This window comes from Heterocephalus glaber, unplaced genomic scaffold, assembly GCF_053883595.1.
Source record: "Heterocephalus glaber isolate CG9 unplaced genomic scaffold, H.glaber_assembly_v1.0 deba00000122, whole genome shotgun sequence".
Lineage (NCBI taxonomy): Eukaryota > Metazoa > Chordata > Mammalia > Rodentia > Bathyergidae > Heterocephalus > Heterocephalus glaber.
Window position 1 is genome coordinate 58,958,735 of NW_028258138.1, and position 288,358 is coordinate 59,247,092.

General features: G+C 38.4%; 4 pseudogenes; 1 reads left to right on the forward strand and 3 right to left on the reverse strand.

The window, feature by feature from the left end:
• Positions 1-74,284: 74,284 nt before the first annotated feature.
• Positions 74,285-75,745, reverse strand: LOC101707393 (protein lin-9 homolog pseudogene; annotated as a pseudogene).
• Positions 75,746-93,104: 17,359 nt separating this feature from the next.
• On the reverse strand, positions 93,105-214,758 carry LOC101705436 (phosphatidylinositol 4-phosphate 5-kinase type-1 alpha-like; annotated as a pseudogene).
• A 4,955-nt stretch (positions 214,759-219,713) lies between these two features.
• LOC147830451 (hypermethylated in cancer 2 protein pseudogene) lies at positions 219,714-221,630 on the reverse strand (annotated as a pseudogene).
• A 37,470-nt stretch (positions 221,631-259,100) lies between these two features.
• LOC101705070 (armadillo repeat-containing protein 3 pseudogene) lies at positions 259,101-261,696 on the forward strand (annotated as a pseudogene).
• Positions 261,697-288,358: the final 26,662 nt, after the last annotated feature.

Genomic DNA, 288,358 nt, shown 5'->3' on the forward strand with positions numbered 1-288,358 from the left:
AGAGACCCCAATCAGCCCACACCCAGGACAGCACCTTGGGTTTATGTCTTTACTTGATGAAAATGAGCCTTTGGTGCCTACACTGAGGACATAGCACATGGGCAAGAGGCAGCTCAGTGGAGAAAAATGTTTCATGCTAGAGACCGAGACCTCTTGCAGTCTTCTATATCATTCAAGTCTTCTTCTCCAGACAGAAGATACGGAAAGTGGCAATCACAGCTCTCTCCCTCTTATTGGTAAAGCCACTAACAAGCCAGAATGTCCCAGAGCAGCAGTGTGCAGACCAGGTCTATCCATACAGCTGCTCCGTCAGATTGCCAAGGTTGAGGGCAAAGGAAATGGAATCAGCAGTCATAGGCCTGGCATGAGGAATCATGCCTATAATCCCAGCACTCAGGAGGCTGAGGCAGGAGGATCACCAGGAGTTCGAGGCCATCCTGGTCTATGTAGTGAGTTCAAGACCGGCCTGAACACATAGCGAGACCCTGTCTCAAGAACAGCAACAACAACAACAAAAGACTTATGCTGGTAATCCCAGCCCTACGGCAGGCTGAGGCAGAATAATTGCAAATGTGAGCCTAACCTAGGCAATTCAGCAAAAGCCTGTCTCAAAATAAAATAAAAAAGGGGTTGGAGGTGTAGCCTGCTGTGAAGACTCTGAGTTCCATTCCTGGTACTGGAGGGTGGGGGAAGGATGATGGTGACATTGTCAGTGGATCTCTCAAGGCCAACAGCCTGCAAAACACATTGAATGGGCTCATGAGAAGCAAACACTAGGTAATTCTTGTAAAGCCTGTGGCTATTTAGACATAGTTAACTCACATGACAAACTGCATATTCATTCATTTCTTAAAATAAATTTTATTTTATTTTATCTCATTCCCCCTGCACATTCATTTTTTTCCTTTAGATTCTTTTATTGGTACATTTTAGGTATATAATACGTTTACATTTATCATTGGGTGCTTGTACCTGTACATGATGTATCTTAGTTCTTATTTTTTCCCATTTCCTGTCCTCCCTTCACCCCCTTCACCCCTCCCTATTTACAAAGACTTTGTTTCCATTTTTTTCTTTTCTCATAATTTTTCCTTTCCTTTTTTTCCTTTCCCCTACCCCTCCCATTTCCCCTACCCCTTTGGAACTTTTCTTCCTATTTCACATTATCAATATTCATTTTTTTTTTTTGGTACCGGGGATCAAACTCGGGTCCTTTCACTTGTGAGGCAGGCAGTGGAACCACTGAGCTAAATCCTCGGCCCTATCAATATTCATTTTAATCATTATTTACACTTTCAGTTTCTTACGCCAGAGAAACTATTCAGTGTGCACATACATTTTTAAAAACCAACCTGGAAATAGTGGCAGTGGTACAGGAAAGAAAGAGAAGGAAAATAAAAACAGAGAGGGCAAAGACAAGGAAAATGGTTCTGTACCTCCCAGTGAATCCACTGCCTAGTGAGGTCAGCCCACACCACATGCTCCCTGTGGAAGCCAGGAGGAGGCCGACTGGTTGGGAGTGCACAGCTGTGGAAACTGAGGCCCGGAATGGGTGAAATCAGTGACCATGCAAAACCGTGACACTCAGTGACAATTTGGAAAGAGTCATAGAAAACCTGCTTGGTTTTGTTAAGAAAAAAGAAAGAAGACTGAGCTAAGAAATTGTTGCCAAGGGACATGATTGCCAGTCCCTCCCACTAACAGCTATGCAGTTCTTTTTCTTTTTTTGTTTATGTATGCAGTTCTTTTTAATAAGACGGTTAGAGAACAGGCTAAGAAATACAGGAGCCACTGCCCGAGATTTTGTCATAACAATGAAAATGTCCTGTGGTCCCTTCTTCACAGTAGCAATGCATCAAGCTCAGTTCATCTCTGGGATGCCCTAGATCTCTCTTTTTTTTTTTTTTTTTCTTTTTCTTTTGAGATAGGGCCTCACTTTATAGTTCAGGCTGGTCTTGAATTCACCATGTAGCCCAGACTGGCCTTGAACTCCTGGTGATCCTTCTGCCTCAGCCTCCTGAGTGCTGGGATGACAGGCATATGCCACCGTGCTGGGTACCCTCAGATCTTGAATTTGTATGATGCAGACCTTTGAGAAGAGGAGATCATATGTTGGCAGCTGGTCAGAAAAGCTTGTAAGAAATATGTCTCAAAAGAACTTGACAAGGCAATTTGTGTGAAAGCAGAGCCATTTAGAACATGGTTGAAGAAGCCAAAAGAAGAATCTTCTGGTGGAGAAGAAGAAGGAAAAAGAGAAGGAGGGGAAGGGGAAGAAGAAGAAAAGAAGAGGAAGAGGAAGAAAAAGAGGAAGAAAAAGAAGAGGAAGAAGAAGAAGAAGAAGCAGCAACAGCAGCAGCAGAAGCCAGGCCTGTGATCCCAGCACTCACTCTGGAGGCTGAGGCAGGAGGATCACCTCAAGTTTGAGGCCAGCTTGAGCTACAGAGCAAAACTCTATCTCAAAAAAAAAAAAAAATACTGTTAAGTCTGACAACAAAAAGTTCAAACCCTGAAGTCTGAGGATGATGACATTGACATTAAAACCAATTGGATGGATGCATACAACCCAGCTGAACAGTGTAATGTTGCAAATTTTTCTCCATTATTACTGGAAGAGCAATATTTATGTGCAAAAGCTAAAATAGCTCGACATTGCACTACCCTGTATACTACTACTGTGGGAAGCATCTGTAATTAAGTGTAATGAGACATCTGGGGAGTCCGTACACCCATCAGTAAGCAGACATAGTTTGTTTATAGCATGTTTCTCTCAGAAAAAGTAGTGGTGGACACTTTTGGATCATATTCACACATCTATAAAAGTAAACCCTAGATTTGGGTCAGTGTGAAGGCCTTGTGTATCCCCAGACCTCCTGACAAAACAGAAGCAAAACCAAAAAACCAGGCCAGGGATTTAGCTCAGTGGTTTTGCTGCCGGCCTCGAAACCGAAAAGTCCCGAGTTTGATCTCTGGTACCTGAAAACAAAAAAACAAAAAACCAACAACCGCCCTTCCTCAGAGGGGCTGAGTGAGCATGCTGCCTGACACAGCAGCTCAAATTGAGCGCTTCCAGGTGGAGGAGTGCAGATGGGAGGGAGGTGGAAGCTCCTGCTGGGCTTTCTTTTGTTCTTTGCTTTTGTTTTTGTCTGAAATGGGATCTCACTATGTTGCCTGGGGTGGCTGGGAACTCCTGGACTCAAGTGATCCTCCTGCCTCAGCCTCCCAAGCACTGGGACTACAGGAGCAGGCCACCACAAATGGCTTCTTGAAAATCCTTTTCATTAAACCACAGGTAGTGATGCACAGCAAGTTAGAGTCCTGCCTGGGCAATTTAGTGATTTAGCAAGAATTTGTCTTAAGATAGAATATTTTGAAGAAGGGCTGGAAGGTAGCTCAGTGTGGAGAGCCTGTGCTCAATCTCCACTACTGGGAGGGGAGAGAGAAAACGTTTTCACTGAATAAAAGGAGCAGAGTTAACGGAGCCTTTCCCTCCATTACCTGGATGGGAGGTAGTGAATCTTCAGATGACAAAACAAATGGTAAGAACCACTTCTTGTTTGATGGAACAGAGACACTTGGTAGGAGGCGTGGCTGTTGAGGGAGGTGGGGACAGTTGTCTAAATCTCATCGCTCGAATCCCAGCAGCCCTAGGTCAAAGTCTAGGCTGATTTAATGTTTCTACAGAATTCCATGGAAGCAGCTCGGTGTGGTGACAGACAGCTGTAATCCCAGCACTCAGGAGGCTGAGGCAGGAAGATCTCTGTGAGTTTGAGGCCAGCCTGGGGTACATAGTGAGTTCAAGGCCAGCCTGGACTACATAGCGAGACCCCCATCTCAAACAAAATAAAACAAAACAAAACAACAAAGAATTCAGTGGAAACCCAGAATAATTTCATTGATACATAAAAGTTTATGAGAACACCTCTATGGTCATATCTAAGACACTGATGTTTTAACAACTACATTAGAACTTGACACACCCAGTTTACAAAAATTCTAACTTAATAGCTCCTATTGAGGAAATCATTGCTCATTTAGGAGTTATTTTACTTTAGGAAACATAAGAGTCATTTCGAATTAAATTTAGAGAACAGAGTAGGGTATTATGTTAGGTAATAAGTTCTATTTATTTATTTTTTGGTACTAGGAATCAAACTCTGGGGCTTGTGCTTGCCAGGCAGGCTCTGCACTGCTGAGCTAATCCCCAAGCCCCAATAACTTCTATTCAATATGGGAAAGATTAAGCGAGGCTTGGTGTCTCATGCTTGTAGTCTCAGCTACTCTGCAAATGGGCAGGAGGACTGCTCAAGTCCAGGAGCTGGAGGGCAGCCTGGGCCAGCCTGAATGCATAGTATGAGACCTTGTCTAAAAAAAAAAAAAAAAAATTGTAGGTATCACAAGCAAATTAAAACAAAAAACCAAATCTATTTCTTTGTACTGTATTAGGCTTCTGCCTTTTATTTATCTATTTATTTTTTGTGGTACTGGGGATTGAAACCAGGGCCTTGACACTGAGCTACATCCCCAGAACTTTTTTATTTTTTATTTTGAGACAAGGTCTCTTTGAATTGTGAAATTCCCAGGCTGGGCTTGAATTTGCAATCCTTCTGCTTCAGCCCCCCATAGTGCTGGGATTACAGATGTGTGCCACCATGTCTGGCCAGGTAATCTATCTCCTTTAAAGAAGTAGACATATGTATTGACCAGACATAGATTTATTTATTTATTTATTTTTGGTACCAGGGATCGAACTCGGGTCCTTGATGAAACCACTGAGCTAAATCCCTGGCCCCTAGACATAGATTTATGACAAAGCTAAGGGACCTTAAACTTCAGGTCCTTGGCTCCTACTGGACCACTTCAAGTTCCTGTCAGAGCCCTGCTAATTTTTCATTCATAGTTTTATATTTTTCTTTAAAGAGGAATGCCAAAGAAAAACAGCATAAACTTCAGGCCCAAAAGATCTGCCTGGATAATGATGCATAGTACTAATGTTTGTTTAAAACAATAATATACCTTGAAGCTGGATACAAAGTCAACACTCAAAAATCAATACCATTTTTGTACATGAATAACAAACTTACAGAGAGAGAAATTAGAAACAATCCTTTTCACAATATCCTCCAAGAAAATGAAATACCTAGGAATCAATCTAACCAAGGAAGTAAAACACCTCTTACTTTGAAAACTACAGTATTCTGAAAAAGGACATTGAAGAGGATATCAGAAAGTGGAAAGATATCCCTTGTTCTTGGACAGGAAGAACCAATATAGTGAAAATGGCCATACTTCCAAAATTGTTATACAGATTCAGTGCAATACCAACCAAAATTCCAATGGCATATCTCACAGAATTAAAAAAAATAATCCTAAAATTCATTTGAAACCAGAAAAGATCTAGAATGAATACCAAAGGCAATTGGGGCAACAAAGGTAAGGTAGCAGGTATGACAATCCCTGACTTGAAATTATACTACAAAGCTATGGTGATAAAAACAGAACAGTCCTGGCAAAAAAAAATAAGACCTGAGGCTGGGGATTTAGCTCAGTGGGTCCATGCCTGCCTGGGAAGTGCAAGATCCTGAGTTCAATTCCAAGTACCAGGAAAAAAGAACAGAAAAAGAAAAAGAAAAGAAAAAAAATCCCAGATCTGAGGATCAATGGAACAGGTTAGAAGATACAGAAACAACTACAGACACACTCAGCCACCTTGTCTTTGACAAAGGAGCTAGACACCTTCACTGGAAGAAAGATAGCCTCGTTAATAAATGGTGATGGAGGGCCAGGGATTTAGCTCAGTGATGCCACTTCCTGCCTCGCAAGCGCAAGGTCCCGAGTTCAATCCCTGGTACCAAAAAAAAAAAAAAAAAAAAAAAAAAAAGGAAAAGCCAATATAAATAAAAAAAATAAATAAATGGTGATGCCAAAACCATCTTTCCACTTGCCGAGGATTAAAACTAGACCCATATCTTTCGCCATGCTCTAAACTAAAATCAAAATGGATCAAAGATCTAAATATTAAAGAAGAAACACTAAATCTGCTGGAAGAGAGAAGAGGTAGAACTGGTCTTTTTTTTTTTTTTTTGGTAATGGGGATCGAACTGGGGTCCTTGGGGTTGCACAGCAGGTGGTGAAACCAAGAAAACATTGGTGTAGGCAGACTTCATGAAAAAAACCCCAGTCTCACAGAAGTATAACAAAGAGTCAACAACAGGGGTCTCATCTTATTAAAAAGCTTTTGCACAGCAAGAGAAACCACCAACATAGTGACTAGACAATCCACAGTGTGGGAAAAAATTTTTTGCCACCCATTCATCAAATAAACGACTACTATCTAGAATATATAAAGAACTCAAAAAAATCAGAATCACCAAATTTAAAGAGCCAATCCAAAAATGCGCCTCTGAAATGACTAGACACTTTTCAGATGAAGAATTAGATTTCTTTTTATTTTTTATTTTGGTACTGGGGATTGAACTCGGGTCCTTGCACTTGCACAGCAGGCGGCAAAACCACTGAGCTAAATTCCCAGCCCTCAGATGAAGAATTAGAAACAGCAAGTAAATATATGAAAACATTTCCAACATCACTGGTTATTTTTGAAATGCAAACAAAAACAAAGCCGAGGTTCCATCTCACTCCAGAAAGAAAGGCTGCTATCAAGAAATCAACCAATAACAAATGCTGGCAGGGATGTAGGGGAAAAGGAACCCTTCTCCACTGATGGTGGGAGTGTAGACTGGTGCAACCACAGTGGAAATCAGTGGGAGATTCCTCAAAAAACTAAAAGTAGAGGTTCCATTTGACCCAGCTATACCTCTTCTTGGTATCTTCCCGAAAATGTTAAAAGCATCATACCTCTATGATATATGCATACCCATGTTTATAGCAGCACAGTTTGTAATAGCTAAATCTTGGAAACAGCCCAAATGACAAAAACTGATGAATGGGTAAAGATATGTGGTTTTTATACAAAGGTGTACTACTCTGCCACAAAGAAGGATGAGCTTCAGACATTTATAGCTAAATGGACAGACTCTTAAGTGAAATAAATGTGACACACGTGTTTAAATACTGCATTGTCTCTCTGGTGTGAGAAACCAAGAGTGGAAATGAGGACTAAAATGTATAATAGATATTGGGAAATAGGAAGAAAATGTTCAAATGGGAAGGGGAATAAGGGAGGAGGGAGGAAGAAAGGAAGAGACAAAAAGGTCCAAGTAGAAGGACAAAATGGAAACAAAGCTTTTGTACCTAGGGAGAGGAGGAGGCTTGAAGGGGAGAATGGGATAAAATAAAATAAAATTTATTAAAGAAAAACCAATAATACACCTTGAAAATCTTACCCAATAATCTCACCTAGTAGTAAGCTTTTTTTGTTTCATTTCCTCCAAGTCATGACACAAGATGCAGGCTGGGACTGAGGACAGGAGCCCAGGCCCAGCTTGCCCTAGGCAAGTGGAAAGGCAAGCAAGGGCTCTCCCACTGGGCTTTACTCCACTGCTCTCCTTTTGGCCTCCCTGAGAGCATTCCCAGCCCTCCATTTACTGTGTTCTGGGGACTCATTCCTGGCTTATCACATTCTCCCTTTCTGACCCTAGGCATATGCTGAGTGCCAAAGTAATCGTCCACCCTGGGGCCATCATTATCACATAAAAACTCTGTATCCCTTCCAAAAAGAAAACACTATGAGTTGACAAATTGCAAAATAGACTTAAGTGGACCAATTAAAGAGACCCTGTCACTTTCTAGGGCTGAGGCTGATCAGGAAGGTTTAGGTAAGATGTGGGAGAGACCAGAGCATTCCTTCAGTTCCCGGTGTCCTGATCCATGTTTTCTCCTCATTACCATCAAGTACTGTTAAATCTTTTTTTTGAGAGGGGGCTGATAGGTCTCCCACTACCTCAGCAGCTATTACGTATAGTAGCTGCCCTCTTCCTATCTTGCCTTGCCCCCTCCCCTGTGTGACATCATGCCAGGATGGTTGCTCCCTCCAAAGTATAAACCCTTCTTCCCAGCCTGCCCCTGGTCCCACCTAGAAAGTAACCTGATACTAGCTCACCTCCTACCACCTAGTGACATCACTGGCTCCTCCATTCCCTAGTCACTACCTCACTCAACCCCACCTCAGCCCCTACAAACCCCACCCCAGTCTCTATAAAAGACTCTCCCTGCCCCGGCCATGTTGCTTTTGTCTCTCCTTTGTTCAGAGACAGCCTGGCAGATCTATTCCCCTAATAAAGGCTTGTTGTGGCCTGGTCTGGTCTTGGTTTTCGGCCCTTTTACCTGACAGGCGCTCCGGTTGATGCTATCTCCTGAAAATTTCCCAGCACTGCCTCTTTATTTTCATCCTCCCAGCTAGTATCTGCGTTCAGAATCTCATTTCTTCTCACCTTGTCTCAATAATAGCTTCCTCACTGATGTTCTGATCATTCTCCATTTTTGTCCCTTCTGCGCTACCTTCTCCACAGCGCCTGTGGCCCAAGGCTGTGCGCTTTTGTATCAGACACGCCTCTGATGTGAATGGCGCCCCCTGGAGGCCATTCAGCTCTGGGATCCTAATGACTCAGGGAACGGAAAACATGATTAGGTGCAGCCTTTTTACCTAGATAACCATCGCATGGAATTTAAAAATGAGAGTTTATAAAAGCAGGCTAATTTGATCTCGCAGCATGTTTGCATTTTTGTTCAAATGTCTTAACTCTTGTTAAATATAATTCACTTTCTTGTGGCTTTAAATTCTGCCTGGCTCTGAAATAGGGTGGCTTTTGTGATAGAATTGCTTCCCTCCTGAGCCAGAAGCATAACCATGCATAGAACAGTAAGACAAACTTAAATGAGAATGATTGCTAAATAACTGCAGCTTCTGAGAGAAAGTAGGTAATAACACTTTGCATTCAGACTAGCTTGCCTTTCATCTGAGTATCTCAAAGGAGAGCAAGCGTAGCTGATGCTGTGTTATGGCTGAAAATCACAACTGTGCAATTTTCTTATTCCAGAGTATTTCCCCTTTCAAATATGATACTATGATACTGAGCTAAAGCAGCTCTAGAATCCAAAGTGTTTTGATTCTTTTTTTTTTTTTTTTTTTTTGAGATGGGGTCTCACTATGTAGTTAAGGTTGGCCTCGAATATGTGGCCGTCATTCTGCCTCACCTTCCCCAGTGCTGGGATTACAGGTGTGCGCCACCATGGCCTGCTATGGGTATCGATTCTGAACAGACTTTTTCTCTTATTTCTATCCCCTGTAACATCAACTGCATGTTGCCAAAGCACAAATGGACCACCTGCTTTTATGGGTTTGAAGCATTTGCTGGCATTGGAAGAAAAGTACAATGACAAGGGCTGGAAGAGCATCTTTCTCAGCTGTTCCAAGGCTGTGGTGGAAACACACAGAGGTAAAGATGGGGACAGAACATTCCCTGCATTCCCAGGATCAATTAAATAACAGTGCCTACCAACACTCCAAGAATGTGTCAGAGAGCTGGTCTGTCCACTCCATGGAAGCCAGAGTTTTACAAAGTGGGGATTATTCCATTAAGATCCTGAATTGCAATTCTGGGAATGTTCTGTATGTAGACTGAAGGAGCTGGGTGTGGGGGGACAGGCCTGTAAGCCCAGCATTCTGGGTGACTGAGGCAGGAGGACCCCAAGTTTGAGCCCAGCCTGGGTGCTTTAGCGATTTAGGGATGCCCTGTCTCAAAAATAAAGAGTATACAAAGGGCTGAGGATGTAGCTCAGTGTGAAGGCCCTGGGTTCAATCCCCAGTACTGGGGGAAAAAAGTCTAGAAATCTCTAAAAAGATATTGATACTCAATCTTTTTACATATTTCCCTTGGAGATTGTATTTTTTGCTGGTTTTAAAATGCTGGTTCCCTGAGTCATTAGGATGTTTTATTGTACTTTACTGGAACCTGTTTGTAGAGTCATATAAAAAGCCTTTTGTTGCCACCCCCCACCCCTGGTACTGAGGATTGAACCCAGGGGTTGCCACTAAGCTGCCAACTTGATAAACTGACCAGGCTGGGCTCAAATTTGCAATCCTCAGCTCCTTTTTAAAATTTTACTTTGATTTTGGGGATCTAGAGAGATGGAGGGAGAGAGGTGGAGGAGAAGAGGAATGGAGATGTGTTAAGTACATGCACCCACTCCCTGAGATGAATGCAAACATGTGCTGCAAATGTGTACTAAAATATATATATATTAATTAATTAATTGTTTTTTCACTTTCAATTTTGAGACAAGATCTCACTAAGTCACTAAATTGCCCAGGTTCAGCCTCAAATTTGAAATCCCTCTTCTCCAGCTTTCTAGAATGCTGGGGCATTCTAAACATTTTAGGCATGTCTTGCTGCTCTCAGCTTGAAGAAAAAGTTGTTGAAGCTCCCTTTTGGGTTGTTTGGCTGGTGTACTGGTACAGCATGAGACTTAATCTCAGGGTGGTGGGTGTGAGCCCTATGTTAGGCAGTTACCTCTTTAATCTCAAAATAAAGACACAATTCTTTGGCTGGCACACCCTAGGAAAAATAAACTACTGGAGAAATCTTTTTGTTTTGATTTGTTTGGTACCAGGGATTGAACTCAGGGCCTTGTACTTTTGAGGCAGGCACAGTGCCACTGAGCTAAATCCTCAGCTGTTTTATTTTATTTTTTTACACAAGGTCTCATTGTGTAGTCCAGGCTGGCCTTGAACTCACTATGTAGTCCAGGCCAGCCTCAAACTTGTGGAAATCCTTCTGCCTTAGCCTCCTGAGTGCTGGGATGATAGGAATGCACTACCACACCTGGCAAAACCTTTCTTTTTGTGTGGGTACTTGTTGTAGTCAGCAGGATTCAACAAGGGAATACATTAAATACAGGACACATAACTTATAAGGTTATTTTATGATAATTATCCAAAGAGTCAAATGCAAAGGAGTGCAAGAGATTAACTGAACACTAGAAGCCCAAAGGATTCAACTGAGGGCCTAGATCCCAGCAGTTTCCCACACAAGTCCAGCTGAAGGCCTAGAGTCCAAGGCAATGTCTTCCTCCAGTCCAGCCAGTGGTTTAGAGCCCATGGCAATGTCTCATGCTTGTCTATATTGAGGATCTGCACCTGGAAGGCCCAAAGGCCAGAAAATCTATGCTGGTGAAATGAAGGATTTGTGCCACCAGGCTGAGGGATCCACAATGCAGCCAGGAAGTGATGCTCACGGTGAAGATCAGAGCTCCCCTGAGGAAAACAGCAGCCATTCCCAGCAACAGTGAGGCCCCGAGTTCCTCCTCCGATGAGAACATCCTAGTTTGCCCCAGGAAAACCACCAGCAGCAAGCTTCTCCTAGCAAATCAATAGGCCAAGATCTTCCCCTCCAGTTTTCTTTTTATGGCTATTGGTAACAATCTTCAGGTGGATCTTTCACGTCCAGACCACGCAGATTCAGTTCAGCTGGGCATTACAAGTTGACCATTCATCAACCCACCACAGTGCTGGAGATTGAACCCAGGGCCTTCTCACTGAGCTATGTCCCCAGTTCTTAATTTAAAAAAAATTTTTTTCCCATTAAGTTTATTGGTACATTTTTGGTATAAAATATAGTTAAATTCATCATTGGGATCTTGCACCTTTACATGAGTCTCTTGGTTCTTATTTTTTTCCTCTTCCTTTGCCCTCTATTCACCCCCTCCACCCTTCCATATTTGCAAAGACCTTGTTTCCATTTTTTTCCCTCTTTTTTTTGGTATCGGGGATCGAACTCAGGTCCTTGTGCTTGCGAGGCAGGCGGCAGATACACTGAGCTAAATCCCCGGCCCTTTTTTCCTTTTCTCATATTTTTTCCTTTCCCCTCTTTCCCTTCCCCTACCTCTCACAATTTCCCTGCTCTTTTAGACCTTTTCTTTCTGTTACACAATATCAGTTATACATTTTTTTTTTTTTTTTTTTTGGTACCGGGGATCGAACTCAGGACTTTGCGCTTGCAAGGCAGGCGCCAGAACCACTGAGCTAAATCCCCAGCCCAGTTATACATTTTTTAAATTACAATATTAAGATCTAGGAGACATTACCACAGATTTTACAGAATTTAAAAGGATATAGAAAGCATATTACAAAAATTGTTTTTGAAATAAATTGGACAACTTCTAAGAAGTACCTTGGAAGACAAATTAATGACACTAACTCTGGAGGAAATATAAAATTTGAATAGCACCTATTAAAGAAAGTATATTCCTAGATTGAAAACCTACCTATATGAAAATAACAGGCTCATAAACATTTTAACTGATAAATTATATCAAGCAATTAAAGCAGAAAAAAGAAGGAACACTTCTCCCCTCATTTTAGGAACTCAACATTGTGCTAATCCTAAAACTAGAAAAAGATAATAGAAGAAAAAAGTAGGAACATAGATAGAAATTTGTTTCACAAAACAAACTCTTAGAAGTCAGATCTGGCAGGATGTAGAAAGTGGTTTTGTTATAGGGATGGCAGTGTTGGTTCAGCATTGGAAGATCCACCCCCAAAAGTCATCATTTTAACAGAGGAAAGGAAAAAGCCATATGATCCTGTCACTAGTTGGAGAAAAAGTATTGGACTAAATTCTAGAGCTGTTCATGGTAAAAGCTATCAGGAGCCTAGAAGTAGAATAGAAACTTCTCAACAGATTATAGACATGTACTCCATACTTCCAGTGAGAATGCCTTATATGAATGGAGAAGATACAATGCTTTCTCCTTAAGGTGGGGAACAAGGGCAGATATGCTTACTCTTTAGCTGTCCATTAAACTTTGAAACCTAGTCCCCACCAAAATAGTCTGGCAATAAAATGACACAACTAGGATAGGATTGCCAAGGCAGAAGCAAAATCTTTATATGTAGATGAAATGATCATCTACAGAGAAAATACTAAGAAATCTCTAGGATCCCCTAGAACATCTACTTGAATTTAGCAGGATTAGAAAACACAAGATATATATAAAAATTCAGGTCTGTGTATACTTGCTATAAATGAAGAATTGGATATTGAAATTTAAAAGTTATGTAGGAGTACAAAGGACCTAGAAAAGTTAAAAACAAAAACAAAAACAGTGTTGGAAGACGTTTAGTACCTAATTTTAAGACTTCTTCTAAAGCCACAGTAATCAAGGCAGTGTTGATGTAAGGAAAGACATATAGATCATTGGAATAAAACAGAGAATCTAGAAATAGAACAACACATATATGGTCCACTGGGTTTTCAAAGATTATTTAACATTAGCATTTTATAGAATATAAACTCAATTCAAGAGCCGAGGAAGAGATAGTACTTTCAGAGAACAGCACTAGAACACCTGGTATCCGTATATAAAAAATTAACCTCAACCCTTTTTTTCCATACATGAAAATAACTTGAAGGGATCTATGACCCTAAATAAGAAAGCCTAAAAATATAAAACTTTAAGAAGCAATTATAAGAGAAAATATTTATGAATTCAGGGTAGGCAAGAACTACCTAGGATACAAAAACCATGATGTATAAAAGAAAAAAATTGATAAATGAGATTCCATCAAAATTTAGAACTTTAAATGACATCATTAAAATGAAAAGTAGTCCTTAAACAGACCATATTTACAATACATATAACCTATGACCAGAATATATAAAGAATTCTTAGAATTCATTAATAGACAACCCAATTAAAATGTAGACATAAGAAGATGATAAATAGCCAGTATAGCACAAGGAAAGGTGTGCAATTCTAGAATCAGAAAAATACTAATCAGCACAATAATAAGACTGAATTATACACTCATTAGGGAGATGAAGTGAAAAGTTTTAAAAGCCTTGTCATGACTTTTTCTTTTTGTTGGATTCTCCCCCTTTGCATTTAATTTGTCACGCCCAATGGATTCATTCTGCTGGGTTTCCTGGGGTTGTGGTCCTCATTGTCTTCTCCTAGGGTAGTGTCTAAAATTTTTTGGAGTGCCAGTTTGGTATTCATGAAGTTGCTGAGGTGCTCTTTGTCATGAAAGTATCTTATTTCTCCATCCATTTTGAAAGACAGTTTTGCAGGGTATATCAATCTGGGTTGGAGGCTGTTTTCCTTTAGGGCTTGAAATACATCACTCCAAGCTCTTCTTGCCTTGAGTGTTTGCATTTTGCATTGAGAAGTCTGCTGTAATTCTGATGGGCTTTCCTTTGTATGTGATTTGTTTCTTGTCTCTCACTGCTTGTAGAATTTTGTTCTTCTGTTGCATTTCTGGAATCCTAACTATTATATGCCTATGTGTAGATTTTTTTGATTAAGGTTAGCTGGAATCCTATATGCCTCACTTATCTGTATGTCAAGTTCTTTTCCCCTCCTTGGGAAGTTTTCTGCCATCACTTCTGTGAAGAGTTTTTTTATGTCATCTGCACTGTCTCCTCTTTCTTCATTGACTCCAATCAGTCTTATGTTATTCTTCTTTGCATCGTCTAGCAGCTGCTGGATTGATTTCTCATGTTCCCTTACAATTATAAAGCAATTTTTCTTTTCCTGGTCACTAATTGCAATCTTATCTTCTATATGTGAAATTCTATCCTCACATCGGTTCATTCTGCTGCGCAGACTTTTGATGGAGCTTTTAATCTCTTGGAAATCTGTTTGTATCTGTTTTATGGATTCCATTTGTTTCCTATGTTGGGATTTCATCATGTTCCTCAGATCCTCTATTTTTTTATCTGTGTCCTCTCTAGATTTATTAATCATGTCTTGCACCATGATCAAAATCTCTGCTGTTATCTGAGTAATTATTTCTGATTTCATTTTTCCCAGGTCCTCTTTTGTTGCCAGTTCAGAGAGTCCAGGTGGTTGAGTATCAGATTGTTCCATGTCATTTCCCTTTGGGGTTGCTGTAGGTGATCCAGAAGTCTGTTTTTGAGACTTGTTTATGTGTCTTCTCATTTCCACAGTGGGCGGGGTGCTTTTGGTGCCTGCACAGCTCACCTTCTCTGTCCTAGGAGCTTGGGATGGCATTGGGGGAGCTTCCTTCTGGGTGCTGGGACCGGCCCACCTTCTCTGTCCTAGGAACCTGGGATGGAGGCAGGAAGCTTCCTTCTGGGTGCTGGGACTGGCTCGGCTCTCTGTCCTAGGAGCCTGGGATGGAGGCGGGGAGCTTCCTTCTGGGTGCTGGGACTGGCTGAGGTTCTCTGTCTGCAGTTCTTTTTATTGTACTTTTCTGTAAATTTTTTTTTCCTTTTTTGATTTTTAATTTTGATACAGGAGCTGGCTAACTCAATAAATTGATCAGTCTGGGCTTGAATTTGCAATCCTCCTGACTCTGTCTATGGGAGACCTGGGATCACCTGGCAGGATCTTGTCAAGTGCTTCAGGCTGGTCTTGAACTTGCTACAGAGCCCAGGCTGGCTCTGAACTCGGAAAGCTGAAGCAGGAGAATTGATTGAGCTCAGAAGTTCAGGGCCAGGAACCTGGGCAATACTGTACAGTGATACCCTATCTCAAAAATAAAGCAAATTGTCCAGCTCTTCCTTAAATCTAGTAGGGAGAAAGTCTCTGGGTCCTAGAAAAGTGTTTGTGAAAAGTACTGAGGACAGCCAGATGTGGTGGCATGCACCTATAACCCCAGCACTTGGGAGGCTGAAGCAGAAGGATCACAGTGAGATCAAGGCCAGCTTGGGCTTTAAGCTATATAGTGAGACTCTGTAAAAAAAAAAAAAAGAATAAATAAATAGTGCTACAGGTGATTTTATTATTAGTGGCATGGCTTTTGTTTGTTTATTTATTTGTTTTTGAGACAGGGTCTCACTATGTAGCCCAGGCAGGCCTCAAACTCACAATGATTCTCCTGCCTTAGCCTCTCAAGGGCTGGGATTGCAAGCATGTGTGTGGTTGGCATGGCTTTTGTCACACACTTTTGTGGGTGGGCTATTGGGGGTTAGACACAGATCCTTCACACTCAACTACATTTTAGCCCACTTACATTTAAAAATTTTTTATTGTTTCATTTTGAGACAGGGTCTCACTAAGTCACTGCATTGTCCACATTGGGCTACAGGGGGTCTATATCCCAGGCTCTATGCTGAGTGCCCCTGCATCCTTTTATGTTGAGACAAGTCCCCCCTAAATTGCTCAGCAAGAACCTGTGATCCTCCTGCCTCAGCCTTCTGAGTGACTGTGGTCACAGTTGTGTGCCACCGTGCAGGGGCCTGGGTAAGTTCCTAACAACATATATTCAGTTCTCATGGTTCTACAGGCTGGGAAGGCCAGGATCAAGGTCCTGGTTGGTGACAGCCTAGTTTCTCTGCTCCCAAGATGTCACTTTTTTTTTTTATACCAGGGATCGAACTCTGGTCCTTGAGCTTGTGCAGCAGGAAGTGAAACCACTGAGCTAAATCCCTGGCCCATGCCACTTTTTTTTTTGAGACAGGGTCTTGCTATGTAGTTCAGCCTTCCTTTGAATTCACTATGTAGTCAAGGCTGGCCTCGAGCTTGTGTAATCCTCCTGCCTCAGCCTCCCAAGTGGTGGGATTACAGGTGTGCACCACCACACCTGTCCCAAGATGTCACTTTGTTGTTGCATCTTCTGAAGAAGAGGAGCAGTCAGTCCCTACATAGCAGAAGGGAGAAAAGGTCAAACAACCTTCTCCACCAAGCTCTTTGGAAGGGTGTGAATCCATTCACAGGGACAAACACCTCTGGAGAAGCTCCGCTCCTGGTACTGGCACACTGGGGATTAAGTTTCCAGCACATGGATTTGGGGGAGACTTTCAGAACATGGCCTCATTGACTCTATCCGTCCACATAGCAGTGAAAAGAGTGACCTGATAATGACCCAGGTTGGTTCCCAAATGAAAGCAGGAGACCATAATGAGGATGTACCGCTGATGAGCTCCACAAATGCTGTTTAGAAAAGGTGTGGTAAAAACTCATAAAAATAACTTATGGAATACATTTTTTCCTTTTTTTAAAAAAGCAAAACATTTATTGGTACATTTTAGATATACATAATAACTCTCATCATAGGGAATTTGCACCTGTATATGATACATCCTGCCTCTTCTTCCCTACCCCCTTGACTCCACTTTCCTCCCTATATAAAAGCTTTCTTTTCATTTTTTTCCTTTCATTTTCACTTTTTTATTTCTCTCTTCTTTCCTTTTCCCATTCCCCCTCCCTTGTTCCCATTTCCATTTGCACATTTTCTTCCCATTTCCCAATATCTATCATGTATTTTAGTCCTTATTTCCACTTTCCATTTCTCACACAAAAGAAACCATGTATTTAATTTTTGTTTTGTTTTGTTTTTGTGGAACTGAGGATTGAACTCAGGACTTGAAGGTGCAGCGCCACTGAGCTACATCCCCCACCCCTTGTTTTGTTTTTTTGAGACAGGGTCTCCCTATTAGTTCAGACTTGTCTTGAGCTCATTATGTGCCTCAGGCTGGCCTTGAACTCACAGCAATCCTCCTGCCTCAGCCTCTATAGTGCTGGGATTACAGGCATGTCCCACAACTCCCGATCTAAGTGATATTCAAACATGTGTGTTTGATTTATTTCACTTAAGAGTATGGTCTTAAGGCATATCCATTTAGCTATAAGTGTCTCAAACTCATCCTTTTTTATTTTTGTTTTTTTTCGGGTACCGGGAATTGAACTCAGGATTTTGTGCTTGCCAGGCAGGCACAGCACCGCTGAGCTATTCAGGCTTGACTTTCTTTTTTTTTTTTTCATACTCTCCCTTAATTAATTAATTTATTTAGTGGTACAGGGGATTGAACTCAGGACTTTGCACTTGCCAGGCAGGAGCAGTACCACTGAGCTACATCAGCAGAGCCAGGCTCATCCTTCTTTATGGCATAGTATTCCATTATATATTAAAAAAAACCACATCTTTTTTATTCATTCATCTGTTGATGGGCACTTGGGCTGTTTCCAAGATTTAGCTATTACAAATTGTGCTGCTATAAACATGAGTGTGCACATATCACAGTGGTAGGATGCTTTTAATTCTTTCCAGAAGATACCTAAAAGGGGAATAGCTGGGTCAGATGGAACCTCCAGTTTTACTTCTTTGAGGAATCTCCACACTGATTTCCATAGTCGTTGCGCCAGTCTACACTCCCACCAACAATGGAGAAGTGTTCCTTTTTCTCCACATCCCTGCCAGAATTTATTATTGGTTGATTTCTTGATAACAGCCATTCTTTCTGGAGTGAGATGGAATCTCAGCATTGTATTCCTTTGCATCTCTTCTTTTTCTTTTTTCTTTTTTTTTTTTGGTACCAGGGATCGAACTTGGGTCCTTGGGGTTGTGCAGCAGGTGGTGAAAGCACTGAGCTAAATCCTCGGCCCAAGATTTAAGGTATTCATTTATTTTTTATTTTTACTTTTGGCACCAGGGATCGAACTCTGGTCCTTGCCCTTGTGAGGCAGGAGGTGGAACCACTGAGCTAAATCCCCAGCTCATTTGCATCTCTTGAATGAGCAGTAATGTGAACTTTTTTTCATGTATTTATTTTGCTGTTTTTAATTCTTCATCTGAGAAGTGTTTATTTATTTCAGATAGCCATTTTTGGATTGGGTCTTTAAATTTGGGGGGGTCTGATTTTTTTGAGTTCTTTATATCTTCTAAATAGTAGTCCCCTGTCTGACGAATAGGTGGCAAAAAATTTTTCCCACACTGTCGGTTGTCTATTCACTCTATTTGTGGTTTCTCTTGCTGTGCAAAAGCTTTTTAATAAGATGAGATCCCTGTTGTTGACTCTTTGTGATAGTTTCTGTGCGCTTGGGGTTTTGATCATGAAGTTTGCCTACACCAGTGTTTTCAAGAGTTCTACCTCTTCTCTCTTCCATCAGATTTAGTGTTTCTGTTTTAATATTTAGATCTTTGATCCATTTTGATTTTAGTTTAGTGCATGGTGAAAGATATGGGTCTAGTTTTAATCCTTGGTAAGTGGAAAGCTTATTTTTCCAGCACCATTTATTAAGAAGGCTATCTTTCTTCCAGTGAAGGTATTTGGCTTCTTTATGAAAGATAAGGTGACTGAGTGTGTCTGGAGTTGTTTCTGCATCATCTTCTAATCTGTTCCATTGATACTCAGCTCTAGTTTTTGTGCCAGTACCATGCTGTTTTTGTTACAGTAGTTTGTAGTATAATTTCAAGTCAAGAATTGTGATGTCAGGTCAGGGATTTAGCTCAGTGGTGCCGCTGCTGCCTGCCTCACAAGTGTAAGGTCCTGAGTTCGATCCCCAGTACAAAAAAAATAAAGGAATTGTGATGTCCCCTGCCTTGCCTATGTTGCCCAGAACTGCCTTTGCTATTCTAGGTCTCTTCTGGTTTCAAATAAATTTTAAGGTTGTTTGCTGTAATTTGGTGAGATACGCTGTTGGAATTTTGATTAACCATTTTCACTATATTGGTTCTTCCTACACAAGAACAAAGGATATCTTTCTATTTTCTGATAATCCTCTTCAATCTCCTTTCTCAGAGCATTGTAGTTTTCAATGTAGAGATCTTTTACTTCCTTCATTCCACTGATTCCTAAATATTACTTTTTTTTGAGACAGGGTCTCACTATGTAACCCAGGCTGGCCTGGAACTGGTGGTGATCCTCTTGCTTCAGCCTCCCAAGTGCTGGGATTACAGGAGTGCATCACCATGCCTGGCTCATATTTCATTTTGTTGGATGCTATGTGAAAGGTGTTGTTTCCCTAATTTCTCTCTCAGTGAGTTTGTTATTCTTGAACAGGAATGCTATTGATTTTTGAGTGTTGACTTTATATCCAGCTATGCTACTGATTATGGTTATTTTTTTGTTGTTGTTGAATTCTTTTATTGGTACACTTTAGGTATACAACACAATTACATTTTTCATTGGGAACTTGTACCTTTACATGATGGATCTTGGTTCTTATTTTTTCCTCATTCTTAGCCCTCCCTTCACCCCCTCCACCCTTCCCTATTTACAAAGACTTTATTTCCATTTTTTCCATGATTATGGTTATTACATCTAGAAGTCTTTTGGTGGAGCTTTTAGGGTCTCCTTTTTTTTCCCTCAGTACCAGCTGTCGAGTTCAGGACCTTGTGCCTACCAGGCAGGCTGCCAGGCAGGCATGACACCCTGGGCCAAATCCCTGGCCTTGGGCTCTTCTTCTTTTTTTTTTTTCTAAGATATAATTTCTTTTTCTTTTCTTTTCTTTTTTTTTTGGTATCGGGGAATCAAACTTGGGTCCTTGTGTTTGCACAGCAGGTGGTGAAACCACTGAGCTAAATCCCCGGCCAAGATATACATTCTTTATTCAAGAAAAACAATATAAAACATGAAGGAATGGTAGGGAGAACAACTATTTCTGCTTTGCATTGATTCTATTCCAGGCATTGTCCCAAGCACTTTGTATGTGTATGCATGTGCATGTGTGTGTAAGTGTGTGCATTCAGTCTTCACATCAATGAGGAAGTGAGTGCTGTGGTTGTATCCATTCTCCACACAAGGAAACAAGAGGCCAGCGGCCTCGCCACTGGCCATGTTGCCGGTGCACTTGGCCAGTGTCAGCGGCCAGGGCTGGACCCAGTTCCACAGGTGTCATCACCTCAGTGTCACTGTGCCCGAGAGAGGAGAAGCAGCAGTGATGATTGGTGAGGGTGGGTCTGTTGCTTTGCTGTTCACAGGGGAGTCTCAGGGCTCCCCCCTCACTCTGCCACTGCAGCCACTGGGAAGGCATCTGGGGTGTCCCACCGAGGGCAGCAATGCTCATGGTCCCCTCCTCTGCCCTCAGAGTAGCATTGGAATGCTGTGACAGGTGCACAGAGTCCGGCCGGCCACCTATGTTCCTCCCTGGCCCCTGACCGTGTGCTCTGTGTTTGTGACCTGGGGACCATGCAGCAATAAGTCCTTTCTGTTTCCCATTGCCTCATCCCTTCACAAAGCCCGGCAGAGTGACAGTGGCCTGTCTGCTTGGAGCCTTTCTCTGGCATCCCATGGCTTGGGACACAGGAAGGCCTCCACTGTGGCCTGAGGGCCCAACAGTCCCATCACACTCAGCACAGCCCTTGCCTCAGCATGTGGCACCCCCTGCTGCCCCACTGCCATATGTGCCAGCCTTTCCTGCTGCAGGGTCTTTGCACGTTGGCTCATTCTTAATGGATTCCCTGCATCTGGTGAAGCTTTGCTTGGCATTTCGGTCTCCATGAAGGCTTTCATCTAAGTCAGGTCCCCCAGGAGATGTTGACCAAAGAACACAAAGTTTCAGAAAAAAACCAAAGAAACAAACCAAAGCAACCCTCCCCAAAACAACAACAACAACAACAACAACAACAACAACAACAAAAAACCAGTAGAAAGTTTCCGCCAGATGGGAAGAATAGGTTCTTGAGATCTATGCATACCATGGTGACTGTCACTAATGTATATTTCAAAATGTCTAAAAGAAAAAGTATATATGGTGCACTGGAGATTGGAGCAGGTGCATAAGCATGCCACACTGAGTCATACCCCCAACTATTGGAGGCCTATCAATCCTTTGACTGCCTAGAAAGGGGGACAGTGAGGGCTAAAGAAAAACAGATACTAGAGACGTGTAATTTCAAGTATGGGGGGCACAGGAGGTCAGTGCTTCAGAGCAGGCAAAGACAAAGACACTCCAAGCTTGCCACTGTTTATTGGGTTGGTTCATAGAGAGTATCACATGACTCATAGGTTGGCGATAACCCTGAATTCATGAGGGCCTTATAATCCGAGGACCATCAGATGTCTCAGAGGGCAGTGATAATCCTGAGTTCACCAGGATCTTATGCTAATGTAATCTTGCCTTTGAGCATCACATCATGGGACCACTGAGGACTCAGAATGGCTCCCAGCAGATCCCCCTTTCTTCTTTATGTAAGAGTGTTTTTAGGAAAAAGTGAGTATGCCCAACAATAGCTTGTCTCTATGGGTTCTAAGGATCTATGATGTGTTTAACTAGCTTAGCTGTCTATAATAAATTCCTTTTTAAAGTGTTATCCCCAACTGCAATTAGGGGAGAAGGGGTGCAGATTTCATCTGACTGCTTTGAGCTGAGAAGGGTAAATGTAGGGAAGACTACAGTTAGGGGCCCCTTCTGGGAAGCTAATTTAACAGGCCTTGAATAAAGATCATGTTGCAATTTAGCAATTATAGACTTCTTTTATAAAGTCAATCTGGTAAGTTTTGGTAAAATATGTCTAGCACATTTGTTGCTAATATTATCCATATGATCACTTGGAGTTTGGTGGCTTATAGGCAAGAAAAAACAAACATTTCTAAAGAATTATAGCACATATAATCAAGATATAAGCGCTAAAATAAAAAGAGCTGTTTGGGGAAAGAGGAATGTTTAGAAATTTTTAAGGGACTAAAATAATGTAACCTAGCAACTTAATGAGGCCCTGTCTCAAGATAAAAATAAAAAAGGGCTGGGGACATAGCTCAGCACCAAGTTCAATTCCCAGTACTTCAACAGTAATAATGATAATAATAATGATAGTTATTTAACAAAATGAAAATACTTTCAACAATGTTTGGAGCTTGGGAAATCATTTAAAAACAAAAGTACTGTCATCACTGAAGCCAGCATAGCATGCTTTGTTCTTAGTTTGTGTTAATCATCATGCAGTTCTGGGGAAGGTAAGCATCTGCACACCCAAATGAATTTAGAAGTCAGCTCCAGTCCCTGCCAGCTCAGCTTCTCAGCACCTGTTTCATCTCACAGATGGGGACAGGTGTCAGCTCGATGACTGTGAGGCTCCCAATAACACGTGGTTTCTGGAGGCCTGCGGGTGACTCAAAGGTCCCCGAGGGTGGGCAGGAGGACCTGAGGCGGTGGCACCTTTCTCTGGAAGCTGCACTATTGTTGTTCACACAGCCAGATAGTGATGCAGCTGGAGAATTAGGGAGGGCAGCACACAGATGGGTAAGAAAGAGATGCTTTGCCAACTAGACAACATCTGGCACATTTGAGTCGAGCTAAATACCCAACAAGCCAGGCCAGCTTCAAGTAGCAGTTATCGCTTCATTGTTCAGTAAGAAGCAGGAGCAAAAGAGCCAAAAGTGTTGTTCTGTGTGAGTGTAAGAGATATGGTTTAAAAATGAAGTGCTCCTTTAAACAGATGTGGAGAGCCAGGTGAGGTGGTGCACACCTGTAATCCCAGCACTTGGGAGGCTGAGGCAGGAGGATCACTGCAAGTTCGAGTCCAATCTAGGCTACATAGTGAGTTCAAGGCCAGTCTGAACTACATAGTGAGACCCTGTTTAAACAAACAAACACAGACAGAATCTCCTGCTTCACACTCCTGAGTGCTGCCAATTGGAGTTTTAGTCACAGTGACAGAAATTAAAATGGTATCAGAAATCTAATCTATTACTTGTTACTTGAATTTGGAGGGAAATAAAGCCTTAAGTTTATAATCTGACCTTAATATTTGATGTTTCTATATTGAAGAATTTCAGTTGTCAAGTCTTTTGGAAAGCAGTAACGTATTTAAACATTTCTATTGTCTTCGATGCATTAAATATATAGATGCATGAGTTTAATTTCAGTTATCCAAACTGTTTCAGTTGGTAAAGGGAAATCCACAACATTTTTCTGAATGGCAGTCTGGAGTATTTATTGACTACCTACTATGTCCAAATATAATTCTAGCCGGGGATGTGGTTCAGTGGTGCCACACCTGCCTGGAAGGCTCAAGGTCCTGAGTTCAATTCCTGATGGGGGGTTTTAACAATTATAATTCTAGAACCTAGGGATATAGGTGGAAGTAGACAGGTGAGGACTCCAAGCATAGAAAGCTTCATACCAGTGAAACAAGAGACAAAGAAATAAACTCAATCATTTTAGATTGGATTAGCACTGGGAAAATAATATAGACTCGTGTGGTAGAGTGCCTGAGAGGCTAATTAGGTTGGGCAATTACATGAAGGCTTTCTGAGGGGAAAAATGTATAATGGAGAAATGACCAGCAAGGAGCCAGCTACATAAAGAGCTGAGGGCCAGGCATGGTGTTCTCACCTGTGATTGTGCATTCTGGGAAGCTGAGGCAGGAGGTTGCAAGTTTGAGTCTTACCTGGGGAGCTTACTGACTTAGTAAAACTCTATCTCAAAATAAAAAATAAAAAAGGGTTGGGAATCTAGTTCAGTGCAAAGACCCCAGGTTCAATCCCCAGCACTTAAAACACAGACAAACAAAAAACAAACAAAAAACCCCACAGAACTGATGGAAGGATATTCCAGACAGAGGACAGAGCTAGTGTTAAGGTTCTTAGGCAGGAAAAGCTTGATATTAGCAATAAGCATGGGAAATACAAGACTTGGTAATGAAGTACTGATTGCATTAAATGTACTTGAGAGGACAGTGGGAATAGCAGATAAGCTAAGAACCTCGGGGACAGTAACTACATCCGGGCACCCAGGAATGGTGCTATGACCGCACTGTGATGGAAACCAGGAGGCTGCTTCCCAAAGGTCTGGATGTTTCAGGATGAGTGAGCTTCATTCTAGAATTGATTTTAGTTACTCTTGGCCTAGACTCAAAGTCATCATAAGAAGATCATCTCAACAAACTCAGAGCGGAATATTTCCCTATACTTTGAACATTACAAAAAAGTCGTACTAGAACATCACAGTATAAAAGGTAGCAGACAAACCCACAGACCCAGTCCTCACTTCCAGCCCACTTTCAAATCCCTAGTAGTGGAGTTGAGGCCAGGGAGCACTGAGCTACATCCCCAGCATCTTTTCTGTTTTTATTTTGAGACAAAGTCTCTCTACATTGCCCAGGCTGGCCTCAAACTTGAGATCCTCCTGCCTCAGCTTCTGGAGTAGCTGAGAGTATCATACCTAGCTTCATAAAATGTCAGTTCTTTTGCAGTCTTGATCAATACTTTATTATTTACGTATTTTTTGTGGTACTTGATACTAAGCCCAGGGCCTTTGGCATTGAGCTACTATAATTCTAGTCCTTTTTATTATTTTTTTAAAAAATTAAAATATATAATAGATAATAGGAAATGGGAAGAAAATGTTCAAATGGGAAGGGGAAGAAGGGGAGGGGGAAAGGAAGGGAGGGACAAGAGAAAAAGTGAAAATAGTAGAAAACATGGAAAATTTTCAGACAGTGTCTGGCCAAGTTGCTAAATTGCCCAGGCTGGGCTCAAATTTGCTATCCTTCAGGCTCGGCCTCCCACAGTGCTTTATTTCGCTTTTTTGGGTGCTGCCAATGAACCTGGGGCCTCGCATACCTTATAGCCTACACTCCCTCACATCCCTCCATCTGTACAATTCTTGCTAAGTGTGAGAAATAAATACTGAATTCATATTCCCTCCCAGTCTAATGCTTTTCACCTTAGCTTTGAGTGAGGTTTGCATCACCATGACATCATTTATTCTACTGTGACCCTTCATGGACAGTTTCTAGGCTTTTGCTTACAAGTTGTCATGCTGCAGATTTAAAACAAATTCTTGTTGAGGTTTGAAGTTTAGAGAACCTAAAGAAAATGTTGGTTTCCGTTTTTCCCTTATAGCAGCAGTGATATATTTAGAAAGTGTGGGGGGGGGGTAAGTGATTTTCAGATAATGTGGAAGAGGCTAAAGCATGCTATGAGGGCTTGGGCTGTCTCCTTGTATCCTTGGCCATTTGGCCACAACACTGGAAGTTTAATATGAAGAGAATCCGCAGTAAGGGAGGGAGGCTGTGGTGGATTCTCTCCAGCAGTTTCAGGGTCACAGACTCCACGTGACCCTTAAAGACAGCTTCCGTTGGGAGCTGGGGTTGGGCAGGTGAGAGGCTTCTTGTCTGCTGGCCTGGGTGCAGCCATGCATTTAGACCCCTGCCTCTGGTGGTAGGGGAAGAATGAAAACAAGATTTTTTTTTAATCCTTCTTGAGATTGCAAAATCCAACCCAGAGCCTTGGGTACATTCTACCACGGAGCTACACTGTGGATCTTTCTAATTAAAAAAAAGAAAAAAATATATATATGAAATGGGGCTGGGGATTTAGCTCAGTGGTTTTGCCACCTGCCTCAAAAGCTCAAGGAACCGAGTTTGATCCCCAGTACAAAAAAAAAAAAAATATATATATATGAAATAAAAATAATATATAATATATATTAATTACCTGTGAATGTACTGATTTTTAAAAAAATTCTGGATATTTTTATTAGTACATGTTTTGCAGTACATAATGATGAAATTCCTCTTGGGAATATATACATATATATATACATATATTATATATACATATATATATATAAAACACATCTTAATTCTTTTTAGAATATAGTCTTATTTTTTCTTCGAGGGTATTTTCTTTCGAGGGTATTTTCCCAGAGTCAGAAATACACACACACACACACACACACACACACACACACTACCGACTGAGCCAGCCAGGAAACCAACAGCACTTCCTTTTTCAACTGTGGGATGTCAGCAGCCTTCAATTCCACCTCTGGGCGGCTGAGGCAAGAGGACTGCAAGTGCGGCATGGTTTAGGTAATTTAGCAGTGTAATGGGAGGCCGTCTCTAAATAAAAATTAAATTTAAAAAGGGCGGGAGATGTAGCTCAGTGCGAAAGCCCTGCGTTCAATGTCCAGTACCGAAGCAAAAAAAAAAAAAAAAAAATCGAGATTATTTTGGCTGCACCGGGCTCGGGACTTGAAGCTGGCCCCACTTGTTATGTGACAGCACTGTTGCCTGGGTGGTCGGCGGATTCAGACTCTGCTGCGGTGCTGGCCTAGGAGTCCTGGGTGTGGCGGGTGTCGCTGGGGCTGGGAGGGTGGGTGCGCCCCGTAAGCTCAGTATTCTGAGAGCCTGAGGCAGGAGGATGGAAAATTCGAGCCGGACCTAGAAAATTTACTGAATCAGCGAGATCCTGACTCAAAAATAAAATAAAATAAAATAAGCTGGGATGTTTCTCAGCGGTAGAGCGCCCCTGGGTTCCATTCCTACTAAGGAAAAACCGACCTCCCTGGAGCGCTCACACGTGGGCGTGTGTGCCCGGTGTTTCGTGTGACAGCCTCTTGGCAAGTGGAAAAGCCAACCCTAACCGCGCGCGTGTTCGTCCTCAGGGCCTCAGCTGGGGCCTCGGTGTCACCCCTGACTCTGGGGGAGAGGCCCGTCGCTGAGGACCGAGGGAAGGACTCGAGATGCCGCCCAGGGGAAGCGGGGAAGCGCGGGAATGTGCGCAGTGTCCACTCAGCTTCGGAAATCAGAAGGTGTGAAATTCCTGATGCCCGAGTTGCATCCAAACCTATTATGCCAGCTTTGGGGGGGGGGGCGACCTGGGCAACAGGTTTTTTTTTTCCTTTTTTGTTTTTTATTTTTGTTTTTTGAGTTGGTTCCCGTAAACCGAGTGTGGTTGGCCCATGATAATCCCAGAACTAGTGAGGCTGAAGGGAAAGGATTGTAGCAAGTTCCAGGCCAGCCTAGGTTACACAGTGAGTTCAAGACCAGCCTGAACTACATAGGGAGATCTTGTCTCAAAACAAAACAAACAAACAAAAACAAATTGGTTTCCAGAATGCAGCCGAGGTTGAGACTTCCTGGCTTAGGTAGCCCTTCTCAAATTTTAAGATGCTCATACATCAACCAGATGTGGTGGTGCAAGGGAGGCTGAGGCAGGAGGATCACCTGATTGAAGCCAGCCTGGGCTACTTAGCAAGACTGGATCTCAAAAACACACACCCTTCAGAGTCTGGTGAATTTATTAAAATGCAAATGCTTTTGCCCCTTCCCTTCTCCACCCCTCCCCCTCCCCCTTCCCTTTCTCCTTCCTCTCACTCTGGGGGTTAAACTTAGGCCTTGGGCAAGCCAGGTAAGCTCTGTACCACTGACTTGTACCAAGATGCAGATTCGGCCTCAGGAGGGCTGGGGAGGCCCTGGACAGACGACAGCAGCATTGACACCACATTGTTTTCAGTGCCCATATTTGTGTGCCAGACATTTAAATATTTAAATCCTGAAACTGCTGTGAAAACTTAAGAGTAGCTCCAAATGCATTGCAGATCTTGCAGTCTGCCGAGATCTTCAGCCCTGCCGAGTGCTCTCCAGCCTCTGTCTCCTGGCTCAGCCTCAGGCTGCAGGGCATGGCTGTCCTAGCCTTGGTCTTCAGCTCTGACATCACTTCCTCCGTCCCTCTTCCTTCCTGTGAGCCACTGACCACAGTTGGAAATTGGTCAGTGGCCAATTTTGTTTGCTTGTTGACTTCCTGTCCCCCTCCACCAGAATATCAGCCTCTATCTAGGCCACTGCTGAACATGTAGCTCCTAGAATAGGGTCAGACACATAAACGGATATAGCAGAAAGAAAAAAGAAAATGAATGGTAACCGTGTTGTCAGGATTTTCCAGAGGAACTATACATAAACCAGAAAGATTTAAAAAAAAAGAGTATAAAAGAATTGTCAACAGAAAGAAGAACAAGTTAGAGCCAAGGAAGGAAAGGGGCTTACCTGCATGGCTCCAGAGAATGAGCTGAGATTAGGTAAAACCACGTGGGCTTGATCTCAAGGGCTGGGATAGCTCAGCTTGGTGGTACCCGCCTGTCATCTCAGAGCTCTGGGAGGCTGAGGCAGGATGGTCACAAGTTTGAGCCCAATCTGGACAGGTTAGCAATTTAGTGAGACCCTGTCTTGGACCACAAGATCTTAGGGAGAAAACAAGCTGAATGTATAAATGGGTTGCCATAAAGCAATGGCGAGAAAGCAGGAGTAGAGACCAGGTTAGAGGAGGGCCAAGAGCCTGTTATTGAAGGTAGGTAAGGGGATTAAGTGAAGCCAGAGAGGGCTGGGATGGTGGCCAAGGGTGGCAGTGGAGATTTGGTGCAGTTGGGCCAGGTTGAGGTCAGGCTCACCAGAAGCAGAAGCGTGGAGGGGGAGGAGCACTCGAGCCAGGAATCCACACATGGCCTGGTCCAGGGCTGTGGGTTCCAGGTGCCCAGGGGTGCTGGGGAGCAGAATGAATTCCCAGTGCTGCCTATGATGTAATAAATGACAGGGAAGTGTGTTTATTACGAGATCTATTCTCTGCCTGGCATTTTATGCATCCCATTTTATTTTATCTCACAACAAAAAGTGTTCACCTTGATCCCTACAAAATAGATACTTTGCAATTCTTATTTTAGAGATGACAGATGAAATTTAGAAAAAATAAATACCTTGTTCTGAGGCACACCACAAAGTGGAAAAGCCAAGATTTTTAGATTTCTTTTTTGTTTGTTTTTTTGAGACAGAGTCTTGCTGTGTAGTTCAGGCTGACCTTGAACTCACTATGTAGTTCATGTTGGCCTCGAATTCAGTGATCCTCCTGCCTCAGCCTCTTTATTGCTGGGATCACAGGCATGCACCATCACACTAGGTCCAGGTTTTTAGATTTCTGACTGTAAAGTAATTAGCCATTCCACAATGAATGCAATCATTTACTAAAATAAATATATAAAATAAAAATAAAACAAAAAATAATTAGACATTCAACTGTACTGTTCTGTTAAATAGATCCTGTCACACTTCTGCAGGTAAGGACATCGAAGCTCAGAGCTGTGAAGCTCATTTTTAGAAATAGATGCTGTGGGGTTGAAGATGAGTTTGCTGGACTTCAAAAACCCTACCTGGGGATGAGGATTAGCTCTGGGGACCTGCGCCTGCCTTGCAAGTGCAATGTCCTGACCTGAGTTCAATCCCCAGTACTGGCGGTGGTGGTGGTGGGGCACTGCGGATGTAGCCAGTGGTGCAGTGTGTGGTTGGCTTGTGTTAGGCCTTGGGTTCGAGCCCCGGCACCAGAGAGACAAAAAAAGTGGACCTTTTCTGTCTACTGTGCTAACTGATATCTACCTAAAATCACTCAGGATCCAAAACACAACAATCAACACAAGCACAGCTGTGGAAACTGAAAAATATCTGCAATTCATCCTAGTCTCCCATATCTGGTGATGGCATTAATTCGTTTTGCTTTGCTTGGTTGAGATGAAGCCTTGCTAGGTAATCCTGTCTGAATTTGAACCGCCCAGTTGCCCAAGCTGGCCTTGAACTCTGGACCCTTTGGTCTGAGCCTCCACAATGCTCGCACCGGCTCCTTACCCCCACCGCTTCCTTCCTGCAGACTGACCGCTCGCCTCTGCCTCTGGAAAAGGCCTCTGCCTCTGGAAAAGCCGCCGCGCTCACCGCGGGGTTCCGCCCCCACCCACGCCCAAACCCAGATTTGTTCTAGCTCCCGCCTGCTGGAAAGTACGACTGTTTCCTGTTTCCTATAGGTCTGAGTTCCTTGCTGATCTAAGGTCTTATACAATCTGTTCTCATCTTCCAGCACACTATTTAAAGAGCACAGCAAGTCTTTCCCTCAGCACAGAAATGCGTTTTTACCCGGCGCGGGACACATCCTGTCATCCCCGGCTGGGCCTCACCTGGCTACACAGTGAGAGCCTGAATCAAATACCAAAAGAGAGTTCATTCTTTACCTTTATTTTGTAGTGAAACTTACAGAAACATTGCAAGAATAGTACAAATAGCTGCTGTATAGTCCTTAAATTAATAATTTAAAAAAACATTTTGCTGTATTTTCTTCTCCCCCTCCCATATCATTTTGTCCTAGTCAATTGAGAGAAGGAGGCGTAGATCATGTCCCCTTCCTCCCTACTACTTAAGTGAGTAAGAACATGGACATTCTCTTATGTATCATATCTACCATCTATCATAAAATACATTAATTATATTTATATTTTTTAAATTAACTTTTTTTGGAGATAGGATCTCTTTAAACTGACCAGTCTGGCCTCAAACTCAAGATCTTCCTGACTCTGCCTCCTGAGTAGCTGGGATTATAGGAGTGTGCCACCCTTCTGTGCCTGATACAATCATTTTATCTCATCTATAGTCCTTCAATTTTGTCAGTGTCCTAATGATGTCACTTACAACAATTTTTAAAAATTACTTAATGATGCTGGGGACTGAATGGAAGATCTCACCCGTGATAGGCCAGTGCTCTTCCAGTGAGCACCCCCAGGCCTTTTTATTTATTCTTTTTAAAATTTTGAGACAGAGTCTTGCTAAATTGCCCAGGTTGGGGTTGAATTTACAGGGATGCACCACCACACCCAGCTAAGAATCTAAGAATTCTTTTTTTTTATTATTAAGTTTATTGGTACATTTTAGGTATACAATACAATTACATTCATCACTGGGAACTTGTACCTTTACATGATGTATCTTGGTTCTTATTTTTTCCCCATTCCACTGCCCTCCCTTCAACCCCTCCACCCCTCCCTCAAGAATATAAGAATATATAATGTTTTATTTTCTTTAAAAAATTTTTTTTTGTATTGGGAATTGAACGCAGGACCTTGTGCTTTCAAGGAAGGCATGCCACCACTAAGTTAAATCCCCAGCCCCAATATATATATAATTTTAAAAGTTTTGCCATACTGGGGGTTGATTCCAGGGCCTTTATATTGAGCTAAATCCCCACCCTCTTAAAAAATCTTATACTTTGAGACAACTTCTCACCAGATTGTTCGAGGGGACTCAGACTTGCCAGTCTCCTGCCTCAGCTTCCCAGGTGCTGCTATTACAGGCACAAGCCACTGTGCCTGACTGGTCCTATATATTTCTTATATGTACGTAAAAAAATTGAAGTCATAACTCATCATATTGACAATGTAACAAAATTCAGCGTGCACAAAAAAGGTAAAGAAGTGAAAATCAATCTTCATTTTATTCCTGGCCATAATTCCCCAGTTCCTCCCCAAGAGACCAACACTCTAGTCAGTTTCTTGTTCTTCCTTGTAAACAAAGCACTGGACACCACAGACCAGGCGAAAATATTCTCTGCCTCATCTGTGCAACAACTGACTGAGGATCTTTGTTGTGGGACAGATTCTTGCCAAGTTGCCCAGGCTGCGCTTCAGCCTGCAATCCTCCTATGTTAGCCTCCCAGAGTGCTGAGATTATAGGAGCACATTCCCACTCCTGGCTGCTGCAAGTATCTTTTTTTTTTTTTTTTTTTTGGTACTGGGGATTGAACTCGGGACCTTGCGCTTGCAAGGCAGGCACCAGAACCACTGAGGTAAATCCCCAGCCCATGCTGCAAGTATCTTAATTGGCTTACTTTTGGTTTCAGAATTAGGTAACACATCATTCCATAAATTAGAGTAATTTCTGATAGTCTAAACAGAAGAGAGTTTTATTTCATTTTTTTTTCTCAGCATGAGGGCGTGAATCTAGGGCCTTGAGCATGCTAGGCAAGTGTTCTACCACAAGCTACATCTCCAGCCTTTTCCTTTTTAAAATTTTGAGTTTGATACAGGATCTCACTAAGGTGCCTAGGCTGACCCAAACTTGGGATCCTCCTGTTTTAGCTTCCCAAGTAACTGGGATTACAGTCCTGCACCATCCTGCCTAACAAAAATCGGTGTTACAGACCATGATGAAAACAGAACACAAAACTGATTGGTCATTTCAAAACTACTTTCCTTGTAAGGTAGTTACAGGGAGGCACACATAAGTGGTTGGTTAAGATCAGGTTACTTTAGGTTAAAGCAGAGCTACTTTATTAATGTACCAATTGAAATTCCTGTTTGGGAAAGTTGCTTTCTCTTACCCTCGTCATTTAGCTATTGTGTACCTAATTCTGATTTCTTGAAAGAGCTGAGCTTGATGATGTGAACATTTAGCCCTAGTGATTCTGTTTTGATTTTTAGCCTAGTCTATTGGGGACTAGTGCAAAAGCATAGTCCAAAACAATGGCCTCTTTTAGTTTTATTTAACAACATTGTGATTTTTCTCTCTTTTTTCTAGGTTTATTGGGATAGAATTGACAAGAATGGTGTCTATTTAAGGCAGGTAATCTGATGATTTGATATACATATACATTGTAAAATTGTTACCATAGTCAAGGTACACATTTGTGACCCACAGATACCTTTGTGTATGTGTGTGGCCAGAACATTCATGATCTGCTCTTTTGGCTGCGGACATAGGTCAGTGGTGGGACAGTACTTAGCATGCATGAAGCTCTGAGTTCAATCCTCAGTAATTTAAAAAAAATCATTTGTTAATTTACCTATCTATTTTTGTTTTTGAGATAGGGGTAGGCTGGCCTTGAACTCACTATGTAGCCCAGGCTGGCTTCGAACTCATGGTGATCCTTCTGTCTCAGCCTCCCTCAGGCTGGGATTACAGGTGTGCACCATAATGCCTACTGTACTTTAAAACAAGTGTTGGGCTGGGGATTTAGCTCAGTGACCCTGCACCTGCCTTGCAAGTCCAAGGTCCTGAGTTTGATCTCTGGTACTGAGAAAAAAAAAAAAAAAAGCTACACTCAGCGAATTTTATGTATACAGTTATAGTAATATCAACCATAGTCACAAACCTCTATATTAGATCTCTAGAATTTATTTTTTTTTTGGTACTGGAGATCGAACTTGGGTCCTTGCATTTGCGCAGCATGCTGCCTAACCACTGAGCTAAATCCCTGGCCCAAGAATTTATCTTATCAATAAATAGTTATATCCTTTGTAAACATTACATTTTGCTTGTATTAGTCGGATTTTTTTTTTTTTTTAGATTCCACATAGAAGTGAGATTATGTCCTATTTGTCTTTCTGTGTCTGGGTTGCTTCATAATGTTTTCCAATTTCTTCTTATATATTATTGCAAGATATCTTTTTCTATGGCTGAATAGCGTTCTATTGTATACTGTATATGTACCACAATTTCTTTATCTATTCATCCATTGATAGAGCAGGGTGAGATGATGCCTCATTGTGGTTTGGTTTGCATTTCCCTGATGATTAGTGATGCTGAGAGTCTTCATCTACCTAGTGGTCTTTTTTAATGCTTTTTTTTTTTTTTTTAAGTCTGTTCAGGTCCTTTGCCCAGTTTTTAATTGGGTTATTTGTATTTTATTTGATTGTTGTTTGATTTCCTTATGTATTTGGGGTATCAAACCCTGATCAGGTAGGTGGTTTGCAGATGCTCTCTCTCATTTTCCAGGCTGTTTTTCTATCTTTCTGTTTCCTTTGCTGTGCAGAGGCCTTTCTGTTTGTGGCCATGGCACTTGGGACAGAACCTAGGGGTTTGTGCATTCTGGCCTGCACTCCCCCCAACCTGCCCTGGCCCTTACGCCTTTGCAGTGTACTTTTGGGGTCATAGCAAGAAAATATTTGCCAAGACCAATGCGAAGGAGCTTTCCCCCTATGTTTTCTTCTAGGACTTTTATGGTGTAAGATCTTACATTTAAATCTTTAATCTATTTTGAGTGTGTGTGTGTGTGTCTGTCTACTGTTTTTCACTTTCAGTTCCAATCATCCTGATGCCAAGTGTCATACATGGGGGTGGCAGCTTCTGAGTCTCCAATATCAATCGACACATTCATCAAGTTGGACTCGTCCACCAATGTCATTTTCTGACCCACCTAGATATGATAAGCTATTAAAATACTGGACTGAGTTGGAAAGAAGCAAAGTATATTTAAAAACATTGAGATTTTAGAATTTCAAATGCTTACAACAAAGATCAATTTTTAAATTGTTTATTATAATAAAATAAAAAGTAAAAGCAAGCAAAAGGGAAAAATATGATAAATTTTAAAGGAAGATGAAGAAAATGGAAAACAAACAAAAATTTGGAAAAAAAATGTTTATTGTGCAGAGTAGGGCTGCGGAAAGCACATCCCTGGAAGTGGCTGCCTCACCGCCTGCGGGGCTGTGGGCTCTGCTCCCCAGAGCCGGAGCCAGAGCCACTGTGGGGTTCCCAGTGCGGACCTCCTCCCGGACCGGGCCAGGACCCTCCTCGGGGTCTGTGGCGATGCCTCCACCCTGGGACTCACATAGCACCCAGCCACGCCCTGTGGGTGTACGAACCACTTCAAAGAAAAATATTAACTTCCTGAGCCTGCCTATTGATTTAATTTATTTTAATACAACGTAAAATATGTCTTCACACAAACTTACAACTTTTTTTTTTTTGAGACAGGATTTCGCTTTGTAATTCAGGCTGGACTTGAATTCACTGTGCACCCCGGGCTGGACTCAAGCTCATGGTGATCCTCCTGTCTCTGCTTCCCGAGTGCTGGGATTACAGATGGCCCCACTCTGCTCTGCTTTATTTTTTTTTTAAACCAAGATTTGCTCATTTGTTTCCAAAGAAGAATTCAGATGAGTAATTTTGTGGGACAGATGTTTTATTGAATGACAACTTTCTGGGCCAGGGATTTAGCACAGTGGCACTGTGCCTGCCAAGCAAGCACAAGGTCCTAAGTTCAATTCCCAGTATCTGGGAAAAAATTTTTAAAAAAATGACAACTTGCAAAGTGCTCCCCACAGCCCAGGTTCCTGGGAGCTGAAGAGCTGAGTCATGACCTCTCACTCAAGTGCCTCCCCGTGGACCCCTCTGTGGGCCCCAAATCCCTCTGTAGCAGTGCAGTGCACGTGTCTTCCCCGAGCCTTACTCAGGGTGGATCAGTTTAGTGCCTCCCCTTGGCCAACTCAAACCCACGAACTCATTCTGGGAGTTTAAAGCTCTGCAAAGAACTCAGTCATAAAAACCAAACAAGGAATATTTTTCTTTTAAATTTTAAGGTTGTCATAAAAAATGAAAACTGTCTCATCGAGAACCCATGGGCCCAAGATGATCTCAGATTGAGAAACAGCAGCCTGAGGAGTTCTGTGTGCACTCCGTGGGGCCCAGTAAGTAAGATTTATAGGACAGCCTCAATCCCAGAAGTGAGCCAGGCTGGTCTGCCAGGCGCACTGGTAATGAGTGAGTTTATTTTTACTTCTTCATGTGTAACCTTGACCAATAGCTTACCCTGTCCAGATCTCATGCTCTGTATTCTGTAAAATAAGACAATATGATCAGGTCACATGTTCGAATCCCTAGAAAGCCTTTTAAACCATACAGATTGAGAGTTCCTGCCGGTAGGAGTTCTGATTTATGCCTTCTAGGGTAAGATCAGGTGGTATAAGTTGTAAAATATGGGAAGAATCAGGGGTGGTGGTGCATGCCTATAATCCTAGCACTCTGGGTGGCTGAGGCAGGAGGGTCACACATTTAAATCCAGGGACTTAGTGGCAAAATAAAAAATAAAAAGGGCTGAGTATAGCTCAGCGTGAAGGCTCTGGATTTACTTCCTAGTACTGCAAAGACAGAAAAGTTATCTAAGGTTACAGTGTGCAGCCAAGTTTGGAAACCACTAAAATAGTTTTAACATTAGGGTTCACTAGGGAGTTTTTCGTTGTTGTTGTTTGGTTTTTTCAGATAGATTCTCTCTATGTCAGCCAGGCTGGTCTTGAACTCACTATGAGGCCCAGGCTGGCTTCTAACTAGCTGTGATCCACCTGCCTCTGCCTCCTGAGTGCTGGGATTACAGGTGTGCACCATGAAGTCCAGCTTCACTATGTCTCTTTCTACATGTCAGTCCTTGATTTGTTTTTTAATTTTTATTTTTATTAGTACATGTTTATAGTATACAGTGATTACATGTATCATGGGAAGTTGATACATGTACCTAAACCATCTTAATCCTTTTTACTCCTTGTCCCTCCCATTTCTTTGGTTTCTCAGTCCTAGATTTGAACTCACCATCTAGATATTGAGGAGCTAATTCATAATTAACATCACTAGCATATCAGGGCCTGTAATGTCAGGAATATTTAGATTTTCTGACCCCAAGGGCTTGCTGTCTGGCAGGAAGACAGGCAAGTGGTCTGATGGAGGAGGAACACAGTTCAGCACTGGACCCGAGGCTGCAGGCAGAGGAGGGGCCACACAGCCTGAAGCCCAGGGAGAGCCAGCAGGGGGCGGTGGACCCTATCCGAGCACCAGAAGTTCTGCAGGGATGGAGGGGGTGTGTTAACGGAAAGGACAGGATGTGTCCTTGGGCGTAGGGCCAAAGGATTCCCCAAGATTGTATTACAGCCGAGGTAGGAGAGTTTAGCCACCTCTTGTCATTATAGCTAAGGGACTAATGGCAAATTCTTTTTGTGTATGTGGGGCTGGGGATTTAAGCCAAGGCCTCACTCATGCTAAGCGAGTGCTCTACCATTGGCTTGCATCCCCAGCTTTAGCAAAAGTTTTAAACCAAAAAAAAAAAGTTGATTTAAATCCTGGTTTTGTCACATTGCTCTGTTTTCCCGTGAGCTAAGAGAATTAGCTAGTTTCCACTCAGTTTACTTATCTGTGAAATGGGGACAATACCTGTCTTGTAAGAATACTATGAAGTTAGGCTGGCCTAAAACTCACACTGATCCTCCTGACTCAGATTCCCAAGTGCTAGGATTACAGGCGTGCACCACCATGCCTGGCTCTCTTTGCAGTACTTTTGCCATCTATCTTGACCATTTTATGTTTATATCTCAATATAACATTTTGTTTGATGAATAAATGTATTTTCTCATCTGCTAACTTGTGAGAGTTACTCCCAAAACTAATTCCCTTAGTGTGAAAAGGTTGCTAAAGAAGGTCTGTACGGGCCAAGTCTTAACACCTGAGACACTAGCACTCCATTTGAGATTCTGTGATTCTCTTTCCTGTTGGATACTGTTATGGTTTGTGTTTAGATGTCCCCCCAAAGCCTCATGCAGATGAGATGGGACTTTCTTTTTCAGAGGTAGTTGAATTTGGAATGTGTGATGCTGAGGTTAAAGTCATGTGATTACTAAACCATTATGTGGGAGCAATTAGTTTGGCACCACCCTAATCCTGGTAGTCTGAATAAGATAAAAGGGACACAAAAATGCTGTTAAACACTCTCTTGTTACCTTTGCTGCCTTGTGCATGCCATGTTGTTTCTCCTCTGTGATACTTGTTTGCCATCCCAGCCTCAGAGCCAGCCAATTATGGACTGAAACCTCTATGAACTGTAAGCCAAATAAACCCTGCCCCTTTAACTTCAGGTGTCAGGTATTTTATCCCAGCAATGAGAGAAGAGTAACTAACATCATTACCCTGTAGTTTTATGTGAATTACAGTCTTCTAGGAGACGGAGCCAGGTGAAGGCCTCTGTGGGATAAGATGTCACGTATTTCCAGTGATAACAAAGTTATTACTTGAAACTCATTCCTGATACATGTGGAGACATTTTGCTTAGATATTAAATGCATACATTAAGTGTAAGGTACGTTTGAATTTCACAAATGATCACATGGGCCCGGGAGTGTAGCTCAGTGGTAGAGTTCTTACCAAACATTAAGAGGCTCTGAGTTCCATCCCTGGGACCACAGAGGGAAAAAACAAACAAATGACCAAATGGAAAAAATTTAAAGTAAATTTTTTTCATTTTTATTTTTCCTTTTTTAGTAGTATTGGGGATCAACCTAGGGCCTGTGCCTTCTAGGCAAGCACTCTACCACTAGCCACATCCTAGTCCATTTTATTTATTTTGAGATGGTGTCCCTAAATTGCCTAGCCTGTCTTTGAATGTGTTATCTTCCTGTTTCAGCTTCCCCAGTAGCTTCCCTAGTAGCTGGATTACAGGTGTGCACCACCACACCTGGCTTGTTCTTACTACATACTTTTGTTCCTGTTTTTTTTGAGACAGAATCTTGTTTATAATCCAGGCTGGCCTTGATTGGTGTTACTCCTGCCTCAGCCTCCAGAGTGCTGGGATTAGAAATGTGTACCACCATGCTAGCTGTATTCTTGCTTTTTTTTAAAAAAAACATAAAACCTTTGTTAGCTTCAGGACCATGTGAAAACAGATCAGGGTAAATTTGGTTCAGAGCCCATAGTTTACCCATATCTGGTTTACTGAGGGAGATAAGGATTGAAATTCATTATTATTAGTATTTGCTTCCTGTGGCACTAGGGATAGAACCCAGGGCCTCATAAGTGCAAGCAAACAGTCTACCACTGAGCTGTACCCCCAAGTCCTAGAGACTTTGTGTTCACTTTTTTCATGGTACTGGGGGTTGAACAAGGGCCTCACACTTGCTCTTACCCTGCCATATCTTGGGCTCCCTGTTTTGATTTTGACACAAGGTCTTGTTGCTAAGTTTCCTGGGCAGATCCTTTAGGATTTGTTCCAGGAGCAGGTATTGTCATTGCAGGAGGTGACAGCTCTCTGCATGTCACTGCCCTGAGGACCTTCCCAGGCGACAAAGTGTGGAGAGGGTAGACAGAGATGTCAATGACCCTGACCCTAGGCTGAGCTCATGTGTGTGCTGTGTCTGAGTTCACAGTTATTTTCCTAAAGAAATGAAAGTATGGCCTTTCCTACAAGAGGAAGACTTAGGTTCTAGAATGGCTGGCATGGATGTTAGTGATAGCTCTTCTGCTAACCTTGGAATCCATTCTTTATCTCCCTTATCTCCTTTTTTCCTCTTAAAATGTTGATCTTCAGTTGTAACTTTCACTATGTGCAAATTTTTCCTGGAAATACTTCCAAAAGGATGACTTTCTTTTCTCTCTCTCTCTTTCTCTCTCCTTTTCTCTCTCTCTCTCTCTCTGATGCTGAAGATTGAATCCAGGGTTCCACGCATCCTAAACACACATTTTACCACCGAGCTACACCCACAGCTAGCATGGTGTTTTAAGCCATGTGAAATGATGAAGTATGCCCGTTTATTTCCCTTCTTGCAATTTATTGTTTTGCTTTGGTCAACTGACTTTGTCCTGTAAGTTTTTGTATTCTCTTAATGAGGATGAAACCTCATGGCCAGTCTCAGAATGATAGCAAACCTGGATTTAGGGTTGGCAAAAGGGAAGATAAAGAAGGACATTGCTTGTGGAGATGAAGAGGGTTTGCCATTTGAAGCATTTTAGACAGTAAGAAGTTAAATGATAATTAAAATTACTGAGCCTCAATGTCTTTTCCTACTTAAGCTAATTTCTCTTCCTCTCTGTATCATTTGCTGAACATTTTCCATGACGTGTGTGTGTGTGCTGGGAATCAATTCCAAGAGCGTTGAGATTGTTCAGCAAACATGGAGCAAAATCTCCAAGCTCATCCCATGACTCATTGTTCTGTAAAAGTCAGCAACTAGCCATTACAAGAGCACCTAACCCTCTCCCCTAGTCTTCTTTTATTTGCCTCTAGATTTTTCTTTTTTGTATGCATCTCCAGGGGATGCAGGGGATCCTTCGGTTAGAGGATGCAGTTGTTCCTCAACTATAGAGTCCAAGTGCAGCACAGTTAAAATAAAAACAAAAAGAAGATGCTGACCATACTGCTGACCATGCTGAATGTATTCTGTATTAAATTACAGGTTCCTTTAAAGCACAGACACATATGCTTATGTTCATGACAATATGTACAAAAAAAAGAAGAAAAAAATGTCCTTTCTTCTTTGTAAAATATATTGCACAGGACACAGGAGAAGCTGAATGTACCTGTGAACTGTGTCTGGATTACACATGAAACTAGAACTCTCGCCCACAGCCTGCAGCAACCTGCCCAGGAGCCCAGCTTCCTCATCCGTGATACACACCCCAGAAGGCAGCCTGCTGTGTTGAGGACCCACTTGGAACCCAGCATTGACCTGAGAATTTTTGTTTTAAAACTGAAGATATTTGAGGTTCAACAAATGTAGAAAGAAGCCTTCTCAGAGAGTGTCTTACCTGTCGAAGCAGCAACCTCCAGGAAATGTGGCTACAATAAGTCCCATTTTCAGGAGAGTTTCACAAGTGAGAAGATGGAAAGGTCACTGACATTTGCAAAGGCAAATGTTACCACAAACTTTCTTATCTCCTTTTGTTCTCTTAAAAACTTTTCTCTTTCTATTTGGAGGGCTAGAGGTATAGCTCAATGACAGATCTCTTGTCCAGGATGCATGAGAACCTGGGTTTGATCTCCAGCACTGAAAAAATCTATTTGTTCTCCCCTAAAAGCCTTATCTCTCCTTCCTTATTTTTCTTTTGTTTGTTTTTTTGAGACAGGGTCTCCTGATATAGTTCAGACTGCCCTTAAACTGATCATGTAGCCCAGGTTGGCCTCAAACTGTCTCAGCTTCCTGAGTGCTGGAGTTACAGGTGTGTACCACCATGTGTGGCTTCCTTTCCCTAGTAAGTTGGGTACATAAACCTTTAGCTTCAAGCATTAATGAGCTGGTTACTTTATTGTTGTACATAAATAACACTTTTAGATCTGCTTTTTCTCAGTTTAATTTGCAGAACCCAAGTACTGAACATAAGAAAACAGAAAAATAATTTTTCTTCTCTGTTAAAGCCAGACTTGTTACAAGCCAGATTGCTATCTCTAGTAACAGCTCAGGAAACTAATCCATAACTTTTTTGTTGTTGTTGTTTTTGTTTCTGGCTTTTTTTTTTTTGGTACTGGGGATCGAACTCAGGACCTTATGCTTGCAAGGCAGGCGTCAGAACCACTGAGCTAAATCCCCAGCCTTGGCTTTTTTGTTGTTGTTGTTTTTTGAAACAGGGTCTCATTATGTCCTCCAAGCTGGCCTTGAACTCATGGTAATCCTTCTGCCTCATCCTCCGAAGTGCTGGGATTATGGATGCGTGCCACCACACTCGGCTGACTATAATTTCTTTAAAAATTGGTTCAAAATGTCCAAGACTTGATCAATATCTAAGACCTACCTTAATTTTTATCCTTCCTTCCAACTTAAGACTAACAAGAGAAAGAAAATATGCACTGCTAACTAGCCACATTGGATGCCTTGCTTCTAGTTAGCTGGCCTACACCTTCCCCATGCCAAAAGCCTCTAATCTAGACACACTTCAGTCTTTTCCTTTGTTCTTCTATATAGCTTTCTCTTTCCTCTGTCTGCCTACAAGTCATTGCTAAAACACAAGTGATGCAGTTTACTTCATTTCTTTAGAAAACTCTAAAAATCAGTTTTGCTTTTTTCCTGTGACCTGTTTTTATTTATTTGCACAACCATATGTTTCACACAATTAAAAAGTTTTGTTGAAGGGCTGGGGGATTTAGCTCACTGCCTTGCAAGTGAAAGGTCCCAAGTTCAATCCCTGGTACCAAAACCACAAAACCAAACAAAGTTTTGTTGGAATAACTTGTGAGTAGAATAATGATAAATATTTATTTGCTATGATACTTCCTATATATTCACCATTTATTTACCTTCTCTACTGAGATTTTGAAATTCTTTCTGATGCTAGTAGTACAAATATCTTATTTCAAGAAAATCAATTAATCCTAAAAATTACAGAAAGATTCATATGAGATATCTGTACATAAATCTACTATTCTCTAAGCTCTTGAAAGCCTCAAACAGCATAAATCTTCTGTACTTTAATAATGGTACCTATTCAAGTATAAAAAGCCTGGGACTATGACAATTGTTTTATTTAAATACTTTTTTTTAATTCAAGGAAAAGGCTTTAATGAATTTCATTATTTTACATTTAAAGCACCCCCTGTAGATCCCCTTCCTAAATATACATATCACCACCAAAACCACCACTAAAAAGAAAATAGGGTAAATGACCCAGATTAACTAGAATTGGAACAATTAAAAATATCATTATAAGAGGCTGGGGATGTAGCTTAGTGGTAGAGTATGTGCCTCCAAAGTGCTAGGCCCTGGGGTTCAATCCTTAGCCAAAAAATGTTCATTACATATGTCTTAATACTTTCTTGTTGCCAGGACAAAATATCCAACACCAGCAAATTAAAGGAACAAAGGTTTATTTTAGCTCACAGTTTTTAGAGGTCTCAGTCCAGGGTCAGCTGGCTCCAAAGTAGGGCAGCATGGCAAAGAGAAACAGTCCATGGCATGGCAGCCACGAAGTAGTGAGCTTCCTTCTTCTTTTCCCTTTTATTCCATACTACAAGCTTATTGATTGGTGCCACCTACACTAAGGGTGGTTCTTCTCTCTTCAGTAAATTCATCATTCACACCTTTAACTATGTTAAACCAATCAATGGACAAATCCAGTATCACACACCCATGATCCAGTTATCTCCCTAAAGCCCCACCTATAAGCACATGAGGCCCTATGGGGAAATCTAGGTATAAGCCATAACAGCATATTAGATAGACCAATAATTTTGCTAGTGCTCAACAAATGAAATTTGGGAACTAACCCTTTCTTTCAGCTACACTGAAGTAGCCTATTCTAACTGGACTGTGAAGAATCAGTAGAGGAGATGGAAGGAGGGGCTTGAATATATCAAATGTATTATATTTTATTTTATAATTAAGTTCTTAGTGCAGTGGTGGGAACTCAAGACACGATTTAGTAGTAGCAGTGATATTTCTCTCTGTGAATGCTCCAGCCTTAGCTAATCCAGGGACGTTACCCTTTATTTCCTTTTAGAGTTGGTGGTTCCTTCTTATGGTGGTGGGTCCAGGATGCAATAAGGGAAATAGAGCCAGGCATGTGGTACACGCCTGTAATCCCAGCACTCAGGAGGCTAAGGCAGAAAGATCACTGCAAACTCTAACCCAGCCTGGGCTACATAGTAAGTTCAAAGCCATAAAATGACTGCTTGAGTCTTTTCTCATTTCTGAAGCCTTCAATTTGTTTTTATTCCTGGATAGCCATATCTTCTTTATTACTAGGACTTTTATTACTTTTTTTTTTGGTACAGGGGATCGAACTCGGGTCCTTGTGCTTGCATAGCTGGCGGCGAAACCACTGAACTAAATCCCCAGCCCTTTTTATTACTTTTATAACTGAAACATTTAACTAAACATCTTGATAATATTATTAATACAGTCCAATTTTTTTCCTCTGCTAGAATGGTTAAAAGACAAACTCAAAACAAAAGAAAGTAGACTGAGTGTGGGCTGCACAGCCAGAAAGACTTGGGTTTAAGTCTCCCTTGCATGTAGTGATTATGGTCTTGGGGCTGGCAGCTTTGTGTGGCAAGGGGCCTGGAGTTAGAGCCTCTTTGTGTCCCACTTTCATTGCCTTCTTCTTTTTGTTTGTGCGTGGCTTTGGGGATTGAACCCAGGGTCTTCTGTCACAGTGCTACATCTACAGCCCTTTTTATTTTTGATTTTGAGACAAGAGTCTCACTAAGTTGCCCGGGCTGACCTTGAACTCTCAGTCCTCCTGCCTCAGCATCCGAGAGTGCCAGGATTATAGGCCTGCATCACCAGGCCTGGCTTCATTGTCACTTCTTGAGTTTTGGTTATTTCTTTTTTCCTGTGGCCTTCTCATTTCTACTGAATGGAAGGACTGGAAGGAGATGGCACCATTTGTTACATGCCTGACACCCACTGGTCAGATACAGGCTGGTTCCTAGTGGCATTTACAGAGAAATACAGTGAGACCACTCACATACTTGGTTATGGTTCTGAAACCCGAAGGCTGTAAGTTTCTAGGCTTCTTTTGTAACAATGCTCATGAAGCAAGAGCAAAAGCAAAAGCAGTCCCTTGCCCCAAAGTTATCTCTTAATGAAAACCTTCCCATTTTCTAGATGAATGAGTTGGACCAGTTGATGAGTGTGTGTATACACTTTAAAGGCGTGGGAATTTCCATCTTTTTTTTTAAAGACAGGGTCTCGCTATGTAGTTTGGGCTGCCCTTGAACTCACTATGTAGCCCAGGCTGGCCTCGAACTCACAGCGATCCTCCTACCAAGCCTGGCTACCAGCCTTGAGCACCACCATGCCCAGCTCAGGAGTTACCATCTTGAGCACTTGCTCCATTTCTTTGTTGTAAAGCATAGCTACTTATCTGCTTTATCATGACATGTAGCTGAGTACACTCCAGCCAGCATAGGCACTTTTAGTGAAGGGTTTCAGCTTGAATCATGATTCCCCAAGGCTCAATGTTTTAGCACCTTACAGGTACACAGTATAGAGAGGGGCTTTGTTTGCAGCTTGGGAAACAGTAAATCATCTAGTTATCTTTTTTTTTTTTTTTTTAGTTCTGGGGATTGAACTCGGGGTCTTGTGCTTGCGAGGGCAGGTGCCAGAAGCACTGAACTGAATCCCCAGCCCCATCTGGTATGTTTAAAATGCCTAGAATATCTGAATAAACACAAGTGAACAGCAACTTGCTAATGCGAAGTATTAGATGCACCCTAAGTAACAACAGCAGCTTGGAGAGACTCTAATGGTCCCTCTTTAATTTTGTTGCCGACACCTGGCAACATTTGGTGCTATAAATAGAATAACCGGGAAGGGGAAGAAAGCTGGAGGGATTTTCTATTGCTGCCTGAATACATAGGAGGAGAAGGATTTAGAAAAGGAAAGAAGAAAAAAAAGTAAGCAAGCAATTCTGGAAAAGAATTAGGGGCTTATTCTATTCAAGAAGGGCCTGACACAGAATATATTGTGTTAAAATATCCTTGAGCGCGATGACCTGCACCTGTACCCTCAGTCCACTGGGAGACTGAGGCAAGAAGATCAAAAGTTCTAGCCCAGCCTGGGCAACTTGGCAACTTATGGAGACCCTCCCTCAAAATAAAAAAATGATAAAAAAGGGCTGAGAACGTAGCTCAGTGAAAAGGCCCCGAGTTCAATCCCTTGTATCACAAAAACAAAACCGAATGGAACAAAACACCCCCAAACCCTAGATTCTAGTTGGATTGCTGTCCTCTTCACAATGATGGGTGAAGCTGGTGGAAGGTGCTTATCATCCCAGGTTTAAAAACCAATTTCAAGCCCAAGACTCTAGGGTATCGAAGCAGGGGACAGGAACACTGACTCCTCTGTTAGACATTTCCATTCCCAGTTATCCAGGGTTTGAGAAGGCAGAGGTGTTAGCACAAAGAAGGGAGGCAGAGGATAACAAAATAGCCTTGGGAAAGGGTCTAACTAGCAGTGTCAGCTGAGGAACCTAAAGAGAGTATTCTAGAAACTCCACTAAGAAGGTAGACAGACTTATTACTGGGCACATAGAACCAGCCTCTGCCTCTGTCTCAGTCTGAACTTGCTTCTTCCCTAGTCCTTCCTGTCAGAAATCTGGGACTATGTGGAGGCAAAGCCTATCATACGTAGCAGACTCTTAACTTTTCAGCACACGTGAAGGTAGCAGACCATATGAAGAAGGCTGTGCAGGCCAGGTTCCCACCTCGGCCCTATTGTTGCTCATCTCAGGGTTCCCGGATGTTCCTCAGACCTCCCAAGGCTTGGTCTTCAACAATCCTCACCTTGTAATGTGCTGTGGGAATACTGAGAGTCACGTTCATTTGTCAGGTGAATTTATATAGCTATTATTTCGCTTTTTTATTTTAACATGACAATAATTCTAGAAGGAGAAAAATTGCAATGCTGTCTCCCTCAGGGGAAAATTCTTGCAACCTCAAATTTAAGAGTAAATTTAAGCATGCACAGGTCTGAAACGGTCTCTATAGCCAAGTTTCTAATCCTTGTCTCGTAGCAAAGGAGTCTAAAAGATTTGAGCATAATATCCAGAAATTTTAATAGGTTTTCTAAGACTGAATTGCCTTATCATATAGGGAGGTCTTTCTTTTCATGCTAGTGTTGAAAAAGCCAACATTTTTTTCGAGGATTATAGGATTGCCTTTAATACTGTATTACATAATCTTCTCTAAGACCTACGAAACTCAGTAAATGTTAAATAATGATATCTAATGTGAGCTTTCTCTTTCTTAACACAAACAGTGAATCTGAGTCACTTATTCTTTTTCTTAGCCAGGGTCTTACTATGTAGTTCAGGCTGGCCTTGAGAGTAATCGTCTGGTCTCAGGCTCCTGGGTACTGGGATTATAGGATGAACCATCACACCTGGCTCTGAGTCACTTACTTTTATAACTTAAATTTATATTTTCAAGTAGCCAGGGAAAACAGAATTGACTCACTACAACCCTCGTGACTGAACACTTTCTCTGCTCACAGTCCAGCCTGAGCAAGGCTCTTGCTAGTATTGACCTCAGTTTTCTTCTATTAACCTCTGATAGCAGCCTCCACACCAGTTGAAAGGTCTGTTGCCTCAAATAACATCTTTCCATGCTATTGAGAATTAAAAGATAGATCCCGTGGGTCACAGACCTTAGTCAGGGGAGTCTCAGTGAACCCATACATAAAAAGCAATGGTGAAAGACACCCCACAAAAGCGAAGTGAAGTTTGTCACTATATATTTGCTAAAACCCACATTGAATATTTCTGAAATTAGGATGCATGCAGGACATCAACAACTGTCTTGTAACCTCGCGCATCCTACATTAACTGGTGACTGGGGGGAAACATGAACAGGTGCCATTTCCCAGGCAGGAGAAGCCTGTGGCTGTTATTCCAGGTGGTGGACTGGAAACTGCAACTCCCTGGCATTTAACAAACAGAGCATTTCAAGAACGTTTGTTAAAGATCCCAAGTTCCAAGTGGGCTGATGTCTTTACATCAATGCTTTCTATAAGATCAGAAAAGTCCCAGAGATCACAGCAGATTGTTCTTTTTTTTTTTGGCACCGGGGATCGAACTCAGGACCTTGTGCTTTTGAGGCAGGCATCAGAACCACTGACCTAAATCCCTGGCCTAGCAGATTGTTCTTTTGCACTGAAAGGACAGTGAATAAAATTGGTAGAAAAACATGTCAGTGGTACTGAGTTAAAAAGTTATTCAAAAGATAACATTAGCCTATCAATGTGAAGGATTAACATTAATGACCTATTTTTATTCCAATCTTATTTACAAAAATAGCACAAGAAAAACATGTTAGAAATTTATGTTTCAATAAATCTGAAAAACTCAGTGAACATGAAATAAAATTCTTAGAAAAGTATTTTGTCATAGTTTAATGTGTGCTCTTTTTCTTTAATGGTAAGTAGTATAATGATGAGCTGTACAGTTGATAGAAACTTAGATCTAATGTGGTATAGTATTATTTTGAGAGCATATAGATTATTTATGGATTATATTAATGAAGGATTTAAAAAATTCTCCAAATTTTACATCCAGTTAGTTTAATATGCATAAGCACTACATGGTTGAGACCCACTAGAATATAAATATTATAATATTTATAACTAATAATATTTACTATAATAATACTACCATTTATTTTTAGACACAACAAAATTCCATTTTTCAAAAGGCAACAATGAGAATGTACCAAAGAGGTTCTCTGCAGGTGATTCCTTTTGTGGCTTGCTGAATGCATTATAGTTTGTCTTTATAATTGAAGATATGGCATGGAAAAAACAGAAAATACCAAAACTCTTGAGTTTTAAGTGACTTGTTGTCTACATAAAACAATTTCTTCTTGAATAGAACTACTATTGCATGTGTTAAGCATAAAATGAATGCTTGACAACAATCACTCATTCAAAAATATTTATTAATTTGGAGATATAGTAGTAAAGCCCTATCATTGACAGCTTAGAGTCTAATGGGGTAGGTAATAAATAAGATAAATAAGTAAATTCTAAACTGAGTGGGGTGGTACATGTCTGTAATCTCAGCACCTGGGAGGCTGAGGCAGGAGGATCACCACAAATTTGAGGCCTGGGCTACGCAGTGAGTTCAAGGCCAATCTGAACTACATAGTGAGAACCTGTCTCATAAAAAACAAAAATGAAAATAAAAAAGTAAATTCTATTGGATGTTAATTTGTAAATGCAAAGGGAAAAATTAAGAGGGAAGTTGACAGGAAGTGGTGAGAAGAGTTTAAGATTATAGAGCACACAACCAAGTTCAAAATCATAGATTGAGCAACCAGAGAAAGCTCCTCAAAGGCCAAGTGCCACAAGAGCAAAGCTCGAGAGTGCAGCATTTTGAAGATGTCAGGAAGGGAGGCCTGAGCCATTTGGATCTCACCAGAGGCCTGACGCAGCAGTGTGTTGTGGGGCAGCCTGGTTATGGTGGGATACAGAGAGAGCTGGAGGACAAAACTAGGAGGCAGGGAGTGTAGATAATTCTTTCAAGGGCACCTCTCATTAAAAAAAGAAAAGAAAAGAAAAGAAAAAGATGAGAAATCGATGATAGCTTATACAGAAGGAGTTTCACTTTTGTGTTTTAGATGACAGAGCAGACTGAATACTGATGGAGTTGTCTAGTGGAAAAAAAGAGGAAAAATTGGAGAGGAGAGTTTGCCAGTTTGGATAGGCTGTAATGGGCATACGGAGAAATTATTTTCTCAAGGAGCCAGTCAAAATTCATTTTCAGACTGTCCAATCATGTTTTATGGGGTGCTCTCCTGTTCTCTTTGCTTGAATCTATTCTGTCATTCACTGATAGAAACTCACCATTTATCTCTTTAGTAAACTCTTTCCTATTTCAGTGCTGGGCATGGTGGCTCATGCCTGTAATCCCAGCACTCTAGAGGGTGAGGCAGGAGGATTGCCATGAGTTCGAGCCCAGCCTGGAGCCTATAGCAAGACCCTGTTTCAAACAAAAAAACCAAAACCAAAAAAAGCCCTCTTTTCTATTTTAGCTCATGACTCATAAAGACCTTTTTGTCCTCTGAACTGATGCTTTGCATATGTGTCTGTGTGTGCGTGTGTGTATGTGTGTGTGTGTGTGTGTGTGTGTGTGTGTGTGTGTATTGAATCCAGGGACTTGACACTGAACTATATTCCAAGCCCTTTTAATGTTTTTTTTTTTTCCTTTGAGACAGGGACTTGCTAAGCTGTCTAGGCAGCATTCAAACTTGTGATCCTCCTGCCTCAGCCTCCCAGAGTGCTTGTATTACAAGCCACTACACCCAGCTACAGCCTTTTTTAAAATTTAGAAACATTTAACTGATACATAAACCTTAAAAATTTTACATAATGGGCTGGGGATTTAGTTCAGTGGTTCTGGTGCCTGCCTCACGAGCGCAAGGTGCCAAGTTCAATCCCTGGTACCAAAAAAAACCCCCAAACAACAACAACAACAACAAAATTTTACATATTGATGAGAAACCATATGATGTTTCAGTGTATGAATACATTGTGTGATATTTAAGCCAGGATAAGCTTATCTGTCTCCTCAATGTTTATCACTTTTTTGTGTGGTAAAAAGATATAAACTTTTTTCTTCTAGCTTTTTTTTTTTTTTTTGGGTACCGGGGATCAAACTCAGGTCCTTGCACTTGCGCAGCAGGCAGTGAAACCACTGAGCTAAATCCCTGGCCCTCTCCAATTTTAAAAAAATTATTTATTTATTTATTTGTTTATTTGTTTTTGTTTTTTTGAGGTGGGGTCTCCCTATGTAGTTCAGGCTGGTCTTGAACTCACTATGTAGCCCAGGCTGGCCTCGAATTCACAGGGATCCTCCTACCTCAGCCTCCCCAGAGCTGGGATTTCAGGCATGGGCCACCATGCTCAGCTGTCTCAAAATTCTTTTAGAAACTTTTTTTTTTGGTACCGGGGATCAAACTCCAGACCTTGGGCTTGTGAGGCAGGCGACGGAACCACTGAGCTAAATCTGCAGCTCTCTTCTAGCTTTTTGAAACACACAGTACATTATGGTTATTTATAGTCAGCTTACTGTGTGATCACACACTAGAACCACTCATAATCTCTTCCATTAAATTGACTAATAGTCCTCTTTCTATGCACAGCTATCTTTCTTATTAAATTGTAAGCTCCTGGATAAGGGTGATCATGTGCTGCCTAAGTGTCCAGTAAAAGCAGTGACTGTGTCTCTTCTACCTTCACTGAAAATGAACCCCTTCTAGCCCTCAAGGAGAAGTCGGTTATTCTCCATGTAAAAGTTTTTCACATGCTAAAACAGATTACTAAACTGTTTTTTAGTCTCATTTGTCATTGTTTTTCAAGTTCTCTGCTTTTATCTCTAATTTTTAAATTGTGTTTTTGGTTTCTTTCCTTTGACATCTCTCCAAGTACATCCCCCTTTCTTTCCTTTCTCCTTTTCTTCCTTTATTCTTTTATTCCTCTTTGATTTTGATTGGAGAGATCTGAGATGTGCATAGAACATTGGAATACACTGAGCAGTAGCTGTCTTCTACCAGGGTGAGGAGAAAGAATGAGATCGAATAGGTGGTGGTGGGGGTTTTGGGGTGTGCGTGTGTGTGTGTGTGTGTGTGTGTGTGTGTTATGGTTTAGATCATGGAGTGCTGCACTTATCAGGTGGTTTCATCTATTGCTGAGTTCATAGCTGAATGTGCTGTTGGAAGGTGAGGCCTGGTTGGAGGTGGGCCACTGGGCTGTGTCCCTGGTTCCTCCCTGCTCTCTTACTGCTTCCTAGATGCCATGGGATGAGTAGTTTTTCTCTTCTGTGCCTGCTTTCATGCCATTTCTTCCTTGGAGCCAGCCAACCATGGACTTAACCCTCTAAAACCATGAGCCAGAATAAATCTCTACTCCTTTAAGTTGTGGGTGCCCAATATTTTTCCTAGCAAAGGGAAAGTGATAATAAGTGTGGGTTTGTAATTTGACACTCCAGATAAAAGGAAAATCATGTAAAAGTAGAGAGACAGGGTTAGAGGTGGTAGTTCAGTGGTAAAATATGTTTACCCAGGGTCAGGGATGTAGTTCAGTGGTCCCGCTACCTGCCTTGAAAGCGCAAGGTCTCGAGTTTGATCCCCGGTACCAAAAATCAAAAGCATGCATAAGGCCCTGAATTCAACATCCAACACCTCAAAACAAACAAAGCATACCTAAATATTTAGCCCCGAGCCCTTCAGTTATTTGGATTTTTTTGAGACAGGTAGTTTAGGCTGGCACTGAACTCACTATGTAGCCCAGTGTGTCCTCAAACTGATGGCAATCCTCCTGCCTATGTTAATTAGATGTATCCATGTTTATAGCAGTACAACTCATAATACGTAAACTTTGGAAGAGGCCTGTATATTCATCAACAGATAAATGGATAAAGAAAATATGGTATTTAAACATGATGGAGTACTAATCAGCCATAAAGAAGGATGAATTTGAGCCATTTGTAAGGAAGTGAATGCACTTTGAGATCATAATGTTAAATGAAATAAATCAGACATAGAAGTTTAAATATCATATGGTTAGTCTTGTAGGAGGATCTCCAAGTATAAATATTTTAAAGATCAAACTACATGATAGGAAACAGGAAGATGCACCTTTTGTAGCTGGGAAAAGGATCTAGGGATAGAGGCAGGTAGGGGAAGGGGAAATGAAAAGGATTAAGATACATTATGTATATGTACTACATATACATCACAAACATACACAAATAAAAAAACTCATGCTAAATTAAGCACCCTTTGAAAATTGGTTTGAACCATTTTCTCTTCTTCTTTATTAACCAGATCATTTAGTTATTTGATAATTAAGTCTGGGTCTATCAAAATAGAGAGATAGTAGATTTTTTTTCACTAATAGTGCTAAGTATGTGTTGGCACAAGGGCTATTAATAAAAGCCTACTATCAGGAATTTTGGAAAGACTTAGCAAAGAAAATTTCAGTGGTACAAAAGCAAGTTTAAAAGGAAGAAATAAAGCATAGGTAAGCCAGGCATAGTAGTGCACCCCTGTTATCCCTGTTCTCTGGGAGGCTGAGGCAGGAGGATTGCAAGTTTGAATTTAGGCAGGGCAACTTAGCGATGAGTGAGACCCTGCTGAAAATAAAAAATAAAAGGTTTGGGGTGGAACTCAATGGGAAGGCCCTGGGTTCAATCCCTACTATCACCCCTTACTTCTACAATTACAATCTCCAGGGCAGTTTCTAAGTGGGCACTGAACTCTGCCAAGCCAAACTGCTCTTTGCCAGTCATTTTATCCCTTCCCCAGCACTGATGCTTTTAGGAAAATCACATTCAAGGAGCATCCCAGAGTATTTGGGAGTCCCTGTAATATACACATGTGAACATCTCCTCTGCTCAATCTTTGCAGTCCACAGCTTTACTGAAGCATCCTTTCTAGCCAAACTCAAAACATTTTAATCTCAGTCTCAGGGAAAATCTCCGGATACGAGCAAAATTCAGACAAACTTTCTTCCAAGGTATAACACACGTTGTCTGGAGTCCAACAGCCAATGCAGTCCTCCCTAGCAGAAAACTCCCGAGCCTGGTCTTTACCAGCAACTTTTCTATCAACACTGTGGTCTCTGACCAGACTCTCCCATCAAATACTGCCTAAGGTATTCCAGCTCTACCTTTTCAGCCAGCATCTCTGAACCTTTCCAAACTCTTCCGATAAGCCACTCCCAAAGGCTCCTGAAACACATGGCAAGGTTTAGTCACAGCAACAACCCCACTTCGCTGGTACTACATTCTGTTTTAGTTACTTCTCTTGTTGCTGAGACAAAAATATCTGACATCTAAAATTAAAAGAGGAAAGGTTTCTTTTGCTTACAGTTTGTAGAGGTTTCAGTCCACAAGGAGGGGGTGGCATGGCTGACAGGTATCACAGATGAGAAACAGTTCCTCATGCACAGAAGGTAGCAAAGCAACAAGGGGCCTAAACAGAGTTATTTCTGCCTCTTTTTATTTTATCCAGACTACTTAGGGTGAGTAGCACTTACACCTTTAATCCTAGTGTCCTTGAGCCTAGCATTGCACCATGAATCAATTCCATTATCACACACTCTAGATCCATTCACCTCTGAAAAAGCCCTACTTATGACTGCTTAAATCTTTGAGGGGACATCTAAACATAAGCCATAACACTTGGTATGGTGGTATAACTGCAGTCCCACCACTCTCGGAGACAAAGGCAGGAAGATCACAAGTTCAAGCACAGCCTGCACAACATAGTCCCTGTCTCAAATAAAAAATTTTAAAAAAGGGGATCTGAGGATATAGCTCAGTGTGAAGGCTCTGGGTTTAATACCCAGAATCACAATCACACACACACACACACACTCACACACACACACACACACACACACAAGTTATGGGGGTTCCTTTAGTTCTGTGTATGGTAATGGTAAGGAAGGCAGAGACTATGTGTTTCTCCTCTCCCCTAAGCAGTTACAGTTACTCTGTTTCATCACTTAGTGTTTCTTCTTGGAGTAGTAATTCATCTCTTTTCTTCCCTTCCCCCTAGTTACTGAGACAAACGTCATGGAATTGTAGGTTCTGTGAAGAGTAGTTTCCAGAAATTGCTTTTGTTAGCCCCAGTACAAGCCAGTTACACATTTTTTTTTTTTTAAAAAACATGTCTCTTTGAGCTCTGATTTTTCTTTTTCTTAGCATCATTTTTAAATGGTAACTTGTTTTTATGTTTCTACTGCATTGCTGCTAATAGTGTCTGTATTATTCCACAGCTCATCCAAGGACAAGTGTCTTTAGCCCATATGATCTCATAGTATGGTGCATTCCCAATTGCTCTAGCCAAACAAATTTTAGATGATTTTGCACCTGTGTGTATAACTCAGAGAGAGAGAGAGAGAGAGAGAGAGAGAGAGAGAGAGAGAGAGAGAGAGAGAGCGCTCTCTGGTGTCTTTTTACAAAGGCATCCTACTCTCATAACCTCAACTGAAACTAGCTTCCCAAATCCCCATCTCTAGCCACCCACTCTTGATGAGGGCTTCTATCTGTGAGTCTGGTAGGATATGATTCATTCCATAGAGAGCTGTGTGGTGTCCTCTTCTGGACCCAGAAGACTGGAAGGCAATGATGAATTTGATGTTGATAGGAAATTATTTTAGTCACCTTTCTCAAGCTGGTTTTTCTTTAATTCTATAGCCCAAACAAACACTTGTTTTGCTTTCCCTTCCTGCTCTAATGGTTAAAATTCATCAGCTTTAAGCTTTCAAACTTTTTCAATCTGGACTCATCTTTCATGGAAGTGCAGCTATTTGTTTCTGACTAAACTTTTTGAATGGAAAGATCATTTTTTTTGTTGTTATAGCAGTGGCATTTCACAAATCCATGGGTTTTTTTTAACCAAGAGAGTATAAATATTATATTAAATTGGAAATGAAGAAGAGGTATATGGTTCCAACCTGTGAACACTTACCTCACTTTAGGTTACTTTTAGGTAGCATTGGATTTCCTCAGAGGTTAGGCACTTTAGGGTTCTAAAGGATATTTTTTCCTAATATATAAATATATTGACCATTTTAACAGCAATGTGATTACTACTATTTTCTACATACTAAGTTATAAGCAATGTAGAAAAAGATAATATTTAGTTCTCACATAACAATCAGTTTTTGACTGCTGCATAAACAAAGAATAAAGTCTCAAGTCATCCAGAACTTGGAGTCAGTTTTTTTTTCCCACCATTTTCTAATCCTTTTCAGTTCTTAGTTTTGCTACACTAGAGTGAATTTATTCCCTTGGTTCATAATAGCCCCATCTGGCCATGTGCCCACCAAAATAGACCACAAGCAAAAACTTTAGTGCTCACTATTACAAAATGCTTAAGATTCTATTTAGATTCTTTGATTTGTTTTCATAGTCCAGTACTGAATGTATTCCCTGTTTAAAGGATAGATACAAGGAAAACAGTAGTGTCTGTGTGTGTGTGTGTGTGTGTGTGTGTGTGTGTGTTTAGAAAAGGATATTGGGACCACTGGGACACATTAGGATTAATTACATCCTCTGTATGAGAACAACAGTCCTATTGGATTAGGGCCTACTCTAATCATATTATTTTAATTTAATTGCATCTTTAAAGACACTATCTCAAAATAGAGTCACATTGTAAGGTACTGAGGGTTAGAACTTCAGCATATGAATTTTTTGAGGACACAACTTAACCCATAACACAACTCTAATGCAGGAGAAACAAAGGTAAGATTTTGAAATTAGTATATTAAAAGTTCAAAGGGCTGGTGATGTAGCTCAGTGGCACTGCACCGGCCTGGCAAGCACAAGGTCCTGAGTTTGGTCCCAGTAAAGTTCAGACACAGTTACTTGGAAAGCTAAGGTAGAAGGATATTGAGTTTGAGGCCAGCCTGGGAAATTTAGGAGGACATTGTCTCAAAATCAAATGATAAAGGAATGACGGTAGCTTAGTTGCCATGGCTTCAATTCCTAGTGTCACAAGGGGGAAAGAGTTCAGAGAAAGGCCCTTATAAAGCTAAAACTCAGACCTCAGAGAAAGGGGAGTTGGTCTTGTTACTTGGGTCTCTGAGCTCAAAAACATAAACCACAATTTAAGGTATAAATTTAGATGTCTGCTACTTTCAAGATGGAGTAAGAAGTGGTAGATTTACTCTCCTCTTTGAACAAAGCAGGCAAAAATATATGAAACCAGTTTTTAAGATGTCAGCAATGAAGGACAGTAATCTCGAAGCAATGGGAAACAAATGAATTGAGAACTACAGTTGACCCTGCTAGCGGACCTAAGAGAGATTTCAAAGGGAGAGACCAGGATCTCTAAGGTGGCAAGGAAGGAGAGAGAGGGGCGGGGGGGGGGGGGAGAGCGGGGAGAGAGGACCAAAGCAGCTGGAATTTGCAGGACAGAAGGTCAGAAATGAGGGAGCTGCCTTAGAGAGAACTTGGGATCCATAGAGGATTTCCTGGGGTGTTCAGGAGGGTACAGGTCAACACTGTTTTGTTTTTTTAAAACTTTTTATTTTTATGAAACAGGGTCTTGATACGTAGTTCAGGCTGACCTTGACTCTTCCTGCCTCAGCCTCTTCAGTGCTGGGATTATAGGTGTGTGCCACCACACCAGGCCTGGTCAGCATTGCTTATGAAGAAATGGCCCAAGGCTGGAGAAGAGCCACTGAAGGTCTAGGAAAGAGCAGACTGAGACTCACACAGGGCAAAGAGAGGAGGAATAGCCTGATGAAGACTCTCAAAATTCATGGCACGGTGGGGAAAATACTGAGAAGGACCTTGCCTCAGTAGTGGGGAGTAATGAATCTCAGACTAATTGTTGCCGTGGTCTTTCCTAATCAATCTTTAAAAAAGAGAAGAAAATGATACCCTGTAAGGGGAAAAATCAGTCAATCAGTCATTCTGTACTAAGGATAGACACAAATGTTGGAAATAAAGGACATTAATAACAGTTACATTTCCTGCACTCAAAAAGTAAAATAGGCATATGGAAGATGTGTTAAAAAAAAGACCTGAAGTAAACTTCTACAGATGAAACTGTCAGTGTCATCATAAGAACTTGATTTGTTATCTCCCCAAATGGGAAGCAATTCATATCCCACCAACCAGGGAATAGTAAACTTACTGTGCTGCATCCATATAATGAAACACTCACTACCCAGCAATAAAAGGAGCAAAGCATTGGTACATGCAAAAGCATGGATAAGCCTCAAAATAACTGTGCTAAGTGAAACCACCCAGATAGAAGGAGAACATACAAAATGAAAATTCACCTATTGTGATAGAGAATTATTTAATGGTTGCCTGGAGATGAGAGTGGACAGCAGTTACCAATGGTCATGAAGAAACCTTTTTGGAGGATGATGTATTTGTTTAGTATATTGATTACTGATTATGGTTTTGTGAGAGTATACAAGTATCTAAGTATACAAGTGATGAGCTCTTATATAATATTCTGTATTTATACTTATTTTATATTCTGACACACTACAATACTGTTGCCATATCACTGACTTGCTTTAATATGACTCTGCCCATAGACTCTTTTTTTTTTTTTTGGTACCAGGGATTGAACTCGGATCCTTGCAGTTTTGAGGCAGGTAGCAGAACCACTGAGCTAAATCCCTGGCCCAAGAAAGATCTTATGTAACAGGCACACTTTTTTATTATGTGCTTCTAGAGTCTTGTTATTTCAAGTGTATTTAGTGTAACAAGCCTCAGCATCACCTGAGAGCTCATTAGAAGTGCAGAATCTCAGTCTTCTTCCAGACATACAGAATCAGTATCTGAATTTTAACAAGATTCCCCAGTGATTTGTATGTACATTTAAAAAGCTGTGTCTTAAAGAATTCACTTTAGCTCTATCACTTGTATACTGGTATGCCTTTGAGAAAGTAACTTCACTTCTCTAAGTCATTAACAAATAAGGGTAATGGGAATGATAGTAGAAGACATTTTATCTATTGTTGGGAGCATTTGATTAGATCAACCTTTTAAAAGGGCTCAATACACTGGCTAGTACCTTGTAAGTGCTTTCTGAAAAGAGTTGCCTGTTATTATTATTATAATTACTACCATCATTTTGCAGTTGAAAGAAAAAATCTCTTGTAGCCACTTCCCCTCTAGCTTACTTATGTGCTCATAATACTGACAGAGAGATATTATATTAAGAGATACAACAAATAAATGCAACATTTGATCCTGAATTGGAACCTGAACAAGAAAGAAAAGGAGGAAAAACAAATGTCTTAATCATCTTGGACTATCGTAACAGAATACCATAGTCTGCACGGATCCAACAACAAAAATATATTTTCTCAAAGATCTGGAGGCTAGAAGTCTGAGAGCAGGATGCCAGCTTGGTTGAATTTTGATGAGTGACCTCTTACTGCCTTGCAAGTAGGAAGCACTCTACCTTCCCCACACCATGTCTTTTTTTAATCTCTTCTTTTTTTGAGTCTACTAACTCCAAAGGTCCGATCTCCAAATACCATCACAATGGGGGTTAGAACTTCAACATATGAATTGCAGAAGGGCACAAATGATATTGCACCATTTCTATCAGTGACAGTATTGGACATCAAAATTTAAGTGATATCAAATTAGATGATAACAGATCTCTTCTAGATGGAATTCTGCATAAGTAATTTTCAGAAAAGAATTGCATGTATTTAACGGTTTAAAGCCATAATAATGTTGTTATCCAGAGATTGAGGTGGGAAGACTATTGCTCCTGATTCTTCTTTTGTTGCATTTTCTAAAGGAACAACACAGTGGTTGAACCCTTAACTAACAAGCTCCAGGTCACTCCAATTCATTCAGATCTAAATCTCACAGCTTTGGAGATAATGCTTGGCACAGGACCAGTATTTAATGCAAACACATTGAGTGTATGAAAAATGTATTGAACTCTTCCAGAAACCAGAGAAACAACTCTTTTTGCCCCAAATATTTTTATTACTGTTATGGCTTGTGTCTTAGTTACTTTTCTCCCTGTTGAGACAAAATACTCGACACCCAAAGTTAAAAGAGGAAAGGTTTATTGTAGCTCATAGTTTGTAGAGGTTTCAGTCCATAGGCTGCTGGCTCCAAGGCAGGGTGGCATGGCAGAGGGGCATCGCAGAGCAGAATTCGTAGCAGGCAGAAGGCAGCAAGGCAACAATTAGCAAGTAATGAGGGACTCACAACAGATTCTTTCTGTCCCTTTATATTGTATCCAGGCTACCTGCCCTTAGGGGAGGAAACTCTCATACCCAGGGTAGGGGATCCTTAATCCTACTAAGAACTATGCCAAACCAATCGGTGGACTGATTTAGTAATCATACTCCTTTAATCCTAGCATCATACACTCTAGATCCAGCCACCTCTGAAAAGTCCCTACCTATGACTGCATGAGGCTTTGGGGGGACATCAAGACACAAACTATAACAGATTGTATGTAGATGTCCCCTCAAAGTTTCATGTTCTCACAGGTGGGGCTTTTGGGAGGCAGTTGGGTCATGAGTAGACTCATCAGCGGACTCATCACATTGTAGCTAAATGTGATGTTGGGAGGTGAAGCCTGAGTGGGGAGGTGGGTCACTGGGGGCATGGCCTGGCAGGGTTTATCTTCCTCCCTCCTTCATCCCTTTCTGCATCCTGCCCACACCTTTAGGTGTTTCTGCTTTGCCAGGCCCTTCTGTCATGCTGCCCTACCTTTGAGCCAGCCCGCTAAGGAGTGAAACTTCTACAAAGTGTCAGCCAAAATAAACCTTTCCTTCTTAGAGATATGAGCATTGGGCATTGTGTCTCAGTAACAAATAAATTAAGACAATTTTTTTTTTCTGGGAAGAAAAAACTTCAATCTACAGAAAAGATACATCATTATCCATAGTTATTATTTTGTGTGTGTCTGTATATTGAGGATACTTAAAAAATCTGTTCTCTGATCAAATTTCAAATAAATAATATAGTATTATTAACTATAGTCAGTATACTATATATTGGATCTTCAGAATTCATTCTTTACAACTGAGAGTATGTAGCCTTTGACTAACATTTTCCCAATTTCTCCATCTGCAATATGGTAGTAACTACCACTCTACTCTCTGCTTCTGTTTTTTTTTTAAATGAAATTAGTATCTCTAAGAGATATCTGTATTTGTAAATTCATTTCAGTATTATTCAAAGTAGACAGGATGGAGAAAAAAATACCATGTGTCTGTGAACAGAATAGGTAAAGAAAAGGTGAGATATATATATATATACATATATATACACATATATATACACATACATATATATACATATATATACATATATACACATATATACATATATATATACATACATATATACATATATATACATACATATATATATATATACAATAGAATATCCTAAAAAGGAACTCAATTTGATATTTGCGACGTCATAGATGAAATAAGGTTATGTTAAGCAAAACAAGCCAGACTCAAAGGACAAACACTGTATGATCTCAGTTATTTGTGCAATTCAGAGATTATTTTTTAAAATTAAATTGTATTTATTTCTCTGATTAGTTAATGTAGATACACAGTTAGAAAAGTAAAAGAGAAAATAATGAAATTCTCTCATCTTTTCCTACCATCATGCTGGGGCTCCTCTTCAGGTGACTAATGTTACTGGTTTCTGGAGAGGAATTGAGATGTGCAGAAGACTTTTTTAGAACAAGCAAGAAACTTAATTTTTGAGCAAGTTTGCATATGTCCTTCCATTCTGCCATACAATTTCCACCAGTCAAGTCTATAGTAACCTACCTCTTTCCTTTTTTGTTTTTCGGTACCGGGGATCGAACTCCGGACCTCGTGCTCGCGAAGCAGGTGCCAGAACCACTGAGTTAAATTCCTGGCCCCTCTTTCCCTTTTTGAGACAGGCTCTCCCTATATTTTCTGGGGGTTGGATCCAGGGTCTCACACATTATAAGCAGGCACTCTATCACTGGGCTACTATTCAATCATTTTTATTTTTTGATTTTGAGACACTTTTTTGTATTAAATTCTTTTATTGGTACATTGTAGGTATACAACACCATTACATTTCTCATTGAGAATTGTACCTTTACATAATGCATCTTGGTTCTTATTTTTTCCCTATTCCTAGCCCTCCCTTCACACCCTCCACCCTTGCCTATTTACAAAGCCTTTATTTCCATTTCTTCCATTTCTCAGCATTTTTCCTTTCCCTTCTTTCCTTTCCTCTGCCCCTCCCACTACCCCTACCCCTTTGGACCTTTTCTTCCTATTTTACATTATGGATTATTCATTCTAATCATTGGTACATTTTAGGTATAAAGTATAATGACATTCATCATTGGAAATTTGCACCTTTACGTAGTTGCTCTTGGATCTTATTTTTCACCCTTGCCCAGCCCTCCCTTCAACCCCTCCAGTCCTCCCTATTTACAAAGATTTTGTTCCTATTTTTCCATTTTCTCATATTAATCCCAATCCCTTCTATCCTTTCCCCTAGCCCTCCCACTTCCTTCCCCTTTGCCCCTTTTCTTCCTATTTCACATTACCTATTACACATTTAGTCCTTATTTACACTTTCAGTTTCTCACGCCAGAGAAACTATTCGGTGTTTACACATGCATGTCCTATTTATTTCACTTAAGAGTATCGCCTCAATGTGCATCCACTTAGCTATAAAAGTCTCTAATTTCTCATTTTTTATGGCTGAGTAGTACTCCATTTTATAAAAAAACCACATTTTCTTTATCCAGTCTCCAGTTGATGGGTATGTGGGCTGTTTCCAACTTTTATCTATCACAAACTGCTGCTATGAACATGGGCGCACATATATCACTGTGGTATGATTCTTTTAATTCTTTGGGGAAGATTCCCAGCAGTGGAATAGTGGGGTCAAATGGGACGTCCAGTCCTAGTTCTTTGAGGTATCTCCATACTGATTTCCACAGTGCTTGCACCAGACTACACTCCCACCAGTAGTGGACCAGGGTTCCTCTTTCCCCACAGCCCCGCCAGCATTTGTTATTGGTTGATTTCATGATAGCAGCCATTCTTTCTGGGGTGAGGTGGAATCTCAGCATTTTTTTCATTTGGATCCCTAGAATGACCCGTGATGTTGAAGATTTTTTCGTATATTTATTTGCTATTTCTACTTCTTTGAGAAATGTCTGTTCATTTCAGATGCCCATTTTTGGATTATCTCTTTAAATTTGGGAGGTCTGAGGTTTTTAAGTGCTTTATATACTCTAGATAGTAGACCTCTGTCTGAGGAAGAGGAGGTGAAGATATTTTCCCACATTGTGGGTTGTCCCTTCACACTGCTGGTGGTTTCTCTTGCTATGCAGAAGCTTTTTAATAAGAAGAGATCCCATTTGTTGATTGTTTGTGCTAGTTCATGGGCAACTGAGGTTTTGTTCATAAAATCTTTTCCTACACTGATGTCTTCAAGGGGTCTACCTAACCTCTGTTCCAACTGGTTCAAAGGTTCTATTTTAATATTTAGATCTTTAATCCATTTTTATTTTAGTTTAGTGCATGGTGAGAGATACAGGTCTAGTTTTAATCTTTGGCAAGTTGAAGCCCAATTTTTAAAGCACCATTTATGAAAGAGGCTATATTTCCTCCAGTGAGGGTGTTTGGCTCCTTTATCAAAGATGAGATGGCTGAGTGTGTCTGGCATTGTTTCTGCATCTTCTAATCTGTTCCACTGGTCCTCAAGTCTGTTTCTTTGCCAGTACCATGCTGTTTTTATCACAGTAGCTTTGTAGTATAGTTGCAGGCTGGGGATTACGATCCCCTCTGCCATGTCTCTGTTACCTAGAATTGCTTTTGCTATTCTGGGTCTCTTCTTGCTCCAAATGAATTTTTGGATTGTTTTCTAAAGGTCTATGAAGTATGCTGCTGGGATCTCAATTGGAATTGCATTAAATCTATATAGCAGTTTTGGAAGTATGACCATTTTCACTATATTAATCCTGCCTACCCGGGAGCCCGGGATGTCTGTCCATTTTCTGATATCATCTTCAATCTCTCTTTTCAGAGTACCATAGTTTTCAGAGAAGAGGTCTTTGATTTCCTTTGTTAGGTTGATTCCTAGGTATTTCAGTTTTTTGAATGCTATTGTGAAAGGAATTATTTGCCCTATTTCTCTCTCAGTGAGTCTGTCATTTGTGTAGAGGAAAGCTATTGATTTTTGTGTGTTGACCTTGTAACCAGCTACTTCACTGAATTTGATTATTAAGTCTAGAAGACTTTTGGTGGAGTTCTTGGGGTATTCTATATAGAGTATTATGTCATCTGCAAATAATGACAATTTGACTTCTTCATTACCTATCTTTATTCCTCTTATTTCTTTCTCTTGTCTAATTGCTGTGGCTAATGATTCCAGAACTATATTGAACAAGAGTGGTGATAGTGGACATCCTTTTCTTGTTCCTGATGTGAGTGTGAAGGATTTCAGTTTTTGACCATTTAGTATGATATTACCTGTTGGTTTTTCATAGATGATTTCTATCAGTTTGAGGCAGAGACCATCTATTCCAATTTTTTTAGGGTTGTTATCATAAATGCATGTTGGATTTTTGCAAATGCTTTTTCTGCATCTATGGAGATAATCATATGGATTTTGTCCTTGGCTCCATTGATATACTGTATTTCATTGATTAATTTGTGTATATTGAACCATCCCTGCATCCCTGGGATGAATCCCACTTGATCAGGGTATATGATCTTCTTGATGATCTTCTGCATTCTGTTTGCCATTATCTTATTAAGGATTTTTGCATCTATGTTCCTTAGTGAGATTGGCCTATAGTTCTCTTTTTCAGTTGGGTCTTTCTCTGCTTTGGGGATCAAGGTGATGCTTGCTTCCAGGAATGAATTTGGGAGTATTGCTTCCCTTTCAATTTCATTGAAGAGTTTAAACAGTAGTGGCAGCAATTCCTGTCTAAATGTCTTGTAGAATTCAGCAGTGAAGCCATCAGGGCCCAGGATTTTCTTAGTTGATAAATTTTTAATCACCCTTTCAATTTCATTGGTTGATATTGGGTTGTTCAGAATTTTTAGGTCTTCTTTGTTCAACTTTGGTAATTCATATGTATCTAGGAATCTGTCCATTTCTTCTGTGTTGTCCATCTTATTGGTGTATAGGTTCTGGAAGTAGGTATTGATGATCCTCTGGATTTCTGCTGGGTCTCTTGTAGTTTCACCCTTTTCTTTCCTAATTGCATGGATTTGGACATTTTCTTTCCTTTTTCTGATAAGGTTGGCTAGTGTTTGTCAATTTTATTGATTCTTTCGAAGAACCAACTCTTAGCTTCATTGATTTTTTTGTATCATTCTCTTAGTCTCCACTGCGTTGACTTTTCCTCTGATCTTTATAATTTCCTCCCTTGTATGAGCTTTGGGGTTGTCCTGCTCTTCTTTTTCTAGAAGCTTGTGGTTCAGCATCAGGTTGTTTAATTGGGCTCGTTCTGTTTTCCGAATATGCATATTCACTGCTATGAATTTCCCTTGTAAGACTGCTTTCATTGTGTCCCATAGATTCCAATATGTTGTACTGTCATTTTCATTTAATTAAAGGAACTGTCTGATTTCTTCTTTAATTTCCTCTGTGACCCATTGGTTATTCAGAAGTGTGTTGTCCAATTTCCACGTGTTTATGAAATTTTTTGAGTTTCTTTTGCTATGGATCTCCAATTTCATCGCACTATGGTCTGATAATGTACAAGGGATAACTTCAATTCCTTTGCACCTATTTAAACATGTTCTATGTGTGAATATGTGATCTATTTTGGAGAATGACCCATGTGCAGCTGAGAAGAATGTGTATTCTGATTTTGTGGGGTGGAAGAATCTGTAAACATCTGTTAAGTTCATTTGTTCAAGAGTTTGATTGAGTTGTAGTATTTCAGTACTTATTTTCAGTCTAGTTGATCTATCTATTTGTGACAGTGGGGTGTTGAGGTTCCCCCACTACAATTGTATTAGTCCATATATGACTTTTCCTGTCCATTAGTATTTGTTTTATATAGTTGGGTGCACTAGTGTTTGGTGCATAGATATTTATGATTGTCATCTCTTCCTCTTGGATTCTTCCCTTTACAGGGATGTAGTGTCCTTCTTCATCTCTCTTAATCAGTGTTGGTTTGAAATCTACTTGATCTGTAAAGAGAATAGGTACTTCTGCTTTTTTTTCAGGTTCCTGTCACATGGAGTATTGTTTTCCACCCTTTCACTTTCAGTCTATGAGTTTCCTTTTGAATTCAGTGTGTTTCTTGTATGCAGCATATTGTTGGATTTTGCTTCTTGACCCACTCTGCCAGTCTATTTCTTTTGATTGGTGAATTGAGACCATTAACATGGATGGTTATAACTGAAACGTATTGACTTGTCATTGCCATGACTTTTTCTGTTTGTTGGGTTCTCCCCCTTTACATTTAATTTCTTGTCATGCTAGATGGGTTCATTCTGCTTTGCTTCCTGGGGTTGTGATCCTCAATGTCTGTTCCTAGGATATTGTGTAAAATTCTTTGGAGTACTGGTTTGGTATTCATGAAGTTCCTAAGGTGCTCTTTGTCATGAAAGTATCTTATTTCTCCATCCATTTTGAAAGATAGTTTTGCAGGGTGCATCAATCTGGGTTGGAGGCTGTTTTCTTTTAGGGCTTGGAATATGTCACTCCAAGCTCTTCTTGCCTTGATGGTTTGTGTTGAGATGTCTGCTGTGATTCTGATGGGCTTTCCTTTGTATGTGATTTGTTTCTTTTCTCTGACTGCTTGGAGAACTTTGTTCTTCTGCTGTGTTTCTGGAATCTTAACAATTATATGCCTATGTGTAGACTTTTTTTGATCAAGGCTATTTGGAGTCCTATATGCCTCACTTATCTGTATGTCAAGCTCTTTTCCCCTGCTTGGGAAGTTTTCTGCCATTATTTCTGTGAAGAGATTTTTTATATCATCTCCACTCTCTCCTGTTTCTTCACTGAGCCCAATCAGTCTTATGTTATTCTTCTTTGCATTATCTAGCAGCTGCTGGATTGATTTCTCATGTTCCCTTATAATTTTGAAGCAATTATTCTTTTCCTGGTCACTAATTGCAATCTTATCTTCTATATCTGAAATTCTGTCCTCACACTGGCTCATTCTGCTGTGTAGACTTTCAATGGAGTTTTTCATGTCCTGGAAATCTATTTGCATCTGTTTTATGGATTCCATTTGTTTCTTGTGTTGGGATTCCATCATGTTCCTCAGCTCCTCTCTAGATTTATTAATCATGTCTTGCACTAGGGGCACAATTTCTCCTGTTATCTGAGAAATTATTTCTGATTTCATTTTTTCCAGATCCCCTTTTGTTGCCAGTTCAGTGAGTCCAGGTGGTTGAGTATCAGAGTGTTTCACCTCATTTCCCTTTGGGTTTGCTGTAGGTGATCTGGGAGTCTGGTCTTGAGACTTATTTATGTGTTTTCTCATTTTGACTGGGCCTGGGTGCTGTTAGCGCCTGCACGGATTACCTCCTCTGAGCTGGGAGAGGTGGGACAAGGGGTGGGAGCAGCTGTAGGGATGGTGACTCAAAAGCCCTTTCCTGTGGGCTCTGAGCAGCGGGAGGGATGGTGGCCAGGAAGCCCCTTCCTCTGGACCACAGCAGTGGGACTGTGGCTCAGAAGCCCCTCCCTCTGGGCCAGGAGCAGTGGGACAGAAGGTGGCCCAAAAGCCCTTTCCTGTAGGCTGGGAGCAGCGGGAGGGATGGTGACCGGGAAGCTCCTTCCTCTGGACCAGGAGCAGTGGGACGACAGCTCAGAAGCCCCTACCTCTCGGTCGGGAACTGCAGGACTCAGTACCTTTGTCTGGTGGTCTGGTGTCCTCTGTAACTTTGTAGTGTGGAACCAGGTGGCTGCCTGTCAGCAGTGGAGTGATTTGGTGTCTTCCACGCGCCTCAGGACCTCGGTAGCAATTTTGAGACACTTTCACTAAATTGCAGGCTGGCCTCAAATCCCGAGCTTGTAATCCTCCTGTCTCAGCTTGCTGAGTAGCTGGGATTACAGGCACATGGCACCCTTCCTGGGTAAACCCTGAATCCTTTTTTTCCCATTAAGTTTATCGGTACATTTTAGGTATAAAATACAGTTACATTCATCATTGGGGTCTTGTACCATTACATGAATATCTTGGTTCTTATTTTTTTCCCTTCCTCTGCCCTCCCTTCACCCCCTCCACCCTTCCCTATTTGCAAAGATCTTGTTTCCATTTCTTTTCTTTTTTCATATTTCTTCTTTTCCCTTTTTTCCTTTCCCCTACCCCTCCCACTTCCTGTGCTCTTTAGACCTTTTCTTCCTGTTGCACAATATCAATTATACATTTTAAAAATTACAATATCAAGATCTAGGAGACATTACCACAGATTTTACAGAATTTAAAAGGATATAGAAAGTATATTTCAAAAATCTGTTTTGAAATAAATTTGAAAACTTCTAAGAAGTACCTTGGAAGACAAATTAATGAAACTAACTCTGGAGGAAATATTAAATTTGAATAGCACCTATTAAAGAAAGTATATTCCTAGCTTGAAAGTCTACCTATATGACAACAACAGGCTCATAAACATTTTAACTGATAAATTATATCAAACATTTAAAGTAGAAAAAAGAAGGAACACTTCTCCCCTCATTTTAGGAAATCAACATTGTGCTAATCCTAAAACTGGATAAAGATAATAGAAGAAAAAGTATGAACATATATAGAAATTTGTTTAACAAAACAAACTCTTAGAATTCAGATCTGGCAGTATGCAGAAAGTGGTTTTGTTATAGGGATGGCAGTGTTCGTTCAGCATTGGAAAATTCACCCTCAAAAGTCATCATTTTAACACAGGAAAGGAGAAAGCCATATGATCTTGTCACTAGTTGGAGAAAGAGTATTGGACTAAATTCTACAGCTGTTCATGGTAAAAGCTATCAGGAGACTAGAAGTAGAACAGAACCTTCTCAACAGATCAAAGACATGTTCTCCATACTCCCAACAAAAACTCCTTCTATGAATGGAGACAATACAATGCTTTCTCCCCAAAGTGGGGAACAAGGGCAGATATGCCTACCCTTCATCTGTCCATTGGACTTTGAAACATAGGCCTAAACCAAAATAGTCTGGCAATAAAATGACACAACTAGAATAGGATTGGGATGGCAGAAGCGAAATCTTTATATGTAGTTGAAATGATCATCTACAGAGAAAATACTAAGAAATCTCTGGGAGCCCCTAGAACATCTACTTGAATTTAGCAGGATTAGAAAATACAAGGTATGTATAAAAATTCAGGTCTGTGTATACTTGCTATAAATGAAGAACTGGATATTGAAATTTTAAAGTTATGTAGGAGTACAAAGGACCCAGAAAAACCAAAAACAAAAACAAAATCAGTTTTGGAAGACATTTAGCACCCAATTTTAAGACTTCTTCTAAAGCTACAGTAATCAAGGCAGTGTTGGTGTAAGGAAAGACATATAGATCATTAGTATAAAACAGAGAATCTAGAAATAGAAGCACACATATATGGTCCACTGAGTTTTGAAACATTATTTAACATTAGCATTTTATAGAATATAAACTCAATTCAAGAGCCGAGGAAGAGATAGTGCTTTCACAGAACAGCACTAGAACACCTCGTATCCATATATAAAACATTAACTTCAACCCTCTTTTTCATACATGAAAATAACTTGAAGGGATCTATGAATCTAAATAAGAAAGCCTAAAAGTATAAAACTTTAAGAAGAAATTATAAGAGAAAATATTTATGAATTCAGGGTAGGCAAGAACTACCTAGGATACAAAAACCATGATGTATAAAAGAAAAAAATTGATGATATTCCATCAAAATTTAGAACTTTAAATGACATCATTAAATTGAAAAGTAGTCCTTAAACAGACCATATTTACAATACATATAACCTATGACCAGACTATATGAAGAATTCTTAGAGCTCATTAATATACAACCCAATTAAAATGTAGACATAAGAAGATGATTAATAGGCAGTATAGCACAAGGAATGGTGTGCAACTCTAGAATCAGAAAAATACTAATCAGTACAATAATAAGATTGAATTATACACTCATTAGGGAGATGAAGTCAAAAGTTTTAAAAGCCTGTCATGACTTTTTCTTTTTGTTGGATTCTCCCCCTTTGCATTTAATTTGTCACATCCAATGGATTCATTCTGCTGGGTTTCCTGGGGTTGTGATCCTCATTGTCTTTTCCTAGGGTATTGTCTAAAATTGTTTGAAGTGCAGGTTTGGTATTCATGAAGTTCCTGAGGTGCTCTTTGTCATGAAAGTATTTTATTTCTCCATCAATTTTGAAAGATAGTTTTGAAGGGTATATCACTCTGGGTTGGAGGCTGTTTTCCTTTAGGGCTTGAAATACATCACTCTAAACACTTCTTGCCTTGAGGGTTTGCATTGAGAAGTCTGCTGTAATTCTGATGGGCTTTCCTTTATATGTGATTTGTTTCTTTTCTCTCACTGCTTGTAGAATTTTGTTCTTCTGTTGGATTTCTGGAATCCTAACTATTATATGCCTATGTGTAGATTTTTTTTGATTAAGGCTAGCTGGAGTCCTACCTGCCTTACTTATCTGTATGTCAAGTTCTTTTCCCCTTCTTGGGAAGTTTTCCGCCATCACTTCTGTGAAGAGTTTTTTTTTGTCATCTGCACTGTCTCCTCTTTCTTCATTGACTCCAATCAGTCTTATGTTACTCTTCTTTGCATCGTCTAGAAACTGCTGGATTGATTTCTCATGTTCCCTTACAATTTTAAAGCAATTTTTCTTTTCCTCCTCACTAATTGCAATCTTATCTTCTATATGTGAAATTCTGTCCTCACATTGGTTCATTCTGCTGTGCAGACTTTCGATGGAGTTTTTAATCTCTTGGAAATCTGTTTGTATCTGTTTTATGGATTCCATTTGTTTCCTATGTTGGGATTCCATCATGTTCCTCAGATCCTCTATTTTTTTTATCTGTGTCCTCTCTAGATTTATTAATCATGTCTTGCACCATGAGCAAAATCTTTGCTGTTATCTGAGTAATTATTTCTGATTTCATTTTTCCCAGGTCCTCTTTTGTTGCCAGTTCAGAGAGTCCAGGTGGTTGAGTATCAGATTGTTCTATCTCGTTTCCCTTTGGGGTTGCTGTAGGTGGTCTGGAAGTCTGTTTTTGAGGCTTGTTTATGTGTTTTCTCATTTCCACGGAGGTGGGTGGGGTGCTTCTGGCACCCACGTGGCTCACCTTCTGTGCCCTAGGAGCTTGGGATGGCATTGGGGGAGCTTCCTTCTGGGTGCTGGGACCGGCTGAGCTTCACTGCCCTAGGAGCCTTGGATGGAGGCAGGGAACTTCCTTCTAGGTGCTGGGACCGGCTGAGCTGCACTGCCCTAGGAGCCTGGGATGGAGGTGGCGAGCTTCCTTATGAGTGCTGGGACTGGCTGAGCTGCACTGCCCTAGGAGCCTGAGATGGAGGTGGGGAGCTTCTTTCAGGGTGCTGGGACAAGCTGAGCTTCACTGCTGTGATTTGTTTCTTTTCTCTAACTGCGTGCAGAAATTTGTTCTTCTCTTGAGTTTCTGGAATCTTAACAATTATATGACTATGTGCACATTTTTTTTTTTGATCAAGGCTAGTTGGAGTCCTTTATGCCTCACTTATCTGTATTTCAAGTTCTTTCCCCCTGCTTGGAAAGTTTTCTGGCATCATTTCTGTGAACAGTTTTTTTTATGTCATCTGCACTCTCTCCTGTTTCTTCATTGACTCCAATCAGTTATGTTATTCTTCTTTGCATCGTCTAGCAGGTGTTGGATTGACTTCTCATGGTTTCTTACCATTTTAAAGCAAGTTTTCTTTTTCTGGTCACTAATTGGAATCTTATCTTCTATATCTGAAGTTCTGTCCTCACATTTGCTCCTTCTGCTGTGTAGACTTTCAATGGAGTTTTTAATCTCCTAGAAATCTGTTTGCATCTGTTTTACAGATTCCATTTGTTTCCTATATTGGGATTCCATCATGTTCCTCAGCTCCTCTTTAGATTTATTAATCATGTCTTGCACTATGCACACAATCTCTGCTATTATCTGAGAAATTATTTCTGATTTCATTTTTCCCAGATCCTCTTTTGTTGCCAGTTCCTGGAGTCCAGGTGGTTGAGTATCATTGTGTTCCATCTCATATTCCTTTGGCGTTGTTTTAGGTGATCTAGAAGTCTGGTTTTGAGACTTGTTTACATGTCTTCTCATTTCGATGGGGGTAGAGGAGTGCTGCTGGTGTCCATGCGGCTCACCTCCTGTGTGCTGGTGGGGGTGGAAAGGCAGTCTGGAAGCCTCCTCTTGTGTACTGGGAGCAGCTCATGTCCTGTTTGCTGGCAGAGGTCACCCCAAATCTTTTAAACTCTCTGAGCATGAATTTTTTTTAGTACATATTTGCAGTACATTGTGATACATTCACTGTGTGGGGAGTTGGTACATGTATATGACACATCTTCATTCTTATAATTTTTTTTGGTCTGGAGATGGAGGCTTATGTGAGATGTGTGAAAGCTGGAGTGTCTGAGGGCACCTGAGGACACAATCCTGTTGTTTAGCCCAGGATGGGGCTTTGTTATGTAACAATGAATCAGCATAGATAACCATGCATGCACCACACAGCCTGCAGGGTCCCCCAGCATGTTTTGTTTTACTGTGTCTCAGAAAACTGATAACAACTCCTGTAAGATCTGGGCTGGAAAATAAAATTTTGTTCCTGCTTTTTTGTGATGTCTACTGCATGGGTGTTCTTTTTGAAACTTTTCCTGACAGGGCCTCCCTTCAGCCCACTGACTCTGACAAAGGGTCTCCCCATGCAATTCACGCTAATCTTGAACTCACTGTGTAACCAAGATTGCCCTTGAACTATCAGGAATCCTCCTACCTCAGTCTCCCGAAGCCTGGGATTACCAGTGTGGACCACCATACATGGCTAGTGTCAATATTTAAAACTGAATTTTGAATTAATATATCTTTTTAAAAGAGTTATTAATTCTATTTGTAATGAGCTAAATCCAGGGTCTGGTCCAATCTAAGTACTCAATAAATGGTAGCTATTATTACCTTTGAATTGTTTTCATGGTTAAGCATTAAACACCAAAGTGTTTTGTCATATGCCAGTAATATTTATTTAAGTTTGTTTAAATATTGGACAGAGGAAACTCTAGTTATTTTTCCCACCAACCATCTAAGGAGATCCATTTCTAGGAAAATACTTCTTTATTTTAATAACAAATCTTTGAGGGAAACTTCTTGATTCCACCTTTCCAGGGAAATGCAAAGTCAAAGTTTTTGGAAAATAAATTACTTTTTTTGCTGGGCATGGTGGTTCACACCTGTAATTTCAGCACTTGGGAGGCTGAGGCAGGAGGACTGCTGAGAATTCAAGGCCAACTTTGGCTACATAGTGAGTTCAAGGACAGCCTGAACTACATAGCGAAACCCTGTCTCAAAAAAAAAAAAAATGATCTTTTTGACTAATAGCTACATATTGGAGCTTGCTTCAAGTATGTAATGCATTTTGGGAAGGCCTTTGTGAAGCAGTTAATTTATACCCCTAGAATAGAACCTTAGCCATGGATTAGAATCTGAATAAGTATAAATGACAGTCTGGCAGTGCAAGAGGACATTTCTCTCTGTTGAAGCTGCTCCTAGACAATGGATATTTAAGCAGGCTAATTGAATGTGACTTCCATCATCAAAATTAGTAAGCCATGAAAAACCTCTATGAAATCATTCATTATATTGCCCATTTGAAAATATAATTCCTTGTGCCTTTTAAAGAATGTCTACCTGGTGCTTCCTCAGCCAAATGAAGGCTTTCAGTTTTCAGGATAATGTGGAGCAGAGCAGGACTTGCTAATCCCCATGGAGTCCTTTAATCTTCATGCTTTCAAAGGAGCTACTGCATGTGAGCAGTCCCATAATCAGAGTTGTTTTTTCCTCTATTTTTACAACTTGGGCAGTTTGTAAACAATTCAGTGGTTCCTAAACCAAAGGTCATAGTCTTTCCTAATTTATCTTCTCAGTTTTATATAACCCTCATCCAGAAGAGGTAAATCTCATAGACCAATTCATTTAGAATTACAAATATTAACAATAAAAGATTTATGCATTTCTTATTAACATAAAAGTTTAGCTAAATATAAACTGTGCACTTAAGTTTTGCAGTGGAACAATACCAACAAAGAATACAGAAGCATTTTTAATCTATACAAAAATTTCAAATTTGGAAAATAATCTTATTTCAGTTTTATTATACATTAACATATAAAAAGTCTCATTTTATGAGACATCTAAAAGAATCAAAACCACATCTACAACAATATCTTAAGCTCTAAATTTGAAAACAATTTATTATATTTTGACTTTATAATATTAAAACAAGGAAAATTCAAAATACATACTTTTTACAAGATTAATATTTTAGGCAGGTTTTCCTTAAAAAACAAAATAAAACAAATAAAACCCAAACAAGTAAAATACAAATCTTTTTTCTGCAGTTCACATTAGTTATTTTGTTTTCTTTATAAAACTTTATTTTGTAAATTGTGTATTGTTGGATTTTAACCAGTCATCTGGTTTAATTTGTGAAAATAAACAAAAAATAGGAAAATAGTGTGTTATCAGTCTTTTTAAAATATAAATCTTGTAACAATAGCACTTTTTGCCCTGAACTGATGGGAGAGACATGCCAAATCCACCTGGAGAAGTTCAACACTGTGCAGTAATGGTTTTTTCCTGCTCCTTTATTTTCTTTGAACAAACAACAAATACTTCTCTTATAAATTATGATAAATTAAAATATTTATTATTATAAAAAGATCTGTAGGTCATGTCCTGTTGCAAGTACACATCACATATACTTCTCACTGTTTTTTTTTGTTTTCTTTTTTTTTTGGTACCAGGGATAGAACTCTGGTCCTTGCGCTTGTGCAGCAGGTGGCAAAACCACTGAGCTAAATCCCTGGCCCATCACATATACTTCTAAAGTCCGCATTTCCACTCATACTCCAGGTGGCTTCCTTAAACTAGAGCTCCCTATGCCACCTGACTATCTCCTAAAGACTGAGGTGGTGATCAGCTAACTCCACCAGAATGGTCCTTTTCCAGGTGGAATTTCTGCATTCACCACTCTGCAAAAAAGGCCATGTTTCTTCATGCTCTCCGTTGCAGTAGTTGTCTCCATGTGTTGGGTTAAATTCATGCACATTAAAAGAAAAGGCAAACATATTCTTCCATGAAATTATATTATAGACATTTTCAGTTTAAAAATACTTGCTCATAAACATAAACATAAGCAATCCTACTGCATATGAATAACAGAAGAAAAATAAATATATGCTGATCAGCAATGCTGGTTTAACAAACAGTACATTAAAATGCCGTAGAGATTTAAATTTCCCTTATTTTTCAGCAGTTAGGTTATTTGGCATTGGGAGCCTATACAAAGGAAAAGAACTTTTCAAAACCAGTGTTCTATGCAGTTGGAACAGTTCAGTCGGTACTCAGTCTCTGTCGGTGTTATTCACTGCGAGGGCATATAAGTTTCTCATCTGGATCAAGCCACTGTGAATACGTTCAACATGGATTTCTACATTATTCTGAAAACAACTGATATTAGAAGCATCTATTGTACTCTTGATATCATTTAATGAGTCTGTAAGTGATTTGAACTCAAAGGAATTCAGGTCTCCTCCCTCTGCTAGACACTTAATTTGTAATAAGATAGCTGTAAGCCGGGAGACTATCTGTGAGGCTTTCGTTTTCGACCCAGGGCTGTCCGGCTGAGGTGTTGGCGAGCCGGACGATCTCCTGCGCCTCCTCCTCTCAGCGCCAGCGCAGGTCTGTGGGCTGATCCTCGGGCTGCAGCCCCTGGTCTGGAACAAGCTCCTAACAGTACTGTTGAACTTTGTGCAAGACTCTGTTTAGGTCCTTATTCAGTTGTTCAAGCTCTAGAACAATTGTTGCATATCTCCGCTGAAATTCAATGCCAATGGGCATAGAATATGATTTCAGTTTTTCTGCTTCTGTGTTCATTTCCCTTAATTTCTTGATATGTTCCTTTTAAATCATGAGAATTTTTGATAATTTAGTCACTTGAATAAGGAATTCTACTGGAAAACCATCCAATGTTTCAGTGTCAGAGCCAGAAGTTTTACTTGTCCAAGGTGACTGTCCTAATAAAGGGTCACTGTCTGGAACTGGAGACCGGAGAGTATAATGTCACCGCGGCGGGGTCATGAAAAATCCAGATGACCGCTGTTTCTGTCCAAAGGCAGCGATTGACATGGTTCAGTGAGGTTCATTACTAAGAGCTTCATAGTCAGGGATGGTATGAGTCGCAAACCCTGTCCTATCCAAAGTCACTCTATAAGTAGCATGAAGAGTATCCACAGCATCTATTTGTCCTGTGAACAGACCATCATGAACGCCATGCAGTCGTGCAGTAACTTTGGTTCCAATAACCAAGGGCAAAGGAATTTCATCTGGGAGATCTTTGAATTGTGAAACATTTGCCACTTTCCTTTGTTGTAAGAGCCTTATTTTCTGCCGTTTCTGTTTCAATGCTATCTCTCTTCCTCAGAAAACGCAGAACATCTCCGTGGGTTTCCCATAAGCCACCTGATTTTTACCCGTTCTACTCTTGTTAACTTTCTTGTTTTCAAATTAGGAAAAGATTCCTTTAGACATACAGAGAAATCACTATCACCCTCAAAAAGTGGTTTATCTATATTTGAATAGAAGCACTCATATATACACCATTTATGTGCTTTTGGAAGCTTGAGTAGGTTCCGTAATCAAAAACCAATCTTCTGTGAAGCTTTCCTACCTGGTGTTGACACTGTCGCTGTAAATTTCTCTGGAACCATTGCAATTCTCTGGTTTCTTTTAGGTGATTTTGTATTTATTTGTCTATCATCTTCATCAGAAAAGAGTCAGCTTCGTTTTGAATTTCCGAAAGACATTTCAACAGCAGGGCTTGTATTCCTGCCTTTCCAAACAGAGGTTTTCTGTAAAGAACTGTACTTTTCATTCCACGTGTTAGATAAGCTTCCCTCTTTTAAACTGATGAGAGCTTTTGCTGAAGAGCTCTCATCAGGCAACTGGTCGAGCTCCGCCCCAGAAGAGGTAAGGATGAGTTGAACAAATTTCCAAATTTACTCGTAGTCTATCCCTCATTCCCTTTTGAATTAAAAAAAAATACAGCTATTAAGATCTAGATGGCATAGTACACTGAGGGATACACACACACACACACACACACAAATATATATATATGTAAATGCATTATATTTTTATGTTTTGAGCTTTGTTTAATTTTTCATTTCCAGGAAGTAAAATGAATTTTTAAATCAACCTCTAATTTGGTCAAAAAGTCATTTATTTTTGTAATTAGTTATTATGCAATGCTGTTTGCCCTGTTTATGTCTCACTTTTTTATAATTTATCAAGAGATTTCTAGCTAAATAAACTTCATTTAGCTTGCTTTTGATTTGGGAAAATGCAGATTTTATCTAATTATTGAATCAGTCTCTATTAGCCTCAGGAAATGCAGTGTCTAAGGAAGAATTTTAAACCACAGACATGCCAGTTAGAGTAAAAATGCTTCTATGGGTCTTTAGAAATGAAATGCACGTTCGACTGGCTGATTGTGGCTGGATAGCTGTGTTACTGATGTTTAGCACATAGCCAGTTCTGAAGGTGAATTGCCAGCTAGCTGCAAGATCTTCAGATATTCCCTGAAAGACAAATGTGGAGTTCCACAAATATCTGGATTTCACAGATATTACTTGAAAAGGTAATGCTGGGTTCATAGGATAAAAGTAAGTGACAAAATGGTGTTGGGGTTTCAAATGGTAAGTAAGTTTCAAATGGTGTTGGAGTTTTCCAGTGGTTGCTAGATTCATGTGCATTTAATTACAGAAAATTATTGGTATTAACTTAATACATGCAAGTACTGCATTTGGGAAAGAATGAGATTCATCAGAAAGAAAATTGATCTGTTTTTTCTAGAAGATGGATTGATAAGTAGCACAATATTGTGTGTGTGTGTGTGTAACAGTCTGAGTACTTTTATGTTGTAATGCAGTACAGTATTAAGAGATGAATAATAGAATTTTTTTGAAACATCATTTGTTAATTTTGTCTTTTTTTTTTTGGTACTGGGGTTTGAACACAGGTCCTTGCACTTTTGAGGCAGGTGCTGGAACCACGGAGTTTAATTCTCAGCCTAGAATTTTCTGTGGTGATGAATATGTTCTATTTCTGCACTGTTCAGTATGATAGATTCTAGATTATGTAGCTATTGAGTACTTGAAATGTGGCCAAAGGAAATGAATAACATACATTTTAGTTTCATTTAATTTTAATTAATTTGTATTTAAGTAGCCATATGTGGCAAGTGACTACTGTATTGGACAGTGAACTTCTAGTCATTGGCAGACCAGCAATAGTAGCTCTCTAGACCAAACTGAAAACAACTGCTAGTTTCACATGTATTGTAGAAGAGTGGCCACTAATACTTGTTTTTCAGATGTAGAACAACAGAAATCTTTCTTCTCTTATACCAGAGTAAACTATGTCATTGATCTGTATCTATATCATTGATTTGATTAATATCATGTATTTTATAACTATTTTTCTGTCTTCTCTTCATGACAAGAATTGTAGTTCTTGGATTCTTTGAATTTGTTCTTCATTTGACACACTTTTGTTGAGCATCTATTATGTGTCAGGTACTGTCAGTGCTGGCTATGGAGGAGTGGCTAGGAGGAATGCAAGCTATGGAGGAGTGAATAAGAATGATCGGGCCTGGCTCTCACTGAGGTTACATTAATGTATAATTACACAAAATATTTGAATGTAACTGTTTGAACATAACTGTTACAAGGTTTTAATGTATTTACCTAGGAAGTATAGAAAAGGAGTTGATTTGACCACCCACAAACTGTTTCTGTCAAGCATTGATTCAGGCTACTTTGACAGGGCTCTGTTTAGCGAATGGGAGTGAGGGACAGAGGAGACAGTAGGGCATGGGGATGGAAAAAGGAACAGCACTGTCTGCTTTTAGCTAACCTTTCCATGCATCTCGTAGGAACTGGTTAGCCTGTCCTTTCCTCTCCTCAGTCCTCCACTGTCCTGGCTAGCATATGAGTTAGCATCAAGTGGACATTAGCAAAACAACATTAGAGTTTCTAGAGTTTCCCTTTCAAGGTATTTTTAGACCATACAAGAGTTACTCACCTTTTGGGCTCCCACATTCCTTTTTATGTTTGCTTTGTTCTCTGTTTCCCTTCAACCAATTAAGTCCTACAGTTACCCACACCAAAGTGGTTGAAAATCATTAGAGAATTATCCTTTCAACCACTCATTTTCTGTTTTATTTCCACCTCTTGATCTTTGTTGATGTCCCTCCAAAATCATGTTGGAACTGAGCACCTAGTGTGATCCTATTGAGAGGCGGGGCCCAGCTGGGATAGATGGGCTGTGCCTTGTGAGAGAGCCCGACAGAAGCCAGCTTCGCCTTTGCAGCCCTCGGCGTCCAGTGTGAGGCACCATCTGTGAGGAAGGAGCCCTTGGCAGCCACTACATCGGCAGCACTTCCACCTTGAACTTCCCAGCTTCTGGGATTGTGAGAAATAAATTTCTGTAATTTATAAATTACCCAGTCTCAGGCATTTTATTAATGAATCCAGAAGTAATGGAGATAGTCTTTTCTCTCATTAAGTTTGAGATTGGAGATGAGAAAGGGAACACATGGTTAAACAGGGGATTCAAGCTCAGGGTTGTATGGTCCTTTTCTTGTGTTCTTTAATTTTAAGATGATTTTCAAACTCTAGTAATTGCCTTCTTCTATTCTCACTTTTTGGTTCACTTTTATTTGAAGGTCAGGTCAACATGAAAGAAAACTAAAAGTCAACCTTTGTGCCGCTGGCTGTAAAGTGCACGTCTCATTTGATTCATATAATGCTCTTACAACATTCTTTCACTCTTGACTTCCTGTTTTGGGGAAGGGCCCCATAGGAGGTTGCTATTGTATTGTTTGACTTTGTGGCAATTATCAATGTAAACATTAAACAAAATCTGCAGAAAAATCTGTATTTGAACAAATAGGAGCACTTATATTTTGTTTGGATGAACAATTGTTCTGTGATGGTCAAATATACTCAAAATAATTACAACCTTAAAAGTTAATATTGGTTCCATTTTCAAATAAAATCTGAGACTGGATTCATGTTTTTAATAACTCCACTCCTGAAACTCTACTTTTTTCATTAAGTGTAGAGATCTATCCAGGATGTTGAGCTCTTTGCTACATAACTGCTTTTGAATTATTCCTAGAAATGAAGATTAGGGGGCTTTTGGTTGAAAGTGTCAGAATACCAACAGCACTGTTGACATTTTGGACTGGATAATTCTTTGTTGTGAGCAGCTGTCCTGTGCATTAAAAGCATGTGTGGCCTATGCCCATTTGACTCTAGTAATGTGCCCTGTGGTTATAACATTTATGTGCCTGACATTGATAAGTGATCCCCCAGTGGGAAATTACATCCACTTGAGAACTATTGGTCTCCATGGCTGGAATGGCTGAAGTTCATTCAATTTTACTGATAAAGACTATTTTATTACCTGAATATGCACCTGTTGCTTTATACATTCTTCTATTGATAAAATTTACACTTTTCTGGGCCAGGGATTTAGCGCAGTGGTTCTACCACCTGCCTCGCAAGCGTAAGGTCCCGAGCTCGATCCCCAGTACCAAAAAAAAAAAAAAATTGCACTTTTCCAAGTTTTTGCTATTCCAAACCATGCTGCTGTGAATATATTTATGCATGCCTCTGGTGCATGTATGTGCTAATTTCTCTATGGGGGGATATGTGACAGCAGAACTGGTGGCTCATGAAGTTTGTACATCTTCAACTTCAAAGATTAGATCAAACTTTTCCTGCTCTTCTCTTACTTTTTTTTGACACACATCTTTTAATATCTTGTTTATTACATTTCATAACTTACAATGGTAGCATGGATGTAGCCATTGGAAAAAATATTGGTATAATCACTTTTTAATTTCCTTGGTGCAGGAAGATAATTAGTTGCCTGTTGCAATTTGCAACTTAAAATCTTACCTCCATCTCCCCATCAATTATGGTTTCTTGAGAAAAAAATCTTAAGAATGAAGGAGATCAGAATTGCAAAGATCTGAAATTTGTCTTCTTTTGTTCAACATGTAATTGCTGAGACTCTGCTATGTGCCTGTCACTGTTAGAATCATCATAATGAATAATCACTATTCCTTCCTTTAGAGTTTCTTATTAGTCTTCTAGAAATATGTTAAGAGCTTCAAAAATGCTGTGATGTGAAGGATACTAAGATAAGAGTAAGTAAAAAGGGCCAGGATAGCACAAATGAGGTGCCTAACTCAACTGAAAGAGTAAAGAAAACACAGAAGAGTGACACTTTATTTGTTAATTCGATATATATTTATTGAGTTCTTACTATGATCTAGTCATTGTTTGGGACTGTGACTATACAACCACTCAACAATCACTCTCATGGAGCCAATGTTCTAATGGGGAGACAGATATAAGCAAGCTCATACATATACTGTGTTAGTTGGCTACAGTAAGGCAGGATAAAGAGGTTTGTTGATGGAAGAAGTCAGGAACAAGAAAATTTTATTTATTTATTTAGCAGTACTGAGGATTGAACCCAGGGCTTCACACTGTTCAAATCCTCTGTCCTTTTTTTTTTCTTTTTTTGAGACAGGGTTTTGCTAAGTTACCAAGTTACCCAGGTTGAGCTTGAAGTTGCACTCAGCCTGCCTCAGTCTCCTAGACTGCTAGAATGACAGATGTATTTCATTGTGGCTGGCTGACTAGGGGAAGACTTTTCTATGGGGCAATATTTAAACAGATCTATAAATGGAGTGAGGGTAATGTGAGGAAAAGGAAAGTGGCAAAAGGACTAGGAGATGGATAGTCCCTGAGGTGCAAGGTAGTTTAGCACTTTGGGATTATCAAGGCTCATAGTAGAGCTGGGATTTAAGGGATCTCAAGGAAGTTTTGAAGTAGTCTTAGGGAGCAAAAATATCACGTGAAAACATGTGTTATCAAACAGCCAGCAATAGTGAGCTGTCCTATGTGTCTGGTCTTGAAGGTATAAGGAAAAGGGAAAAAGGTGGGGTTTTCTAGGAGAAAGGATGGATGGAAAGAGTAGATTGAATGCAAATTGACTCTAACTATAAAAATCTTCAATTATACAACATGAACAAAGGAAATGCTATAACGAACTCCCATATCCTAGTGACCTAGATCCTACAATTATTCAAGAATTTTCCATCCTTCCATCTCGTTCCTCTTTCTTCTCTTCCCTCTATTTTGCTGAAGCATTTTATTTATTTATTTTATTTCTATTAAAAAAATTTTTTTTTGGTTTTTTTTGAGCAATGTCTTACTAAGTAGTTCAGGCTGGTCTTGAACTACATAGCCCAGGCTGGCCTCAAACTCACAGTGATCCTCCTGTCTCAGCCTTCCAAGTGCTGTGCCTGGCTCCTCCCATGCCTGGCTGGCTGCTGAAGAATTTTAAAGCAAATTCCAGACATCATGGCATTTCTCCAATATAATTCAGAATATATGTCTAAAGTAATGTGGATTTTTGAAAATATAGCCACAGTGTCATTACCACATTTACTAAATTTAATAAAATTTCCTTGGCACCATTAAATAGCTATCTCATATTCAAATTTCATAGATGTCTCAACTGATTGTTTAAATGAGTTGATTTATTCAAATGAATACCCAAACCATATCTACTTATTGCGTTTGTATATTAGTCTTTAATCTTTAAATTTTTTTTTTTTTGCTTTGGAGTTTATAGAACAAACTAGATCTATGGTCTTGTGAATGTTCCACATTTTGAGATTATCTTAACATTTAAATTATCAGTCCTCCCTGACACTGACACAAAATTGGAAGTTAGATCTAAAGATTTGAGTAGAATTAAGTTCACCATTTCTGGAAAGCAAACTTCATAAGTGTTACTGGACACTTCACATTTTGCAAGTTAGGAAGTATATGTTTTGGTTATACTACTTTCCTGATACGAAATTCATTGAAATTCACATGGTGACAGTCTTGTTTTCATATATGTTAGCGTTAAATTTTCATTTTTTATTAACTATTTTATTGGGGGTTGAAAATGTTTTTCTAATTTTTTAGCCACTTTTTTGGGTTTAATTTTCAGTGATGAGGGTCAGACCTCAGGCCTCTCCCATACTAGGCAAGTGCTTTACTACTGAGCTATATTCCCAGGGCCCTTATTATATATTTTAAGTTATACATATTTATAAGGTTTCACTCTTTAGTTATATCTTTTTGATTATCTAAAATATAATTCATAAAGGATAATTGTTCAATTCTTTCCTTGAATCTAGAGAATTTGGTATCCTAGTTACTGCTGGTGGTGAAGTGGTGACCACTGTGCTCTCTCTTTTCCCATAAACATTCATTTATTTTTATATATTCATGCATTTTAGTCAATGTAGTCATGACCAAACTGTCTTTCAATAGTGGTAATAATGAGATGCCCTGGGCTTTAAGAACAGATTTCAATGAAATCAATAACAATTATGCAGAAGAATTTAGAAGTGTACATACAAAAATGCTAAGATGAGCTGGGTGTGGTGGGATATTCTTGTAATCACAGCTACTTAGAAGTATGAGGCAGGAAGATTGAAAATTCAAGGGCAATTTAGGCAATGGAATAAGACTCTGTCTCAAAATAGAATTTAAAAAGGCTAGGGATGCAACTCAGTGGTAAAGTACTTGTTTAATATGTGTGAGACCCTGGGTTCAATCCCCAGTACCAAAGGAGAAAAATGCTGTTATGGCATTGAAAGAATTTGTCATCTCCCTTATCTCAAACAGAACTGCCCTGAGAATTTCTGTCTAACCAGGGATGTCTACACTCCAAGTTATATGGGCTTTCTTTCCCAGGTTACTTAATGCAACACTGATACAACATAAAAAACCTTACCATTTTTGACTGTTCTTTGGGATTCATTCCAAAGAAGAAATAAGGAATAAAGTAAAGATAGTGAACAAAAGCTGAAGTGTCCTATACTGAAAACATAAGGAATAAGGCTTGTTTCATGTACTGTACCATCCACCACAGTCTAGGAAAATTCCATTTCTAAATCAAGTGATTCAAAACAGGCACAAGAATAATGGAAACTAATCCTTTAAATCACAGAACATAAAATGTTGTATCCTAGACATTATATTCTCATCCCTGCATTTCACCAATGTAGAAACTGAGGCTACAAGATATTGTTCGTAATAACTCACACAGTAAAAGTATAATTTTCATGAAAAAAATTTCTGTGCACTTGATCATTCCCATCAGCATGAAGAGTGCTTTTACCTCTCCTCTTTTAAAACACATTTACATACTTCTGGACTCCAGTCCTCTCTCCAGATTGAAAGATAAACTCCTGAGAAGAGTCCCTGGGTTAGGAATTCCAGATTTTATATTGAATATTCCATTTGATTTCACCCCTTTTACACCTAACAGACATCTCTCCCAGCCTGGATGCCATATCAGAACCCTAACATTTCTTCCCATTCTCCACCTCCAATTCTTTTTTTTTTTTTTGGTACTGGGGATAGAACTCAGGTCCTTGAGCTTGCAAGGCAGGCAGTGGAACCACTGAGCTAAATCCCTGGCACCACCTCCAATTCTTAAATGACAACTTCACTCTTCATTTCTCTAAATATATTGGGACCATCTTGGACTCTTCTCTTCTCACATTTAGATTCTTTAGAATTTTTCTTTCTCTGTCACATAATAGAATGCTCCAGATTGATCATTCATTCATTCATTTATTCAGCCTTTCAGTCATTATTTACTGAATGCTTGTTTTATACTGGTCACTAATCAGTAGCAGAGTTTACAATCTAGTGGAAAATATAGAAAATAAATAAATTATTCATGGACCCATAAAAATTATCATTTGTTTAAGAAATGGTTAAATAGAGTAATGTGAAAAACACCGAATCACCCCACTGCAGACAGGCAGCCACCTGGTTCCACACTACAAAGACGCAGAGGACACCAGACCACCAGACCAAGATACTGAGTCCCTCTGTTCCTGGCCCAGAGGTAGGGGCTTCTGAGCCGTCATCCCACTGATCCTGGTCCAGAGGATGGGGCTTCCTAGTCACCATCCCTCCCGATGCTCCCAGCCCAGAGGAAAGGGCTTTTGGGCCACCTTCTGTCCTGCCTCTCCTGGCCCAGAGGAAGGGGCTTCCAGGCCACCATCCATCCCACCACTCCTGGCACAGAGGGGGGGCTTCTGAGCTGCCATCCCACTGCTCCTGGTCCAGAGGAAGGGTCTTCCAGGCCACCATCCCTCCTGCTGCTCCCAGTCCACAGGAAAGGGCTTTTGAGTCACCATCCCTACCGCTGCTCGTGGCCCCTGGCCCATCTCATCTAGCTCAGAGAAGGTAATCCATGCAGGTGCTAACAGCTCTCTGGCCCAGTCAAAATGAGAAAACACATAAATAAGTCTCAAAACCAGACTTCCAGATCACCTACAGCAACCCTAAAGGGAAATGAGATGGAACACTCTGATACTCAATTACCTGGATCCACTGAACTGGCAACAAAAGGGGATCTGGAAAAAATGAAATCAGAAATAATTTCTCAGATAACAGGAGAAATTGTGCCCCTAGTGCAACACATGATTAATAAATCTAGAGAGGAGTTCAGGAACATGATGGAATCCCAACATAAGAAACAAATGGAATCCATAAAACAGATGCAAATAGATTTCCAGGACATGAAAAACTCCATTGAAAGTCTACACAGCAGAATGAGCCAGTGTGAGGACAGAATTTCAGATGTAGAAGATAAGATTGTAATTAGTGACCAGGAAAAGAATAATTGCTTCAAAATTATAAGGGAACATGAGAAATCAATCCAGCAGCTGCTAGATAATGCAAAGAAGAATAACATAAGACTGATTGGGCTCAGTGAAGAAACAGGAGAGAGTGGAGATGATATAAAAAATCTCTTCACAGAAATAATGGCAGAAAACTTCCCAAGCAGGGGAAAAGAGCTTGACATACAGATAAGTGAGGCATATAGGACTCCAAATAGCCTTGATCAAAAAAAATCTACACATAGGCATATAATTGTTAAGATTCCAGAAACACAGCAGAAGAACAAAGTTCTCCAAGCAGTCAGAGAAAAGAAACAAATCACATACAAAGGAAAGCCCATCAGAATCACAGCAGACATCTCAACACAAACCATCAAGGCAAGAAGAGCTTGGAGTGACATATTCCAAGCCCTAAAAGAAAACAGCCTCCAACCCAGAGTGATATACCCTGCAAAACTATCTTTCAAAATGGATGGAGAAATAAGATACTTTCATGACAAAGAGCACCTTAGGAACTTCGTGAATACCAAACCAGTACTCCAAAGAATTTTACACAATATCCTAGGAACAGACATTGAGGATCACAACCCCAGGAAGCAAAGCAGAATGAACCCATCTAGCATGACAAGAAATTAAATGTAAAGGGGGAGAACCCAACAAACAGAAAAAGTCATGGAAATGACAAGTCAATACTTTTCAGTTATAACCATCAATGTTAATGGTCTCAATTCACCAGTCAAAAGAAATAGACTGGCAGAATGCATCAAGAAGCAAAATCCAACAATATGCTGTATACAAGAAACACACTTAATTCAAAAGGAAACTCATAGACTGAAAGTGAAAGGGTGGAAAACAATACTCCATGTGACAGGAACCCCAAAAAAAAGCAGGAGTAGTTATCCTCTTGGCAGATCAAGTAGATTTCAAACCAACACTAATTAAGAGAGATGAAGAAGGACACTACATCCTTGTAAAGGGAAGAATCCAAGAGGAAGAGATGACAATCATAAATATCTATGCACCAAACACTAGTGCACCCAACTTTATAAAACAAATACTAACGGACATGAAAAGTCATATATGCACTAATACAATTGTAGTGGGGGACCTCAACACCCCACTGTCACAAATAGATAGATCAACTAGACTGAAAATAACTAATGAAATACTAGAACTCAATCGAACTCTTGAACAAGTGAACTTAACAGATGTTTACAGATTCTTCCACCCCACAAAATCAGAATACACATTCTTCTCAACTGCACATGAGTCATTCTCCAAAATAGACCACATATTCACACATAGAACATGTTGAAGTAAGTGCAAAGGAATTGAAGTTATCCCCTGTATATTATCAGACTATAGTGTGATGAAATTGGAGATCCATAGCAAAAGAAACTCAAAAAATTTCATAAACACATGGAAATTGAACAAGACACTTCTGAATAACCAATGGTTCACAGAGGAAATTAAATAAGAAATCAGACAATAACAAATAAATACATGAAAACATGTTCATTATCACTGGTCATTCGAGAGATGCAAATGAAAACAATTCTGAGATTCCACTTCACTCCAGAAAGAATGGCTGCTATCATGAAATCAACCAATAACAAATGCTGGCGGGGCTGTGGGGAAAGAGGAACCCTGGTCCACTGCTGGTGGGAGTGTAGACTGGTGCAAGCACTGTGGAAATCAGTATGGAAATACCTCAAAGAACTAGGACTGGAAGTCCCATTTGACCCTGCTATCCCACTGCTGGGGATCTTCCCCAAAGAATTAAAAGAATCATACCACAGTGATATATGTGCACCCATGTTCATAGCAGCGCACTTTGTAATAGCTAAAACTTGGAAACAGCACAAATGCCCATCAACTGGAGACTGGATAAAGAAAATGTGATTTTTTTAATAAAGTGGAGTACTACTCAGCCATAAAAAATGAGAAATTAGAGACATTTATAGCTAAGTGGATGCACATTGAGGCAATACTCTTAAGTGAAATAAATAGGACACAGATGTTTATATGCTGAATAGTTTCTCTGGTGTGAGAAACTGAAAGTGTAAATAAGGACTAAATGTATAATAGGTAATGTGAAATAGGAAGAAATGGGGCAAAGGGGAAGGAAGTGGAAGGGCTAGGGGAAAGGATAGAAGGGAATGGGATTAATATGAGAAAATGGAAAAATAGGAACAAAATCTTTATAAATAGGGAGGACTGGAGGGGTTGAAGGGAGGGCTGGGCAAGGGTGAAAAATAAGAACCAAGAGAGATTATGTAAAGGTGCAAATTTCCAATGATGAATGTCATTATTTTGTATACCTAAAATGTAGCAATGATTAGAATGAATAATCGATAATGCAAAATAGGAAGAAAAAGTCCAAAGGGGTATGGGTAGTGGCAGGGGCAGGGAAAAGGAAAGAAGGGAAAGGAAAAATGATGAGAAATAGAAAAAATGGAAATAAAGTCTTTGTAAATAGGGAAGGGTGGAGGGGGTGAAGGGAGGGCTAGGAATGGGGAAAAAATAAGAACCAAGATGCATTATGCAAAGGTACAATTCCCAGTGAGAAATGTAATTGTGTTGTATACCTACAATGTACCAATAAAAGAATTTAATACAAAAAAAAGGAAATGGTTGAATATTATTAATTTCATATATTTCAACATCAGGGCCTGGGATTTAGCTCAGTGGAGCCGCCACCTGCCTCGCAAGCACAAGGTCCCGAATTCGAAGCCCTGTACCAAAAATACAGTCAGAAAATGTGTATCTCAATTTCATATAGCAGAAAAATGATAAGTTAATAGTAAGAAATAAGGGAAATAGTGATAGAGGATAGGAATGAAGATTTTAAACAGAGCAATTATGTAGGACTTCACTGAAAAGATGATACTTGAGAACAAAAGAAATAGAAGAGAGAACCAAACAGATATTGGAAGAACAAAGTAGAGGCAGAGCATGAATGAGTACAATAACCTGAAAGGAGAAGAAGGCCCAAGGAGCCTAGCACAAACTAGGAGGTAACTGTGTTCAAAGGACAGTGATCAGATGGAGAAAATAGCAGCTTGGGTCAGAAAACTGACAGGTGTCGGATAAAACAAGGCCGTCATAGAGTACTCCTTATTCCAATTTAAAGTGGATGTGGGGGAGAGGGCTTTCACCATCTTTATAGGAGGCTAAATCATAAGGCCAATCCCCATTATTTAGTACAACTCTCAACTCTCAGTACAAATTCGTCTTTGTTGTGACATTGTCAACACTTCCTGAGAGTAATGCTTTATGTATATGTGTTCCAAATGAAGCCTTTATCATATATATGATTTGCAAAAATTTTTCTCACTCTGTATATTTTTACTTTTTTGATGCACTAAAGTTTTTAGTTTTAATAGTCTCTTCTGTTTTCTTCCTTTCCTCCCTCTCCCCCTCCTTCCCTCCCTCCCCCCCCCCCCTTCTCTCTGTCTCTCTCCCCTCTTTTGAGGGAAGGTATACTCTGTAGGCCAAGCTGGGCTTCACCTTGTGATCTTCCCATCTCAGTTCCTTGACTGCTGGTATTACAGGTGTGCAACTCCATACCTGGCTCTTTTTCTTGCTTTTTGTAGTTTTGAGGATTGAACTCAGGTCCTCATGCAAGCTGAGCGTATGCTCTACCATTAAGTTATACTTCCAGGGCCCTATCATATTTGTATCTAGGAATCCAACTATTACCTAATCCATTGTTCCAAAGATTTATTCCTATGTTTTTATATGTTTTATAATTTTCCCTGTGATTTAGACCTTTTATCCATTTTGCACTAATACTTGTGCATATTGTGAAGCGAGAGTGTCTAAGTTTATTCTTTTGGATGTGACTGATCAGTGGTCTGAATGTCATTTTTGAAAATGCCATTATTTTCTCATTTTGGCATCCTGAGTAAAGTTCACCTTCAGTGTGAGGGTTTATCTGGAAGCTCAATTCTATTCCATTGATTTATATATCTCCTCTTTTGTGAGCATCACACTGTCTGGATTACTGCAGTTTTGTAGCAGATTTAGAAATGGCAAAATCTGAATCCTCTAACTCTGCTTTCTGGTGTCAGCTGTCTCAGCTGTCTCCCTTGCATTCTCATGAAATTTAGGCAGCAGCTTGTTCTTTACTGGGGAGAAAAAGCTGGAATTTCAATAGGGATTTTATTTGCATATTAATTTAGAAAATTTTGCCATCTTAGCAGGTTAAGTTTTCTTATTTAAAAACCTGGGGTGTCTTTCTATTTATTCACTTCCTTTAATTTCTTTCATCAACATTTTGTGGTGCTCAGTGCACAAGGCTTGTGCTTCTTTGGTCAAAATTTTCTAGGTATTTTATTTTATTTGCCACTGTTTTCAATGAGATTGTTAATTTCATTCAGATTTTTCATTTGTTGTAGATTGATTTACAAATGATTTTTGTATGTTGATCTTATGTTTTGACAACTTTTAAAACTCATTTGTTATTTCTACAATTTTTAGCAGATTTCTAGCATTTTCTATATAGCAAATCATATAATATGAAAATAAAGATAATTTTATATTGTTCTTTCTAATCTTTTTTTGGTGGGGGAGAGGGTCTCACCAAGTACTTCAGGCTGGCCTCAAACTCATGGCAATCCTTTTGCCTCAGGCTTCCAAGTGCTGAGATTAGAAGTGTGCACCACCATGCCTGGCTCTTATCTTTTCTTGAGTAATTGCCTTGACTAGAAACTGTATGTGTATAATCCTGCTTAAAATGTTGAGTACAGGCATCATTGTCTTGTTCCTGTTTTTAGGGAACAACTTTCACATTTTATCCATTAAGCATGATGTTAGTTAGCTGTGGTTTTCTGTGGTTTCTTTAATCAGATTAGGAAAATTTTTTTCTACCCCTAGTTTTTAACATGTTTTTATCATGAAAGGATGTTGTATTTTGTCAAATGTTTGTTGTTCTTAATTTCCAGTTTTGTTCTATTAATAGAGTTTATCACATTCATTTTTTTACATGCTAAACCCACCTTAAATTCCTGGGATAAATCTACCCTTGGTCATGATGTATAGTCCTTTCACATCTTACTTCATATACATTATTAGCATTTTTGCTATGATTTTTATGTCTGCATTTACAAGGAATATCGGTCCATTGTTTTCATAATCTTCTTTTAAAAACATCAAATTAAAAAAAAAAGCTTTCAGGGGCTGGGGATTTAGCTCAGTGGTGCCACTGCCTGGCTTCCAAGCTCAAGGTCCTGAGTTCGATCCCCAGTACCAAAAAAAAAAAAAAAAAGGATATGGGGATTCTATGTCTGGTTACTAAGTCTGAATGGTTTCTTTTTTCTTTCTTTTTTTTTTTTTTTTTGGTACTGGGGATCGAACTCAGAACCTTGAGCTTGCGAGGCAGGAGCGATGCCACTGAGCTAAATACCCCCTGCCATATACTTTCCATACAATTTCTCTAAATGTTAATATCCAGACACACTTGCTTGCACAGTATTCATCTATTTACTTATATACTTTATTTATATCTGTCTGTATATGATATTTTTCCTCAAATGCTTGTAAGTAACTTGCTTAAATGACATTCCTAAATTAATAAATAATTCTGTGAGTAGTTCCTGAAAATGAGAACATTTTCTTATAAAATTATATTGTAAGAATCAAATCAAAATCAGGAGATGAATGTTGATGAATAGTATTTTCTAATCTGCAGACCACAATATCATAATTTTAGAATTGTCATACACACGTTATGTTTATAAATAAAATATGTATTATGTATGTAATAGAAATAGATATAGATGTAGATATAGATAGATGAGATTGGACCCATGATCACAAATTTGTATTTAGTTGTAATATCTATTTTACTTTTAACTTGGGATAGTTCCACAGTCATTTTTGGTGTCTCATTATTTTATCTTTTAAGGAATATGGTCCTTGTTATTTTACAAAATATTCCCCAATTTTAGTTTGTTTCCTTATATCAGACTGAGGCCATCCATTTTGATAAGAATGTAATGGAAGTAATGCTGTTTTCTTCTCAGTGTTCAATTCAGGAGGTGCATGTTGTTGATGTCATCACTATTGTTGAGGTTAAGGTTAGGGATAATTAAGGAGATGTCTGTCAATTTTCTTTTCATTTAAAAACTGTTTTATTAGCCCATGTTTGCAGTACATAATGGTTGTATTCATTGTGGGTCATTGGTACCTGTACGTAGCACATCTTAATTTTGGTTTTTTTTTAGCACATCTTAATTCTTTATGATACCCTTCCTTTCCTCTCCCTCCCTTCTCCTTCCATCTCTTGGCCCCTTTCCCTTCTGCAAATAATCTATCTCCTTGTTTCTCATTATCTGTCTTTTATTTTGCTCTTCACTTAATCTGTAGTTTGAATTTTTTGGGTATGAGAAACCATGTGATATTTAAACTTGCATGTCTGATTTATTTCACTTAACATTGTGGTCTCATAATACATCTATTTTCTTACAAATGACTCAACTTTATCCTTCATCATGGCAGAGTAGTATTCCACTCTGTATAAGTATCACATTTTCTTTGTCAATTTTCATTACTAAAAATTTGTTATTTTCTTTGTAATTTATATTTTATATGAAGGTACTTTAGTGTGAAGTTAATGTATTTTTTCTCATCAAAGATTCATAGATTTACTCAAGAATTTTAGTATCCATAAGTGATTTTTGATTGCAAACTATTTTTGATTGCAAACTATTACTATGGTGATTGTCAAGTGATTTTTCTAATGCTATCATTACTAATTTATTTACATTAAAACCAGACATTTATTACTTTTAAATTGCATTTGCCATTTCTGAACAATACAAAGTAGAGGCAAATTGTAACACTTCAGAAAAATGTTGAATCCCCATTCCTTTCCCTAAGACCTCCCCTCAAATATTCCCTCCCACTCCTTACAAATCTCTGTTTCAAATAAAACACTATTTATGTTCTAAATAAACACTATGCAGTACCTATAAATAGTAAATTATGAAAAAAATAGCAAGAATTGTTTCTTTTCTTCTTATAAAAAAGAATATAGCAGTAAAGACAGGGAGCCAGAAACTGGCTGGGGGTGTCTAATATAGACAGTTACTTGGGTTACAGGTAAACCAACTACCACAGTTGGGTGAGATGGAGAGAAGACTCTTGGACTTCGACAACCTGCCTCAGACACCAGGCTACCTTCTTCCCCTGACATCAGTGGACCGATCAGATGGATAAGCACAACTCAGAGATGGGGAGGAGAGGGCTTTTGGGCCCCCTTTCCAAATTCCCTGCATGAAGAGCGGGAACAGGGCATGGGCATAGCCATGAAGTCATTGAGGCAAATGTCTGCTGGCTCCCATGAGCTGAAGAGCACCTTCTCTTACCTCACTGACACGGACTGCCTGTTCAACAGACACACGTATCTCTGTCCACCTCAGCTCCACAAATAGCAGAAAAGACAAGAAGAACAAAGAGCTCTCCTTTGAAGAATGGTCTAAAATTCATTTGATAGATCTTCATATTTATAAAAATGACTAGGATATATTTCAAACTGCAAAGTATTAGTAACTATTATGTTCTGGCAGTGAGTGGGGTCCTGTGTAGTCAGTGTTCTCATTGTCTAGCCCATAGTAGCCCCATTGTTTTTAGCAAAGGGGGCAGAGATGGCTCCGTGTCCCAGTCTTTTCCTCCTTTCAGCCTTAAGAATGTCATCATCCTAAGAGGAGCTGAAAAGGAGCTGCTGCTGGCAGAACAACCACTACATTTTCATTTCTCAAACACTGGGGTTCATTTCTGGGAACCCTATGAACAAATATCTCTGACTTTTGGAGTTTTGATCTAAAGGTTTGAAATTGTGCTGTGTGCTCTTTGTTCTTGTCCTTTTTAAAGAAAAAAGGAGGATGGAGATGGTTAAATATCCTTATTCCCCAAAACCCTTTTACAACAATTCTGGGGGTCTTCCTCCAGGGATCAGAGGGAGGAAAACAGGGGATCTTGTACCAGCAGTCTGTCCTGAGGAAACGAGAGTCCAGCTCTTGGTGAAAGGTGCACGATGGGAGGAGAACCACAAAGTCCAGGGAGCCCAATTCCAGCACAAATAATGGGAGTTTGAAGAAACTCAACTGTGGAAGCCAAGGCTGGCCTGTCAGAACTCCCCACCAGCCAACTCTGCAATGGAAGGGCTGCTGCTGTCCTCAACTGTCCAGCCACTCAGAGGATGGGGAAGAACTGCTTCTTCCTCAAGAAGGAGATAGAGAGCTCCCCTAGCTCCATATTAAACTTCTTTTTTATTTGTTTGTTTTTGATGACCAAGAAGAAAAATGAACATTCCTGAGCAAGTACTGACGTCTTGATATCACAGAGACAGTGGAGTCTTGTTTCACGTCTTCTGAAGCTGTTCACTGAGGGAACTCCTCTTCTGCAATTTCAAGATTTTCCAATGCTGAACTCGTAGTTAGTACTTGTAAAGTCTCTCCAACTACACTTGAGAAACCAGGGCTAGAAACAGGTGAGTCTTCACTGACTTCCTCCACAGGTAGAGTCTGAGGTAAAACATCAGGATGACCAAGGTGGCAGTCTGGCTCCACTTCTTTCTTTGTTGTCACTTGTGTTCTGTGCTCCTCAGGGACCAATGCTGGTAAGTAATGCAGGAGTTGCCGCTGGGGCCTGCTGGCTGAGAAAAAGATAAGCCAGACCGAAACTTTTTGGAAGGAGAGGGCTTCAGGGGGAATCTTCTTGAACATTGTGTTCTCCAGTGCTTTCCAAGAGTACTCCAACTTCTTAACAAACCTGTAAGACTGCAGAATATCAGTGATGCCAATATGAAACGGGAGCCTTTCCCCTTTACTATTGCAGGGATCCATGCCACCCGTGTGGTCATTGGTCTCCATGGTGCCACCTCTTCCAGCCTTGCCCTGGATGGATTCCAATACTGTGGAATATAGAGCCTTTTGGGAAGTTTGTCTACGAGTGTTAACTGTGTACTGTGATCATTGTTTAAGGGCTCCCGTTGTGCAGGATCTATGTTGTGGATTGACACCAAGAGGCTATATAGTCCATTATCTCGAACCTCTGAAGCATCAAACAGTCACGCTGCAGGGTCTTACCCAGAACTTTGTACATGGCAGCATCCAAGAAGAGAACATCAGGCATGTCTTGTAGGAAGTCCAGGTCTTCAAAGTTCCGCAGAGGCTTCGCTTGCTCTTTCTGAGAAGCACGCCCACGGTTTGTAGGTGGAGCCCTTGAGGTCCATCTTGACCGACTATAGTAAGGGACTGTTCATCAACACAATCCAAATATTCTTGCCACCTTCCTGCACACAGTACAGTCCATAGATATTAGGCAGCAAAGTGCGAGCATTCTGGTTGAGGTTCATGCAGTACCCAGGAAGCAGCTTCTGCAGGAACTGCTTCTTTATGCTGCACCACCATCTTGATGATGAACTCGTCATCGCTGGACACACAGATAAGCGGACCACTAACTCCAGAACTGCAGAGGTCAGTCAGTGGCTCACTGCAGTGGAAGCACACGTAATCACCAAGCTGGATGCCAAACAGCTCCCGCAAGTGGTGGAAGGCAGCAGGCGCATAGGTAGTGAAGCGCAGGCGTCAAGTTGCTCCCTTCACTGGGAAAAAAGATTCTCTCCACCACGAAGAAGTCTTGCGAGGACCTCCTGCTCCCGTTTGGTGCTCAGACTCCTCACTGTGTGAGTAATGCCTAACTGGATGGCGCCTTTCAAAGCCAACGACGGTGTCTTTATATGTTGTCTCTCCTGAAGAATCAACACTTTGGTGGCCTATTTTCTTTTCTTCTTCTTCTTCTTCTTCTTCTTCTTCTTCTTCTTTTTTTTTTTTTTGTACTAGGGATCGAACTTGGGACCTTGCGCTTACAAGGCAGGAGCCGGAACCACTGCGCTAAATCCCTGGTGGCCTATTTTCTTGATGGTCATGCCAGTGACATAAGGCACCTCAGATGTCACAGGTGTCTTGATTCCAGATGCTGCTGCTGCTGCTGTGATTTGAGCACTGGGACTGAAGCAGGAGGATACTGAGTTCAACACAGTGAGAGCCTGAGGTCAGCGCCCGCGGCCCAGAGGAGGCCGACGCCATCTTGGCAGCCGCCTCCCCCAACAGCTTTGCTCCCTTCCTTTCAGTTAGGGCTTCTTCTTCTCAGAATCAAATCTCGGTTCTAGGACCTGCCCTTCTGCTCCCTCCGGGGCCTCTCTCGGACAAGCTCGGGATCAGTTCAGGGCCGTACCATTTGTCCCTTTCACTCCACCTCAGCGACTGTGACCTCTCTCCCCTGGAGACCCTTTCGCCTTTCAGGAGGCAGTAGGTCCAAGTTGGCTCTGGGACTCTGTTTCTGGACCAAACCACACCTAAAGGGAAACTGAGGCATGAACAGCCCTGGAGAAGCCACCCCCTCCTTCTCCTCCTCAGCCACGGCCTGTTTAGCGCTGAACTCCACTGGTCCGCTCTCATTCTATATTTATTATGGGAATTCTACAGTAAGGGTTTTTTTCTTCTTATTTATTTACTCATTTATTTATAACAAGATAGAATTATGGATTCTTACTTAATTCTATGACTTGTAATCAGCTATTGTCATTTCTTTTAGGTCTTATACCATCTCACTTTCAGTCGGACAGAGCCCCTTTAATGTAACTTTTGTTCTAAACAGGTCCTCATCCTTTTATGTTTTGTTTTGTTTTTGAGACAGAGTCTTGCTGTGTAGTTCCAGCTGGCCTTGGACTATGTAGTACAGGCTGGGCTCTAACTTGTGGCAATCCTCCTGTCTTGGCCTCCCTACTGCTGGGAGTGTAGGCCTGTGCCACCATGCCTGGTCTTTCCATTTTTTGAAGCAAAACATTTATTGGTACATTTTAGATACATGTAATGATAACATTCATATAGGGAATTTGTACCTGTACATGATATATCTTGCCTCTTCCTCTTCTTTTTTACAAAAGCTTTGTTTCCATACTCTTTTCTCTCTTTTTTTCCTGGTCCCTTCTTTCCTTTTCCCCTCCTTCCTCCCTTATTCCCTTTCTCAATTGAACATTTTCTCCCCATTTCTTAATATCTGTTATACATTTTGTTTCCTATTTTCACTTTCAGTTTCTCACACCAGAGAAACAATGTGATATTTAAACATGTGTGTCTGATTTATTTCATTTAGAGTATGGTCTCTAGGTGCATCCATGTAGCTAGAAATGTCTCAAGCTTATCCTTCTTTATATGCCTGGCCTGTTAAAAGATCATTCAAAAAAAATTCCTTACTTTTTTTGATGGCTGTAATTATTGATATCAGAGTTGTGGAAAGGCTTTTTAAATGATTCAGAGTGACTAAAGAAGTAGGATCTTGGGTGCTAATGTGTAGATTCAAACTACAGTGCCTCTTGTTAACTTATTTTCACCTAGTACTTAATGCACTGGAAGAAAATGTCTTTGACAACAATCACTGCCTTTTTCTTCTGTGATTCTAATCTCTTATATTCTTTTTTTAAAGTTTCAGCCTCACACAATCACTTTATTCAAACCAAATAAAGATGCATTGTCTCTGTTTCCCCTCTTCCTTCCATTCTCTACATCCAGTCTCTCAGAACTTCTATGAATTCTGCTTCCAAAGTATCTATTGAATTTAGCTACCTTTTCCTCCTTTGCCACTGTCCTGTCCAAGTGAATGTGATCCCCCACCCCCACCCCATTCTAGAGAAGCCATTCAGCTACAGGCCTCTCTGTGTCCATGGTTGTCAGGCCTGGTCTGTTTCCAACAATCATAATGATGATAATATGAGTTTTACATATGAAATACATGGAGGTATTTGTTCCCTGATTAAAATAGTCTCTAAAAGCTTGAATTTGCACTTAGAAAAAAACCTCAATTAGTGTATATCCTATGTCATAAGCTAAAAGGTCTCTGCCCACCTCTGCATCCTTATCTCCTCATTCCAACACTCTTGTTTCCTAGCCAACAAGGACTCCTTCATGTTTCAAGTATGCCCAGCTCTTTTCTTCATTGGGAACAGCCACTGTACAGACTGGTCTTTTCCCGAAGCTCTTTACTTAGGATTTTCGAGATGTAATTCCTTATCCTAGTTCAGTGCAAGTGACACCTCAATGTAATCTTCTCATACTCCTGTCTGTTTAAGGCAAGTGATTCTTTATGTCTCTGTACCCAGAATGTTTTCCCATGGAAATCTTCACAACTTTAAAACTCATGTTTATGTATTACTCTGATTACTCTTAATCATTCTCATTGGTTTATGAATTCCGAGAAAGGGTACCATGTTTCATTTACTACAGCATGATCAATGTTTAGGACAAGGCCTTGTATTCAGTAGTAATTCAAGAAATATTTAATAGAATATAGAATAAATACTTAGATAACTGTTATTATGTGATGTCAAGGCTTGGTTTGTATGCGAGTTGATACTCAAAATGTTGAAGTATAATGTATTCCTATCATAAAAGAGAGTGAGAAACTAAAGGGCATATAGTATAGTTCAAGATGCTTTTCAATGAAATATTAGATGCTAGGAATTATTTCACATTGTTAGGAAACAGAAGAGAAAAACTTTGTTTATAATTAAAATAATGTCAAAAGAATTATGATTAAAATTGGAAGACTAGAAAATAATGTATACCAAACTAATGATATTTAAAGGTGCTATCTATCTATCTGTCTGTCTATCTGTATCTATACATAACAAAACAAACAAATAACACAGGCAAGCTAATAAAGGAAGCAAAGCTAGAAGCCCTCTATAACACAGTATGATGGTGGGAGCTGGGGTGGTGGTGGCTTCTTTTCCTTCAAAATCATCATGTAACCTTAGGGAATATATATTTACTAAAGATGCATCATGGTATTTGTTAAGAATTAGATAATATTGAGGAAGTGAGTTTATTTTGTTTTAGACTTCTGATTATTTCATATGCATGGTTTTTAGAATATTACAAGTTGCCTTCTGGGTGGCTGTTAGAGCTGTAGGTGTGTGCTGTCTGTCATACAGGCAGGTCCCTCTATCCAGAGGGACAAGCTTTCTTTTAGTACAGCCTAAGGTTAAACTAGATTAGCAGTATAGATAGAAAAGTCTAGTTTACAATGCCAAAACTAGTGACTGTGGTACAATTCTGACAAAATTGCAGAAATTCTGACAAAATAAATCTATTGCAGCAGAGAAATACAGAGACAGTTGAATTTGTTCTTTAATATACATGAAACAAACATTTTTTTACTGTAAGTGTAAATACTAGTCATTTTAAAGTTCAAGACTATTTTTGCATGTTTTTCATATAGAAAACAACTAATAGCTGAACATATCTGAAATCCTTGTGGAAATATTTATTTCCTATAAATTAATAATACATTAATCCATTCAGTTATAATATAGACTTTAACAATTCAATTAAACTCTTTTTGATATATTTAAATTAATATAGCACAGTAATGCCAAGAATATAAATGCCTCAATCACTAGTCAGAAAAACAGGCAAGAAGTTCAATGTTTTGATTTCTTCAACATGATGATTTTTCTTTCTAAAGACATCATGGCAAGGGCAGCATGCTAATTGTTGGGAAATAATGTTCATCCAAGGACTACTTAACCACAAAGAGCAGAGACTCACATATAAGTGTCTATGGAGTTAATATACTGTTTCCAGGCTGGAGGGGAGAGGAGGTGCTGAGAGGGAAATACAATGGCTTCAAAGAGAGAGACTGACCTGGCTAGAAGGACCAGAGTCCAAGGTCAGGCCAAGAGTTTGAATTAATTCTACTCAACATACTAATCATGGGGAGATTAGCTACTTGAATAAAGAAGAAATAAATAGAATAGGAACATAAAAAGAGGGCTTAAGAGAATACTCTTTCAGCAGGTGTTGTGACTTCCAAAGAATCCTCAGTCTGATGCTTAATGAACCTTTCTAGAACATTGGATAGGTAGAATTAAACTGAATAGAATTAAACTGGAAGCACTGATTGAAACAAGGAATTATCATGCATTCATTCAGACGTAAAAGTTGACAATGTACCTGAGCTCTTCTTCTCACTAACTGAAGTGTCTTGGACAAGTCATTATACTTCTCTCAGCTTCAGTTTCCTCAAATCCAAAATGGACTAATCGGGTGAAGAGAACAGGGAGCAAATTTAGGTCTAAGGAATAAGGTGGTCATTTTAAAACTGCATAATACCATGATGGTATAAATAGAAAACAGAATTGTACTGTGCATCAGTTCTTTCTTAGTGTGAATAGCTATTAGGCAAACTGATGTTTTCATTTTTAAAATTAGGGGAACATCAATTTATGTTGTAGGTATTATCGTTTATGTAAAGTACATCTAAGTCTTAATTCAGTCTCTAGCATCTAGTGTGTGCTTAAAAATAATAAAAAATAATTGAAAAGTGAATACTATTATTACTATATATTATTCATTTTTTATTATCAATACCAATGTAGGAAATATTTTCATCATTAGGATACTGAAAAAATGTGCATTTGGCAAATTATGCAGCAACAATGAAAGAATTTATCTTTTGTAAAAACAATCTCCATTACAAATATAATACTTAGACATTTCTCCAAGGTTCATCTGAGTGAACATTCAGAAGTCTCCCCCTTGGCCCTTTATTTTTCAGCACTGGGAACTGAACCTAGTTCTTTTGCATTAGCCTTTTTTTCCCCTTTATTTTGAGACAGAGTCTCATTAAGTTGCCTAGGCAGAACTTGAACTCATAATCCTCTCGCCTCAGTCTTCAAGTGCTATCGCAAGGCCCTTTAGCAAAAACATGTAGACATTCAACAAGTTTATAAGAATATACCAAGGTGAACTTTAGAAAACCCATATCTGAGCCATATGTTTGTGTGTGTGTGTTTGCATATACCCACACAGAATATATGGAGCATTTATACTACCATATTATCTATACCATGGTTTGGAAAGACTATTGGTTGAGTTTGATCTAACACTAATTTTGTAAATACAGTTTTATTGGAGTACAGCCAAGCTCCTTTGTTTATGGTAGCTTTTGTACTACTATAGCAGACAGGAGTAGGTGAGAGAGAAACTTATAACCTTCAAATTCTAAAATATTTACTCTCTAACCTTTACAGAAAAGTTTGGTGACCACTGATATATTCCATATGTAATGTATATGTACTATATTTCTTTATGTGCTATGTTTATGAACATATGTAGATATACTGATGCATATTTAAATACATATACATTGTGTACACTGTAATGCTTTAGCAAGTGTATATACATATGCATGTCTATAATTGCATATACACACAAAGAGATGAAAGGTAATATTACTATTTAACATTTTAAGTTTGCTTAGTTCTTAAAACACATTTATGTTGTAGTTAAAAATGACATCCTTTTACAAGAAGAGAAAACTGGGGGTTAGAGAGATTAAGTGACATATCCAGAATCACACAACCAATAAGTAGTAGAATGATGTCTTAAACCCATGCAATGTTCTTAAATCCATGCAATGTGATCTAACAATCCAGCTGGTTTAAACCAAATGGCGACACTTCATATTGGGCATCACTGCCTGAAATCTTATGTAGAAAGGGGGCTGTAGAAATTCTCAGCTTCTTAGGCATAAGTAGGACTCTTGGAAGAGCAAGGACAGGGATGTTTTCTGTTATAGTCACTCTGAAAGAAGTGTGCATGCATGTGGGCATACACATGCTGGAGGGTGTGATGTGGTCATTCAGAATACCATAGAAGGGCATCATGTGTTTGCCCTAAAGGGAAAGTGTATTTCACCATGTGCCACTGTGGTTGGCATGGTTTCATGCTAGTGTAAGAACATGCAAACATTTGTGTTGAAGCAGGAAATACTGCCTGCTACTTTATTAATGTGACAGTGACTTCTATAAGAATTATGTGCAATTCTAAAATCTGATACTAATTTTTAAATTTTTACCAGCGTGAAACATTATCTATGTGCTACCTATTTGGTAATTTATATAAAGTAAAAGTTTACAAATTGAACATCCTACTGAGACTGTCCCAAGGACAAACTTTTGTACAATATGTGTTCGTACCCCAAATTTGTAGTTAGTCTCTGACAACACTGTTTGGCTCTTTCAAAGTTCTGCCACTAGATTTCTAAGTGTTACATCTGGAAAGAAAAAAAAATGAGCATTCATATTTCAATAAAAGATATACTTAGATGTTTAAAATTAACAAATATTTTGTTAATAGAGCTAAGAGATACCATGCTGCTTTGGTAGAGTTTTTTTTAAAAATAAATTCCTAATACTGACTCTATTCTTACTGCACATAATTATACATCTAGCAGGTGATGGCGACATGTGTTTGTAATCCCAGTACTTGGTAGATGGAGGATCACCATGTGTGTGAGGCCAACCTAGGTTCCTGTCTTAGTTAATTTTCTCATTGCTGAGACAAAATACCTGAAGTCACAGTTAAAGAAGGAAAGGTTTATTTCAGTTCACAGTTTGTAGAGGTTTCAGTTCATAGCTGTCTGGTTCCAAAGCAGGGTGGCATGGAAGAAACAGTCCATGGCAGAGCAAGCAGGAGGCAGCAGGAGCAGCAGCAGATGAGCAAGCCTCCCTTACTCTTTTATTCCATTCAGCCTTTTGGGCAGTACCACCCACCTCCAGGGTGGGGCTTCCCATTACCCATACCCAGAACTATGATAAACCAATCAGTGTACTAATCCAGTACCTCACACCCTTAGTCCTTAACCCTTAGCATGACACCTTTAATCCACATTCACACACCCTAGATCCAGCCACCTCTGAAAAGCTCCACCTATGAGCACATGAAGCTTTGGGAGGATATTTAGGTACAAGCCTTAATAGCTCCATAGTGAGTTCAAGGCCAGTCTGAACTAAATAATAAGATCCTGTCTCAAGACAAAAAATTGATACATCTGTTTCCCTCTTTTATGTAACCCATTGCAAAAAACTCTAAAAACTGTAAACAAAGTTAAGTCTGATATCATCCTGCAGAATGTTTATTGCTCCTTAAATATAAGGACTAGTCAATAAGTACATATTTTATTTCAATAATTGTAACTTAGAAAGTATGATAAGAATTACATTACAAACACAATTGAGGAGTTCAGAAAATTGGAGCTTAAAGTAATCTCTTTCATGGATTTTGAGATTTAAGTTATTTTCTAGCATAGTCATACTCAGTGTGCGTGGTTAAACATACTCACATTCTTGTAGTTGGTAAAAATTTCCCAATAAATGTGTGTGCTGTTTTCTTTGTCAAAATGTGTGTTTTTTTAGGTGAGTGTGAAAAGATAAACATGAGTCATTCCTTGTTCCAACATATTTTAGGGTGTTGCATGGGACCTTGTTTGTGTGCAGACTGCATCCAACTGAAAGCAAAATGGGCTTTGAAAATCTTGCTGGGGACCTTGTTTTCCAAGGCATAATATTTATAGGTATATATACCATCTATTGTGAAACCTCACTTGGTAGTCAAGTGTTTATGTTGTCGACTCACCCCCTGGGCTGCTGCACTATTATGAGAGTTTTTTCATGTAGTTTTTGTTCCTGTTCTTAATTCCACTTGTGGCTAACTCACTTTAACAGTGGAAAATACTCCTTGCTGGGGAATTACAGTCCAAGAAGTATAATTTTAAAATATTAATTAATGTCCAGACTTTAATTATATCTCAAGCTTTCATTTCAAAAAAGATACAAGAAAATTAAGTAAAGAGGAAATAGGCAAGTATATGATGCTGAGCTATTGATATAATATAAATTCATGTGACTGTCAAAAGTATGGAGAAAAACAACAGCCCAACTCTCCATGGTTGAAGAAACAAGGTGCAGCCTCTTCCCAAACTGTGTTTTAATTTTTTTCAATTTTTCTGTTGTCTCTTTATATAATTAGTAGGCAATAGTTATTAATTTATTTGGCATTTATCTTGCTGTTGATTCATGCATATCTAATATGCCTTAATTAGAACTGGGAGGAATTTTCTAATACAATGAACTAATTCTAAGGTAGTATTTAGTGAGAGAAAATAAATATTTTCTTATGAGTCCCTCTGTAGTTTACTGATTAATTCTTACTGTAGAATTTACAGAGTTACATCAAAATCTATACTAAATTAAACAAAAGCAGCTGGAAAATTGGTCAATATTTATGTTGGTATTTAATGCATCTCTGTTCAAGCCATATATAAGGAAGGCTGGGGCAAGAGAATAACAAGTTTGAGTCCTTCCAGTGCAACCTAGCAAGACCCTGTCTTCAAAAACAAAGAAACAAACAAACAAACAAACCCAAATTACCCATGGATCAATTTTTCTTATGAGTTCTATTTCTACTCTCTATATTGTAGACTGGAAATTTTACAGCTTGAGCTAGACTTCTGTTAGAATGAGAGGATGGCTAAAATCAACATACCTTTTTTCTTATCTTTGTTACTTATCATTGGTATTCCTACTCCATTTATTTATTTATTTATTTATCGTTTTATGAGATAGGATCTCACTATGTAGTTCAAGCTGGCCTTGAACTCATTATGTAGCCTAGGCTGGCCTTAAACTGGCAGCAATCCTCCTACCTCAGCCTCCTGGATCCTGGGATTGCACCAACATGCCCAGCTCCTGCTCCTGCTCCTGCTCCTTCCTGAGCCCATTTTCCTACATTGGCCTTCTGCTTCTTGTTCCTCTTCCTGTTCAAAGCTCAGTTTTTGGTCTTTCTTCACTTTGAAATTTAATGTAGGCTCTGAGGCTAAGCTCTAGAGAATCAGCTTATGAGAACTGAGTCCTAAATATCCTTGAGCCTGGGTTTTCTGTGAATGCCACATAAAGCCTGGTAAAATCAATATCCCTTGCTATAGCAGTCCTCAGTTACATTCTTGAAGCTGTGGATAGTACTGAACCCTATACATAGGCTACTCTTTCCTCTACATATAAACCTCTGAAAAAATTTAATGTATAAATTAGGAGAGTAACAACAGTGATAACAAAAAGAGCAATTTATAAATATACTATAATAAAAGTTATGTGAATATCTTTAATAGTTTTGGAATGTAGGTGGCCATAGGCCTCTGAAAGTATGAAAAGTAAAATCTTGGATAAGGAGGCATGAGTGTACTTAAATGTATGTGATTTCTATGAATTGATTCCATTTTCAATGTCTGGGAAGAACTGTTTAAAATTCGTGTTTCTACAGAAATATTTCTATATATTTCCACCTCTGTTATGGCTTGTATCTAAATGTCTCCACAAAGCCTTACGCGCTGATAGGTGGGGCTTTTCAGAGCTGGCTGGATGTAGGGTGTGTGTGAATATGATTTAAGAGTGTGTGATAACTAAATTAATCTACTTACTAGTTTAACATAGTTCTGGGTGTGGAAATGGAATGCCCACCTTGGATATGAGTAGCACCAACCATTAGGCTTATAATGGGAAAGTGAGGCTTTTGGCTCTTCTGTTTCTTTTTTTTTGCCTGACCTGCCATGGACTGTTTCTCCTCTGCAGTACCCCTCTGGCTTGATACCCTGCTTTGGAGTCAGCTGACTAGGGACTGAAACTCCCAGAATCTGTGAGCTAAAATAAATCTTTCCTCCTTTAATTTTGGGTACCAGGCATTTTGTCTCAGCAATGAGAAAAGCAACTGAGACAGGTTTTGGTACCAGAGAAGTATGGTTGTTCTATGGCTATACTTGAAACCATGTGGTTCAGGAGCCTTTGGAATTGGTTTGTGGGAAGAGTTTGGAAAGGTTTAGAGATGCTGGCTGAAGAAGCAGCCCTAGAATGCTATAAGCTGAACTTTATGGGAGATTCTGGTCAGAGCTCAGAAGACCAGAATGCTGATACAAAAGTTGCTGGTAAAGACCAGGCTCAGGAGGTTTGTTAGGAGGAAGGACTGCATTGGCTGTTGGACCCCAGATCATGTGTGTTATGCTTTGAAGGAAAATTTCTTTTTATTTTGCTTATGTCTAGAGACTTTGCCTGAGTATTATATACATATATTTTTTCTTTTTTTTTTTTTTGCTTGAGTATATTAAGGGTGGTGGACTAATATTGTAGAAGAAATTTCAGGGCAGTCTAATATTGAGAGGTGGCACGGGTACTGTAGCCAGCTCTACCTTGAGAATCAAGAGCAAAGAGGCCAAAAGAATGATTTAAAAGTTTCATGTTTTTTCAGAAAGAAAGCTCCAGTAAAGTCGCACCCTGCAAAGATAGAATAGAAGAGAAATTGTATGCCAAAATGACTAGTAATAAAAAATCAAATGTTTCAGTACAGGAGAAAAGATGGCCTGAGGACATCATAAGAACCAGCAAGACTACACCTTTTGCAGCCCCAAAATTGCAAAAAGGAAAGACTGCTTTTAGAAGAAAGCCCTAGGATTCTATATTCCAGAATGGCAGCAGCCTAGAGAATTTGTTCCTTCATACTGGGTTCATAGTGCTCAGCAGTTCAGAAACTTGACTACTACAGCCAAGAGAGAAGGAAGCCTGGCTACTGCTCCAGCTTGCAGTAGACCTTAGTGTCATCCCTGTGGTGCTAGTTTTAGGTGAATGGAGAATGCAAGAGTTTTGGCGTCAGGAAGACTTCCACCTAGATTTCAGAAGAATGCCTGGGAGTCCAGGCAGTGGCCCCTGAGAAGGGAGTGTAGAAAGCCATAAGTTTGTAGCCAAAGGTGCAGTGGAGACCCCAGAAAGTTGGGAAAGCCAGGAATGTGCATCATCTGAGGAAAGTCACAAGGAGTAAGTAAAGCTGGCCCAAGAGAGAAGCCATGAGAGACAGTGCCATAGGGGTGGAACTACCTAAACTTTGTTATTACAGATTGCCATGGGTACTGGACATGGAACTATAGGATTTAATGTTTGCTTTGTTGGATTTTAGTCTGCCTTTGGTCCCATTATTTAAAATTCCTCTATTTTAACTTTGGAATGGGAATGTTCATCTTGTGCTATTGTATATTGGAAGTTTTTAACTTTCTTTTCATTCGCACAAGGGCTTGCCCCTAAGACTTTGCCGTAAATCTCAGAGGAGTATTTTCTTTTAACAAATTAAGTTTATTGGTATATTTTAGGAACACATTATGATCACATTCATCATTGAGAATTTGTACCTGTACATGAAATATCTTGGTTCTTATTTTTTCCCCATTCCCCTTCTCTCCCTTCCACCCCTCCACCCCTCCCTATTTATAAAAGCTTTGTTTCTGATTTTTCCTTTCCCCCATTGCCCCCTCTCTACTTCCCTTTCACTATGGACCTTTTCTTCCTATTTTACATTGTCTGTTAACATTTTGGTCCTCATTTACACTTTCAATTTCTCACACCATTCAGTATTTACATGTGTGTCTTATTTATTTCACTTAAGAGTATTGCCTCAATGTGCATCCATTTAGCTATAAATGTCTATAGTTTCTCATTCTTCATGGCTGAGTAGTACTCCATTTTATAAAAAAACCACATCTTCTTTATCCAGTTAACCAGTTGATGAGCATTTAGGTTGTTTCCAAGATTTAGCTGTTACAAATTGTGCCACTATAAACATGTGGCATGATGCTTTTAATTCTTTTGGGAAAATATCCAGCAGGGGAATACCTGGGTCAAATGGGACCTCCAATCCCAGCTTTTTGAGGAATCTCCATACTGATTTCCACAGTGGTTGCACCAGTCTACACTCCCACCAACAGTGGAGGAGGGTTCCTTTCTCTCCATAACCCAGCCAGTATTTGTTATTGGTTGATTTCTTGATAGCAGCCATTCTTTTTAGAGTGAGCTGGAATCTCAGTGTTGGTTTCATTTGCATCTCTCCAATGAGCAGTGATGTTAAACATTGTTTCATATGTTTATTTGCTGTTTCTCCTTCTTTGTCTGAGAAAAGTCTGTTCATTTCAGATGCCGATTTTTGAATTGGCTCTTTAAATTTGGGAGGTCTGATTTTTTTTTTATTAAATTCTTTTATTGGTACATTGTAGGTATACAACACAATTACATTTCTCATTGGGAATTGTACCTTTACATAATGCATCTTGGTTCTTATTTTTTCCCCATTCCTAGCCCTCCCTTCACACCCTCCACCCTTCCCTATTTACAAAGACTTTATTCCCATTTCTTCCATTTCTCAGCATTTTTCCTTTCCCTTCCTTTCCCCTGCCCTTCCCACTAACCCTACCTCTTTGGACCTTTTCTTCCTACTTTACATCATCAATTATTCATTCTAAGCAATGGTAAATTTTAGGTATACAATATAATGACATTCATCATTGGAAATTTGCACCTTTACATAATCTCTCCTGGTTCTTATTTTTCACCCTTGACCAGCCCTCCCTTCAACCCCTCCAGTCCTCCCTATTTACAAAGATTTTGTTCCTATTTTTCCATTTTCTCATATTAATCCCATTCCCTTCTATCCTTTCCCTTAGCCCTCCCACTTCCCTCCCCTTTGCCCCTTTTCTTCCTATTTCACATTACCTATTATACATTTAGTCCTTATTTACACTTTCAGTTTCTCACACCAGAGAAACTATTTGGTATTTACACATGTGTGTCCTATTTATTTCACTTAAGAGTATGGCCTCAATGTGCATCCACTTAGCTACAAATGTCTCTAATTTCTCATTTTTTATGGCTGAGTAGTACTCCATTTTATAAAAAAACCCCACATTTTCTTTATCCAGTCTCCAGTTGATGGGCATTTGGGCTGTTTCCAAGTTTTAGCTATCACAAACTGTGCTGCTATGAACATGGGGGGACATATATCACTGTGGTATGATTCTTTTAATTCTTTGGGGAAGATCCCCAGCAGTGGAATAGCAGGGTCAAATGGGACTTCCAGTCCTAGTTCTTTGAGGTATCTCCATACTGATTTCCACAGTGGTTGCACCAGTCTACACTCCCACCAGCAGTGGACCAGGGTTCCTCTTTCCCCACAGCCCCACCAGCATTTGTTATTGGTTGATTTCGTGATAGCAGCCATTCTTTCTGGAGTGAAGTGGAATCTCAGCATTGTTTTCATTTGCATCTCTCGAATGACCAGTGAGGTTGAACATTTATTCATGTATTTATTTGCTATTTCTACTTCTTTGTGTGGGAAATATCTGTTCATTTCAGATGCCCATTTTTGGATTGGGTCTTTAAATTTGGGAGGTCTGATCTTTTTAAGTTCTTTATAGATTCAAGACAGTAGACCTTTGTCTGAGGAAGAGCAGGTGAAGATTTTTTCCCACATTGTGTGTTGTCTCTTCACACTGCTGGTGGTTTCTCTTGCTGTGCAGAAGGCTATTAATAAGACAAGATCCCACTTGATGATTGTTTGTGCTAGTTCACAGGTAACTGACGTTTTGTTCATAATATCTTTTCCTATACCGATGTCTTCAAGGGTTCTACCTAACCTCTGTTCCAACTGGTTTAGAGTTTCTATTTTAATATTTAGATCTTTAATCCATTTTTATTTTAGTTTAGTGCATGGTGAGAGATACAGGTCTAGTTTTAATCTTTGGCAAGTTGAAGCCCAATTTTTCCAGCACCATTTATTAAAGAGGCTGTCTTTCCTCCAGTGAGGGTGTTTGGCACCTTTTTCAAAGATGAGATGGCTGAGTGTGTCTGGCATTGTTTCTGCATCTTCTAATCTGTTCCACTGGTCCTCAGGTCTGTTTCTTTGCCAGTACCATGCTGTTTTTATCACAGTAGCTTTGTAGTATAGTTGCAGGCTGGGGATTACGATCCCCTCTGCCATGTCTCTGTTACCTAGAATTGCTTTTGCTATTCTGGGTCTCTTCTTGCTCCAAATGAATTTTTGGATTCTTTTCTCAAGGTCTATGAAGTATGCTGCTGGGATCTCAATTGGAATTGCATTAAATATATAGAGCAGTTTTGGAAGTATGGCCATTTTCACTATATTAATCCTTCCTACCCAGGAGCAGGGGCTGTCTGTCCATTTTCTGATATCATCTTCAATCTCTCTTTTCAGAGTGCCATAGTTTTCAGAGAAGAAGTCTTTGATTTCTTTCATTAGGATGATTCCTAGGTATTGCAGTTTTTTGGATGCTATTGTGAAAGGAATTCTTTGCCCTATTTCTGTCTCAGTGAGTCTGTCATTGGTGTAGAGGAAAGCTATTGATTTTTGTGTGTTGACCTTGTAACCAGCTACTTGATTGAATTTGGTTATTAAGTCTAGAAGACTTTTGGTGGAGTTCTTGGGTTCTTCTATATAGAGTATCATGTCATCTGCAAATAATGACAATTTGACTTCTACATTTCTTATCTTTATTCCTTTTATTTCTTTCTCTTGTCTAATTGCTGTGGCTAATGATTCCAGAGCTGTATTGAACAAGAGTGGTGATACCGGAAATCCTTGTCTTGTTCCTGATTTGAGTGTGAAGGATTTCAGTTTTTGACCATTTAGTATGAGATTGCCTGTTGGTTTTTCATAGATGATTTCTATCAGTTTGAGGCAGAGACCATCTATTCCAATTTTTGTAGGGTTTTTATCATAAATACATGTTGGATTTTGTCAAATGCTTTTTCTGCCTCTATGGAGATAATCATATGGTTTTTGTCCTTGGATCTATTGATATCATGTATTACATTGATTGATTTGTGTATATTGAACCATCCCTGCATCCCTGGGATGAATCCCACTTGATCAGGGTGTATGATCTTCTTGATGATCTTCTGCATTCTGTTTGCCATTATCTTATTAAGGATTTTTGCATCTATGTTCATTAGTGAGATTGGCCTATAGTTCTCTTTTTCAATTGGGTCTTTCTCTGCTTTGGGGATCAAGGTGATGCTTGCTTCCAGGAATGAATTTGGGAGTATTGCTTCCCTTTCAAATTCACTGAAGAGTTTAAAGAGTGGTGGCAGCAGTTCCTCTCTAAATGTCTTGTAGAATTCAGCAGTGAAGCCATCAGGGCCTGGGCTTTTCTTAGTTGATAAGTTTTTAATTACGATTTCAATTTCATTGGTTGATATTGGGTTATTCAGAATTTTTAGGTCTTCTTCATTCAACTTTGGTAATTCATATGTATCTAGGAATCTGTCCATTTCTTCTGTGTTGTTCATCTTATTAGTGTATAGGTTCTGGAAGTAGGTATTGATGATCCCTTGGATTTCTGCTGGGTCTGTTATAATTTCACCCTTTTCATTCCTGATTGCATGGATTTGGGCCTTTTCTTTCCTTTTTCTGACAAGGTTGGCTAAAGGTTTGTCAATTTTGTTGATTCTTTCGAAGAATCAACTCTTGGCTTCATTGATTTTTTGTATCATTCTCTTAGTCTCCATTGCATTGATTTCTCCTCTGATCTTTATAATTTCCTCCCTTGTATGAGCTTTAGGGTTGTGCTGCTCTTCTTTTTCTAGAAACTTGAGGTTCAGCATCAGGTTGTTTAATTGAGCTTGTTCTGTTTTCCTAATATGCGTATTCACTGCTATGAATTTCCCTTGTAAGACTGCTTTCATTTGTCCCATAGATTCTGATATGTTGTATTGGCATTGTCATTTAATTGAAGGAACTGTCTGATTTCTTCTTTAATTTCCTCTGTGACCCATTGGTTATTCAGAAGTGTGTTGTTCAATTTCCATGTGTTTATGAAATTTTTTGAGTTTCTTTTGCTATGGATCTCCAATTTCATCGCACTATGGTCTGATAATGTACAGGGGATAACTTCAATTCCTTGGCACTTACTTAAACATGTTCTATGTGTGAGTATGTGGTCTATTTTGGAGAATGACCCATGTGCAGCTGAGAAGAATGTGTATTCTGATTTTTGTGGGGTGGAAGACTCTGTAAACATCTGTTAAGTTCATTTGTTCAAGAGTTCAATTGAGTTCTAGTATTTCATTAGTTATTTTTAGTCTAGTTGATCTATCTATTTGTGACAGTGTGGTGTTGACGTCCCCCACTACAATTGTATTAGTGCATATATGACTTTTCATGTCCGTTAGTATTTGTTTTATATAGTTGGGTGCACTAGTGTTTGGTGCATAGATATTTATGATTGTCATCTCTTCCTCTTGAATTCTTCCCTTTACAAGGATGTAGTGTCCTTCTTCATCTCTCATAATCAGTGTTGGTTTGAAATCTACTTGATCTGCCAAGAGGATAGCTACTCCTGCTTTTTTTTGGGTTCCTGTCACATGGAGTATTGTTTTCCACCCTTTAACTTTCAGTCTATGAGTTTCCTTTTGAATTAAGTGTGTTTCTTGTATGCAGGATACTGGTGGATTTTGCTTCTTGATGCATTCTGCCAGTCTCTTTCTTTTGATTGGTGAATTGAGACCATTAACATGGATGGTTATAACTGAAATGTATTGACTTGTCATTGCCATGACTTTTTCTCTTTGTTGGGTTCTCCCCCTTTACATTTAATTTCTTGTCATGCCAGATGGGTTCATTCTGCTTTGCTTCCTGGGGTTGTGATCCTCAATGTCTGTTCCTAGGCTATTGTGTAAAATTCTTTGGAGTACTGGTTTGGTATTCATGAAGTTCCTAAGGTGCTCTTTGTCATGAAAGTATCTTATTTCTCCATCCATTTTGAAAGATAGTTTTGCAGGGTACATCACTCTGGGTTGGAGGCTGTTTTCTTTTAGGGCTTGGAATATGTCACTCCAAGCTCTTCTTGCCTTGATGGTTTGTGTTGAGAAGTCTGCTGTGATTCTGATGGGCTTTCCTTTGTTTGTGATTTATTTCTTTTCTCTGGCTGCTTGGAGAACTTTGTTCTTCTGCTGTGTTTCTGGAATCTTAACAATTATATGCCTATGTGTAGATTTTTTTTGATTAAGGCTATTTGGAGTCCTATATGCCTCACTTATGTGTATGTGAAGCTCTTTTCCCATGTTTGGGAAGTTTTCTGCCATTATTTCTGTGAAGAGATTTTTTATGTCATCTCCACTCTCTCCTGTTTCTTCATTGAGCCCAATCAGTCTTATGTTATTCTTCTTTGCATTATCTAGCAGCTGCTGGATTGATTTCTCATGTTCCCTTATAATTTTGAAGCAATTATTCTTTTCCTGGTCACTAATTGCAATCTTATCTTCTATATCTGAAATTCAGTCCTCACATTGGTTCATTCTGCTATGTAGACTTTCAATGGAGTTTTTCATGTCCTGAAAATCCAGTTGCATCTGTTTTATGGATTCCATTTGTTTCTTATGTTGGGATTCCATCATGTTCCTGAGCTCCTCTCTAGATTTATTAATCATGTCTTGCACTAGGGGCACAATTTCTCCTGTTATCTGAGAAATTATATTTCTGATTTCATTTTTTCCAGATCCCCTTTTGTTGCCAGTTCAATGGGTCCAGGTGGTTGAGTATCAGAGTGTTCCATCTCATTTCCCTTTGTGATTGCTGTAGGTCTTTTAGAAGTCTGGTTTTGAGACCTATTTTCGTGTTTTCTCATTTCAACTGTGGCGGGGGTCTGTTGTGACCTGCCTGGATTACCTCCTCTGAGCTGGGAGAGGTGGGCCAGGGGCAGAGAGCAGCTGTAGGGATGGTGACCCAAAGGCCCTCTCCTGTGGGCTGGGAGCAGTCTGAGGGATAGAGGCCGGGAAGCCCCTTCTCTTGACCAAGAGCAGTTGGCCGGCGGGTCTGATGCCCCTACCTCTGGGCTAGGAGCAGCCGGACTCAGTACCTTGTTCTGGTGGTCTGGTGTCCTGTACCTCTTTGTAGTGTGGAACCAGGTGGCTTCCTGTCCGCAGCGGGGTGACTCGGCATGTGTTGTGTGACTCAGGACCTTGGTAGGGCATGCACAGACCTGCTTGTCTGCAGCGGGGTGATTTGGCATCTTCTGCAAGACTCAGTATCTCAGTAATGCATGGCTCTTCATTTTTGTGTGTTGACCTCGTACACAGCTACTCTACTGAATTTTTGTTATTGAGTCTAGAAGCCTTTTGGTGGAGTTCTTGGGGTCTTCTATATAGAGTATCATGTCATCTGCAAATAATGACAGTTTAACTTCTTTGTTTCCTATCTTTATTCCTGCTATTTCTTTCACTTGTCTAATTGCTGTGGCTAGTGTTTCTAGAACTATATTGAACAGAGTGGTGATAGTGGGCAACCTTGTTTTGTTCCTGATTTTAGTGTGAACGATTTCAGTTTTTGACCATTTAGTATGATGTTGGATCTTGGCTTTTCATAGATGGCTTTTATCAGGTTGAGATATAGTCTATCTATTCCAGTTTTCTATGGGTCTTTATTATGAATAGGTGTTGGATCTTGTCAAATGCTTTTTCTGAATCTATTGAGAGGATCATATGGCTTTTGTCATTGGCTTTTTTACTATAGTATATTAGATTTATTGATTTGCACATGTTGAACCATCCTTGCATCCCTGAGATGAATTGACTTGGTCTGGGTGTATGATCTTGATGATCTTCTGCATTCTGTTTGCCAGTATCTTATTGAGGATTTTTGTATCTATGTTCATTGGTGAGATTGGCCTGTAGCTCTTGTTTTGTTGAGTCTTTCTCTGCTTTTGGGATCAAGGTGATGCTTGCTTCTGGGAATGAATTTGGAAGTATTGCTTCCCTTTCAGTTTCATTAGAGTTTAAACAGTAGCGGCAATAGCTCTTCTCCAAATGTCTTGTAGAATTCAGCAGTGAGACCATCAGGACCCATGCTCTTCTTTGTTGGTAAGTTTTCAATTTTGTTGATTGGAATGTGGTTTTTTAGAATTTTTAAAATCTTCCTTCAACTTTGGTAATTCATATATATTTAGAAATTTCTCTATTTCTTTTGTTTTTTTCCATCTTACTGATGGAGTATAGGTTATTAAGTAGGTATTGGTGATCTTCTGTATTTCTGCTTGGTCTGTTGTAATTTCACCCTTTTTATTACCAATTCAATGGATTTGGGCCTTTTCTTTCCTTTTTCTGATTAGGTTGGCTGAGGGTTTGTCAATTTTGTTGATTCTTTCAAAGAACCAGCTCTTTTCTTCACTGCTTCTTGTTATTGTTCTCTTAGTCTCCATTGCATTGATTTCTGCTCTGATCTTTATAATTTCCTCCCTTGTATGAGCTTTGGGTTTGTCCTGCTCTTCTTTTTCTATAAGCTTGAGGTTCAGCATTAGGTTGTTTATTTGAGCTTGCTCTGTTTTCCTAATATGCTTATTCACTGCTATGAATTCTCTTGTAAGACTGCTTTCATTGTGTGCCATAAATTCCAGTATATTGTATTGGAATTGTCATTTAATTGTGGAAACTGTCTAATTTATTCTTTGATTTCTCTGTGGCTCATTGGTTGTCAGGAGGGTGTTATTCAATTTACATGTGTTCATGAAGTTCTTGTTTCTTTTGCTGTTGATCTCCGATTTCATTGCACTATGATCTGATTATATACAGGGGATAATTTTGATTCCCTTGCATTTACTTAAACATGTTTTATTGGCTAGTATGTGGTGTATTTTGGAGAATGACACATGTGCAGCTGACAAGAGTTTGTAGTTTGAATTTGTGGGATGGAACACTTTGTAAACATCTATTAAGTCCATTTGTTCAAGAGTTTCACTGAGTACTAGTAATTTGTTGTTGATTTTCCGGGGAAATTTTGGACTTGGCCTTTTCAGCAATATGGAAGCAGGACTTTGGCAAGTCTTAGAAATAGCCTAAATACCTTTTACATAAAGGGATATATGTGAGTTTTTTGGGGCCAGGGCCAGAATATTATGGCTTGTTCCTTGAAGTCCCCCCAAAGCCTCATGCCCTCATAGGTGGGTTTTATTGGAGGTGGCTGGATCTGCAATGTGTGAATATGATTTAATGGTGTGTGATAATTGCTGCTTTGTTTTTTCTTTACTGTCCTGTTATGGATTGTTCCACCTCCATGATTCCCCTCTGCTATGTCTCTGACTTGGAGCTAGCCAACTGTGGAGTAAAACCTCTATAAATTATGTACTAAAATAAATCTTTCCTATTTTAAATTGTAAGTGTTGGGTATTTGTCCCAGCAATGAGAAAATTAAGTAAGACAACCCCTACAACATTGGTGAAATTGCTTAGGTTATTCTTTTACAAAAAGCTTTTCATTCACTTGAATAGGCTATAATGTAAGGTTGTACAATCAGTTTTTTTTTTTTTTTTGAGACAGGATCTTGCTATGTAGTCCACACTAACATTAAACTCCTTAGGTAGCCCAGGTTGGCCTTAAACTCATGATCCTCTGTCTTAGCCTCTTGAGTGCTGGCATGACAAGCATTCACCATCATGTCTGGCTGTGATGAATCAATTTTAAATGAAAAGTTCTACTCTGAACATTGTAGGTATGTGTCAGACAGTAAGGTGAATTTATATTGTAAAATTCACTACTTTATTATCAGAAAAGAAATGTATGTATTTACAAATTGATTACCCAGAATGTCAAAAAAAACTTGTAAAGTATCATGTAACTATGTGAAAATGTAAATTTACTGCTAAACATATCATATTTTACATATCTTGAGAATTGAGACTATACCCTTTTTATGTGTGCATTGGCTGTGCCTACAACACAACCTGCACTTAGTAAGTTTGTTGAGGGAAGTGAATAAGTAATTTTTAAATTCTTTTATTAGTACATTTTAGGTATACAATACATTTACATTTATCGTTGGGTGTTTGTACCTGTACATGATGTATCTTTGTTCTTATTTTTTTCCCCATTGCCTGTGCACCCTTCACCCCCTCCACCCTTCCCTATTTACATAAATTTTGTTTCCATTTTTTTCTTTTCTCATAATTTTTCCTTTCGCTGCTTCCCTTTCCCCTTCCCCTTCCACCACCCCTTTGGAAAATTTCCTTTTTCAAATTATGACTTATTCATTTTAATCCTTATTTACATTTTCAATTTCTCACACTAGAGAAACTATTTTGTATTTACACATGTGTGTCCTATTTATTTCACTTAAGAGTATGGCCTCAGTATGCATCCATTTAACTATAAATGTCTCTGGTTTCTCGTTCTTTATGGCTGAGTAGTACTCCATTTTATTAAAAAAACCCCACACCTTCTTTATCCAGTTTCCAGTTGATGGGCACTTGGGCTGTTTCCAAGCTTTAGCTATTACAAACTATGCCCCTATAAACATAGGTGCACATATATCACTGTGGTATGATTCTTTTAATTCTTTTGGGAAGATACCCAGTAGGGGAATAGCTGGGTCAGATAGGACCTGTAGTACTAGTCCTTTGAGGTATCTCCATACTGATTTCCACAGTGGTTGCACCAGTCTGCACACCCACCAACAATGGAGAAGGGTTCCTTTCTCTCCACACCCCCATCAGTATCTGTTATTGGTTGATTTCTCGATAGCAGCCATTCTTTGTGGAGTGAGGTGGAATCTCAGTGTTGTTTTCACCTACATCTCTTGAATGAACATGATGTTGAATATTTTTGCATATATTTATTTGCTGTTTTTACTTCTTTGTCTGAGAAATGTCTGTTGATTTCAGATGCCCATTTTTGAATTGGGGCTGTGAATTTGGGGAGTCTGATTTTTTAAATATTCTTTATATATTCTTGATAGTAGTCCTTTGTCTGAGGTACAGCTGCTAAAAATTTCTTCCCACATTGTAGGTTGGCTCTTAGCTTTGCTGGGAGTTTCTCTTGCAGTGTAGAAGCTTTTTAATAAGATGAAATCCCAGTTGTTGATTCTTTGTGCTAGCTCCCATGTGCTAAAGATTTGTTCATAAAGTCTTTTCCTATGCCAATGTCATCAAGAGTTCTACCTAACTTATCCTCTAGCAAGTTTAGTGTTTCTGTCTTAATATTTAGATCTTTAATCCACTTTGATCTTAGTTTAGTGCACAGTGATAGGTATGGGTCTAGTTTTAATCTTTGCCAGGTTGAAATCCAGTTTTTCCAACACCATTTATTAAAGAGGCTATCTTTCTCCAATGAGGGTGGTTGGCTCCTTTGTCAAAGAGAAGGTGGCTGAGTATGTCTAGAGTTGTTTCTGCATCTTCTAATCTATTCCACTGATCTTTGGGTCTGTTTCTTTGTCAGTACCATGCTGTTTTTATCCCAGTAGCTTTGTAGTATTGTTTCAAATTGGGGATTGTGATACACCCAGCCATGTCTCTGTTGCCTAGAATTGCTTTAGCTATTCTAGGTTTCTTTTGCTTCCAAATGAATTTTTGGATTGTTTTCTCTAGTTCTGTGAAGTGTATTGTTGGAATTTCAATTGGCATTGCATTAAACCTATACAGTAGTTTTGGAAGTATGGCCATTTTCACTATATTGGTTCTTCCTACCCAGGAACAAGGGATGTCTTTCCATTTTCTTATATCCACTTTGATCTCCTTCTTCAGAGTGCTGTAGTTTTCAGTGTAGAGGTCTTTTGCTTCCTTTGTTAGGTTGATTCCTAGATATCTCATTTTTTTTGGATGCTATTTTAAAAGGAATTATTTCCCGAATTTCTCTCTCAATGGGTCTGCTATTTGCATATAAGAAGGATATTGTTTTTTGATGGTTGACCTTAAATCCAGCTACTCTACTGAATCTGTCAATTAGGTCTAGAAGACTTTTGACTGAGTTTTTTGGGTCTTCTATGTAAAGTATCATGTCAGCAGCAAATAATGACAGTTTAACTTCTTCCTTTCCTATCTTTATTCCTTTTATTTCTTTCTCTTTTCTAATTGCTATGGCTAATGCTTCCAGAACAATGTTGAACAGGAGTGGTGATAGTGGGCATCCTTGTCTTGTTCCTGATTTTAGTGTGAAAGTTTTCAGTTTTGACCATTTAGTATGATGTTGGCTGTTGGTTTTTCATAGATAGCCTTAATCAGGTTGATTTCTGTAGCATTCTTATCATGAATGGGTGTTGGATTTTGTCAAATGCTTTTTCTGCATCTATTGAGATGATCATATAGTTTTTGTCCTTGACTCTGTTAATATAGTGTATTACATTTATTGATTTATGGATGTTGAACCATCCTTGCATCCCTGGGATAAATCTGACTCAGTCAAGGTGTATGGTCTTCTTGATTATGCTCTGTATTCTGTTTTCCAGTATCTTGTTGAGGATTTTTGGATCTATGTTCATTAGGGAGATTGGTCTGTAGTTCTCTTTTTGTGTTGGATCTTTCCCTGGTTTTGGAATCAGAGTAACACTTGCTTCCAGGAATGAATTTAGAAGCCTTGCTTCTCTTTCAATTTTCTTGATGAATTTAAAGAGTAATGGTGATAGTTCTTTTGTAAATGTCTTGTAGAATTCAGCAGTGAAGCCATTAGGACCTAGGCTTTTCTTTGTTGGTAAATTTTTTATTACATTTTCAATTTCACTCATTGTAATTGGGGTGTTTAGAATTTCTATATCTTTTTCATTTAACTTTGGCAATTTGTATGTATCTAGAAACCTGTCCATTTCTTCTGTGTTTTCCATTTTATTAGAGTACAGGTTCTCAAAGTAGATATTGATGATCCTCTGGATTTGCGCTGGATCTGTTGTGGCTTCACCTTTTTCATTCTTAATTGCATGGATTTGAGCCTTTTCTTTCCTTTTTTTTTGATAAGATTGGCTAAAGGTTTATCAATTTTATTTATTCTTTCAAAACACCAACTCTTTGATTCACTGATTTTTTTTTGTATCATTCTCTTAGTCTCCATTGCATTGATTTCTGCTCTGATCTTTATAATTTCCTGTCTTGTTCAAGCTTTGGGTTTGCTATGCTCTTCTTCTTCTAGGAGCTTGAGGTTCTGCATTAGGTTATTTATTTGAGTGCTCTCTGTGGTCCTAATATGGGCATTCACTGCTATGAATTTCCCACGTAGAACTGCTTTCATTGTGTCCCATAGATTCCTGTATGTTGTACTGGCATTATCATTTAGTTGTAGAAACTGCCTAATTTCTTCTTTAATTTCCTCTGTGACCCATTGGTTGTTTAGGAGGGTGTTATTCAATTTCCATGTGTTTGTGGGAGTTTTGCGGTTTCTTATGTTATTGACCTCCAATTTTATTGCACTATGGTCTGATAATATCCAGGGGATAAGTTCAATGCTTTTACATTTAGTTAGACACATCCTATGAGCTAGCATGTGATCTATTTTGGAGAATGACCCTTGTGTAGCTGAAAAGAATGTGTATTTTGATTTTGTGGTGTGGAACACTCTGTAAACATCTATTAAGTCCATTTGTTCAATAGCTTGGTTCAGTTCTAGAATTTCATTGTTAATTTTTTGTCTAGATGACCTGTGTATTTGTGATTGTGGGGTATTGAGGTCCCCCACTATAATTGTATTGGTGATCATTTGGTTTTTCATGTCCATTAATATTTGTTTTGTATAGTTGGGGGCATTCATATTTGGTGCATATATATTTAGGATTGTTATCTCTTCCTCTTGGATTGTTCCCTTCAAAAGGATGTAGTGACCATCTTTGTCTGTCTTAATTAGTTTTGGTAATAATTTTTAATATTATTTTTGTTTTACATCTTTGTATAGTTGTGATTAGTTTCCAACATTTTTGGGCTAAGAATGTAGCTCAATGGTAGAGTGTTTGTCTAGCAGTATAAAAACAGCCAACCAAACAAAAAATACACTACAACATATTCCCTAATTTTCTGAATTTGAGGAGTCTAGAATTTCTCTGGTTGCAAAATATTTTAGCATTATAACAAATCTATCTCCAAAATTTAGGATTATACTATTTTTAAAGTATCAAGTAGTTAAGTGTAAAACACAAAGCAAACCTATTATTTTAACATTTAAGTAGACTTATACATTAACTCTTAACCCAAAACTATTACTCCTAGGTATTAGTACAAAATCAATTATACATTGCACCAAAAATTGATTAAATACTATATTTTCCTAAAAGAAGTTAAAAGAGTGATTCAATAATGCTAAGTACCTTTCAGGAAAGTAGCAAGTATATAATAAGTATCTACATTTTTTTTTTCAGATTTCAGTCTGTCATGTAGACTTTATACTTTTATAAGATCCTGTTTATTATCTGGAAAATATTTCTCTCAATTTTTGCCATTCACCTAGAATTAGATGTTAAATTCAAAGACACAGAATGAATGATTTTCCTTTCTCAAATACTTTAGTACATTGCTATTGACAAAACTGTCCTGTTTTTCTCTAGCCCCAAAATTGCAGACTTAATTAGATCCATACCTTGCCTCCCTAAATAAGATGTTTATTTCTCTAAAATAATGAAATTGATGATAATAGTAGGTACCATTTATTTAGCAATGTATTGTGCCAGAAACTTTACTAAGTATTTTTGTATATTTTCTCATTTAATCTTTCATGGCAGGTTTTAGTATTCTATTTTACAGATGAGGAAATATTCTTTTTAAAAGTTCTAGCATGTAAAATACCACTCAGTAAATGTTAGGTATCATGTTGGTGATGGTGACAATGACAGCATAATAACAGAAAGTCTGGAGGTTAAAGGCAATGTGATATTAAATTGGAGGTTTGCAACTTACTTGCTATGATTAGTTTCTAGTGGTGGCCTATAAACCATGCATGCTTGTATTCATGCTTCTGGCAGTTCGCCCCCAAACTGAATCTGGGCTAACTTTCATTAATAAAGAAAATGAGATGAAAGTGTCTGTCACTCCTGGGCTTAGATTTTATGAGAGCAACTTCTGCTTCTCCTTGGGACACTTGCTTTTGGTAGTTCTGGGACAACATATAAACCATGTGTTTATCTTCAGTACATTTTCACAGTGAAGGTCAATAAAATTATTTCCAATTTCCCACCAGCACAAACAATAGAATAATTGGACATCCTCTTGCAAGCCACACTATGGATGTGTAAGAGTTCTTGTGGGGTACAAACTTACAGATAGAACTGCTGAGCTGATGGTCACTTTGATTGTTCCACACTTTCCTTAGATTGAAGGCAGAGGCCATTCTGCACCTAATGTCAATAAATGTGCACTCTGCAGGGCTGTGTGCTAACCTGATTTTGCTCTCCAATACAAGTAGTCTTCTACTTGGGTCATATGTAAACAGCAGTTTAGGCAACAAACATTCTTAGGAATATAAGAAGAGAGGGTAAGGATAGGACTTAAGCTTTCCCCTAACTTGTTTTCTTCTTACTATCACCTCTTTCCAGCTCTACTTCAGAGCTGCAGTCACACAACACTCCTCTTCTTCCCACACTTCTATTCCATAATCTATACTAGTGATGGTGACACTTTGAGTGCCAAACTGTAACCCCAAACCCACTTATTTATCGCAAAGTGCCAATACTGGAATTAAACCTGAATACTCAAGTTTAATCTAGAAAAAACAACCATACATTAACATCTTTTGTCTTAAAAGAAAAACACAGGAACACATGCCATAGGTTTCCCATCATTGGTGTAAACAGTCTTCTCTCTCTTTAGAGTTCCTCAGAGTATTTTTCTAGTTCTTGTTATCTCTGCCTTTTGTCTCATTCTGTAGTTTCTTTATGGTTGGTGTAAAAGAATGGGATAATGGTTCATGCTATTTCACTGTCTCCTCCAAATCAAGGGTCCAAGATTATTATCTAACTATGTTAGACTCTAATTTTATCATCTACTAAAGAAAACTATGCTATGGCTGGGGTTGAACCTCAGCAGTGCTGTGCATGTTCAGCATGTTTAAGGTCCTAGATTCAATCTCCAGCATCCCTACCAACCCCCCAAAACCATTTTAGGGCACAAGCAGTGGGCTTGCAGTGCTTCCCAGTGAATGGTTATTTGCATGAGAATTTGATGAAATTCTTGAGAAGGAACAAAATGACTAAATGTGGTCCCACTAAACTCTGCTCTCTGAAGACAGAGACTTCTTCAGCAATCTGGGAAGAGCCATTCATTAACTCCTAAGATCATACACAGGCTGAACAAGAAATACAGCCCTTGCTGAAAAAAGTCAAGGGATATAAACTTGATCCTCACATAATGGTCTCAAATTAGAGTGAAGAGACAGAGTGAATATAGAAAACAGGTTAAAAAAATAAAACCAGAATGCACCATCAAATTTAAAGATTTGCTCCATGTCTTCTATTCTAAACTGACAAACTCCTGAATTTACTAATGCTCCTGAGAATCAGGAAATGCCTCCCTGGGAATGGAGGAATATTTGGAAATGAGTTTGGTAATGGAGCAGTCCATTAATAACATTTTATAACCCATGTCAATAGATTTCATCCTAGGACCTCAAATTTCTTTGTAAATTACCTTGCAATAAAATACTCAGCTGCATTTTACAGGTCTGTAACATGAGTTGTAGAAGTAGGGGTCATACATAATCAGCCATTGAGTGTGATTTTTGAGAGTAGGCTCCTATCTCCTGGAACTCACAATGTTCCATCCCATTTTATTTGTGATCAATTTTTTCTGTGTTGGAGTACATAGATAATTAGGTTTAACAAGGGTTGGGTGTTTCAAGCTTTTTGTGTGTATGTATGTGCACATGTACATGGATAGATGCAAATACATATCTCCCATGCATCCTATGTAGTGTAATTATTGCGACTTCTGAGGAAAATATGACTACTAAGAAGTGAACTGGTAGAAAATGTCTAATGGAAGATACTTCATAGGTATCTTACTGTGAAATGAGCATTGAAATGGAAAATTTGGTTTTAGGCTAATGTGGGTGACAAGGTAGAATTCACAGAGATTTGCAAAGAAGTTCAAATGAAGAAATGAGAATCCTATACTGCATTTATTCCTTCAGTGATGAAAGTGAATGTCTGATACAACGGTTCTATAAAGATCAGAGACAAATCAGAAACTGCTAGGTTTCAGAACGCTATCTTTCTTTTGTCTAAGGTCATCAGAATATTGTTAGATTTAATTTTTCTTGAAAATATATATTTATAAGTATGACACTACAAGGAGTGTTCACTTATTCTTTTAGATTTACTTTATGAAATTAGGAGATGTACCAGAGGAACTGACAGGATGTTTTCTTTTGAAGCACTCCGAGAGGCATAAGTTTAATAATATTGGAAGTTGGAAAAAACAACAATAGCAACAACAACCAGTTGAGCTATTAGCACAAAGCTGCCTGTCAGACTTACAATCAAAATGCAAATATCAATACTTTAAATACTTCTGCTGCAGGACAGCAAAAGAGAAAGAAATAGCTCAATAATGCATGCTGCAGGAAACTGGGATGACAAATGCTTTTCAATTTTCTGGAAGTTGCATAATAGTAAAACATACTCCAATAAATTAAGCTTTCACTAAAACAGGTTTGTTTTTTCATTTAGGAAAGGAAAAAGAAGATCAAACTCCAAAACTCTTCCTAGTTCATTCATCCTGACAGCTTTAAATGAAGAAAAACATTTTTTGATTATTACTTTCTGTCACAATAATATTTCTCTCATACTTCTCTGGCACATATAACATATCCTCGCTGTTGTCAATGTGTCATAGTATTTTTCCGTTACACTTAACTTGCTTGTCTTAAACAAGCATATCAAGTAGATACACCTTTGGGATGTTACTTTCTAGCCCAACAACCTGCCATTTGAGTGGAAATGCCTGGTAAACAGAATTTAATTTTCTGAAGTGTTTGTTCTTAGACTTTGTGGAAAGTCAAATTTTCCATTTTCTTTCATTTCCCACCAAGTTCTGTATTCACAAGATAAGTGATCCTTTCTGGGAACTGAGGTTTATCTAGACCAGAAAGGTATCTTGGCTTATGAAAAGTGATTTTAAAAAAGTGTACATGGAAAAATATGTTGGATGAGTTTTTTTAAAGTGATCTTTAGTTTGCTGAATGGATTAGCCAAGGGGTTTCTACTCGAAGCCAGCTGTAAGTGTACATCTGGTTATTTTACACATCATTAACTATTTGACAAAGAAATCAGGGCAGAGAAAATTAAAGAATTAGGACTCCATTGCCAATTACAGAGCAATTAGAAATTAGTACACATTTATCTGAAATTATAGTGGAAATCAACATAAAAATATACTCCCCATGCCCAGAGGGGGCACATATATAGGGTAGTTTGCTCAGTAACCTGGCATTTTTGATATCTGTCAAGTCATCCCCTCATCCTGTGCTGGGAGCCAAGCTATGCTAAAGGCCACATAAATCATTACACTTTAAATATCAGCTTTGTTCTCAAGGGATGTCTAGTCTAATGAGAAGGATGAAATTGATGAATGCTTGTCTCTTGTATGCTAGGGAGGAGTGAGTTCATCTGGAATTGAGGTTAAATAGTATAGCTTGTGGTGACTGTTTAATCAGAAACATCTTCTAAGTTTAGATTTATGGTCTGACAGGTTTAGATTGTGGCCCAAATATAAAAAGGAAACCTCAATCCTATGGAGCAAATGAAGAATTTAGGTGGGAAAAACATAGTCTGACATTCGGAAAATTCATATATTGCTTAGTTATGTGACCCAGGGGAGGTTACTCAGCTTCTCTGAGCTTCAATTTTCTTGAGCAGGATTAACTGTCTTTTCTTCATAAGATTGCTATGGGAACCAAATGAGATACAAAGAGAAACTGATCAGTATAGTCCTTGGCACAATTTCGCTGACTCACATCCATCAAGGTGTATGTGTCCTAGGTTCCACATAAGCCTTTGAGTTAGAACACCTAGCCAGAGGCCAGGGATTTAGTTTTGTGGTGCTGCTGCCTGCCTTGCAAGTGCAAGGTCCTGAGTTTGATCCCCGGTACCAAAAAACAAAAACAAAACAAAAAAACTGAACACCTAACCAGGCAAGGAACAGAAAACCAGCCTTCCCTGGGAATATGGACATAGGCAAGGCTGGAGGAGAGCTTTTAAGAACATGACTAGCGTTAACAAAGAGCAGCCTGTGGGTTGGGGCTGCACAGGATAGAGGCATTACATCTGCACAACTGGAAATGTGAAATATTTATGCAACATATGGAGGAAAAAGAATACAAATGGAGGGTAATGTGTAAAAAGATCTGAACAGAGAAAGAGGCAGAAATCTTTTTTTCCCCATTTTATTTTATTAGTACATGTTCGTAATTCATGCAATTTACAATCAACTGGGGAGGGATTATATGTACATATTACAGCTTTTATTTTTATCCCCTTCCCCTTCCTCCCACCTCCCTCCTCCTCCTCTGGTTCCCCAATCACCTTTTTCATACTTTTGATACTGTTTGTTTTAGCACGTTAGGACTTACAAGGTTTACATTAATTTGGTTTAGTAAGTAACTGTACTTGACATATCTTTCTTCCTCTCATGTCTCCTTCCCCTCACTCTTCCCTCTCTGTTAGGGCTTGTGTTTAGATGTCCCCCAAAGCCTCATGCTTTTTCAGAGGTGGTTGAATCTAGAGTGTGTGTGCTTGATTCATGGTGGAGCTAGGCCCAAGGGCACTAGGATTAAGAGCATGAGTGTTACCCGCTTTAAGTAGTCTGAATAAGATAAAGGGGCAAAAAGATGGTGTTAAGGTCTTTTGCTGCTTTTCCTGTCTTCTGCTGCCATGAACTGTTGCCCCCTGCCATGTGCCATGCTGCTGCGGAGCCAGCCAATTATGGACTGTGAGCTAAATAAACCCTTTCCCCTTTAACTTTGGGTGTTGGGTATTTTGTCTCAGCAATGAGAGAAAAGTAACTAAAACACCTGTCCTTGTTCCTTTGGACCCTTTCCCTTTTGGGAGAGATCTGTCTCTTTGTTCCTTTCTATCCACCTTTTATCATTTTCTTTGTACTTTGCCTCACTCAAATGAGGGATACCATATGGTATTCAAGCTTGCAAGTCTGATTTATTTCATTCAATATTATGTTTTCCAGGTGCATCTATTTTCCTACAAATGTCTCAAATTTGTTCTTCTTTATAGTCAAGTAATATTCCATTATATATAGTATCACATTTTATTTATCCAACCATCTGTTGATGGGTATCCAGGCTGCTTCCAGGATTTAGCTATTAGGAATTGTACTGCTATAAACATTGGTATGTAATATAACTGTAGTATGATGACTTTAACCCTTTGGGGAAGATAACTAGCAGGGGGATAGCTGGGTCATATGGAATTTCTAGGTTTAATTCTTTAAGAAATATCCACACTGATTTCCATAATGGTTCTACTAGTTTGCATTCCCACCAACAATGTAGGAAGGTTCCTTTTTCACCACAGTCATGCCAGTATCTGTTATTGTTTAATTTTCTAATGATTGCCATCCTTTCCAGAATACGATGGAATCTTAGTATTGTTTTAATTTGTATTTCTCTAATGGCCAGAGATGTTGAACATTTTTCGTATATTTGTTGGCCATTTGCAATTCTTTTTCTTTTTCTTAAATTCTTTTATTGGTACATTTATGGTATACAACAAAATTACATTTCTCATTGGGAACTTGTATCTTTACATGATGCATCTTGGCTCTTATTTCTTTCACATTCCTAGCCCTCCCTTCACGCCCTCCACCCTTCCCTATTTACAAAGACTTTATTTCCATTTTTTCCATTTCTCAACATTTTTCCTTTCCCTTCTTTCCTTTCCCCTGCCTCTCCCACTACCCTTACCTCTTTGGACCCTTTCTTCCAGTTTGCATTATCAATTATTCATTCTAATCATTGGTACATTTTAGGTATACAATAAAATGACATTCATTTTTGGAAATTTGCACCTTTACATAGTCTCTCTTGGTTCTTATTTTTCACCTTTGCCCAGCCCTCCCTTCAACCCCTCCAGTCCTCCCTATTTACAAAGATTTTGTTCCTAGTTTTACATTTTCTCATATTAATTTCATTCCCTTCTTTCCTTTCCCCAAGCCCTCACACTTCTTCCCCTTTGCCCCTTTTCGTCCTATTTCACATTACCTATTATACATTTTAGTCCTTATTTACACTTTCAGTTTCTCACACCAGATAAATTATTTAGTATTTATACATATGTGTCCTATTTATTTCACTTAAGAGTATCGTCTCAATGTGCATCCATTTAGCTATAAATGTCTCTAATTTCTCACTTTTTATGCCTGAGTAGTACTCCATTTTACAAAAACCCCCACATTTTCTTTATCCAGTCTCCAGTTGATGGGCATTTGGGCTATTTCCAACTTTTATCTATCACAAACTGCTGCTATGAACATGGATGCACATATATCACTGTGGTATGATTCTTTTAATTCTTTGGGGAAGATCCCCAGCAGTGGAATAGCAGGGTCAAATGGGACTTCCAGTCCTAGTTCTTTGAGATATCTCCATACTGATTTCCATAGTGCTTGCACCAATCTACACTCCCACCAGCAGTGGAGCAGGGTTCCTCTTTCCCCACAGCCCAGCCAGCATTTGTTATTGGTTGATTTCATGATAGCAGTCATTCTTTCTGGAGTGAAGTGGAACCTCAGCTTCCATTTCATTTGGATCTCTAGAATGACCAGTGATTTTGAACATTTTTTGATGTATTTATTTGCTATTTCAACTTCCTTGTCTGAGAAATGTCTGTTCATTTCACATGCCCATATTTGGATTGGGTCTTTAAATTTGGGAGGTCTGATCTTTTTAAGTTCTTTATAGATTCGTGATAGTAGACCTTTGTCTGAAGAAAAGCAGGTGAAGATTTTTTCCCACATTGTGGGGTTGTCTCTTCACACTGCTGGTGGATTCTCTTGCTGTGTAGAAGCTTTTTAATAAGAAGAGATCCCACTTGTTGATTGTTCGTGCTAGCTCATGGGCAACTGAGGTTTTGTTCATAAAATCTTTTCCTACACTGATGTCTTCAAGAGTTCAACCTAACCTCTGTTCCAAGTGGTTCAGAGTTTCTATTTTAATATTTAGATCTTTAAGCCATTTTGATTTTAGTTTAGTGCATGGTGAGAGATACAGGTCTAGTTTTAATCTTTGGCAAGTTGAAGCCCAATTTTTTCCAGCACCATTTATTAAAGAGGCTATCTTTCCTCCAGTGAGGGTGTTTGGCTCCTTTATTGAAGATAAGATGGCTGAGTGTGTCTGGCATTGTTTCTGCATCTTCTAATCTGTTCCACTGCTCCTCAGGTCTGTTTCTTTGGCAGTACCATGCTGTTTTTATCACAGTAGCCTTGTAGTATTGTTGCAGGTTGGGGATTGTGATACCCCCCTGCCATATCTCTGTTTACCTAGAAGTGCTTTTGCTATTCTGGGTCTCTTCTTGTTCCAAATGAATTTCTGGATTGTTTTATCAAGATCTGTGAAGTATGCTGCTGGGATCTCAACTGGAATTGCATTGAATCTATATAGCAGTTTTGGAAGTATGGCCATTTTCACTATATTAATCCTTCCTACCCAGGAGCAAGGAATGTCTGTCCATTTTCTGATATCATCTTCAATCTCTCTTTTCAGAGTGCTATAGTTTTCGGAGAAGAGGTCTTTGATTTCTTTCATTAGGTTGATTCCTAGGTATTTCAGTTTTTTGGATGCTATTGTGAAAGGAATTATTTGCCCTATTTCTCTCTCAGTGAATCTGTCATTTGTGTAGAGGAAAGCTATTGATTTTTCTGTGTTGCCCTTGTAACCAGCTACTTGACTAAATTTGGTTATTAAGTCTAGAAGACTTTTGGTGGAGTTCTTGGGTTCTTCTATATAGAGTATCATGTCATCTGCAAATAATGACAATTTGAATTCTTCATTTCCTATCTTTATTCCTTTTATTTCTTTCTCTTGTCTAATTGCCATGGCTACTGTTTCCCAAACTATATTGAACAAGAGTGGTGATAGTGGACATCTTTGTCTTGTTCCTGATTTTAGTATGAAGGATTTCAGTTTTTGACCATTTAGTATGATGTTGGGTGTTGGTTTTTCATAGAGGGCTTTTATCAGTTTGAGGTAGAGTCCATCTATTCCAATTTTTGTAGGGTTTTTATCATAAATGCATGTTGGATTTTGTCAAATGCTTTTTCTGCCTCTATGGAGATAATCATATGGTTTTTGTCCTTGGCTCTGTTGATATAGTGTATTACATTGATTGATTTTCATATATTGAACCATCCCTGCATCCCTGGGATGAATCCCACTTGATCAGGGTGTATGATCTTCTTGATGATCTTCTGCATTCTGTTTGCCATTATCTTATTAAGGATTTTTGCATCTATGTTCATTAGTGAGATTGGCCTATAGTTCTCTTTTTCAGTTGGGTCTTTCTCTGCTTTGGGGATCAAGGTGATGCTTGCTTCCAGGAATGAATTTGGGAGTATTGCTTCCCTTTCAAATTCACTGAAGAGTTTAAAGAGTGGTGGCAGCAGTTCCTCTCTAAATGTCTTGTAGAATTCAGCAGTGAAGCCATCAGGGCCTGGGCTTTTCCTAGTTGATAAGTTTTTAATTACGATTTCAATTTCGTTGGTTGATATTGGATTGTTTAGAATTTTTAGGTCTTCTTTGTTCAACTTTGGTAATTCATATGTGTCTAGGAATCTGTCCATTTCTTCTGTGTTGTCCATCTTATTGGCATATAGATTCTGGAAGTAGGTATTGATAATCCTCTGGATTTCTGCTGGGTCTGTTATAATTTCACCCTTTTCATTCCTAATTGTATGGATTTGGGCCTTTTCTTTCTTTTTGGGTTGTCAATTGGGTTGTCAATTTTGTTAATTCTTTCAAAGAACCAACTCTTGGCTTCATTGATTTTTTTGTATCATTCTTTTAGTCTCATTGCATTGATTTCTGCTCTGATCTTTATAATTTCCTCCCTTGTTTGAGCTTTGGGGTTGTCCTGGTTTTCTTTTTCTAGAAGCTTGAGGTTTAGCATCAGATTGTTTAATTGGGCTTGTTCTGTTTTCCTAATATGTGTATTCACTGCTATGAATTTCCCTTTTAAGACTGCTTTCATTGTGTCCCATAGATTCTGATATGTTGTATTTTCATTGAAGGAACTGTCTGATTTCTTCTTTAATTTCCTCTGTGACCCATTGGTTATTCAGAAGTGTGTTGTTCAATTTACATGTGTTTATGAAATTCTTGCGGTTTCTTTTGCTATGGATCTCCAGTTTCATCAAACTATGGTCTTATAATATACAGGGGATAACTTCAATTCCTTTGCATTTACTTAAACATGTTCTATGCATGAGTATGTGGTCTATTTTAGAGAATGACCCATGTGCAGCTGAGAAGAATTTGTATTCCGATTTTGTGGGGTGGAAGACTCTGTAAACATCTGCTAAGTTCATTTGTTCAAAAGTTCAATTGATTTCTAGTATTTCATTACTTATTTTTTGTCCAGTTCTTCTCTCTATTTTTGACAGTGGGGTGTTGAGGTCCCCCACTACAAATGTATTAGTGCATATATGACTTTTCATGTCCATTAGTATTTGTTTTATATAGTTGGGTGCACTAGTGTTTGGTGCATAGATATTTATGATTGTTATCTCTACCTCTTGGATTGTTCCCTTTACAAGGATGTAGTGTCCTTCTCCGTCTCTCTTAATCAATGTTGGTTTGAAATCTACTTGGTCTGCAAAGAGGCTAGCTATTCCTGGTTTTTGTTTGGGTTCCCGTCGCATGGAATATTGTTTTCCACCCTTTATCTTTTAGTCTATGAGTTTCCTTTTGAATTAAGTGTGTTTCTTGTATGCAGCATATTGTTGGATTTTGCTTCTTGACCCATTCTGCCAGTCTATTTCTTTTGATTGGTGATCTGAGACCATTAACATTGATGGTTATCACTGAACTGTATTGACTTGTCATTGCCATGACTTTTTCTTTTTGTTGGGTTCTCCCCCTTTCCATTTAATTTCTTGTCATGCCAGATGGGTTCATTCTGCTTTGCTTCCTGGGGTTGTGATCCTCAATGTCTGTTCCTAGGATATTGTGTAAAATTCTTTGGAGTGCTGGTTTGGTATTCATGAAGTTCCTAAGGTATTCTTTGTCATGAAAGTATCTTATTTCTCCATCAATTTTGAAAAATAGTTTTGCAGCGTACATCAATCTGGGTTGGAGGCTGTTTTCCTTTAGGGCTTGAAATACATCACTCCAAGCTCTTCTTGCCTTGATGGTTTGTGTTGAGAAGTCTGCTGTGATTCTGATGGACTTTCCTTTGTATGTGATTTGTTTCTTTCATCTAACTGCTTGTAGAACTTTGTTCTTCTGTTGAGTTTCTGGAATCTTAACATTTATATACCTATGTGTAGATTTTTTTGATCAAGGCTATTTGGAGTCCTGTATGCCTCAGTTATATTTATGTCAAGTTCTTTCCCCCTGCTTGGGAAGTTTTTTGCCATTACTTCTGTGAACATTTTTTTTTTTGTCATCTGCACTCTCTCCTGTTTCTTCTTTGACTCCAATCAGTCTTATGTTATTCTTCTTTGCATCATCTAGCAGCTGCTGGATTGATTTCTCATGTTGCCTTATCATTGCAAAGCAATTTTTCTTTTCCTGGTCATTAATTGCAATCTTATCTTCTATATCTGAAACTCTGTCCTCACATTGGCTCATTCTGCTGTGCAGACTTTCAATGGAGTTTTCCATCTCCTGGAAATCTATTTGCATCTGTTTTATGGATTTCATTTGTTTCCTATGTTGGGATTCCATCATGTTCCTGAGCTCCTCTCTAGATTTCTTAATCATATCTTGCACTAGGAGCACAATTTCTCCTGTTATCTGAGAAATTATTTCTGATATCATTTTTTCCAGATCCCCTTTTGTTTCCAGTTCAGTGGGTCCAGGTGTTTCAGTATCAGAGTGTTCTATATCATTTCCCTTTGGGGTTGCTGTAGGTTATCTGAAAGTCTGGTTTTGAGACTTATTTATGTGTTTTCTCATTTTGACTGGGAAGGCAGGGGGGTTGCTGTTGGGACCACACAGCTCACCTCCTCTGAGCTGGGAGAGGTGGGACAGGGGCCTGGAGCAGTGGTAGGGATTGTGGCCCAGAATCCCCTTCCTCTGGGCTCAGAGCTGAGGGACAGAGGTCCGCCCAAAAGCCCTTTCCTCTGGGCCGGGAATGGAGGGATGGATGGTGTCCTGGAAACCCCTTTTTCTGAGCCAGGAGTGGCGGGATGGACAGCGGCCCCAAAACCCTTTCCTCTGAGCTGGGAGCAGCAGGAGGGATGAGGGATGGTGGCTGTGAAGCCCCTTCCTCTGGACCAAGAGCAGTGGGATGGTGGTTCAGAAGCCCTTTCCTCTGGGCTGGGAGTGGCGGTACAGATGGTGGCCCAAAAGCCCTTTCCTCCGGGCCGGGAGTTGCAGAATGGATGGTGGCCCAAAAGCTCTTTCCCATTTGCAATTCTTTATGAAGTGTCTGTTCATTTCTCTAAACCATTTCTTGACTAGGTCTTTAATTTTAGGTGGTTTAATTATTTTTCAGTTCTTTGTATATTCAAAATATTAGTCCTCTGTCTGAAAAGTAGCTGGCAAAATTTTTTTTCCCATTCTTTAGGTTATTTCTTTGCACTACTGACTGAATCTTTTGCTGTATAGAAACTGTTTAGTCTGATATAATCCATTTGTTGATTCTTGTGGCTAGTTCCTGTGCAATTGAGGTTCTGTTTAGAAAGTCCTTTTCTACCTCTATGTCTTTAAGTGTTTTACTATTTTGTCTTCCAGAAGGTTTAATGTTTCTGCTTTAAGACTTAGACCTTTGACCCATTTTTATTTTGATTTAATATAAGATGAGACATAAGGGCCCAGATTCATTCTTCTACAAATGGATGACCTGTTTACCAACATATTTGTATTGGCTATCTTTCCTCCAACATATGCTTTTGGACCCTTTGTCAGAGATCAGATAGTTTTATATGTCTGTAGAAGTTTCTGTATCCTCAGTTCTGTTCCATTAGTCCATGTGTCTGTTTTTGTTCCAGTGCCATGCTGTTTTTTTTTTATCACTTTTACTTTGTAGTATAGTATGCAGTGTGGTATTGATATGCCACCTGCTTTGCTCTTATTGCCTAGAATTACTTTTGCTATTCAGGGTTTCTTCTGGTTCTATATGAACTTTTTGAGACCAAAGCAACTCCATTTTGTTAAAATCTTCCATTCTCCCTGGTTTTTATTACCCTCACACAAATAATGGTTAAAATGTGTTTGCTCTGAGGCAGGAGACACAATCTGTAACAGGACAAGATTCCTAAGTTTATTACTCAGCCATCTGTTTACCCTAAAAACAAATGTTCTGGGCCCGCTATCTACAGGACAATCTGTTAATGTGCTGGCTATCCACACAGGGTGGTCGTGACTATTAGTCAGGATGTCTGCTGACCATCAGTATGTGACAGTGGGCCACTAACCTTTGTCCCCCTTTTCCCTTGTAAAACCTGTACGTAATCCCCCTCAACCCCCCGATGAGCCTAGCCAATCAGAAATCTACACTTCCTACTTGCTAAATGTTAACCAATCATATGGCTGCTAATGACCAAAGCTTGCTGTAATCTCAATAAAAACCCTGCTAATTTGGAATTCAGGGCTCTCAATCTCGATCCACTGTGTTGGTGACAATTTAGAGTCCCTGCTTAAGCCTGAATAAACGACCCTCGTGTGCTTACATTGGAAACGGCCTCCTGGTGGTCTTTGGGACTTCGCAATCTGGGCACAACAATTTCAGTATTGTTTTCTCTAGATCTGTAAAGTATGCTGTTGGTATTTTGATTGGGGGTGCATTGAACCTGTATAACAGTTTTGGAAGTATGACCATTTTGACAATATTAGTTCTGCCTAACCAGAAGCAAGGGACATCTTTCCATTTTCTGATGTTCTCTTCAATCTCCTTTTCAAAGTACTGTAGTTTTCTTTGTAGAGGTATTTCACTTTTTTGGTTAGGTTAATTCCCAAGTATTTCATTTTTCTTGAAGCAACTATGAATGGCATTGTTTTCATAATTTCCTTCTCATTCCATTCATTGTTGGTGTACACAAATGCTAATGATTTTTATGTGTTGATCTTGTATCCTGCTACTTTGCTGAAGTTAGTGATTAATTCTAAGGGTTTTTGGTGGAGTTCTTTGGGCCTTCCATGTAGAGTATTGTGTCATCTGCAAATAGTGATAATTTTAGTTATTCTTTTCCCATGTGTATTCCTTCTATTTCTTCCATTGCTTAATTGCTCTGGCTGTTTCAAGTACTATATTGAATAACAGAGGTGATAGTGGACATCTTTATCTTGTTCCTGATTTTAGGGGCAATGATTTTAGTTTTCCCCATTTAGTATGATTGTGGCTAGTGGTTTGTCATAGATAGCCTTTATCATATTCAGGTATGGTCCTTCTATACCTGTTTTCTTCAGGACTTTTATCATGAACCATATTGGATTTTGTTGAAAGCCTTTTTTTTCTTTTAAAAAATTTTTTTAAATTTAATTTTGTTAAAAAAATTTTTTTTCCTTTTAGTTGTTGAAAGCCTTTTGTGCATCTATTGATATGATCATGTGATTTTTGACCTTGCTCCTGTTTATGTGATGTATTTCATTTATAGTCTTATGTATGTTGAACTATCCCTGCAAATCTGAAACCTACTTGATTATGGTGTATTGGCTTTTTGATAAAATTCTACATTCTGTTTGCTAATATCTTACTTAGGATATTTGCATCTATGTTCATTAAAGAGATTGGGCTATAGTTCTCTCTTTTTTTTTTTTTTTTTTTGTACCAGGGATAGAACCCGGGACCTTGTGCTTGTGAGGCAGGTGCTAGAACCACTGAGTTAAATCCCTGGCCCTAGTTCTCTTTTTCAGTTGGGTCTTTATTTGGTTTTGGGATCAGGATGATATTGGCTTCCATAATGAATTCAGGAGCGCTCCATCCCTTTGAATTTCTTTGAACAGCTTGAGTATTGGTGATATAACATCCTTAAAGATTTTGTAGAATTCAGCCATGAGTCCCTCAGGTTCTGGACTATTTTTAGTTGGTAAATTATTTATTACCGAGTCAATTTCCTTGCTTGTGATTGGGGTTTTAAATGTATTTATATCTTCTTGGGTTAACTTTGGTAGTTTGTATGTGTGTAGAAATCTGTCCATTTCTCCATTATTTACTGGTTTGTTGGAACATAAGTTTTTGAAGTAGTTACTATCTTTTGGATTTTCCCAGTGCCTCTTGTGATTTCACCTTTGTCACTTTTTTGTTTTTGTTTTTTTTTGAGACAGGGTTGCTCTATATATTTCAGACTACCTTTGAACTCACTATGTAGTCCAGGCTGGCCTAGAAATCAAGGCAACCTTCATGTCTGTTGTATCCAAGAAACCCATCTAATACAAAAAGGTATTCATTGACTTAAAGAAAAGAATACAACATTTCATGCACCAGGACCCAGAAAACAAGGAGGGATAACAATTCTATTAGACATGATAAACTTCAAGTTAAAATGCTTTAGAAGAGACAAAGGTCACTACATACTAGTTAAGGGAATGACCCAACAATAAGAAATAACATTGATAAACATATATGCACCAAACACTGGAAAACCTACTTTCATAAAACAAAATTGCTGAAATTAAAAGGTGAAATAAACATTAACACAGTAGGGGCATTAATGCCTCATTTTCACAAAAAGACAGATTAACTAAAATGCCAATAAAGAAATTTCACGGACTGGGGATTTAGCTCAGTGGCATTGCACCTACGTCATAAATGCAAGGTCCTGAGTTTGACCCCCAGCACAGGAAAAAAGAGAGAAATTTTAGAGCTGAAGCACATCCTTCAACACATGGACTTATCACTCTAAAACAGAGTATATATTCTTTTTTATTTTTTTGGTACTGGGGATCAAACTTGGGACCTTGCCATTGGGAGGCAGGCAATGGAACCACTGAGCTAAATCTTTGGCTCTCAGAGCATATATTCTTTTCAGCAGCACATAATATTTTTTCAAAAAAAGGTAACATACTATTCCACAAAGCCTGCTTAAGTAAATATAAAAGAACTGAAATTACCCTATGCATGCTATCTGACCACTGTGCAATGAAAATAGAAATCAATGACAAAAAAAAATCCAGGAAAGGTAAAAGTTCCTGAAAAATTAACATACTCCTAAATAACCAATGGGCCACAGGATAAATCAAAGAAGAAATTAAAAAATTTTCTAGACATTAATGACAATGACTGCACAACACAACAAAACCTTTGGGAAACTGAAAACACTTCTAAGAGGAAAATTCATTGCAATCAAAGCTTACATTAAGAAAACAGAGAGTTGCACTGAAAACACTGAATCATCCCATTGCAGACAGGCAGGTCTGGGCATGTGGTCCCGAGGTCACCAGTTGCACTGAAAACACCAAATCAACCAGTGCCCTGGCAGCAACCCACTGGAACCCACCCCCCTGGCTCCTTTGGTCTCTTCTCTGTACAGCCACCTGGTTCCATACTACAAAGACACAGAGGACACCAGACCACCAGACCACTTTACTGGAGCTAATCAAGTTCTCAACATTTACATAATTCCTGCCCAGAGGTAGGGGCTGCTGAGCAGCCGTCCCACTGCTCCTGGTCCAGATGAAGGGGCTTTCAGGCCACCATCCCTACTGCTGCTCCCAGCCCCTGGTCTACCTCTCCCAGCTCAGAGGAGTTGAGCCACAAGGATGCCAACAGCACCCCTCTGTCCCCCTAGTCGAAATGACAAAACGTAAATAAGTCTCAAAACCAGAATTCCAGATCACCTAGAGCAACCCCAAAGGGAAATGATATAGAACACTCTGATACTCAAACACCTGGACTCACTGAACTGGCAACAAAAGGGGATCTGGAAAAAAAGAAAGCAGAAATAATTTCTCAGATAACAGGAGAAATTGTGCTCCTAGTGCAAGATATGATTAAGAAATCTAGAGAGGAGCTCAGGAACATGATGGAATCCCAACATAGGAAACAAATGAAATCCATAAAACAGATGCAAATAGATTTCCAAGAGATGAAAAACTCCACTGAAAGTCTGCACAGCAGAATGAGCCAATGTGAGGAAAGAATTTCAGATATAGAAGATAAGATTGCAATTAATGACCAGGAAAAGAAAAAATGCTTCACAATTATAAGGGAACATGAGAAATCAATCCAGCAGCTGGTAGATGACGGAAAGAAGAATAACATAAAACTGACTGGAGTCAATGAAGAAACAGGAGAGAGTGCAGATGACATACAAAAACTTTTCACAGAAGTAATGGCAGAAAACTTCCCAACCAGGGAAAAGAACTTGACATACAGAAAAGTGAGGCATACAGGACTCCAAATAGCCTTGATCAAAAAAAATCTACACATAGGCATATAATTGTTAAGATTGCAGAAACTAAACAGAAGAACAAAGTTCTACAAGCAGTTAGATGAAAGAAACAAATCACATACAAAGGAAAGTCCATGAGAATCACAGCAGACTTCTCAACACAAACCATCAAGGCAAGAAGAGCTTGGAGTGATGTATTTCAAGCCCTAAAGGAAAACAGCCTCCAACCCAGATTGATGTACCCTGCAAGACTATCTTTCAAAATGGATGGAGAAATAAGATACTTTCATGACAAAGAGCACCTTAGGAACTTCCTGAATACCAAACCAGTACTCCAAAGAATTTTACACAATAGCTTAGGAACAGACATTGAGGACCACAACCCCAGGAAGCAAAGCAGAATGAACCCATCTGGCATGACAAGAAATTAAATGGAAAGGGGGAGAACCCAACAAAAAGAAAAAGTCATGGCAATGACAAGTCAATACACTTCAGTTATAACCATCAATGTTAATGGTCATAAATTCACCAATCAAAAGAAATAGACTGGCAGAATGGGTCAAGAACCAAAATCTAACAATATGCTGCATACAAGAAACACACTCAATTCAAAAAGAAACTCATAGAGTGAAAGGTAAAGGGTGGAAAACAATATTACCTGTGATGGGAACTTGAAAAAAAGCAGGAATAGCTAGCCTCTTTGTAGATCAAGTAGATTTCAAACCAACACTGATTAAGAGAGATGGAGAAGGACACTACATCCTTATAAAGGGAACAATGCAAGAGGAAGAGATGACAATCATAAATATCTATGCACCAAACACTAGTGCACCCAACTATATAAAACAAATACTAACGGACATGAAATGTCATATATGCACTAATACATTTGTAGTGGGGGAATTCAACACCCCACTGTCACAAATACAAGAACTGGACAAAAAATAAGTAATGAAATACTAGAAATCAATTGAACTCTTGAACAAATGAACTTAGCAGATGTTTACAGAGTCTTCCACCCCACAAAATCAGAATACACATTCTTCTCCGCTGCACATGGATCATTCTCCAAAATAGACCACATAATCATGCATAGAACATGTTTAAGTAAGTGCAAAGGAATTGAAGTTATCCCCTGTATATTATCAGAAAATAGTGCAATGAAACTGGAGATCCATAGCAAAAGAAACCTCAAGAGTTTTACAAACACGTGGAAATTTAACAATGCAATTCTGAATAACCAGTGGGTCACAGAGGAAATTAAAGAAGAAATCAGACAGTTCCTTCAATTAAATGACAATGACAACACAACATATCAGAATCTATGGGACACAATGAAAGTAGTCTAATGAGGAAAATTCATAGCAGTGAATACGCATATTAGGAAAACAGAACGAGCCCAATTAAACAATCTGATGCTAAACCTCAAGCTTCTAGAAAAAGAAGAGGAGGATAACCTAGAAGCTCATACAAGGGAGGAAATTATAAAGATCAGAGCAGAAATCAATGCAATGAGACTAAAAGAATGATACAAAAAAATCAATGAAGCCAAGAGTTGGTTCTTTGAAAGAATTAACAAAATTGACAATCCCTTAGACAACCTTATCAGAAAAAAGAAAGAAAAGGCCCAAATCCATACAATTAGGAATGAAAAGGGTGAAATGACAACAGACCCAGCAGAAATCCAGAGAATCATCAATACCTACTTCCAGAACCTATACGCCAATACGATGGACAACACAGAAGAAATGGACAGATTCCTAGATACATATGAATTACCAAAGTTGAACGAAGAAGACCTAAAAATTCTGAACAACCCAATATCAACCAACAAATTGAAATCATAATTAAAAACTTATCAACTAAGAAAAGCCCAAGCCCTGATGGCTTCAGTGCTGAATTCTACAAGATATTTAGTGAGGAACTACTGCCGCTACTGTTTAAACTCTTGAATGAAATTGAAAGGGAAGCAATACTCAGAAATTCATTCCTGGAAGCAAGCATCACCTTGATGCCCAAAGCAGAGAAAGACTCAATTGAAAAGGAGAACTATAGGCCAATCTCACTAATGAACATAGATGCAAAAATCCTTAATAAGATAATGGCAAACAGAATGCAGAAGATCATCAAGAAGATCATACACACTAATCAAGTGGGATTCATCCCAGGGATGCAGCGATGGTTCAAAGTATGCAAATCAATCAATGTAATACACTATATCAATAGAGCCAAGGACAAAAACCATATCATTATCTCCATAGATGCAGAAAAAGCATTTGACAAAATCCAACATGCATTTATGATAAAAACCCTACAAAAATTGGAATAGATGGACTCTACCTCAAACTGATAAAATCCATCTATGAAAAACCAACAGCCAACAACATACTAAATGGTCAAAAACTGAAATCTTTTACACTAAAATCAGGAACAAGGCAAGGATGTCCTCTATCCCCACTCCTGTTCAATACAGTTTTGGAAAGAGTAACCATGGCAGTTAGACAAGAGAAAGAAATAAGAAGAATAAAGATAGGAAATGAAGAATTCAAATTGTCATTATTTGCAGATGACATGATACTCTATATAGAAAGACTACACGAACTCCACCAAAAGTCTTCTAGACTTAATAACCAAATTCAGTAGAGTAGCTGGATACAAGGTCTACACACAAAAATCAATAGCTTTCCTCTACACAAAAAACAGACTCACTGAGAGAGAAATAGGGCAAATAATTCCTTTCACAATAGCATCCAAAAATCTGAAATACCTAGGAATCATCCTAATGAAAGAAATCAAAGATGTCTTCTCTGAAAACTGTGGCATTCTGAAAAGAGAGATTGATGATGATATGAGAAAATGGACAGACATCCCTTGCTCCTGGGTAGGAAAGATTAATATAGTGAAAATGGCCGTACTTCCAAAACTGCTATACATATTCAATGCAATTCCAGTTGAGATCCCAGCAGCATACTTCATAGATCTTGATAAAACAATCCAGAAATTCATTTGGAACAAGAAGAGACCCAGAATAGCAAAAGCAATTCTAGGTAACAGAGACATGGCAGGGGGGATCATAATCCCCATCCTGCAACAATACTACAAAGCTACTGTGATAAAAACAGCATGGTACTGGCAAAGAAACAGACTTGAGGACCAGTGGAACAAATTAGAAGATGCAGAAACAAGGACAGATGCACTCAGCCATCTTATCTTTGATAAAGGAGCCAAACACCCTCACTGGAGGAAAGATAGCCTCTTTAATAAATGGTGCTGGAAAAATTGGGTTTCAACTTGCCAAAGATTAAAACTAGACCTGCATCTCTCACCATGCACTAAACTAAAATCAAAATGCATTAAAGATCTGAATATTAAAATAGAAACTCTAAACCAGTTGGAACAGAGGTTAGGTAGAACTCTTGAAGACATGGGTGTAGGAAAAGATTTTATGAACAAAACCTAGTAGCTCATGAACTAGCACAAACAATGAACAAGTGAGATCTCTTCTTATTAAAAAGCTTCTGCACATCAAGAGAAACCACCATCAGTGTGAAGAGACAACCCCATAATGTGGGAACAAATCTTCACCTGCTCTTCCTCAGACAAAGGTCTACTATCTCGAATCTATAAAGAACTTAAAAAGATCAGAGCTCCCAAATTTAAAGACCCAGTCCATAAATGGGAAAGTGAAATGAACAGACATTTCTCAGACAAGGAAGTAGAAATAGCAAATAAATACATGAAAAAAAGTTCAACATCACTGGTCCTTCGAGAGTTGTAAATGAAAACAATGCTGAGATTCCACCTCACTCCAGAAATAATGGCTGCTCTCATGAAATCAACCAATAACAAATGCTGGCAGGGCTGTGGGGAAAGAGGAAACCTGCTCCAATGCTGGTGGGAGTGTAGACTGGTGCAAGCACTGTGGAAATCAGTATGGAGATACCTCAAAGAACTAGGACTGGAAGTCCCATTTGACCCTGCTATTCCAAAACTGGGGATCTTCCCCGAAGTATTAAAAGAATCATACCACAGTGATATATTTGCACCTATGTCCATAGCCTGAAAGTTTGTGATATCCAAAAGTTGGAAACAGCCCAAATGCCCTTCAAATGGAGACTGGATAAAGAAAATATGGTTTTATAATAAAATGGCATACTACTCAGCCATAAAAAATGAGAGATTAGAGACATTTATATTTAAATGGATGCACATTGAGGCAATACTCTTAAATGAAATAAACAGGACACACATGTGTAAATACCGAATGGTTTCTCTGGTGTGAGAAACTGAAAGTGTAAATAAGGAATAAATGTATAATAGGTAATGTGAAATAGGAAGAAAAGTGGCAAAGGGGAAGGAAGTTGGAGGGCTAGGGGAAAGGATAGAAGGGAATGGGATTTATATGAGGAAATGGAAAAATAGGAACAAAATCTTTGTAAATAGGGAGGACTGGAGGTGTTGAAGGGTGGGCTGGGCAAGGGTGAAAAATAAGAACCAAGAGAAGTTATGTAAAGGTGCAAATTTCCAATGATGAATGTCATTATATTGCATACCTAAAATGCACCAATGATTAGAATGAATAATTGATAATGCAGAATAGGAAGAAAAGGTCCAAAAGGTTAGTGGTAGTGGGAGGGGCAGGGGAAAGGAGAGAAGGGAAAGGAAAAATGATGAGAAATGGACAAAATGGAAATAAAGTCTTTGTAAATAGGGAAGGGTGGAGGGCCCGAAGGTTGGGCTAGGAATGGGGAAAAAATAATAACCAAGATGCATTATATAAAGGTACAATTCCCAATGAGAAATGTAATTGTGTTGTATACCTACAATGTACCAACAAAGAATTTAATAAAATTAAAAAAAAAACAAACTAGGACTGGAAGTCCCATTTGACCCCGCTATTCCACTGCTGGCGATCTTCCCCAAAGAATTAAAAGAATCATACCAGAGTGATATATGTGTACCCATGTTCACAGCAGCACAGTTTGTCATAGCTAAAACTTGGAAACATCCCAAATGCCCATCAACTGGAGACTGGATAAATAAAATGTGTGGTTTTTTTAAAAATAAAATGCAGTACTGCTCAGCCATAAATATGAGAAATTAGAGACGTGTATAACTAAGTGGATGCACATTGAAATGATACTCTTAAGTGAAATAAATAGGACACACATGTATAAATACTGAATAGTTTCTCTGATGTGAGAAACTGAAAGTGCAAATAAGGATTAAATGTATAACAGGTATTGTGAATTAGGAAGAAAAGGGGCAAAGGGGAAGGAAGTGGGAGGGCTAGGGGAAAGGATAGAAGGGAATGGGATTAATATGAGAAAATGGAAAACTAGGAACAGAATCTTTGTAAATAGCGAGGACTTGAGGGCTTGAAGGGAGGGCTGGGCAAGAGTGAAAAATAAGAACCAAGAGAGATTATGTAAAGGTGCAAATTTCCAATGATGAATGTCATTATATTGTATATCTAAAATGTACCACTGATTAGAATGAATGATCAATTATGCAAAATAGGAAGATAATGTCCAAAGTGGTAGTGGTATTGGGAGGGGCAGGGGAAACTAAAGAAGGGAAAGAAAAAATGCTGAGAAATGGAAGAAATGGAAATAAAATCTTTGTAAATAGGGAAGGGTGGAGGGCTGAAGGGAGGGCTAGGAATTGGGAAAAAATAAGAACCAAGATGCATTATGTAAAGGTACAATTCCCAATGAGAAATGTAATTGTGTTTTATTCCTAAAGTGTACCAATAAAAGAATAAAAAAACAAAGAAAACAGAAAGCACAAATAAACAACCTCATGAGAAATCGTAAGACACTTGAAAAACAACACACCAGCCCCAAACTAAAACTAAGAAGGGAAACTATAAACATGAGAGTGGATATTAATGAAATTGAGACTAAAAAATCTGTAAAACAAATCGATGAAGCAAAGAACTGGTTCTTTGAAAGAATAAATAAAATAGATAAGTCCTTAGCAAGACTCACTAAGAGAAAGATAGAAAAGACTCACATAAATGCAATTAGAAATGATAAAGTTTGCTGGGTGACTCATGACTATAATTCTAGCACTCAGGAGGCTGAGACATAAAGGTGCAAATTTCCAATGATGAATGTCATTATATTGTATACCTTAAATATACCAATAAATTTAATTTATTAAAGCGAAATCTGTCATTCAAGGGGCTGAGCACATAGCTCAGTGGCACCACACCTGCCTGACAAGGCCAAGGTCCTGAGTTAGATCCTTGGTACCAAAAAAGAAAAAGAAATCCGTCATTCAATTTTGAACTGTCTTGGCTAGCTCATCCAGTTTTTTACCTATTTTCCTGAAATTCACCTTGGCCAAATTGAATGTCATTGCTGTAAACTTCTTTCCTTTTTGAAGTTCTCTATTTTCTTCATCTCTTCTCCATTTATGTCCTCTTGCTCTGTCTTGGGAGAGTTTTGTGGAGCGGGTAGTCAGAGATCTTATATTTCCTTGTTTTCTCATTCTCCTACTTGAAGCTGTGTTTATTTGTTTATATTTATATATCTTTTTAAATTATATGAATCCCTGTCTTTTTTATTCTTTCTTTTTTTTTGGGGGGGGGTGTTCTGCCTGTAGAGTACTAGAGAAGGGAGAATGTGGTTATATAAAGCTTTTTCATAGGATAATGACTCCTTTAGAATAATTTTCAGCTTTGTATGTCCAGTTCTAGTATTTGGTACTTCAGTTGTCTACCTTAAGTGATTTCATCTCTGTCCCTATGTTTTGCCACAAGAATATTTCACTTTAAACAGTATCCACAGTTTCAGTCTTACAACATATTTATATGATAGTCCTTGCAGTTACTCTTCTTTGTTTATTCTTTAGGTGAGGGGGGAAACCTAGACTCTATTAATTAAGAGCCAATGGAAGCACAATTCTACAAGAGTAACTACCTAAAATACATATGGAACAATAAAAGAAGATACTAAATAACTCAATAAACATACGAAAATTTAAACCAATAAAATGCCCAGTGGGAACATTGATTAACTAGTCCAATGAGCCATTTGCATATGTGATTTCCAAGTCACTTCTTTCCCAAAGAGTCTAAGTAATCACATCATAGTTACTCCAATGTTCATTCTGTTGCAAAACTGGGATTAATTCATACTCAGGGACTATTTCTGACAGGTTACAGGCATTCTTGCTGAGTCTGATTGAGCCTGAGTTCTTGAATTAGGAACTCTTGCTGTCCCTCTCCCTGGGTAGAATGGTAGGTTTGGCAGACAAATTCACAGGCATTCAATTGTTCTCTGAGTCAGGATTATTTCTGTGGAATCAGTTCAGCTATAGCTCTAACAGGCTAATGTACTGCAGTGGAATCTATCAGGGATAGTTGAGAAATTTGCATATCATAAGACCCTGTTTTGGGTCTCCCTTTAGAGAAGAAATTCACAGCTATAGTGTAAGCATTATAACAACCCAAGCCTTGACCCACAGTTCATGTACACCTAAGGCATTGGCTTTGTCTCCCCTACTGGTAAAAAACAACATTCAACAGTTTTATAGACTCTACCTTCCAAAGCCCAGGGGGTTAGGAGTTTTGGTAAAACCAAGGTGGGGGGGGAGAGAAGAGAAATAGAACTATAAAGAAATTTCTTCTAAGTCTTCTGCTCTGTGGTATGGGAAGGAGGAAAGAAGAGAGGGGCAAAGGGTTCTATTAATGTTAAGGATATGTTGTTGTATATTTAGGGATACCAGGGAAGGGTATGTAAACGTGGTAGTGAGAAGTGAGGATGGGGAGATGTTCTATGCTTGATGTAAATAGAGAAAAAGGTTAAGGGTGTCTTGAAAATGTGGAGAGTGGAGAAAAGTAAAATTGAAAATGAAAGAAAACCAAGGAAAAGAAGTCAAGCAAGGAGATATAGGTAAAAGTAGGAGGGAGTATAAATGAACAGGGGAGGGTTCGCTTACCTTCTAAAAACTACATTGGGGGAAAAAGAGAAAAGTAAATGTAGGCAAAGCACTAATACACAGACATGGTCATAAAAGAGAATAGTGTTAAATAATGGGATACAACTGGGGAGTAATATATAGAAAGAGGAATACAACAAAGAATAAAAACCAAAGAAAAAATTAACAATTAAAAAATTAAAAAGTAAAATAAGGATTGAAAAATGAGAAAATAATACAGTCAAATAAAGAAGAGTTTAAAAAATTTTAATCATTTTGAATTCGTGGCTCCTTTTCTCAGGTTCGCCTTAAAGAGCAAAACACCAGGCAGGGCATGCCTTTGTTCACACTGAAGGACCAAGGACATTCTGTGCCCAGAACAGTGCTGGGTGTACAGACCTGTCAACAATGAGGACAAGTGGCCACTGTGATCTTCTAGTCCTTTGTAGATAGTGGCCTTTGATCCCCCCTGGAGTGGAGTCTGGGTGATCCCAGGCCCCTACCTCTCAGCAGAATTCCCCCAGTCTGTTGTCCAATGGCAGGCAGTCTGGTGTGACCCAACGGCCCTTCCCCTGTTTCACTCTGGGAATTTGGCAGTGAAGCCAAGTTGGAACTGTTACACTTCCACTGAAGTTCGAGCCTGCACCCCTTTCCAAAATAAAATGACGATCCCTGACCACTTCTGTTCTATGTGGCTCTATCCTGGAGCATCAACCATTGACTCTGGGATACCATGGCTAATGCTCTCACTGCTGCCTCCAACGAAAGATTCTCCTGGTCCAGATCTCCATTTTTCATTGAGCAGAAAAGTTATCTCTGACTTCTAGTTTGTGGTTATACCACCACCAAGGCAGAGATCTTTGATGGTAATTTTCTTTTTTTTGGACAATTTTGAATTTATTAAAAAATAAACTAAAAAATAAATAAATATTATTTCAATTACATGTATAACCTGAAATTTATCACAGATATACAGTAGTAGTATAAGAAAACACATATATCTTTGATGTAGAATAGGCTAGACGAGAGATCCAATATTGAGAATGAAAATTTAAACCTCCCCAAATAATCTGCCAGTTGGTACGCTTCCTGTCTCATCTTAAATTCATAGAAATGTTTACAAATTTATGTCATCTGTCTGAGGAAAGGGGAGAATCTGCAGAACAGGAGCCATACAACTAGCAAAAATGATGGCCAAGGAACACCCTACTGAGGTCCTCAGTCGCACAGGACATGCCTAATCAGCCACATGCACACAGGAAGGTCTGTACACGCCCTACCGAGGTCCTGAGTCCTGTGGAAAACACAGAATCACCTCGCTGCAGACAGGCACCCACCTGATTCCACACTACAAAGATGCAGAGGACACCAGACCACCAGACCAAGATACTGAGTCCCGCTGTTCCTGGCCCAGAGGTAGGGGCTTCTGAGCTGTCGTCCCATTGCTCCTGGTCCAGAGGAAGGGGCTTCCTGGCCACCATCCCTCCTGCTGCTGCCAGCCCACAGGAAAGGGCTTTTGGGTCACCATCCCTACCACTGCTCACGGCCCCTGGCCCACCTCACCCAGTTCAGAGGAGGTAATATGTGCAGGCGGTAACAGCACCCTGGCCCAGTCAAAATGAGAAAACATGTAAATAAGTCTCAAAACCAGACTTCCAGATCCCCTACAGCAAACCCAAAGGGAAATGAGATGAAACACTCTGATACTCAAACACCTGGACCCACTGAACTGGCAACAAAAGGGGATCTGGAAAAAATGAAATCAGAAATAATTTCTCAGATAACAGGAGAAATTGTGCCCCTAGTGCAAGACATGATTAAGAAATCTAGAGAGAAGCTGAGGAACATGATGGAATCCCAACATAAGAAATAAATGAAATCCATAAAACAGATGCAAATAGATTTCCAGAACATGAAAAACTCCATTGAAAGTCTACACAGCAGAATGAGCCAATGTGGGGACAGAATTTCGGATATAGAAGATAAGATTGCAATTAGTGACCAGGAAAAGAAAAATTGCTTCAAAATTGTAAGGGAACATGAGAAATCAATCCAGCAGCTGCTAGGTGATGCAAAGAAGAATAACATAAGACTGATTGGGCTCAATTAAGAAACAAGAGAGATTGGAGATGACATAAAAAATCTCTTCACAGAAATAATGGCAGAAAACTTCCCAAGCAGGGGAAAAGAGCTTGACATACAGATAAGTGAGGCATATAGGACTCCAAATAGCCTTGATCAAAAAAAATCTACACATAGGTATATAATTGTTAAGATTCCAGAAACACAACAGAAGAACAAAGTTCTCCAAGCACTCAGAGAAAAGAAACAAATCACATACAAAAGAAAGCCCATGAGAATCACAGCAGACTTCTCAACACAAACCATCAAGGCAAGAAGAGCTCGGAGTGACATATTCCAAGCCCTAAAAGAAAACAGCCTCCAACCCAGATTGATGTACTCTGCAAAACTATCTTTCAAAATGGATGGAGAAATAAGATACTTTCATGACAAAGAGCACTTTAGGAACTTCGTGAATACCAAACCAGTACTCCAAAGAATTTTACACAATATCCTAGGAACAGACATTGAGGATCACAACCCCAGGAAGCAAAGCAGAATGAACCCATCTGGCATGACAAGAAATTAAATGTAAAGGGGGAGAACCCAACAAACAGAAAAAGTCATGGCAATGACAAGTCAATACGTTTCAGTTATAACCATCAATGTTAATGGTCTCAATTCACTAATCAAAAGAAATAGACTGGCAGAATGCATCAAGAAGCAAAATCCAACAATATGCTGCATACAAGAAACACACTTAATTCAAAAGGAAACTCATAGACTGAAAGTGAAAGGGTGGAAAACAATACTTCATGTGACAGGAACCTGAAAAAAAGCAGGAGTAGCTATCCTCTTGGCAGATCAAGTAGATTTCAAACCAACACTGATTAAGAGAGATGAAGAAGGACACTACATCCTTGTAAAGAGAAGAATCCAAGAGGAAGAGATGACAATCATAAATATCTATGCACCAAACACTAGTGCATCCAACTATATAAAACAAATACTAACGGACACGAAAAGTCATATATGCACTAATACAATTGTAGTGGGGGACCTCAACACCCCACTGTCACAAATAGATAGATCAACTAGACTGAAAATAAGTACTGAAATACTAGAACTCAATCGAACTCTTGAACAAATGAACTTAACAGATGTTTACAGAGTCTTTCACCCCACAAAATCAGAATATACATTCTTCTCAGCTGCACATGGCTCATTCTCCAAAATAGACCACATACTCACACACAGAACATGTTTAAGTAGGTGCAAAGGAATTGAAGTTATCCCCTGTACATTATCAGCCCATAGTGAGATGAAATTGGAGATCCATAGCAAAAGAAACTCAAAAAATTTCATAAACGTGGAAATTGAGCAACACACTTCTGTATAACCAATGGGTCACAGAGGAAAGTAAAAAAGAAATCAGACAGTTCCTTCAATTAAATGACAATGGCAATACAACATATCGGAATCTATGGGACATAATGAAATCTGTCTCACAAGGGAAATTCATAGAAGTGAATACGCATATTAGGAAAACAGAACGAGCCCAATTTAACAACCTCATGCTGAACCTCAAGCTTCTAGAAAAAGAAGAGCAGGACAACCCCAAACTCATACAAGGGAGGAAATTATAAAGCTCAGAGGAGAAATCAATGCAATGGAGACTAAGAGAATGATACAAAAAATCAATGAAGCCAAGAGTTGGTTCTTTGAAAGAATCAACAAAATTGATAAACCTTTAGCCAACCTTGTCAGAAAAGGGAAAGAAAAGGCCCAAATCCATGCAATTAGGAATGAAAAGGATGAAATGAGAACAGACCCAGCAGAAATCCAGAGGATCATCAATACCTACTTCCAGAACCTATACACTAATAAGATGGTCAACACAGAAGAAATGGACAGATTCCTAGATACATATGAATTACCAAAGTTGAACAAAGAAGACCTAAAAATTCTGAACAACCCAATATCAACCAATGAAATTGAAAATGTAATTAAAACCTTATCAACTAAGAAAAGCTCAGGCCCTGAGTTTTTCATTGCTGGATTCTACAAGACATTTAGAGAGGAACTGCTGCCGCTACTGTTTAAACTCTTCAATGAAATTGAAAGGGAAGCAATACTCCCAAATTCATTCCTGGAAGCAAGCATTACCTTGATCCCCAAATCAGAGAAAGACCCAACTGAAAAAGAGAACTATAGGCCATTCTCACTAATGAACATAGATGCCAAAATCCTTAATAAGATAATGGTAAACAGAATGCAGAAGATCATCAAGAAGATCATACACCCTGATCAAGTGGGATTCATCCCAGGAATGCAGGGATGGTTCAATATGCGAAAATCTATCAGTGAAATACACTATATCAATAGAGCCAAGGACAAAAACCATATGGTTATCTCCATAGATGCAGAAAAAGCATTTGACAAAATCCAACATGCATTGATGATAAAAACCCTACAAAAAATTGGAATAGATGGTCTCTACCTCAAACTGATAGAAGTCATCTATGAAAAACCAACAGCCAATATCATACTAAATGGTCAAAAACCGAAATCCTTCCCACTCAAATCAGGAACAAGACAGGGATGTCCACTATCACCACTCTTGTTCAATGTAGTTCTGGAAACATTAGCCACAGCAATTACACTAGAGAAGGAAATAAATGGAATAAAGATAGGTAATGAAGAAGTCCAATTGTCATTATTTGCAGATGACATGATACTCTATATAGAAGACCCCAAGAACTCCACCAAAAGTCTTCTAGACTTAATAACCAAATTCAGTCAAGTAACTGGCTGCAAGGTCAACACACAAAAATCAATAGCTTTCCTCTACACCAATGAGAGACTCACTGAGAGAGAAATAGGGCAAATAATTCCTTTCACAATAGCATCCAAAAAGCTGAAATACCTAGGAATCAACCTAATGAAGGAAATCAAAGACCTCTTCTCTGAAAACTGTGGCACTCTGAAAAGAGAGATTGAAGATGATATCAGAAAATGGACAGACATCAAATTTTGGCCCTATTTGGATTTGAAAATAAAAGTTACTTTTACCTATTTCTTACATCTGATAATATGATTGAATTTAATAATCTCCCACTCCTACTTCCCTAAGAATGGACTTCCCTAAGTCAATTCTTTAAGAGACTCTATTAGTTGGCCAGGAATTTAGCTCAGTGGTTTTGTGCCTGTCTTTTTTTTTCTTTTAAACTAACCTCAATCCTTTATTTCCATACATAAAAATAACTTGAAGGGATCTATGAACCTAAATATGAAAGCCTAAAAGTATAAAACTTTAAGAAGAAATTATAAGGGAAAATGTTTATGAATTCAGGGTAGTCAAGTACTACCTAGTATACAAAAGGCATGATGTATAAAAGAAAAAAAATTGATAAATGAGATTTCATCAATATTTAGATCTTTAAATGACATCATTAAAATGAAAAGTAGTCCTTAAATAGACCATATTTCCAGTTCATATAACCTATGACCAGAATATATCAAGAATTCGTACAGCTCATTAATAGACAACCCAATTCAAAAGTAGACATAACAAGATGATAAATAGTGAGTACAGCACAGGGAAAGGTGTGCAACTCTAGAATCAAAAAAATACTAATCAGTACAATAACAAGATTGAATTATACACTCATTAGGGAGATGAAGTTAAAAGTTTTAAAGGCCTTGTCATGACTTTTCTTTTTGTTGTATTCTCCCCCTTTGCATTTAATTTGTCATGCACAATGGATTCATTCTGCTGAGTTTCCTGGGGTTGTGATCCTCATTGTCCTTTCCTAGGGTATTGTCTAAAATTTTTTGGAGTGCTGGTTTGATGTTCATGCAGTTCCTGATGTGCTCTTTATCTTGAAAGTATCTTATTTCTCCATCAATTTTGAAAGATAGTTTTGCAGGGTACATCAATCTGGGTTGGAGGCTATTTTCCTTTATGGCTTGAAATGCTTTACTCCAAGGTCTTCTTGCCTTGAGTATTTGCATTAAGAAGTCTGCTGTGATTCTGATTGGCTTTCCATTGTATGTGATTTGTTTCTTTTCTCTCACTGCTTCTAGAATTTTGTTCTTCTGTTGGATTTCTGGAATCCTAACTATTATATGCCTATGTCTAGATTTTTTTTTGATCAAGGCTAACTGGCATCCTATATGTCTCACTTATCTGTATGTCAAGTTCTTTTCCCCTCCTTGGGAAGTTTTCTGCCATCACTTCTGTGAAGCGTTTTTTTTATGTCATCTGCACTCTCTCCTCTATCTTCAGTGACTCCAATCAGTTTTATGTTATTCTTCTTTGCATTGTCTAGCAGCTGCTGGATTGATTTCTCGTGTTCCTTTACAATTTTAAAGCAATTTTTCTTTTCCTGGTCACTAATTGCAATCTTATCTTCTATATGTGAAATTCTATCCTCACATTGGTTCATTCTGCTGCACAGACTTTTGATGGAGTTTGTAATCTCCTGGAAATCTGTTTGCATTTATTTTATGGATTCCATTTGTTTCCTATATTGGGATTCCATCATATTCCTCAGATCCTCTATTTTTTATCTGTGTCCTCTCTAGATTTATTAATCATGTCTTGCTCCATGATCACAATCTTTGCTATTATCTGAGTAATTATTTCTTATTTCATTTTTCCCAGATCCTCTTTCGTTGCCAGTTCAGAGTCCAGGTTGTTGAGTTTCAGATTGTTCCATCTTGTTTCCTTTTGGGGTTGCTGCAGGTGATCCAGAAGTCTGTTTTTGAGGCATGTTTACGTGTCTTCTCATTAACACGGGGGTGGGATTGCTTCTTGTACCTGCTCGGCTTGCCTTCTCTGCCCTAGGAAGTTGGAATGGCAGCAAGGGAGCTTCCTTCCAGGTGCTGGACCGGCTCACCTCCTATGCCCTAGGAGCTTGGGATGGCGATCAGGGAGCTTCCTTCTGGGTGCTGAGGGAAGAAGTTTTTAATAAGATGAGGTCCCAGTTTTTGATTCTTTGTCCCATTTCCTGTGCTACTGAGTTTTTGTTCATAATGTCTTTTCCTATGCCAATGTCTTCCAGAGTCCTACCTAACTTATCTTCCAGCAAGTTTAGTGTTTCTGTCTTAATATTTAGATCTTTAATCCACTTCAGTCTCAGTTGATTGCATGGTGATAGGTATGAATCTAGTTTTAATCTATTGCAGGTTTAAATCCAGTTATTCCAACAACATTTATTACATAGGCTATCTTTCCTCCAGTGAGGGTTGTTGGCTCCTTTGTCAAAGGTGAGGTGGCTGAGTATGTCTACAGTTGTTTCTGCATCTTCTAATCTATCCCACTGATCTTCATGTCTGTTTCTTTGCCATTACCATGCTGTTTTTAATCACAGTAGCTTTGTAGTATAGTTTCAAATTGGGGATTGTGATAGCCCCAGCCATGTCTCTGTTGCCTAGAACTGCTTTTGCTATTCTAGGTCTCTTCTGTTTCCAAATGACTTTTTGGATTGTTTTCTCTAGTTCTCTGAAGTATATTGTTGGAATTTCAATGCGCATTGCATAAAATATATATAGTAATTATGGAAGCATGCCCTTTTCATTATATTGGTTCTTCCTACCCAGGAACAAGGGATGTCTTTCCATTTTCTTATATCCACCTTGATCTCCTTTTTCAGAGTGTTGTAGTTTTCAGTGTAGAGGTTGTTTTGCTTGCTTTGTTAGATTGATTTCTAGATATTTCATTTTTTGGATGCTATTTTAAAAGGAATTGTTTCCCTAATTTCTTTCTCAGTGAGTCTGACATTTGTTTATATGAAGGCTATTGTTTTTTGAGTGTTGACCTTGCATGTAGCCACTCTACTGAATCTGTCAATTAAGTCTACAAATCTTTTGGCAGAGCTTTTTGGGTCTTCTGTGTAAAGTGTCATATCATTAGCAAATATTGACAGTTTAACTTCTTCCTTTCCTATCATTATTCCTTTTATTTCTTTCTCTTTTCTAATTGCTATGGCTAATGTTTCCAGCACTATATTGAACAAGAGTGGAGATAGTGGGCATCCTTGTCTTGTTCCTGATTTTAGTGTGAAAGTTTTCAGCTTTTGACCTTTTAGTATAATGTTGGCTGTTGGTTTTTCATAGATAGCCTTATTCAGGTTGAGATAAAGACCTATTATTCCAATTTTCTGTAGGGTTTTTATCGTGAATGGGTGTTGGATTTTGTCAAACATTTTTTTCTGCATCTATTGAGATGATCATATGTTTTTTGTACTTGGTTCTGTCAATATAGTGTATTACATTTAGTGATTTATGTATGTTGAACCATCTTTGCATCCCTGGGAGAAATTCAACTTGGTCATGGCGTATGATCTTGATGATCAACTGTATTCTGTTTGGCAGTATCTTGTTGAGGATTTTTGCATCTATGTTCATTAGGGAGATTGTCCTGTAGTTCTCTTTTTGTGTTGGATATTTCCCTGGTTTTGGAATCAGAGTAACACTTGCTTCCAGGAATGAATTTGGAAGCCTTGGTTCCCTTTCAATTTCTTTGATGTGTTTAAAGAGTAGTGGCAATAGTTCTTCTTTAAATGTCTTGTAGAATTGAGCAGTGAAACCATCAGGACCTGGGCTTATCTTTGTGGGTAAATTTTTTATTACATTTTCAATTTCACTCATTTTAATTAGGGTATTTAGAATTTCTACATCTTCTTCATTTTACTTTGGCATTTCACATGTATCTAGGAATCTGTCCATTTCTTCTGTGTTTTCCATTTTATTGGAGTACAGGTTCTTGAAGTAGGTATGGTTGATCCTCTGGATTTCTCTTGGATCTGTTGTGACTTCACCTTTTTCATTCTTAACCGCATGCATTTGCACCTTTTCTTTTTTTGTTAAGGTTAGCAAAAGGTTTATTGATTTTATTTATTCTTTTGAAAAACCTACTCTTTCATTCATTGATTTTTTTGTATTGTTCTCTTACTCTCCATTGGATTGATTTCTGCTCTGATCTTTATAATTTCCTCTCTTGTACAAGCTTTGAATTTGTTTTGTTTTACTTTTTCTAGCAGCTTGAAGTTCTGCATTAAGTTATTTATCTGAGTTTTCTCTGTTTTTCTAATGTGGGCACTCCTATGAATTTCCCAGGTAGAACTACTTTCATTGTGTCCCATAGATTCCTGTATGTTGTACTGGCATTATCATTTACCTGTAGAAATGGTTTAATTTCTTCTTTAATTTCTTCTGTGACCCATTGGTTGTTCAGGAGGGTGTTATTCAGTTTCCATGTGTTTGTGGGGGTTTTGCAGTTTCTTCGGTTACTGGTCACCAATTTTATGGCAGTATGGTCTGATAATATACAGGGGGTTAACTTCAATTCTTTTATATTTACTTAGACATGTCCTATGAGCTAGCATGTGGTCTATTCTGGAGAATGACTGGTGTGTAGCCAAAAAGAATGTGTATTCCGATTTTGGGCAATGGAACACTCTGTAAACTTCTACTTCATTAATTTATTCAATAACTTCGTTCAGTTCTAGAATTTCCTTGTTAATTTTTTGTGTAGATGGTCTGTCTATTTGTGATAGTTGGCTATTGAAGTTCCCCACTACAGTTGTTTTAGTGATTATTTGGTTTTTCATGTCCATTAATATTTGTTTTGTGTACTTGGGGGCTTTTGTATTTGGTGCATATATATTTAGGATTGTCATCACTTCCTCTTCGATGATTACCTCCACAAGGATGTAGTAACCATCTTTGTCTCTCTTAATTAGTTTTGGTTTGAAATCTACTTTGTCTGCAAGTAAGATTGCTACCCCTGCTTTTTCTGGGTTCTTGTGGCATGGAAACTGTTTTCTATCCTTTTACTTTCAGTCTATGAGTTTCCTTTTGAGTTAGGTGAGTTTCTTTTTTTCCCCCCATTAATTTTATTGGTACATTTTAGGTATAAAATACAGTTACAGTCATCATTTAGATATTGTGCAATTACATGACTCTCTTGGTTCTTATATTTTTCCCCTTCCCTTGGCCTACCTTCACCCCCTCAACCCTTCCCTATTTGCAAAGACTTTGTTTCCATTTTATTACTTTTCTCATATTTTTTCTTTTCTCTTTTTTGCTTTCCCCTGCCCCTCACAATTCCTGTGCACCTTTAGACCTTCTCTTCCTAACACACAATATCAATTATACATTTTAAAAATTATAATATCAAGATCTAAGAGACATTACCACAGATTTTACAGAATTTAAAAGGATATAGAAAGCATATTTCAAAAATCTTTTTTGAAATAAATTGGACAACTTCTAAGAAGTACCTTGGAAGACAAATTAATGAAACTAACTTTGGAGGAAATATAAAATTTGAATAGAAGCTACTAAGAAAGTATATTCCTAACTGGAAAACCTACCTATATGACAACAGGAGGCTCATACACATTTTAACTGATAAATTGTATCAAACAATTAAAGCAAAAAAAGAAGGAACACTTCTCCCCTCATTTTAGGAAATCAAGATTGTGTTAGTCCTAAAACTGGATAAAGATAATAGAAGAAAAAGTATGAACATAGATAGAAATTTGTTTAACAAAACAAACTATTGGAAGTCAGATCTGGCAGGATGTAGAGAGTGGTTTTGTTATAGGGATGGCAGTGTTGGTTCAGCATTGGAAGATCCACCCCCAAAAGTCATCATTTTAACAGAGGAAAGGAGAAAGCCATATGATCCTGTCACTAGTTGGAGAAAGATTATTGGACTAAATTCTACAGCTGTTCATGGTAAAAGCTATCAGGAGACTAGAAGTAGAACAGAACCTTCTCAACAGATCAAAGATATGTACTCCATACTTCCAACAAAAACTCCTTCTATGAATGGAGATGATACAATGCTTTCTCCCTAAAGTGGGGAACAAGGGCATATATGCCTACTCTTCATCTGTCCATTAGACTTTGAAACATAGGTTTAAACCAAAATAGTCTGGCAATAAAATGACACAACTAGGATAGGATTGGCATGGCAGAAGCAAAATCTTTATATGTAGATGAAATGATCATCTACAGAGAAAATACTAAGAAATCTCTAGGATCCCCTAGAACTTGTACTTGAATTTAGCAGGATTAGAGAACACAAGGTATATATAAAAATTCAGGTCTGTGTACATTTGCTATAAATGAAGAACTGGATATTGAAAATTTAAAGTTATGTAGGAATACAAAAGACCCAGAAAAGCCAAAAAAAAAAAAATCAGTGGTGGAAGACATTTAGTATCCAATTTTAAGACTTCTTCTAAAGCTACAGTAATCAAAGCAGTTTTGGCGGGAGGAAAGACATATAGATCATTTGAATAAAACAGAGAATCTAGAAATAGAAGCACACATAAATGGTCCACTGAGTTTTGAAAGATTATTTAACATTTGCATTTTATAGAATATAAACTCAATTCAAGAGCCAAGGAAGAGATAGTTTCTTCAGCAAATGGCACTAGAACACCTGGTATCCATATATAAAAAATTAATCTCAACCCTTTTTTCATACATGAAAATAACTTGAAGGGATCTATGAACCTAAATAAGAAAACCTAAAAGTATAAAACTTTAAGAAGAAATTATAAGAGAAAATATTTATGAATTCAGGGTAGGCAAGAACTACCTAGGATACAAAAGACATGATGTATAAAAGAAAAAATATTGATGAGATTCCATCAAAATTTAGAACTTTAAATGATATCATTAAAATGAAAAGTAGGTCCTGAGTCAAGCAGAAGACCCCGAATCAGCCCTCTGCAGACAGGCAGGTCTGTGCACGTCCTACCAAGGTCCTGAGTCACGTGGAAGACACTGAATCACCCCACTGCAGACAGGTAGACACCTGATTCCACATTACCAAGGTGCAGAGGACACCAGACCACCAGACCAAGGTACTGAGTCCCACTGTTCCAGGCCCAGAGGTAGGGGCTTCTGAGCCGTTGTCCCACTGCTCCTGGCCAGAGGAAGGGGTTTCCCAGCTACCATCCCTCCAGCTGCTCCCAGCCCACAGGAAAGGGCTTTTGGGTCACCATCCCTACTGCTGCTCCTGGCCCCTGTCCCACCTCACCTAACTCAGAGGAGGTAATCCGTGCAGGCGCTAACAGGCCCCCACCTCAGTTGAAATGAGAAAACACATAAATAAGTCTCAAAACCAGACTTCCAGATCACCTACAGCAACCCCAAAGGGAAATGAGATGGAACCCTCTGATACTCAAACACCTGGACCCACTGAACTGGCAACAAAAGGGGATCTGGAAAAAATGAAATCAAAAATAATTTCTCAGATAACAGGAGAAATTGTGCCCTTAGTGCAAGACATGATTAAGAAATCTAGAGAGGAGCTGAGGAACATGATGGAATCCCAACACAGGAAACAAATGGAATCCATAAAACAGATGCAAATAGATTTCAAGGACATGAAAAACTCCAGTGAAAGTCTACACAGCAGAATGAGCCAATGTGAAGACAGAATTTCAGATTTAGAAGATAAGATTGCAATTAGTGACCAGGAAAAGAAAAATTGCTTCAAAATTATAAGGGAACATGAGAAATCAATCCAGCAGCTGCTAGGTGATGCAAAAAAGAATAACATAAGACTGATTGGGCTCAATGAAGAAACAGGAGAGAGTGGAGATGACATAAAAAATCTCTTCACAGAAATAATGGCAGAAAACTTCCCAAGCAGGGGAAAAGAGCTTGACATACAGATAAGTGAGGCATATAGGACTCCAAATAGCCTTGATCAAAAAATATTTACACATAGACATATAATTGTTAAGATTCCAGAAAAACAACAGAAGAACAAAGTTCTCCAAGCAGTCAGAGAAAAGAAACAAATCACATACAAAGGAAAGCCCATCAGAATGACAGCACACTTCTCAAAACAAACCATCAAGGCAAGAAGAGCTTGGAGTGACATATTCCAAGCCCTAAAAGAAAACAGCCTCCAACCCAGAGTGATATACCCTTCAAAACTATCTTTCAAAATTGATGGAGAAATAAAATACTTTCATGACAAAGAGCACCTTAGGAACTTTGTGAATACCAAACCAGCACTCCAAAGAATTTTACACAATAGCCTAGGAACAGACATTGAGCATCACAATCCCAGGAAGCAAAGCACAATGAACCCATCTGGCATGACAAGAAATTAAATGGAAAGAGGGAGAACCCAACAAAAAGAAAAAGTCATGGCAATGAGAAGTCAATTCTTTTCAGTTATAACCATCAACGTTAATGATCTCAATTCACCAATCAAAAGAAAAGACTGGCAGAATGCATCAAGAAGCAAAATCCAACAATATGCTGTATACAAGAAACACACTTAATTCAAAAGGAAACTCATAGACTGAAAGTGAAAGGGTGGGAAACAATACTCCATGTGACTGGAACACGAAAAACAGCAGGAGTAGCTATCCTCTTGGCAGATCAAGTAGATTTCAAACCAACACTGATTAAGAGAGATGAAGAAGGACACTACATCCTTGTAAAGGGAAGAATCCAAGAGGAAGAGATGACAATCATAAATATCTATGCCCCAAACACTAGTGCACCCAACTATATAAAACAAATACTAACAGACATGAAAAGTCATATATGCACTAATACAATTGTAGTGGGGGACCTCAACACCCCACTGTCGCAAATAGATAGATCAACTAGACTAAAAATAACTAACGAAATACTAGAACTCAATCAAACTCTTGAACAAATGAATTTAACAGATGTTTACAGAGTCTTCCACCCCACAAAATCAGAATACACATTCTTCTCAGCTGCACATGGGTTATTCTCCAAAATAGACCACATACTCACACATAGAACATGTTTAAGGAAGTGCAAAGGAATTGAAGATATCCCCTGTACATTATCAGCCCATAGTGAGATGAAATTGGAGATCCATAGCAAAAGAAACTCAAAAAATTTCATAAACACGTGGAAATTGAACAACACACTTCTGTATAAACAATGGGTCACAGAGGAAAGTAAAGAAGAAATCAGACAGTTCCTTTAATTAAATGAAAATGACAGTACAACATATTGGAATCTATGGGACACAATGAAAGCAGTCTTACAAGGGAAATTCATAGCAGTGAATATGCATATTCGGAAAACAGAATGAGCCCATTTAAACAACCTGATGCTGAACCTCAAGCTTCTAGAAAAAGAAAAGCAAGACAACCCCAAAGCTCATACAAAATAAGAAATTATAAAGCTCAGAGGAGAAATCAATGCAATGGAGATGAAGAGAACGATACAAAAAACCAATGAAACCAAGAGTTGGTTCTTTGAAAGAATCAACAAAATTGATAAACCTTTTGTCAACCTTGTCAGAAAAAGGAAAGAAAATGTCCAAATCCATGCAATTAGGAAAGAAAAGGGTGAAACTACAAGAGACCCAGCAGAAATCCAGAGGATAATCAATACCTACTTCCAGAACCTATACCCCAGTAAGATGGACAACACAGAAGAAATGGACAGATTCCTAGATACATATGAATTACCAAAGTTGAATGAAGAAGACCTAAAAATTCTGAACAACCCAATATCAACCAATGAAATTGAAAATGTAATTAAAAACTTATCACCTAAGAAAAGCCCGGGCCCTGATTTTTTCGCTGCTGAATTCTACAAGACATTTAGAGAGGAACTGCTGCCGCTACTGTTTAAATGCTTCAATGAAATTGAAAGGGAAGCAATACTCCCAAATTAATTCTTGGAGGCAAGCATCACCTTGATCCCCAAAGCAGAGAAAGACACAACTGAAAAAGAGAACTGAAGGCCAATGTCACTAATGAGCATAGATGCAAAAATCCTTAATAAGATACTGGCAAACAGAATGCAGAAGATCATCAAGAAGATCATACACCCTGATCAAGTGGGATTCATCCCAGGGATGCAGGGATGGTTCAATATACGAAAATCAATCAGTGAAATACACTATATCAATAGAGCCAAGGACAAAAACCATATGATTATCTCCATAGATGCAGAAAAAGCATTTGACAAAATCCAACATGCATTTATGATAAAAACCCACAAAAAATTGGGATAGATGGTCTCTACCTCAAACTGATAGAAGCCATCTATGAAAAACCAACAGCCAATATCCTACTCAATGGTCAAAAACTGAAATCCTTCACACTCAAATCAGGAACAAGACAAGGATGTCCACTATCACCACTCTTGTTCAATATAGTTCTGGAAACATTAGCCATGGCAATTAGACAAGAGAAAGAAATAAAAGGAATAAAGATAGGCAATGAAGAAGTCAAATTACCATTATTTGCAGATGACATGATACTCTATATAGAAGACTCCAAGAACTCCACCAAAAATCTTCTAGACTTAATAACCAAATTCAGTCAAGGAGCTGGTTACAAGGTCAACACACAAAGATCAATAGCTTTCCTCTACACCAATGACAGACTCACTGAGAGAGAAATAGGGCAAATAATTCCTTTCACAATAGCAAACAAAAAAGTGAAATACGTAGGAATCATCGCAACAAAAGAAATCAAAGACCTCTTCTCTGAAAACTATGGCACTCTGAAAAGAGAGATTGAAGATGATATCAGAAAATGGACAGACATCCCCTGCTCCTGGGTAAGAAGGATTAATATAGTGAAAATGGCCATACTTCCAAAACTGCTATATAGATTCAATGCAATTCCAATTGAGATTCCAGCAGCATACTTCATAGACCTCGAGAAAACAATCCAAAAATTCATTTGGAATAAGAAGAGACCCAGAATAGCAAAAGCAATTCTAGGTAACAGAGACATGGCAGGGGGTATCACAACCCCCAACCTGCAACTCTACTACAAAGCTACTGTGATAAAAACAGCATGGTACTGGCAAAGAAACAGACTTGAGGACCAGTGGAACAGATTCGAAGATGCAGAAACAATGCCAGACACACTCAGCCATCTCATCTTTGACAAAGGAGCCAAACATCCTCACTGGAGGAAAGATAGCCTCTTTAATAAATGGTGCTGGAAAAATTGGGTTTCAACTTGCCAAAGATTAAAACTAGACCTGTATCTCTCACCATACACTAAACAAAAATCCAAATGGATTAAAGATCTAAATATTCAAATAGAAACTCTGAACCAGTTGGAACAGAGGTTAGGTAGAACCCTTGAAGACATCGGTGTAGGAAAAGATTTTATGAACAAAACCTCAGTTGCCCACAAACTAGCACAAACAATTGACAAATGGGACCTCTTCTTATTAAAAGGCTTCTGCACAGCAAGAGAAACTACCAGCAGTGTGAAGAGACAATCTACAATATGGGAAAAAATCTTCACCTGCTCTTCCTCAGACAAAGGTCTACTACATCAAATCTAGAAAGAACTGAAAAAGATCAGACTTCCCAAATTTAAAGACCCAATCCAAAAATGGGCATCTGAAATGAGCAGAGATTTCTCAGACAAAGAAGTAGAAATAGCAAATAAATACATGAAAAAATGTTCAACGTCACTGGTCATTTGAGAGATGCAAATGAAAACAACGCTGAGATTCCACTTCACTCCAGAAAGAATGGCTGCTATCATGAAATCAACCAATAACAAATGCTGGTGGGGCTGTGGGGAAAGAGGAACCCTGCTCCACTGCTGGTGGATGTGTAGACTGGTGCAAGCACTGTGGAAATCAGTATGGAGTTACCTCAAAGAACTAGGACTGGAAATCCCATTTGACCCCACTATTCCACTGCTGGGGATCTTCCCCAAAGAATTAAAAGAATCATACTACAGTGATATATATGCACCCATGTTCATAGCAGCACAGTTTTTAATAGTTAAAACTTGGAAACAGCTCAAATGCCCATCAACTGGAGACTGGATAAAGAAAATGTGTTTTTTTTAATAAAATGGCATACTACTCAGCCATAAAAAATGAGAAATTAGAGACATTTATAGCTAAGTGGATGTACATTGAGGCAATACTCTTAAGTGAAATAAATAGGACACAGATGTTTATATACTGAATAGTTTCTCTGGTGTGAGAAACTGAATGTGTAAATAAGGACGAAATGTATAATATGTCATGTGAAATAGGAAGAAAAGGGGCAAAGGGGAAGGAAGTGGGAGGGCTAAGGGAAAGGATAGAAGGGAATGGGATTAATATGAGAAAATGGAAAAATAGGAACAAAATCTTTGTAAATAGGGAGGACTGGAGGGGTTGAAGGGAGGGCTGGACAAAGGTGAAAAACAAGAACCAAGAGAGACTATGTAAAGGTGCAAATTTCCAATGATGAATGTCATTATATTTTATACCTAAAATGTACCAATTATTAGAATGAATAATCGATAATGTAAAATAGGAAAAAAAGGTCCAAAGGTGTAGGGCTAGTGGGAGGCACAGGGGAAAGGAAAGAAGGGAAAGGAAAACATGATGAGAAATGGAAAAAATGGAAATAAAGTCTTTGTAAATAGGGAAGGGTGGAGGGGGTGAAGGGAGGGCTAGGAATGGGGAAAAAATAAGAACCAAGATGCATTATGTAAAGGTACAATTCCCAATGAGAAATGCAATTGTGTTGTATACCTACAATGTACCAATAAAAGAATTTAATACAAAAAAATAAAATTAAAAAAAAAAGAAAATTTGTCCTTAAACAGACCATGTTTACAATGCATATAATCTATAAGCAGAATATATAAAGAATTCTTAGAGCTCATTAATAGAAAACCCAATTAAAATGTAGACATGGGAAGATGATAAATAGCCAGTATAACATAAGGAATCGTGTGCAATTCTAGAATTAGAAAAATAATAATCAGTACAATAACAAGATTGAATTATACATTCATTAGGGAGATGAAGTCAAAAGGTTTAAAAGCCTTGTCATGACCTTTTTTTTTGTTGGATTCTCCCCTTTTGCGTTTAATTTGTCAACACCAATGGATTCCTTCTGCTGGGTTTCCTGAGGTTGTGATCCTCATTGTCTTTTCCTAGGGTATTTTCTAAACTTTTTTGGAGTGCCCGTTTGGTATTCATGAAGTTCCTGAGGTGCTCTTTATCATGAAAGTATCATATTTCTCCATCAATTTTGAAAGATAGTTTTTCAGGGTACATCAATCTGGGTTGGAGACTGTTTTCCTTTAGGGCTTGAAATACATCACTCCAAGCTCTTCTTGCCTTGTGGGTTTGCATTGAAAAGTCTGCTGTCATTCTGATTGGCTTTCCTTTGTATGTGATTTGTTTCTTTTCTCTCACTGCTTGTAGAATTTTATTCTTCTGTTGGATTTCTGGAATCCTAACTATTATATGCCTATGTGTAGATTTTTTTTTGATTAAGGTTAGCTGGAGTCCTATATTCCCCACTTTTCTGTATGTCAAATTCTTTTTCCCTCCTTGGGAAGTTTTCTGCCATCACTTCTGTGATGAGTTTTTTTATGTCATCTGCATTCTCTCCTCTTTCTTCATTGACTCCAATCATTCTTATGTCATTCTTCTTTTCATCACGTAGCAGCTGCTGGATTGATTTCTCGTGTTCCCTTACAATTTTAAAACAGTTTTTCTTTTCCTCCTCACTAATTGCAATCTTATCTTCTATATGTGAAATTCTATCCTCACATTGGTTCATTGTGCTGTGCAGACTTTCACTGGAGTGTTTAATCTCTTGGAAATTTATTTGTATCTGTTTTATCAATTCCATTTGTTTCCTATGTGGGGATTCCATCATATTCCTCAGATACTCTATTTTTTTTTATCTGTGTCCTCTCTAGATTTATTAATCTTTTCTTGCACCATGAGCAAAATCTTTGCTGTTATCTGAGTAATTATTTCTGATTTCATTCTTCCCACATCCTCTTTTGTTGCCAGTTCAGAGATTCCAGGTGGTTGAGAATCATATTCTTCCATGTCATTTCCCTTTGTGGTTGCTGGACGTGATCTGGAAGTCTGTTTTTGAGGCTTGTTTATGTGTCTTGTCATTTCCACGGGGGGTGCTTCTGGCTCCAATGTGGCTCACCTTCTGTGCCCTAGGAGCTTGGGATGGCAGCAGGGGAGCTTTCTTCCAGGTGCTGGGACCGGCTGAGCTTCACTGCCGTAGGAGCCTGGGATGGAGTTGAGGAGCTTCCTTCCAGGTGCTGGGACTGGCTCACCTTATTGGCCCTAGGAGCCTGGGATTGCAGCAGGGGAGCTTCCTTCCGGGTGCTGGGACCAGCTGAGCTTCACTGCCCTAGGAGCCTGGGATGGAGAGGTGTGTTTCTTGTATACAGAATATTGTTGGGTTTTACTTCTTAATCCATTCTTCCAGTCTATTTTGATTGGTGAATTGAGGGAATTAACATTGATGGTTATAATTGATAGATATTGATTCATCCTTGTCATAATGTTTTACTTTTGTTGGCTCTCTTATTTCTTATTTTTCCCCCTTTCCCTTTAGTGTCTTACCTTGCCTGGTGGTTTCCCTCTGTTGGGCCTCATGGAGTTGTGACCTTCATTGTGTTTTTCTAGGATATTGTTTAGAATTGCTTGTAGTGCTGGTTTGGTGTTCATAAAATTTCTCAGGTGTTCTTTGTCATGGAAGTATCTAATTTCCCCATTGATTTTGAAAGATAATTTTGGAGGATACAACAGTGTAGGTTGGAAGTTATTTTCTATTAAGGCTTGAAATACTTCACTCCATTCTCTCCTTGACCTGAGGTTTTTTGTTGAGAAGTTTTCTTTGATTCTGATGGGCTTTCCTTTGTAGGTGATTTGTTTCTTTTCTCTAACTGATTATAGAACTTTGTTCTTCTGTTGTATTTCTGGAATCTTAACAATTATATGCCTATGTGTAGATTTTTTTTTTGATCAAGGCTATTTGGAGTCCTATATGCCTCACTTATCTGTATGTCAAGCTCTTTTCCCCTGCTTGGGAAGTTTTCTGCCATTATTTCTGTGAAGAGATTTTTTTATGTCATCTCCACTCTCTCCTGCTTCTTCGTTGAGCCCAATCAGTCTTATGTTATTCTTCTTTGCATCATCTAGCAGCTGCTGGATTGATTTCTCATGTTCCCTTATAATTTTGAAGCAATTTTTCTTTTCCTGGTCACTAATTGCAATCTTATCTTCTAAATCTGAAATTCTGTCTTCACATTGGCTCATTCTGCTGTGTAGACTTTCACTGGAGTTTTTCATGTCCTTGAAATCTATTTGCATCTGTTTTATGGATTCCATTTTTTTCCTATGTTGGGATTCCATCATGTTCCTGAGTTCCTCTCTAGATTTCTTAATCATGTCTTGCACTAGGAGCACAATTTCTCCTGTTATCTCAGAAATGATTTCTGATTTCATTTTTTGAGATCCCCTTTTGTTGCCAGTTCAGTGGGTCCAGGTGGTTTAGTATCAGAGTGTTCCATCTCATTTCTCTTTGGGGTTGCTGTAGGTGATCTGAAAGTCTGGTTTTGAGACTTATTTATGTGTTTTCTCATTTCGACTGGGACAGGGGACTGTTACCACCTGCATGGATTACCTCCTCTGAGCTGGGTGTGGTGGGACAGGGGCTGGGAGCAGCGGTAGGGGTGGTGACCCAAAAGCCCTTTCCTGTTGGCTAGGAGCAGAGGGAGGGATGGTGGCCCAGAAGCCCCTTCCTCTAGACCACAGCAGTGGGATTGTGGCTCAGAAGCCCCTTCCTCAGGGCTGGGAGCGGTGGGAGGGATGGTGGCCCAGAAGCCCCTTCCTCTGGGACAGGAGCAGCGGGACAGCAGGTGGCCCAAAAGCCCTTTCCTCTGGGCTGCGAGCAGCAGGAAAGATGGTGACCAGGAAGCCCCTTCCTCTGGACCAGGAGCAGTGGGACAGTGGCTCAGAAGCCCCTACCTCTGGGCCGGGAGCAACAAGACTCAGTACCTTGGTCTTCTGGTCTGGTGTCCTCTGTGTCTTTGTAGTGTGGAACCAGGAGGCTGCCTGTCTGCAGTGGGGTGATTCGGTGAGAGACCCTGGACCTCCGTAGTGTTTGCACAGACCTGCCTGTCTGCAGCAGGCTGATTTGGTGTGTTTGGTGCCACTCAGGACCTCGGTAGGGCAGGCACAGACCTACCTGTCTGCAGCAGGCTGATTCAGCTTGTTCTGCATGACTGGCACACAACTTTTAGTACTCCATTTTATTAAAGAACCACATTTTCTTTATCCGGTTTCCAGTTGAAGGGCTTTTGGGCTGTTTCCAAGTTTTAGCTATTACAAATTATTCTGTTATGGACATGGGTGCACATATATCACTGTGGTATGATTCTTTTAATTCTTTGGGGAAGATACCCAGCAGGGGAATAGCTGGGTCAAGTGGGACTTCCAGTCCTAGTTCTTTGAGGTAACTCCATACTGATTTCCACAGTGCTTGCACCAGTCTACACTCGCCACCAGTGGAGCAGGGTTTCTCTTTCCCCACAGCCCAGCCAGCATTTGTTATTGGTTGATTTCATGATAGCAGCCATTCTTTCTGGAGTGAGGTGGAATCTCAGCATTGTTTTTATTTGCATCTCTAGAATGACCAGTGATGTTGAACACTTTTTTATGTATTTATTTGCTATTTCTTCTTCTTTGTCTGAGAAATGTCTGTTCACTTCAGATACACATTTTCAGACTGGGTCTTTAAATTTGGGTGATCTAATCTTTTTAAATTCTTAATTGAGTGAATCAATTTCTTATGATAAATCGTGTGTGTGTGTATGTGTGTGTATATACTTGTGTAAAATCTTGATTTTATATATCCTATTGCTTCTGTTTCTCTGGAGACCCCTCAGCACTACAGAGCATATAAAATGTAGGTCAGTGAGGTAAAAGTTGGCAAAATAACACAGTATATACAAATGGACATAAGCAAGTACTTGGATCCATAGTCCACAAACATTACCTTGCTGACCACTATTAAACACATAAACTCATTATAGAGATTTTTAGGTGTAATAGATCAACACCATTCAACATACAAACTATCTATGGATCCTGTTCTAATGCCATCATCATTGATACAGACTGAATGGTTATGTCACCCCCAATTTCATATGTTGAAATATTCACCCCCTAGCAGATTATAATAGGAGGTGGGGACTTAAGGAGGTTATTAGATAATCTGGGCAGAGTTAATGACTTTATGAAAGAGGCCCAAGGGACAACCTGAGGCCCAGGGGAGACCCTTTGCTCCTTCTGACATTTGCAATATATGTGAGAAGACAGCTTTCTATGAAGTATCACAGACACCAAGCAGGCTTTGTCTTAGATGTTCCAGAATGGTAAAACAAACAAACAAACAAAAAAAACCTGTTGTTGATAAGCCACTCAGTCTATGATATTTTGTCATGGCAGCCTGAAAAGACTAAATTATTCACCAAACCTCTGGTTTTAATTTAATTTTGCATTATAATGTCTCATCTTGGGAAATGACTCTACTTATAACAAGTATTTCAAACAATGTGTCGGACTAAATAGACACTAGCTGTTTTTTTCTAGCTAGCATTCATTTTTTGTAGAGAACATTTTTATTTCCCTCTATTTAAGCTTGTAGAAATATTCTTCATCCCTGCAGACAGAACATTAAGAATAAGATGTAGGGGCTGGGGATTTAGCTCAGTGGTTCCGCTGCCTGCCTCAAAAGCTCAAGGTCCCGAGTTCAATACCTGGTTCCCCCCAAAATAAATAAATAAATAAATAAATAAATAAATAAATAAATAAATAAGATGTAGGCCTAGCTAGGTCAAAGTTACTCTGATTGCTTTATTATGGCATGTACCAAATCTAGATCCATGAGCATCTAGATCTGTAGGATATTCACGAAACAAATTAAGAATATTTGAAATATCACTTTCTAATATTCTAGGGCTCCTAATCTGATAGGATATGAGCCTGGCATTCCACATGGCAAATTTTCCCATATTTACTTGGCTAGGAATAAAACCAAAGCAGAAGAAAACAATGCCAAGACACAGGATGGTATCTTCACTATGTAGCCTATATATATGAATCTTTCTCTCTCTCTGAAAACAGAACTGCTCCTTCCAGTTATGGAAGACAACAATTTTTGTCTTACTTCAAATTGAGTTGTGCTTTTGTAACTTTCTATTTAAAATGAGCAGACTCATGCAAATGGAAGATTTAAAACATCTGGCTTATGCCAGTTTCTGTGAATGCAGTTATTAAGCCTACTCATGGTGTGCTAAAAGATCCTGTTTTTGAGTATAGAAAACTAGGCCTGGGGATTTAGCTCAGTGATTCCACCACTTGCCTTGCAAGCACAAGGTCCCGAGTTCGATCCCTGGTCCAAAAAAAAAAAAAAGAAAGAAAGGTTGAGTATAGAGAACTAGACTAGATCAATTAAGCCAATGTAAATTTTAATTTGGTTTGTGAAGTCAACTAGTATAGGACTTTAGGGTGTGTGTTTTGCAATAAAGAATTAGAATTACATTTTTGCCAGTTTATTTGCTTGATGAGAATTCTTGAGGAGGCACATTATTTAATCTGTTAGTCTTAATGCTCTCATCTGTTAAACACTATTAGTAGCATCAACCTCATACCCTGAGGATTCAATAAGAGATGTAAGTAACAGCAACAATAGCTAGCCATTTCTGAACACCCACTATATGTGAAAATCATTCCTCTAACTCAATCATGCATGTGCATGTGTGTGTAGGTGTGTGTATTCAAGAGTTCATGGAGAAAAATCTACTAATATGCTGAGATATTGAGAAATCTTGGCAAAAAGCTAGGAAACCTGTCTGGTAGAGCACCTATTACAATTTAATCATAGCAGGAATTTAATAGATTCTTCAATTTATTCTTTATTTGATTTATTGGCTTTTTGGTCCGCATCAACAAGATGTAAGATAGTATCTTTGTTTTATGAGTATTTTGTTTTTGTTTTTGGATTCTTCTTTTCCCTTTGGATGAAAAAAATCAAGTCCTTCAATATGATTAAAGAATTGCATGTAGAGACAGAAAGGCTGAAATTAAAATAAAATATCAAAAGATGAAATGTTTAATTTCCCTCATCTGTCTAAAGATATAATTTGCTCAGTTTTACTCAGTCTGAGAAACCACATTATCTTAAACCTTCTAAACACAACAGCTTGTCATGAACAACAAAGAGAACTAGAACATAATCTTTTGTGGCCTCCCTGAACTCATGAACTCTAATCCTTTTACTAGCCCTGCACTCAGTGCAGTTCAACTTGTAACAAAGGTGGCAGCCCTCAGAAAGCAACACCTCAATCAATAACTACAATGAGAAGCTTATGAGAACAGGACCCCAGGTCTAATGAACTGGCTTCAAAAAATGGCTTCATGGAAGAAAAAATCCAATTCTATAATTATTATCAGCCATGCTGTCTCAAACAGCACTGTTCCTGGGTAACCTGAAAAGAGAATATGGCATCTCAGTACAACTCATGACTACTATAAAAAAGGCCAGTTGCAGCATGGACTCTGATTTTCCTCATGAATGCTTCCTATCTGAGGTGTATAGATATTACCGAACATCCTCTTGAAAATACTGCAACTTACAAACCAGTGCAGGAAATTGAACACTTGTGAAACAATTGAAAGATAATTTTTCAGAGAAAAATTAAAAATTAGTTAAATCAGTTATAGTAGTCAATTCTTATTAAAGGTTTTCCATATGTCTATTGGTATCTACATGCTGGTCACTTAACTTGCAAGTTAATGGTTAGTTAAGGAGTATGTAGATCAGGAAGAAATTATTCAGAGCACTTCAGAGATTTGACCAACATCATATGGCTTAATGGTAGCAAAGTCATCAATTGACTCAGTTCTATAAATTTCTATGCTGCTTTCCTAATACGGCAGAACCAACCATACATAGAAAGTTGAGGACCTCTATCTTTTCATAAAATAGAATCTATCAAACAGCATAGGAAGTAGTTTTTCATGCTTTGAGGATTATCTGTGTCTTCTACATGTGACTGTTTCTACTTGGAGAATTAAACAGTGGACTTCCATAAGATTTATAGGAACAGAGTGATCATTACTTTTCCAAAACTGCCCACTGCACTTTGGCAGGTATTTATGTTTTTCTCAAACAGAAGCATGCCTAGAAACATAGGCCTTTTAGCAGGAATCTTAGGGGGCAACTTTACAAGTGCTTTAAATAATAACCAAAGCAATTTTTTAAATGTGTTCAAATAATAGTGGTGAGCACAGTCAAATTGTTCCATCTAAGATGCAAAAGAAAGGCAATTATGTGAAAGACACATAAAATATATATTGTTTACTCATCATTAACTCTGAATACCTTTACACTAATGGATAGAGTAAGACATATTCCCAGCAATAAGGTGCTATAAACAGACAGAGTAAGTCACAGGGGCACAAAGCCTTGCCTATCTGAGTGAATGACATCCTAGTAACCTTGATGAATTACTATGACCAACCACAGATTTCGATTAGCTGTGCAAGGAGTAAATTATGGGAGAAAACCCAGTAGTTGCTAGAAACTCCTTTATAAACATGACCTTATTCTTGTACCACCTCTATCAAGGTGACAGAAAACCACATTTTAGGTACAGAATAGAAAATCAAAAGAAAAAGATAAATGACAAGACTCAGTTGAAAAGTCAAAATTTCAATCCTCTGAAATCCAAGAATATTTTGTTATTACTATTTTTTTTAGTTTCTCTTATGTAGAGGTTCCTAAATTTCCTTTTAATATGAAAAATGCATTTCTGGAAAAGTTTGGAATCATTGAAAGAAAGTCTTGCTTTACTTTTTATTCAAGTTTGCTCTCCCACATTTTTAGGGAATCACAGAAGTTAACTAATGTTTACTGAGTTTCTGTATCATCCCAGTCAACTTACTTAATGTGTTCCCAGAAAACCTTTAGTATTTTTCTTCTTTTATAATCAATTCTTCCCTCCTTGAAGCAGGAATAATGTAAGAAATTGTCATGGTTTAGATCTAAAATCTCCCCAAAAGTCTCATGTGGGACTTTTGGAAGATGACTGGATTATAGGGGCACTAAACTCATCAGTGGGCAAATCCACTGAGGAGTTCATAGTTAAATATTCTGTTAGGAGTTGGGGCCTGGTTGGTAGTATGGATCACTTTGGGCATGACTTTTTGAAGAGTCAGTGTTCTCTCTGTGTTCTCTCTCTCTCTCTCTCTCTCTCTCTCTCTCTCTCTCTCTCTCTCCCTCCCTCCCTCTCCTCCCCCATCCCAGTCAGAATTGAACAAGAGGCTGTAGTGTTACACTCTAGAAAAAAAATATTGTCTACATTTTGCTCAGGTCCTAAAACTTTACAGGAAGCTGAGTTTAAAAACTATGAATAAGTTATCTGATGAAGGAAATTTCAAGCAATCCACCCAATGTTCAGGCTGTGGAATGGGTACTCCTGACTGTTATTACCCAGATTTACAATGAGAATAAGGAACAAAAGCAGAATCAAAAGATGAGAAAAGTTTGCAGCTTGACTAGAAAGGAAATACATGTAATATATGGCTGCTGAAAAAATTAACAAGTACTATTAAAAAGAAATCAAGTACTTTGAACCAGAAGAAGAAGAAAGATATGTTCAGAACATCTGAGGAATTGATCAGAACCCAATGTGGTACAACAGGTTTAAAGTCCTTTCTAAGAGGCCTTGAAAGGACAATGTGTGAAACTGACAATGAAGCCAAAGGTGCAGTGGAGACCCCAGGAAGTTAGAGACACCAAGAACATGGAATGAGTGTAGCCAGAGGAACAGGGCTACCCCCCACCTTTTGGAACTCATATCTTGCTACCACATACCCAAGATGCTGTACATCACACTTTGGGATTTAACGTTTCCTCTGTCTGATTTTGAACTTAGTTTAGTCCTGTTTCTTTTTTTGCCCTCTTTTGGAATGGGAGTGTTTATCCTGTGTCCATTGTATGTTTGAAGTATCTACCATCTTTCTCAGTTTTACAGTTCATAGCTAAGAGTTTGCCTTCAATCTCAGAGAAAACTTTGGACTTGAACTTTAGAGCAGGGCTGGAACTGTAAAACTCTCAGAGATGGACTGAACACATTTTGCATAAGTTGCACATGACCCTTTTAGGGGCCAGGGGATGAATGTTATGGTTTAGATCTAAAATGTCTCATGCGTTTAAAATAGGGCTTTTAGAAGATGATTGGATCATGCTGTACTCAACAAAGTAAGCCACTGATCAATTCATAGTTAACTGTACTGTTAAAAGGTGGGGTCCAGGAGCACACCGATCCAGCCCGTTTCAGACAGGCACATCTGTGGACAATGTAGTGGGGTCTCCAGAGGTGGGGAACATGCTGATCCAGCCCGTTTCAAACAAAGACATCAGTGGACCCCATAGTGGGGTCCCCAGAGCCGGAGAATAAGCCAATCCAGCTCGTTTCAGACAGCCACATCTGTGAATGCTGTAGCAGAGTCCCCGGCAGTGGGGAACATGGTGATTCAGCCTGCAACCCGGCAGCAATCCACAGGAAACCCCCACCCCACCCCACTCTGTGCTCTTGGATGAACTGGCACCTGGTTCCACACTACAAAGACACAGAGGACATTGGACCACCAGACCACTGTACTGGGTAAGCTGGAGAGAACATCACCTCCCATTGGAACCAGGACTATCTTCAGGGGAAGAGCAACTGGAACCTTCAGTACAACCCTGCAGAGTTCAACCCTACAGGAGGACAGGAAGCTCAAATTGTGACTTGCAGCCAGAAATCTGCCTGAATCTCACAGGTCTGCTACTGGATTGCTGAGACTCATTGATTTACATCTGCACACTGCTACTCACATTGTCTATTGTGACAGAACATACATACACTGAAAAAGGCCCTTCATTTTCATTTTTATTTTTTATTTCCAAAATCAGCATTATTGGTTTGTTTTTTTCTCCTCTTATCTTTAATTTTTTTCCTACTTTTTGCAAATTTTTGTTTTTCTCTCCTTGTTTTTCTTCTTTCTTTTCTCTTTACTTTCTCTCTCTCTTACACTCACTCTCTTGCTATCCCACATTGTTTATCTTCTTTTCTGTCCATGTTCTGGCCCTCATTCATAATAAAGAGTACTTCTTTATTTTTCTATTATTCTCTTTTCCCTTCTCACCTGAGATGTCTGGCCTCACTGCTAACCTTCCCCTATTCTTTTACCTATCTACCACTTCCTACCCAACTGCTTCTAACTCCCCATCCTGAAGGGTAAAGTTGCTATATTGAAGAATTTATTCAGTATAAACATACACTGAGTTGGTCCTCAATTTTGATTTAATTCATACAGTTAAAGGTGATAGATTAATAACTACCACAACATGTAATTTTCTAAGATGTACTTGCTTTCTCCTGTTTTTTCACGGACTCCTATCAGTCTTATGTTATTCTTGTTTGCATCATCTAGCAGTTGTTGGATTGTTTTCTCATGGTCCCTTCTTATTTTTGAGAAATCTCTGTTTTCATGGTGGTTAACCATGATCCTGTCTTCTATATCTGATATTCTATCTTCAGATTCCCTTAATCTGCTGTGGATACTTTCAATGGAGTTTTTAATCTCCTGAATATCTGTTTGAATCTGTTTCATGGATTCCATTTCTTTCTTATGTTGAGTGATCATGGTTTCCATTTCTATCTTATGGTGGGTATTCATGGCTTCCAGCATGTTTCTGAGTTCATCTATTTTTTTTATCTGTCTCTGTTCTAGAGCCTCTAATCATGTCTTTCTCTCTCCTCACAATCTCTGTAGATATCTGGGAGATTATTTCTGCTTTGAATTTTTCTAGACCCTTATTCATTACAGCAGACTTCTCAGCACAAACCATCAAGGAAAGAAGAGCTTCAAGTGACATGTTCCAAGCCCTAAAAGAAAACAGCCTCCAACCCATATGGATGTATCCTGCAAAACTATCTTTCAAAATTGATGGAGAAATAAGATACTTTCATGACAAAGACCACCTTAGGAACTTCGTGAATACCAAACCAGCACTCCAAAGAATTTTACACAATATCCTAGGAACAGACATTGTGGATAACACCCCCAGGAAGCAAAGCAGAATGAACCCATATGGCATGAGCAGCTGTAGGGATGATGACCCAGAAGCCCTTTCCTCTGGGCTGGGAGCAGCAGGAGGGATGGTTTCCTGGAAGCCCCTTCCTCTGGACCAGGAGCAGTGGGATGGTGGCTCAGAAGCCCCTCCCTCTGGGCTGGGAGCAGTGGGAGGGATGGTGCCCTGGAAGCCCCTTCCTCTGGGCCAGGAGCAGTGGGACAATGACTCAGAAGCCCTTACTTCTGGGCCTGGAACAGTGGGACTCAGTACCTTGGTCTGGTGGTCTGGTGTCCTCTGCGTCTTTGTAATGTGGTACCACGTTTCTACCTGTGTGTAGCAGGGTGATTCAGTGTCTTCCGCATGACTCAGGCCTTTGGTAGGGCATGCAGAAACCTTCATGTGTGCAGCAGGGTGATTCGATGTCTTCCGCATGACTGGGGACCTCAGTAGGGTGTGGGCAGACCTGCCTGCCTGCAGTGGGCTGATTCGGTGTGTTCTGTGCTACTCAGGACCTCGGTAGTGTGTGCACAGACCTGCCTGTCTGCAGTGGGCTGATTTGGCGTGTTCTGTGCGACCTTGAAAGATTATTTAACATTAGCATTTATGGAATATAAACTCGATTCAAGAGCCAAGGAAGAGACAGTGTCTTCAGCAAATGGCACTAGAACACCTGGTATCCCTGTATATAAAAAATTAACCTCAACATTTTTTTTCATACATGAAAATAACTTGAAGGGATCTATGTACCTAAATATGAAAGCCTAAAAGTATAAAAGTTTAGGAAGAAATTATAAGGGAAAATGTTTATGAATTGAGGGTAGGGAAGAACTACCTAGGATACAATAATCATGATGTATAAAAGAAAAAAATTGATAAGTGAGTTTCCTTCAAAATTTAGAACTTTAAATGACATCATTAAAATGAAAAGTAGTCCTTAAACAGACCATATTTACAATGCACATAACTTATGACCATCATATATAAAGAATTCTTAGAGCTCATTAATAGACAACTCAATTAAAATGTAGACGTAAGAAGATGATAAATAGGCAGTATAGAACAAGGAATGGTGTGCAATTCTAGAACCAGAAAAATACTAATCAGTACAATAATAAGACTGAATTATTCATTCATTAGGGAGAAGAAGTCAAAAGTTTTAAAAGCCTTGTCATGACGTTTTCTTTTTGTTGAATTCTCCCCATTTACGTTTAATTTGTCACACCCAATGGATTCATTCTGCTGGGTTTCCTGGGGTTGTGATCCTTATTGTCTTTTCCTAGGGTATTGTCTAAAATTTTTTGGAGTGCCAGTTTGGTATTCATGAAGTTCCTGAGGTGCTCTTTATCATGAAAGTATCTTATTTCTCCATCAATTTTGAAAGATAGTTTTGCAGGGTGCATCAATCTGGGTTGGAGGATGTTTTCCTTCAGGGCTTGAAATACATCATTCTTGCCTTGAGGGTTTGTATTGAGAAGTCTGCTGTGATTCTGATGGGCTTTCCTTTGTACCTGATTTGTTTCTTTTCTCTCATTCCTTGTAGAATTTTATTCTTCTGTTGGATCTCTGGAATCCTAACTATTATATGCCTATGTGTAGATTTTTTTTGATTAAGGCTAGCTGGAGTCCCATATGCCTCGCTTATCTGTATGTCAAGTTCTTTTCCCCTCCTTGGGAAGTTTTCTGCCATCACTTCTGTGAAGTTTTTTTTATGTCATCTGCACTCTCTCCTCTTTCTTCATTGACTCCAATCAGTCTTATGTCATTCTTCTTTGCATCATGTAGCAGCTGCTGGATTGATTTCTCATGTCCCTTTACAATTTTAAAACAAGTTTTCTTTTCCTCCTCACTAATTGCAATCTTATCTTCTATATGTGAAATTCTATCCTCACATTGGTTCATTCTGGCGTGCAGACTTTGTTGGAGTTTTTAATCTCTTGGAAATCTGTTTGTATCTGTTTTATGGATTAAATTAGTTTCCTATGTTGGGATTCCATAATATTCCTCAGATCCTCTATTTTTTTAATCTGTGCTCTCTTTAGATTTATTAATCATGTCTTGCACCATGATTACAATCTTTGCTGTTATCTGAGTAATTATTTCTGATGTCATTTCTCCCAGATCCTCTTTTGTTGCCAGTTCAGAGAGTCCAGGTGTTTGAGTATAAGATTGTTCCATCTTGTTTCCCTTTGGGGTTGCTTTACCTGATCCAGAAATCTGTTTTTGAGGCTTGTTTATGTGTCTTCTCATTTCCACGGTGGTGGTGGTGGGGTGCTTCTGGCTCCCACATGGCTGACCTTCTCTGTCCTAGGAGCTTGGGATTGCAGCAGGGGAGCTTCCTGCCAGGTGCTGGGACCAGCTCAGCTTCTCTGCCCTAGGAGCCTGGGATGGAGGTGGGGAGCTTCCTTCCAGGTGTTGGGACTGGGTGAGCTTCACTGCCCTAGGAGCCTGGTATGGATGCAGGGAGCTTCCTCCATTCATTCTAATCATTGGTACATTTTAGGTATACAATATAATGACATTCATCATTGGAAATTTGCACCTTTACATTGTGTCTCTTGGTTCTTATTTTTCACCCTTGCCCAGCCCTCCCTTCAACACCTCCAGTCCTCCCTATTTACAAAGATTTTTTTCCTAGTTTTCCATTTTCTCATATTAATCCCATTCCCTTCTATCCTTTCCCCTAGCCCTCTCATTTCCTTACCCTTTGCCCCTTTTCTTCCTGTTTCACATTACCTATTATACATTTCGTCCTTATTTACACATTCAGTTTCTCACACCAGAGAAACTGTTGGGTATTTATACACGTGTGTTCTATTTATTTCACTTAAAAGTATCATCTTAATGTGCATCCACTTAGCTATAAATGTCTCTAATTTCTCTTTTTTATGGCTGAGTAGTACTCCATTTTATAAAAAAAAAACCCACATTTTCTTTGCCCAGTCTCCAGTTGATGGCTGTTTGGGCTGTTTCCAAGTTTTAGCTATCACAAACTGTGCTGCTATGAACATGGGTGCACATATATCACTGTGGTATGATTCTTTTAATTCTTTGGGGAAGATTCCCAGCAGTGGAATAGTGGGGTCAAATGGGACTTCCAGTCCTAGTTCTTTGAAGTATCTCCATATTGATTTCCACAGTGCTTGCACCAGTCTACACTCCCACCAGCAGTGGATCAGGGTTCCTCTTTCCCCATAGCCCCACCAGCATTTGTTATTGGATGATTTCATGATAGCAACCATTCTTTCTGGAGTGAAGTAGAATCTCAGCATTGTTTTCATTTGCATTTCTCGAATGACCAGTGATGTTGAAGATTTTTTCTTGTATTTATTTGCTTTGCTCTTGGAGTCTTATTAAAAAACTCCTTTGTCCATTCCAGTGTTCTGAAGAAAGATTACTCCATTTCAAGTATTTTGATAGTTTTGTATTTATATTTGTCTTTTATCTATTTTATCTTGATTTTTGTATATGGTAAGAGATAGGTGTACAGTTTTAGTTTTCTGCATGAGGACAATTTTTCCCTGAAAAATTTATTGAAGAAATCATCTGTTCTCAGTTTGTTGTCTCAGCTCCTTTGTCAAAGAAATAAGAAAAATGTGTCAGTTCCTTCTGGACTTCATAAGTTCTGATGAGAAACTTTCTGTCACTTCAATTATTTTTTCTTCTATAGGTAAACTGTCATTTATCTCTCACTGCTTTTAAGATTTCTTCTAGTTTGTAGGTCTCAGAGTTTGAGTATGATGTGTGGATTCTTTGGGTTTTATTCTGTTTAGAGTCTAAACTTTTTTTCAAGTTTAAAGCTTATTTTTCCTTGTCAAATTTGAGGAATGTCAATTTATTATTCATTTGAGTAATTTTTCAGCCATGTTATTTTTCCTGTTCTCAGAATGCCTATGTTATAAATGTTAGATATTTTGTTATAGTCCTACAGATCCCTTTTAATTATTTTCTAATCTATTTTCTCTCTCTTGTTCTGTTTGGTTAATTTCTATTGTTCTTATCTTGCAGTTCATTGATTCCTTTTGTCTTCTGCATTCTACTGTTGAATCTACTCATTGAAATTTAAAAAAATATAGCTATTGACTTTTTGGATTAAAATGCACCTTGGGTTTCTTTATATCTTTTATTTCTTAACTCAGACTGTGTACTTTTTCATATCCTCTAAGCATGTTCATAACTGTCATTGAAACACTTTTTATTACAGGTCTTTTAAAATCCCTGCAGTATATTCTAAATCTGTGTCTCAGTATCAACATCTGTTGATTGTCTTTTCTCATTCTATTTGAGAATTTCCTAGTTTTCTCATTGTAGTTGAGACTTTTCTAGAAAAATAAGTGGTTTTCTTTGGAAACTGGGTATTTTGACTAGTAATGAGGTTTTGGGTCTCATTAAATCTTTGATACAGCAAGCATCCTCTGACAGCATTTCACCAGGAAAAAGAATGGTGTCCCTTCATTTTTGCATGTGGGGATAAGAAGCTCACGTTCTCCACTTGGACTCTATTAGTCACTTTCTTGTCGCTGGGACAAAATGTCTGACACCTGCAACTTAAAGGAAGAGAGGTTTATTTGGCTGATGGGTTCAGAGGATTCAGTCACATTTGGCTTCCTCCAAGGCAGAAATGGCATGTAGAAAGCCATGGTGGAGCAAAGCAGCTTAGCCCATGGCAGGTAGAAACAGAGAAGGGAACAACTAGGGACAGGAACACACTCTTCCAGGTCATGCCCCCAGTGATCTGCCTCTTCTGGCCTGACCCCACTTCCTAACAGCACACTGAGATAAGGTACTCATCAATGGATGAATCCACTGATCAGTGTAACATCCCCATGATCCAATCACCTTCAAAAGCTCACCTCTGAACACAGGAGGCTTTTGTGAGCATTTTAGCATGGGTTCTCTGCTACTGTAGGGAAGGGGTGGAGGACTAGGTTATCCATTATGCACCCCAAAACTGCTCTGACTAGGAGGGGTGGGTGCCTCAGCACTGGTGCTCATATGACTTTTCTGACACTTTCATGGGGGGAGTACCTTGTTACTTTGAGGTGTTGATGAAAGCCCTTACTGCCCACTAAGCTTCTTTTGACACTAGCTTGGCAGGGAGAGAATGAGGTGGCTCAGTACAGTACCTCTCCATGGAAGTGGCAGTCCAAGCTCCCCGTGTGGCCTCCACTGACCCCACTAGTATGGACACTTTATTGAATTGTATTAAATTGGTTTGCTCCTGTGCTTTCTCTTCCATAGGGGCTTAAATTTTAGCATTCTCAGGTTTCCTGTGTCATTTGCTATATCTCCATTTGCTTTTCAGTTTTTAAAAATTTTCTATTTAGGCTCTTTCTTTCTTTCTTTCTTTCTTTCTTTTGTACTGGGGATCAAACTCGAATCCTTGCACTTGTGAGGCAGGCAGCAACACCACTGAACTAAATTCCTAGCCCTAGGTTCTTTCTTGATAACCTTTATGTTATAGGTTAATTTTTATATAATAATTTTATTTTATTTTTATTAGGAATTTGTGATAGCTATGCATTGAAAGGATGTATTCTAAATGCAATTACATTTATTTACATGTAGTTTATTAAAATAGTTTGAGCTTTTTCTGTCTGTGTCAATGGCCCCATGGCATTGTAAAGTCAGGGGTCATTAGGAGACAGAAATCATAACAGTTACTTTAATGGAGAGAGTTTGCTATAAAATCTTGTTGACTAGGTATTTAGAACTGGAAAAAGAAAAAAGAATATGATGATATGATGGAAATAACAATTGCAGGAAGTAATTACATTCCTAGATTTAGAAGAAGAAAGGAAAAAGGGTAAAACAATTAAATCTAGAAGATTGGAGGAGGGTGTTCGTGATGCTGAAATCTGAGCCCCAGCATTTAGGGTGCTGATCATTGGTGCCAGAGGAAGAGCCTCTGAGGCTGTTTCAGCCCACTGAGTTCAGCGGTGACTGGCTGTTCTGGATGCTTTTGATGGCATAGAACAAAGCTGATTCTGCAGGTGATGAAAGACTGAAAAATAAATTCAGTTGATGCCATGAGAACAAATTACCACCACTCCCTCAGCAAATCTTTAAAATATAACCAAATTTCAATATCTTCTAATGATTTCCACTTCCATTCCTCTCATGTAAGCCATTATCACTCTTGCCTGGATTATTTAAAAAAACTCCTCAGATTGCTTCATTTCACCTCCTCATCCTTTTCTTTCTCTCTCTCTTTCTTTCTCTCTCTTTCTTTCTTTCTCTCTTTCTTTCTTCTCTATCTTTCTTTCTTCTCTCTTTGTTTCTTTTTCTCTTTATTTCTTGTCTCTCTCTCTTTCTTTTCTTTAAAATTAAACAGCCAATGTAATCCTGCCAAATTTATTTCTGGATATTTCATCCTACTGCTCAAAATCCTCCATGCTTTTTTCATTTCACTCATAGTTAAACATCAGGCATTGTGGTGGATTAACTAATGGTCAACTTGGAATGCTCAATTGAATTAAATCAGCATGGTTTGGGCATAGAAGACCCACTTGAGGATTGTTGCCAATGACATAATAAGAGAACAGGAGACAAAGACCATTTGCCGTTGATTTTCTTGGAGAAGCTTGCTGCAGTTGGTTTTCCTGATGCGAACTTGGTTGTTCTCATCAGAGGAGTTTGGGTCCTCACTGTTGCTGGAAATGGCTGTTGTTCTTTTCAGGGGAGCTTGGATCTTCACTGTGAGCATCACTTCCTGACTCTAGTGTAGATCCTTCAGGCTGGTGGCACAAATCCTTCACTCCATTGGCACAGGTTTTCTGGCTTCCACCACTGGCCCTTGGGCCTTCCAGGTGCAGATCTTTGATAGGACCTTTCATGAGACATAGCCATGGGCTCTAGGCCTCTGGTTGGACTCATGGAAGACTTTGCCTTGGACTTTAGGCCTTCAGCTGGATTTATGTGAGACATTGCTGTGGGATCCAGGTCCTTGGCTGGATTCTTTTGATCTCTAGTTTGTGGTTAGATCTCTTGGAGTCTTCTGCATTTGACTTTTTGGGTGAATATTATAAAGTGATCCTATAAAATATGTATCCAATATTAAATCTATTTTCCCTGTGAACCCTGACTACATCAGTCATCACAATATTCCAGCAAGTTCTGTCTGATCCAGTCTACTTAGAGTTGTCATGTACAACTGCAAGATCCAGAAGATGTCTCCATGTGGAATAACAAGTGTCACAGGCCAGCTGTAGGATGGTCAACCACGCCCTCATTTTATCTCCCTGGTTTTCTTTCCTACTATCTTTCTTTTATTTATTCTGTCTTAATCCCGGTGGCTTACTTACTATTCCTCCATCACATCAAATATACTTCAAGACCATTTTCCTTGTTCTGTTTCCCCTTCAGAAACATGCATAGCTTCTGTGCTTTTTACATGTGTTGTTTTTTTTTCTACAGGTTTGTTTTTATTTAAATGTATCATCATAGTATTTTTTCCCTGTCCTATTAAAATGTATCTAGTTTTTCTTTCCTTTTTTCCTTGTCTTATTTTTTCTATAACACTTAATAGCATGTAACAAACTTTATGTTAACTGATTATTTTATCTCCCTCAGCTCAAATATAATCTTAAAAGAATGTTATTTTGTCTGTTTTGTCAGTGTCCCAATACCTAGAGCTATGCATAATACTTGTCTCAAAACATATTTGCACTTTTGATTATATATCATAGAAACCTTCTGTTACTATTTTAATTCTCCGTAAAGATTTTACCTGCCTTGAAGTAAAAGAAAAAATATTTGTAACTTTAAATTCTGGAACAAAATGAAAGTCTGTACCAAAATGCTCATTTAATGTGTTAAGACAGAATTTATAAATGGAAGGTAATTTGAATAAAAAATATGTATGTGATAGTAGAACTGTATCATATTGCTATATATGAACACTATTTAAATTATTGTAGATGATGGCTCTGTTCATTATCCACCACAGTCTAGAGCTATAAGGGTTAGTCAATGTGAGTCTACTGAAACTGTTTCCATTAAGGAGTAAAAATATTATCTACTGAAATGCTTTCTAGGAGACCAGATTTTTACCTTTTAAAGAAAATGCAGATTTAGAATGCAGTAGGAAAAAAAGGAAGCTAAGAAAAATATGTTATGGGTCAAAATATATATGCCACTGGGAAATTTAACATTTAACAAAGCTATAGTTTTGCATTGACTTTAAATTTTAGTTTTTAAGGATTACTAATAGAGTGAAGTAAAAATTGCATTGGTGTCATTTGACAGAGAGACACATTTAGGCAGAATGACAAAAATGCAATGGAAGCTTCTAGGTGAAATTTGGAGTTACAAAATGTACAGGAAGTTACCATGAATTAATGTCCCAAGCTTGTTAGTATTCCCAGCCCAGCCTCTACACAAACAGTGTTACCTCTTGTCTTGTAATTCTGGAATTGTTTAATTGAAAATGTGTGGGCATTCTGTCTTGAATGAAGCATTAGAAATAAAGCAGTCAGTGACCTGTAAAATGCACTATCATTTTCCTCTTGATAATGTATAGCAAATGAAATAACCCACAGTAAAAAATATATACATAATCAATCTTTTTGAGAGTCAGAAATAGGAAAAATATAATAAACTCTAGAATATATTATGGATGCTACAAATAAAGCATCATAAACCTTCTAGCATGCTTAGGTGTGACAATATTTGGGGGTTTGTAATAGCATCATATGTCAAATCAAAATCACATTGAAAAATAAATTTCTTTTGGTCATTATTTTTGTAACTGCCCTTCCTTCATAACTTGCAGTTTTAAAAAATGGTTTAAAGATGTTAACTTAATCAGAGAAGAGTGCACCAGATATAAAAGAATGATAACTGAGAAATGAGATTATTAATGTTGTGAAAGACAGAAAATGAATAAAATTACTACTGAGATGGTTACTTAGCTTCATCAATTGTTTTCGTCCCTTGTGGTCCCAAGGTACAGATTGTAATGATTATGCTAACCATGTCAGGACCTGGCTTAAATTTTACAACGTAAGAGCTTTGTCTGGTTATCACAGGGGTTTGACCACACTTAGAACAATCCAGGAGCTTTGTCTGGCTAGTTCTACAGGTACAGCCTGCTTGTCTTTCTCATGTTTACAAGAGGCTTTATGAAGGGGTTTAGCAGGGCCAAATGAGAGAAACAAAATCCTCTTTTGACTGAAAAGATGTTTCTTGGTTTAATTTTGTGACGAGTGGTATACTTGTTAGACAAGGTTCTTTCTCAGAAATGTATTAGTATTATGTGTTGATAAAGTAATCAGCAGACATTCTATATCTTAGTATTCCTTTATATTTTTATTTTATTTTTTTGTTTCAGGTACCAGGGATCAAACTCGAGTCCTTGTGCTTGTGAGACAGGCTTCGGAACCACTGAGCTAAATCCCTGGCCCTAGCATTCCTTTTTAAATTCTTAGTCAGTATAATAGCAGATAAAATTGGTATTGTCAAGTTTTCAGTTGCCTTATCTACTTTTAGGAGAGACTTAAATTCTCAATATTAAAAATAAATGAGTCTACGTTTTTCTGTTCATTTATTTTTATGTTTTTTTCTGCCCATTTATTGTTGTTATTTATTTTATACTTCATTCTCTGGATAGAAAAATATATACAGTTCTCAGGCTGTAGGTTTATAGGCAGTGGTATTCATGGGGAGCTAGAAGTAGCAGTGCATGGAGATTTCATTTGGGAGAGAAGAACCCCATTTGGGAGATGGAGTGGTGAAGAGAGTGAATTGTCCATGTAACATGACAGGAAGGCAAGGGGAATATGATAAAAAATATATGTATATAATATATCTTAAAATTATGTTTAAGAACTAGATACTAAGAACAAGAAGATACTGATGAAAGGTATCCAAGAAGACTTAAATGTAGACACAAATATGGAAAATATGCTATAGTCATGGATTGGGAGACCTAGTTTAGTTAAGATCTTAATTTTTCCCACATTGATCTAGACAGTCAATGAAATGACAACCAAAATCCCAGCAGGAGTTTCTAAAGAAATTAACAAGCTGACTCTAGAATTTATATGGAAAGACAAAAGAACTAGAATAGACAAAAGAGTTTCAAAAAAGAACAAAGTTGTAATACATAAAAAGATAATCAATATCATTTGTTGTCAGGGAAATACAAATGATAAATCTAATCAAATTTTACCACTCACATTTTAGAATGGATAAGATTAAAAATAAACAATTGATGAAATGAGGTGAGAACAAGGAACACTTGTCCTGTGTTGCTGGTGGCAATGCAAAATGGTGCCATTATTTTGGAAAATAGTTTGGGAGTTTCTCATTATAGTTCAACATACACTTGCCTTCTCATTCAGCAGTTTCACTCCCAGTTATGCACATGAACACCTGTATGTGAATGTTTATAGTAGCTTTTAAAAAATCTCCCCAAATTAAAAACCACCCAAATGCTCTTTAGAGACTAAACAAATTGTGATATATTCATAGAATAGAATAATTTCAACACTGAAAAAAACCACTATATGAAACAAAATAGATGTACCTCACATACATTATGCCAAATGAAAAAAGCTAGATTCAAAGGGCTATGTGCTGTGTGACTCCATTTACTTCATATTCTGGAAAAGTTGATCATAGAAATAGAAAACATACTAATGTTTAGGGTTTGGGAAAGGTTTTTCTTTGTCTTCTTTTTTTTAATGAGGCACCAAAGGTATTTTTTTTATAATGAATAGCTTCTATATCTTGATTGTAATGATAGTTAACATGAGTATATGTGTTTATTAAAAATTTCAGGGTAGATAAATTATGCCTTGATTTAAAAAATGGAAGCAAAATTAATTATATAGATAGAGGTATATAATTACATAGGTACATACATATTGATTTTTTTGTTTTGTGCACTTATGTAGCAACTAACCACAATAAAATTTGGCAATCTGTCAAACTTCATTAGAAAAATTACTGTATAAAACCCACAGGTCTGGGAGCTATTGATTTAGGATGGTGCTACTCAAAATGTAGCACCAAGAAAAACTGAACCAGTAGTTTTTCTGACCTGACTCACTGAATTAGAAACTTAACTGGTGGGGCTTAGTTATCTGTGGCTTAATAATCTACTGGGACCAGGTGAGATTCTAATACACATGGGTGTTGGAATCCAACATCACAGTCCTTGGCTTAGTATGGGTTACTATAGTATGTGCTTTGTCTAGGAGTAAAACAAAACTAATGTGAATTCTTGACTCTTTCAAGTATTTAATCTTTCTGGGTTTGATTTTTTTCTCTTTAAAATGAAGATTTTTAGCCAGGCATGGTGGCACATACCTGTAGTCCTAGCACCTGAGAAGTTGGGGCAAGAGGATCACCATGAGTTCAAGGCCAGCCTGGACTACATAGTGAGTTCAAGAATAGCCTAAGCTACATAACAAGACCCTGTCTCAAGATCCTCCCTCAAAAAAAAAAGATTTTTAACAACTATATTCTATAATTGCTGTTAAGTTTTAGGTAGAATAACATTATTACAGTGTTTAGCACAGTCAAAAACTACTCAAAGTCTATGAAACAATTAATTATTATTATTTTTGTACCAAGGATCAAACTTGGGTCCTTGAGCTTGCGAGACAGGTGGCATAACCACTGAGCTAAATCCCCAGCCTGAAACAATTAATTTTTAATGTTGTGTGGTTCACCTTCTTGAAATTTTGCTTGTTTTTCAATATATGCAAATCAAATTTATCTTAACTGACATTTCAAACTGATACCTCGCTATTACATTGTACTTATATAGGCCAAGTGCTCAAAATTCTTTAAATGTTTTCCTTTTTCCTAGTATTTTCTCTTGCATTTTATAAGATTCTTTCTGATTTTTCCTAGCTAAAATGCTACTGGGTTGGTGCTATAGAGGCATAATACCTTTCCATTTTGCAGAAAGAGTGTCTTTGTTTGTTTATTTATATTTTGGTTAATCATTATTTGGGCATTTGCAAACATGGAATTAAAATTTAATTTAAAAGAAAAATTTAACCTACTAGCCTAAGGTGAAATATTTAGTAGCAGCTTGAGTATGAAACCTTGTCCTTCTGATTAACAATTTATTTCCAAAATAATATCACAAGTTTAAAATATAGTATGTATATGTAAAAATGTGTGTGTGTTGAGGGAGGGAAACTGATTGAAAATGGAAAGAGAGGACATAGGGGAAAGCACATATAACCATCAAAGATGAGAAAATAAAGTTTAAAAAGTGCACTCAGTGTCTAAAATATAAGGCACCAATAATTTCATGCTAGTTTATCAAGTTAGAACTAAGCATTGCAGAGAAAATAATTTTTTTCTGCAGTAAGAGTGGAGAGGTCCTTGATATTATCCTTCATTTTCTGCTTCCTGCAGGTGGCAAGTACTTGTTTAATTATTCATATGACTTAATAATGCAAGCACTTCTCAAAGAGAGATCTGCCAGGATATTTCATCGTGACCCCTTCACTTAATGTTCTAGAGATTTATTACCTCTCCTTTGATTGGGAAAGTAGCAGACTAGCAAATTTATTTCCATTTTGAGAATGTTTATTTTCATATTTGATTCAATTGAATTAGAGAATAGAAGTGGAATCTTTTGGACTGGTGACTTTAGATTCCACCTTGACTTGATTTTGTAGCATGGCAACTGTTATGGGAAAATAATAATGATAATAATAATAGTAATAAAAATAATAATATACATATACCTGTATGTGATTCATATTTCTTATAATATTATCAACAAATAAGGGTTTTTTGAGTGGAATATTTTTAGAAAGGGAAGTTGAACAGATTTACACATTGGCTAGATCTAAAAAATCATTGATGAGAAGGTTCACTGTAACAATTGAGTACTTGTTCTTTCTTTGTTAAAAGGAAAAAAAAATAAAGAAATAAATATTTCTCTAACTCTTCCAATCAACGGTTAGGGTAATTTGATAGACATCTTTGTTACTTTCTATTTCATTGAGATCTACGAGTCTTGCATCTTTGGAGGTTTTCCAACTATTTCAGAACCAGTTTTGGAAACTTCAGTACCCTTAGGACTTTTGTGAGAAAACATGCTTTTCCTCTTCTTCTGTGGTGTGGCAGACAAGGAAGGGAGTCATTCATCTCTCCCAGTAAGACAATGGTATTGCACATACAGAGTGCAGCTAGCTAACACCATTCCTCTCTGCCCCGCTTGCATGAGTCTCCCCAGCTTCTGTTTGGGCTGAAGACACTTCCTTTATCTTTTTCTCCTTTCTAAAACCACTGCATGTTCACGATATACAATGAATACATTCACCTTGGAAAGCCAGTATGCATACATACCACATCTTCATCTTTTCTACTTCCCCTTTCCCTCTTTCCCACCCTTTTTGTCCATCCTAAGATCTCCTTCCCTTCTCTAGAAGGACTACCTACACCTTTTTTAATCATCTGTCTTATTTTTCTCCTTAAACTATTTACACTTTGGGTTTCTCATACAAGAGAGACCATGTGACATTTAACCTTCTGTGTCTGAGTTATTTCCCTTAGTGTTAGGAGGACATACTCTTTCTAAAGGGTTGACAGCCAATGACTCAAAAGGCAGGAATGGTAAGGCCAGGCTGTTTCTTCCTGACATGGAAAGAGTCTTCCACAGGGCAGCCTTTGCTTCAGAGCTTCCTACTGGGTTGCATGAGACTGAGGCTAATCTGTTTGATAGCGTGAGTCTCTCTGGAAATATTGCTTTCTCCTTGTTTTATCTTTTAAAGCCATTATTTCTCAATCAACTGCTGTGCTTTTAATTTGTCATCTCAACATCAGCTTCTAGTAGAACCAACACAAGACTAATTCTTCCGAAAATTCAAACAAGATGGTATGTTAAAAAGCAAAACTCCCTTTTACCAGTGCCCTTTCCATACTTCCATCTTCATCCCAACTCTTAATACATCTGCCCTTGCATGCACAATTATTTATTTATTTTTATGAGTACATGTTTGTAGTACATAGTGATCGCATTCCTTGTGGGGAGTTGGTACATTTACATAACACATTTTAATTCTTTTTAAAAATCCACTTTCCCTCTCTTTCCTCCCCAAATATCTGTCTCACTACTTCCTATTATCTCTCTTTTATTTTGGTCTTTATTTATATTTTGGGTTTCTCTTATAGGAAAAACTATGTGATATTTAAACTTATGTTTCTGATTTATTTCACTAGACTCAAGCTGCATCCATTTTCTTACAAACGACTCAAGTTTATCTTTACGGCAGAGTATTAATCCATTGGTATAAATACCACATTTTCTTTATTCATTCATCTGTTGATAGACATATAGGGTGATTTCAAGATTCAGCTATTGTGAATTGTGCTGCTATAAATATAGGTGTGCATGTATCACTGTACTATGAAGTCTTTAACTCTTTCAGGAAGACCCCTAGAAAGTGAATAGCTGGGTTTTGTGGAATTTTCTTTTTCTTTTTATTAAATTCTTTTATTGGTACATTGTAGGTATACAACACAATTACATTTCTCATTGGGAATTGTACCTTTACATAATGCATCTTGGTTCTTATTGTTTCCCCATTCCTAGCCCTCCCTTCATGCCCTCCACCCTTCCCTATTTATAAAGACTTTATTTCCATTTTTTCCATTTCTCATCATTTTTCCTTTCCCTTCTTTCCTTTCCCCTGCCCCTCCCATTACCCCTACCCCTTTGGACCTTTTCTTCCTATTTTACATTCTCTATTGTTCATTCTAATCATTGGTACATTTTAGGTATAAAATATAATGGCATTCATCATTGGAAATTTGCACCTTTACATAGTCTCTCTTGGTTCTTATTTTTCACCCTTGCCCAGCCCTCCCTTTAACCCCTCCAGTCCTCCCTATTTACAAAGATTTTGTTCCTAGTTTTCCATTTTCTAATATTAATCCCATTCCCTTCTATCCTTTCCCCTAGCCCTCCCACTTCTTTCCCCTTCACCCCTTTTCTTCCTATTTCACATTACCTATTATACATTTAGTCCTTATTTATATTTTCAGTTTCTCACACCAGAGAAACTATTCAGTATTTATACATGTGTGTCCTATTTATTTCACTTAAGAGTATTGCCTCAATGTGCATCCACTTGGCTATAAATGTCTCTAATTTCTCATTTTTTATGGCTGAGTAGTACTCCATTTCATAAAAAAACCACATTTTTTTTATTCAGTCCCCAGTTAATGGGCATTTGGGCTCTTTCCAAGTTTTAGCTATTACAAAGTGAGCTGCTATGAACATGGGTGCACATATATTACTGTGGTATGATTCTTTTAATTCTTTGGGGAAGATCCCCAGCAGTGGAATAGAGGGGGCAAATGGGACTTCCAGTCCTAGTTCTTTGAGGTAACTCCATACTGATTTCCACAGTGCTTGCATCAGTCTACACTCCCACCATCAGTGGAGCAGGGTACCTCTTTCCCCACAGCCACACCAGCATTTGTTATTTGTTGACTTCATGATAGCAACCATTCTTTCTGGAGTGAAGTAGAATCTCAGCGTTGTTTTCATTTGCATCTCTCGAATGACCAGTGATGCTGAACATTTTTTCATGTATTTATTTGCTATTTCTACTTCTTTGTCTGAGAAATGTCTGTTTATTTCAGATGCCCATTTTTGGATTGGGTCTTTAAACTTGGGAGGTCTGATCTTTTTAAGTTCTTTCTAGATTCGAGATAGTAGACCTTTGTCTGAGGAAGAGCAGGTGAAGATTTTTTCCCACATTGGGGGTTGTCTCTTCACACTGCTGGTGGATTCTCTTGCTGTGCAGAAGCCTTTTAATAAGAAGAGGTCCCACTTGTCAATTGTTTGTGCTAGTTCGTGGGCAACTGAGGTTTTGTTCATAAAATCTTTTCCTACACCGATGTCTTCAATGGTTCTACCTAACCTCTGTTCCAACTGGTTCAGAGTTTCTATTTTAATATTTAGGCCTTCAATCCATTTTGATTTTAGTTTAGTGCATGGAGAGAGATATAGGTCTAGTTTTAATCTATAGCAAATTGAAGCCCAATTTTTCCAGCACCATTTATGAAAGAGGCTATCTTTCCTCCAGTGAGGGAGTTTGGCTTCTTTGTCAAAGATGAGATGGCTGAGTGTGTCTGGCATTGTTTCTGCATCTTCGAATCTGTTCCACCGGTCCTCAGGTCTGTTTTTTTGCCAGGACCATGCTGTTTTTATCACAGTAGCTTTGGAATATAGTTGCAGGTTAGGGATTGTGATACCAGCTGCCATGTTTCTGTTTACCTAGAAGTGCTTTTGCTATTCTGGGTCTCTTCTTGTTCCAAATGAATTTCTGGATTGTTTTCTGAAGGTCCATGAAGTATTCTGCTGGGATCTCAATTGGAATTGCATTAAATCTATGTAGCAGTTTTGGAAATATGGCCATTTTCACTATATTAATCCTTCCTACTCAGGAGCAGGGGATGTCTGTCCATTTTCTGATATCATCTTCAATCTCTCTTTTCAGAGTGCCATAGTTTTCAGAGAAGAGGTCTTTGATTTCCTTCATTAGGTTGATTCCTAGGTATTTCAGCTTTTTGGATGCAATTGTGAAAGGAATTATTTGCCCTATTTCTCTCTCAGTGAGTCTGTCATTGGTGTAGAGGAAAGCTATTGATTTTTGTGTGTTGACCTTGCAACCAGCTACTTGACTGAATTTGGTTATTAAGTCTAGAAGACTTTTGGTGGAGTTCTTGGGGTCTTCTATATAGAGTATCATGTCATCTGCAAATAATGACAATTGGACTTCTTCATTCCCTATCTTTATTCCTTTTATTTCTTTCTCTTTTCTAATTGCTGTGGCTAATGTTTCCAGAGCTATATTGAACAAGAGTGGTGATAGTGGATATCTGTGTCTTGTTCCTGATTTGAGTGTGAAGGATTTCAGTTTTTGATCATTTAGTATGATATTGGCTGTTGGTTTTTCATAAATGGCTTCTATCAGTTTGAGGTAGAGACCATCTATTCCAATTTTTTGTAGGGTTTTTATCATAAATGCATGTAGGATTTTGTCAAATGCTTTTTCTGCCTCTATGGAGATAATCATATGGTTTTTGTCTTTGGCTCTATTGATATAGTGTATTACATTGATTGATTTGCATGTATTGAACCATCCCTGCATCCCTGGGATGAATCCCACTTGATCAGAGTGTATGATCTTCTTGATGATCTTCTGCATTCTGTTTGCCAGTATCTTATTAAGGATTTCTGCATCTATGTTCATTAGTGAGATTGGCCTATAGTTCTCTTTTTCAATTGGGTCTTTCTCTGCTTTGGGGATCAAGGTGATGCTTGTTTACAGGAATGAATTTGGGAGTAATGCTTTCCTTTCAATTCCAGTGAAGTGTTTCAACAGTAGTGATAGCAGTTCCTCTCTAAATGTCTTTTAGAATTCAGTACTGAAGCCATCAGGGCCCAGGATTTTCTTAGTTGATAAGATTTTAACTACGTTTTCAATTTTTTTGGTTGATATTGGGTTGTTCAGAATTTTTAGGTCTTCTTGGTTCAACTTTGGTAATTCATATGTATTTAGGAATCTGTCCATTTCTTCTGTATTTTCCATCTTATTGGTGTAGAGGTTCTGGAAGTAGGTATTGATGATCCTCTGGATTTCTCCTGGGTCTGTTGTAATTTCATCCTTTTCATTCCTAATTGCATGGATTTGAGCCTTTTCTTTATTTTTCTGACAAGGTTGGCTAAGGGTTTGTCAATTTTGTTGATTCTTTTGAAGAACCAACTCTTGGCTTCACTGAATTTTTGTATCATTCTCTTAGTCTTCATTGCATTGATTTCTTCTCTGATCTTTATAATTTCCTCCCTTGTATGAGCTTTGGGGTTGTCCTGCTCTTCTTTTTCTAGAAGCTTGAGGTTCAGCATGAGGTTGTTTAATTGGGCTCGTTCTGTTTTCCTAATATGCATATTCACTGCTATAAATTTCCCTCGTAAGACTGCTTTCATTGTGTCCCATAGATTCCAATATGTTGTATTGGCATTGTCATTTAATTGAAGGAACTGTCTGATTTCTTCTTTAATTTCCTGTGTGACCCATTGGTTATTCAGAAGTGTGTTGTTCAATTTCCATGTGTTTATGAAATTTTTTGAGTTTCTTTTGCTATGGATCTCCAATTTCATCGCACTATGGTCTGATACTATACAGGGGATAACTTCAATTCCTTTGCACTTACTTAAACATGTTCTATGTGTGAGCATGTGGTCTATTTTTGAGAATGAGCTATGTGTAGCTGAGAAGAATGTGTATTCTGATTTTGAGGGGTGGAAGACTCTGTAAACATCTGTTAAGTTCATTTGTTCAAGAGTTCGATTGAGTTCTAGTATTTCATTACTTATTTTTAGTCTAGTTGATCTATCTATTTGTGACAGTGGGGTGTTGAGGTGCCGCAATACAATTGTATTAGTGCATATATGACTTTTCATGTCCGTTAGTATTTGTTTTATAGAGTTGGGTGCACTAGTGTTTGGTGCATAGATATTTATGAATGTCATCTCTTCCTCTTTTTATTCTTCCCTTTACAAAGATGTAGTGTCCTTCTTCATCTCTCTTAATCAGTGTTGGTTTGAAATCTACTTGATCTTCCAAGAGGATAGCTACTTCTGCTTCTTTGGGGGTTCCTGTCGCATGGAGTATTATTTTCCACTGTTTAACTTTCAGTCTATGAGCTTCCTTTTGAATTAAATGTGTTTCTTGCATGCCCCATATTGTTGGATTTTGCTTCTGACCCACTCTGCCAGTCTATTTCTTTTGATTGGTTAATTGAGACCATTAACATTGATTTTTATAACTGAAAAGTATTGACTTGTCATTGCCATGACTTTTTGTTTTTGTTGGGTTCTCCCTCTTTACATTTAATTTCTTGTCATGCCAAATGTGTTCATTGTGCTTTGCTTCCCGGGGTTGTGATGCTCAATGTCTATTCCTAGGATATTGTGTAAAATTGTTTGTGTACTGGTTTGGTATTCATGAAGTTCCTGAGGTGCTCTTTGTCATGAAAGTACCTTATTTCTCCATCATTTTTGAAAGGTAGTTTTGCAGGGTACATCAATCTGGGTTGGAGGCTGTTTTCTTTTAGGGCTTGGAATATGTCACTCCAAGCTCTTCTTGCCTTGATTGTTTGTGTTGAGAAGTCTGCTGTGATTCTGATGGACTTTCCTTTGTATGTGATTTGTTTGTTTTCTCTAACTGCTTATAAAACTTTGTTCTTCTGTTGTGTTTCTGGAATCTTAACAATTATATGCCTATGTGTAGATTTTTTTTTGATCAAGGCTATTTGGAGTCCTATATGCCTCACTTATCTGTATGTCAAGCTCTTTTCCCCTGCTTGGGAAGTTTTCTGCCATTATTTCTGTGAAGAGATTTTTTTATGTCATCTCCACTCTCTCCTGTTTCTTCATTGAGTCCCATCAGTCTTATATTATTGTTCTTTGCATCATCTAGCAGCTGCTGGATTGATTTCTCATGTTCCCTTATAATTTTGAAGCAATTTTTCTTTTCCTGGTCACTAATTGCAATCTTATCTTTGATATCTAAAATTCTGTCCTCACATTGGCTCATTCTGCTGTGTAGACTTTCCATGAAGTTTTTCATGTCCTGGAAATCTATTTGCATCTGTTTTATGGATTCTATGTGTTTTCTATGTTGGGATTTCATCATGCTCTTCAGCTCCTCTCTGTTTTTATTAATCATGTTTTGCACTAGGGGCACAATTTCTCCTGTTATCTGAGAAATTATTTCTGATTTCATTTTTTGGGATCCCCTTTTGTTGCCAATTCAGTGGGTCCAGGTGGTTGAGTATCAGAGTGTTCCATCTCATTTCCCTTTGGGATTGTTGTAGGTGATCTGGTAGTCTGGTTTTGAGACTTATTTATGTGTTTTCTCATTTCAACTTGGGCAGGGGTCTGTTAGCACCTGCATGGATTACCTGCTCTGTGCTGGAAGAGGCCGGACAGGGTCTGGGAGCAGGGGTAGGTATGGTGGCCCAAAAGCCCTTTCCTGTGTTCTGGGAGCAGCGGGAAGGATGGTGGCCTAGAATCCCCTTCCTCTGGACCAGGAGCAGTAGAATGGCAGCTTAGAAGCCCCTACCCCTGGGCTGGGAGCACTGAGAGGGATGGTGGCCCAGAAGCCCCTTCCTGTGGGCCAGGAGTAGTGGGACAGGAGTTGGCCCAAAAGCCCTTTCCCCTGTGCTGGGAACAGTGGGAGGGATGGTGACTGGGAAGCCCCTTCCTCTGGACCAGGAGCAGTGGGACAGTGGCTCAGAAGCCCCTACCTCTGGGCTGGGAGCAGCGGGACTCAGTACCTTGGTCTGGTGCTCTGTTGTCCTCTGCATCTTTATAGTGTGTAACCAGGTGGCTGCTTGTCTGCAGCTGGGTGATTCAGTGTCTTCTGCATAACTCGGGACCTTGGTAGGGCGTGCACAGACCTGCCTGTCTGCAGTGGGTTGATTCGGCATCTCTGGGATTCCTATTTTTAATTTTTTGAGAAATCTCCATACTGATTACCAAAATGATTATACTAATTTATATTCCCACCATCAATATAAAAGGGTTCCTTTTCCCCTGGAGCCTTGCCAGCATTTATTATTATTTGACTTCTTGTTGATAGCCATTCTTTCTGTAATAAAATGGAATTTCAATGTTGTTTTAATTTACATTTTTCTAATGGCCAACAATGTTGAGCATTTCTTCATATATTCATTGGCCATTTGAAGTTCTTTTGTGAAGTGTCTGTTCATTTCAGTTGACCACTTTCTGATTGGGTCTTTTATTTTGGGGAGTCTAATTCTTTGAGTTCTTTATATATTCTAGATATTAATCCTCTGGCTGAGAATTAGTTGGCAAAATCTTTTCCCATTCTGTAGGCTGTCTCTTCACTCTGTTGGTTTCCTTTGCTATATGCAGTTATTTTACACAAGTAGGATCTTTCATTCAAACTTAGTGGTTAAGAGCAAGAAATGAAACTTGACTGCTGGGTTAGTGGCTCTCATCCATGAGTCATTGAGTGATTGGGACAAGCCTCTGCCCCTTCATTTGGCATCTCATATAAATATTAGGAGAAATAAATTAACTATCATACATAAAACTCTTAGATGAATATCTGACAAGTAAATGTGATATGTTTGCTCATGATAGTAGCAGTATGGTTCTCAACCTTGCTTTATATTCTTAACAATATAATGTGGGAGTCTTGACATTCTCATCTTCTTCCTACTTTTTTTGGAAACAGTTTTTTTTAAGTAGTAGTTTTTTATTTGCTTTTGAAACAGCTTTATTGGGGCATACCAAAGTGAACTTATTTCAAGTACATTATTTGATGAGTTTTGATACATGTATACACTTGTGAAACTATCATCATAATCCAGATGGTAAGCATACCCACATCTCCAAAGGTATCTCATGACCCTTTGGCATCCTTTACTCTGATTGTTCCCCTTTATGCCCTCTCCCAGCAGCCACTGTTTTGCTTTACATCACAATGGGTAATTTTAATTTCCTAGATTTTATATAAATGGAATAATACAGGATGTATTATATTTTACCAGCTATTTTATTCCAATTATTTATATATTACCTGCATTTTTTAATGTATCAATGGATCATTTTTTTCTGTTGCTGAATAGCATTCTGTTGTTTGAATGTACAATTTGTTCATTCACCTGTTAATAGACATGTGGATTGTTCATTAGTTTGTTTGGGCTGCCACAATAAAATATTAGAGATGAGGTGGCTTAAATAACAGAAGTACATTTTTGTACTGTTCAGAGCCTGACAAGTCCAAGATTGAGGTGCTAAATGATTTGGCTTTTGATAAAGGTTCTCAGCTTGCAGATAACAACCTTCTCACAATGTTTTTACTTGGCATCTCTTGGATATGTGCATGTGGAAGAAGAAAAACATCATTCGTCTTTTTATGAGACCACTGATGTTATTACAAAGTCCCCACTTGCATTATCTACTCTAGTATAATTACATGCCTTCTTCAGTTACCATGTTAGGGCTTCAATATAAGAATTTTAAGAAGAGAAAATTCAGTCAATTGCAGGTTGTTTCCAGTTTTAGCTATTATAAATAAAGCTACCATGAATATTTGTACAAACCATTGCATAAATTCATTTTCTCTTGGACAAATGTCTAGAACTAGAATAGGTAGTTCAGTTAGTATATGTTTAACAATTTCAGAGTTGCTAAAGAATTTTCCAACTCTTGTTATGTTTGCACCATCAGTGTATGATATTTGAGTTTGGATGAATCCTCAGTAAGATTCAATGTGGTCAATCATTCTAATGAGCTCGTTGTAGTTCTAACTTGAATTTTCCTAATGATTAATGATGTTGAACATCTATTTATGTGCTTATTTGCCATACATATATCTGCTTTGTTGATGTGTTCAAATATTTTGTCTATTCAAAAATTAAATTAAGGTGCAGGCTCGGTGCCACTGAGCTAAATCCTTGGCCCCTGAAGTTTCAAATTTTTATGCAATCTAATTTATTTTTTTAATAAAATAGATCAAATGTTTAATATCAAATAACTGCCTTTATCAAGGTTATAATGACTCTCTTTTTTTTCCTTTTTTATTTTTTGAGACAGGGTCTCACTATGGTTCCAGTCTGCATCTTGAACTCATGATTCTCCTCCATCAGCCTCCTGAAAAGCTAGGATTACAGGGACATGCTACTGCATATGGATTTTCTTGTATTTTTCTTCTGGAAATTTTGTTACAGTGTTGTTTATTTACATCCATGAGTCAATTTAATTTTGATATAATACAATATATGGACCAAATTTTACTTTTTTTGCTTATGGATATCCAATAGTTCTACCAGCACTTGCTGAACATACTCTTTTTCTCTACTAAGTTGTCTCTCACCCTGTACCTGTCTTTATGGCAATATCATTTTTGCATTATGGTAGCTTTATAATTAGTCTTGAACTCAGAAACTCTAATTTTGTTGTCCCTTTAATTTTTCTAAATTATTTTGACTTAGAGAGATGACTTTAAGAGTAGTTGTCAAAGGAAGAAATGAGATTGCTGCATTATTTTTGGAGAGAATTTTCCTTATTTTTTCAATTTTTAGGACAACCTTTTGTTGTGTAGTTCAGTCAGGCCTTGAATTCCCTGTGTGCCAACCTGGCCTTGAAGTCACCATCATCCTCCTGCTTCAGCCTCCTAAGTGCTGGGATTATAGGATGTACCACCATGCCCAGTTGAGAATTATTTTATGTTCAATTAAAATGTCACTGTTGTAGGTGAGCTTCATGGGGGTTTTAGCCAGGTAATTGGTGAATAGAATGCTTCATTGCAGAGGCATCTGTGATGGTAGCAGGTGCTTCTTTGACCTTGCCCAGAGGCTTATTGAGAGAATTTATTCACATAATGCAATTAGCAGTCATTTCCCAGATCCACTTAGAAGAACATCTGAACCTCAACTTTCTGAAACACTTCTTTTGGCATGGCAGAGTAATGGGAAGTTCACAGGCATTTGTTACTATAACCTTCAGCATTTTTAATGAAGAAGACACCACTCAGTCCTCAGTACCTGAGCTTGCTGCTCAGACCTTGCCCCGTGGGACAGCATTGCCTCATCACTGCTAAGATTGCTGTGAAGTCACACTACTCCAAATAAAGACTATAAATCATTAGTCAATTCCCAGCCAGGATGATGTGGAGGACATCAGATTTTCCTGGTGTTTTGGTAATGGAGGGGCTGAGAGGGGAAGAGCAAGCTGCTGCAGAGACCATGGAGTCCCCACTGAAGGTGCAATTCCTAAACAGCCAGCTGGAAGCACAGGGACTGCTAGAAAGTGTACACCCTGCCTCCAGGTCACTGGGAGAATGTCCTTAGGTTCACTTTCTTGTACCATTTAAGAAGAGGAGATCAGGGATCATCTTGGAAACTGGCCCCTGGAATATTTCAGGTAAGGCTGAAATTAATCAAAGCATCTAGATAGGCATGGAAGTCTGACAGTGGATGATTGATGAGGTAAATATTGAAATAAGCAGATGAGAAACAGGAATGGATTATAGCAAATGCATATGTGTTTGCTATGTGTGGGTGCTCTGGGTTGATTAATACAGTTAATGAAGCTGATAAAATTTGGTCAGGAACAATATGCTTTATAAATAAGGTATTTAAAGAATCTTTTTGTTTAACTCCCTCAAAAACACATAATCATATTCAAGTTGATTCTACAAAACATCTAACCTTGGCTGGGAGCTAAGGATACAGTGACCCATAATAAGTCATGGATTTGCCCTAAGGATCCTTATAAAAGTATGGGGGGCCTTTTGGTCCATCCCTATGTTATGTAGCTGTGTGGAGCAATGCCAATGACTGGGCAATGCCATATTCACCAAAGGCCCGTTATTATTGCTGGGGGTTACTGGGAAGTCAGACAGGAAGGGAATAATGCTCATTATGGAAAACCAGCCAAGTCTTCTGAGGCTTTATGCTTTTTTCCCCCTCCTTAGTCCTATAATGGTTTGCCTGGAAGTTGACAGCTAAACAAGAATCAGAAGTTAACATTATATGCTGCTTAATATAGCTCTCAGAAAACTTTTACTGTGGATAATTCTTCCTTTTTTGTTGTTGTACTTAGTGCTTCTAATTTCCCATTTTTAATGAGCTGCCCGTTTTTATTCTTAGGGAGGAGGAAAAGAATGCATAAATATGTAAACAAAGGCAAATAAGTAACTGCAAGTGAAAAAGTAAAATGTTCAACGCTTAGATTACAGATGTTGTTTGATCAGTGTGTTTGTGAATCAGAATTAAATGCACATCACATGTTTCTTAGATTTTGAGATAAAAGTCATCAAACCTTTCAACAGACTGTTAACAGTACTGGGTACATTAGCAGGGTTACCACATTTGTCTGAAAGCTGAGAACTCTGGATACTTATGTAAGACCATCAGGAATGTTTTGGACCATTCACTGTTTTTTGTGTGTTCTCAATTTAGTTTGGGCTTATCCTTACTAAGACTTGATATGACCAGTCATTCTAATAAGCCATCTCATTGTAGCACAGAGTAGCACATCCCTGTGGACTTCTGGTTGGTTTAATCAAACCCCTAAAGAAAAAGCTGTAATTTACTTTATAAAATTTTAAGTAAAAATAAAAACAAATACAGTGGTACTTGGTTATGAACTTAATTTTTTCTATGATTTTGGAAAAGATGCCATGTTTGTATTTGTATGGCAAAGATGGCCTCAGTCATGTTTGTCACCTGATGCAGTCTTCAAACAAAAATAAAATTTTTCCAAATGGTTCTGTTTGTGAAACAAATTCTTGTGTTTTTTTTTAGTACTGGGAATCAAACTTGGGACCTTGCACTAGTAAGGCAGGTGCCAGAAGCACTGAGCTAAATCCCTGGCCCATGAAACAAATTCTTTACAAAAAAGAGTATTCATGAATGGAGGCACTGCTGTATTGTCCTGTGCAATAGAAATCTTTTATAGATTGTTACTCCAGTAAGTCTCCACCTTGTACTTATGTGGAAGGCAATGTTCCCAATGGTTATACCCAGTGACAATTTAACCAAGGACACACTTAATTTGTAGTCTACAGATTCCCATCCTAAAGTTCAGTTGTACAATGAATATGGTAAGCATGTCTGTCTACATCAACTAGGTCGATCTTATATCTTTACAAGTTTGGTGTCATTAGCCTTATTTTTATAAGGAAAGGATTGAGGCTTAGAGCTATGAAATTATTTTCTGAGGCTTAACATTCACTTAGGTGTGGTGAGAGCTTCAAACTTGTAACTGACTATGCTGAACTCCACCTTTCCATTACACTCTGCTGTCTGGTGTCTCTGAAACAATGCATGGGGTAGATTTTTATGTAAAGCCATTGTTGCTTTCAGTGAAGGACTCTGCTGTGTGTTCCCTGGAACATTTTAAAATATCCATCATCCAAACTGACATGGTCCTGACAGTTACTGAATCTTCCAAGCAAACAGGGTCACAGATTTCCAAGAGAATGTCTATACACCTTCTTCATTCTTGATTCTGAGGGCTAATGTATTCATAATATTTAATTTATTAAGGTCAGTACAAACACCACAAATAACATAGAGGGAATACAAATGTATTCCATTGATGCATATTTTTGTCCATCTCAATTACTGGTAAATAAGATCCAAAGCAGATAATTTAATATTTTATTATGCTTAGTATCTAATTATTTATATTTATTATAAATATCTTAAACTGTGGAAGAAATAAGGTGTATATTTGATTAGCTTTCTATTTGAAATATCTATTTTTATATATCATTGTATACAATTGTTAGTTCACCATTACGAATGCGTTAAAAAGAAGAGTGTCAGTAGTATTTCTTATTTTAGTCTATATGTACTTTAGGAATTGAAGCAAGTCTTTTTGTTTCTGTTTTCTCATTTGATTCAGAATCTTGGTCAATGATAAATATTTCCTATTGTAATTTCTCCAACTTCAATTGGAAAATACCAATAAATGATTTGCCCATAATTAAGCTAAATTTTAGATTGATGATGATATGATTTGAGGGAATATAGGGCTCTATATGAATAATAATAGCAATAAAATAGAATAAAGTATGCTGTTTGTTTCCAATAAGAGAAAAAAGAAAGGAGGAAATATACAATAAAAGATGCATAGCCCCTAAACCCCCTCAGAGTACTTTCCCTCATTTTTAACACACATATCCCATCATTCTTGCCACTGTTTGAAGCAGTTATGGAAGTCTTCTTTCATGAGTGTCTCTTTATGAACAATGAATATGAAGTGTGATAAAAAATATGATGAATACTAGGGCTGAATGCTACTCAATGGAAAGGGGCTTGTAAAAAATATTACTGTGTGTTCTCATACATCTTATTCACTGGATCTGACATCATGAGAGATCTGGCTTATTCCCAAAGTCCAAATGATCAGGAATGGTAAATTTTTAAAATCAATTTAAGACATTGAGGCAGCCAAGACAGTGCATGTGAAGAAAAGAGATTTCCAGAACTGCTTCAGAAAGTGGCAAGAACAATGGGATAAATGTGTTCAAAGTAAGTGCCAATATTTTGAGGGGTATTAATGGCAAAGTGTCTTTTACTATAATAAATTTTTAAAAAATTTAAATATCCACCATTTTCTTCAGTCACACCTCAGATATATAAATACATAATAATTTCTTGAATTGGTTATTTTGCTTTGTGAGGTTTTAAGAATTTATGGTCAACCACAGCCAGAAAATATTGTGAAAAATTCTGACATAAATAAGTTTTAAATTGTGTACCATTCTGTGTAGTCTGATGAAATCTTGCATCACCCTACTCCATCTACCCTAGATATTAATCATTGCTTTGTAGAGCACAGCAATATGGTATGCACTGCTTTAGTCATCACTTTGGTTATCAAAGCCACTGTTATGTGGCAATATGGATATGCCAAAGAAAAGCCATATAAATGATTCATTTAAGTGAAAAAGTGGAGTTTCTTGACTTCATACAGAAAGAAAAAATATGAAAAAGTTGCTAGGACATATGGTAAAAATGAATCTTCTGCAAAGATTGTGAAATTGTGAAGAAGGAAAATAAAATTCATGTTAATCTTGCTACCACATGTCAAATTGTAAAAGTTGTAGCTACTGTGTTTGATAAGTGCTTATTCAAGAAGAAAAACAAAGCATTAAGTTTGTATGTATATGTGTACAGCAAGAAGAATAATATATGTTTGTTACTGTCTACAGTTTAAAGAATCTAGTGAAGGTCCTGAAATTTATTTCTTGTACATAAAGGGTACTTATTTATATTTACAAATATATCTGTGTCCTCTCTAGATCTATTAATCATGTCTTGCACTATGAGCACAAACTTTGCTGTTATCTGAGTAATTATTTCTGATTTCATTTTCCCCAGATCCTCTTTTGTTGCCAGTGCAGAGAGTCCAGATGGTCAAGTAACAGATTGTTTCATCTCGTTTCCCTTTGAGGTTGCTGTAGGTGATCTGGACGTCTGTTTTTGAGGCTTGTTTATGTGTCTTCTCATTTCCACAGGGGGTGGATGGGTGTGCTTCTGGCACCTGTGTGGCTCACCTTCTCTGCCCTAGGAGCATGGAATGGTGGGGGAGCTTCCTTCTGGGTGCTGGGACTGGCTCACCTTCTCTTCCCTAGGAGCTTGGGATGGCAGCTGAGGAGCTTCCTTCTGGGTGCTGGGACTGGCTCATCTTCTCTGCCCTAGGAGTGTGGAATGGCAGTGGGGGAGCTACCATCTGGGTGCTGGGACGGTCTCATCTTCTCTGCCCTAGGAGCATGGAATGGCAGTGGGGGAGATTCCTTCCAGGTGCTGGGATTGGCTCACTTTCTCTGCCCTAGGAGCATGGAATGGTGGCAGGGGAGCTTCCTTCCAAGTGCTCTATATTTACAAATGTATTCACTAGGGAATTGTAAAGTGAAACAGAATTTAGTGTAATATATTACTTAAGTTAGATAAAATTACAAAGACTCCATACTTTAAAAAATAAGTAAAATCAATTATCAGAGAGAAGCCCACATGGACAAGAGCAAAGTGGTTGCAGGCAGATCCCAGCCAGGGCCCTGTCCTGACCCCAGCAGCTTGGACCCATAGGTGCAGCCAAAGGCTCACCTGAAAAAGAGCTGCACAGGTGCACAAGCAACAGCCAGAGGCTTGCCCAGATTCTGTCCATAAGTGTGCACAGATTCCAGGAAGAAGACCCCTTGGATCAGAGCAGTACAGTTGTGGGCAGGTCCCAGCTAGGGCTCTACCCTGACCCCAGCAGCTTGGATGCAGAGACAGAGCCAAAAACCTGCCTGTAAAAGAGCTGCACAGGCGCACAAGCAATAGCCAGAGGTCTGCCTAGATACCATTGGTAAGTGTGTGCAAACCCCAGCCAGGAGCCCACTCAGACAACAGTGACTGGGGTTCACAGCCCTCAGCCAAAGGTCCTCCCAGAAAACAGCTACATAAAAGGGTCAGGCCCCAGCCAGAGGCATGGCCAAATACCATTCCAAGTATGCACAGGGCCCAGCAAGAATCCTTCCTGGAAAACAGGGCAGGACAGGGATACAGAAGGCCACTGTTCTGAACCCAGGAATTGGCACAGGGGTGAGCAGCAGAGAAAAGGCCTCTCGGTGGCATGGTGAGAATTGAAGACCATTGGGTGATCAAAGAGTTACGTTAATAAAGGGAAAGCAGGTGGCATTTGCTGAAATGAGAAGACACATAAACAAGCCTCAAAACCAGACTTGCAGATCACCTAAGGCAACCCCAAAGGGCAATGAGATGGAACAATCTGAAACTCAATTACCTGGACTCTCTGAACTGGCAACAAAATTGTATCTGGATAATATGAAATCAGAAATAATTTCTCAGATAACAACAGAGGTTGGGTCCATAGTGCAAAACATGATTAATAAATCTAGAACAGACACAGGTAAAAAAAATAGGAGAACTGAGGAATAGGATTGAATCACAATATAAGAAACAAATGGAATCCATAAAACACTTACAAACAGGCATCCAGGAGATTAAAAATGATATTGAAAGTTTACTCAGCAGAATGAGCCACTGTGGGGACAGGATTTTAGATATAGAAGACAAGATTGCAATTAGTGACCAGGAAAAGGAAAATTTTCTAAATAGTAAGGGGTCATCGTAAATCAATCCAGCAGCTGCTAGATGGTGCAAAGAATAACATAAGGCTGATTGGAGTCAATGAAGAAAGAGGAGAGAGTGCAGATGACATTAAAAAAAAAACTGTTCACAAAAGTGATGACATAAAACTTCCCAAGCAGGGGAAAAGAACTTGACATACAGATAAGGGAGGCATGTAGGACTCCAAATAGCCATGACCATAAAAATTCTACACCTAGGCAAACAATAGTTAAGATTCCAGAAACCCAACAGAAGAACAAAATTCTACAAGGAGTTAGAGAAAAGAAACAAATCACATATAAAGGAAAGCCCATCAGAATTACAGCAGACTTCTCAACACAAACCTTCCAGGTAAGAATAGCCTAGAGTGATGTACTGCAAGCCCTAAAGGAAATCAACCTCCAACCCAGATTGATGTACCCTGCAAAACTACCTTTCAAAATTGATGGAGAAATGAGATACTTTCATGACAAAGAGTACCTGAGGAACTTCATGAATACCAAACCAGCACTCCAAAAATTTTAAACAATATCCTAGGAAAAGACAATGAGGATCATAACCCCAGGAAGTACAACAGAGTGAATCCATCTGGCAAGACAAGAAATTAAATACAAAGGAGGAGAATCTAGCAAAAAGAAAAAGTCATGACAATGATAAGTCAATATGTATCAGTTATAACCATCGATGTTAATGGTCTCAATTCACCAACCAAAAGAAATAAACTGGCAGAATGGGTCAAGAAGCAAGATCCAACAATATGCTGTATAAAAGAAACACACTTAATTCAAAAAGAAACTCATAGACTGAAAGATAAAGGATGGAAAAAAACACTCCATATGACAGGAACCCACCAAAAAGCAGGAGTAGTTATACTCTTTGCAGATCAAATGGATTTCAAACCAAGAGTGATTAAGAGAGACAAAGAAGGACACTACATCCTTGTAAAGAGAACAATCCAAAAGGAAGAGATGACAATCATAAATATGTATGCACCAGGGCTGGGGATTTAGCGCAGTGGTTTCGCCACCGGCCACACAAGCGCAAGGACCCAAGTTTGATCCCCAGTACAAAACAGAAAAAAAAACAACAACAACAAAATAAATATATATGCAACAACTACTAGTGTACCCAACTATATAAGACAAATACTAACAGGCATGAAAAATCAAATAAGCACTAATACAATAGTAGTGGGGGAACTCAAAACCCCACACAAACAGATATATCAACTAGACAGAAAGTAAACAACAAAATACTAGAACTCAATCAAACTCTTGAACAAATGAACTTAACAGATGTTTACAGAGTGTTCCACCTCAAAAAATCAGAATACACATTCTTTTCTGCTGCACATGGGTCATTTAGCAAAGTAGACCACATACTCACTCATAGAACATGTTTAAGTAAGTGCAAAAAATTGAAGTTATCTCCTGTATATTATCAGACCATAGTATGATGAATTTGGAGGTCAATAGCAAAAGAAACTGCAAGAATTTCATAAACACATGGAAACTGAACAACACACTTCTGAATAACCAATGGGTCACAAAGGAAATTAAAGAAGTCGGACAATTTCTACAATTAAATGAAAATGCCAGTACAACACATCAGAATCTATATGACACAATGAAAGCAGTCTTATGAGGGAAACACATAGCAGTGAATACTCATATTAGAAAAACAGAGAGAGCGCAAATAAGCAACCTGATGTTGAACCTCAGGGTGCTGGACAAAGAAAAGCAGGACAAACAAAAAAGCTCATACCAGGGAGGAAATTATAAAGATTAAAGCAGGAATCAATATAATGGAGACTAAGAGAACACTACAAAAAAATCAGTGAAGCCAAGAGTTGGTTCTTTGAAAGAATAAACAAAATTGACAAACACTTAGGCAAACTTAGCTGGAAACAGAACAACTGCCCATCAAGTGGAGCATGGAGAATGAAAAAGTGATTTATGTGTTTTTTTCCCCCCATTAAGTTTATAAGTACATTTTCGGTATGAAATACAGTTACATTCATCATTGGGATCTTGTACCTTTACATGATGTATGTTGGTTATTTTTTTTCCCCTTCCCTTGCCCTCCCTTCACCTCCTCCACCCTTCCCCATTTGCAAAGACTTTGTTTCCATTTTATTACTTTTTTCATATTTTTTCTTTTCTCTTTTTTGCTTTCCCCTACCCCTCATAAATCCCCTGCACCTTTAGACCTTTTCTTCCTATTACACAATATCAATTATACATTATAAAAATTACAATATCAAGATCTAGGAGACATTACCACAGATTTTACAGAATTTAAAAGGATATAGAAAGCATATTACAAAAATCTTTTTTGAAATAAATTTGACAACATCTAAGAAGTATCTTGGAAGACAAATTAATGAAAATAACTCTGGAGGAAATATAAAATTTGAATAGCAACTATTAAAGAAAGTATATTCCTAGCTTGAAAACCTACCTATATGACAACAGCAGGCTCATATACATTTTAACTGATAAATTATATAAAACAATTAAAGCAGAAAAAAGAAGGAACACTTCTCCCCTCATTTTAGGAAATCAACATTTTGCTAATTGTAAAATTGGATAAGGATAATAGAAGAAAAAAGTATGAACATAGATAGAAATTTGTTTAACAAAACAAACTCTTAGAAGTCAGATCTGGCAGGATGTAGAAAGTGGTTTTATTATAGGGATGGCAGTGTTGGTTCAGCATTAGAAGATTCACCCCCAAAAGTCATCATTTTAACAGAGGACAGGCAAAAGCCATATGAACCTCTCACTAGTTGGAGAAAAAGTATTGGATTAAATTCTGCAGCTTTTCAGGGTAAAATCTATCAAGAGACTAGAAGTAGAATAGAACCTTCTCAACAGATTAAAAACATGTACTCCATACTTCCAGCAAAAACCCCTTGTATGAATGGAGAAGATACAATGTGTTCTCCTTAAGGTGGGGAACAAGGGCAGATATGCTTACTCTTTATCTGTCCATTAAACTTTGAAACCTAGGCCTAAACCAAAACAGTCTGGCAACAAAATGACACAATTAGGATAGGGTTGGCAAGGTAGAAGCAAAATCTTTATATGTAGATGAAATGATCACCTAAAGAGAAAATACTAAGAAATCCCTAGGAGCCCTTAGAACTGGTATTTGAATTTAGCAGGACTAGAAAACACAAGGTATATATAAAAATTCAGGTCTATGTATACTTGCTATAAATGAAAAATTGGATATTGAAATTTAAAAGTTATGTAGGAGTACGAAGGACCTAGAAAAGTAAAAAAAAAAAAAAAACAGTGCTGGAAGTTGTTTAGTACCTAATTTTAAGAATTCCTCTAAAGCTACAGTAATCAAGGCAGTGTTGGTGTTAGGAAAGACATATAGATCATTGGAATAAAACAGAGAATCTAGAAATAGAACCACACACATATATTGTACACTGAGTTTTGAAAGATTATTTAACATTAGAATTTTATAGAATATAAACTCAATTCAAGAGCTGAGAAAAAGTGTTTTCAGCAAATGGTGCTAGAGTGCCTGGTATCTGTATATAAAAAATTAACCTCAACCCTTTATTTCTATACATAAAAATAATTCAAAAGGATCTAGGAATCTAAATATGAAGGACTAAAACTATAAAACATTAAGAAAAAAGTAGGATGAAAAAAATTGATAAATGAGATTCCATCAAAATTTAGAACTTTAGGCTCTCTGCCACCATCCCAGGCACCTAGGGCAAAGAAGCTCAGCTGGCCCCAGCACCCAGAAGGCAGTTCCCTCCCTCCATCCCAGGCTCCTAGGTCAGAGAAGGTGAGCCAGTTCCAGAACCAGGAAGGAAACTTCCCCACTGCCATCTCAAGTTCCTAGGGCACAGAACATGAGCTTTGTGGGTCCCAGAAAAACCCCCACCCCAGTGGAAATGAGAAAACACAAAAACAAGACTCAAAAACAGAGTTTCAGATCACCTACAGCAACCCTAAAGGGAAACAAGATGGAACAATCTGATACACAACAACCTGGACTCTCTGAACTGGCAACAAAAGAGGATCTGGGAAAAATGAAATCAGAAATAATTACTCAGATAACAGCAAAGATCTTGTTCATGGTCCAAAACATGATTAATAAATCTAGAGAGGACACAGATTAAAAAAATAGAGGATCTGAGGAACATGATGGAATCCCAACATAGGAAACAAATGGAATCCATAAAACAGATACAAACAGATTTCCAAGAGATTAAAAACTCCATCGAAAGTCTGCACAGCAGAATGAACCAACGTGAGGATAGAATTTCAGATATAGAAGATAAGATTGCAATTAGTGAGGAGGAAAAGAAAAATTGCTTTAAAATTGTAAGGTAACATGAGAAATCAATCCAGCAGCTGCTAGATGATGCAAAGAAGAATAACATAGGACTGATTGGAGTCAATGAAGAAACAGGAGACAGGTCAGATGACATTAAAAAAACTGTTCACAAATAAATAGGACACACATGTATAAATACTGAATAGTTTCTCTGGTGTGAGAAACTGTAAGTGTAAATAAGGACTAAAATGTATAATAGGTAATGTGAAATAGGAAGAAATGGGGCAAAGGGGAAGGAAGTGGGAGGGCTAGGGGAAAGGATAGAAGGGAATGGGATTAATATGAGAAAATGGAAAACTAGGAACAAAATCTTTGTAAATAGGTAGGACTGGAGGGGTTGAAGGGAGGACTGGGCAAGGGTGAAAAATAAGAACCAAGAGAGATTATGTAAAGGTGCAAATTTCCAATGATGAATGCTATTATATTTTATACCTAAAATGTACCAATAATTAGAATGAATAATTGATAATGTAAAATAGGAAGAAAAGGTCCAAAGGGGTAGGGGTAATGGGAGGGGCAGGGGAAAGGAAAGAAGGGAAAGGAAAAATGCTGAGAAATGGAAAAAATGGAAATAAAGTCTTTGTAAATAGGGAAGGGTTGAGGGGGTGAAGGGAGGGCTAGGAATGGGGAAAAAATAAGAACCAAGATGCATTATGTAAAGGTACAATTCCCAATGAGAAATGTAATTGTGTTGTATACCTAAAATGTACCAATAAAAGAATTTAATAATAAAAAAAAACTATTCACAGAAATGATGGCAGAAAACTTCCCAAGGAGGTAAGTTTTGACATACAGATAAGTGAGGCATATAGGACTCCAGCTAGCCTTAATAAAAATAAATCTACACATAGCCATATAATAGTTAGGATTCCAGAAATCCAACAGAAGAACAAAATTCTACAAGCAGTGTGAGAAGAGAAACAAATCACATACACAGGAAAGCCCATTATAATCACAGCAGACTTCTCAATGCAAGCCCTCAAGGCAAGAAGAGCATGGAGTGATGTATTTCAAGCCCTAAAGGTAAACAGCCTCCAACTCAGATTGATGTACCCAGCAAAACTATCTTTCAAAATTGATGGGGAAATAAGATGCTTTCATGATAAAGAGCACCTCAGGAACTTCACGAATACCAAACTGGCACTCCAAAAAAATTTAAGACAATACCCTAGGAAAAGACAATGAGGATTACAACCCCAGGAAACCTAGCAGAATGAATCCATTGGATGTGACAAATTAAACACAAAGGGGGAGAATCTAACAAAAAGAAAAAGTCATGACAAGGCTTTTAAAACTTTTCACTTCATCTAACTAATGAGTGTATAATTCAATCTTATTATTTTACTGATTAGAATTTTTCTGATTCTGGAGTTGAACACCATTCCTTGTGCTGTACTGGCTATTTATCATCTTGTTATATCTACTTTTTAATTGGGTTGTCTATTAATGAGCTGCAAGAGTTCTTTATATCTTCTGGTCATAAGTTATACGCATTGGAAATATGGTCTGTTTAAGGACAACTTTTCATTTTAATGATGTCATTTAAAGTTCTAAATTTTGATGGAATCCCATTTATCAATTTTTTGTTTTATACATCATGTCTTTTGTATCCTAGGTAGTTCTTGCCTACCCTGAATTCATAAATATTTTCCCTTATAATTCCTACTTAAAATTTCATACTTTTAGGCTTTCATATTTAGGTTCATAGATCCCTTCAAGTTATTTTCATGTATGGGAAGAAACTATTGAGGTTAATTTTTTATATACGGATACCAGGTGTTCTAGTGCCATTTGCTGAAAACACTATCTCTTCCTCAGCTCTTGAATTGAGTTTATATTCTATAAAATGCTAATGTTAAATAATCTTTCAAAACTCAGTGGACCATATATGTGTTGTTCTATTTCTAGATTCTCTGTTTTATTCCAATGATCTATATGTCTTTCCTTACAACAACACTGCCTTGATTATGTAGCTTTAGAAGAAGTCTTAAAATTAGGTACTAATTGTCTTCCAATAATTTTTTTTTAATTTTCTAGGTCCTTTGTACTCCTACATAACTTTTAAATTTCAATATCCAATTCTTCATTTATAGCAAGTATACACAAACCTGAATTTTTATATATACCTTGTATTTTCTAATCCTGGTAAATTCAACTACAAGTTCTAGGGGCTCCTAGAGATTTCTTAGTATTTTCTCTGTAGATGATCATTTCATCTACATATAAAGATTTTGCTTCTGCTGTGCCAATCCTATCCTAGTTAGGTCATTTTATTGCCAGACTCTTTTGGTGGGGCCTTGGTTTCAAAGTTTAATGGACAAATAAAGAGTAAGCATATCTGCCCTTGTTCCCCACCTTAAGGAAAAATCATTGTATCTTCTCCATTCATATAAGGCATTTTCACTGAAAGTACAGAGTATATGTCTTTAATCTGTTGAGAAGGTTCTGTTCTACTTCTAGTCTCCTGATAGCTTTTACCACGAACAGCTGTAGAATTTAGTCCAATACTTTTTCTCCAACTACTGACAGAATGATATGACTTTTTCATTTCCCCTGTTAAAATGATGACTTTTGGGGGTGGACCTTCCAATGCTGAACCAACACTACCATCCGTATAACAAAACCACTTTCTATATCCTGTCAGATCTGACTTCCAATAGTTTGTTTTGTTAAACAAATTTCTATCTATGTTCATACTTTTTTCTTCTATTATATTTATCTAGTTTTAGGATTAGCACAATGTTGAGTTTCTAAAATGAAGGGAGAAGTGTTCCTTTTTTTTCTGCTTTAATTGTTTTATATAATTTATCAGTTAAAATGTATATGAGCCTACTGTTGTCATATAGGTAGGTTTTCAAGCTAGGAATATACTTTCTTTAATAAGTACTATTCAAATTTTATATTTCCTCCAGAGTTAGTTTCATTAATTTGTCTTTCAAAGTACTTCTTAGAAGTTATCAAATTTATTTCAAAAAAGATTTTTGTAATATGCTTTCTATATCCTTTTAAATTCTGTAAAATCTGTGGTAATGTCTCCTAGAACTTAATATTGTAATTTAAAAAATGTATAACTGATATTGTGTAACAAGAAGAAAAGGTCTAAAAGAGCAGGGGAATTGTGAGGGTAAGGGAAGGGAAAAAATGGAAAGGAAAAAATATGAGAAGAGAAAAAAATGGAAACAAGGTCTTTGCAAATAGGGAAGGGTGGAGGGGATGAAGGGAGGGCAAGGGAAGGGGAAAAAAAATAAGAACCAAGAGACTCATGTAATGGTACAGTATCCCAATGATGAATGTAACTGTATTTTATACCTAAAATGTACCAATAAAGTTAATGGGGGAAAAATTTAGAACTTTAAATGACCTCGTTAAAATGAAAATTAGTCCTTAAAGAGACCATATTTACAATGCATATATCCTATGACCAGAATATATAAAGAACTCTTACAGCTCATTAATAGACAACCCAATAAAAAGTAGACACAAGAAGATGATAAAAGCATGAGGCTTTTTATATCTAAATTCTATGTGATAGACAATTTCAGCTAGCCACATACTGTATGTATGAGCTTCATAAAAATTTTCAATCATTCATTTCCATTTATCAACTGAAATTTTGTTTAGTATGCGAATTTTTTTTGAAATGTATAGTGAATAGGATGTTGCACTGGTGGCAATCCATCATGGAGCATAATAAAATTAATTTTCTCCCCCCTAAAAAAAAGAAAATGATAAGTAGCCAATATAGCACAAGCAAAGGTATGGAATACTAGAATCAGAAAAATACTAATCAGTACAATAAAAAGATTGTATTATACACTCATTAGGGAGATGAAGTTAAAAGTTTTAATAGCCTTGTTATGACTTTTTCTTTTTGTTGGATTCTCCTCCTCTGCATTTAATTTGTCAGGCCCAGTGGATTCATTCTGCTGGGTTTCATGGGCTTGTGAACCTCATTGTCTTTTCCTAGAATATTGTCTAAAATTTTTTTGGAGTGTTGGTTTGGTATGCATGAAGTTCCTAATTTTCTCTTTATATTGAAAGTATCTTATTTCTCCATCAATTTTGAAAGATAGTTTTGCGGGGTACTTCAATCTACATTGGAGGCTGTTTTCCTTTAGGACTTTAAAATACATCACTCCAAGCTCTTGCCTTGAGGGTTTGAATTGAGAAGTCTGCTGTGATTCTGATGGGCTTTCCTTTGTATGTGATTTGTTTCTTTTCTCTAACTGATTTTAAAATTTTGTTCTTTAGTTGGGTTTCTGGAATCCTAACAATTATATGCCTATGTGTAAATTTTTTTTGACCAAGGCTAGTTGGTGTCCTATATGCCTCACTTATCTGTATGTCAAGCTCTTTTCCCCTGCTTGGGAAGTTTTCTGCCGTCACTTCTGTGAACATTTCTTCTTATGTCGTCTGCACCGTCTCCTCTTTCTACACTGACTCCAATCAGTCTTATGTTATTCTTCTTTGCATCATCTAGCAGGTGCTGGATTGCTTTCTCAGTGTCCCTTAGTATTTTAAACCAGTTTTTCTTTTCCTGTTCACTAATTGCAATCTTATCTTCTATATCTGAAATTCTGTCCTCACATGCACTCATTCTGCTGTGTCGACTTTCAGTGGAGTTTTTAATCACCTGGAAATCTGTTTATCTGTTTTATGAATTCCATTTTTTTTCCTATGTTGGGATTCCATCATGTTCCTCAGATCCTCTATTTTTTTATGTGTGTCCTCTGTAGATTTATTAATCATGTCTTGCACTATGGGCACAATCTTTGCTGTTATCTGAGAATATTTCTGATTTCATTTTTTCCAGATCCTCTTTAGTCACCAGTTTAAGGAGTCCAGGTTGTTGAGTATCAGATTATTCCATCTCCTTTCCCTTTGGGGTTACTGTAGGTGATCTGGAATTCTGTTTTTGAGGTTTGTTTACGTGTCTTCTCGTTTCCATGGGGTGAGGGGAGTGATGCTGACACCAGTGGGGCTCACCTTCTCTGCCCTAGGAGCAGTGGAATTGTAGTAGGGAGCCTCTTCTGGGTGCTGGGATTGGCTCACCTCCTCTGCCCTAGGAGTGAGCAGTGGTATGGCAGCAGGGAGCCTCCTCCTGAGTGCTCGGATTGACTTACCTCCTCTGCTCTAAAAGCCTGTATAAATTTTTTTTGAGCTATGTGTGTTTTTGTGTGCAGCATCGTGTCGGATTTTACTACTTAATCCATTCTTCTGGTCTATTTGTTTTGATTGGTGAATTGTTGCCATTAACATTGATGCTTATAGCTGATATGTATTGACTTATCCTTGTCATGTTATTTTCCTGCTGTTGGCTGTTTTATTTTATATTTTGCCCCTCTCCCTTTTATTTCTTGCCTTGCTTATTCGATTTATTATGTTGGGCCTCATGAAGTTGTGATCTTCATTGTCTTTTTCTAAGATATTTTTAGAATTGTTTGGAGTGCTGGTTTGGTATTCATGAAGTTTTTCACGTGTTCTTTGTCATGGAAGTTATCTTATTTCCCCATCAATTTTGAAGGTAATTTTGCAGGATACATCAGTCTAGGTTGGAGGTTTTTTTTTTTAGGGCTTGAAATATCTCACTCCAGGGTCTCCTTGACTTTTTGGTTTGTGTTGAAAATTCTGCTGTGATTTTTTTTTTTTTTTTTTTTTTGTGGTTCCAGGGATCAAACTAAAGACCTTGTGCTTATGAAGAAGGCAAGAGGATCACTGAGCTAAATCTCCAGCCCTACGTCTGCTGTGATTCTGAAGGGCTTTCCTTTGTATGTAATTTGTTTCTTTTCTCTAACTGCTTGTAGTATCTTGTTCTTTTATTGGGTTTCCACGATCTTGATTATTATTTGTCTAGGTTTAGATTTTTTTTTTATTATGGCTAGTTGGATTCCTATATGACTCACTTACCAGTATGTCAAAATATTTCTCTCTGTTTGGGAAGTTTATACCATTAATTCTGTGAGCAGTTTTTCTGAATGTCATTTATACATTCTCCTGCTTTTTTTATGGATTCCCATCACTCTTATATTATTCTTTTCTGAGTCATCTAGGAGCTGCTGGATCGATTTCTCATGGTCCCTTACTGTTTTTAAGAGATCGCTCTTTTCATGGTCACTGACTGCAATCTTGTTTTCTATGTCTGAAATTCTGTCTTCACATTGGCTCATTCTGCTGCAAATGCTTTCAGTAGAGTTTTTAATCTCCTGGATATGTGTTTGAATTTATTTCACAGATTCCATTTCTTTTCTATGTTGGCCATTCATGGTTTCCATTTCTTTCCTATGCTTGGCATTCATGGCTTCCATCGTGGTCCTGAGCTCTTCTATTTTTTTTTTTAAATCTGTTTCTGTTCTAGAGTCTCTAATCATGTCTTTTATTCTGCTCACCATCTCTGTAGTTATCTGGGAAATTACTTCTGTTTTAAACTTTTTTAGTGTCTCATTCATCTGTTTTGTTAATTCCTGTGCCATCAGTTCAGGGTGTCCATGTGGTTGATTATCAGAGTTTTCTTCCTCATTTCCCCCAGAATTTGCCTTTGGTCAACTGTAAGTCTTGGATTGAGTCTTGCTTATATATCTTTTCATTTCTACTTTTGTTTTTTGTACTGTTTTTGGTTTAATTCCTGGGTTGATACTTTAATATTGCTTATTGTAAGTATCTTTGTTGCTTGTATTTAGAATCCTTACAGAATAATTGCTTCTCAGAGGTGTTTTCCAGATACAGTTGGTCTTTAGGTTTTGGGTTTTTAATAACTCTTAGGCAATCTCATCTTCAGTATACAAGGAAAGACAACTAATTAGATCAATCAAAACACCTTAGCCCAAGTGATATAATTAGTAGCAACAATAGCATGAAACACAGTTTAGAAAATGACAATTTGTGGTAGTTATTAATCTTTCAGTGGCAGAAAAGGGGTGCTGCTGGTGCCAGCATGGCTCACCTCCTTGGTCCTGGTCGGGGGTGGGGTCTGCTACTCAGCAATTGGGGGCAGTGCTACAGCAGCCTGAGCGGCTCACCTCCTTGCACTGGGTGGTGCTCTCCTTCTCGGCACTCTGGGTGCTGCTAAAGCAGCCCGAGGGTATCATCTCCTCAGAGTAGAACCAACTCTTTGATTCATCACTTCCTTTTATTGTTTTCTCAGTCTCAATTGCATTAATTTCTGCTGTGATCTTTATAATTTCTTTCCTCATATTAGCTTTAGGTTTAACTATCTCTTCTTTTTCTAGAAGTTTGAGGTTCAACATTAGGTTGTTTATTTGCACTGGCTCTTTTTTTCTGATATGGGGATTCACCACTATAAATCTCCCTCATAGGACTGCTTTCATTGTGTCCCATTAGATTCAGTATGTTGTATTGTCATTATCATTTAACTATATAAACTATCTAATTTCTTCCTTAATTTCATTTGTGACCCATTGGTTGTCCAGGAGGTTATTATTTAATTTCTATGTGTTTATGAATTTCTCGTGGTTTCTTTTGTCATTGACTTCCAATTTCACTTTGTTCTTGTCTGATAATATGCATGGAATAATTTCAATTCCTTTGCTTTTACTTAAGCATGTTCTATGACCTACTATGTTGTCTATTTTGGAGAATGTACTGTGCACAGCTGAGGAGAATGCAAATTCCAATGTTGTGGGATGGTGCACTTTGGTAGGCATCTACCAAGTGCATTTGTTGAAGAGTTTGGTTTACTTCTGATATTTTTGTTTTGATTTTTATGTCCAGTGTATCCATTTCTGCCAGTAGGGTATTGAGATCTGACCTTACAATTGTATTACTTCTTATTTGATTTTTCATGTCTGTTAATATTTGTTTTATATAGTTGAGTGCACTAGTATTTGGTGCATATATATTTATGATTGTCATCTCTTCCTCTTGGGTTTTTCCCTTTACAAGGATATAGTGATATTCTTTGTCTCTTTTAATTTGTCTTGGCTTGAAATCCACTTTGTCTGCAAATTGAATAGCTCCCCCATGATTTTTTCCAGTTCCTGTCACATGGAGTATTGTTTTCCATTCTTTCACTTTCAGTGTATGAGTTTCTTTTTGAATTAAATGTGTTTCTTTTATGTAACATATTGTTGGATCTTCTTTTTTTTTATTTTCAATCAAGCTTTTAATGAAAAGATCATAAAATAATAGTTTCTCATCACTGTACATTAAGACTGCATGCTTCTGAATGGAGAGATCAGTCATCAGTGAATCACTTTTCTATGACACCGGAGGGCTGTGTACCTGCAGCTCTAACCTGAATATATCCAAATTCTTGAGGGAGGCAAACTCAATGTGATGAGTGACAATGGCAGTGGCCAGTACAGGAGTGCGATCCCAGTGTCCCTCCCCCTCTCTGGGAGGACATAGTAGGACATGATCCCTCTTCCAGTTCCAATGAAACAAAACAGCTATAAACTCATCCCTTCCCCTCCCCCTTGAGGTATTTGCAAGTGGGCTAGGGCCCAACCAGGGGCCCCCAGAGGGGCAGGGGGAAAGCAAGTGATGGGTAGGGTACAGAGAGGCTCCTCTCAGCACCTGGCCCCACCGGGCCCTGCCAAGTGGAGCGGGGGAGTCCTGGGGACCCTCCATGTCCCAAATGAGGTCTGTTATGCAACATTTTTGAGGTCAATAAATTATAGCAATAAATAGCAAGTTGAGGTAGGGGGAGGGGTTCCTGGTAGAAATTAAAGAGGGTGACTGAAGCTGGGGGCATCCTAGGAAGGGGGTCCTGGGCAGCCTCAATTCCCACAGCTCCCACCCATCCCTGGTTTAGAATGTCAGACTGAGGCTCTGGTCAGGTCCCTCTCCATTTCATTACTGGCATCCAATTCACAGGTTCAGTAACATTGGCTCCAACATGACTCTGGGGAAGAACAGAACCTTGGTCCCTTAAAGGGGGCATGGCAGGGCTGTGGACCCGTCTGCTCTTCTCAGATTTAATCCCTTCAACTTTTGTCCTCCAAGCCTGGGGACAGAACGGATGCAGCACCTGCTTCCTCAGCCCCACCTTCCTGGCTGCCCAGGCCTCCTCCTACTCAGGTTGGCCACAGAAGAGCAAGGATCTGCCTGCCCACCCACCCAGCTAGATCGTACTCCTGCATGGGGCCCTGAGGTCCAGTGAATACTGATGGGGTGGGGCAGCGGGCCATCAGCCCAGCTTCCCCAGTGGTGGTGGATGGGAAACATCCCCCCCAACTCAGTGAGTTTGGGAGAGTTAGTCCGGGTCCAGATTGTTCGTTTCACAGGCTGTGGTATATAGCTATGCTGCAAGTCTCTGAGATTATTTGCTTAAAGTTTCATCTTTTCTTTTTTACAATCCTGGAGGAGCCCTTGCTATGGCTCAGTCAGCCGGAGATAGGCAGTGGCAGACCCGAGCCTGCCACACACCCACTCGCTCACCCCAAATCTGATAAATAAATACATTCATCACTGCACAAACATATTGATACAAAAGGAACACTGTTAAGAGTGTTTGCACTGTCTGTGTTGGTAAGGACCAGGCCCAGTCAGCCCCTTCTGCTGCCTGGGTTGGGGACCCACTGAGTTGACTGAGCTGTGCAAAGGTCCTGGCTTTTTGGCTTGAGATCCTTACATCAACTCACCCCAGAGAGTCACGGGCAGAGCAGCAAGGAGAGCTCACTTCCACCCTGGGGCCCAAGCCCAGACTCAGGTCCTGTAGCCAGAGCTGACAGCCACCCTGTGCCAGCTGGTTGGGATCACAAAGGTCCAGCCAGCAGGCCTCAGGGGATGGTCAGCACCAGCCCAAGCTCTTTGGTGCCAGTTGGGCTTGGAGAGGTCCCAGGAATGGGGATGAGGGCTCACATGAGTCCAGAGAGGCTTCTAGACTGTTCCTGGCCCCCAGAACTACCTCTCTGGCCATGAGCCATTCCAGGCTGACTCAGAAGGACCCCCCAGCAGAAGGTAATGATTCCCTGGGACTGGCCTTACAGCTGCTGAGGTCTGAAACTGTAGAAGTTTATGTATCTCACCCAAAGCAAAGAGTGGCCAGCTGGGGATACCACGTGGAGGGCTTAGCCAGGAGCCCTCCTCATGTGGCCAGAGCTCCCTCACTCCCAAGAACAAATCATTCGCCACTCAGGTCCCTGAACTTAGGCTGTTTTCAGCTGGATGGTCTTTGGAGGGCTGGGGGTAGGGGATGACACTGGAATTTTTTGGTCTGAACTTAAAATCAAAAGGAAAAAAGAAAAGAAAAACATGAAACAGAATGAAGAAGATAAAGCCTGTTGGCCCAGCTGTATGGCTCCAGTTGGCCGAGGACATTGGGACCAAGCATGACAACCTTGGTCTGACCTGGAGCCCAGTGGAGGCCCATGAAAGTACTGAAGCTGACTGAGAAGATCATGGTTAAGGGGCAACAAAACTGCCCATGAGTGGTGGCCAGACTCTTACCAGAGTGGCTGGGGGCCAGGCCTGCTCAGAGGTACCAATCCTTGTTCCCCTTGCTTTGGTCACCTCCTCCTGACACCTCACTGGCCAGGTGGAGGCTGCTGCTCTAAGCTCAAGGTGAGGGGACAGGATGGGAGGGGGCTCATTTCCACCTCACCCTGGCCCTGGCAGGGAGCTGCTGAGACCTGTCCCCTCCCCTCCTAGCTTCTCTTGCTCAGATGCCCTGTACCTGCCCTGTAGCCTGCCCCACACCAGGGACTCTCAACTCTCACCCAGGCTCAGTCAGCAGTGGGTGCCCTGAGGATAGTGTTCAACCCAGGAGGGTGCTCAGGCCAGCCTGAGCCCAGCCTACCTCCCCCCAGAGGAAAAGAAAAGCATCTAGGCCTCAACTGCCCATCAACAACATACTGTTTCCGTGAATTCAAGAGGTAGCAAAAGGTCAGAAGTCTCTCCACCTTGTTCAGCGAGGCAGGAAAGTGAAACATCTGTCCATATGCACAGCACACATGACACACTTACCCACACAACAGAAATGAAAAATGCAAGTACCAATGATCCAGGCATTGAGGCCAGCCTCCCCCCCTCCCCCAGACTTTCCAGTTCCAACAGTCTCACAAATGTTACACGGGGCTTTCTCAATAAAAAGCAAGTACCTCTAGACAAAGAATATTCCTCAGAAACTAAAGGAAAAGCACGCTCTCCTGAGGTGGCCCAGGCAAGGCTGGGGACCACGGAAGCCTTTGGGCAAGAAGGGCTTTGGGCCTGGAGAGGTGGGCTTACTGCTGTACCCCATAGCACCTGTCAGAGCTGGGGGAAGGACAGGGAGAGGCAGTTACCCTGGTTACATTCACTCTGCAGACCCAGGCTCAGCCCCAAAGAGGCAGGAAGAAATAAACTATTGTTTGTTTTGGTTTAAAAAACAGAATTCAAAATTCAAAAAGGAAAACAAAACAGAATAACAATAAAAAAGGAACAGATCAGTAGGAATAACAGAAACACAGGCCCAGAGGGCTCTTCAGTTGCAGAGGCAGGCAGTGGGGTCACCCTGACTGTCCCAGCACCAGTGAGCAATGCCACCCTGGCTCAAGGAGGGAAGGAGCTGTCCCCTCAACACCTGCTCCTCTCAGAGCTAGGGTCGGACACACCCACACAGATACAAGCACATGTGCACGCACACAGACACGGACCCTGCTGGGTAGGGGTCTGCTCCAGATACCACCCTTGGCCACAGGCAGCCCTGTCCCTCACCAGCATGGAGGGGGATCCCCCCCAACACACACACTTCCCCTTCTCCAACCCAGCCTGCAGGAAAGGGACTAGGTCCCAGTGAGACCCATGTGACCCACTCCCACCAACTCTGCAGCAGCCCCTGCAGGGAGCTGGGACCCTGGGTGGGACAGGGAGGTAGAATGGTCACCAGCACCACATGCACAGGGGTGGGCCCTCTGGCTTCCCTCCTTTTGGCTTCTCTTAGTAGACTGTTGATTAAAGCTCTGAGTGCAGGGGGGCTGGGCCAGAGGGGCCACCAGGTGCATACAGCTGGACCTTGGGCTCTGGTCCCTTCTGCCTTGCCGCCTTGTTTCTCTGTGGGTTCCCGGGTGGTGAGTATGAGAGGGCGTCCACGGGTCTTTGGCTTCTAGGAGGGGGAGGTGTGCATGCACAGGTGGCTGATCAGGTTGCGCTGCTGGGTGAACTTGCCCCCGAAGAGGTGGCTCTCATAAGGCTTCTCGCCTGAGTGTACACACTTGTGTTCAGTGAGGCGGTACTGGCAGGTGAAGTGCATGCCACATTCATTGCAGGCAAAGGGCTTCAGGCCCATGTGGCTCCACTTGTGGCGTGTCATGGTGCCACACTGTGTGAACATCTTGCCGCAGACCTCACAGGGATAGGGCCGCGTCAGCAAGTGTGACTTCTCGTGCTGCCTCAGAGTGGCTGGGTCCTTGTAGGTCTTCTCACAGACTGAGCAACTTGAAGGGCCGAGCCTCTGCTGTGTATGCTGTGCTGGGCGCCGACAGGTCCTCAGCCTCTTCCTTAGCACCCCAGCTTCATGTCTCATAGGCTCCCTCCTCCTTGATGAACAACTCTTCCATGTGCGTCTCCACATGGGCATTGAGCTGCTCAGAGCTGGGCAAACCTTTGGCGCAGGGGATGCACACATACCGGTTTTCCCCATATGACACCATCTCATAGCCCTCCTGCCAATACATGTAGTGAGCACCAGCATGACCACTGCCCCCCTCACTCCCACTTTGTTCACTGTCCTCGCTCCCATCCTTGCCATTTTCCTCTTCTTCGCAGGGATATGGAGGCTCCCCATAGGGCACACTGGGGCCACCCCCACCAACACTGGCAGTCAAGATGCCATTGGGAACCCTGTCCCCAAGCCCCTCACCCTCTTCTCCAGACCAGGGGCCCTTGGGCCCAACTTCTTTCCGCTCAAAGGGGGAGCCAGCCACAGGCTCCTCCTTGCTCCATTCCTTCTTCCCGGCTGAGTGCTGGAGGCTCTTCTGAGGCTGCCTGCCTGGCCCCTCCAGCAAGCTCAGGTGGTTGTCTTTGGCTCCATCCAAATCCATAGGCCCATCAAGGGTGCCACCCAGCTCAGTGTAAGAGGCACTGTTGGCAATAGGCAGGGCAGCGGACAAGGTGGGTGAGCCCTGCTGGCTGTCACTCAGCTGTGCCGGGTCATCAGGCGTGAGGTAGGGGCCAGGGGTGGTGGCAGGCAGGGGTGGGCTCTTCTTGGATAGGTCCAGGCCCAGCTCTTGGTCACAGCCCCCACTGCTCCCATTGGTGCTGCCGCCGCAGCCCCCCAGGCCCATCTCCCCACTGGCTGGACAGACCCCCTGGCCCAGGCTGTGCGTGCTGTCTTGGGTAGAGCCACCAAGGAAGAGCTCGTCATCTGAGCCTTTGGCTGGGGGAAGCTCCTGGGGTGCATGGGCCCCCTTGCGCCCATCCATGAGCCCTGGATACCGAGCCTGGATGACAGAGGTTGTGGACAGTTGCTGGCTGAGGGGGGGCTGCCCCATGCTGGTGGCTCCCACCAGTCCTGAGCCAAAGGGCTTACCAGCCCGCTTGAGTTTGCGGCGGCAGAGGGCTGCCAACTCAGGCAGCTGGAGGTAGCTGGCGGCAGTGAGGAGAGTGCTGAAGTTGGGCTCAGCAGGATGGTTGCTGGGCAGCAGCTTGCCGGTGTAGATGAAGTCCAAGATCTGCTGGAACACCGTGGAGCTGACCATGTCTGTGTCCAGGTTGATGAGGTTGTCGTGCAGGACCAGGGACTTGAAGTGGACGCTGCTGGCAGCCAAGACGCTCTTGTGGGCCAGGAAAATGGAGTTCTCCACCATGATGATGACATCACTCGCATAGGAAGCGCTTGGTCCTCTGCTGGTTCAGCTGCAGCAGGAGCTTCTTAGAGTGGCTGGGCAGCTCCATGTCGGGCCCCATGTTCCCACGCCCTGCCCATGCATACCACCGGAGTGCCAGGGGCCCAGAAACCATGTGAGCAGCAGCCAGAGGGGACAGCCTCCTTGAGTGCGTGGGCTTCCTGGGGATGCATCAATGCCTGGTCACCTCATGCGCCTTGGCGGCGGTGCTCTGCCCCCCTGCCGGCCGGCCCTGCCCACGGCCCCTCCTCCTTGGCGCCCTGCCCATGCTGCTCGCGCCCGCCCCATCGGCCCGCCGCCGGCCCAACTCGGCTCCCCGCCCAGCGAGCTCTGAGCTCTGCTCAGAGCTGCCAGCCCGGCGCCATCTTGGAAGCTTGTCTGGATCTTACGTCTTGATCCATTCCACCAGTCTTTTTCTTTTGATGGTTGAATGGAGAACATTTACATTCATGGTTATAACTGATATATACTGATTTATCCTTGTCATATTATTTTCCTGTTGTTGATTCCCTCGCCCACTCTGTTAAGTACTTGCCTTTCCTGGTAGATTTATTCTGTTGGAGTTCATGGAGTTGTCCTTCTTATCACTTTCTAGAATGTCCTTCAGAAACTTTTATAGTGCTCATTTGATGATCTGGAATTACTTCAGGTGTTCTTTGTCATGGAAGTATCTTGTTTCTCCATCAGTTTTATTTATTTATTTATTTTTATTAAATTCTTTTATTGGTACATTATAGGTACACAACACAATTACATTTTCTCATTGGGAATTGTTCCTTTACATAATGCATCTTGGATCTTACTTTGTCCCCATTCCTAGCCCTCCCTTCACCCCCTCCACCCTTCCCTATTTACAAAGACTTTATTTCCATTTTTTCCATTTCTCATCATTTTTCCATTCCCTTTTTTCCTTTGCCCTGCCCCTCCCACTACCCCTACCACTTTGGACCTTTTCTTGCTATTTTGTATTATCGATTATTCATTCTAACCATTGGTACATTTTAGGTATACAATATAATGACATCCATCATTGGAAATTTGCACCTTTACATAGTCTCTCCTGGTTCTTATTTTTCATCCTTGCCCAGCCCTCCCTTCAACCCCTCCATTCCTACCTATTTACAATGATTTTGTTCCTAGTTTTCCATTTTCTCATATTAATCCCATTCCCTTCTATCCTTTCCCCTAGCCCTCCCACTTCCTTCCCCTTTGCCCCTTTTCTTCCTATTTCACATTACCTATTATACATTTAGTCCTTATTTACACTTTTAGTTTCTCACACCAGAGAAACTATTCGGTATTTATATATGTGTGTCCTATTTATTTCACTTAAGAGTATGGCCTGAATGTGCATCCACTTAGCTATAAATGTCTCTAATTTCTCATTTTTTATGGCTGAGTAGTACTCCATTTTATAAAAAACCACATTTTCTTTATCCAGTCACCAGTTGATGGGCATTTGGGCTGTTTCCAATTTTTCACTATTACAAACTGTGCTTCTATGAACATGAGCACACATATATCACTGTGGTGTGATTCTTTTAATTCTTTGGGGAAGATCCCCAACTGTGGAATAGCGGGGTCAAATGGGACTTCCAGTCCTAGTTCTTTGAGGTATCTCCATACTGATTTCCACAGTGCTTGCACCAGTCTACACTCCCACCAGCAGCGGAGCAGGAGTCTTCTTCCCCCACATCCCCGCCAGCATTTGTTATTGGTTGATTTCATAATAGCAGCCATTCTTTCTGCAGTGAGGTGGAATCTCAGCATTGTTTTCATTTACATCTATCTCTCGAATGAACAGTGATGTTGAGCATTTTGTCATGCATTTATTTGGTATTTCTACTTCTTTGTCTGAGAAATGTCTGTTCATTTCAGATGCCCATTTTTGGATTGGGTCTTTAAATTTGAGAGGTCTGATCTTTTTAAGTTCTATGTAGATTCGAGATAGTAAACCTTTGTCAGAGGAAGAACAGGTGAAGATTTTTTGCCACATTGTGGGTTGTCTCTTCACACTGCTGGTGCTTTCTCTTGCTGTGCAGAAGCCTTTTAATAAGAAGAGATCCCACTTGTTGATTGTTTGTGCTGGTTCATGGGCAACTGAGGTTTTGTTCATAAAATCTTTTCCTACACTGATGTCTTCAAGGGTTCTACCTAACCTCTGTTCCAACTGGTTCAGAGTTTCTATTTTAATATTTAGATCTTCAATCCATTTTGATTTTAGTTTAGTGCATGGTGAGAGATGCAGGTCTAGTTTTAATCTTTGGCAAGTTGAAGCCCAATTTTTTCCAGCACCATTTATTAAAGAGGCTATCTTTCCTCCAGTGAGGATGTTTGGCTCCTTTATCAAAGATGAGATGGTTGAGTGTGTCTGGCATTGATTCTGCATCTTCTAATCTGTTCCACTGGTCCTCAAGTCTGTTTCTCTGCCAGTACCATGCTGTTTTTATCACAGTAACTTTGTAGTATAGTTGCAGGTTGGGCATTGTGGTACCCCCTGTCATGTCTCTGTTACCTAGAATTGCTTTTGCTATTCTGGGTCTCTTCTTGTTCCAAATGAATTTTTGGATTGTTTTCTCGAGGTCTATGAAGTATGCTGCTGGGATCTCAATTGGAATTGCATTAAATCTATATAGCAGTATTGGAAGTATGGCCATTTCCACTATATTAATCCTTCCTACCCAGGAGCAGGGGATGTCTGTCCATTTTCTGATATCATCTTCAGTCTCTCTTTTCAGAGTGCCATAGTTTTCAGAGAAGAGGTCTTTGATTTCTTTCATTAGGTTGATTCCTAGGTATTTCAGTTTTTTGGATACTATTGTGAAAGGAATTATTTGCCCTATTTCTTGCTCAGTGAGTCTGTTACTTGTGTAGAGGAAAGCTATTGATTTTTGTGTGTTGACCTTGTAACCAGCTACTTGACTGAATTTGGTTATTGAGTCTAGAAGACTTTTGGTGGAGTTCTTGGGGTCTTCTATATAGAGTATCATGTCATCTGCAAATAATGACAATTTGACTTCTTCACTACCTATCTTTATTCCTTTTATTTCTTTCTCTTGTCTTATTGTCATGGCTAATGTTCCCAGAACTATATTGAACCAGAGTGGTGATAGTGGACATCCTTGTCTTGTTCCTGAATTTAGTGAGAAGGATTTCAGTTTTTGAGCATTTAGTATGATATTGGCTGTTGGTTTTTCATAGATGGCTTCTATCAGTTTGAGGTAGAGACCATCTATTCCAATTTTTTTGTAGGGTTTTTTTTATCATAAATGCATGTTGGATTTTGTCAAATGCTTTGTCTGCATCTATGGAGATAAGCATATGGTCTTGTCCTTGGCTCTATTGATATAGTGTATTACATTGATTGATTTGTGTATATTGAACCAACCCTGCATCCCTGGGATGAATACCACTTGATCAGGGTGTATGATCTTCTTGATGATCTTCTGCATTTTGTTTGCCATTGTCTTATTAAGGATTTTTGCATCTATGTTCATTAGTGACATTGGCCTTTAGTTCTCTTTTTCAGTTGTGTCTTTCTCTGCATAGGGGATCAGGGTGATGCTTGCTTCCAGGAGTGAATTTGGGAGTATTGTTTCCCTTTCAATTTTGCTGAAGAGTTTAAACAGTAGTGGCAGCAGTTCCTCTCTAAATGTCTTGTAGAATTCAGCAGTGAAGCCATCAGGGCCTGGGCTTTTCTTTGTTGATAAGTTTTTAATTACATTTTCAATTTCATTGGTTGATATTGGGTTGTTCAGAATTTTTAAGTCTTCTTCATTCAACTTCGGTAATTCATATGTATCTAGGAATCTGTCCATTTCTTCTGTGTTGTCCATCTTATTGGCATATAGGTTCTGGAAGTAGGTATTGATGATCCTCTGGATTTCTTCTGGGTCTGTTGTCATTTCACCCATTTCATTCCTAATTGCATGGATTTCGGCCTTTTCTTTCCTTTTTCTGACAAGGTTGGCTAGGGGTTTATCAATTTTGTTGATTCTTTCAAAGAACCAACTCTTGGCTTCATTGATTTTTTGTATCGTTCTCTTAGTCTCCATTGCATTGATTTCTCCTCTGATCCTTATAATTTCCTCCCTTGTATGAGCTTTAGGGTTGTCCTGCTCTTCTTTTTCTAGAAGCTTGAGGTTCAGCATGAGGTTGTTTAATTGGGCTCATTCAGTTTTCCTAATATGCATATTCACTGCTATGAATTTCCCTCTTAAGACTGCTTTCAGTGTGTCCCATAGCTTCCAATATGTTGTATTGTCATTGTCATTTAATTGAATTAACTATCTGATTTCTTCTTTAATTTACTCTGTGACCCATTATTTATTCAGCAGTGTGTTGTTCAGTTTCCACGTATTTATGAATTTTTTTGAGTTTCTTTTGCTATGGAACTCCAAATTCATCGCACTATGGTCTGATAATTGACAGAGGATATCTTCAATTCCTTTGTACTTACTTAAACGTGTTCTATGTGTGAGTATGTCTTCTATTTTGGAGAATGACCCATGTGCAGCTGAGAAGAATGTGTATTCTGATTTTATGGGGTGGAAGACTCATTAAACATCTGTTAAGTTCTTTTGTTCAAGATTTCGATTGAGTTCTAGTATTTCATTTCTTATTTTTAGTCTAGTTGATCCATCTATTTGTGACAGTGGGGTGTTGAGGTCCCCCACTACAATTGTATTAGTGCATATATGACTTTTCATGTCCTTTAGTATTTGTTTTATATAGTTGGGTGCACTAGTGTTTGCTGCATAGATATTTATGATTGTCATCTCTTTCTCTTGGATTCTTCCCTTTACAAGGGTGTGGTTTCCTTCATCATCTCTCTTAATCAGTGTTGGTTTGACATCTACTTGACCTGCCAAGAGGATAGCTACTCCTGCTTTTTTTGGAGTTCTTGTTGCATGGAGTATTGTTTTCTACCCTTTCACTTTCAGTCTATGAGTTTCCTTTTGAATGAAGTGTGTTTCTTGTATGCAGCATATTGTTGGATTTTGCTTCTTGACCCATTCTGCCAGTCTATTTCTTTTGATTGGTGAATTGAGACCATTAACATTGATGGTTATAACCGACACGTATTGACTTGTCATTGCCATGACTTTTTCTTTTTGTTGGGTTCTCCCCCTTTCCATTTAATTTCTTGTCATGCCAGATGGGTTCATTCTGCTTTGTTTCCTGGGGTTGTGATCCTCAATGTCTGTTCCTAAGCTCTTGTGTAAAATTCTTTGGAGTGCTGGTTTGGCATTCACAAAGTTCCTAAGGTGCTCTTTGTCATAAAAGTATCTTATTTCTCCATCCATTTTGAAAGATAGTTTTGCAGGGTACATCAATCTGGGTTGGAGGCTGTTTTCTTTTAGGGCTTGGAATATGTCACTCCAAGCTCTTCTTGCCTTGATGGTTTGTGTTGAGAAGTGTGCTGTGATTCTGATGGGCTTTCCTTTGTATGTGATTTGTTTCTTTTCTCTGACTGCTTGGAGAACTTTGTTCTTCTGCTGTGTTTCTGGAATCTTAACAATTATATGCCTATGTGTAGACTTTTTTTGATCAAGGCTATTTGGAGTCCTATATGCCTCACTTATCTGTATATCAAGCTCTTTCCCCCTGCTTGGGAAGTTTTCTGCCATTATTTCTGTGAAGAGATTTTTTTTATGTCATCTCCACTCTCTCCTGTTTCTTCATTGAGCCCAGTCAGTCTTATATAATTCCTCTTTGCATCATCTAGAAGATGCTGGATTGATTTCTCATGTTCCCTTGTAATTTTGAAGCAATTTTTCTTTTCCTGGTCACTAATTGCAACCTTATCTTCTATGTCTGAAGTTCTGTCCTCACATTGGCTCATTCTGCTGTGTAGACTTTCAGTGGAGTTTTCATGTCCTGGAAATCTATTTGCATGTCTTTTATGGATTCCATTTGTTTCTTATGTTGGGCTTCCATCATGTTTCTCAGCTCCTCTCTAGATTTCTTAATCATGTCTTGCACTAGGGGCTCAATTTCTCCTGTTATCTGAGAAATTATTTCTGATTTCATTTTTTCCAGATCCCCTTTTCTTGCCAGTTCAGTGGGTCCAAGTGATTGAGTATCAGAGTGTTCCATCTCATTTCCCTTTTGGGGTTGTTTAGGTGATCTGGAAGTCTGGTTTTGAGACTTATTTAAGTGTTTTCTCATTTCAACTGGGGTGGGGGGCTGTTAGCGCCTGCATGGATTACTTCCTCTGAGCTAGGAGAGGTGGGACAGGGACAAGGAGCAGCGGTAGGGATTGTGGCCTGAAAGCCCTTTTCTGTGGGCTGGGAGCGGCAGGAAGGATGGTGGTTGGGAAGCCCCTTCCTCTGGACCAGGAGCAGTGGAATGGTGGCTCAGAAGCCCCTACCTCTGGGCCGGGAACAGTGGGACTCAGTACCTTGGTCTGGTGGTCTGGTGTCCTCTGCGTCTTTGTAGTGTGGAACCAGGTGGCTGCATGTCTGCAGCAGGGTGATTTGGCATCTTCCATGCCACTAGGGCCTTGAGTAACGTGTTCACAGAACTGCCTGTCTGCAGCAGGCTGATTCGGTGTGTTCCATGCAACTTGGGACCTCGGTAGTGTGTGCCTTCACTGTACAGTTTGACTGGCCTTGAACTCACCATGTAGCCCAGGCTGGCCTTGAACTCAGAGCAATCCTCCTACCTCAGCCTCTTGAGTGCTAGGATTAAAGGTGTGCCCCACCACACCTGGCTCGGATTCTTAAGATTTTAATATTTCATTTTAATTGGTAGGGGATCCTGTAAGAGTATATTCAATGTAAGAATATCCTTTATCAAATATTCCATTCATGACTTAAGAAGTCAGAAAGAAAGTGAATTGGTTGGAAAAACTGCATGATATGGAGCTGATAAAGATGGATTGTGAGACCTAAGTGAATGTGAGACCTAAGCGACTCCATTTTAAAATTTGGCTCCATCTTAAAATAAGGTGGCCTGGACATAAACTCCAGTTCCAAGAAAAACCACAAGATGTACTTTGACCACCTGCCTGTGATAATGTTCAGCAGTCTCCTAGCAACAGCTAATCAATAGTTACCCCAATACTCCAATATTCCAGATGTTCTTTTCTATAGCTTGAGCAACCATTTGCAGTTTGGTCCATGAGGCACTGCCAATCAGGTTTAAACATTCAAAATTTGCTATGTACCAGCCAATCATGTAATTTCCAAACTGGAACTCCCCGAACCTTGCTGTAACCCCTATAAAAACCCCTGCTGATTTGGAGTAGGGGGTTCTCAATCCTGACCCGCTGCATCAGTGAGGGTCGAGAGTCCCTGCTCGAGCTTGAATAAACGACCCTTGTGTGATTGCATCAGAATCGGCTCCTTGGGGGTCTTCGGGGTCCTCGCGATCTGAGCACAACAGGTTCAAGATGGTGCATCAGTGGCTGGAATTATTTTAAACTAATTGCAACATAAAATTGTGGTTAAAATGATCTTCAGTCATCTATGGAACTTTTAAAAAGTAACATTAAGAGGGGAAAATGGAAAGAAGGAAAATTATATCTTATTTCATGATTTCTACAGTTATTTATTCCCATGTAACAAAAATGCCTATCGAGTTTAGTGTGTTCAGCAAACATTATGAAATGAAGCTAGGCAGTTACACAGGCACTATGATGTTAGGCACTAGAGAATCAAAGATTGATAAACCTTGGTGAGTAATTAGGTTCTTACACTGTGTGTGATTTGGTACATTGCACTACATAATGTTTGCATAGCTACAAACAACTTGATGACAGATAGAATACATGAAATTGAATCTAGTTCCTTCCACATGGTAGGGAAGTACTGTACTACTGAGCTGCATGCCCAGCCCCTGTTTTTTCATATATTGTTCCATTCTCCATTGCTATTAGTTCAAGCTTACCCAGAACAAGCTTTCTACACATTCCATAAATATCTGCTGTCTAACTAAACACATTTTTAAAAAAGCTTTAATTTTCAGCTATTTATCACCTTATTTGTGTTGTATAGCTTTCCTTTGTTCATAGCTCAGGAGGAAAAGTATATAGATTTGTAAGCTGCTTGTGAGGCTGCCTACATCAGTGACTGTCCCATGAGCATTACAGCTCAACTGTCTCCATACTGCATGCATCACAATCCATCTGCACCAGAGGGCATTCAGAAACTACAAGCAGTCCAATCTGATTTTGTTCTAATAGCTTAACTACCTTCCTGTCTTGCACAATTCCTTCTAATTAACCAAAAGTGAAGGACTGTGACAATGCTGCTTTTTCAAAATCTTTTATCTATTCTTTCCAACAAAGCTTGGAAATTAGCAAATTGGAACAACTTCCAGTGGATGTGCATAGTAAAAGAGGAAAATGCCCATTCCTGGGATAGAGCTTATCCTGAGGGCCCATGAATCAGCATGTTTTTGTAACTGGGTAGGAACAAGCTTGGGACCTGGAATCAAATAGATCTGGACCTCTGTTATTTGCTGGTTGTGTGACTATAGGTAATTAACAACTCTTCTTCTCTTTAATAATTTTTCTTGATTAAAAACTTGCACAATTAAGCTCTTTGAACCTCAGTTTCCTCACTGGAAAAAAAAAAAGGAAAAGCAACAGCATCTACCACTTAGGTTTGTTGTAAAGATAAAATAAAATAATCCATATAACATATTTATACTTTGTCTGGTACAACATTAGTATGAGTCTAATATTATTGGTGTTGGTTCCATTTTAATGTTAACCGTTTTAATTCTCCCAGTATCCTGCTCAGAGCAATGTTGGGTCAGGAACAGCTGCATGTACTGTGAGATTGTTCTGTAGGACAGTGACCCACTCTGGGTTGCTATTTTTTAGGGGGCAATGATAAGAGCAGACTTGTAAAGGTAACAGTCTGAGTTTGGGTACCAAATCATCTGTGCTGAAATGGTAATTTTAAAAGTAAATTCTGAGTGTGCATATTACCTTGTCCCTGGAAACTTTGGGGGAAGTACAGATCATAGCAGCTTTTTCCTTGGGGAGTAGGAACCATTTGGCCCTTTTAGCTCATTGTCCACCAGTTCAGAGACAGAGTCCCTTCATCACTTACTGGAAAATCCTCCATGCCACCCACAATTAGTTAAGTGTGAAAGATAAGTTAGTATCTGGTTAGTTATTAGATTTTATATTTAACAATTAGTTAATTATCAGGTATAATAATGACTAATAGATATAGTTTATAAAGCTGGGCTTAAATTTTATAGGAGATGAAAAGCATATGAACAGGGCAGAGATATAATATGAGAAGTACTGGAACCTAGATATAAAGTTTTAGAGTTGCTATTGAGAATTCATGAAATGTTTTCCAATTAGAAAACTACATGAAGGCTGTGCTTGAGGGTTACTTATTTGGCAGCAATAATTGGCTGCACAGAAAGTTGAGACCAGTGGTAAGGGGTAGGGGGAACTTCTTATTTTAGAGTCTAGATTAAATGTAACAGTAGCAAAAGAATGGCTGCTATCATGAAATCAACCAATAACAAATGCTGGCAGGGTTGTGGGGAGAAAGGAACACTTCTTCACTGTTGGTGGGAGTGCAGACTGGTGCAATCACTGTGGAAATCAATATGGAGATACCTCAAAGAACTAGGACTGGAAGTCCCATTTGACCCAGCTATTCCTCTACTGTGTATCTTCCCAAAAGAAGTAAAAGAATCATACCACAGTGATATATGCATACCCATGTTTATAGCGGCAGAGTTTGCAATAGCAAAAACTTGAAAACAGCCCAATTGCCCATCAACTGGAGACTGGAAAAAGAAGATGTGCTTTTTTAAAAAAATATAAAATGGAGTACTATTCAGCAACAGAGAGTTAGAAACTGGAGACATTTGTAGCTAAGTTGATGCACATTGAGGCCATCCTCTTAAGTGGAATAAATAGGAAACGTGTAAATACCAAATAGTTCCTTTTTTCCCCATTAAGGTTAATGGTACATTTTGGGTATAAAATACAGTTACATTGATCATTGGGATCTTGTACTGTTACATGATGTATCTTAGGTCTTATTTTTTCCCCATTCCGCTACCCTCCTTTCACCCCCTCCACCCCTCCCTATTTACAAAGATTTTATTTCCATTTTCTTCCTTTTCTCATATCTTTTCTTTTCCCTTCTTTCTTTTCCCCCACTCCTCCCACTCCCCTACTCCTTTAGAACTTTTCTTCCTATAACACAATATCAATTATACATTTTTTAAATGACAATATCAAGATTTAGAGGACACTACCACAGATTTTACAGAATTTAAAAGATATAGAAATCATATTACAAAAATCTTTTTTGAAATAAATTTGACAACTTCTAAGAAGTCCCTTGGAAGACAAATTAATGAAGCTGACTCTGGAAGATGTATAAAATTTGAATAGCACCTATCAAAGAAAGTATATTCTTAGCTTGAAAAACCTACCTATAAGACAACAACAGGCTCATATACATTTTAACTGATAAATTTTATCAAACATTCGAAGCAGAAAAAAGAAGAAACATTTCTCCCCTCATTTTAGGAAATCAACATTGTGCTAATACTAAAACTGGGTAAAGATAATAGAAGAGAAAAGTACGAACATAGATAAAACTTTGTTTAACAAAACAAACCATTAGAAGTCAGATCTGGCACTATGTAGAAAGTGGTTTTATTATAAAGATGGTAATGTTGGTTCATCATTGGAAGATCCACCCCAAAAGTCATCATTTTAACAGAGGCACGGAAAAAGTCATATGATCCTGTCAGTACTTGGAGAAAAAGTATTGGACTAAATTCTACAGCTGTTCATGTTAAAAGCTATCAGGAGACTAGAAGTGGAACAGAACCTTCTCAACAGATCAAAGACATGTACTCCATTCTTCCTGCAAAAGCACCTTATATGAATGGAAAAGATACATTGCTTTCTCCCTAAAATGGGGAACAAGGGCAGATATGCCTGCTCTTCATCTGTCCACTAAATGTTGAAACATTGGCTCAAACTAAAATAGCCTGTCAGTAAAAAGACATAATTAGCATAGGATTGGCAAGGTAGAAGTAAAATCTTTATATGTAGATGAAATGATCATCTACAGAGAAAATAGTAAAAAATCTCTAGGAGCCCCTAGAACTTGTATTTGAATTTAGCAGGATTAGAAAACACAAGGTACATATAAAAATTCAGGTCTTTGTATACTTTCTATAAATGAAGAATTATATATTGAAATTTGAAAGTTATGTAAGAGCACAAAGGACATGGAAAAGTAAAAAGAAAAAAATAGTGTTGGAAGACATTTATTACCTAATTTTAAGACTTCCTCCAAAGCTTCAGTAACCAAGGCAGTGTTGGTGTAAGGAGAGACATATAGATCACCAGAATAAAACAGAGACTCTAGAAATAGAACCACACATGTATGGTCCCCTGATTGTTGAAAAATTATTCAACATTAACATTTTATAGAATATAAACTCAACTCAAGCACAGAGGAAAAGATAATGTTTTCAACAAATGGTGCTAGAACACCAGGTATCTGTATGTAAGAAATTAACCTGAACACTTTATTCCATACATAAAAATAACTTGAAAAGATCTATGAACCTAAATATGAAAGACTAAAACTATAAAACTTTAAGAAGAAATTATAAGGGAAAATTTTTATGAATTTAGGATAGGCAAGAATTTTCCAGGATATAAAATCATGATGTATAAAGGAAAAAAATTGATGAATGACATTCCATCAAGATTTAGAACTTTAAATGACATCATTAAGAAAATGAAAAGTTGTCCTTAACCAGAACATATTTATAATACATATAACCTATGACCAGAATATATAATGAACTCTTACCGCTCATTCATAGACAACCCAGTTAAAAAGTAGACACAAGAAGATGATAAATAGTACAGCACAAGGAAAGGTGTGCAACACTAGAATCAGAAAAATACTAATCAGTACAATAACAAGATCATATTAAACACTCATTAGGGAGATGAAGTTAAAAGTTTTAAAAGAACAAATGTCAGCTTAGGTGTGAACCAGTTAGAACTTTCTAATACTGCTCATGTGAATGTAAAATGATAAAACCATTTTGGAAAACAATATAGAAATTTCTTGTATTACTGTTAAGAACAAACAATTCTGTTCTTAAGTTTTTACTTAAGAGAAATGAAAACACAAGTTCTCAATAGATTTGTATATACAGGTTGACTGTCCCTTATCTGAAATTCTTGGAACCAGAAGTCTTTCTGATTTTGGTTTGAAATTCACTTGATCTGCAAAGAGGATAACTACTCTTGCTGTTTTTTTTGGTCGGGGGGGGCGGATTCCTGTTCCATGGAGTATATTGTTTTCCACCCTTTAACTTTCAGACAGTGAGTTTCTTTTTGAATTAAGTGTGTTTCTTGTATGCAGAATATTGTTGAATCTTGTTTTTTGACCCATTCTGCCAATGTATTTCTTTTGTTTGGTGAATTGAGACCATTAACATTGATGTTTATAATTGATACGTATTGACTTATCATTGTCATGACTTTGTCCTTTTGTTGGATTCTCCTCCTTTGCATTTAATTTCTTGTCATGCCTGATGGCTTCCTGGGGTTGTGATCCTCATTGTCTTTTCCTAGGATATTGTCTAAAAATTTTTGGAGTGCTGGTTTGGTATTCATGAAATTCCTAAGGTGCTATTTGTCATGAAAGCATCTTATTTCTCCATCAATTTTGAAAGATAGCTTTGCAGGATACATCAATCTGGGTTGGAGGTTGTTTTCCTTTAGGGCTTGAAATACATCACTCTAGGCTCTTCTTGCCTTGAGGGTTCACAGTGAAAAGTCTGCTGTGATTCTGATGGGTTTTCTTTTGCATGTGATTTGTTTCTTTTCTCTAACTGCTTGTAGAATTTTGTTCTTCTGTTGTGTTTCTGGAATCTTAACAATTTTATCCCTATGTGTAGATTTTTTTTGATCATGGCTAGTTGGAGTCCTATATGCCTCCATTATCTGTATGTCAAGTTCTTTTCCCCTGCTTGGGAAGTTTTCTGTCATTACTTCTGTGAACAGTTTTTTTTTATGTCATCTCTACTGTCTCCTGTTTCTTCATTGACTCCAATCAATCTTATGTTGTTCTTCTTTGGATCATCTAGCAGCTGCTGGATTGATTTGTCGTGGTCCCTTACTATTTTAAAGAAATTTTTCTTTTCCTGGTCACTAATTTCAATCTTATCTTCTATATCTGAAATTCTGTCCTCATATTGGCTCATTCTGCTGAATAAACTTTCAATGGAGTTTTTAATCTCCTGGAAATCTGTTTGCATCTGTTTTATGGATTCCATTTGTTTCCTATCTTGGCATTCCATCATGTTCCTCAGCTCCTTTATTTTTTTTATCTGTGTCCTCTCTAGATTTATTAATCATGTCTTGCCCTATAGGCACAATCTCTGCTCTCATGTGAGAAATTATTTATGATTTCATTTTTTCCAGATCCTATTTTGTTGCCTGTTCAGGGAGTCTGGGTTTTCCATCTCGTTGCCCTTTGGGGTTGCCTTAGGTGATCTGGAAGTCTCTTTTTGAGACTTATTTACGTGTCTTCTCATTTCAACAGATACAGCCTGGTATGCCTTTTTTGAGGCAATATTTTGCTCATCCAGTGGCCTTCAATTCCCAGAAAGCCAGAGACCTGTCTTTCTCTGCTGCTCACCAGTACACTAATTCCTGGCTCAGAAAAGTGTCTTTCTGGATCCCGGAGCTGACCCATTTTCTGGGTCAGCTTCTGGCTGGGGCTCTTGGAATGGTATCTAGACATGCCTCTTTCTGGGCCCCCTATGTAGTTATTGTCTGGGAGGGCCTTTGCCTTGGGTTGTGCACCCCTGTTCCTAATGTGTAAGCAAGCTTCTGGCTAGGGCCTCATGCATTTACTGATGGTATTGGTGAGAACCTCTGGTTGTTGCTTGTGTGCCTGTGCAGCTCTTTTCCAGGTGGGCCTTTGGCTTGGGCCATTGTGTTCCAGCCTCTGGGGTTGGGCTCGAGCCCTGGCTGGGATCTTCTTGCAGCTGCACTACTTTGCTCCACACCACTGCTCACCCCAATTAAGGTGGTTTGGTGTGCCTTAATTGTAGAGATTTTCTTCACTTTTCTGGTGGGCTTTAATTTTCATCAATGTGCCTCAGACAGGCTCTCTTTCTGTTGTTCACTTCTACTCTATCTTCTCAAGCTCAGAACAATGTCCTTTATGACCCTGCAACTGTGCAGTGTGGATCCAGGTAATTGTTAGGCACAGCCGGTGGGGAGGGGGGCTGCTTGTGCCTGTGCAGCTCACCTTCTCAATGCTCTGGGGAAGTGGTATGGCAGCCTGAGAGGCTCATCAATTCCAAATACTTTCTCTGGTGTGAAAAACTAAAAGTGTAAATAAGAATCAAAATGTATAATTGATATCATGAAATAGGAAGAAAATGTCTAAAGGAGTAAGGGAAGTAGGAAGGGTAAGGGAAAGGAAAGAAGGGAAAATTAAAAATATGAGAAGAGGAAAAACATTGAAACAAAGTCTTCATAAATAGTGAAGGATGGAGGGAGTGAAGGGAGGCCAGGGGAATGTGGAAAAAAATAAGAACCAAGATACATCATGTAAAGGTACAAGATCCCAATGACAAATGTAACTGTATCACATGCCTACAATGTACCAATCAACTAAATGGAAAAATAAATTAAAAAAATAAAATAAATAGTAGAAAGCATTGACTGATAGGGTTCAGTAACCAATTGGAATTTTGGAAGGAATGATGGATTCCAAGATGGTTCCGTTTTAGGCTTTAACAGAATGGATTTTCTTAGTAAAAATCTAATAACATTTCAAATAACTTTAGATGAGAGGAAGGTTACATTATGGACAAAGGGCTGGACACTGCAGTGGAGGAAAATCACTGAGAGAGCATGTGGAAAGAGAGATAAAGAAGCCTAATGGTGAACTTAGATTATTTCACAGAGCATTTTTTTGTTTTTGTTTTTTAGTTTTTAAAATTTTGTTTGTTTTGTTTTTTACTTTTGTAGTATCAGGCATATTTAAGTTTTAACCTTGTTTTCATCAGTTACATTTCATACATTTCCCCTACATTTCAGTGAATTATAAGAGTTTTCATACTCATAACAATGGAGAAGGCATAATAACCACTACCTAGCAGACAATTTGTGGGAAATAACAGTGTTATTGGGTATAAAGGTATTTACTATAATGTTAGGAAAGGTCTGTACCCAATAAGTGGAACTTGATAAAACTATAACATATTTAGGTCACTGTGGTTGAAAATAAGTATGGGAAATGTTGAAATGGAAAGTTGGAAGTGGTATAAGTTAGGAAATTTTATCTTTTCTTTTCACAAGGCCTGACACTCCTAAAATCCGATCTGTCTTTTGAGTACAACACTTGAATTATTGTGGAGGTGAAAAGATTTTGACTTTTTATCCTGGACATAGAGTCTTTTAAAATCCCTTAGAGCTTACTAGAGGACCCTGTAAGAGAAAGTAGATCTTAATTATGAGCTAGTCATAAAATGGATCATTAATTTATCTGCTTTGATAGAGGTTATTTATTGAGTTCAGTGTATCATGCATTGTCTCTGAGTCATCACCAACAGTGCTGATATTGCTCTTTTCTTTAAAGGGAGATAGCAAGCTTAATCAAACACCAAAGGATGGAAAATTACAACTCCCAAGACTGGGAAAATAGTTTTCTGCCCCACTGAGTGACATAAAATGCAAATAATATAATAATTCTGTACTATTATCCCAGTAACATCATATAGAATAAATAGAAAATGAATGCCATGAATTTAAAAATAATGATTAAACATGAAATGAGTGCTAAACATTATGATTTATTTTTTGCTATTATAGTGCTGTTTTATTTTTGTGCCCTAGTCCTTCTTTTTCTACAGCTGGAAAAAGGCATTTGGTAATTATGAGAATTAATCAAGCCCTAAACTGGATGATGGTGATGGCAGATATCCTTAATTACAGGCAATGGAAAGTGAAGGTCATTGCTGGTTTGAATCCAACATAGGTCAGTGCAGCAAAAACGCCATTAACAGCTGAATGTTATTTTGTGCTCTGAACAGAATGAATCACTGCCTCAGTTTAATTTCTTAGTAAATAGGAAAAAGGATGAACTGGCCCCTTAGCTGGTGGCCTGGAGTAGCAGTGATTTTCAGCTTACAGATAAGAGGCACTTAAACAGCTCTGAACATTCAGATGCCCAGGCAACACCCTGGCCAATAAAATCCAGATATTTGGGAGTGGTACTGTGGCATTAGGCTTAAAGAAAATGGAAAAAAAAAAAAAACCTTCTCTGTCTATTCCAGTGCATAGGCACATTTTCACACCAATGCTCCATAGGAAGGAAAAGCGAAAAGGCAAATATATTTCTTCAAGATAGTTTTCCAATTAAACTCCACCTATAGCCTAGGTATTTATTTCAATAATGCCCAAGTAGGGAAGAAAGACCTGTTCATAAATAATATGTATAAGTTTATTTGGATGCCTCATTGAGAGTTCTGAGAATTATCCTGTCACTTTTGTAACTGTTGTAATCCAACTCCAGCCTCTACTTTGATATTTGATGCTATAATATGTCTGGAGTCATGGATGTTTGAGGTCTATAAACAGTTTATGAGGTTTCTGTACTTATACACATTTATTATGCAATTGATGCACAATTTAGGTCTTTGCCTGAGGAAAGCCAAGCTCCTGTATTAACTTTATATGAGAACCACAAATTCTTGATTTTTTTAACCTGTCATCTTCAATTCAGGTCAACTGGCAAGAGTCATTGTGACTTTCCCCACAACCTCTTCCTGTTTGGGAACTGACAAGAAAATGCAAGCTGAAAGCAATCATAGATACAGGTTGTGCATGGAAAGGAAGCAAAACTGGAATATTTGATATCCTGTGTGTACTAGAGCTCCCCAAACTTGACAGGTTCAACAGGGTTTTCTCTCTCTATTATCTTGATAATGTTATTTTTATTTGTTTGTTGGCAATTTCAGGAGCTAGGCAAACAAGCCACTGGCAAGGATGAGCCAATATGATGGCATTCTATAACTTCCTATCCCCTACAGCAGCTCTATGGTTGATCACTACTATTGCATTCAGCTATTGAAGTTCAAGAGTGGCTGAACTGCCAGTCGTAGGAAGATATTCTGCACAACTGACTTTGGCTCATTGCCTGAGATCCAGTTTTGCTAGTATTTTTCTTAAAGCAAACATCTGATCTCTCCAGATTCTGAAAAATTTAAAAAAATTCTTGAATAAGGATTTGAATTTCCTATTTTCCAGATGAAAAAAACTGAAAGTCATATCAACATAGATACTAAATGGAAGAGCCATGGTTCATAAACCCCAGACAGTACTCTCTACCATGATAGCTGCTGCTGTCAGAACAATTTTAAACCATATGTCAAAATAATAGAATCTTTACACTTAGTCTTGGTTAAACTGTTTCAAAACACTTATAATACCTGATAAAGACAGGTGCAATGATTATGACTTGTAAAGAGTGCTCAAGGTTTGAAGTGAAGACGTCACTTTTTCTGTACCTTTTTGGGTTTTTGTTGTTTACATTAAAAATTTGAAATTTAAAAATTCTCTGTTAAATTTAGATATAGAATGCTTCTTAAAACACTTGTGTTTGGAGGTTGATTGGATCTTGGGAATGCTATACTTATCAGTGGATTCACCATTGAATTCATGGCTAAATGTGGTTAGGAGGTGGGTCTGGTCAGAAGAGGTAGGTTACTGGTGGCATGACCTGGAAGGGTATATCTCACTTCCCAGATTCTGTATCTGCTTCTTGGCCAGTAAGCAGCTTTCCTCTGCCGGACCCTTCCAACATGCCTTTCCCAACAACCAGCCAACTACAGACTAAGTCCTTTAAAAATCATAAGCCAAAGTAAACTTCTCTTGTAAGTTGTGGGTGTTGGATATTTTGTCTTAGTAATGGGAAAATGATGAAGATATTCTCTGTAAAATATCTGACTAAAGCAAAAATATGAGGAGTAATACAATCACAAGAAGCTGATTGAATAACCACCACATGGAACTAACACCACCCTTACCTGAGAAATGTTACTGGATGAAAAGCTGCCTTTACTAAAATGACTGGGTCATCATCAGTATCTTTTCATATACTAAATAATCAGAAAACCCTTGACACAAGATGCAAGCAGTGATATGTTTTGGCTTAGCACATTGAATTACGGTGCCACCTTGGTTCACAAACATGATTCTTTCCACAATTCTGGTCATAGCCTGAGTTGGATGAGAAGTGAATCAAGTTCAATGATCAGATTCAATGTTAACCTTATAGAAAAATTTGATTCAGTTCTTGTCTGGCTCGATTTATGACCAGAATTGTGGAGATAATTGAGTGCATGAACCAAGGTATCACTGTATGTTTATATATTAAAAATAACACCTGGGGTCTGGGGATTTAGCTCAGTGGTTCTGCCACCTCCCTAGCAAGCTGAAGGACCTGAGTTCGGTCCCCAGTACCCCCCCCCAAAATAAATAAAAATAAAAATAACACCTGAATAATGGAGAAAAAGGCAAGCATTAATATTGCCTTATTTTAAAAAATGGATGTTTGTTTACCAACATTCAATGTTCCAGCAATGCACGATCATTAAAATTTCCATTATGATTATGTCTATAGTGTTTAATTTTCAGTTTATATTTGATATTGTTTTTCAAAGAAATTACAAATTCCATCAGCTACTTAAGTGGCTGATACCCACAGATTTCCATCAGATATTAGAAGAATACAATTGCCTTAATTTTCTACAAGCCCTAATAATAAACTATTTTAAAAAGCCACAGAAGGAACATATATAAAATTATGTTTCATTCCATGCTGTCATATATCTTATAAATCAATGGGCAAATACTATTAACAGAATAGTATCAAGACAGAGACATCAAGGAATATCCAATAGGGCATCAAGAGGTGGGGTTGGTAGAAGATGAATTTTAGAAAGATTGATCAGAAAGAACTCATTGATAAGGTAAAGTTTGAAAGAAATGTCACTAAAGGGAGTAAGAGAGCTATATTGCTTTCTGGTGGAAGAGTACGCTCAGTTTGATAAATAATAAATACTAGTTTAAGCTTTTAAAAATTATTATGAAAAAGCCACCTTCCAAGTTTATTAGAATTTATTGTTCCAACTCATAGAAAAGGAATTCATTCAAAGCCTTATTGGATAGTTCATGGATACGCCAGAATGGTTAGGAAACTTGGTGCAGATTACACAGCTGGGAAACTGGTCAGGTAGAAAAAAATAGCCACTATTACCCAGAGCCAGATAATCAGTTTCTGAAACCCTTATCAAAACTGAGCAGAGACTCAAGTTTGCAGCAAATGTTATAGGTGTCAGAGAATTTCTTTTTGGTCTCCACTTCTTTGTGTCATCTTCTCAGAAATCCAATACCACCAAGCCAGATTAGCAGAGGCTGAAATGATTGCTTTCATTGCAAAGAATGCAGGATGGAGAATGGTTGGCATTTTCAGCTTCTATGGTTGGGGAAATTCACAAACACTGAAAAGTTTAAACTATCAAAAGATGATCACAGAAGATGACAAATTCTACTATTGCAGGTATTTCATACAACTCAAATATTCTTTAGCAGTGAATAAATTTTTTATATTGCTTCTAGTCTCAAAATAATATCACTATGGTATTTATCAGATGAACTGTTTATTTCAAATATTAACTATCTGTAGAAGCCATTATGTTTGCACAGACCATTAGTTGGATGACCTAAGTGGGGTCTTGAAGTTGAAACAGAATTTCACTTCAGCTAAGGGAATTTAGATTACAAACAAGAATGGGTATAGTTTATCCTTAAAATGGATTTTTGCTGAATAAATGTGAGAATATATAGTGCAATAGCTGCAGTTTTCAAATGTAAAAAGATAGGGTAACTAACTTCACTCTTTGTGAAAATGTGCATGATGTCATCAACGCTACCATCCAAATCTCAATTGCTCTAATACCCAAACCATCTTGTGTGGTCTCAGTTTACTTCTCAGTTTCATTTCCCTTGGCAACATCAGCTGTCTCCAGCATGATGGCATCATGCAGACTTGGAAAACACCTCTCTGTGCTCACATCTACTACTGACTTGTTGGCTTGTCCCATCATTACCTTTGATACTGGAGTCTGTTAGGTATAAGTACACCCTGATGTTTCTTCTCTTTAATTCTGCACTGGACCTTGAAGCAACACTGTGTAAATTTAGTCTCATAAGATTTTGGACCAACATATGTTTTAGTTACTTTCTATTTACTGGGACAAAATATCTTACACCCACAAATTAAAGGAGAAATGGTTTGTTTTAGCTTACAGTCCATAGTCAGTTGGCTCCAAGGCAGTGAAGCATGGCAGAGGGGCATTGCAGAGGAGAAACAGTCCACTGCATGGTAGACAGGAGCAGCAAGACTTCCCCTCCCTCTTTATTTCACATAGACTTATTGTTTGGTGCTACCCACACCTAGGGTGGGGCTAGCCTCTTCAGTAAATTCATCATCCACACCCAGGACTATGCTAAGCCAATCAATAGACTAATCCAGTATCAGACGCTTATGATCCAATATTGCACACCCATGATCCAGTCACCTCTCAAAAGCCCCACTATGAGCACGTGAGAGTTTGGTGGGGGGACCATCTGGATATAAGTCATAACAACATACCTGTGTTTTTCCTTTTTTTACAGAATTTTTTTTTTTTTTTGTACCAGGGATCGAACTCCGGTCCTTGCACTTGTGAGGCAGGCAGTGGAACCACTGAGCTAAATCCCCGGCCCTTTATACAGAAATTTAAAGCTAGCTATTTAGTTCAAGTGAAGGAACAGCATATCTACCTCTTTCACTGTATTTATTAATAATCCTTTCCCAAGGATCTTTGTCTTACTAATACCATCACTATAAACAATAATAAATTGTCTACTTTTTTTTTTAATTGAAAATTTTAAACCTCTCTTCCCATCTCCAGACACATACAGACACCTGCATGTGATCCTGCACAAAATGTAAATCCACTTTAGGTTTAGTTAATATGTCTAGATAGCTCCACACTGACAGTAGAAAACTGACTTTGTGATAATCAGCTGTATAAATTGGATAGTGTTTATTTTAGTTACTTACTTGTCTTTTATTGTACCCAATGCAGAAATTCTGGTGGTCTGTTTACCTAAGGTCCCTATTCCAGAAGTTATTTTTAAATCCAAATGGGGAAGCAATGGGGTCCAGATTTAGTTATTTAAATACAATTTTCTGAAAAGTACTTTTAAAAAATAATTTTATTGGTACATTTTAAGTACACAATATAATGAATGACATTCATCATTGGATATTTGTACCTTTACATAATGTATCTTGATTCTTATTTTTCCCACTTCCCCTGTCCTCCCTTCAATACCTCCATCCCTCACTATTTACAAAGACTTTGTTTCCCTTTTTCCCTTTTCTCATATTAATTCCATTCCCTTCTTTCCTTTCCCCCATCCCTCCCACTTCCCCTTCCCCTCTGAACCTTTTCTTCCTGTTTCACATGATCCAATATACATTTTGACCCTCATTTACACTTTCGGTTTCTCACACCAGAGAAACTAATCGGTATAAATTAGAAGGATTTATAGCTAAATGAATGCATAGTGAGGCAATACTCTTAAGTGAAATAAATAGGACACACATGTGAAATGTACTGTGCTTTTTTTTTGGTACTGGGGAGTGAACTCAGGACCTTGTGTGTGCCAGGCAGGCGGCCGAACCACTGAGCTATGTCCCCAGCCCTGAAATGTACTGTTAACCATGAGAATGAAGAACCCTGGCTCAGTTCAAATCAGAAACAGATCAATAAAGCACAAAAATTTGCTGTTTCCAAACAGTTGATTTGTTCAGCTGTTTTTTATCAATTAGTAGCTTTGTGAAAAATGGAATAATACATTTACAATTATGTGTAATTGAACACCTTGCATTTATATGTGCAGATTTCACAAAGAAATAAAAAACACTTAAGGACCAAGTTCGATTCCTGGTACCAAAAAAAAAAAATTTAAGGACACTTTCATCTTTCCTCATGATAGCTAATAAAGGGAAGATGGAGATGGGAATTTCACCATCCTTTTATAGATAATAACATAGAGCTGCTGAGCAAAGTGCAAACAATAAGATGACTAAACTAGTTTTAGACTTTAAGTGTCTAACCTAAGACTATTCTTAGAGTCTATATAATAATGCTATTGAAAATGTGACTCTCTGATTACACATATTCCTATAATTCATGTTAATATTTTGATGACATCTTTTTATATATCTACTTTTTATCTTGATTTCTTTGAAAACCATTTTACTTTATCTAAATTCCTTACTCATATGAATCTTGAATCTAGCATCTTGTTCAGCATGAAAATGTTTCAAAGAACACAGATTCTTAAGGTATGGAACTTTGTATAATGGCTCCATCTTAAACTGTAAGAGTGCCTTACTTTCTGAGTTTCTGTACTAATGTTGTACATCTCTACTTTAACATTGTTCCTCCAAGGTCCCAGGCAGCTTAATTGACAGTTCACTGTTTATTTTGAACTAGAAGCAGATCTGTTTGTGCTCTGTGCAGTCATCAGTAAGTATTTTAAACTCCATTTATAAAACTGGAATGGTTCTGATATCTCTGGTTTTTTAGATAATGAATATGATTTCATCTTTCCCATACTTATACAAATAGTTGCCCCACAGTCAGGATATCTAGACTAAATAGATCACAAAGAAATGCATATTTATCTTTGAGAAATACCAGTTTTGTAACATTTTTCTCTTCAGAATAAAAAACTGCAGTCATTAAAAACAGAGAGAAGAGAGCACATTTTCCCTTATTATTAATAAATTGCATGTCTCTGAGGAGCTTGCAATGCTTTAAAGATACTGTATTTTCACAAAGATATTCCTGTGGTATAATAAAAGATTTTAATACTCTTTATTATTATCCACAAATATTGACTAATAATTTTATTATACTAGTTCTGAAATAAAGTAGTTTAAGGTTGTATAAACCTTTAAGCCACTTATAAGATGGATGGAGTAAAGGAGACTTATTAAGTAAAAGATAACACTGCAAATTAGCTGTATGCTGAACTATTGTGTGAAGCTCATGTAGCCAAGCTTCCCTATACTAGTTCTCAGAGTGAGAAATAGCAGTGACAGGAATGATGCTGTTGGACAAAGAAACCATGCCAACAATAGATGGTATTGATGGTCTTTTTTATAAGTCTCTTTGGCCTTACAAATAGGGGATTTCACTCAACCTTTCTAGTCTTAATGATTGTAAACATGTATAATGCCACCAGAATCCAGAGGCACCCCCAAACATAGAAGTAGTTGAAGAATATAGGAGGTAAGCTATAATTTAAAGGAAGAGTTAGACACATTAGTTGAGATGGAGAGTAAGAAAAACAGCTTTCACAAAAGTAGAGATGGAATTGTGTATGTTCATTTGGGGGAATACTACATAGATCTGGTAGGAAAAAGGATATGGTGTCTTTAGATGTCTGATGTTATCACAGATTGAGGAAAGTTTGAAAGTAGAGGTGATATATGCAAAACAGTGTTAATGTGAGAACTGTTACTGAAAAGCAAGCTGACATTTTAAGGAAGCATTTGGGAGATGAGGAAGGACAGTAAAAGATTGAAGAGGCTCTTTAACATACTGGTCACTGTGGCCTGTGTTGCAAATGACTTATATTTGACTTCAGAAACTGCTATCAGAATACAAGCAGGATCTGATAGGCTTTGTTATATTACAAATATATGCTGATGGAGGCAGAAAGAAAGGAATGGTTTCAGACTGAAAGGACTCGAAGCCTGACTCTATGAGGAAAAGGAAGATGGATCAAAAATATCTCAAAGTCTTTGAAATAAGCTTTAAGACATAAACATTTAGGTATAGGGAAGAGGAAGAAAACAGTAGATAAGACAAAGATAAAGAGTTTGAGCTAAAGAATTGAGATATATAGAGCTCTAGAAACTCAGAGGTGGAGCACAGTCTTTTATTTAATTTAATTTTTATTAGTATATATTTGCCATACACAGTGATAACATTCATCATAGTAAATTTATACTTGTACATAATACATCTTAATTCTTCATTTTGCCCATTCCCCTCCCCTCTCTTAAATAATTCTTCCTATCCTCATTTACAATAGCTTTGTTTCCATTTGTTTCCTTCCATTCTTTTTAAAAAGTCATTTTCCCTTCCTTCTCTTCCACATCTCCCCTCCCTTGTTTCCCTTCTAATTTGAACATGTTCTTTCTATTTCCCAAAATCTATCCTCCATTTTGCTTCTAATTTGCCCTTTGGGATACTCACACAAGAGAAACAATGCAATATTTAACATATGTGTCTGATTTATTTCATTTAATATTATGATCTTCAGGTGCATCCATTTACCTAAAAATGACTTGTTTATCCATTGTATATAAATACCACATTTTCTTTATCCATTCATGTGTTGATGGGTATATGGGCTGCTTCTAAGATTTATCTATTACAAATTGGGCTGTTATAAACATGGGTGTGTATATATCACTGTGGTATGATGCTTTTCACACTTTCAGGAGGATATCAAGAAGGAAAATAGCTAGATTAAATGGAACCTCAGTTTTTCAGGAATCTCTATACTGATTTCCATAGAAGTTTTACTAGCCTACACTCCCACCAACATTGGGGAAGGGCTCCTTTCTTCCCAGAGCGTTGTCAGCATTTGTTATTCTTTTTTTGGTTAAATTCTTTTATTGGTACATTTTAGGTATACAACACAATTACATTTCTCATTGGGAATTGGACCTTTACATAATGCATCTTGATTATTATTTTTTCCCCATTCCTAGACCTCCCTTCACCCCCTCTACCCTTCCCTATTTACAAAGACTTTATTTCTATTTTTTCCATTTCTCAGCATTTTTCCTTTCCCTTCTTTCCTTTCCCCTGCCACTCCCACTACCCCTACCATTTTGGACCTTTTCTTCCTATTTTGCATTAGCGATTATTCATTCTAACCATTGGTACATTTTAGGTATACAATATAATGACATTCATCATTGGAAATTTGCACCTTTACAAAATCTCTCTTGGTTCTTATTTTTCACCCTTGCCCAGCCCTCCCTTCAACCCCTCCAGTCCTCCCTATTTATAAAGATTTTGTTCCTATTTTTCCATTTTCTCATATTAATCCCATTCCCTTCTATCCTTTCCCCTAGCCCTCCCACTTCCTTCCCCTTTGCCCCATTTCTTCCTATTTCACATTACCTATTATACATTTTAGCCCTTATTTATACTTTCAGTTTCTCACACCAGAGAAACTATTCGGTATTTATACATGCGTGTCCTATTTATTTCACTTAAGAGTATCACCTCAATGTGCATCCACTTAGCTATAAATGTCTCTAATTTCTCATTTTTTATGGCTGAGTAGTACTCCATTTTATAGAAAAAACACATTTTCTTTATCTAGTCTCCACTTGATGGGCATTTGGGCTGTTTCCAAATTTTAGATGTCACAAACTGTGCTGCTATGAACATGAGCACACATATATCATTGTGGTATGATTCTTTTAATTCTTTGGGGAAGATCCCCAACAGTGGAATAGTGGGGTCAAATGGGACTTCTAGTCCTAGTTTTTGAGGTATCTCCATACTGATTTCCACAGTGGTTGAACCAGTCTACACTCCCATCAGCAGTAGAGCAGGGTTCCTCTTTCCCCACAGCCCCGCCAGCCTTTGTTATTGGTTGATTTCATGATAGCAGCCATTCTTTCTGGACTGAAATGGAATCTCAATATTGTTTCTATTTGCATCTCTCAAATGACCAGTGATGTTGAATATTTTGTCATGCATTTATTTGCTATTTCTACTTCTTTGTCTGAGAAATATCTGTTCATTTCAGATGCCCATTTTTGGATTGGGTCTTTAAATTTGAGAGGTCTGATCTTTTTAAGTTCTTTATAGATTCGAGATAGTAGACCTTTGTCTGAGGAAGAGCAGGTGAAGATAATTTCCCACATTGTGGATTGTCTCTTCACACTGCTGGTGGTTTCTCTTGCTGTGCAGAAGCCTTTTAATAAGAAGAGATCCCCCTTGTTGATTGTTTGTGCTAGTACAAGGGCAACTGAGGTTTTGTTCATAAAATCTTTTCCTACACTGATGTCTTCAAGGGTTCTACCTAACCTCTGTTCCAACTGGTTCAGAGTTTCTATTTTAATATTTAGATCTTCAATCCATTTTGATTTTAGTTTAGTGCATGGTGAGAGATATAGTTCTAGTTTTAATCTTTGGCAAGTTGAAGCCCAATTTTTCCAGCACCATTTATTAAAGAGGCTATCTTTCCTCCAGTGAGGCTGTTTGGCTCCTTTATTGAAGATGAGATGGCTGAGTGTGTGTGGCATTGTTTCTGCATCTTCTCATCTGTTCTACTGGTCCTCAGATCTGTTTCTTTGCCAGTACCATGCTGTTTTTATCACAGTAGCTTTGTAGTATAGTTGCAGGTTGGGGATTGTGATCCCCCATGCCATGTCTCTGTTAGATACAATCACTTTTGCTATTTGGGTCTCTTCTTGCTCCAAATGAATTTTTGGATTCTTTTCTCAAGGTCTATGAAGTATGCTGCTGGGATCTCAATTGGAATTGCATTAAATATACAGCAGTTTTGGAAGCATGGCCATTTCCACTATATTAATCCTTCCTACCCAGGAGCAGGGGATGTCTGTTCATTTCCTGATATCATTTTCAATCTCTCTTTTCAGAGTGCCATAGTTTTCAGAGAAGAGGTCTTTGATTTCTTTCATTAGATTGATTCCTAGGTATTTCAGTTTTTTGGATGCAATTGTGAAAGGAATTCTTTGCCCTATTTCTGTCTCAGTGAGTCTGTCATTGGTGTAGAGGAAAGCTATTGATTTTTGTGTGTTGACCTTGTAACCAGCTACTTGACTGAATTTGCTTATTAAGTCTAGAAGACTTTTGGTGGAGTTCTTGGGGTCTTCTATATAGAGTATCATGTCATCTGCAAATAATGACAATTTGACTTCTTCACTACCTATCTTTATTCCTTTTCTTTCCTTGTCTAATTGCTGTGGCTAATGTTTCCAGAATTTTATTGAAAAGGAGTGGTGATAGTGGACATCCTTGTCTTGCTCCTGATTTTAGAGTGAAAGATTGCAGTTTTTGAGCATTTAGTATGATATTGGCTCTTGGTTTTTCATAGATGACTTCTATCAGTTTGAGGTAGAGACCATCTATTCCAATTTTTTGTAGGGTTTTTATCATAAATGCATGTTGGATTTTGTCAAATGCTTTTTCTGCATCTATGGAGATAATCATATGGTTTTGTCCTTGGCTCTATTGATATAATGTATTACATTAATTGATTTTCGTATATTGAACCATCCCTGCATCCCTGGGATGAATCCCACTTGATCAGGGTGTATGATCTTCTTGATGATCTTCTGCATTCTGTTTGCCAGTATCTTCTTAAGGATTTTTGCATCTATGTTCATTAGTGAGATTGGCCTATAGTTCTCTTTTTCAGTTGGGTTTTTATCTGCTTTGGGAATCAAGGTGATGCTTGCTTCCAGGAATGAATTTAGGAATATTGCTTCCCTTTCAATTTCACTGAAGAGTTTAAAGAGTAGTGGCAGCAGTTCCTCTCTAAATGTCTTGTAGAATTCAGCACTGAAGCCATCTGGTCCCAGGCTTTTCTTAGTTGATAAGTACTTAATAACAATTTCAATTTAGTTGGTTAATACTGGGTTTCATAGAGTTTTTAGGTCTTCTTCATTCAACTTTGGTAATTCATATATATCTGGTCATCTGTCCATTTCTTCTGTGTTGTCCATCTTATTGCTGTATAATTCTGGAAGTAGGTATTGATGATCCTCTGGATTTCTTCTGGGTCTGTGGTAATTTCACCCTTTTCTTTCCTAATTGCATGGATTTGGGCCTTTTCTTTCCTTTTTCTGATAAGTTTGGCTAAGGGTTTGTCAATTTTGGTTTATTCTTTCATATTTGTGTTGCTGAAGTGAGCACTTTGGTGATTCTTTCGAAGTGCCAACTCTTGGCTTCATTGATTTTTTCTATGTGTGAGTATGTGGTCTATTTTTGAGAATGACCCATGTGCAGCTGAGAAGAATGTATACTCTGATTTTGTGGGGTGGAACACTTTGTAAGTTCATCTGTTCAAGAGTTTCATTGAGTTCTAGCATTTCATTACTTATTTTTAGTCTAGTTGATCTATCTATTTGTGACAATGGGGTATTCAGGTTGGTCATTACAATTGTATTAGTGCATATATGACTTTTTTTGTCCGTTACTATTTGTTTTATATAGTTGGGTGCACTAGTGTTTGGTGCATAGGTATTTATGATTGTCATCTCTTCCACTTGGATTGTTCCTTTTACAAGGATGTAGTGTCTTTTTTCGTCTCTCTTAATCAGTGTTGGTTTGAAATCTACTTGATCTGCAAAGAGAATAGGTACTCCTTTTTTTCAGGTTCCTGTCACATGGAGTATTGTTTTCCACCCTTTAACTTTCAGTCTATGAGTTTCCTTTTGAATTAAGTGTGTTTCTTGTATGCAGCATATTGTTGGATTTTGCTTCTTGACCCATTCTGTCAGTCTATTTCTTTTGATTGGTGAATTGAGACCATTAACATTGATGGTTATAACTGAAACGTATTGACTTGTCATTGCCATGACTTTTTCTTTTTGTTGGGTTCTCCCCCTTTCCATTTAATTTCTTGTCATGCCAGATGGGTTCATTCTGCTTTGCTTCCTGGGGTTGTGATCCTCAATATCTGTTCCTAGGATATTGTGTAAAATTCTTTGGAGTTCTGATTTGGTATACATGAAGTTCCTAAGGTACTCTTTGTCATGAAAGTATTTTATTTCTCCATCCATTTTGAAAGATAGTTTTGCAGGGTACATCAATCTGGGTTGGAGGCTGTTTTCTTTTAGGGCTTGGAATATGTCACTCCAAGCTCTTCTTGCCTTGATGGTTTGTGGTGAGATGTCTGCTGTGATTCTGATGGGCTTTCCTTTGTTTGTGATTTGTTTCTTTTCTCCGACTGCTTGGAGAGCTTTTTTCTTCTCTTGAGTTTCTGGAATCTTAACAATTATATGCCTATGTGTAGACTTTTTTTGATCAAGGCTATTTGGAGTCCTATATGCCTCACTTATCTGTTTATCAAGCTCTTTTCCCTTCCTTGTGAAGTTTTCTACCATTATTTCTGTGAAGAGATTTTTTTTGTCATCTCCACTCTCTCCTGTTTCTTCATTGAGCCCAATCAGTCTTATGTTATTCTTCTTTGCATCATCTAGCAGCTGCTGGATTGATTTCTCATGTTCCCTTATAATTTTGAAGCAATTTTTCTTTTCCTGGTCACTAATTGCAATCTTATCTTCTATATCTGAAATTTTGTCCTCCCATTGGCTCATTCTGCTGTGTAGACTTTCAGTGGAGTTTTTCATGTCCTGGAAATCTATTTGCATGTGTTTTATGGATTCCATTTGTTTCTTATGTTGGGATTCCATCATGTTCCTCAGCTCCTCTCTAGATTTCTTAATCATGTCTTGCACTAGGGGCACAATTTCTCCTGTTATCTCAAAAATTATTTCTGATTTCATTTTTTCCAGATCCCCTTTTGTTGCCAGTTCAGTGGATCCAGGTGGTTGAGTATCAGAGTGTTCCATCTCATTTCCCTTTGGGGTTGATGTAGGTGTTCTGGAAGTCTGGTTTTGAGACTTATTTACGTGTTTTCTCATTTCAACTGTGACGGGGGGCTGTTACCACCTGCACAGATTACCTCTTCTTAGCTGGGTGACATTGGACAGGGGCCGGGAGCAGCGGTAGGGATGGTGACCCAAAAGCCCTTTCCTGTGGGCTGGGAACAGTGGTAGGGATGGTAGCCAGGAAGCCCCTTCCTCTGGACCAGGAGTAGTGTGATGGCAGCTCAGAAGCCCCTCCCTCTGGTCCCAGAGTGTTTGCAGGGATGGTGGCCTGGAAGCCCCTTCCTCTGGGCCAGGAGCAGTGGGACAGAAGGTGGCCCAAAAGCCCTGTCCTCTGGTCTGGGAGCAGTGGGATGGGTGATGACTGGGAAGCCCCTTCCTCTGGACCAGGATCAGTGGGAAAATGGCTCAGAAGCCCCTACCTCTTGGCCGGGAACAGCAGGACTCAGTACCTTGGTCTGGTGGTCTAGTGTCCTCTGCATCTTTGTAGTGTGTAACCTGGTGGCTGCCTATCTGCAGGGGGGTGATTCCATGTCTTCCGTGTGACTCAGGACCTCGGTAGGGCATGCACAGGCCTTCCTGTGTGCAGTGGGCTTATTTGGCATATTCCGCGCTCCTGGGGACCTCTGTAGGGCATTGGCAGATCTGCCTGTCTGCACCAGGCTGATTAGCCATGTTCTGTGCCCTTTCTAGATTTCTTAATCATGTCTTGCACTAGGAGCACAATTTCTCCTGTTATCTGAGAAATTATTTCTGATTTCATCTTTTTCCAGATCCCCTTTTGTTGCCAGTTCATTGGGTCCAGGTGGTTGCATATCAGTTTTCCATCTCATGTCCCTTTGGGGTTGCTGTAGGTGATCTGGAAGTCTGGTTTTGAGACTTATTTATGTGTTTTCTCATTTCAACTGGGGGGGATGCTGTTCGTGCCTGCAAGGATTACCTTCTCTGAGTTGGGAGAGGTAGGACAGAGGCTGGAAGCAGCGGTAGGGATGGTGGCCCAAAAGCCCTTTCCTGTGGGGTGGGAGCAGCAGGAGGGATGGTGGCTGGGAAGCCCCTTTCTCTGGACAAGGAGCAGTGGGACAGCAGCTCAGAAGCCCCTACTTCTGGGCTGGGAGTGGCGGGATTCAGTACCATGTTCTGGTGGTCCAGTGTCTTCTGCATCTTTGCTGTGTGGAACCAGGTGGCTGTACAGAGGAGCGGGGTCTGGGTGTCTAGTGGATTGCTGCTGGGGCATGGGCTGATTTGGCATGTTCCTCATGACTCGTGACCTTGGTAGGGCATGCCCAGCATTTGTTATTGATTAATTTCTTCACATTGCCATTTTTTTCTGTAGTGAGATGGAATCTCAGTGTTGTTTTAATATGCATTTCTTGAATGACAAGTGAAGTTGTACATTTTTTTCATATTCTTTTTTATGACTTCACCTGAGAGGTGTCTATTCATTTCAGATGGCCATTTTTGGATTGAGTCTTTAAATTTGATGGTATGATTTTTTGGACATCTTTATATATTCTAGATGTTATTTCATTCTTTGAAGTGCAACGGGTATTTTTATTTTTTACCATTCTGTAGGTTGTCTCTCCACTCTGTTAGTGATTTCTTTTGCTGTGCAAAGGTTTTTAATTTGATGTGATTATAGGTGTTGATTCCTTGTAATACTTGCTGTGCAAATGGGGTTTTGTTCATAAACTGCCTACATTTCTTTCATTGACAGCTCTACCTAATCTATGTTCCAGCAGATTTAGTGTTTGTGTTTATATACTTAGATCTTTGATCCATTTCAATTTTAGGTTAGTGCATGGAGAGAAATATAGGTCTAAATGTAATCTTTGGCATGTGGAAAGCTAGTTTTCCCAGCACTATTTATTAGAGGCTATCTTGAGAAGGTGAGCCAGTCCCAGCACCTGGAAGGAAGCTCCCCCGCCGCCATTCCATGCTCCTAGGGCAGAAAAAGTGAGCCACGTGGGTGTCAGAAGTACCCCCCACCCCCTGGGGAAATGAGAAGACAAGTAAACAAGCCTCAAAAACAGACTTCAAGATCACCTGCAGCAACCCCAAAGGGAAACAAGATGGCACAATCTGATACTCAACCATCTGGACTCTCTGAACTGGCAACAAAAGAGGATCTGGGAAAAATGAAATCAGAAATAATTATTCAGATAACAGCAAAGATTGTGCTCATAGTGCAAGACATGATTAATAAATCTAGACAGGACACAGATAAAAAAATAGAGGATCTGAGGAAAATGATGGAATCTCAATATAGAAAACAAATGGAATCCATAAAACAGATGCAAACAGATTTCCAGGAGATTAAAAACTCCATTGAAAGTCTCCTGAGAATAATGAACCAATGTGAGGATAGAATTTCATATATAGAAGACAAGATTGCAATTAGTGACCAGGAAAAGAAAAATTACTTTAAAATTGTAAGGGAACCTGAGAAATCAATCCAGAAGCCGCTAGACGATGAAAAGAAGAATAACATAAGACTGATTGGAGTCAATGAAGAAAGAGGAGAGAGTGCAGATGACATAAAAAATACTGTTCACAGAAGTGATGGCAGGAAACTTCCCAAGCAGGGGGAAAGAGCTTGACATAAAAATAAGTGAGGCATATAGGACTCCAGCTAGCCTTAATAAAACACAGTCTACACATAGGCATATAATAGTTAGGATTCCAGAAATGCAACAGAAGAACAAAATTCTACAAGCAGTGAGAGAAAAGAAACAAATCACATACAAAGGAAAGCCCATCAGAATCACAGCAAACTTCTCAATGCAAACCCTCAAGGCAAGAAGAGCTTGGAGTGATGAATATCAAGCCTTAAAGAAAAACAGCCTCCAACCCAGATTGACGTACCCTGCAAAACTATCTTTCAAAATTCATGGAGAAAGAAAATACTTTCATGATAAAGAGCACCTCAGGAACTTCATGAATACCAAACTGGCACTCCAAAAAATTTTAGAGAATACCCTAGAAAAAGACAATGTGGATCACAACCCCATGAAGTCCAGAAGAATGAATCCATTGGTTGTGACAAAATAAGGCAAAGAGGGAGAATCCAACAAAAAGAAAAAGTCATGACAAGGCTTTTAAAACTTTTCACTTCATCTCCCTAATGAGTGTATAATTCAATCTTGTTATTGTTTATTAGTATTTTTCTGATTCTAGAGTTGCACACCTTTCCTTGTGCTGTACTGGCTATTTATCATCTTATGTCTACTTTTTAATTTTGTTGTCTATTAATGAGCTCTAAGAGTTCTTTATATATTCTGGTCATAGGTTATATGCATTATAAATATGGTCTGTTTAAGGACTGCTTTTCATTTTAGTGACGTCATTTAAAGTTCTAAATTTTGATGGAATCTCATTTATTAATTTTTTTCTGTTATACATCATGTTTTTTGTATCCTAGGTAGTTCTTGCCTACCCTGAATTCATAAACATTTTCCTTTATAATTTCTTCTTAAAGTTTTATACTTTAGGCTTTCTTATTTAGGTTCACAGATCCCTTCAAGTTATTTTCATGCATGGAAATAAAGAGTTGAGGTTAAATTTTATATATGTATGTATACCAGGTGTTCTAGTGCCATTTGCTGAAAACACTATCTCTTCCTCAGCTCTTGAATTGAGTTTATATTCTAGAAAATGCTAATGTTAAATAATCTTTCAAAACTCAGTGGACCATATATGTGTTGTTCTATTTCTAGATTCTCTGTTTTATTCCAATGATCTATATGTCTTTCCTTACAACAACACTGCCTTGATTACTCTACCTTTAGAGGAAGTCTTAAATTTAGGTACTAAATGTCTTCCAACACTTTTTTGTTTTTGTTTTTGTTTTTTTAATTTTCTAGGTCCTTTGTACTCCTACATAACTTTTAAATTTCAATATCCAATTCTTCATTTATAGCAAGTATACACAGACCTGAATTTTTATATATACCTTGTGTTTTCTAATCCTGCTAAATTCAAATACAAGTTCTAGGGGCTCCTAGAGATCTCTTAGTATTTTCTCTGTAGATGATCACTTCATCTACATATAAAAATTTTACTTCTACCTTGCCAATCCTATCCTAATTTTGTCATTTTTTTACCAGACTATTTTGGTTGGGCCTGGGTTTCCTGGTTTAATGGACAGATAAAGAGTAAGCATATCTGCCTTTGTTCCCCACCTTAAGGAGAAATCATTGTGTCTTCTCCATTTATATAAGGCATTCTCACTGGAAGTATGGAGTACATGTCTTTAATCTGTTGAGAAGTTTCTGTTCTACTTCTAGTCTCCTGATAGCTTTTACCATGAACAGCTGTAGAATTTAGTCCAATACTTTTTCTCCAACTAGTGATAGGATCCTATGGATTTCTCCTTTCCTCTGTTAAAATGATGACTTTTGGGGGTGGATCTTCCAATGCTGAACCAACACTGCCATCCCTATAACAAAACCACTTTCTACATACTGCCAGATCTGACTTCTAATAGTTTTTTTTGTTAAACAAATTTCTATCTATGTTCCTACTTTTTTATTCTATTATCTTTATCCAGTTTTAGGATTAGTACAATGTTGATTTCCTAAAATCAAAGAAGTGTTCTTTTTTTTTCTGCTTTACATGTTTGATATAATTTATCAGTTAAAATGTATACAAGCCTGTTGCTGTCATATAGGTAGGTTTTCAAGCTAGGAATATACTTTCTTTAACAGGTGCTATTCAAATTTTATATTTCTTCCAGAGTTAGTTTCATTAATTTGTCTTCCAAGGTACTTCTTAGAAGTTGTCAAATTTATTTCAAAGCAGATTTTTGAAATATGCTTTCTATATGCTTTTAAATTCTTTAAAATCTGTGGTAATGTCTCCTAGGTCCTGATATTTTAATTTTAAAAATGTGTAATTGATATTGCATAATAGGAAATAAAGGTCTAGGGAGGTGGGGGAGGTGGAGGGAGGAAAGAGGGAAAAAATATATGAGAAAGGAAAAAAATGGAAATGGCATCTTTGCAAGTGGGGAGGGGTGGAGGGGGTGACGGGAGGGCAGAGGAAGGCGAAAAAATAAGAACTAAGATACTCATGTAATGGTACAAGATCCCAATGATGTATGTAAATGTATTTTATGCCTAAAATGTACCAATAAACTTAATGATGGAAAAAAAAAAGAGGCTATCTTTCTTCCAGTGAAGATGTTTGGTTCTTTGTCAAAGATAAGGAAGCTGAGTGCACCTGGAGTTGTTTCTACATCTTTTTTGAATCTGTTCTGTTGATCCTCAGATCTGTGTCTTTGCCACTATCATGATGTTTTAATCACAATAACTTTGTAGTATAACTTCAAGTCAGGGATTGTGATGCCCCATCCCCTGCCCTTGTTGCCAAGAATTGCTTTTGCTATTCTAGTTCTCTTCTGGTATCATATGAATTTTAGGATTGTTTTCTCTAGTTCTGTGAGGCATGCTATTTGTATTTTGATTTGGAGTGCTTTAAATTTGTAGGACAGTTTTGAAGTGTGACCATTTTTCCCATATTCATTCTGCCTATACAAGAACAAAAAATGTCTTTCCATTTCCTGATATCCTCTTTGATCTCCTTTTCCAGACTACTGTAGTTTTCAATGTAAAGTTCTTTTATTTCTGTTATTAGATAGATTCCTAAGTATTTATTTTTTCTTGACATTATTGTGAAAGGTGCCCCCCCCCCAATTTCCCTCTCAGTGAGTTTATTATTCATATACAAGAATGCTATTGATTTTTGTGTTGGCTTTGTTTTCTGCTATTCTACTGAATTTGGTCATTAAATCTAGGAATTTTTTGTGGAGTTTTGGAGGTCTTCTATGTAGAGTATCATGTCATCACCAGATAATGATAATTTCACTTCTCCCCTTGTTATCCATATTCTTTTCATTTTTTTCTCTTATCTAATTGCTCTGGTTTATGTTTCCAAAATTTTATTGAGCTTCTCTTTTTTTTTTTTCTGTACTGGGGATCAAACTCAGGACCTTGTGCTTGCAAGGCAGGCACAGTGCCACTGAGCTAAATCCCCAGCCCCAAAATTATATTGAATAAGAGTGGTGATAGTGGGCATCCTTGTCTTATTCCTGATTTTAGTGTGAAAGTTTTCAGTTTTTGACCATTTAGTATAACATTGGCTTATGGTTTATCATAGATGGCTTTTATCAGATTGGGATAAAAACCATCTATTCCAATTTTATCTAGAGCTTTTTAAAATCCTGAATTGGTGTTGGACTTTGTCAAATGCTTTTTCTACATCTGTGGAGATGATCATGTGATTTTGGTTCTTGGTTCTATTAATGTGGTATATAACATTTATAGACTTGTGTACATTGTATCATCCCTGCAACCCTAGAATAAATCCTACTTGGTCTTGTATTATCTTTTCATTGATTTGCTGTGTTCTGTTTTCCAGTATGTTACTGAATATTTTTTGCATCTATCTTCATTAAGGAGATTGGCCTGTAGCTTTCTTTTATGGTTGGATCCTTCCCTGGTTGGGTATCAGGTTAATGCTTGCTTTCAGTAGTGACTTTGGGAGTATTGCTTCCCTTTCAATTTTCTGAAAGAGTTTGAGGAGTAGTGGCATTAGGTCTCCTTTAATATTCTAGTAGAATTCAGCAGTGAATCCATCAAGACCTGAGGTTTTCTTTGTTGGTAATTAAAAAAAATTACCTCTGCAATATCATTGATTGATATTGGAGTATTTAGAATGTTTATATCTTCTTGATTCAGCTTTGGTAATTCATATGTGTCTAATGAATCTGTCCATTTATTCTGAGTTTTCCATCTAATACTTACAGGTATTCACTGGAAACCCCTGAAACATCACCAGAAACCTCTGCAGTGGGCTCCGGTCTCCTATTCAGTGTACAATGCTGGCCTGAGGAAAAAACCTAAAAGACAGAATGAAGAGAGACAGAAAGAGGGGCACCAGGACAACCAATGCCAGTAAAATCAATAAAGATGCTGGCTAGCCCAAGCCCCTGATTCTTATTAGTAATCAATTGGGGTAAAGACAAGCTATGTTGAAAGGCAGGACTAAGTGAGAAGATGTGCAGCCATGTGGTTTCTATCCAAGCTAATGTAAGCAAGGCTCACAAAAGACTAGACAAAGCATTCTTAAATTAGGAACAGAATAGACAAAATATATGACAGTAATTAGAACATTGTCTGTCTAGTTAAGGTTTTAGTTGTGGGAATGGAATTTGGGTGTGATTTACTCTGACCTCAGCACAGACTTTGGCTTGTCTCAGTTCTATAAACAAGCCAATTGTGGGGTTAACACTTTACAACCTGCTTACAGCCTGCTTTGTGGCATAATCAATATTGCAGTCTCCTGCAGGAAGCTACACCAAAGCCTCAGTTGTAATTCAGATCCCAAAGCTTTTAGTACTGTTATTTATCCAGTGACTAATTTCAATGATGGGATTTGAAATATACCCATTTTTCTTTTACTTATAAACTTAGTTTACTTCTTTGGAATGGAAAAATAGTGTGTTATGGCTATTGGCTTGGAAAGCTGAGAGATTCTGATTTTACTTTTTAACTATCATAAAAATTTTTTTTACTGGTACCTTGGTGCTCAGTGGAAATTGGTTCTGGGAGACTTGATGAGAAGAAAAGCTATGAGGACAAAATAAACTATTGTTGATGGAAAGAGTAAAGGAGACATAAAGTAATTAACACAAGTTCTAGCTTGTGAGACTAGTTGAGCACCAAACAAAGGACAAGTCCTAGGGTAAAATTTATGCATCAAAATACATCAAGCATCAAATTCAACACGTTTCAAAGTAGTGAAAGTGAAATATAGAAATGGGTGCTGAGTGTGAGAAGCCCAGGCTCTGCGGGGTCTCCCAACAGGATGGATAAAAAGATAAAGAAGGAAGTAGAACCTCCACCTAAGGATGTGTTTGATCCATTAACAATTGAAAGCAAAAAAGCAGCAACTGTGGTGTTAATGCTTAATTCTCCTGAAGAAGAAATTTTGGCTAAAGCATGTGAAGACATTTATAAATTTGCTTTAAAAGGTGAGGAAAATAAAGCAACATTCCTTGAACTTGGAGCTGTGGAACTCTTAACCAAACTGATCACCCATGAAGATAAAATTGTAATAAGAAATGCCACTATGATATTGGAAATCCTAACTTCTAACAATGATATTTAAAAATTGCTAAGGGAGTTAGATGTCATGAATTCTTCCAGCTCACTCCAGAAGAAGAAGTAGTTATCTATGAGTTTGCTAGGCTTTGCCTAGCCAACATGTCCATGCAGTATACCGGTAAAGTGCATATATTTGAACATGGTGGATTGGAGCCTCTCATCAGACTGCTGAGTAGCCCCAATCCTGATGTGAAGAAGAATTCCATTGAATACATTTACAACTTGGTACAAGATTTTCAGTGTCGAACTATACTTCAAGAACTAAATGCAATTCCTCCTGTATTAGATCTCTTGAAATCAGAATATCCAGTTATTCAGCTACTGGCTCTCAAAACGTTGGGTGTTATTACAAATGATAAGAAGTCCCAGGCAATGCTAAGAGATAATCAAGGACTGGACCACCTTATTAAAATCCTAGATGCCAAGGAACTGAATGACCTCCACATAGAAGCACTTTCAGTGGTGGCTAATTGCCTTGAAGATATGGATAGTATCCTGCTGATTTGGCAAACAGGGGGCCTTAAGAAGCTCCTGCCATTTGAAGAAAACTCTACAATTCCTGATATTCAGAAGAATGCAGCAAAAGCAATTGCTAAATCAGCTTATGATCTTGAAAGTAGAAAACTTTTCCACAAACAAGAGGTTGAAAAAGTGCCTTGTAAGCCTTTTGGGTTCTGAAAGCGATGGAACTAAAGTTGCTGCTTCCCAAGCTATCTCAGCCATGTGTGGAAATACGGACAGTCAAGATTTCTTTAACACCCAGGGGATTCCACAGTTAGTGCACTTGCTCAAAAGTGACAATGAAGAGGTCTGAGAAGCCGTGGCCCTGGCCCTGGCCCACTTGACCACTTGCAAACCTGCCAGTGCAAATGCCGCTGCCAAAGCCGATGCCATCGAGCCCTTGATAAACATGCTGTCCAGTAAGAGCGATGGTGCCATGACCAACGTGGCCACCATACTGATGAACAAGGCAATGCAGGAGCCACTGTGCACAGCCATGCAGAGCCAAGATGTCCTGCAGGCCCTTATTGGCCCGCTGGGCTCTGCCAACACCATGTGGCAGAGCAAGGCTCCCCTCGCAATCACCACTACCACTTGTAACATGGAGGATTGCATAGAGTTAATAAACCGAGATGGGCTGGAGCCACTGGTGGAGCTCCTGCACTCCAAGAATGAAGAAGTCAGAAGACACGCCAGCTATGCCGTCATGGTCTGTTCCAGTGATGAGCTGACTGCCACAGAGCTGTGCAGGGTCGGGGCTTTGGATATCCTTGAAGAAATTAGTCTATCAGTAAGATGAAAAATAAATTCAGTGAGGCAGCTTATAACAAACTGTTCAACAACAATCTTTCCCTGAAATACAGCAAGACTGGCTACTTGTCATCAAATAACATAATTAGTGATGGATTCTATGATTACAGTCGGATAAATCCTGACAGTAAACTTCTGCCACTGAAAGAGCTCTGCTTGCAAGAACCCAGTGATGGTTGCACTGTTCTCTTAATCAACAATAAATCTGCTGATGTTTCTCTACCTATGGAAGATAAATCATCAGTCCTTAATTATAGAGAAAGTGTTTTTTCTTCATCTTCAATAAGAAGAGCAAGTAAAGAAAAGACCACTTCTCGTTTTAGTACTGGATTTGGATCTCCCACAGAACTGAAATTGGAGCCTACTTCAGGAAGAAATACCATTCTTAGCAAAAGTGCCACTAAAGAAAAAGGACTGAGAAAAGGCAGAGGGAAAAAAGAGGAAAAAGTGAAAGAGGAGGAAGAGGTTCTGGTGATACCAAAGCTGACAGAAAGCAGCCCTGAAAAAGAATGGTACCCACCCCCTGACCCTAACTTCTGCACATATGTGTATGAAGTGACCAGGTAAATCCTGCCCATAACTAACATCAAGGAGCAGATTGAGGATCTTGCCAAATATGTGGCAAAAACGTGGGTGGTAAGATTCCAAAAGACAAACTGCCTGATTTCAGCTGGGAACTTCACATAAGCAAACTGAAATTTCAACTTAAATCCAATGTCATCCCAGTTGTATATATCAAAAAAGGAATCTTCTACCATCGAGCTTTGCTTTTCAAGGCTCTGGGTGATAAAATTGGTGTGGGCTGCTCTGTGGTTCGAGGGGAGCATGGCTGCATGTGGAATGAGGTAAAGGTACTGGACCAGTCTTGGAAGGAGGTGACCAGGGCCTTCTCTGCACCAGAAACCTGCATCATTGACCTCATGTTCCACCCTGGGGCACTGATGAAGTTAGGAAGCAGAAAGGCCAATCTTTACTGATTTCTTTAAACTGTCAGAGGAGCGTGAAGGCTTCAAACTAGAAACTCACTGTGTACACCAGTTGCACCGATTGATTTTGTGCCTTTAAATAAAAGTATTAGAAATGTTAAAAAAAAACCCAGCATGGTACTGGCAAAGAAATAGACCTGAGGATCAGTGGAATAGATTAGAAGATTCAGAAACAACTGCAGACATACTCAGATACCTCACCTTTGACAGAGGAGCCAATCATCCTCATTGGTGGAAAGATAGCCTCTTTAATAAATGGTGTTGGAAAAACTGGATTTCAACTTGCCAAAGATTAAAACTAGACCCCTATCATTCACCATGCACTAAACTAAAATCCAAGTGGATTAAAGATTTAAATATTAAAACAGAAACACTAAGCTTACTGAAAGATAAGTTAGGTAGAACTCTTGAAGACAGTGGCATAGAAAAGAACTTTTATGAATAAATCCTCAGTAGCACGGGAAGTAGCACAAAGAATCAACATGTGGGATCTCATCTTATTAAAAAGCTTCTGACTGCAAGAGAAACCACCAACAGCACTGAAAGACAACCTACAATGTGGGAAAAAAGTTTTACCAACTGTTCCTCAGACAAAGGTCTACTATCTAGAATATATAAAGAACTCAAAAAAATCAGACCCCTCACATATAAAGACCCAATTCAAAAATGGGCATCTGAATTGAACAGATATTTCTCAAAGAAGTAAAAGCAGCAAATAAACGTGAAAAAATGTTCACCATCACTGGTCCTTCGAGAGATGCAGATGAACACAATGCTGAGATTTCACCTCACCACAGAAAGAATGGCTACTATTGTGAAATCAACTAATAACAAATGCTGGTGGGGTTGTGGGGAGAAAGGAACCCTTCTCCATTGTTGGTGGGAGTGCAGACTGGTGCAACCACTGTGGAAATCAATATGGAGGTACCTCAAAAATTATGACTGGAGGGCCAGGGATTTAGCTCAGTGGTTCTGCTGCTTGCGATGCAAATGCAAGGTCCTCAGTTTGATCCCTGGTACCAAACAAACAAACAAAAAATATATGATTGGAGGTCCCATTTGACCTAGCTATTGCTCTCCTGGGTATCTTCCCAACAGAATTAAAAGAATCATACCACAGTGATATATGCGCACCCATGTTTATAGCGGCAAAGTTTGTAATATCTAAAGTTTGGAAGCAGCCCGATTGTCCATCAACTGGAGATTGGATAAAGAAGTGGTTTTTTTTTTTTTTTTTTTTTTTTTTTTAATAAAATGGAGTGCTACTCAGCCATAAAGAACAAGAAACTAGAGACATTTATAGCTAAGTGGATGCACACTGAAGCCATCCTCTTAAGTGAAATAAATAGGACACACATGTATAAATACTGAATAGTTTTCTTGGTGTGAGAAACTGAACGTGTAAATAAGAATTAAAATGAATAATTGATAATGTGAAATAGGAAGAAAAGGTTCAAAGGGGAAAGTGAAGTTGGATGGGTAAGGGAAAGGAAAGAAGGGAAAGGAAAAATATGAGAAAAGGAAAAAATGGAAACAAAGTCTTTGTAAATAGGGAGGGGTGGAGGAGTTGAAGGGAGGGTAGGGGGAAAAATAAGAACCAAGATACATTATGAAAAGGTACAAATTCCCAATGATAAATGTAAATGTATTGTATACCTAAAATGTACCAATAAAATAATTCAAGGGAAAAAATTATGCAATTTGAAACCCCCCCCCAAAAAGGGAGGGCTGGGGAATGGGGAAATAATAAGAACCAAGATACATCACTTAAAGGTACAAGATCCCAATGATGAATGTAACTATATTGTATACCTAAAATGTACCAATAAATAAACAATAAAAAAAGAAGTGGGTGCACAGAGTGAGAATAAGTATGTTTAACACACACACACACACATATGTAGTTGCAATTGCATACATATTTAAAGTTTGATTTTCCACACTTTAGCTATGAAAATATAGCAAAAAGCAGCAGGCTTGGAGGTAGTATATCTTCCAGAAGAGACAAAGGAAGAATTTGTAGTGGACAAGCCAACTATATACATTAAAAATATATGATGATCGACATTAAGAATATGATGATGTGATTTTTCTGTTAAAATATTAATTTTATATTTAATTCCAAATAATATTGAAGTGATATTTCTATATTTATTAAAAACATATGAGTTAAAGGGCATGGAAAACTATTAGAATAATATCTCTGCTGATATTTGTGACTCAGACTGATTTTGAAAACAATCCTAGGTATTCAAGGTACACTCTATACAACTGGGATTATTAATTGGGCTTTAAAATGACTTAATTTAGTTAATGTTGCTTTTTGATGATTATTTTTCATATTCCTTCAATGTGTTTATTCTACGACAATTAGAGAAGAAATTATGAAGTCTTTTTTTCTGTTGTTAAAAAAGTGGAGAATTTTTTGTAATGAATAAAGTTAGAGTACATAATTCTACATAAGTCTTTGGATTGAGGGTTGGGGAGGGCCACTTATTATAAAGATGAGGTAGAAAAATAAGCTTGAGAACAACAGAGTATATGAGAAAAATAATATTTGTGGTTGAATTTGTCCTGGAAACATTGGTTTTCAGAATTGAACTGTTGTTCATCTGTGAGAGCAATGGATGCTTTGCTGCTTTGGCTGACTTAGGGCTGAGGTAACTCAGAGTTGTGTTTTCTTGGTTCCTGACTTATTCTGTGTCAGTCATGGAAAGACCTGGAGTACAACCACACTGGAAATAAGCTAATAAGCTGCCAAAGAAGATGAATATTTGCTGACTGATGGAAATAATGAACAAATAGAAAGCATAAGTACATTAATAGAGTTATCTGAGTAGATGAAAGAGAAGCCAATGCTAAAGCTGAACAGGGAGAAGAGTAAGTAGAAGAAGAAGGAGAAAGATATGAAGAAGGAGGAGGAAAAAGGAGAAAAAGGAAAGAGGAGGAAGAAGTGATAAGATACTGATTTCTAAATGCTATGTATTGGTCTACATGCATTAATTTAATTAATCCTTTCAATAAACCAATATTAAAAGTGTTATTATCTTTTCTGTTTTATAGAAGAAACTTAATCACAGAGAAATAACCTGCACAGAACTAATAAATGACCTTATTCAAGAAAGAATTTCATTGATATCAATATAGTAAATATATTGATTGAGGTGATAAAATTAATTAAATAAGTACTTATTTCCTTTGTATCTATAATAATCTATATTTACATAGATCCATACTGTGTTCTTAAAATATGTGAAGCATGCAGTACAAATAAAACAAGGAACAAAATATTTTTTTTCCTTTGAGGTACATATCATTTTGTTAGAGAAGTGGTCTTATATAAAATACAACACACTACTGCATTTACATAAGGGACTTGCTTTATATGGAAAATAAAAACTGTGAGAAATCAGAACTTGGCAAATCACTGGGGCTTGGAATGGTTATCAAAGACTTTAAAGACATAAAAATGAAAATATAAGAGACAATAAGAGAATTTTCTAGTTTGGGAGGAAAACAAAGACCGATATTGACTATAAATATGTCATATGTAGGTGCCAATGTTGAAATATATCTGACAAAACTATAGTTTGAGTTGAAAAACTAGGAAGTTAGATTGGAACAATAATTCAATTTTTAGAGATTCTTGAACGCAGAGTATCAAGTTTGTATTCTGACTTATCATTTAGTGGTGATTTTAAGAAACAAAGTAGATGGGAAGTAGTATGATAACAGCAGTTAGTGTGCTAGGATGAATTTGGTGTCGGATACAGGACAATTTAGGGCAGACATTGAATATAGCTGGATCTAAGGAAATGGGTTAGATGCTCCAATTCAGGAATTGGTTAAAGAGCACCCAAATTGGAGTTCTGGCACTGGGAAGAAGAGTGAGGAAAGAGAGGATCAGGCATCATTTTGATGGTAGAAGTTAGTCACTTACATTTAGCCACGTGTTAGAAAACTCAGGGTGAACCTGTGCTGCATGTGTTCTGAGGGACAAAAACTTTGATATGTGGTAGTTAAGTACAGTGGCTGCTTGCCCCACTGTTCCACTTGTTTCTATAAATCTGCATACAAATATCTTACAACAGGAAACTACAGTGTCTGACTATAAAATTAAAGCCAGAGGAGATCTTGTACTCTCAAAAAATATATATGAACAATTTAAGTGGAAGAGAAATTGCCAAAAATTAATTGGAACTCAAACAATTTGTCTTCATGGATCATCTATTACACACGTGTCTAATTGCACTGCCACAGATTAACACTGACTTTGAAAAACCAACCATAACATTTTGCATTTGTTAGGGATTGATTTCTCTTCCACTTTATGGATTTCATACATGAAATCATTTTAAGCATTAGTAGCAAATTGCTATAATTAGAAACCATGCTCCCATAAATTTTCACCAGAAAGCAAAGGTTCCTAGTAATTTGAAGGTGTTATGACCATCTATTTTACCTGATATGACTATCAAAGGATAACAGAAGGTGATAAACTTTTACAAGGGATGTTTCTTGCAAAGCTATAAATGCACAGGTGTTAAAGTGTATGCTGCATATTTTCACCATAATATTTAAAGTCTTTACTACCATTAGTGGCAGAACAATTTTCATGTCTTTGATTAGATTGAGATCCAAAGCAGTATAATTTCTGAATAGTTCATGCTGAAAATTGAAGGATGACATTTGTTCTATTGGATAAACTAAGAGAAAAGAGGGTATTGATGTGCACTAAATCTGTGGAGTGTGGATGTGCTCAGCATTGGGTAATTTCTATCTCCACACCTGGCTTCCTTTCATAAACAGTTACAGAGGATGCTGAACTTCACTCATGGTCTGATAAAGAATGAAAACAAAGAAAGTATATTTCTTCAAGATACACCACAGAGCGTTAAAAGTTTACTTTTTATGTCCCAGTGTTGTGAACTCCTCCTCAATCCCAAAGTTGTAACAGAGCTGGCTTGCCTTCTTTTCTACTATTCTTTTTTTTTTTTTTTAAACTTTGAGGCTCTCTTTCAGCTGTAGGAAAACTACTAAAAAGAGAGAAAAGGCAACTCAATTAAAAACTGAATTGGGAAGGATATCATTCTGCTGATGGTGTTTTTGCAATTCTCATTGACTGGCTTTCTTATTCCCTAGTATGTATTCTTTCCAGTTGGTATAAACTTCTACTTCCCCTGAATTTACACATTAAATACCTAACCCTTGGTACCTCTGACTGTGATTGTCAAGGCCTTTAAGGAGGCAATTAATTTAAGATGAGGCAGGTAGATACATGGGATCTAATCCAACAGTGCCTTTATAAGGAGAGGAACTTTAAATGCACATAGAAATAGGTTGTGTATTCATTTGAGAAGGCCATGGCATTTGGATGACTATCTGCTGCCAAGGTAAAAGGCCTTGGAGTAAAACAGTCTTCAAGGCACCTTGATCTTGGACTTCCAGCCTCCAGATATATGGAAAAACAAATTTCTGTTGTTTAAACTATCTTACACGTGGTATTTTGTTATCTAGAAAACTAATATATCAATGTTTTCATGAAGCTCAAGTTTTCCCTACAATTGTACCATTACAACCACCATTATCTGTCAGTCTACTTATGGGACTTTCTTCTGCCATGCAGAGTTACTTTTTTAATTAGTTTTCAATAATACAATCAAATCATAAGATTTTATCATGATCAAATTGCCCAAAAACATATATCTTCAAAAGTAGCAGAGATAGAACAAGAGCCTGGATTCTTTGAATTTGAATGCCAAGTACTTTCCATCACACATTCCTTTTATGATGAATGATCAGGTTGCAAATGTGAGTTAGATTGTTTTGGCTTTTAATTATATTGCCTTGCTATCCTGTCTTTTTGGTGTTTCACTTCCCACTTCCCTTCCCTTCCCTTCCCTCCACCCTTCCTACCTTTCCTTTTTCTTTCCTCTTCTTTCCTTTCCCTTCCCTTCCTTCCTTTCCTTTATCTTCCCTACCCTTTCCTCTTTCTATATAAGACTGCATCAAATTCACTGAAACTCACTGCTGTGTTTGTTGTGGGACCATGACATAAAGCTGTTATTCTCAGTATCCCATAGTGCCTTCTTGAAGACAACCATTAAATTACCTTAAAGGATCTAATAGATTGTGCTTTTGTGACTCTGGTTTGCTTTCTTTTCTCTAAAACTTGTATATAATTTATTTATACATATTTACCTAATATGTAAATTATCTATTAATTTAGACATACTGATTCATTTGATTCTCATAGTTTAAGAAGAGATTTATCTCAAAATACTCACATGCATCCATCACTTGCTATCAATGTCTTTATATCCCTAGGCAGTTTTCCAGGGGATGTTCACTAAGTGTGAATATGAATAATGACTCTGAATCCAGTTTTCACCACAGCATACCTTCCTAAACCTGGTAGATCTGGGAACATTTCATGAGGGAAAACTCATCAGGATCAACATAACAGGCTCTTTTGCTTTCTAACCACATGAAACCTACAGACAAATTGGTAAGGGTAGCAGAATAGAAATGCACATTGATAATATCTAGAACCAGCATATTCAAGCTCACTGAGCATAAGCACTCTGAACTTACACAGCTCCGTGTTACTAGTTGCTCCTATAGCAGGTTTATACACTATCCCTTCACTTTCTAAATGCTTGAAGGTTAATCCCTGTGTAGAGCCTGTAGAGTTACTTTTCAAGAGCTTTCATACCATACCAGATCTAGTCCATAGTAAGAGCCTATCTGGGCTGGGGATGTAGCTCAGTGGCACCACTTCTGCCTTGCAAGTGCAAGGTCCTGAGTTTGATCCCCAGTACCGAAAAAATATATATATGATTTTCTCAAGAGTAAGGGCCTATTAACCATTTGAAAAACAAATTATCTATACTTTCAAGTTGAATAATAGACTACATTATTGAATAAGTCCATAACTTATAAACAAGTTCCATTCTGGGAGAATGTTTATAAGTTGGATTTGTCCATAAGTCTGATAAAATGAGTCTTGTATGACTTTGACACAAATATACACTGGAACCTCAGTTCACAAATGCCTTTATTTGGGAAAAATTTGTTTCACAAATAGAAGTGGCAAGATTTTGGTTTCATTTGCAAACTCTGAATCAGGTGACCACAGTCATCTTTACTGCATGAACACGAATGTGGCCATCTTTTCCAGAATTGCACAACAAATTAAGTTCATGAACTGAGGCATCATTGTACAATGTAAAGCATAAAAAAGTACACACACACACACACACACACACACACAAATCCCTAACTGTACTGCACTACTGTATACTATCACACTACATAGTAAAAACACAGCACCACAACTGTGACAATGTCTGGCAAACCTGTGAGCTACTTCTGTGATTTGTTTGCATCTATGAATGTGTAATGCAAGGTCCATTCATATCTGTGAAAGTTCACAATTGAGAAGTTCCTAAGGTGATGATTTACTGTACTATAGACATTTATCTATGTGGTCTTATACCCCTACACTCCAAAAAAAAAAGTCTGGATGTGTTGAGTATTTTAGTAGTTGAGTTTTATTTTATTTTGATTTTTGTTGTGTTGGGGATTAATTCCATGTCTAATGCATGCTAAACATGCTTTCTACCCTGAGCTACACTGCAGTAAGGAAAATTTTAGTTTCCACTGATCAGGTAATTTTAAAGAGAATAATTTTTTTGTTGTTTGAGATAATTCTATAACAAATTAGTTTAGGGAAAGCTACCAGTCTGTCACTTTCCACATTATTATATCAACTTAGTGGAATGCAGTAGTATTTACTTTAGGTCATTAGGCTAATGGAGATTTGCCAATGTCATCTTCACTTCTGTATTAGGCACTTTCTCATCACTGGGACAAAATACCTAACACCTGAAACTCAACAGAGGAGAGGTTTATTTTAGTTTATAGGTTCAAAAGTCTCAGTCCATAGTTGGGTGGCTAGCTTGAAGGCAGAAATAGCATGGTGGAGGGCATGGCAGAGGAAAGGTGCTTAAACCTTTGCAGCTAGGAAGTAAAGAAGAGAGGAGCCAGGGACAAGAGTATACCCTCCCAGGTTATGTCCCCAGTGACTTGCCTCTTCCAATCAGGTCCCACCTCCTAAGAGCACATTCAGCTATTTTGTTTTTGTTTGTACACTCTGCACTGAGTGACAAACATGACTTTGGCCATCTTTCCTGCATGAACACGAATATGACCATTTTTTCCAGAACTATGGAATGAATCAAGTTCATGAACTGAGACATCTCTGTACAATGTAAAGCATAAAAACCTTGAGCTGGGGATTTAGCTCAGTGGCACTGTCCCTGTCTCACAAGCACAAGGTCCTCAGTTAGATTTTGGCACCAAACAAACCACCACCAACAAAAAAACAACCACACACACACAAGTCCTCAATTGTACTTTACTACTGCACACCATCGCACTGTACCATAAGCACACAGCAGCACAACTGTCAGAATGCCTGGCAGACCTGTGAGCTACTTCTGCAATTTGCTCACATCTATGAATGTATGTAATGCAAGGTCTGTTCCTATCTGTGAAAGTTTGCAACTGGCTTAGTCCACTGATCCACTGATGAGTGTATCCCTGATACCATCACATACCAAAAGCCCTACTTATGAACACATGAGATTTTGGGGAGATACTTAATAACTGAAACATAAAAACATCTATATTTATTTTCATGTTTGGGAAATACACACTATCTTATTCATTTTCTCATGACTTGGACAAAATACTCAGTACCCTCAATTTAAAGCAGAAGAGGTTTACTTTGGCTCATGGTTTTTAGAGTTTCAGTCTATAGTTGTCTGGCACCAAGACAGAAAGGGCATGGTGAAAGGGTCTGGTGGAGGAAATCAGTTCATGTCACTGCAGTCAGAAGTAGAAAGAGAAGGGAGGAGCTGGGGGAGGAGATGACCTTTCCAGGTCACACCCCCGTGACCCTCCTCTTTCTACCAGACACCACCTCCTAATAATATATTCAGCTCTGAACTGTTCAGTGGATTAACCTACTGATGGGCATAGTGCCTTAATTATCCAATCACCTCATAAAAGCCCCACCTCTGAATGCATGTCTTTTTTTTTTTTTTTGAATGCATAAGTCTTTTGTGAGACATTCTAGATCTAAACCACAATATTTTACTAATACCATGTGTCACATTACTATTGAAAAATTTATCTTAATGCTACAAATATCTATTCATACCACATTAGCAGGCTGACTATATTGTTCTATTGGTAAGCAATCATAATTTCTACACTTAACTGCCTCTTATATTGCTTTGTTTTTATTTTTAATTTTATCAAAATTAAACATAAACTTTGAAGGGAGAAATAATAGTTCTTACAAGATTTATTATGAAAACTAACAGTCTCATTTCCCTTTTGCTTCTACTTGTGGATTATTTTGGGATACATTTCTCTGCCTGTAAGCCACATGGTTTACTGCTATTTGTTAGTTTGTCTTGTTGACCTGACTTCCACAAGTTTTGTCTTGTGTTCTCTTCTTTCACTCCTGACTGCACTGGTGCCACTTCTCAATCCATGTCTCCAGATAGAGTTAGATGCAATGGGCAGATTAGCAGTGTAGGTACTCTCGGTAATTTCCCTATACAGCTTTATGTTTTCCTGGGGGAGCTATTCATAAGTATCTAAATGTTCTCTCAGGATGTTCAGATGGACTGAGAGTTCTATCAGTTGAAGAAATCATTCCCTGAAGAACTTTCTGACCTACTCTAATCTATGTAGTTTTTCTAATTTGTTGGGGCATAGCTGTTACTATAGAAACTCATTTCATCATCACCTAGGAATTCTCTTTAGCTTTCCAGTGAGTAGGCACTTTTCCCCCAATTTCCTTTCTTCCTCTTTCTTGGTGTATAACTTCATTTTAGTGAAGTGTATCCTCCAATAAATTCCTGAGGAAGAAAGGTAAACTTCAAAAAATCTGAATGTCCAATTTACCTTCACACTTATGTTGAGTCAGGTTGGGTATACATTCCTTCCTTCAGTATTTTGCAGTTATTCTTTAAATTTCCAGTAGTGGCTCTTGATGTGTCATAACATTCCATTTGTATGTAACCCGTTCCTTTTTCAATAACTTCTTTTTCCCAGAGTCTTGAAATTTCACAATATACCCAGGGTAGGTATGTTTTCATCCATTGTTATATGTCTTTTCAATTTGAATGAAAGTATCTCTGGACATTTTCTTGAATAATTTTTGATGGTTTTCTTTCTTCATTTTCTATGTTCTTTTCTTCTGTAATTTCTGTTATTTAGTTAAGACCTGAGCTAGTTTTCGTTCTTTTTTTCTCATTTTTTTCTTTTTATTGCTTTGCTTTTCTTTTTGAGAAATTTTGCCAACCTTATCATTCAGGGCCTCTGAGTTTTTCAATATTGTGATGATAAGTTTAATTTCAGTTAGCTCTTTTTATGGAAATGGTTCTTCCTAATCCTGTTATTTCTATCTGTATGGATGCTGTGACTTATTTGATCTCTTTAAGTATGTTAATAATTTTTACATTTTCTACTCTTTGTGGTATTAGTTCTTCTTTTTCCAAGTTGTCTTTCATCTTAGATATTTTTCTCACATGTCAGTAGTGTCTGTTTGCTACTCTCCTTTAAGAAAAAAAAGAACCTAAAATGTCAGAAGATTAGAGAGTATGCCTGAACCTAATGTACAATGAGTTTGAATGTAAAGTGTTAAGGGCTGGACAACTTTTTGGTGAACCTCTGATGTTAGTATTTTCTAGGAGTTTCCTCTTAACTAGTCATATTCTCCAAAGAAACTTTGAATCCCTTACTTGGATGTAGAATGTCTAATAACTCTAGAGTTCTGAAATCTAAGTAGGAAAAGTATCCTAAGTTTCAAGAATTCAATGAGAATTTGGTACTTAATTCTTTTTAATCTGGCATAGTATTTCTATCTTCCACTGTTTCTGGTGTTTACCAAATCCAGAGGCTCTTTCTTTTAACTTCTCTAAGAGAAGTCTTTTGCTGTGGTAGGAAAGTGGATCTGAGAACTGTTGCTCTAGGCAATCCTCTTAATCTTAGGAGTCCCTTCTTTATTACCATTTTCAAAGTGAACTGTTGTCATCAATCCACAAGACTCAAGAATTCTGTTAAGTAATGAAATTGATTTTGAGTATTCTTGTGAGTATTGTGTTAGGGTTCTGTTTCTCAGGCAGTTCACAACATTACTACTGGTCCCATCTCTGCCCGAACTTTGCTGCTGTTACTTTCTGCTTTTCCATCTTGTCCTATACCTTAATGTCTCTAGTGTTTTAGTGGGGTTTGAGGAAAAAGCAAAAATAGATTTGTTTTCAAGTTTCTATCCTGATCCTAGAAGTGTCAATTTTTACCTGTCGCCCATTTTCTTCTTATGTTGTATATATTTCTGTTTGCTATCTGAAATTCTTGTTGTTTTATAAAAAAGGGGTACTATGAGTGGGATGAATGTCCCTCAAATCCTATGTAAAGCCATGGTCCCCAGGGTGGTACTATTGGGAGGTACTGTGGACTTTTAGGAAGTGGGGTTTATAGGAAATCCTTGGTCATGGAAGGGATATCTTCAGAGGGGATTGTTGGGCCCCATCTTTCCTTTCTCTTTCTACTTCTTGGCCCAGATGACACTGGTTACTTCACCATGTGCTCCCACCATTGCTATCCTGTGCCCTCACCAGAGGTCCAACCAATTGTTCTGCCTAATCTTGGACTCAGAACTCCAACACTGTGAGATAAGTAAGTCATTTCCCTTTATTAAGTTACTTGCCACACATATTTCATTGTAGTAACACAAAACTGATTTATACAAGGGGCAAGAAAAGAGAAAATAAATAGCTTACCCTGATGAGACTTGTACATGTGTCTAAACTCTTCATAATATTATATAATCTTAAAGTTTTCCCCAATATATCCCAAGTTGTATCCAAACAAGCAACTCTTACTATTTCATATTCATCCTTGAATGGCATATCCTAGAGTATGTGTCTTTGTGTACAGCCATATCTCAACTTCATAAGATTCAAACAAACTGAGTTTCCCTTGGAGAAAATCCAGGGACTGGAACCTGAGAATGTATTGTAGACTTGGCTGTGCCAAAAACATTTCACTTTAAGATATGTGGTGCTTTGATATAACAGGAAATTGGTTGCATTAGAAAGTAACACGAGTTTAATTGATGTAACCAAGAGCCTTTATTGTGTTCTAACAGCCAGAGAGGTCTGGTTGTTCTCTCGGCATTCCATGTGTGGAAGTGATGTGGGCAGCATTTCAAATAAATGCTGCTCCACCTCTGTGCAGTGCGGTGACGATCATGTGCTGAGTCTGTCATGTATGTCAGTGTCTGCCAGGTATTAGGAAACCTCTTTGGGATGTTTTCTAGTCAAAGGAAAAAATGTCTGAGGAGTTCATCCTTAACTATGACTGACACTCCGTGGTTTGATGTGAGATAATGTATAAAAAGGCAGTTTTTTAGCAGAAAGCACCACATAATTCTAACTTTTACTATTTTAAACTGAATTTTTAAACATACTCTTTTATCCATATTACTTCAAAGGTTAAATTTGAAAAAAAATTATTTAAGTTTAGGGTTGAACAGTTCTCTAAACATCCATTTCTAAAATGTGTGGAGGTCTGGGCTCCTGTTGTTTTCTCTCTACATCTGACTGTGGATGAGAAAAAGCAAGAAACAAACACTTGGGCTTTCAGATCTTCCTTCATCTGAAATATGAATCCTTGGATGAAAGGAATTTAGCAAGCAACTTTTTCTTTTTGTTTGTTTGGTTTTTTTTGGTACCAGGATTGAACTCAGGTCCTTAGCTTGCGAGGCAGGCGGTGGAACCACTGAGCTAAATCCCCGGCCCAGCAGACAGCTTTTTATTCCCAAGTACCAAGTAGTGAATCAAGATGAAATGTAACAATTTAAGATTTTGCTACATTTATCCAAGCAGCACCCAGTTTTATTTTTAAATTTTTTAAAGTTTTTATTTTAAAGTAAACCAAGCACATATTAATAAAGAAAATATAAATCCATTCCATGAAAAATGATTTTTTAAAACAAAAATAATTAGGGAATAACAATGATAAATACACTGGGCTGGGGATGTAGCTCAGTGACACAGTGCCTGCCTGGCAAGCACAAGGCCCTAAGTTTAATTCCTGGTAACAAAAAAAAAATACACTGTTATCATGATATTAAAAGAATATATTTTCATTTGCTAATCTATCTATCAACTCATTTCTTAGTAATACTAAACTTTTTTTGCATAAAACATTTTAATTGTTAACCATGTATCTCACACTCAGTATAATTTTGAACATTTTCTTCCTATTTCACAATATTGATTATACTTTTTGATCCTTATTTACACTTTCACTTTCTCACACCAGAGAGATAGTGTGATATTTACACATGTATATTTGATTTATTTCACTTAAGAGTATGGTCTCCAGGTTCACACTGATTTCCACAGTGGTTGTACCAGTCTACACTCCCATCAACAGTGAAGAAGGCTTCCTTTTTTCCCACAGCCCTGTCAGCATTTGTTGTTTGTTGATTTCTTGATAATAGTCATTTTTTTTTTTTAGAGTGAAATGGAATCTCAGCATTGTTTTAATTTGCATCTCTCAAATGTCCAATGATGTTGAACATTTTTTCATGTATTTATTTGCTATTTCTACTTCTTCATCTGAAAAGTGTGTATTCATTTTAGAAGCCCATTTTTGGATTGAGTCCTTAAATTTGAGGGGGCTGATTTTTCCAGTTCTTTATATGTTCTAGATATTGGTCTTTTGTCTGAGGAACAACTGTTTAAAATTTTTCCCCACTCTGCAGGCTGTATTTTTACTTTGTTGATGATTTCTTTTGCTGTGCAAAGCTTTTTAATCAGATGAGGTCCCAGTTGTTGTGGCCATACTCCCAAAATTGTTATACAGATTAAATGCAATCCCAATCAATATACCACTAGCGTACCTCACAGAACTAGGGAAATCATTCCTAAAATTCATTTGGAATCATGAGACCTAGAATAACAAAAATAATTCTGGGGAACAAAGACAAGGCAGGGGAGCCACAATCTCTGACTTGACATTATACTACAGGGTTACTGTGATAAAAACAGCACGGAATTGGCAAAACAAAAACAAACAAAAGACCCGAGGGTCAGTGGCATATATTAGAAGATGTATAAAGAACCCCAAACACACTCAGTCACCTTATCTTTGACAAAGGGGCCAAACTCATTCACTGGAAGAAAGCCTCTTTAATAAATGTTGCTGGAAAAACTGGCTTTCCACATGCCGAAGACTAAAACTAGGCCCATGCTTCTCAGCATGTGCTAAACTAAAATAAAAATGAATCAAAGATCTAAATATTAAAACAGAAACACTAAATCTGGTGGAAGAGAGAATAGATAGAATGCTTGAGAACATAGGAGTAGGCAAAGTCTTCATGAACAAAACCCAGATCACACAGGAAATACTACAACCATTTTTTTTTAGACAATTGCTACCAGTGAATGTTTCCAGACATGGAAATCAAGAAATTTATCTATTTCTCATGTACTGATTAAATGCTAGGTGTGCAAAAAAAGTATTTCACCTTTATGGAATCTGGTATTTGTGGTTAAGTGAAACCATATGCATTTCAAAGCAAAGGTGCACCTTCAGGAAATACTTGTTATCCAATTTATGTAACTAAAAATGGTAGTAGAAACATTAAACAGATAAGCAATTACCCTGGCAAAAATTACAGATAAATAAAGAGGATGCAAAAACACATTTGCTTAAGATTAGAACTCTTTGTTATGTCGCATCAACAAATACTGCATTATTATTGATTGATGAAAGAAACAGGGCCTTTGGATTAACATTATCAAGGTATAAATTCTGTAATTTAAAATTTATGAATTTTTGTGTACAACTTAATGAGTTTTAGCAAATGAATACAGGTGTGTAGCCACCACAATCATCATATAGGATATTTCTATTGTTCCAGAGAGTTTTCTGATAATACTTTGCAGTCAATCTTTTGTGTTTGAGTTCTTTCATTTGGAGTAACATCTTTGAGATTTATCTATGTTTATGTATATATTAGCAGTTTCTTTTTATTGCTTGTTAGTGTTCCTTTGTATTACTAGGGCATATTTTTTATTTATTTAAGTTTGAACTTTTGGTAGTTGTGAATAAACCTAGTATAGAGTAGTCTTTATGTGTACATATGGTTTTCATTTCTCTTGAGTAAATTTCTAGAGTAGAATTGACAGTCATATAATAAACATATACTTAATAGAGCAAAAAGCTGTCAAAGAGTTTTCTCAAAGCTCTAGAACCAAAATTGTCTATTTGGCTTTCCAAGCAGTGGTATATGTGAATTCTAGATGCTTCATATCCTTACCAACACTTGGTATTTGTCAACCTTTTAATTTAACCATTTCAATTGGTCCTTAGTGCTGTTTCTTAATTCAGTTTTGCAGTTTAAAATGTTGACCATCTTTCATGTGCTCACTATCAATCTAGCCTTTATATTGGTGAAGTGTATACTGAAATATTTTGCTCTCATTTTCTATTAGCAATTTGTTCATCTAATTGAGTTCAAGCCCTTTCTGAGATATATGTTTACATTGTCTCTTAATTTGTGACATCCCTTCTTATTCTCTCTTTTGGTGTCTTTTTAAAAAATAACTTTTGGTATACTTTTGTTCATAATTACGCATGTATATTTTTACAAATTAAGCTCCTATTCTAAATAGAAGTTGGAATTTTGATTTTTATCCCTCACAGGCATAATGATAAATATTCCTCTTTATTAATAAATATTTATTCTTTTTTATTTTTATTGCAGACAAGCTATTTCATATTTCACTGTACTATTAGGTAACTTTTAAAAGATTGACACATATTAATTGTACATATCAATAGAATTTAGTGTGACCTTTCCATGCATGCATGCAGTATGCCTTGATCATACCCAACCATCCTTCTTTCACCTCCTCCTCCTCCTGGGCACCTTCCCAGTCCCTAGTAATCATCAGTCTACTTTCAGGTTGACTTTTGAAGAGTAGGAGGTTTTAACTGATAAATTCAAATTTTATCAACTTTTTTCTTAAGAGTTGTGGTTTTTGTGTCCTATTTAAGAAAGCGTGACATAAATCAAGGTTGTTATCATGTTTTTTCTTAGAAGTTTTATAGTTTCAGATTTTACACTTAGGTCATGATTTATTTTGGAGTTTTGTTTATCATGTGAGGTAAAAGTTGAGTTCCATTTGCATGTGCGTGGTATGTATTTTTCTGGTATATGAGTACCTCAACGTTGTTGGGAAAGGAAACACTTAAATGATCTAGTTCATAGGTGTTTTGGAATACCAGGATAATAAATTCTAACTGTAAGACACAAACACACCTAGAAAAAGTATACAATGCAGTATAAATGAGTCAACATAAAATGTGTCAAGCACTGCACTGGAGCCAGACTCTTGGACAAAAGTTTAGATTTCTATTTCTCTGATGACACAAGTTATATTTTACTTTATGCTCTCATCTGTTGACTCTCTGATTCGAATATGATTTAACTCTTTGATCTTGAGGATATAACAACTCATCATTACCTTAGTTTCTCTATCAGTAAAGTGGAAATCAAAATAGCATTTTTCTCATAGAGTTCCTAAAAGGATTAAAAACTAAGGAACATAAAGCGTACAAGTATTATACATTACTATGAACATTTGTTTCCTCCCAGTGTATATTGTAAGCAGCTAGCTTAAATGAGGCATTGTTATAGGATGATTAGGTTTGGCCTACCTCACCTGTTTTCCTTTCAGCACTTAGAATGTCATCACACATATCCAGTTGCTTTCCTTTGATTAACAATTCTAGAAGAAGTTCTTGTAACTCCATAGTTTACAAAGACATGAAAAATAATTAATTGAGAATAACTGAACTTATACCATGATGTTAATTATATACAGATTACTAAACAGTTCACTGATGCATAAACACAATTAGAAATGATATCAGGTAAATTTACGCCACTCTCAATGTTTATTACTAATTCATTTTTTCCAGAGATTTTTTTTTTTTTTTAAAACTCTGCCAATACTGCTAAGGATGCTGTTCTTCTAATTTTCGTCTATGCTTGTTTTCTCACTGTCCTGTTCACTGTTGTCTATTGATCCACTTCTGTCTTTATGCTGGGCTAATTCCTGCTCATCTAATCTGCTTCTTGTCAGCCTTGTCACTCTCTTGATTTAAGACCGATATGCTGATTACAAGAATTTCTAAGTGCCTGTCTAATTAAGGATCTCCCCTCTCCCCCTGCCTCTCCCTCTTCCTCTTCCCCTTCTCTAATATATTGATGGTGTCTGTTACAAAGTGTCTCCATTATATGTATATTGCTGTCCAGTAAAAGTCTTTACAGAATCTCCTGGACAAGACAAAGCCAAATATAAAATGATCTTTGTTAAAAATTTTTCAAAACTTTGAAGACAGTGATAGCAGAGGACTTTTAAGTATGTCTGTCCCATGAAGAACTTGCATACCAAGAAGCAGCCTACTAGATTTTGTTGGGAAGGAGGAAGGTCCAGATGGAGTGATTCTTGAAAGTGTCTCAGATTTTCCTCAAAAAGCATTACACTCAACTCAAACATCAGTTTCTCTGCTGTATTGATTCATGTTCCATTTTCTACCATTTTCTCAGTTTTAGTAATTGTACAGGAGTTGAATATCCAATTCTTACCTGAATGTTTTTCGAGGATTGATTATTTGGTATCACTTGTATACTTTTTGATCATAAAGAGGCAAGGTAAGCCCTGTGCTGCTTCTAATAGCTGTTTCTTGAGCTTCAAAATGAACTTGATATTGTACTTAGCAGCAATAAAAAAGCTCAAAAGGCACAGTCCCTACACTGATGTTACTTTCAGATGCCAGGCTTTCCCTGTTACTTGACCTGAATTACTTATTTTCTCTTTAGCATTCTTCATTTCCTTGTCAGTGAAAGTGAAGATGGTTATAAGGAGTTGTTGATGTTACAGTGAGAATTAAATTTATTTAAGGCATTTGGAAGAGTACTTGATGTGTAGTGAGTACTCTAAAAGTGAAGTATTTTTCTTGGTTTCCATATTTGGGCCAGGAGAAACATATACTGTTTCTATCCTTGGATTTTATGACCAACATTTAGATCTATAAAGGAAATCTCTCCTAGTACTAGCTGGCTTTTTGCTTGTCAAACATAAAGCAATAACTATCAGATCTGGTTATACTTTAAGATTAGCGCTCATAAAAATAAATGTTCACTGATATATATATATATATATTTATAAATATATGTTCAATGTTCATGGTTGTGTGTTTTGGAGACAGTAGAAATAAGCTAAACATGTAAATTCCTCCCTACCTCCCTTTCACTCTCTCTTTTCCTCTCTTTCCTTCTTTGCTCCCTTCCACACTCCCTGTCTCCTTCCTTTTATCACTCCTTCCCTCCTTTCCCCTCCTCCTCCCCCTCCCCTCACCTCCCCCTACTTTCCCTTCCTTCCTTCCTTCCTTCCTTCCTTCCTTCCTTCCTTCCTTCCTTCCTTCCTTCCTTCTTCCATGCATCCTGTCTATTTGGCTGTTTTGGTAGTGGAAAAGAGTGGCATTGAGCCAAGCTTGGGGAATTCATTAGCTTCCAAAAAACTCACAGTATACTGAACAAGGAGAAGACATACACATTTAAAGTGTAATAATCTTTGGAAACCCAAATGAGGGTTACAAAAATCTAATCTTCTTGCAGGAGGTGACTTTTGAGCTGAGACTGAAAGGATGAATTGAAATTCAGCAGAAATATGCTGTGGACAGGAAGAATAGCATGCACAATATTCTCAAGTTCCAATGGCAGATTTGGTATGGATCATAGAATTCAAGGTTGAGACATGCTAATTTGGATTACTTTTTATTTAGAGAATCTGATAAACAGACTTTTCTCTCTGCCTGTTGTTCAGATCCATGCTTGTGTTATAGTTCCTTCTTCATTCCAGTTAATTTTGCCCTTTGTCTTGGGCATTACATGGGGACAGGCACCACCCTATGACTTTTATGTGTTGTGATAATGCTAACTTTCAGAGGAGCCTGACAACAGACTTAGACTATACTGAGACACTGAATTTATTTTCCTGAGACTGATAAATGGTTAGTGAGTTCCATGTTTACTATTTCTCAGATATTCTACTTTCTACCTCAGGTGGATATAATGCCTGTTTTTCCTCTGTCTGATTTCATAGGATAATAATCTGAGATATTCAGCTTATGTGAGTTTTTCTATGATATATTAGTTCATAAGTTATAGAGCCTGGATTAGATTGGAGTACTCTTGTGAGATTCATCAAAACCCTGCTATCATTCTAAAAACTGCACAAGTCCTGAGACCCTTTGGCTATAGCCTAGGTAAACTCCCAGTGGACAGCCAGTACCAACGGTAGGCTTAAGAGTTTGCCATCTTGGATATTTTAGAATATTTGAGATCTACATGTCTATGGCTGTCAACTCTGCTGGTTTCCTGTGAAACAGAAGAACCACCCATATTATGCCAGTCTATGTACAGAAATTTGAGCAATACTAACATAGCTTCTGTCACAAGCCACTAAATTTTGAGATGGCCTCATAGAGATGTATTGCCAATAATGTCATCTCTATAACAGTTTTTTCCCTCCAGCATTTTCACTAAGGAAAGCAACATGTGGCAAGTATTGAATTTATGAAGTACACTAGCTTATTAAAGTATCAGTGATTTCTGCTATAATAGAGTTCTTCTGAAAATTATCTTTAATGACTAGAGCTCTAGAAATACTGAACAAAGCTAGAATGAAAATTGCACTAGACTTTAAACAGTTTTATTAATTTGTGAAGAATGCCTGATCTAGAAGCAGAGAAGTTTGGATAAACCTGCTGAATAGCCTTTATGACTTTAAAAAGATGTACTCATTGTTTGACATTTGAGATTTTCTTTTTTATTTTTTTTAACTAAATTCTTTTATTGGTACATTTTAGGTATACAACTCAATTACATTTCTCATTGGGAATTGTACCTTTACATAATGCATCTTGGTTCTTATTTTTTCCCCATTCCTAGCCCTCCCTTCACCCCCTCCACCCTTCCCTATTTACAAAGACTTTATTTCCATTTTTTCCATTTCTCAGCATTTTTCCTTTCCCTTCTTTTCTTTCCCCTGCCCCTCCCACTACCCCTACCCCTTTGGATCTTTTCTTCCTAGTTTGCATTACCAATTATTCATTCTAACCATTGGTACATTTTAGGTATACAATATAATGACATTCATCATTGGAAATTTGCACCTTTACATAATCTCTCTTGGTTCTTATTTTTCACCCTTGCCCAGCCCTCCCTTCAACCCCTCCATTCCTCCCTATTTACAAAGATTTTGTTCCTATTTTTCCATTTTCTCATATTAATTCCATTCCCTTCTGTTCTTTCCCCTAGCCCTCCCACTTCCTTCCCCTTTGCCCCCTTTCTTCCTATTTCACATTACCTATTATACATTTTAGCCCTTATTTACACTTTCAGTTTCTCATACCAGAGAAACTATTTGGTATTTATACATGTATGTCCTATTTATTTCATTTAAGAGTATCGCCTCAATGTGCATCTACTTAGCTATAAATGTCTCTAATTTTGAGACTTTCTTTTGACCTGAAGCATCTAAACAAGCTCTTTGTGGACCAAGACATAGAACAAGAAAAGAGTGCTAAGGACACAAAGATATTAGGAAGTATTTTCTGCTAGTGTGGTCTGCAGCCAGTGTTTGAGGTTAGTGAATTTGAACAGTAGACTGACTGAGGGGCCGGGGATTTAGTTCAGTGGTTCCTCCACCTGCTTCGCAAGCTCAAGGTCCTGAGCTTGATCCCTGGCACCAAATAAAACAAAACAAAACAAAACAACAGTAGGCTGATTGAGAAATATGGCATCAAACAAAACAAAACAACAGTAGACTAATTGAGAAATATGGTTCCTTGGGCTAGCTATGTTGTTCAATGGTAGAACACATGATTATCATACACATGTTGTTTCCTGGATTTCACACCCAGAAACACACATAGAAAGAGGAAAAGGAGGAGGAAGAAGAGGAAGAGAAGAAGGAAGAGAATGTACTTTTCATCTAGAAATTGAGACATCTGCTTGACAAACATATGAAATTATGGAGACATTAGGCAGAATCATCAGCATAAATGATTCATAAAGCCATAGTCATAGAAATGACTATACATGTGATAATAAAATAATAGTTAAGTAAACTTTAGATTTTTTTTTTTTTTTTGGTACTGGGGATCGAACTCGGGTCCTTGTCCTTGCAAGGCAAGAGGTGGAACCACTGAGCTAAATCCCCGGCCCTAAGTAAACTTTATATATTGCTTATCATATGCCAGGGACTATTCTAAGTGTCTAGCATTAATTCCTTTAATAATTACAAAATTATGACATATACTGTATGTTAATGCCTATGTTACAAACAAGGAAATTGAGGCAGGAGTATGCTAGATAGTAGAGCAAGCTGTGAAGTTCATCTTGCTGTAGAATTCATACTCTTTAGCCTATATTATATTGTATCTTTGTATGGTGTACTAGGGTATGTATCAAAGGGAAAAAGGGCCAGTTTAAAAAATAAAGGAAAAGGGAGAGTGGTATGAAAGGGTGATTACAGTTCTTGAGTAATGCGAAATGGTGAATATGGTTGGTACAAATTGATCATATATAAAAGATTACTGGAGCCTTAAGATAACTACCTGCTTATTGTCTGGCTCTCATTTCCTCTGGAGGTGCTAATGGCAAAACCAGCATCTTCTATCTAGCAGATGACCTCCATGACAAGCTTCCTAGTGACTCAGGTATGACATTAAGCAAGGAGAATATTAGGATGGTATCCACCATCCCTAAAGAGCAAGGTGTGGTGCCATGACTGTGATCCCAGCAGCTCAGTTCTCATGTAGAACATGATTCATTCCTTGTGAGCGTACAATATTTTTTTTTCTTCTGCTGTATGTACTAATTGTGTGTGAAGGATGAGGAAGGAGAGAGAGAGTTGCCTGAGAGCAGGTTACACTGTACCTCAACTGTTGGGACAATAGAAGATCTTCTCAACTCCTTCTGTACAAATGACGTTATTGACACTGATGAAGACCCAGGAGAGAGAAGTCAGAACACTTTATAAATGCCACAAGTTCAGCTTTTGATATTTTGGGCAAAAATTAACTTTTGATCATTTTTTCTTTCAGGAAAGGATGTGAATTAGTAAATCTAAATTTACATATAGGAAGCAGGACAGTTCCCAGGTCAATCAACCTAAGTATATGAAAGATTATATTGAAATGTTAGAAAATGTTCTTCTTTCTTTTTTTTTTTTTTGCAAGTCAGCTTATCATGCTGGAAACAGAAAAAAATACAGAGTTGTTGAGATATACAATAGTTGTACAGATTGTTGTTCAGCTATATAAAAAATACAAAGATGCCAACTATTAGAATAGGATTGTCTCTCAGACAATGTCAAGGACACCTTTGGTTTGGAAATAGGAGGGGATAGGGTAAGCTAACAGGATATTTCTGGTCCTTTCTGATAATGTGACCCCTTATACAAACTGCACATGGAATTTTATTAGACTGGTCCATTAAACAGTTATAACTACTTTTGTTCTAATTCTGTTGTAGGTAAGCAAACATGTAGCTATGAGTTTACTTTATAAGTCTGCACAGGAAAAGTTGTAAACTGAGGACTCAGAGGCCTGATTCAGACCAGAAATTTTTTTATTGCATAATTGAAGTAAATGTTCTTCAGTAATTCAGAATATTTATATAAATTGAGAAATACTTTGTAATTGATTTTGCTTCCTCTACACAAACAGAGTGTACTTTTTTCTTATAATATTAGGTTCAAACTTTTAAATGGTAGGAATTGACTAGGGATGAATAGTAGCTGCTTGGTTTATTATTTATTTATCTGTTTGCTTATTTATCTAGCCTTATTGAGTTACATTTGACAAAAGTGTACATGATATGATGTTTACATTTATGAGTACATTGTGAAATTATGACCACAAGAAAGGTAACTAACATGTCCATTACCTCATACAGTGAAGAATTTTTGCAGTGATAAACCCTTAAAATTTACTGATCCAATTTCAAGCTTAGAATAGAGTACTATTAACTGTAGTCATCTTTCTGTACATTAGATCTTTAGAACTTATTCATTCTGCATAATTGAAACATTTCACCATTTAAGCAACATCTCTTCACTTCTTCCAATGCCATACTCTGGCAATAGTCATTTATATTGTCTGCTTTTTTTGTTTTTTAAGATCATGCAGAATTTGCCTTTCGGTGTCTAGTTTATTTTACCTAACATGATATCATCCATTTTCTCACAAATGGCAGAATTTCCTTCTTTTTTAGGCTTAATAAAAAAGGCAGTCCTCCCTTTAAACAGGACATTTATATTGCATTTTACCAGAATCTTCACTGATCCCCTCAGTATTACATTAAGATATTTCACCAATTTAACTGTCAGTCTCTGTAAGCTTTTGAATTTCTATCTTCTGGACCTAGAGATAAATTCTTTGATTTTATCAGAATATATTTTTCATATCTGTGATAATTTCTCATGACTGATGAATAAAAGAATGCATATCCAGTTTTATATGTATCTTGGCTGTGGTAATTATGTTGATCTGAGCTTTATGGTTTCCAGAATTTTTATTTCTCATTGTTAAATCATACATTGTCATACTTGTGACTTCCTCAGTGTTCATTACCTTTGATTTAGTGAGAGTCTCACTCCAAAGACATCTATCCTTGGGAAAAGAGCAACAAGGCTTAAATTTCAAGGAATAGCATCAAGCTCAGAATATGGAGAATAAGGTGATCCTGGATGAAGCCTTTCTGTCTTCTCTTGATGACAAAGCCACAATAATTTCTGTATAGGAAAAGAACCCTGAAACAAGAACCACTAGGCATCTGGTTCTGTGTAGTTCTGTCATTAAACAGTCTCTCTGGCAATGAGCAAATACACTAATATACCTTATTATCAACTATCCTATGTATAAATGAAAGGGTTGAATCAAAATATTTCTAAATTGACATCTTGCTCTGACATTGTATAACTCAATGACACATCCTTTAACCTTCTGGAGTTCATGTACACATTGCCTACTTGATTTAGAGATAATTTAAATCCTGCATTTGTAGGGTTTAATAAAACACAAATTTCTGTGTTACTGTCATGTGAGTATCTATATTTATATCCAAACATGAAGGTTAGATTTTGAATGTATTTCAGCAACATTTGAATATCCAATGATTTTTTTAAACTGTTTTTAATCTGTCAGTATCATAGAATTCAAACAAAAACAACAAAATAAGCACATCAAAACATGTTAGACTTGAACAAAAACAGCAAGCAGCTGGGGACACAAGCACACTTTGCAAAACAGGCTTGTGTATATCACACTTTACATATTTATAACTGTGTAGCTCCAGGAATATTGGCAGTTAATGGAGTGTCAATGGGAGAGAAGCTGTCTCAATGGCTTATTTTTATTGGACAAAAGGAAAAAGAGCCAGAAAATCTAGTTTTATTTTTCCCAAATTAAGTTATCTAGGAGAGTAAGTCATCCATTTACTTTGGACATACCACATATGTTCCTGTTTATCCAAAAGTCCACACAATAACACCAGGATAGAGCTGTCTTCATTTATTTCCAAGTGAGTATAGCAAACTAAAATAATGGTCTGTATATAATTACTTTATGGATTGTACAGGATTGTGATGCATTTCATCAATAAATTGCTCATATAAAATAAAAGAAATGAGTAAAAAGAAACAAAAAATTTAGTATCTATACAGAGTATGGACAGGGTGGTAGAGGACAGGGTGGTAAAAGAACCACACATACACAAATAAATATATACAAAATAAAACCCATCTAACTTCAATGAGATAAAGGAGCTTTTGGAGTGGTGGTGTGGTAGTAGTAGCATCACAAAGAATAAAATAAACAAGACAACATTTATTAAATATAAATGGTATCAGGTATCTACATTTATAGCTACTTATTTCCTAGCAGACTTTCAATAGAATTGAAAGAAATAGGATATAAAATAATGTTTTTTCCTTGAAATACAGTTAACTGAGATAGGACATATACTGTTGCTTTAAGTCTTAAATCATGCAATACTGTAAATGTAATAGGAAAATTTTTAAAAGAATATGAAAGTTTTATCGTTGTGTGACACAAGGTTGGTGATAAGAAATCTCTTCATGGTCAAGACTGGAGAAGTAGTGAGTGGAGCTTAGATTTAATCCATGATCCATGAAGCAATATTTTGGGGCATAGCTGGTGCCATGGGCAAGAAATTCACTAAATATAAATTTATGGGTGAATTTGGGAGTGTAATTGTTGGGAGGGTCCACAATTTAAGCAAAACAAGTGTGATAATTAAAGACAGAGTCCAAGCATGATCCAGTATTGAATCTACAACACAGCACTACGGCTTAAAATTCTATGCAGCATATGTTTCTGGCTTTTATGGCTGTATATGCCTGGGTGTAGTTATCCACGTGAATTAGTTATTGTTACCTAAATTGGTCCTCAAGACTTAGTAGTTTAAAAAAATGTATACAGTGATACTTCAATTGTTGAACTCAATTCATTCAAAATACATTTTTGAACAATGAAAAGTTTGAGAACTGAGCTCCCATAAGAAATAATGGAAAATCAAATAATTGGTTCTGAGGCCTCAAAACTACACTTATAAATTCATTTTTCCAGGATTTTCATGCAAAGATCAGAGTCCTGTTTCTGGAGTCACCCTAAATTTTAAAGTCTAAGACATCTAAACACAATAAATGCAGCACATCACAAAAAACACACTACAATGAACAACATTTAAAGGGTTAGACAGGCATCTCACCCTGACTTGGAGGCTTCTTGACCGGCTGGAAGCTGGAGAAAAATTGGAGGAGGCGAGAAATGGTATTTTTTTTGGAAGGGGAGTTTCCTACAGTGATTGCTAGCAGTGCACATGCTGGGGTCTTTTCTCTTGTTCCTTTTTCACCTTTTCTCATTAAAATTTTCTGAGCAAGAGTGATGACGGAAAGTGTCATCCCCTTACTCTGTGGTGAGATGTGACTTGTGACTCATTCTCGGCCCTTACAGGATTTTGCAATTTGGATTTTCAGTTTGACTATCAAGGAAAGTTACAAACACCGAGCAGATTTTCTCAAATTTTCTCAAAATTGTACTGTTGAGTAGTGGAAAGTTTGAGCTTGGAGTCAGCCAACAGCAGAGGTATCATTGTGTTATCTCACAGTTTCTGTGGATCATACATTTAGGAGGAGCTTGGCTTAGTGGTTCTGGCCCAGTCTCTCATGAGGCTGAGTGAGGTTGCCAAGCAGGGTTTCAGTCACTGAAGGTTGGCTAGGGCTGGAGGCTTCACTCCACTCTCTCCTGTGACTATTTTCAGGAGGTCTTAGTTCCTTGCCATGTGGGCCTCTGCCTAGCACTGTTTGTGTGTGGACTAGAAATTGACTTCCCTAGAGTGAGTGATTCAAGGAAGAGAACAAGAAAGGAGTCACTGTGCCTTTTGTGTGCCGATATAGGGAGTCATATT